This window comes from Nyctereutes procyonoides, unplaced genomic scaffold, assembly GCF_905146905.1.
Source record: "Nyctereutes procyonoides isolate TBG_1078 unplaced genomic scaffold, NYPRO_anot_genome, whole genome shotgun sequence".
NCBI lineage: Eukaryota > Metazoa > Chordata > Mammalia > Carnivora > Canidae > Nyctereutes > Nyctereutes procyonoides.
The window spans coordinates 65,618,114-65,866,499 of NW_026575142.1; the positions used below are offsets into that span (position 1 = coordinate 65,618,114).

The following is a 248,386-nucleotide window of genomic DNA, read 5'->3' on the forward strand; positions in this document are numbered from 1 at the left end:
AGTAAAAGGAGTAACGGCTGCTAATGGGGTGTAGGCACGCATCCAGGGCCAGGCCGGGAGAAACCGTGTCGCTCATGAACCCGACCAGAACTCTGATCACATTTCCAGAGAGCAGAACTATAAACAGTAGCTCTGCCCTGGAATGAGCACTGCTGCTACGCTGTGCGATGGGTGTTTACGGGCTGGCAGCAACTGGATTCTCCTTTACGATGTTGCTTGCACGAAAGCAGTACGTTTGTTTGTAAGTTCTTCGTTAATAGACAAGGCTCTCACACTCAGGCTCTTGTAAGTTGAAGCCTATCGGGGTGATGAAAATCTGTCGGTTATTGTCAGCAGAGACTTCGATATACATATACCATACGAGGAGAGAGACAGTTTGGTAAAGAAATCAAGGCAAAAAGAAAATCAGATTAGGAAAAAGAAGATGAAGCCAGGGATACTTTCTAGTTTTAAAATGCATGCCCAGGGCAGCCCCGATGGCTTAGCGGTTTAGTGCCACCTTCAGCCCAGGGCCTGATTCTGGAGATCTGGGATCGAGGCCCACGTCAGGCTCCCTGCATGGAGCCTGCTTCTTCCTCTGTCTCTCTGTCTCTCAACTTCTCTCTCTCTGTGTGTGTCTCAAATAAATAAAATCTTTAAAATAAATAAATAAATAAATAAATAAATAAATAAATAAATAAATAAAATGCAGGCCACAAATTTGGCCCTGAGCTTCCTAGTAGCCAATGCAAAGAAAGAAATTCACTAGATTCCTGATTCTTGAGATTTTGTTTTGGCTGGATTTCTCAGCCAAAAGCTCAATTAGGGGTGCCTGGGTAGCTCAGTGGTTGAGCATCTGCCTGTGGCTCAGGGCGTGATCCCGGGGTCCTGGGATTGAGTCCTGCTTCTCCCTCTGCCTAGGTCTCTGCCTCTCTCAGGGTCTCTCATGAATAAATAAATAACATCTTTTTAAAAAGAAAAGAAAAGCCCAATTATTCCTAACACCGCAGGCTGAGAAAACTTACTCCCATGGCTCTTCAACAGAGGACTCCGTATAAGGGAGTTACCTAACATAATAATTAGCACTTAGTGGGAGCTATCCAAATGCTTTGTCTACATTGCTGCCTTCATGTCTCAGAGAAACTCTTGTACAAGAGTCTGCTGAGAGGAGACTGAGGCTCAGAGGAGTTCAACGACTTGGGCAGGTGGTAGAGCTCACCAATGGTGGGCCTGAGACGTGACCAGTTCTGTTAGTCATGTAAATCCCTGCTGTTGACTGCATTTACAGGAGAAAGAACCCCAGAGTGAAGTCAGTACATCCCATATGGTGGTTTTTTAGTGACCTCAATAGCCAATGATAAAAATGTGTGTCAACAGGGGTGCCTGGGTGGCTCAGTCGGTTAAGAGTCTGACTTTGGCTCAGGTCATGCATGATCTTGGGATCTTGGGATGGAGCCCCAAGTCTGGCTCCCTTCTCATTGGGAGCCTGCTTCTCCCTCCCCCTCTGCTCCTCTCCTCCAACCCCAGCGCTTGTGTGTGTTCTCTCTCTCAAATAAATAAATCTTACAGAAAAAAAAAATGTGTGTCAACAAAGAAGCAAGTTATCTTCAAACAGGAAGCCAAAAGCACTACTTGTAACATAATTCTAAGTTTTGTATTGGATTCTTATTTTGTACTTTCCACTAGCAAATTTTTAGGAACAAAAGGGATCCCTGGGTGGCGCAGAGGTTTGGCGCCTGCCTTTGGCCCAGGGCGCGATCCTGGAGACTCGGGATCGAATCCCACGTCGGGCTCCCGGTGCATGGAGCCTGCTTCTCCCTCTGCCTGTGTCTCTGCCTCTCTCTCTCTCTCTCTCTCTCTCTCTCTGTGACTATCATAAATAAATAAATAAAATAAAAAATAAAAAAAATTGTTCATGTCCTCTTTCAAGGCTCTAAGTGTTTCACTCATAAATAAAGCAGACCACAATTTCAGAATTCCGTATTTTCTCTTTTATAGAGATCACAGCTCTCACACAGACTGTGAAGAGCTTTCTCTCTATCAGAAAGTACAGTTGTGCTTTCTACAAGCTCCTTCCTCAAACAGACTATCTTTTGTTTCATTTTGCAGCTCTGTGAAAAACAACTTAGTTTCTTTTCCCTACTTGCGAAGGAACTTCCCCACTCAAAACCTGTAGGAAATATGAAATAGGTCCTATTCCCATCAAAGAAAATTTACTACTTATTCTCCCAGTTATTTTCCTTTTTTGTCAACTTGAAGAGCAGCATTAAGTGAAGGCCCACAAAAGCATCTTAGAGGCTAAGGATGGATTAAACTAAAGGCTAAACTCTGAGACAGGTTTATGTACACTGCAGTGCACTTTCCTGGGGCTTAGCTTCTTTTCGCCTATCTGGAGAGGATATCGGAGGGCAACGTTTCTGTCGTGAAATAGGACTAATCAACTTAGTTGAGTTCGTATTTAAGGCAAGGTGAATTAGTTAAGACGGTTTCTGAAACTGTTGTCAGATGTGCTTGTAAATCTGCAGCCAGAGCAGCTTCTGCAATTGAAAGGGCATTTGGATGGTTCTTCCGTGAGCAATGTCAAAACCATGAAAACTTCACAGAGGCTGTAAGTATATACATCTACACTTTGATTAGTCCGAACACAGGCTAGTTGCTTTTAGTAAAATGTTTGCATATATAAAATAAAAGGACTCCTTTATCTTAAAAGGAAATGCAAATACATGGATCTAATATCCAATGGAGAAGCAAGGAAATAAGCTTGTACAAATACCATCAACAGCATTCCTGCCAAAATCACTGGGTACATTATAAAAATAAAACACATTAGACTTCGGGAAAAATAAATTTTTACAAAGAAATGCTTGGGTTTATCTATAAATTTTGCTGGCTCCATTATTGCTAACAATGTGTTAGCCAATAAATTCTTATTTGGCTGAAGTTATTAAAGAGTTATTGATGATATACTGCTCATGCCAAATAAATAAATACTGTCATGCCTTGGGTTTTTTTTTTTTTAAGTGAAAGTAAAAGGAAAGTTATTTAAAATAAAGTCAGCTCAAAGTTGTATATAAGTTTAATTAAGTCTTTTCTCATCTTCAAATAGACTAAGTACCTGCCTCTGTGTTGCTGCTATACATTTACTATGCATTATTATTTTAATGGCCTCTCATTACTGCAGACAACTACGTTCCAAAAATTGTCATGATGTATAGGCCATGAAGTGTCAGAGTAGAAACTTTTAGAAAAAAAAATTGAGGAACAGTCAAAGATAATAGTGAAAAAACACTACGTTAACATTTCTTAACTCATTCTTTACAACGATCTAACTAAAACATCTAAAATTCAGTTCAGTTAGAGGAGTACTGCTAGATTTCACTTGGGTTCACATACAAATTGATGCGATGGGGTTTGCCTCCCAATCTTTTGGAGAAAGTGAACATAATCTTTTCAAACTATAGTAGCACATAAGTTATACTGAAGTAGTGAAGATATTGCATCATTTCTACTTGTTCAATGATGACAAAGGTTTGGTCTTTTTCATTGTAACACTTGCAAATATACCTAGAACTTTGCATTTCAAGGAGGCCTGGATGGCTGTAATGACAATGAGCTTCCAGAGAGAAAAGAAATGCTTCCCTTAGGCAAGGGAAGCACACACATCATCTGTCTTTGTTGACACTTTGCAGAACATTCATTGTGATGCGGTGCATTTAGCAAAGTGCTAGAGTATATCCTTTAGTAAAAATGAAATATATTTTAGAGCCATTGTCAAGTGCCTTGGTATTAACTGCCTTTGTTGGCAGTACTGCTTACCACTACAGTGATAACTCATTTCATTTACTGCACTAGTACAACAGAGCAAGGACTTGTTATTTAAAACAAAAATACGTGGCTGCCTTCTAGAGTGGGATGTTCATGCCACAATTCAAACCAGTAGAAAAGAAGCCTCTAAGTTTCTATCCTACCCTTGGCAAAGATGGGGAGGGAAGGAAATACGCAGAGGCCCAGAGTGAAAGGCCCATTGAGGAGAGACTGGAGCAGAGTCAGGAAAAGGGTCTAAAGGTCCTCTGCCAAACGAAGTTTTTGGGTTGTTGGGGGACCAGCTGAGAGAAGGCCGAGAAAAAGAATGAGGAGCCTGGGCTTGAAATGTCAAAATTCCTCAAAGAAATGTTTCACAATAAAAAAATTAAAAAAAAAAAAGAGAAATGTTTCACAATGGAGAAATGTAATGTTCAATTTTAAATTGGTTCTGACGCAACGCTCCCCAAGCCCTCCCACCTCTGACTTGCCAACATCTCAGTAGAATGGGCTACACACACATTGCCTTGTGTGGGTGGTTTTATGTGGATACTGAAGGAAAGGGATGGCCTTTGGAGTCAGTGTAGAGCAGTGAGGAGGGAACAGCTATAGGAGGTGGGCCATAATGTATGTTTGGGGGTAAAGATACTTGAAATGTAGCTATTCCTTCCACTTGAAATAAGGGGTTGATAATTTTAGAATTCCCTTGTAATCTCAGGAAATTATGTGTATCTACAATTAAAAACAGTCAAATATTTTACCTGTTTCTTCATCTAGTCTTACATTAAGCTTTACTTCAATTGACAAACGTATTTTGAATATCAGTATAATTGTTTACATTTTACACAATATTTTATGTAATTTTTAAAAAACTTTTTTCTTACTAGATATGAAAAACACACTTTTCATACTTCTAACTATAACTGTTAGAAATTAGCATGATTGCTCTTCTCACAGCAAGTTTTTCTGCCAGGGTACTGATAATGAGATACTTCAGGGCAGCTCGTTGGCCTTCCTATTTTTTAAAAGAAATTTCCCATTTATTATTTTTAAAAACTGAAAATATACTTAACAAAGTGTGCATTACGCTTTAGCATTAAGATGCTTTTCAGAACCCACATTAATATAGGACACCTAGAATAGTGAATGTGTGAAGCTACTAAGGATTGTTTGATACCTTAAACAAAAGACCTCTGCAAATATCTCCTGCTAGCTTTAATTTAAGAAGTAATATTTATTTTTTTTCAAAATTGTAGAAACATTTAATTCTAACTGCCCCACCCTTCGAATATAAAAACTTACCAAATACAGAAGTTATTTAAAAATGAATTTATTTCAATGAGTATAAACCCAGAATCCATGCATCCTGCACACAACAAATATTCTATATGTAATTGCTCAAATCCTGGCTGAGCCAAACTTAGATTGCACCGACTTCAATAAATGGTCATGGTGTAGCCAACGAGACACTGAAATAGAATCCAACTGACACCTGTCTACTATGCAAGAGGCAAGCATTCGGTAAATATCTGCTGATTTGGCAAGAGCTTTAGTTCATGAAGTTCATGTCTTTCTTTGACTGCCCTAATCAGTTGAGACATAATTAGCACTAGCTCAATCGTCTGTGTGCTGCCTGGAGGGGTTTGTTGAGGGTAAGAGTCTGAAGACAGAGATTAAGGAGTCCTCATCCTCCTAAAGTGCTGGGCATCCAGGATTAGAGCTCTGGGTCAGGGAAATCCTTCCTGAATGCAAACCTAAGCACCGGTGCACTCCCACACTTGGGTTTACCAGACACACTGCATTTAGAATGGATATCCCAGTCTGCATTTTGACTCAAGAGCGTTTCATCTGCCATTCCAAAGTGACCTTGGCTCATAATTTGTCTAGATGTTTCCAAAATAGAAGAGGATACCCTGAAATTGTGAAAGCTGATATCTAAAGATTTATGCATTTTTAAAAAATGTCATCTTGGGGAAGAAAAAAAAGACTTATGGATTGATCCTATGACTCCCCAAATTGTACGTTTGTAGAAACCTAGATCTGGAGCTCAAGAGTCTACCTTGCTGATGAAGGGAAAGATCTGATCAACCCCAGAATATTTCTTTGGAAGTCTCCTGATAATATTTGCTTCGAAATATAGGTTGATTTAGGGCAGCGAAACTATTCTGTATGACACTATAGTGGTAGATGCATGTCATTTTACATTTGTCAAAATCCATAGAATGTATGACACTAAGAGTGAGCAGTGAGGTAAACCGTGCACTTTGGGTGGTAGTGATGTGTCAGTGTGGGTTCTTGGGTTGGACCGCATTCACAAATATACTGCTCTGGTGCAGGATGTTGATAGTGAGGAAGGCTATGCATGTGGGGTGGAGAGAGGTATACGGGAACTCCCTGCACTGTCTACTCATTTTGCTGTGAACCTAAAACCTAAAATATATATATATATTAATAATAATATATTAATAATAAATATTATAAATAAATATATTATTATAATTATTATAAATAAATATTATATAAAATAATAAATATATATATATAATTTGGGGCATTCAAAATACAACAATATAACCTAAAAAAAGATATGTTGGTCTATTCAGGCTATAACAGAATGCCAATACCATAGTTTGAGTGGCTTATAAATGCAGAGATTTACTTCTTACAATTCTGGAGGCAGGGCATCCAAGGTGAAGGCACCAGCAGACTCAGTGTCCAGTGAGGACTGACTTCTTGGTTCACAAATGCCCACTTTCTTGCAATACCCTCACATGGCAGAAGGGGCTATAGAGCTCTCTGGTGTCTCTTTTCTAAGGGCACTAATTCTATTCATGAAGGGTCTACCCTCATGATCTAATCACCTCCCAAAGAGCCACCTCCTAATACCATCATATTGGGGATTAGGTTTCAAGATAGGAATGGGGGGGGCAGGGCATAAAAATTCAGTCTATAGCACCAGGCAATGATATTTTTTAAAGAAAATTTGAGCACCAATAATCATGATGGTGGTAAGTAAAAAAGCACTTGTTCACCAAGAGTGAGATGAAAAGAAACTATAGAAGCTGAGTGGAGAACCATAACATTCAGATGTGGCAGATGTCAGTGACTCATCCTTCCCAGGGACCTTCATGGCATGAGGATACTTCTAGAGACACTGGAAATAGCTTACATTTTAGGTAAAAATCTGGAGAGTTGATTAAAAAGCAATAAAATATTATATCAGATGTGTTAACAAAGTTTTATAGATCACATTCAATCTCCTTGGCATTGCAAAAAGAAAGCCAGACCCAAGAACCAAAGAATCCAGAACAGTTATACTACCAAAGAGGGCTTTAAATTAGATTTAAATTAGATGAGACTCGTCTCTGATGCCTCATTCCTTCACCTCTGCCAACCTGATAGCCTTGAGTTCCTTGCTTCCTTCACTGTGTGACTAGCAGTGAAAAAAAAAAATAATCCTGCTTTGTTGTTGCAGACAATGGACCCTACAGAACCTCATAGAAATATGCCTCTGCCTGGTGAACCTGGTACTCCAGAAGAAAGGCATTTGTGCCAGTTATCGAATGGAATGACATTAGAAGGTAACCACATTGCCTCGACAGCACTAGACACTGTTGCTGCCCTACTCCGTATCCCCTTGGCCCCCTTCTGAGTTCACCTACAACCATGGGGGTCCTTTCTGATCTCAAGCACCTGCACCTCTTGGTTTCTCATTTTGAATGCTCCCCCCCACACCATAGCAGTCCGTTGCAGCTACTTCAGGCATAGCCCAGATGGCTATTTACCCAACTCTTGGTCTTTCATTGGGACAATAAAATTTTTATTTTATTTTATTTTCATTGGGACAATTTTTTTTAAAAAAATTTTGTTTATTTGATAAAGAAAGAGAGGGAGAGAGAGAACAAGCAGAGTGAGGGATAGAGGGAGATGCAGAATCCCCGCTGAGCAGGAACTCCAATGCGGGGCTCCATCCTGGTTCTCCAGGATCATGACTTGAGTCAAAGGCAGACACTCCTCCGACTGAACCACCCGGGCACCCCTCAATGGGACAATTCTGAGTTATGTTCCACAAGGCTTCTTAGAGGGTCCCCAGCAGGGCTGAGCCCCAGGTGACGACAGTAGTAACCCACCCATTAACTCACCTTTTAGTGGTTTTTCCTTTCCTAATTTCACTTCCCCACTCCCTCCTGTGGGCTTTTTGGGATCACTATCTGCACTCAAGCCCTTATCTTAAGGCCTGCTTGGGGTGGGAGGAGGAATGCCAAAATAAGACAGTCCTCATCTGCCTTTGGTGACTAATCTCCATGGAATTTCCCTCAGGTGACACGTGTGAGGACAAGAGGTGGTCAACATCTAGGCAATCCTTGCTCTGGAGGGGTATTCTGTACCTCTCCTTTGGGAAGGATTTGTCTCCAGCATCACATAAAATGCAAGAAAATTCTATATTTTATAATTTTAAAGATTAAATAGTATTTAAATATACTAATATATTTATATATACTATACTAATATATTTAAATATACTAATATATACTAAATATTAAAAAGTATTTAAAATCATTCAAAGGACATGAATAATTAACAGGATGGTAGAAAGCAAAATGTTACTTTGTTTTAAAAGATTTTATTAATTTATTCATGAGAGACACAGGGCGGGGGGGGCAGAGACCCAGGCAGAGGGAGAAGCAGGCTCCATGCAGGGAACCTGACGCGGGACTCGATCCTGGGACTCAATCCTGGGACTCCAGGATCACGCCCTGGGCCGAAGGCAGGAGTCAAACTGCTGAGCCACCCAGGGATCCCCCAAAATGTTATCATTTAACAATGGTCCCTTTTTTTGATCACTAGGTTCTGCAGAGAAAGTTATGAATCCTTGTGTTTATGTACATTCAGATATAACTTGCTCACTTGTTTTAATTAAACACAGTCTTATCCTGTATCCACTCTAACTAGACATATTATTAGCCATTAAGAAGATCTCCTCCTTCTTTTCTGCTTTAATCTTATCAATTAAAGAGGGACATTTTTCTGAAGATTGAATATATGGTACAATACAGGCATTTGTACCTCTGGAGATATAAAAAACAAAATAAGTTGTAAGAAAGGAGGTTGGTATTTCTGGACTCTTACAAGGCTGGTTTAATTTTATTATTGTTTATAGTGTGATGTGGTATTTCATGTGGACTCATCAACAAATTCCAAGGACAAATTGATAAATCACTAAGTTCTACAGTGGTATCTAGGTGCTTCCAACGGAGGGGTGTCTGTGTAACTGCAAGGTTGATATAGCCTGTCTTCCCAAATGTTGGGTAAGTACAAAAGATATTCATTGTGTTCAAGAAAAACTCAGAGTCCACAAAAAGTAGAGTTCTTTGGGTTTTTGTTTGTTTGTTTGTTTGTTTATTTTTAGTAGAGTTCTTTGTTAACATACCTATCTGATTCTTTTTAGAACTCCATCAGTGGCGAGAGATATTGATGATAAATCCAATGATGGCCATGAACCCTTTACTGACAGCATCAGGGCAGCAGAGAACGCCACTGGTTCCCTCACCATACGAACCTCCAACGGTGGATAGGTATTTCTTTCCCATATACTATTCCGGTCAAAGGAGAAAATGGATGATCGTTAACTTTTCAAATGATGGTAACTCCAGTTGTTGTTTTCTTGTCTAATGTTATTTCCGTGAACTGTGGTGCACTGATTTGTATCCAGATGCTCTGCTGGCCACACCCACATCCCACTTCCTGTCCCTTCCCATTTGAGGCTTGCTTGATATAGTCACTCAACACACAGCAAACAAGCACTTACCATGTGACAGGCATCATGTAGGTACAAACATTGATGGAATCTGGGAAGGCTGCCCTAACAAAATACCACAGGCTACATGGTTTAAACAACAGAATTTGATTCCTCATAGTTCTGGAGGCTGAAAAGTCCTAGATCATGGAGTCAGCAGGGTTGATTTGTGGTGAGGTCTTTCTCCTTGGCTCACAGACAGCTGCCTCAATACTGTGCCTTCACCTGGCCTTTTTCTCTGTATATGTCCTATTGGATCAGTGCTCCACTGTTATGGCCACAGTTACCCTTAAATCCCCCTTAAAAGGCCCTATCTCCAAATATAATCATGTTGGGAGTTCAGACTTCAACACATGAATTTGGGAGGAACACAACTCATCCAGAACAACTGACTGCCCTGAATTTCCCATGATAGAATAATTCTTCCTTTTCAATAAAAGTGACATTATCAATGCTTAGGAGGTACACTCTGGCAGTTTCTTATTTTTCCTCCTTTCAAGTATTTTGACATTATGAGAAGAAAGTAATATTCATTATTTATAGTTGTGTGTGGAGCATGAACAATAAATTTGGACTTCTTGAGACCACTGAAGTTTGGCAGAATAAATAAACTGTCACCCAGGGAGTCAAACACTGATGTCAGATGGCAAAACGCAAGCCAAAGTATGTCCATTACATGAGAAAAGAGTATTGTGGTCAGAACGGTATGTTGGTCATGGGAAATCAGAGAGCAGTATTGATTTGGATAGATCTTTTTTCTAAACATTCCTAAGACTTTTTTTTCTTGTGTTTTCTGTTGTGTCATCAGCTGGGTCAATCCTTCCTTAGTAGATCTTTCTTACCATATTTCTACTTAAACCAATAGAGGCTGCAGTATTTTTGCACTTCAATCTGGCAATTAAAAAATCTCATTGCCTATGTAATGGGAAATTTGTACTATTTCATCCTCACTTTATCCACTTTCTTTTTTTCCCTAGAGACTTATTGCCTTCTACCATAGCTCCTACTGACCCAAGACAGTTTTATGCTCCTTCTCAATTTGGACCTTCTGTTCTACCAAATGCAAACATGCCGAACATGCTGTCCAATCGTGTCTACTCAGGTATGAGCGATAGATGGCTCCCATCTGTGGAACCACCGTGAACTGGATGGCTGCTTTAAGCTTGCCATCGTGCCATCAAATTTACTGCTAAGTTTTGGCAACAGAACTGTGCAGCGGTTATGCCATAGGTTCTGCACTTGGTACATAGATTTAAATAATGGTTCCACCACTGTGTGACTGAGCATCAGGTGCTTAACTCCCCCAACCATCAATTTTCTGATGAATAACACGAAAGGTTGCAACATTACTGTCTTATATGTGAGAAACTAATGAGGTCAAGAGGAGATGAGACCAGAGTTAAAGGGACTTGGGGCTGCTTGTCTATGGCATGACAGGTCTTAGCGGGGGCTTGCCTTTTATTCTGAGTAGGAGGCGAAGCTTTTGAGGAGTTCAAACAAAGGAGCCACATGGTCTGACTTATATTTTACCAGGATCACCCTGGCTGCTATGTCTGGGACAAACTTGCTAGGATCAAAGTTCTGAGGATAAACTGATGGGAGTTAATGGACTATTAGAATAGCCAAAAGAGGAAAGCCTGGTGGTTGAGCACCTGCCTTTGGCTCAGGGCGTGATCCTGGGGTCCTGGGATTGAGTCCCACATCGGGCTCCCTGCAGGGAGCCTGCTTCTCCTTCTGCCTATTTCTCTGCCTCACTTTCTGGGTCTCTCATGAATAAATAAATAAAATATTTTAAGAAAGAATAGCCAAAAGATTATGATGGGTTAACCCTGGGTGGTGACAGTTCAACAGTAACAAATGGTTGGATTCTGTAATTATTTTGAAAGTAGAAATAACAGGTTTACTGACACAATAAAAGGAGATAGCAAAAATTTTGCTCTGAACAATAGGAAAGATAGAGTTGCTGTTCACTGTTGAGTGTGAGAAGAACAGTGTTCTTGGGGAGGAGAGATGTCATAGGCACACTTTTGCTCCTATGTTTGAGGTACCTAACAGATAATCAGGAAGTCAGCTAAAGCCCAGAGAGGACTTCTGGAGGCAACCTGGAGATATAATTTTGGAAATCATCAGCATAGATGATGCTAGATGAGATTGCCCATAGGGTGAGTGTAGGTTAAAACGATGATCCCTAGGACATATCAACAATATCCAAAAATGAGAAGGAACAAGCAAGGGAGAAACAGGAGGAGAAACATATGGGTGAGAGAAAACCCAGAAGAGCCTGGTGGCCTTAAAGGCAAGAGAAAAAGTTGTAAAGAGAGCGAGAGAGCAAGAGAGAGAGAGCATCTGTGTCAAGTATGCCGTTCAAAGATCAAATAGATGAAAACTAAGAATATCTGATTAGATTTAGTGAAGTGGAGCTCATTGGTGATCTTGATAAGAGCACTCAGTAAAGTGTTATCAGTGAAAACATGACTGGATAGGGGCTCGAGAGAGATTAGGAAGTGAGAATTTCCTCATGATATTGAAAATCAAACTGAGTATCTTATCTCCCCAAAGCAATATTCGTGAGTTTCTGTTCATCCCTCCTCTCTAATTCCAACAACTCTCAATAGATAAGAACAACGTGAGTGAAAAGCTTGACACAAGAAGAAATATGATTGGTGCCAGGACCAGTGAAGACACCAGCCTGCCTGGATTTGAGCATGTTGTGTATGGATCCGCCTCATTGGGATTGGGTTTACAAGCCAGAGCCAGATATGAAACTAGACACATCCAAGGACCAAAAAGTCTGTCCTAACAGCTGATCTCAGATAAAAGCCCCATCTGGCAGCAAGAACCCAGGAAATCTATAGCCCATGGTAACAGGCAACACATAAATAGAGCAGTGAAATAGTTTCATTGCTGACTCATAGAGCCTGTCTTAGTGATAAAGAAAACCCAGAAGCTGCCAATATTTGGGTATAAGCAAGCAAGTTGACCACCTGTCTCAGGGACGTTGGTCAGGTCTCCTGCCTCAAAGCTAATGTGGAGGAGGGTAGGCAAGGGTAAAGGAGGGCCTCGGTCCTACAGAAGCTGAGCTACTAAGTAAGTTAGCAAGATAGAAACTAAAACAGAAATCTATTTCAAAAATTGGATGTTAGGTAGAGAGCAGATTATTACAGCTGGAATAGCACTACATTTGATGTCGTCTATTTGGGAAAGGGAAGGAAACCTGGAATAGGTCTGATGATTCCAGACTTCAGAGGGTCCTAAAATCCAGGTAATTAGAACTATGCGCTCTATATTGGACTTCTCAAGAGAACTTTCTCTGCATCCTTTGGCAATACCTCATGGGTTGAAAGTTTTATGCATATTAGCTCTCTAAAGAAGAGTATTTCTGAATCCACTGAATTATAAAAATGTAGAACTTTATTTTTTTAATTTTTAAAAGATTTAATTTATTTATTCATGAGAGACAGAGACAGAGAGAGGCAGAGACATAGGCAGAGGGAGAAGCAGGCTCTCCATGGGGAGCCTGATGCAGGACTCAATTCCAGAATCCCGGGATCAGACCTGAGCCAAAGGCAGATGCTCAGCCACCCAGGCATCCCAAAATATAGAACTTTAGGGTTAGGAGGATTTTAGAGGTCCCCTCATTTAATCTCTGAATTTTACAAATGACAAATAATCTCCTTAAAAAATATATAGTTGATTTATTTCAAGACAGGTTATTAATAGGAGTTAAATGAGCTCTTCTAGCTTAGTACAAAAAGCAGTTCTAGCTCTCATGATGCTGACCCCCTTGTTAGGGAGAACAGATTTTCACATGTAAAACTATCAGTGAACAAAACCACATATAGTAAGTAAAATTTGCGTGTCTGTTTTGTTAAGGTGTGTTCTATAGATCTGGGCTGGTCTGTGAAGAGGCCCTGAGAATAAATGCGTAAATACACTTTTGCAGTAATGTGACAGGGTAATTCTATGTCTATTGACCTAATAATTTTTTTTGACATTGTACTTGTATTTGTCCTTGTTTTCATTTCAGTTTTATAAAAGTTCATTTTCTTGTATTTTAAAAAAGTATTGGTCCATGATGGGTGGAAATTTTAATAGAAAAAAAAAAGGTCCTTTATCATGGATGGTTTGAAAAACATCAATATAGACTCTAAGTGCATTAGGAGTACAGAGAAAGAAAAAGTCAATAGAACATAAAATTACCAGGCAAGAAGAGAGCCTTGAAATCTGTGATTCTGTTATTTCAAGACACTTTAGAAGACTGACAGAAAGAATCATTTCTACCCAACTCCATTGAAAGCATTTTGGAAAAAGTATCTTCCTCATATACACCAAAAAGTCCACATAGAGACCTTTACCCATTGAGTCATTGAATTTATCCAGGGGTTTTGGTGCATAAGAAACACTTAGTTACTTTTTTTTTTAAGGTCAATTATTATAGCAAAAAAATTATTATTATTCATTTTTACTTCAAAAGCTAGAAAGGAAGACATTCACAGCTCATTTCATCTTTTTCCTTTCGAAGTATGGCAGGAAAATGCCACCAATCATGAGACTCATACTTAGAGAAAAAAAAATTATCTAATGTTTATTATTTCATCACCAAAGTGACCCTAAGATGTTGTTGAATAACAATTATCTGATACTGTTTCCAACACTGTGCTCTACTGGTGAATTTTTGTAGATGCTGTTTCATTTCATTCTATTTTATTGTAATATTTTAAAATAGACATTGTTAATTTGTTTGTGGGATGAGATGATGGTTTTCTTTTTTAAGGTTGGGGCATTTTACCACCTGAATCCATAAAGGCAATGGCCAGAAGGAATGAAATGATTCAAAGGCAGCATACTGCCAGGTAACATAGCAATAGCAGTGTTGTTTTATTTATTTTCTATTCACTCATTTGTTTGTTTATTCCTTTGTTTTAGATAGATAGATGATAGAGATACTTTTTATATACACACTTGTTATATTCACTTGTTCATTTGTTATATTCATTCATTATATTTGCATATTGTATTTGTATATATACATATATACCCTAATTATATGCATATTATATATATTTGATAGGTATCTGGTTACATACAAAAAGTATTTCAGGAATATATACAAATATACAAAGAAATATATACAAACACATTCAGGTTGGTTAAAGATAAAAGCAAAATTAGAAATCACATAGTGAAGCTTGGCCTGTATATCGTAATAGTTTAACAATGTCTCACAATTAAAATGCCTAGTTGTGATGTCTCTGAAATGCATATTGGCATCTCTGTTTTAAATGACTTCAATTGTGGGGACACCTGGGTGACTCAGTGGCTGAGCATCTGCCTTTGGATCAGGTTGTGATCCCAAGGTCCTGGGATTGAGTCCCACAGCAGACTCTCCAAGGGAGCCTGCTTCTCCCTCTGCCTATGTCTCTGCCTTCTGTGTGTCTCTTAGGAATAAATAAAACCTTTTTAAAAAATGACTTCAATTCTGCCCAAATATAGGAGCCAAGTTAGCCAACTCCACTTCAGACTCTGCAAGCAGAGCCCAGACAACCTCATGTCAGTGGCCCAGACAGTGGCCTTTAGCTGTAGCAGCTAGAAAGAAAAGACAGCAATCATGATAGGACATGACCCTGTCCTCAGTTTTCTCATCACTGAAAGGCATTATCAAGGCACTGATAAGGCATTATCAGCATTCTCATCACTGAACCCTAATGGGTCCAGGTGATAACTAATAAGCAAAGTAAAAGTAAGTAAACCCCCCAACAAGTCCTCCCGCACAACCCCTACCAGTTGCATTGATTTGTAACAGTTGCGACTTGCATTGGCTTACTGCCTTTTTTTGAGACCCACTAAGATTATACCACAGGGTTTAAAAATCTCTTCCCAGAACTTTAGTTTGAGGATTAATCTCTGGCAAGAAGCTCCCCTATGCCATGTTATCTCCATTCCTGCTAAATTTGCCAGGCCCGTTAGAGGCAATGCTTTAAAAACTGGCCTTGCACTTCCATTGAGAGATTCAGCAAAAACTTTCACCCTCAGATCTTTATTCCAAACTCTCCTTCCCAGTGAATTTTGGGGAGAATTCATGTTTTCACTGAACAAACTTCAGATAAGTGGTGGGAAGACTCAGGAAAAGCAAAGATTCCATCTCAGGGAAGGCAGAGGACCATTAAGATTATATTTCTAATGGTTTTCTTGGGGTGTATAAAATATATTGTTCTGTTTTTAGGATGGAAATGGAAATGCATGCCATTTACCAACAAAGGAGAATAGAAAAAGTGAATCCCAAGGGACTAGCAGGCCTAGGGATACCATTCCTCTATGGCTCCAGTATCCCACCTGGCCCAGCTACCTACCATGGTAGGAGCATGCTCCCTGCTATTGACCTGCATTTCCACAGAAGCACCCTGAGAAATCTTCAGGGAAACCCCACTTTAGTGGCGACTGGTCCACATTTTCTCGAGAGCTGGGGTCAGAAATGTCGTCGTCTTAGGAGAAGTACAGGGAATCAGAAAGTTCTAGACAATGATATTGAGAGCTCCAAAAGTCAAGGAGAAGAAAAACTCTTAGCTCAGACTCATGTGATGCCCTATGAAGAGGATGAATATGCAAAGGAACCAGAGACCGAAGCTCTCAACAACCAGAAGTCAAGTGAAACCAATGAAAAGCCAACTACAGCTCTGGCCAACCCCTGTGGGGAGCTTGAGCCCACCCACAGAAAACCTTGGGGAGCTCATGGTGCTCCTCTAGAAGCAAAGGCCTCCTGGGATGGTGCGAATGAGAAGCCTTCAGAGCAGGGCTTTGCAGCCTGTGGGGAAAAGAATGATGTTTGCCCTCCAGTTCCTCGACCAGCTCTGCCAGGTGGGTGTCAGGGGCCAGTGGCAGATCCTAATGAGCCACTGGTCACCAAGTCCTTAAGTAATTCCATAATGCACTATACCCATCATGTTTCCTTTCATTCTTTTTCTTAATCCTATTTAGAACTATGTCCTTTTGAAGTCACTTTATGATATTAGTTCCAATAAAGCCATATTAGTGACACTCGTCTCCCTTCATATGTTGCTATATAGAGAATTTTCAGCCAAAGCTAGGAAGGCAAGAATGAGGAAAGATGGCAAAACCTATCAGAATTTTGGACCAAAATTTTAATTTAATTAGCTGTTAATTTCTTCAACACAAAATAGAGGGGCTTCTTGCTTTAAAGTATCAATTCTAATCTCCCCTATATGTAAGTGTAGAAAACTGTAGACAAGTAAACAGAAACATTAACTTTCAATGCCCATTAGTGTTGCAATACCTTCTTACCTAAAAGCATTAGCACACTACTCCCCCCCCACCAAACACCCTGAATATTTTTCTAAAACTTTTTTAGATAAAAATATTTTAAAACACAGAGATTTGAGGGGAGGGGGTTCTAGTCATCAAACCAACTGCTTCCCTTGCCATTTTTAATGAATAGGTAGCTAAATTCTTGCATCACCTAGACAGCGCAATGAATCACATAACACCCTAGAACACTATAGTGTTCATCTGGAGAAGAAATCCACAGGCCATGTCTCTTCATCAGAGAGAAGCAGAGCAGTTGGGAACTTCATTTATTCATGAGAATGCTGTCAAAGATCCTTTTTTTTTTTTTAAATTTTTTATTTATTTATGATAGTCACACACACACAGAGAGAGAAGCAGAGACATAGGCAGAGGGAGAAGCAGGCTCCATGCACCGGGAGCCCGACGTGGGATTCGATCCCGCGTCTCCAGGATCGCGCCCTGGGCCAAAGGCAGGCGCTAAACCGCTGCGCCACCCAGGGATCCCGCTGTCAAAGATCCTTTAGAGGAACAAAAGAAAAGAGATTGCTGAACTTTTAAGAAAATGTCTTTCAGTACCTTTTAAGGAGTTTACACGTAGATCTAAAGGGATCTAAAAGGACCCTCTGTGGTTATAGAATATGAGGAAATTAATGTAACTATACATAAAATTGTCATGTATAGTTACATACATATGTGTAACTATACATAAACTTCTCCTGTTTCCCTGGAAATTTTATACCACCAAATAACTTCCTTTCCATTTTTAAAGGAGCACACCCACTGGTTACAATTGGGGAAAATCTGTCTTTGGATGAAGATATTCAGAAATGGACTGTGAATGACGTGCACAACTTCATCAGTGGCCTTCCAGGTTGTTCAGACTATGCTCAGGTGACATAACATTTAAGTATCTTCATGAAAGTAAGACACTTTGAAATATATTTCCTTCCTGATGACTTCTGTCAAATTTGCATTTTTCTCTGAGATAGGATTCCTAATAAGCTACCCCTTTGTATGTCATCAGCTGAGTAGGGACAGGAGCCTGTGGTTGGTTGTCATGTCCCAATACCCTAACTGCAGGGTAGGCTAGGGAAGCCATGTCTGGCTTTAGTTTCTGTTCCATCAAGACTCCTAGAATTTACCTCAAATTAGGAAATTCCATGGCCAAACCTCCAAAAACAGCAAGAAATGTTTACTACATTCCCTAGTCATCCATATAACAAACATTTTGGGGATACCATACTTCTGTACCAGAAGTTTTAGGCTATTGTAACAGGTAATTGAAATATGTTCTTCATTCTAAAAAGGATAACAAGACAATAGATCTGAAAAATAAGAAATTATTTTAAAATTCTATATGCTGGGGTAACATACAAAAGTGCATACACACATATAATTCAATCTGGTAGATAAAATACTATTTTTTGAGTTATAATGAACTATCAGGACAGTTGGAAAGAACACTAGTTTCACTCAGATGGGAAAATGGGTTGGCCCGTTCTTAAAGTTTATGTCAGTGCTATATTTTCATATATAAAGTTTATTTTTTCAAGTGATTTTTTAAAAGATTTTATTCATTTATGAGAGACCCAGAGAGAAAGAGAGGCAGAGACACTGGCAGAGGGAGAAGCAGGCTCCATGCAGGGAGCCTGACATGGGACTTGATCCCAGGTCTCCAGGGTCATGCCCCGGGCTGAAGGCAGCGCTAAACCGCTGGGTCACCAGGGCTGCCCTCAAGTGATTTTTTTTAAAGATTTTATTTATTTATTTGAAATAAGGGGCTGGAGAGCAAACAGGAGCCAGGGGGAACAGCAGAGGGAGGGGGAGAAGCAGACTCCCCACTGAGCAGGGAGCTCCACAAGGGGCTCCATCCCAGGACCCTGGGATCATGACCTGAGCCAAAGGCAGCCACTTAACTGACTGAGCCACGCAGGTGTCCCAGAAGTGATTAACTAACACAATTTTAAATAACAATTTGCCAAGTAAATCTGGTATCATTTTCCTTGGCTTATATATTAAAGAAAGCAAGGAAAGGACATTATCATTTAACAGAATTAACTGATGTTAGAAATAACTTTTTTCAGATCTTAGTTTTGTGCTCATTTTTTATTTCAGTCTGATGCTGTTAATTCTTCTACATTTTCTTTCTTTCTTTCTTTCTTTCTTTCTTTCTTTCTTTCTTTCTTTTCTTTCTTTCTTTCTCTTCTGTTTATGGGACTTATGGAAGAGTTGAATAGAATAGTCATTAAAGTATGACTTATGAAACCAGAAAGTACAAGTTCAAATCCTGGCTTTTCTGTTTTCTGGACATGTGACCTAGGACAAGTTGCCTGTCTTCTTGGTACATAGCTTTTCATCTGTAAAATGGGGATAATTCTATAATATATTCTCAAAGGATTATTGTAAGCTATAAAGAGGGCCTGGCATCTCATAAGTACCTGATAAACATTAATTTCATCATTCAATTAGAGGCTCCTCAAGAGAACAGAACCTTGGGTTACTTATGAGGCACGTTGTATTCTTCAAGTCACCCACGTTGTCGTGATAAAAATTTTTGTCCTGTTCTCTCCTGGTCAACAAGTATAACATTATTGTTTCATTATTAGTCATTAACCATGGGGCAATCACTTTTTAAATTTATCTATTCCACTTATCAAGTGCTACATCAACCATTGGTACAAGCGAAGTTACCAAATTTTGATAACAGCCAGAAATAAGCAACCCTGTGTGTAATGGGCATGTGATAGCTGGCTTCTGGTGAACTGAATCTATTTGAACTCTCATCATTCTTGATCAGCCAGTGATCCACAGGCATTGAGGTGCTGTTTATAATAACTGCTCTTGTAACAAATGATGCCACATGCATTTCATACTTTATCATCCCAAACATTGTCTTGTGGGTACATAGAAGTCACATAAAAAGGAATACCCCAAACTTTGCTGACTCATTATCTCTCAACAACAGGATGTCAGTGCTCCTTTCCCCACCCCAAGAAGCGGTACAATTATTTCTAGGTGTTTCTCAAATGTGGTTAGGATCAGGTTCTGCTCTTGCTTCCTCATTAGTCTATTCCTTCCCTGGGACTGCTGGTGAAATCAGCTGCAAGGAGGCCACTGCCCTGCTGGGCACGACCCTGCCGAGCTCAGTGACAGTACTGCGTGCAGAAAAGGAGAGAATCTCCCTGGACGTGACAAAGTGCAACCAGCTTTGAAGCAGCACAGCTCAGGCACAGCTGTCATTACAACCCTTGTCTAATGTCACAGCCTGGGACTAGCCCAGGTTACACCCACTGTCCTCCCCCGACCCCCACCCTGTCCTCTTCTTTCCCATTTCTGCCTTAGGTGGCTACTCACAACCTCCCACCACCTGCCTCCTATAGGTATAAAAATAAATCTAGAAAAAAAGAACCACAACTAAAACTCGAAGCTCCTATGCAAATGAATTCTTTTAAATAGATGTAAAGAGAGGGTTGGTAGCTCGGTTGTTCAGGAACATCCAGGAGACCCTGCAACACATCTTGCTTGTTCTAAGTAACTCAACAGATAAAATATTCTCTCTCTAAAAATAACTGAAATTACTAAAATTATGTGTACATTTTTTTGGTGCTCTTGGCCTAAACTGCTATCCCGAGAATGAGGTGGGAGAGACATCTGAGCGACTCTGGAATGTTCTGCGACTTTGCCTTGGGGCCAGGTTCACTGACTACGGCTGCCAACCTGTCTTTGTTCGAAAATGTATCCCTTCCCTGCTCACTGGAATCCCTACAAAGGAAAGAGAAATGGGTCAAAATCTCCCACTGTTAATATATTTAACTATTTTTGCCAGCATTCCTTGTTCTGGATGGCAGTGGAATGAATTAAGCAGGAAAATCCTGGATTGGAAAGAGAAGCCACATGTTATCTCACAAGTTCTCTAACTGGGAAGTTCTGGTTCTTGGCAACTCACTTAACCTTGTCTACATTGGCTGTCTCACTATTCTAATAATGCCTACTCTTTGCTGAGCATGGACTCTGTGCCAGGCACTGTACCAGGCACAGTACCAGGCACATCACTTAGATTATCTTTGCAAATTTAGTCTATACCCTAATTCTGCCAAGAAGATATTAACCCTATTTCACAGCTGAATAAAACTGAGCACCACAGTGGCTAAAAGAGTGAACGCTTGAAAAATGTGTACGTGACTACACATCGAGCTCTTAACACCATAATTACTCTACAGTGAAGATATTGGACCATATGGTTTACAGTCAAAGCTACGTGGGCCCCTAGGAATTGTCAAAGGTGGTAAAAGGGATCCTTAAGTTATTCTCAATGCTTCAAAAAACTTAAAAGAAATCACACATTTCCCCAAGATGAGGCTATAAGACTAACCCAAGCTATCAACTTTTTTTGCTTCAGCCTAAGATAAGTTCATTCATATTAGCCATTCTATGGTTTCTTAATTAAAGTGGAAAGAGAAATAACTACTTAGTAAGCTTAGTTTGTAAATAAGCACAATCTAGTAGAACACACATTTTCTACTACAGAAGCTACCCAAAAGGTTTTTTTTTTTTTTTTTTTTCAGCCAGTCCTGAGGCATGCCTTCCGAGGCATGGAAAGCATAGTGGAAATAAGACAGGTGTGGTTCCCCTTCTCACTGAACTGCTTGTGCAAAAGGACACTAGTAAGGAGGTCCACATCAGTGTGAAGGTGCTATGAGAGGACGGGTATGGAGCATGGTGGGAACAGACAACTTCCCAAAGAGAAAGGCATCTGATAGTGAGTTTACCAGCTGAGGTGGGCAGTGAGGTAGAAGAAAGGCAAAGGAGGATTTTCCAGGTAAAGACCAGGAACCAGAAAGAATTTAGCAGAGCTGGGATTTCTAGAGTAGTTCCTGGAAGCACAGAGAGGGCCAGAACCAAGGTGGGACAGGTGAGAATGGCAAGACAGGAGGCTGGACTTGGGAAAGGGGCCAAGTCACAAAGAGCCATGGAGACCCAGTGAGGGACTGTGACTTTATCCTGGGGGCAGTTGAGGTTTTTGGCACAGGTGGCATGCTTAGCTTTATATTTCAGAAAAGTCATGTAGGTTGCTTTTATGAAAATAGATCGACGGTGGCAAGACTAGTGGGGAAGCACTAGATCCAGGGTATCACCAGTGGGTCCAGTAGATAAAAACACTATCTAGGGGGCCTGGGTGGCTCAGTCTGGCTTCGGCCCAGGTCATGATCTCAGGGTCCTGGGATTGGATAAGGCCCCAGGGAGTCTGTTTGTCTCTCTCCTCTGCTCCTCCCACCACTGTTGCCCCCCTACCCCCACCGCTCATGTGCTCTTACAGTCTCTCTCTCAAATAAATAAAATCTTAAAAAAAAAAAAGAGAGAGAGAGAGAGAGAAAAGACTATCTAAAAAAACAGAATTAGCATGGTTCAGCTTCTACATTTAAGATATACACTGGGGAGCCTTGCTCAGAGAGAGACATTCATGGAAGTCAAAAGATTGAGATTAATTAGGAAAACAAAGAGGACCTGAGACAGAAGCCTCAGGAACCCTAACACGTGAGGATGGATAAAGAAATGGTAACCACAGAAGTGACTGGAAGGAAAGGCAAGGAGTACCCCGGAGGGAGATGCCTCACAAAGGCAAGGGAAGAGTATTTGTCATGAAAACTTAGTCAACAATGTCAAATGCAGCCAGAAGCACAAGGAATATCCATGCATTTGGTAACAGCAGAGTCACCAGGGACCCAGAGTGGGGACAGGTTTAAGGGACTAGTGAGGGTGGAAGTCAGACTCTTTGAGACTAAAGAATGCCTGGGAAGTAAGACCATTGAGGCAGGGAGGATCAAAACTCTTGAGAAATTGGGCTGGGAAGGGGATGAGAGATATGGAGCAGCATTTAGAGTCGGAGCGAGGTAGCGTTTGTGTAGGTGCTTTACTGTTGTTTGCTCGGTGATGGAGACTTGTGTAAATGCCGATGGGAAGAAGCCAGCCGAAGAGGGGAGACTGAGTCTGAGACGGGGAAGATTATCCGCTGAGGTGGGAGGGTGAGGACCCACAGCATACCCGAGGAGACTGTCTTCACACATGGAAAGACCCTCTTCCACTCCATCAGCCCAGAGGAGGATAGGACTGTCGTTAGGCTGCTGGGCAGAATTAGAAGAAGTCCTTTCCTTTTTGTTTCTTTCTTTCTATTTTTCTTTCTTTTTTTTTTTTTTCAGTTAAGAAGTTATATGATCTGCTGAAAATGAGGGAGGATGCTGTAAGGTCTTAAGTTTGAAGAGTGTAAAGAAAGCTTGAAAATAGAAAAAAAGAGAGCGCTCATCAGTAAATAAAGGACTGCCAGGCAGGTTGAAGGTGGAGATCATGAAATTACAGTACTACCAATCTGCCCAGATTTTTTATTCATCTCTTTATCTGCCATCTTTGTCTACCAGCAGCCTTCCTAGTTTCTGGAAGAAAGGAAGGCGTGGTGGCAGCCACTACACCATCAGAACAGACAGGGCCCCTGGAAAGGCCCAGCATGACAGCTCTCACCTGCATTACCTCTCCCCCTACCTTACCATTCATCCAAGGCAGTGGACAGAGGCTGTACCTGTCAATGTGAGAGGTGCAATTTGTCCGCCATGGTTTTTACCTACAACCCTTTACTCTATTTGTCCATTCTTTGATTGGTCCAGGAACATTTATTGCACATCTACTAAGTGCCAGCCACAGCATTACAGGGCCACTGGGAAGTAAGACATGACCCCACCCTCAAATAATACCTACTCCAGGTTGGAATTGAGATCCATAAACATAATTACAAGGTACTCTAAGAGTAATTAAACAACACAGGCAACTTGCTACTGGAGCACAGAAGAGAAAATAACTGCAAATGAGAAATTTTATAACATTTTGTGTCATCCTCAAGCAATCTTCATGTTGCCTCCAAAACTAAAATGCCTATATATAACACAAGAATTTTCTTTAAAGACGTACAGAAAAAGTTAACACCTTTTGTGTTTCATAAGGTATTTAAAGATCATGCAATTGATGGAGAAACCTTGCCATTACTCACAGAGGAGCATCTTCGAAGCACTCTGGGATTAAAGCTAGGGCCAGCACTAAAGATCCAATCGCAGGTATGGTGGGTTCTCGTAACTAAATACGCAGTAATAGTATGAGGCTTAAGAGAAATATGTTATCTTTCTCCTGGTGTAATACGCATGATACCTATTTAACCTCTTTAGGAAGCATTGCCTCTGTGGGTGGGGACATGATAGAAATGAGGGAACCTGAAAGTTTTGGATGGGGTGGGTGGTGGTACACATTCCTAGCGATAATTAGGAAGGCACAAAGCAGTGGTGTGCTGGTAAGTGCTTAACAACTAGTTCTCTTTAAAATGAACTCTGATATGTGGCATTTAATTTCTGTGGCATTAATCTGTGGCATTTTATTTCTGAGAATATAGATACTCCCAGTATGACCGACAAACTCCTAATGTAATGTCACTGAATACAGAATTGGGACGAGATGCACAGCAGTACCCCATCTGAGAGTATTTTCACTATTTGGATAGACATAAATGATCTCAGCAGCAAAGATAATGATAAATAACAGTATGGGGCACCCAGGGCGGCTCAATCGGTTAAGTGTCTGACTCTTGTCAGGTCATGATCTCAGGGGTCATGAGATCGAACCCCACGTTGGGCTCTACGTGTTGGAGCTTGCTTAAGATTCTCTCTCTCCCTTTCTCCCTCTACCCTTCCCCCTGCTTGTGTGTGTGGTGCATTCTCCCTCTGTCCCTAAAAGTAATAATAATAATAAATAATAGTAAAATAATTCGGTAAAAACAATTAAGAAGTGATGAGTTTTTGAGTATTTATTACTCGAGTTTTCAATAAAATGCATATAATTGAAAGTTTATATAATTTAATTTTTAAAGATGCACGTTTAACAACTGGCTTGCAAACTTCCAAAAAGTTTCTCAACTGGCTCTTGAGACCCGACCAAGCCAGCTTTAGTTCGCCACTTCTTGCCATCTCCACGGCTTCATCTGGGACTAACGCACCCTTATCTCTCATGGGATTACTGCTTTAGCCTTCTAACTGGTCTCTCTGTGCTCCGCCATTGCCCTCGCAGCACCTATTCACAAAACAGTTAAGGCTGATCCTTCTAATACATAAGACAGATCATGTCACCTTCTCCCCAAATCTGCAATAGCTTCCTGTTTCCTTCAGAGTAAGAGCCAAAGGTCTATATTATTTTTGCTTCTCTCTACCTACCACTATCTTTAACTTCCTGACCTCATCTTGTCCTTGCCTACCCTCCTGCTCCTCATCCCCACCCCATCCCCCCAGTCGCTGTTTTTGACACTTGCCTCTAGATGCCTCTTAAAAATGTTGGCATGCTCTACCTTAGGCCGTTCCCTCTGCCTGGGATGCTCTTCCCCTGACATCTTCATGCTTTGCTCCTTCATCTCCTTCACTTTTCCTCCACGATACCTGCTTAATGAAGCTTGCTATGATCACCCCATCTAAAATTGTGCCCAGCCCAGCCCCCCTAATTACTACTACTATCTCTTTGCTGCTCTTCTTTTATTCCCCACAGCACCTATCAATCATACAATAGAACTCAGTCATTATAGTCACGTTTATTGTTACATCCCCACTGGAATGTAAGCTCCACAAGAGCATGGATCTTTATCTGTTTTGTTGACTGATGTATCCTTAGAATATGCAAGACCTGTAATAGGTCAAAATTATTTACTGAAAGAGTGAGTTTCCTAAAAGTGAAACCAAGAAGCATCAACTGGTGCTTCCCAGAATTTACATGGGACTGCACCATTCTACAATGCATGTTTACGCAAAGAACAACGAGGTTTCAAAATAGCCTTCCAAAACCATTTTTATCTGCCTAAAAAATTAGAGTAAGGAAGTTCTTAATTTCCAATGTAAATACTTTCGTGCTTCCATTGGTATGCCGTTGAGGACTTCTTATTTTGGAATAATTTTAGATACAGAAAAGTTGCAAAGATGGTACAGAGAGTTCACCTAGCTCTTCTTAATGTTAACTTCTAAATGTGGCACATTTGTCAAAAGCAAGAAATTAACATTGGTACAATATGGTATTCACTTTTTAAAAAAGATTTTATTTATTTGAGAAGGAGCCAGTAAGAGAACAAGCAGAGATGGAGGCAGAGGCAGAGGGACAAGACTCCCCACTGAGTGGGAGCCCAAAGGGGGGTTTGATCCCAGGACTCTGAGATCATGACCTGAGCCAAATTCAGGTGCTTGCTTAATGGACTGAGGCACCCTGGTATTTACTTTTAAATAATTTTTCTTGATAATGAGTATACTGTATCTCTTGGCATACTTTATAATGACACTGCATGGTTTTTTTTCTCCAATCTGATCTTCTTTGGCTTTAATTTATCACTTTGGCTGTCTTTCTTTCTTTCTTTCTTTCTTTCTTTCTTTCTTTCTTTCTTTCTTTTGTCCTTACAATGAGGTCTTAATCTTCTCCTCACTTGCTACTAGCATTAACCCCCAAATCATTTTCACAAGGCTGTAGTCATTTCTCGTGCTCCTGCTTGACATGTATAAGTGCTTCCAGGGAGCCCAGCAGAGCTTTTATGTCCAGACTCCATCTGCGTGTACAATAGGACAGGGCTCCCACAGCTTCTGTTGGAAGAAGTTCTGGCCGATGCCAGACATTCCACCAAACAGATAGTTGTAGAGTCCTTGGGATTGAGAATTTCCAGGGGTCCAATTAAAGCAGCAGAATTGGAAGGTTCCAGGTAACATCTGGAAGACCCAGGAGGTGAGCGGGCACGAGTTCATCAGTGGATATGATAACAAGGTTCAATCTCCAAAATGGGAAGCAGGGGCAAAATTTCATTACAGTGAGCCTACTATGAAGAAGGAAACCCACCCAGAAGACAAAAAAAAACTTAGAAGGTGGACCTGAGCAGGGCATATGAGGAAAGGAATAGGAGAGGAAAAAAGTTACTGGAATTTGAGAGCCCAGATATTATTAAGATTGGAGGAAGCTGGGTTTGAGCTATGACACTGTGAACAACATAGAAATCTCCTGGGTCCCTTGAAGGTCAGGTTTCTGTGGGAGCCCAATGGCTAAGACTGGGGCCTCGAGATCCACACGGCCATCTATGTCTCCACGCTAAGCCAACTTAAAGCCAGCTGCATGCTGAAGTTGCCTAAAGAATTGGAGCCTGGGCTCAGAGAAGTTACTGGTTGGGCATTGGTAAAGGTGGAGTGGTGTATCTGTGGGATCTCTTGTAGGACCATCAGAAAAGGGTGAGGTGGACTGAACCCAGAGTGAAATAATGCTGTGTGCGGATGAACCACAGCAGACCCGGGAATGGGAATTTGAAAGTTACTACTACCTCGATATCCAGTTTTACAGTACTAAACACTGTATGCTTCTGAGAGAAAGAAAAAGCCCCCCATGTCCTAGAACTGTGTCCCTCACAACCATACAGATGGCCCACACCTGAAATTACCTCAACTTCTCTGCCCTCTGTGGCTATGCAGAGTATGCTGGGTTATTGAAAGAATCTCTCTAGACTTAACTACTATCACCGTTTTGTCTTCAAGGTATCCCAGCATGTGGAGAGTATGTTGTACAAGAAAAGTCTTTCACTCCCTACCCATACAAAACAAGCATTTGATCAACCGGCAGATACATCCCCTCTTTTGGATTTTCACTCCTGGGGCGATAATACATTGGACATTCCTTGTTCCCAGGATACAACAATTCCTAAAGGAATCGAACGAGATAGCGTGAGAAATTAAAATCCTCAAGGAGCAAGAACGGTCTAATCAGTTTTCCAAAAAGTCCAGGACATTCTGAAGGGAGCGTGAGGGTTTCCCAGGACTTGAAATGGAGGCTGGGAGGGAGAGAAACCAGCCCTTCTGGAGCTCTTAGAGGCCTTGCCTGAGAGGCTCTCTCAAGTAACCTCAGCGCCACGTGGCTGAAGGTGTATCCTTGGAAGCAAATGCTAAATGAGGGACAGAATTTACAAACATCAAGAAAGCAACAGTTGGATGTTTCCACGTGGAAATCTTGGAAGAAACCAAAAGGACCCAACTGAAAAAAAGAGCTCCTTCTCTCTCCTCACTCATTTCCCATCCCCCGACCCAGACAGAGACAAAGGCAACCCTGTGGAGTTGAAAGGAGGTAGAAGAAAAAGTGATGCAAGCTGACTGCAAGGCCTCCCCATTTTCTTATGTCAGGCTTCGAGGCTGAAGAAGGACCAAGCTAAAGGAGAGCAGAAGCTTGAACCAAGTTCACAGTGACTGTTACTCAGCTTTCTCTTTTGGACACGGCACCATGTTGTGACTAAACATAACTCCCGATTAGCTGAGGGGGAGATGACAAGTCATAGTGCCCACCTCAGATTTTGCCAGAGGGGTGGGGTAGCATTATCTCTGCAAGGCAGGTTGGAGTGGGCAGGAGGGAGGGGAGAGGATGGAAGTGGCTTTCTGCTTGTCCCTGCCAAGTCACTTTCAACTTCACATCTAACAGAAAGTCTCCGGAAAGACACACAAAAAACTGCTAGCCGTTTGCTCAGGGAGGGGTCCGGCAACAGGGACACCAGGGAAACTGACCGCATATCCTCTCGGACATCTTCCATGTCTAGTGAGGAGACTTGTGAAACATTTAAAATTCACATTCAAAATAAAGAAACTAAAAAAAAAAAAGAAAGAAAGAAAGAAACTGTAGCAGGCAGCCTCTAAGACAGCCCCAGGGACCCCTGCTGCGCATACTCGCCCTGTGGAATGCCCTCCCCTTTGACATGGGCGGCACTTACTGACTCTCCTCATGAGCACGGTATGAAAAACACCATGGATGTCACGTCTGTGGTTCTGTCTGGGGTTGCTCTTTCCCTCTCATTGGAATCCCTGCTCTTGAAGAAGCCGGCTTCTGTGTCTCCAGGCAGCCCTGCGGAGAGGCCTGAGTGACTCAACGTGGAAATGAATCTTCTGAGGCCTGTCAACAGCCACATGAGGGAACTTGAAGGTGGCTCCTCTCCAGTCAAGCCTGGAAATGGCTGAACGCACAGCTTGGTGGAGGCCCTGAACCGGAGGCCCCCGCTCAGCTGCTCCTGGATTCCTGACCCCAGAAACTGCAAAATAATAAGTGGGTTGTTTTCAGCCGCTACGTTTTGGAGTAATTTATTTCACAGCAAATAGATAACTAAAACAAACAAACGAATCACGTTGATGAACATGCATAGCATGGTATCCACATTCACTTTTTGATTTGGAAGGTGGGCTTTTGAAGTTATTCCCCTACAAGCCATGCTAACATAACTCAGCTTTGCTTTCTTTCACTTTTAATCCAAAAACAACAGTGTTTTTTGCCAACATAAAATTATATTATACTCTCAAATATGCTTGTGATTTGCTTGTTTACCCTCTATGGAGAGAGAGAGAGAGAGAGAGAGACTGGGGAGAGGGAGAAAGAGAGAAATAATCCCTCCAAATCTCAAAGTTTTAAGAAGTTTTGTCACATGACTTTTCACCTGTTATGATTCTCCATGCACAAGAAGTTTCACAAGATGCCAAAAGTGAGTTAACAGATGTTATGGTGAAGGATAAAAAGAAAAGCTTAATTAATATTTTTAGTGGCAAGGGGATCATGCGGTTCAATCCATATGATGGTTTTGAATTTCTTATCCCTGCTACATGAGTCAGTAACTGATTCACTTGAACAGATGTGTCTCAATGTAGCTCTAAGGAAACCGTTCCGATATGCCTTCCTGGCATGTACTATCACCAGAAAAAGCACTGTGCTTAGTCTTAGATCCGTGCATAAAAAAAGAAGCAGAGGATGGAGGTGAAGGAGGTGAGCCCCAGCTCCCCACACAGTTCTGTGGAAGAAAAGAAGGCTGGGGTTACTTTTCTGAACTCAGGTTACTTTCTCTCCAGGGTACTTTTTAAAAACAGACCCTCTTTTCTTTCTTTTTTTTTTAAATTTTATTTATTTATTCATAGAGACAGAGAGAGAGAGAGACAGAGACAGAGACACAGGCAGAAGAAGGAGAAGCAGGTTCCATGCAGGGAGCCTGACGTGGGACTCAATCCCAGGTCTCCAGGATCATGCCCTGGACTGAAGGCGACGCTAAATCGCTGAGCCACCCAGGCTGCCCCAGACCCTCTTTCGAGACAGAAACAATACTGGGGGATGAAATTTTCACTCATGTTATTGTATAGAAATAGTGTTTATTTAACTTTTCTACAAATACTACTTTAGTCTGGAGCATAGTCTGTACCCTTTGTGGGAATATAACAAAGGACAGCAACCAAAAGAAGTCTCCTATGTTTGAAAACCAATCACAAGGAAACTGTGTGTGTTTGCTGCAGTTTTTGCTAAATAAGATCTTTTTACTTATGAAATACTCTGTTTAGACAGATCGAATAAACATCCATACAACTATGCAACCGTTTCCCCTGTGGAAGTATTACAGCTATTAAAAAGCAAAAGAAGAATTTGAATATCACTGTTTTACACCCCTGAAAGATAGAGAATCTAGATGATGATCATGAATGGCTGCTAACATCACAAAAAAAGAAACAACCAGATATTACATGACTCCTTATGGAAGTCCATGAAACAGTTACGAAAATAGCAAAATCCAAACTGGGAAACTGCATAGTAGAAACTGTTTAGTAACTGTGTAGTAGAAATGACCTGATTTTCTTCAGCAAACAAACTGCAAAGAAAAACAGAGAGATGAAAAGGGAAAAATCAACAGATCAAAAGACGCTAAAGATTTAAATCACCCAGATGTAAACATTTTGGCAACAGGTAGTGATGCTGGTCACACAACATTGTGAATGTAATTAATACCACTTCATTGTACGCTTAAAAATGGCTTAAATTGGAAATTTTGTTATGCATATATATATATCCACAAAAAACTATTTTAAGATTCTGATTTTAAATTACAATTATTTATGTATTTATTATACCCAATACAATTACTTAGATGCCTATTGAATGCATTGTAAAAAATTGTTTAAACAATTGGAGAAATTTGAATACAATCCAAGATATTCAATGCTATTAAAGAATTATTACCTTTTTTAGATGTGAAAATAATATTCTAAAGGCTTTTTTTTATTGTGGTGGGAACATTAAACGTGAAATCTTTCCTCTTAACAAAATTTTAAATGCACAATATAATATTGTTAACAATGGGGCACCTGGGCAGCTCAGTTGGTTAAGCGTCTGCCTTTGGCTCAGGTTGTCATCTCAGAATCCTGGAACTGAGGCCCATGTCCTGCCCCCTGCAGAGCAGGGAGTCTGCTTCTCCCTCTCCCTCTGTGTCTCCCCTTGCTTGTTCTCTCTCTCAAATAGATAAAATCTTAAAACAAAACAAAACAATGGGTATAATGTTATATAGCAGATCTCTAGACCTTATCTTTTTTAGAGAGTTCTTATCTTTTAGAAATGTATACTGAAATATGTATGGATAAAATTATATATGTTGGATCTGGGGTTTGATTTTACCTTAACTGCAACCTAATAAATTACCCACTTATTATTTAATGGCAGAACACTTAAGGCTCTTTAGTCAGAGACAAGGGACTTTATTACTCATGACACAACAAGCAGCCCAAACATTTGCATATCTGCGTTGGTTTCCCTTGCTCTCAAGTGCCAATGGGGATAACAAAGATGGGCCTAGAGGAGCCCTGCACATGCAATGTCTTGCTTTACAGTTGAGGAGCACTGAGCTTGGGGAACCAACTAATTTTGTAGCAAGCAGTAAGCAAGTCTGTTCTTTGACTGGGCTGGGGATGGAATGTGGGGACTGGAAGAGCTGTTATCCTGTTTCTTAAAGTTACCAGTACATAATCAACCCTGAAAAATGGCCCTGGTAAAAGAACACAAAGTCTGAGGTCTTCTATAGATCTACTAATAGTGACAAGATGTCGTGCAGCCATGAGAAGTAATCTCCCCAGAAATGGTAAGAGTTCACCTAACATTCCTGGATGCCATTTTGAAAAAATCTGAATGTTTTCAGTGTGCTTAAAAAAAAAAATTCTAACATATTTCACCACTACCTCTTTGGCTCATTCTCTAGTAGGTAACTTTATTTTACTAGCTAGAGTGACAAGAAGTTTACTCACTGATTATTAAATCAAATTCAATGATTACTTCTGTCATTCTGCAAAGAAGTTATACCCATACCTTGTTACTATTAAAAAAAAAATTATCACCTCTTGTCTTAGTCAGCGTGGGCTGCTATAACAAAATACCATAGATTGAGTAGCTTATGGACAAAAGAAATATATTTCCAACGGTTCTAGAGGTTGGAAGTCCAAGCTCTGGATGCCAGCATGGTTGACTTCTAGTGAGAGCCTTCTTCCAGGTTGAGGACTGCCAACTTCCCATCATGTCCTCAAGTGGCAAAAACCAGAGCCAGGGCAAACTCTTTTGTCTTTTCTTAGAAGGGTACCAATCCTATCCACGAGGGCACCGTCTTCGTGACCTAATCACCTCCCAGAGGTCTCACTTCCGAAAATCATTACATTGAGGGTTAAAATTTCAACCTATCAATTTGGTGAGAGGACACATTATTCAGGCCATTATACCTTCATCAGCCTCTTTGCTGCCAGTTCCCTCTCAACATTCCTCTGTTCTTTGATGTCTAAGAAAAACATTCAGCAATTTCAGATGCCCTTCTGTATCTTTGGGGGAAAGGGGCAGGAAGTACCAGATTTCTGCACTTTTTCCTCCCACAGTGGCATTCCTATGTAGAAAACAGCAACTTTTATATTGAAAAGAATGAGAAAGTTCCAGAAAAGATGATAACCCAGCTGTTTCAAGAACCTAAAAACCCTGCTTCTTAATTGTACATTTTCCTAGCCATCCTAAGAGTGTGACTTGGGAAACACAAAAAGACCAAGAGTATGTCTCCCTTCTCATTGTCAGCAACCACCATGATGCTCCTGCACTGGAGCCCTCAGCCTTCATACTCATCATGGGTCCTGCCATTCCACCATTCTTGCAGAGATGGTACTTCACTGGGTACTTGAAGATCACTGTCAAAACCAGGCCTGTGCCACTGATGTGTGGCACTGCGGGAATATGGGCAACAAGGGCCCAAGCATAGAGAAATGTATACCGCATTCTGTTTAAAGTAAAAATTACCTAGAAAACATCTCATCAGAGCAAATGCCCCAAGGTGCATCTGTAGTGTGACCAAAAGTACCCAGGGGAGAGAGCTGTGAAACAGGAAGAAGGAGAACCAATGGAGATGATGCAACCCAAGTCTACTGGCTAGCTACTCACTACCCATTGGAAGAACAGAGGCAGGATAATTATGTTTCCCACCATATGAGGCACCCATCTTTCAAGCTAATTCCAACCACTGAAAGAAAAAACAACACTGACTCACCCAGTATAGTCCATTCCTGACCAGACTCTACCTTGGCTCACAGAAAATGAGGAAAATTTTTCATTGTGTTCCAGGTGGGAGGAGAAGGGACATCACATCCATGCTTTGGATTCAGTCTTTTTTGTCACACTGCCAGAGAAGATGAATGCCACTGGGACAGCACCTGGCAGATGGTCATCCATCTTTGGCTCATGGCCCCTCCCCTTTCCCCACCACTTCCTCCTACTGAAATCATTCCACAGTCTCCTAAATTAGAGCTCTGAGTCTTAGCTCTGCCTTTCTCAGATAGGAAAACTCACCCTCAAGGAGTTTTGCCCACCGTGAGAATCGTTCAATTCTTAGAAGACTCACCAATCCCACTCTGTGGAAGGATGTCCCTCCCTGTCCTAGGTACTGGCCTGACAGCATCCTTTGTTCTGCCTCTTGACTCTAAATTCCTTAGGCCATCAGCCCATTCATTCTAAATTCAGCCTACCTCACTTCCTGGGCACTTCCTGTTAATAGTAGGATATCCATTCTTTCTTCTAAATTGTTCCATCTTCCTATAGTGGTCCCCTCAAGTAGTCTCCCAATCACTGTACTGACATCCTGAGGAAAACACTCCAGGGAGACAGGATATGAATCTCCTCTTTCCTCTAGGAAACAGGCCTCTTCACACACGCATACTAGGACGCAGAATCGATGAGCTGTATTTATCACGTGGCACTGAAACAGCCTTCCTTCTGTGCCTGCAATCCATTCTGCTTCTTCTCTTCACTTATCTGGGTCCTCAAATTATGTCTTTTTAAGCATTTCTAAGTCTTTATTCCATACTCTTGTAGAGCTATTTAATGAATTTAACTGGACACATTGTGCAGAATCTATAAGGCAAAGTTTCTGTGTATGTTGCATATCAGAAGCCTGTTTCTTCCCTAAAGTAGGCTGTGCTACCAGCTGCCTTGAATCAAACTAGAAATGCCATTCAACTGTTCTCTGAACACCACAAAGTGTTCTGTGGAAACTTGAAACTTCAGTGCTCTCTGTATGGGGCAGGCAGATAATATGATTGGCTGTGAACCTGTTTCTTGATGTTGTATGACTAATCCAACCAGTTCTATGAAGAAAGCACAGTATTTGCTGGAGTTGAGTCAAATGCAGTGCTGTGCTTTGCCTTGATAACGGAACCGGCTGCCTACACAACAGAAATTACAAGTGTTTACAAAAAGCATTAGTACACTTGATAAATAGTTGAAAACAGTTCCACTGACATTTTTAAGACTCCAATGGCAGATTTCTACTATAGCAACATTTCCTCTTCAGATACACATTTAGGTCCCCACACGCTGAATAAATAAAAGTAACTTCATTCAAACATCAGAAAGCAATTTGGTCCACATTAGGTTGTTTTGTTTTGTTTTGTTTTGTTTATGAATTAGATGATGATCAAGTGGTTGGTTCATGGTCTCATGAGATTGGAATTACTATGGTGGTCTAACAGGTTTAGAACCTTTTAACACTCGGCTTTTCCTAAATCATGTTGGTTCTTAGTACTTTATATCATCATCAGTCATTTGCCACTAAAACCACTCATTTGAGCAAGCAAATAAAGATTCCCAATACATGAATCAGCCAACATCTGATTGTATAGGTTGTACCTAAGGGAGATATCAGCCACCCCAAAGGACAAATTCATAAAAGGCTGTTGACTTTTCATCCTGGGAGCATATTTTTAAAAGTCCTTATTTCTGGCCTGATGACTGTTTCCATGCCAGAGGCATAAAAAAAAATCATTATTCATTAGCCTTTGTCTACACTCACCAGCACTTCAGGCAAATGGCACCCACAGAATAGATTCTAAGCATTGTTTTCCTTATGGAGAATTTCCCAAAGTGAATAGTCTAATTGGGTTATTTTTTATGATTACTATCTCTGAAATATCTAATTCAAAATCAAGGCTTTGTTTTAAAATTTAAGATAAAGGGGGGGCCTGGGTGGCTCACTCCGTTAGGCGTACAACTCTTGATTTTGGCTCAGGTCATGTTCTTAGGGTTGTGAGATCAAGCCACGCATTGGGATTGGCATCATCATGGAGCCTGCTTGAGATTCTTAATCTCTCTCTCCCTCTGTCCCTGCCCCTTTTGTGCACCCTCCCTCTCTCTCTAATAAATAAATAAAAATTTAAGATAAAGTATAACAATAAAATGCAAAAATTCTTATGAGGATTTAAACACTTTTCATGAACCTGAAAATCTTTTATTTAAAAATAGCAATTTGTTTCAATTATCTTATTTTGGGATGGTATGTCAATTTGGATGCTCTATGATGCAACTGCTGTACCTCTGTTCTCAAATACTTCCCAAATGCTGGCTCCTCTTGCTGAATTCAGGTAACAGATAGACTGAGGAAATCCAGGAGCACTACAAGTAAATGATTTTAACCAAGGACAGCAAAACATAGACCGGGTTTCATTTTTCAAAATTTCTCTAATAATACTATAATGTCAAAGTTCAAGAGCAAGATAATCTAGAGGATGCTTAAAACCTGCCCGTTGTTGCAGAACTTTGTTTTTCCCTGTATATAATGGACAGAGTTGCCCTCATTAAACTGAAATGCTTCTATGAGATTTAACACAGCTGACCTCTAAAAAAAAAAATCATCATTTACACTTTCCAAGCTAAAAAAAGATTTTAAAAATGGTTTTGAATCTCATTTATCTCTTCCTTGGGTAACCAATGAGTGTGTCCCTTTTGTTGTATGATGTGCCAGTGACAGCAGTTTGGCCCCTATTTAGCCTAGACAGGTATAACAAGTAATGTGACCATGAGTATTAGTACAGAGCACTTGATGTCCAAGAATATAGGTACAATACCCTCTCTGTTCATGCTCTCAGCCAGGGCTTCCTGGGAGCCACAGCTTTGGGGAAGATTCAAGCCACTAAGGACACCTATGCACAGCCTACCTGGCTCTCTGAAGAACTCACTCAGCATATCTTGGTCAATTTTTAAAATTGAAAATAACTTTTTTTTCCTTAAGCCAAAAATAATGCATGTTTGTTATGCAGAATGCAGAAACTTAACCTCCCCACCACCGGCCCCCAATAAGGAGGTGGGAGAGAGTAGCCCTTAATCCTCACTCCTACCCCCACTCCTCCCCACTCCCAGCTTCTTGGTTAGCATTTTAGTGTATATTCAGAGTTTGCTCACTCATCCCTCAATCTCTCTGGGATCTTATTGTAAATATTTTTTGAGTTTCTTTACACATTATTAATTTTATTCATCTTTCATTTTTCACAGTACTTAACACGATCCTGCCTGAGTAGGTATTCAGTAAAAGAATAACTGAATGTCCAAACCAGCTCCTTGGTTTTTTCCCATATGCTACCAGAAATAATATAGCAATATATGTTCCCACGTGCCTGCCAAAAGAATACCAGGTATTATTGGCATTTACCTAAAACCATCAAAAAACCCACAGTATTTACTAACTCCCTCAGAAAAACCCTCTTTAAAAAGAGTACTTCAGGGATGCCTGGATGGCTCAGTGGTTAAGAATCTGCCTTCAGCTCAGGGTGTGATCCTAGCACCGAGGTAGGATGCCCAAGGGAGCCTGCTTCTCCCTCTGCCTCTCTCTCATACACACATATGTATGTGTATATATGCTTTTTATTTTTTATTGAAGAAAGGAGCCAGAAACTAGCCTTTGAGGTACTAAGATGACAGATTCTGGTTTTGTTTGCTAATTTTCTAAAAACTGAAAATCTTATAGGAAATTGGCCTACAAACACTTTCCCATGGCTGGGGTGCCTGGCTGGCTCAGTCAGTAAAACATGCAACTCTTGATCTCGGGGTCATGAGTTCAAGTTCCATGTTGAGTGTAGAGTTTACCAAAAAAAAAGCCAGCACTTTCCATGACTAAGTTGGGAAAACTGAATGCACAAAAACTAACAAAGAAAAACAAGACATGGGATCCCTGGGTGGTGCAGCGGTTTAGTGCCTGCCTTTGGCCCAGGGCGCGATCCTGGAGACCCGGGATTGAATCCCACGTCGGGGTCCCAGGTGCATGGAACCTGCTTCTCCCTCTGCCTATGTCTCTGCCTCTCTCTCTCTCTCTCTCTCTCTCTGACTATCATAAATAAATAAAATTTAAAAGAAAAAGAAAAACAAGACAATAAAAATACCTATATGTGGCTTTTATTAATTTTTAGTCAGATTCTCAGATGAATGTTGTAATTTTGTCTGAGATTCCCTCTCTTGTTTCATGGCTTTAGGCCTCCCCCAACCCCATTACCAAGGTTACAAGCAAAGAACACCTTTTCATGGACCTGTGAGAGATGAGTTCTGTTTGGTAAAGGAACTTAACAACTGAAGCAAAGAAATCCTTATATTGATGGGATCCCTGGGTGGCGCAGCGGTTTGGTGCTTGCCTTTGGCCCAGGGCGCGATCCTGGAGACCCGGGATCGAATCCCACGTCGGGCTCCCGGTGCATGGAGCCTGCTTCTCCCTCTGCCATGTCTCTGCCTCTCTCTCTCTATCTCTCTGTGACTATCATAAATAAATAAAAATTAAAAAAAAAGAAATCCTTATATTGAAACAGGTTGAGACATGAAAATGATTAGTAACTCAAACGTCTGGGTAAAGAGAGTAGAAACCATCACTTCTACTCTTTCTGGCCCATCAAGCTTGGAGCCATGTTTAAATCCCACACTCATTCCTGGAGAGCATTTAAGAAATAAAATGTTTCCAACATGATCTGGGCTACACTGGGGTCTCCTTCATGTCCATGCCTCTTCACCTGCCTAAGTGGAGGGTAGGTGAAGTGGGGTGGGAAGGGCAGGGGGGCAGGTGCGGTCTGAGGAGAACCATGAGGGGAAAACCCTGCTCCTGGAAGTTTGCCCACTCAAGTGCACCAAAGCTTTGGAACTTACCACCTCCAGTGTGTCTTCTTTCTCCAAATGACCAATCAGAACAGATTTGTCCATTCCCAATCTGACTGAAATGCACCCAATTCTTATTCATTTCCTCTAGCTTGGGACCTTTTGCTCCTCTGCTTATAGTACTGAGTGCAGGCCTGGTGAGAAGTGTTGTCTTTGATTCCTGGGATCTAGGCCAGGTCTTGCTGATCCAGTTACCACTGCTGTGGCCACCAAAGAGGATGTGGGCTTAACACCTGGGCCCTCCTATTCCCTTGGTGGTGGGGAACCAATGCTGCTTCCACCGCAGCTGGGAAAGCAGTCTTGTGTCTTCAACCACAGTTGTGGTTGCTCCTCCTACTTCTCTTGGTTTTTAAATTCCAATTTTTAAGGGGCGCTTGGGTGGCTCAGTAGTTGAGCATCTGCCTTTAGCTCAGGTCATGATCCCAGGATCCTGGGATGGAATCCCCCATTGGGCTCCCTGCAGGGAACCTGGTTTTCCCTCTGCCTATGTCTCTGCCTCTCTCTCTATGTCTCTTATGAATAAACAGATAAAATCTTTTTTAAAAACATAAATATATTTGAATTTTTAAAAAATATTAATTAAGGGAAAGAGTGTGTGTGCGTGTGGGGGGAGGGACGACAGAGAGAGAGAAGGAGACAGAGAATCTCAAACTCCCTGATGAGCATGGAGCCCAATGCGAACTTGATCTCACAACCCTGAGATCATGACCAGAGCCAAAATCAAGAGTTGGATGCTTAACTGACTTGCCACACAGGCACCCCTAAATTTGAATTTTATGGTTAAAAAAATCAGTGCATAGGGTCACATGGCTGAAGAAGGTATACAGTGAAAAACCTCTGCTTCCCAGTCCTGTCTTCCAGCTACTAATCACCCTCTCAAAACAAGCAAAAATTTACATATATTTTTTATCCCCTTTTTACAAAAGCATTAGGACATTGCACTTCGCTTTTTTTTTAATGTAACAGAATATTACACTGTTGCCAGCTATGAGTGAGTGCCTATTGCCCCACACTCTTGCCAACAGTTTTATCAAAACTTTTGATCTTTGCTAATGTGATAGGTGGAAAATATCAGTATAGCTCTAATTGCCAATACTTGCCCTACAGGAAGTAGCAAAAATGCCAGCTGGAGGAACCTGTTCATTCTTTACTTCCTAAGAAGAGAAGAGGATAGATAGATCCCAGTGTTCCTTCATCAAGCCAGTCCCTCCCTTGGCATCCAGCACTGCCTCACTCTTGATACTCTTTTTCCTAGAGAGCTCTTTGACAGTGTCCTCAGTCTAGTGGCATCTGGAGCCTTCCTTATGCCTAAGGGCCAAGAGGAGAGAACTGCTTCTAGAACCCCAACTGAGAGATTTGAATGGAGAGGGCCACCTAGCAAGAGCTCTGATCTTCAGCCAAGGACACAACAAAACCACTCCCTCATAGCAGGGAAGTGAACTGGCAGGCTAAGCAACCTCAACCTTTCTATCCTCCCTTGAATCTCCTGCCAGCACTCTTCATTGGCTGAATATACCCAGAGGCCTGAGTTGGAGGGACACCACTGGTTAGTCTCGTGATCACAAAGTAATGGAGAAGGGTGGAAAGGGGATCAAGACACCCAGCGTGCTCACAAAAGGGCAAATATCATGTTTCTTTGGAACTTGTCCTCAGATTCTTTACTTTGGCTCTTGAATTTTCCAAACTACTGAAAGATAAAGGTTTTCAGTCATGACCATCCCTGCCTTCCCCCAATGTTAGATTTTTCTGGTAGGTGGCACTTAGCTGCATAGCAGCCATTATCGCCTCTGGGTTACTTATAAATTTTTTAAAGTTCATCATCCAGATCTCGGATTAGCATAATTAAAGTCAAATACAAGAAAAAGATCTGAATAAGGATGACACAATTAACTATTATTCATTTGCAACAGGAAGATAACATTTCATGAAGATCTGCTTGTTTCATGAGTTGGAAATAGCTACTACGTATGCTCTGAAGACCAAGTTGACTAGGGCAAATTATTATTCTAACCCTAGATCCTGGTGTCTCATTATCTTAAGACAACAGCTACAAATAAAGCCCTCCTGATATTAATATCTAAATCTGAATTATACCTCACACCTATTTGCTCAACTCTCCGTAAGAGGCCCAATTCTTAACAGTGGTCCTTATTTCTGGAAATTTGCTAGAATCCTCGGGGATCTTACACGTGTCCATGAGTCAGTAATGCCCATTATTTGCCATTCTGGTGAGTTCGACTAGGATTCCAACCTCAGGGGTTGATGGTTCTGTAGAAGTGACACACATAACTGAAACGGTCCCTGCACCCATGGCTGTCCCCTGGATACTGGTGGAGCAGAAACTCAGCAATGCCTCAAGCTACATCTAGTGTCACTGAGCTATAGCCATGCAGCTAGTCTGGTGGAGTTGGAATTGAAATGTTGTCCTTGAGGTTAGAGGTCCAAATGTTGATCTAACAAAGTGAGAATGAGAATATTCCCTTTGGGTGATGCTCAGAGCCCCACAGTAAGGTTGCGTGGATCCAAAGTGTTAGTGCATTTAATTTCACAGTTACTTTAATTAACACACTAGGGGATGAGGGGACGCCTGGGTGGCTCAGCGGTTGAGCATCTGCTTTCAGCTCAGGGCCTGATCCCAGGGTCCTGGGATCGAGTCCCACATTGGGTTCTCCACAGGGAGCCTGCTTCTCCCTCTGCCTGTGTCTCTGTCTCTAACTCTCTGTGTCTCTCATGAATAAATAAAATCTTTAAAAAAAATTAACACACTAAACTTTTGCCAAGGGTCATACATGCTGCTAGAGGCCAATGCTGAGGTAAATTCTACAACAATGATCTAAAACCTCTATCTCCTCTGAAACTGTTACTCCATCTGACTTCCTTGACCAGATGCCTTCTTCTCTTATAAGGTGGTCCTATTGCTCTCATGCCCCACATTATTCCTTCTAAGATTCTGGCTCTGATGAGGACCCTGCCAGTCTATCACACGTGTTGTATATGCTTTCACAGGGCTCAGAGTCTTTCTTGCAAAGATGTTCAAACTCGATATAGGTGGATGCAAACAGATTCATAATGAGAGATGTTCCCTAGGACCTCTCTATAAAACCACATGAGCTCTTTTCCAGACCACTACCCCTCAATACAACTGCACAAATAGCACAAAGGGAGTAGTTTTTATGGGGTGGAATAGAGAGCATAGTACCCAAAGGTCACTGTGTTGCCTCTCATTCGCAAACCATTTCCTAAGTGATGGTCTCCAGAGAGTCAAGCCAAATTGATGACTAACTAACTAAACTATTTGCTATGGTAGTATCCCAATTTAAAAATGTAGAAGGAATGATGGAAATAGAAAATCGCTGTTTGGCAAACATAATAGTAATAGTTATTTCAGGCAGAGATAAATAATGGACCCTAAAATAAGTGGGCAAAAGTATGATGAAAAACAAATTATTCACATAGTTTCAAAGTATCACCTCATTAGATGCTTACTAATTTCAAAGGGAAGACGGACGGTATCTTTCCAGTGGTGAAATGGCAGCTGGCAGATGCCACCTTGATGAAGTCATCAAAATTAGCATCACCAGTGATGGGACAAATCCGCTATGTTCCTCCTGCATTGAGAGGCACAATGTCACTTCTGTGACATTCTTGCTCAAAATGTGTAACCTGAATGTAATCATGAGGAAATATCAGACAAACCCAAATTGAGCAACATTCCAACTGGCCAGTCCACTTCAAAGAGTAGAAGTCATGAAAGACAAAGAAAAAATAAGGATTTTTTTTTTTTTAAGATTAAAGACTAATGAACCATGAAAGCTAAATGCAATGCAGGATGCTTGAATTGGATCCTGGGCAGAAAAAAGATACATTAGTAGGACATGACAAAATTTGAATAAGGTCTGTAGATTACTAGGTAGTATTCTATTAATTAATTTCCCATTTCAAAAATGGTACTGTGTTTATATAAAATATGGACATTTGTAAGCTGGATGAAGAGTATACGGTAATTCTTCATATTATTTTTTGCAACTATTTCATAAGTCTGAAAGTATTTCAGAATGGATAGTGAAAAAATTTAAAATAAATTTTAAAAACCACAGCTGAGCAAAATTGGCTCGTTACAATATTGCATTTTGGAAAAAATAAAAATATATATGTTAATTAAAAGAAATAACTTCACTCTTGAATTTAAGACTGGGCAAGCAAACCTCTCTGATTAGTCATGTGTAGAGCTATTCAGGCATTTCTTAAAAGCAAGCTCTAAGCTTATAGCGTTTATTTTATTACCAAAACTTGAATGTCAGAATAGCAATTGTATGGGAAAGTTCTTAGGTAATTCAGGCCTGTCCTTCCAACAATATGAATTGACCTCTGCTAGGAATTGTTTTGTTATGACAATAGAATTCTAAATACACTGACCTTCAGATCAGCAATTCCTGGGTGGAAGGTAGATGGAAGAGGAAAGTTTTCCAATTGGCAGATTAAAAATCAAGACACTCCCCACCGCCCAATCCTTTTCTTTATAGAATATAGCTTAGGAAAGGAACCCAGTACTTTTTTGTTGTTTGCCTTGAAATATGCCACTTCAAATGCAGTGAGTTCTTTTGGGGGGCAGAGGTGGGATTACATAACTTAGAAGCAACCTGTAGAAAAAAAGATAACAATAACCGGAGCCATGGGGAGCAAAATATTTCACAAGTCACATAGGATTAGAAAATGTTATATCTTAGTTACCTCCTTAGATATACAAGGAAAAATAACTGAATCGCTAGTAGCTTTAATTTGGGGTAGACACGTAATTACCTCCACCAAGTTATTTAGATGACTACCTAAAAGCATCCAACCAATAAGATTTACTGGCCTATTTTTTTTTTTTTCAGAGAAATCAGCATTATTGAACTAGTACTCAAGCACAACAGCTGTCAGAAAATCATCTGATACCTACATAAGGAAGGAAAAAAGGTTAGGATTTTTCTCCCAATGGTCAGGCTCTCCTGGTCTAGAAGCTCTGGTTTTCTTGGCCCTCCTCACTTCCATTCTATGAATTCTGTGCCCGTTGAACCTCTGTTCTTTATTGCCATCCCTCTCCTCTCTTCCCATTTTCATAGACGTTGGGTTTGCACAAAAAACAAGTTGTAGGTATACTAATAGCCTCTGAGGTTTAGCTGCCTTTCTGTGTCCAAAAGGCTTTAATTTGAGGCATTTAGCTTTGCCAAACCCTGTATTTCCTCTCAGATTGTTGGGTTGGAGGTAGGTTGAGAGGGTAGATCCTCACATGTCTCTTTTCTCAGATAAGACTACACTTATAGGAAACCAGGCAAAATGACTGATAGATTGTCTCTTCTTGCATGGGAAGGTTCTTCCTCAACCTAATCTAGGGGAACTTCTTATTAAATTGATTTCCTTTTAAATCAAGAGGACTATAGAGATAATGGAAGCCTTGGGATATAATGAAGACTTTCCAACACAGATTTGTCTGCCTTATAAGAATATTTCTCTCCTTTACTAAAACTCCAGAGGATAAGGACCTGTCATTCTCATCATTTATCATCTACGCCATTGGCATCTATTCACTTTGAACCAGGCACTGGACTAGACATCGAGAGCAATCTGAGTGTTTCATAGTCTGGTAAAAAGAAAAACAACAAATCATACTGTAAATTTCTATGCTATAGCAATGAGTGCACAAAATGTTATGAGCCACAGAAAGAAACAACTGAGTCTGTGGAAGAAAGAATTCAGGGAAAATTTCACTGTGGAGGTGACATGTTAACTGAACCTTGAAGGATATGGCAAGTAGGAAAGGCAAAAAATGGGAAACATGTGAGTGTGAAAATGCACATGGCAGGTGCGGGGAGTAAGAGGAGAAATGTGGTCTTGATGAGGGATTGAAAAAGAAAAAATGTTTACCTTTCACCCAAAGGCTGACCTATAACCTGCATAGTTTTCATAAGATCAAATATGTGTTGCTTGCTCCATTCTTTTTTTTTTAAGACTTTATTTATTTATTCATGAGAGACACACAGAGAGAGAGAGGTAGAGACACATGCAGAGGGAGAAGCAGGCTCCATGCAGGGAGCCCTATGTGGGACTCGATCCCGGGACTCCAGGATCACGTCCTGGGCCAAAGGCAGGCGCCAAACCACTGAACCACCCAGGGATCCCTGCTTGTTCCATTCTTAAAGGGTCTCATGACTGCCTGTACATCTCACTGGTAGTCAGAATCGAACTGAATGATAAGCACCAGAGAAATCAACAGAAATTTAAAGGAGACATTTATGATCTAGTACTCCCTGCACGTCTCCCCCTTGAGCACTAAGCATGTAACCATCAGCTTCATACAGCAAAAGCATAGCCCCTTCTGCCCATGGGTCCTGTCCCCGTGCTGCTTAAATATACTCAGCTGCACCGTAAAACATCTCAAGACTGTTGCGCTCCATGACCCTACACCAGTCTCAGTGTCAAAGATGAAGGAGGAAAGGTGGACATGAATTAGGTGATTCTAAGAAGGAAGGTAATGGTTGGATATGGTCAACCAGCACACAGCAGAAGATGGAAAGTGAAAGCGTTCATTTCCCGACTCTAACAGAATTCTGGCTTTCACTGGATGCACTGGCAGGGTATCAGCACAAAGTAATGAGGAGGCCTTCTTCCTGCTGCTGCTGGCCTTCCCTCGGATTCCTTCCAGTGTCCCGTCTTGAGTGTGGGAGTTAAGAGGCAGTCCTAGCAGTGCTGGGAACAGCTTCTGATTCTGGCTTCCTACCAGGTGGGTCACAGTTGTCCTAGTAGTTTCTTGAACTCAGTGTTGCTAATTGACACCCCAAAGGTAGAGATTTCCCTAACTGGTCTACGTGGCAGGATTCTGGCAGTCATTCAGGCAGCCTCAGGCTTGAATCTGCTCCTCCAACCTTTTAAGGATTGTGGAAACATCCAATTCCCCTAATTAAGTTCCTTTCTTATTAAAATACTTAGATTAGTTTCTCTTTTACATACTGAACCTTAATAGGGCAAAGAAAATCGTGACTATCTGGTATGTGAAAGAGAATGGTACTGGTGACATTTGTATTTGAAATAGTAAAATAATGGGACCTGCTCAGCAGAGAGCCTGCTTCTCCCTCTTCCTCTGTTGCTCCCCCTACTTGTACTCTCTTCTTTAAAAAAAAAAATGAAATGACAAAATAATTACTTCAGTTAAAAAAACAAGGTGATTTTTACTTTTTAATATATTTTTAAAGAATTTATTTATTTGAGAGAGAGCATGGGGTGTTAGAAGGAGCAGAGGGGGAGGCAGAGGGACAAGCAGACTCTGCGCTAAGCACAGAGACCAACGTGGGGCTCCATCTCATGACTTTGAGATCATGACCTGAGCTGAAACCCAGAGTTGGACCCTTTACCAACTGAGCCATCCAGGTGCCCTGACAAAGTGATTTTTAAATATTAAACATAAAAATATACATTTAAAAATATTAGCATGTTAAATATATGTACATATAGCACTTTTCCAAAAGATCTATGGTTTTCAATGATACATACTCAATGTTATTTATGCCATTTCTTGTTTATGCTAGAAGTCTAAAGAATCAACTTATTTTATTTTATTTTTTAAAGATTTTATTTATTTATTCATGATAGTCACAGAGAGAGAGAGAGAGAGAGAGGCAGAGACACAGGCAGAGGGAGAAGCAGGCTCCATGCAGGGAGCCCGACGTGGGATTCAACCCCGGGTCTCCAGGATCGTGCCCTGGGCCAAAGGCAGGTGCCAAACCGCTGCGCCACCCAGGGATCCCAAGAATCAACTTATTTTAAAATATTAAATCAATTTCCTTTTTTTTATAAATATATTTTTTAATTTTTATTTATTTATGATAGTCACACACACACAGAGAGAGAGAGGGGGGGGCAGAGACACAGGCAGAGGGAGAAGCAGGCTCCATGCAGGGAGCCTGACGTGGGATTCAACCCCGGGTCTCCAGGATCGCGCCCTGGGCCAAAGGCAGGCGCCAAACCGCTCCGCCACCCAGGGATCCCTTAAATCAATTTTCAAATAAAATGGGGCTTACTGTATTTTACTTTATATATTTATATTAATTTTTTTCTTTGTAATAAAATAGCTTTGAGTCACTGACATTATTAACTGCATATCTTTAAATGCTCTTATAAAAACCATGCCCCAAAAAGGCCTGGCCATTTTATTCGCTACACTTCCCTATAATTTCTTTCTTTTTGATTTAGTCACACACATATGTTTAACACACAAAATGGACCCAGAGAAAGTGTTTAAAACAAAAATCTGAATACACCAGTTTCCAGTTTACTTATGTCTGATCAATGGGAATATTTCTAGAGACTTTTCTCTTCCAATTGCTGGGATGGTAGAGCCCAAGAAACTGAATTTTTCAAATGCCCACCTATTCATCAGTCCTCTAGAACGGGATTCAAAGCAGAGAACCCTTTCTTTGGTCTTTTTTTTTTTTTTTAATTTTTAAAATTTGTATCTATATGCCCAAAGGAATCCAGTCAAGAGTGAAGATCACCTCAGCTTCTCTCTTGGGTGAAGCAAGAGAAATCCAACTTTCAGAGGGAGCACGAGGGAGAAGAAATGACAGAACCCAGGGGCAAAGAAAACTTTTGCTTTGGCAAAAGACAGGGAAAGAGGCAATGCTCCTCCTTGGGGAAAGAAAGAAGAGCCAAAAAAAAAAAAAAAAGGAAAAGAAAAGAAAGAGGAGCCAAACGACAGGAGACTGTACATTCAAAGGGAAAGCATAACAAGAAGTGGATAGGAGAAACTCCCTGCCCCCGCCATCCAGTATATAAATGGAGTGCTGGGAAGAGGGTTTGAGCTGTTTTTATGCAAATATTAAATAGGATAAATTTGGAATTTGGCTTACACATGAGAACATTAGCCCTCATGAGCTAAACATCCATACAACTATGCAACTGTTTCCCCTGTGGAAGAATTACAGCTATTAAAAAGCAAAAGAAGAATTTGAATATCACTGTTTTACATCCCTGAAAGATAGAGAATCTAGATGATGATCATGAATGGCTGCTAACATCACAAAAAAAGAAACAATCAGATATTTCATGCCTCCTTATGGAAGTCCATGAAATCCATTTATATTTGAAATAACAACCTGTGTGGCTCACAACTGGGGGGGGCCCTGGGGTGGGGGAGTGGAAGATCGCCTTGGAGTTGGGCCTGGAGTTGGCCGCGAATGAGCGGGAGGCTCTCGCCAACACTCCAGGTGAGCTCGCCTACAGTCCAGGTGAGCCCTGCTGAAATGCTGACAGAGAGCCAGCAAGTAGGAATGATGAAGAAGGAAAGAATTCCAAACATCTCTGCTGCAGGATCAGTTGGGCTGGTGATTGATCAGCGAAGCACGGTTGGGATACCTCCAAGGTTTCTAATAGGAGTAACCGGGGGAACAATGACAAGGTTACCAGAGGTCTACGATACAGCCATAGGGGTAGGTTTGGAGGGCGAAATGGTGATTTTGGGTTTTTTCCCCCATTGGACATTCCGTGGAAATGTCCAGAAGACAGCTAGAAATAATCATCCATGCCGTATCTTTTGAGGTTCAGCTGCAAGCCTGAGACTCTCTAAAAGAATAAGGGGGGGGGGGCACTCGACGGGATGGGCACTGGGTGATGCGCTATATGTTGACAACTTGGACTCCAATAAATAAATAAATAAATAAATAAATATGAATCTAGATCTCGAATTTAAAAAAAATAATAATAGAAAAAATAATATAAATAAAAATAAAAGAATTACATATCATAAATAATAATAAAAGTAAAAATAATATAAATAAAAGTAAAAGAATTACATATCATAAAACAAAAAAATAAAATAATCATAGTTGGAGTTGGAAGAATCATTCACCAGACTTCAAGGCGCCTGCGGGCTCAGACTCTCCCGCTCCTCTTACTAGTTGCTTGTCCTTCCCTAAGTTCTGCCTCTCGGATTTTGAGAAACAAGACACAAGACGGGATGGAGAATCCAAACGTTTTGTTTTCGAGGAGCTGCAGCACCCGGTGCTCCGACGGGGCGGGAGGCTGGGTTCAGGCCCGGGCCCCGCCAGGCCCCCCGCGGTGCAGACCTGGAGGAGCCAGCGCGTGGCCTCCGCGCCGGGTGGGGGCGGGGCGGGAACCCGCATCTCCCGCGACCGCCCAGGTGATGCAGGTGCAGGCGCAGGTGCTCCGCCGGGTCGCGCCGCAGGGCCTCGGTCCGCGCCCTCCCGCTCTCCGGACCGCGTCTCAGCCTCCTTCTGGTCGCAGGGAGAGTTCCAGTTCCCGCAACACGGGGAGACGAGCGGGGAGGAGAAGCAAGGAGCCAGCGAGGCCGGCGCGGCCCCCGCCTCTCGCGGGCCGCCCCCCCCCCCCCGCGCGCCCGCCCGCCCGCCCGCCGCCAGATTACATAACGGGCCCACGCGCGCTCTCGCGAGGTTTCCACCGCCCCCTCCTCGCTCCACGTCAGAGGGAACCGGGCGGAGCGGCCAACATGGCGGAACGCAGGAGACACAAGAAGCGGATCCAGGTAGGAAAGGCGAGCCCCCCGCTCCCACCCGGGGCAAGGGGGCTTCGGGGCGCTCGGCAGGAGACGCGGCGAGGGGAGCCCCCCGGGAGGGCGAGGCCGGCAGGGGCGCCCCCGCGCGCGGCGCCGTTGTGAGGGGGCCTGAGGGGGGGCGGTGTCGGCGACGGCGACGGCGACGGCGGGGAGCGAGGCGGACGAGGAGCGGCCGCGGCGGAAGGCGAGAGGCGCCGCGCTCGGGCCGGGCCGCCCGGGGTCCCCGAGGCCGCCCCGCCGGGCCTGCGCCGCGCCCCCGGCCTCCCCGCGGCCTCGGCCTCGGCCTCGGCCTCGCGCGCTCGTTACCCCGAAGTCGCGGCCGCGGGACGCAGGGTGGGAGGAGGTGGGGCCCACGGGCCCGCGGCGGCCGGCGCTTTGTGCGCGGGCGGGACGTGTCTGCTGCCCCGCGGGGCCCGCGCGGCGCTCGGCCTCCAGACGTGCAGCGGCGCCCGCGACGCGGCGGAGACACGGCGGAGACGCGCGGCGGCGGGGTCGCGCCCTGCAGCCCGCCCAGGCCGCCCCGCCGCCCGCGCCCGTCACCTGTGCGTCGCTCCCCCGTAGCTCCTCCGTGGTCCTGCCTCTGGGCCAAGCGGGCTAAGCCGCGCGGAACGCCTTAGACCTGCGCTGGTGTTCCCTAGCCGTCGCCTCCGCCTGACCTGCCGGAAACCTCCCGTGTCGTCGCAGATGCACACAACGCGATTTGTTGATGCTGCCCGTCCTGGGACACCTAACCGCCGCCTCTTTCCTCGTGTCCCGTTGCTTACAATCACTAGTTTTTCCTATGTTATGTTTTATTCCTCCGTTTAAGATTATAGACATAGATACAGATATGTATAGATATAGATTTTTTTTTTGGGGGGGGTCACTTGATTGGGCCTTATCACAGGTGATTTGAGCCATGCACGTTAACATCCTCCAGAAAACTATGAAGTACTAGGGGGAACAGGGATGCCAGTGACCAGTGAACTTGGAATTTTTGGAATCGGGCAGAAATAGGGAAGTAGTTCCCAACAGAGTACAGAAGAGATACAGAAAGAGACAAATTGCCCCGAGTTCCAACAGGTCATTGGACTAGGGCTTAAGGTTATTATGGAACACTTTTCTTTTCTTTTTTCTTTTCTTTTCTTTTCTTTTCTTTTCTTTTCTTTCTTTCTCAAACTATTCCTAAGTTTCAGAATTTGGTGTTATTGGTTGGGTATGGATATATAATACTTTGATCAGAGTTTGTATTGAAGTTGTTGGTCAAACTTGTACTTAAAGTAACACAGATAGTACATGTTATGCCCTCGAATACACACTATTTGTACAATTTCAGCTTTTCTTTGCCATTGGTTATAAAGGTGATCCTTATTCACTTTTGAATAGCTGCCCCCCCCCTTTTTTTTTCTTCAATTTTGATCTTCTGTTAAATAGTAAGCTACATCAAGGAGCCATGTAGTAGTGGCAGGGAGCTAAGACTTGAGCCAGGCTTGCCTGTTTGTACCGTGGTTTCACTAATTATTAGTTGTGTAACTTTGGGCACGTTACTTAACTTTTTACCTCAATTTACAAATTAGAAGAAAGGATATGTACCTCACCAAAGGTTTGTAAGGTTGTTGTGAAAAATAGATGAGTCAGGGATTTGTTATTAAAGGTTGTAGAAGTTATTAAAAGAGTAATCAGCATATCACTCCTTCCTTTTCCTGTACCCAAAAGGAGGAAGGATTTAGGATAATTTGGGTTTTTTTTTTTTTTGTTAACCATTCTGATATGCTGAAAAAAGATTAACAGCTATCTGTTCAGTGAATAAACCATTAAGTTGTAAGCTCCATAAAGTATACCTATTTACCTGATATTGTTTGAGGATCAGATAAATATGTGAGAATCTGATTGACATATTGCTAAAAGAAAACATATTACATTTATTTTTCCCATTCTGGAAGCTGTGCTAAAATGTTGTGGACCTCTTGGGAATGCTACTTACAGAGTACCACTACACAGTGTTAACAAACCAGTAAAAATGTAAAATATAACATCCTTGGGTTCCCTCCCCCCCGCCAATCAGAAACTATAATATTGGCATCACTTTAGACAAAAAGAGCAAATGTAATGAAAGTTCATAGTTGAAGTTACAGAAAAGATTCTATTGTAAGACTTTGGGGCAAAAAGGTCTGTAATATCAACTCAGTTTCCTGTTGTTACTTGATGCTTCATGTTTTAAAAAAGATTTTTATGTCTAATAGACTCAAGTGACCTTGAAATGTAATTTGTACATTGGGGGAAATGATTGATACAATTTCAGGGTCTGGAAAATTAGCTAATTATTTGTTTTTTCTAGGGTTATGAAATTTCAGATTCTGATATCCCGTCAAAGTTAGAAGGAAGGGGACTATTTTACCACATTTTCTTAGATTCATTTTACTGATCACTGAAAACTGGAAGTGAGCCACATGTTTATTAACATTATAAAAGGAAACCTTAATGATGGAGATTCTCAAAGGAGAGTAATGTCAATCCAAATTAATGGACCATTTGAAAATAAATAACTTTAAGATTTAAGAAATTAATTTTGTAGGTTTTTAAGAATATGCAATATGTGCTTGTTGGTTAACAAAGTGCTTACTGGTTTGGAATCTTGGTATCATGAAATTTTAGAGTTGAGAAGGATTTTCAGATTGTAGAATTTGTGTGGAATCCCTTTGCACAAAGGGAGTTCTTATGTAAAAAAGCAGAGCAATGGGCCCAAACAAAGCCCTATCACCTCAGTACCCCACTACCATCTTGCCATACCTCATGGTCCTTTAGGCTATTTTTAGGACCTAACATCTAAAAGTTTACTAGGCATAAAACTTATTGATATATCACTGTGATTTTATAGATAAACTGAGGTTCAGTGAGGTTATATGACTTGACCCAGGGTCACTCATCAGGGTAGTAAAACCAGATTTAGACCAAGTCTTCTAATTCCCAGTTGAGTGTTCTTTCCACCTCCCCAGGGATAAAATAAAAATAAATTGTTCTGAAATATTTTAATTCTGAAATTTTTATATTAAATTGTATAACATAAAAATTTAGCATGACTGCTAAAGAGAGAAACATCCCATTTAGCATTCTGCTTATGTGTATTTAGTTGAGTTTTGGGACATTTAAATGGCTTACTGATTCTTAAAACTTTTATAATTTTCATCTCAGTTAATTTTATTGCACCCATCTGTCTCCTTGGCAATAAAACCCTGACATATCATGGGCCTACATGCTTAATTTCAGAAAAGGGAAAGAAAAAGTTTGTGACTGTACAGTCTGACTGAGACCTTCTGAATAAAAGGAACCCAGAAAGCTAGTCCTTAGTCTGAAAACTCCTCTAGAAGCTTTATGGAAGACCTGCAATAGAAATGAAACAGTGGGGTATTTACAGAAGGGCACTGTCATAGTCAAGAATCAGAGATTCTTGAAAAACTTTATTAGTAATATGCTGTGACTTTAAGCAAATGATTTCTCTAAGGTCCCTTCCAACTTTCAGGTTTTACTCTGTTAATGTATTTGCATTTCACAAGTATTTTATACTGCTTGTGTGAAGATACAAATGGATAATTTGTGAACTAATCTTCTTCTCTTTTGCTTATTTCACTCGACAAGTCAACCAAGCTTATTTCTGCTGAATATAGCAATTTTTAAAATTTTATAAGGTTGAAGACTGGCTTATTGACTCTTGATCTATTATTTATTCCAAAAAGGTTATTGTAAGTACCGACTGAAATAATATTATAGTTAAAAATGGTAACTTCTATTTCATTATATTTATGTCTGATCTATTCTAAAGTAAAAATAGTATTTAAGTAATTTAGAAAGAATATTATAACCAAACTTTCAACTTACATATTTTGGATTGTGAATTGTGACAGCCAGCATTTTGGTATTTGGGTGCAAAGATGGCAGTCCACCTGTTGGCTCTTTGCTTTCTCTAAGACGTTTGAGCTCACTCATTGAGCTATGAAGTTCTCTTCATTTGAGCTCACTTCTCTTTATTAGTGGTTGATGCTATTCCCAAAGGGCCTTCACTTTTTGTTAGAAAGGTTTCTAGAAACGTTTTGAAAATATTCTGAAGATTTGTTCACATCAAAAGGGAACAAAGGAAGGAAGTACTATAGTCTAATGTATAAACAGGATGAGGGTAAGACTCGCTAGGCTGCAGCAGGGGACCAGTGAGAGTAAAGACTCGATGGCAAGATCTTCTATCTAACCAGCTTCCCATGGTCATGTTCTCTTGGTAGTCTTCTATAGCAATCTTTCTTTTTGTCTTCAAAGCCCTAGCAGATAGCACAAATTCTATACTTTTCACTTAAAGACATTCTGCAGTATGTATAATTCATATGTGGTTTATTGTACATTTCATAATTCACAAAAGAAAATAGAAACTTATGAAGGATCTGAACTTGAAGAAGAAGCAAGGAAGGTTATCAGTTCTGTTATACAGATATCTTGATAGAATTCACTACTTTTCTAGTCAATTTCAAAGGAAGTTGTTGATACTTTTTTAAGAAAGTATCAATGGATAAGTAACTGTATCTACTTGAGACAGATTATCCAAGTCCATGTTTTCTGGATCTCTTGTTCAGTTGTTACTTAGTAGCACCTTACCAAGGAGGCAAAAGGAATAAAAATAGATTGAGTCTATCTTGAGGTTGTTGGAAGAATTTGAACTTGAAGTTGATTGTTAAAATGAAATTTAAAAATGTTGTTGATTCATGTAGTATCAGATACCCTACTGTATAATAATGGAATGGATTTTTTGTATTTCTTGTGTGTCCTTATATCAGATTTTACATGTGATACCTCTGTCAATCATTGGATTAGTACATTTATACCTCTGTTTAATACATAGTTTAATTGATTGCTGATAGAGACTTGCACACCTAAAGTTGATATGCTTGGAAAATACGTATGATATGATCCTGAAAAATAACAGTAGCTATTTTGGATAGAGTATAGGTATTATGGCTTACAAATTTTGGTATTAACTGAAACACTCAAAGGTATTCTAGGGTATACACTCAGGAAGTATGTATTTGAATGATTTATGTTTATTTAGATTTATCTCCCAGGTCATTTTCAGTCAGGCATATCCCAGTAACAGTCTATCAGTTAATCACATAAAAACCTTAAACTGACAACAGATGTATCAAATGAAAAAAAAAAAGTGTATGTGGGTGTGATTATAAAATAGAATTGGTTTCTATAAGACAATAGTATCACATTATTTTTTTTTATTTTTTTTATTTTTATTTTTTTTTTTTTTATGATAGGCACACAGTGAGAGAGAGGCAGAGACACAGGCAGAGGGAGAAGCAGGCTCCATGCACCGGTAGCCTGACGTGGGATTCGATCCCGGGTCTCCAGGATCGCGCCCTGGGCCAAAGGCAGGCGCCAAACCGCTGCGCCACCCAGGGATCCCCTAGTATCGCATTATTTTCAGCTATTTATAATATTACTTTTGTGGTGTACTACAAATATATAGGATATTATTTACTAATAGATGAGCCTCCTAGAAATGCATTGTATTATATAAGCATAATTAAATACTATCATGTAATGTATGATGCTAACATATTAACATATTTTAGTGTAATTTCAAAAATTGAAATCTAGATTTTCACTTTTTAGTTTGTCAGAAAATATATTTTGTGGCTAAGCCCCAAATCATTATGAACCTTGTAGATGTTAGTGAATTTGGAGTGTTTTCTTAATTTTGTTAATAGTATTAATTTTGAATTTTTAATTTTTTAAAGACTATTTCTCTGATACATATTTTTATATAAAATTAAAGGCTTTTTAATGCACACAAATATTTGGGTTTTACTGTAGTATTCATTGGGATTGAATGGTTTGGGCTTTTTTTTAAGATTTATTTTTATTTATTTATGATAGACATAGAGAGAGGCAGAGGTACAGGTGGAGGGAGAAGCAGGCTCCATGCAGGGAGCCCGACGTGGGACTCGATCCCGGGACTCCAGGATCGCGCCCTGGGCCAAAGGCAGGCGCGAAACCGCTGAGCCACCCAGGGATCCCCTGGTTTGGGCTTTTAACTTCTACTGCCACACATAAGCCACAGACAGGGTACTAGCAGAGTCTAAGAATCATACAATGTTGATTGGGCAGTTGGAAGTAGAGGTGTTGAAAAGTGCAGAGGAAAAAAAAAAAAGAAAAATGCAGAGGAAGAAATGTGAGAAGTAGCTACCAGGTGATTTAACAACTAAAGCACAGGCTTTCACTTCATCCAACAGATTACTCCTGACAGGATAAAATTGAAGTTGGAAGGTTGGTTTGTTAATTGTTCCTCGTTTTCATCAAACATAACTGAATTCAGACTTATCTAAAATTTGTGGGAAAACTGACAAAGACATGATTTCGGGTAGATTATTTTTTCTATTTTGTGTTACTAGAATGTGTCGTCTAAAACATAACTGTCTTTAATAGCATTAATTGTTTTCAGCATCCTAGATTCTTGGCAAACGATTCTTTACTAATATTTGGTACTTCATTCAATTAAGAAAGACACTTTCCTGAAATCATTCACATTTAGATTATACATTGCTGGAAATAATGTTTGAGGTCTCTAGATATCATGCTTAAACGTGAAGTTACAGACAGTACTTTTATTCCAGCTTATAGCGATGACAACTTATAAAAGTGTGTGTGTGTATGATGTGTACAAATGTAGACTGCCTTCATTTTCTTCAGTAAATGGGTGGAGAGAATAAGTACACAGGAGGAATTGTCAAAGGAGTAGTTCAGAATGTAAGGAAATAAAAAGACGATAGGGAATGATAAGAGAGTAATAGAAAATTTGGAGAAAGGAATGGAAGAAAGAGAACAGGGAAGAATTAAAGCAGCCTTTCCAAACTTTTTGTGTACTTCCATTAATTAGTTAAGTTAGATTATAACATCTCCTTATTGCATTTTTATTTTTGCTTCATCCCCACTAGGGAAGAAAAGAAGAAAAACAAGGTGAGAAAAGAGTCAAATAGTAGTTCTTGCGGCTTCCACACTGGGAGAGCTCTCTTTGGTTAATTTGAGAATTCCTCCTACGGTCTTTTGTCCATTGTTCAGGGATCATAGCTTTGGCTTTTATTTAACATTTATTTATAGCACCTGTTTCTACTTACTTTGACATTTGGGCACTCACTATTGGCAGCCTCTTAATCTTTTAAATTATTACTTTGTGGCTTATAAAAAGAGATCAGGCAAGAGTGAAGGTGAGCTAGTACAAAGTAGTTACCATACTGGAAAAACATCTCAAAATAAATGCCTTGTAGCTGAGGCAAAGAGGCTGGGTTTGGCCCTATCGACTTGTTTTTGAAAAACACGTAGTTTTAAAAAAAAGATTGGGGCAGCCCGGGTGGCCCAGCGGTTTAGCGCCACCTGCAGTCCAGGGCGTGACGCTGGAGACCCCGGGGTCGAGGCCCACATCGGGCTCCCTGCATGGAGCCTGCTTCTCCCTCTGCCTGTGTGTCTGCCTCTCTCTCTGTGTCTCTCATGAATAAATAAATAAAATCTTAAAAAAAAAAAAAGATTGGCAGAACACATCTGTAAATTCAGTACGTGAATTTGTGAAGTAAAATGATTACATTAAATTAATGTTCTTACTTTGCAGGAAGTTGGTGAACCATCTAAAGAAGAGAAGGCTGTAGCCAAGTATCTTCGATTTAACTGTCCAACAAAGTCTACCAATATGATGGGGCACCGAGTTGATTATTTCATTGGTAGGATTATATCAGTAAAATTATATTAGTGTACATATTTTATGAAGATAACTCAATTTCAGATATGTAGATGTCTTAAAAGTGCTTTCCAAGTATGCTTGATGAAGCTAGATGATGGGCATATGGCGACTGATTATCCTTTTCTTTTATGATTTGAAATGTCAATAGGAAAAGATCAAAGGGGATGCCTGGGTGGCTCAGTCAGTTAAGCATCGGACTCTTGATTTTGGCTCAGGTCATGATCTCAGGGTTGTGAGATCAAACCTGGTGTTGGCTCTGGGCTGGGCATGGAGCCTGCTTAACATTCTCTCCCTCTGCCCCTCTCCTGCTCTCTCCATCTTTAAAAAAAAAAAAATAAAGTGCTTTGTAATAACATTCGTTGCAATTTTTAAAAATAAGATTTGTTTTCAGTATTAATACTACCTTTTGTTCAGTTAGTATATGTACTTGAAAATAATCTTTTTGTACAACTCTGGAGTAGAATTCAGTGTGAAACAAGTCTGTTGGATCCAATGTAGAAGCTTTGGTTCTTCACGTAATCCAAAGAACCTCATTATAAGCTAATGTTATCTATAATATAGCCCCATAACTATTAAGTGGTTGAGTTTGCCTGTCTCATTGATTAAGATTGAATTGCCATTATAAAGAAGAAATTTCTTTATCTTCCTTCTTTAGTGTAACAATAAATGATTTTGATGTTCATTAAAAGTAAAAAATGCTATTCTCTTCAGTTCTAGTGTATTTAGCTTCTTCTAGTGGTAGTAGTAGATTGTTGGCAGAGCTTATTTCTCAGTAAAAGTAAAGTTTGATGACAGAATTTCTATTATTGTGGGAGAGGAAGATTTTTGGTTCATTTATCCTACATTTAATTGTGATTATTTGATAAGAGTGATACTTATATTTATTTTAAATGTTTTTGTTTAGAACATTTTCCCATAACATATATTGCTTTAGTTAATATTTTTTAATGTCAGTTACTTCCCAGCATTACTTTAAAAAGACCCTTATTGCTATGTTTCACAAATTGAGGTTTTGAGGAACTGTTTATTTATCACGATCATGTCCAACTCAATTTCTTCTGGATTTGATTTGATTTTATGATGCCAGAATGTTGATTTTGTCTTATAAATTATTAGATAGACATAAATTCCCATGTATACTAAATTTAAAATGACAAATTTCTTCTTTAGCTTCAAAAGCAGTGGATTGCCTTTTGGATTCAAAGTGGGCAAAGGCCAAGAAAGGAGAGGAAGCTTTATTTACAACAAGGGAGTCTGTGGTTGACTACTGCAACAGGTAGTGTTTATTTTTTAGTGACGGATAATATAATATAAATAGTAATTTCAGAATACTGGCCAAAGTCCAGAACTCCTTACCCATTTTTATTATTAAATATAGTAATATATCAGCATAGCTCAAACAGAGCTTTTATATGCAACCTGGATTTTTTTCAGTGCCTCTGTAAATGCATTTATTTGGTGTTAGACGTGATATTTTTACAATTTTAATTTGTGTTCTGTTATATTTGTACATATGCCAGACTGACTAAACTGAAAGTCCAGCAGGAAAAATCATATGCCAGTGCCAAAAGTAACCAAAAAATTCTTTCCTTTGTGGGGCAAATGGCTAGGAAGTCTTTTCCAGAACTTTGGCAGGGGTTCCTGGTAGACCTGTTATCTCTGGGTGGGTTGGTTGGTTTGCGGCCCACATGAGGCTATTGGTCAGGTACTCTTTATTATTTTGTTTAGTAATTGCATATATATTCCTTGTAAAATCATGGCAACTACAACATCTGCCTTTTCTTGATTCCATGGTGAAGTAGAGAGAGTTCAGTAACATGTCCATGTTTTTCATAATGGGTACTTTTGATGGTGAATGGTATACAAAACCACTTTCCTCTTGGAAATAAGTATACTGGTTTTTCTTTTAATATTTTTCTCTTGGTTTACTACTTAAGCATATTTATTAAGATGTTAATAAACCAAATTTTGTTTTTGTGACTGAAGCTTATAATCAGTAGGAATTTAACATTTCAGAATATTTTATATCCTTGGTAGGGAGATACACATAGTATTTACTAATGTAAATTATGAGTATTATGAGTAAATACTAAGAGTGATACTTATATTTATTTTAAATGTTTTTGTTTAGAACATTTTCCCATAACATATATTGCTTTAGTTAATATTTTTTAATATCAGTTAAATCAGCTTATAATCAGTAGGAATTTAACTTTACTTTAAATACTTTAATGGTATTTTTTTTAATTTTTTTTTTATTTTTTTTACTTTAATGGTATTTAAAGTAGCAGCCAGATGAGACCCATCTAAAAACCACTGTTTCACAAACTGGTTTTAAAACTGTGAAGTTTAAGAATTATCAGATATTTCTTAAAATTCTTAGTTGCCAAAAACTAGAGTCACTAGTGGACCTTTCAAAAACAGTGAAAATTTCTCTTTTGGGGCAGGAGTGAGTGGTGTAGCTGGTGGTTTTTTTCTGCAGCCGTTTATGTAGAACTCCAAAGTGCAGATTTCCCTGACTGTCTCAAAATAGACTTATTTTGTACATGTGATGTGAAAATTAAGAGATGCTATACATGCAAAAACAGAGGTTAGGTAATTTACCCAAGATCACACAGTTAGTAAGTGATAGAGCCAGAATTCTAAATCCAACACTCAAATTCCATGGTCCATGCTTTTAACCATTGTAGTGTACTACCTCCTCCAGTGAAATGAGGATGCATTTAATAAAGCAAAAATTAAGGTGAAGGATTCATCTGTCAATACAATAGAGTATTAAATCTGTGAACCCAGATAGAGCAGCCAGTATTAAACCACATCTTTTGTCCTTTTAGGAGCTTTGATGCCATGTTCTATGAAAAGTCCTTAAGACCTAAACTCACTCTTCACTGTTCATGTTATTCCTATTTATGCCTATTTATTTGTGTCCTTTCTGCACTAAAATAGAGAAGCATGACTACCTAAATTCTTCAGAGCCATATCTGATAACAAGCATGACCAGCCCTTATGGATTCTAGCCTGACTACAAACAAAACCATGAAGGGACATTTGTCTAGTCTCATTTTATAAAGCTGATAAGTGACTTGAGGGAGTCTGAAGGAAAAAGAAAACAGGCAAGTGCTGGATGATGCACAAACAACCTTTTCTAATATGCTCTGTGCCTCTGAATGGCCTGATTTGTGTATGAACCTTTGCTCTAGCACCATTCTAACTCCATGTGACTTTGCATCTCCAACCCACTAGTCGAACAATGTCTTTCTTACTCTCATTCATATACCACACTCATTCTCTCTTCTGGTCTTGATCTTAACCTGCCATTTTCCCCAGATGGTTTTTTCTGTATCCTATCTCTCTCATTATAAGTATCCCTCAAGTTCCATCTCTACCATGTAGTATTCCACAGGCCCTCTGGTCCATTAATCTTTGTATCTAAGGTTCTACAGCATTTATAAAGTTAGTGTCATACAGTTTAGCCCTTAACTATTTTAGAATTGTTGCAGATGAGTCAGTTTCTTAAATTTCTTGCCAGCTATATCTGAAGGCAGTTATAGGACTTTTTTCTACTTTCTTGTAACTCCAGAGCAGTTAGCACACTGTGGGCATTTAGTAAAGCTTCACCATTGCCACATAGGTGAAAGTCTTAAACACATGTCTGGCTTCAATAAGTGTTTGTTAAACCTGAAAAAAAAGGTAAGAGGTGAGGAAAAATAGAAGTAATTTAATAACTTTGTACAAGCTGCTTTTAACAATCCATTTGTATATTCAACAAACATTTATCAAATATCTGTTGTATTCCAGGCCCCAAGAATACAAAGATGACTATGACTTGGTCCCCATCTCCAAAGTACACATTCTAGCCTCTTAGAGAAGATTCGTGACTAATTACAGTGCATTGCATTCTGTAAGGAGGACAGGGATGAGGAAACTTCAAGAATGGCTTTACAGGGAAAATGTTTAATCAAATTTTGAGACATAAATAGGTGATTACCCAGGATACAATGGGAGAAAGGACAGTCAATCCTGACAAAGGAGACAGAACATACTGGGAGAAGGAAGTAGTTCTGTGAAAATGTAAGAGAGCTTTTGTGTGAGTGATTTGTACTATATGATGTGTTAAGTAAATGGAGGCACTGATTTTATTACAATGTAAATGTCATCTCACTTTTCTCACCGTAGAGTGAGTTGTAGTAGGCATTCTCTAAAGACCTATCAAGGAGTAAATCAATAATTTTACTTATTACTGAATAGATTAATGCTATAATGGGATAATATGAAACCAAAATGTGTATGTATATTCCATAACTATTACATGAAATTGAAGGTTTTGCTATAGCAGTAACAATGGCTACCTTGGAGTACATATATTCCATGCACCATGCTATAAACAGTCTACATGCTTCTCATTTAGTCCTAGAAACTCCTGTGAGATAGATAACTCCATTTTAGAAATTTTAGTAAAATTAAGTAATTTACCCAAACCCACACAGTAAAAGTGGTAGATGTGGTATTTGAACTCATGTAACTGAATGTGGACTTTTCAACATCAGTTTGATTTCTTAAGAGTCTGCAGTTAACCCTTGAACAACATGAGGGTTAAGGGGTATCAGCCTCCACACAGTCAAAAATCCATATTTTTAACTCCCCAAGACTTAACTACTAATAGCCTACCTTTGACCAGAAGCCTTACTGATAACACAAACAGTTGATTAATACATTATTCTGTATGTTATATGTGTTATATGCTATATTCTTACAATAAAGGAAGTTAGAGGAAAGAGTGTTATTAAGGAAATCATGGGAAAGGGAAATGCAGTTACAGTGCATACTGTATCTGTCAGAAAAGAAACCACGTGTAAATGGACCTGTGTGGTCAAGCCTGTGCTGTTTAAGGGTCAACTGCACATAGGTGCTGGATGTTAACAGTAGAATCCTCAGAGCATTTCAAACAGTTTTGCAATTTTATGCCATATAGATCTTCTGAACAAGTAGAAGGCCAAATGAGAAGACCTAGAAGTTAGTTTTGTGGAGATGTTCACAGGATAGACTTTTTGGGGCAGCAGAATGAAGCCCGGCCAGACAGTTGAAAACATAGATACCTCAGAGGGCACAGTACAATGACCAGAAATAAGTGGTTATTGGGCAGGAAGGAAGCGTCTAGGTAACAAGTGGTAGGACGTGCTGGAGCAGGTATTAGTGGAGGTAGGAAGGGAAGTTAGAGTAGTCAGTAGGCACAGATGGTGGCAGTAAGACCTAGCTTGTATGTTGTGTTTCCATGGTTTTACATTCTCAAGGAAGGAGTGAAGGAACAAATCAAGAACTCTGAAATTGGAACATAAGATTTGAATGGATGGCTTTTAGGTAACAACGGTAAGGGCAACCCAGTTTCTTGAGTAGGATTATGAGGTTAGAAAGGAACTACCACCTAAATTTACTTAATTTTGGGTCTTCTCATTCTTCTGAAAGTAAGAAGCACACAATAGTAGCTAGCTATCCTTTCGCAGCTGCTGGCCTCTGCTTGGCCATTCCCAAGCATGCCTGCCTCTGAAATGCCACCTCCCATCAACTCAACACCTCCCAGGTCCCCTTGTGTATCAGCCATTGGCTTTGTTCAGAGGCTTTGTTGTAGAAGCCCAATTCTCCCTTGTTTAACGGGAAATAAATTCAATTTTTGTTTAAAAAAAAAAATGGGTCTTCTAAGCTCATCGGATGAAGAAATGAATAAAGCAAAGATCTCCTAGGTGAGTTTATAGTCTAGTGAAGGAGACAGGCAGACATAAATTGTATTTTAAGTTAGAAGATAAATGCTATGGATAGGATAACAGGAAATAGGAGGGAGAGTGGGGGATGGGTTCATAATTTTAAACAGGATAGGTCTAGTTGTGAAGGTAACATTTGAGGAAAGACTTGAAGGAAGTAAGAGAACATTAAAACAGTTGAAGACATGATTTAGGTCAGTCAAATTATGGGCACATTTTTAAACTATTGTATTAATCTCCTCTTTTTTATGTTTGCTCTTGAATTTGAGACTTTAAATAAGACAGTATCTTGATTTACTCATGAATTTGGAGAAAAGTTTCATAAGGATAATCTTATATCTAAGTTATGTAGTTGAAAAATTAAAATTAGGTTGACAAACTTCTATATATTCAAATTGGCAGTACAGTTTTTTTTTGTTAGAGGTAGAGTTGACTATTTTTCCATCTATTAACCAGTTGTAATTTCTTTGTGAGTTGTCAGTGTAGTTTTCGCTTGTTTTATTTGAGTTTGGTGGGGTTTTTTTCTTTTCAGTCTGTATTTGTATAATTGATAAGGCATGTAATGTCATACCATTTTTTACATAGGCTTTTAAAGAAGCAGTTTTTTCACCGGGCACTAAAAGTAATGAAAATGAAGTATGATAAAGACATAAAAAAAGAAAAAGAGAAAGGAAAGGCCGAAAGTGGAAAAGAAGAAGATAAAAAGAGCAGGAAAGAAAATCTAAAGGATGAAAAGACGAAAAAGGAAAAAGAAAAAAAAAAAGACGGGGAAAAGGAAGAGCCTAAAAAGGTGATTTTAACTAAATTTAAGTAAAAATAAAAAAAATTATTATGTACACATGATCACTAGCATATGAACACTTCTGAAATGCTATGCAACAACCACTTAAGATAATGATATTAGGGTTCTTATAAATACCATGGTTGAGGATTTTTATTTCTGTGTCTCAAATAGTGAAACTTCTTTTCACTAGGAGTATGTCACTGGGTTTTTTTTTGTTTTTGTTTTTGTTTTTTTGCTTTTCCTAAGTGTTTTTTTCTTCTAACTTGTGTTTTAATAGGAGGAAACTCCAGGAACTCCCAAAAAGAAGGAAACTAAGAAAAAATTCAAACTTGAGCCACATGATGATCAAGTTTTTCTGGATGGAAATGAGGTGAGAATATGTAGCTTATAAATAGAAATCCAGTTTTCTATAGGAGTTTTTCAAATTATCTTTGATAACTTTACTAAGAAAAGAAGTACTTTTGGTAAATCTGACCATATAGATACTACTATTTTAAAAAATCAGTAATTTCTCTGAATTTAGAGTTACAATAAATGTATAAGAAAGTTAGAATTAGGTTTAGCTATCTATGATAGTGATAGGAAATCTGAAATGACAGTGGCTTAAAATCGATCCTTTTTTATCTCTCAATAAAATCTGAAGTTAAGTACTACAGATATGGCAGATCCATGGGGAAGCTGTTTGAAGCAATTAGTAAAGGTTATCTTATGATCCAAAATGATTGCCAGCCTTATATCTGCATCCAAAGGAAGAAAGGAGAATAAAGGACATGCCTTCTCTTTAGGGACATCTTCTAGGAAGCTAGCAATTGTATTTCTGTGTGGATTTTAGGGGCCAAAACCTAGTCACATGACCGTGTCTACCTACAGTAAGGACTTAGAAGTTTGCTTTTTATACTGGTAGTCATTTGCCCAGCTGAAATGTAGTATTTCTACTTTACTATCAAAGAAAAAAGAGTAGGATGGTTAATGGAAGATACCTACAGTTTTCTGCCTCTTATAGTCAGGCATACTACTTTAGGAGCCTAAAATTTGCAGTGTTACTTAGTGCTTTACTCAAGGAAATGGTTTGGTTTTTTTGTTTTGTTTTGTTTTGTTTTGTTTTTGTAATCGGAGATTTGTGTAATGATAGCCTTTCATGAAGACTGCTTAGTCATTTCACCAATTCAAAAACATTAGGTATATACTAGCCATTGAATTCTTGTGAATTTCAAGACCTACTTCTTCTGCTATACCTAATACAGAAGTAGCATATATAAAATAGTGGTTCCTAGACCTGTGAGTTTGAAACTCTGGGAAGGCTTTTCAGAAAATACGTGCTCTTGACTCATTCCAGACATACTTGCATAAGAATCTGTAGTAGTGAATCTGTGTGTGTGTGTGTGTGTGGTATAACGTGCCCCAAGGTGATTCTGATGTGAACCCCTGGTTAAGAACCACTATAATGAAAAAAAAAAAAAAAAAAAAAAGAACCACTATAATGAAGACCACAGATCTTCCCTACTGTGAAAGCTCAAATATCTTCAGTTAAATATCAAGCATTAGCTTTATGCAAAGACATTTTTATAGGTGCTGGGAATGGCATGATAAATAAGATAAATTCTTTTCTTGGTAGTGCTTTATCGTCTAGCAAAGATACAAGCTTTTAAGCATTAGTGTATCACAATGTGGTGAGTGTTATGATATGAGAACATCAATTAAGAATAGTAAATTCAAACAAGACAGGATAAGGAAGGTCTGGAGACCTTGAACACTTGAGCTGAGCTTTGAAGGATGACAGGGAGATTACTAGGTGCACTGGGAAGGAGTTAAAGATCTGTTAGGTGAAAGAAACAGCCTGAGCAAAAGCAAGGGTGCTTGCATTCTTGAAAAGACTACATTTTATTCTGTAGAAAGCAACATACTTTCAAACTTTTAAAGGTGGGAAATGCCTTTAAAAACTTGGTTTTTAGAATGCTAACTGGCAGAAATGAGGTCTGTGGATCTGATTTCCAGGGGAAATGTGCAGTTAAAAAAGGAATGGAACCCCCAGTGTTAGAAATAGAACCAAATCAAAAAGACAATAACAAAGAGTTTTGGTCAAAATAAAATCAGGAAATGGAAGAGTACTGATATTTATAGAAACTAAGATAAAACAAAAAATAGGAGTTTTAGATAGTGATTGAGCAGAGTTCTGATTGTTCTGAATGAAGTAAACTTCTCTCGTGTAAAGATAATTCAAGCTTTAAAGTAGTGGTTCCTGACTTAGGGGCTACAGACCCTCCACCACGGAGTAGGCATGTAATCCTTGCAGGTAGTCGTAGAACCTTTATGTTCACTAAGCATCATCTTCATTAATGCTTCTTTGCATTCCATTGCTGGGAAGGAACAAGGCAGAGTTGATTGCTGCTGAATCTGTAATAGGACCTGGCTAGATCTGTCTTAACTCTGCTTTTAGCACAGACTGCTTCTGCTTATACCAGTGGGCACCATTACATTAGGGACAAAAAGTTGTACAATTGCTGTTTGGTTTTGAAAATAAGTAACGGTTTGCACACATGAACAAATTATTAAATTCATTTAAGTATGGGGAATTTATTCAATGTATTACAGAATGTATAGTTTTGAAAATAATTTTCTAGCTAAAAGAATACCCAAAGAAACCCTACTACTGAAGGAAAAATCTTTGGAATTTGTTTACCTTAGAAAGTCATTCTTATATGTCAAGAGATTGAAAGCAACTGTTGTGAGGATTTAGAATTAAGCTTAACTTTCTAATGTAACGTTAAGCACTGAGGTTTCTTGATTTTTCTAGGTATTTGTGTGGATCTATGACCCAGTTCACTTTAAAACATTTGTCATGGGATTAATTCTTGGTAAGTACAATCTCTAAAATTTAGAAAGGAAAATAAAAATACAAAGGCCATAAAAAATATTTAACGTAAAATAGTTATTTTAAAAGAGGTGTACTTTAAAGTCAGAAGATAAATGATAAGCTGAGAAAAATATTTACAAGACATTAAAGTAAAAATTAAGAGATTAACAATTAGAGGTTTTCTAATTACCATTAGAAAAATCGTGAAGGTAGCCCACAGATAAATACAGTGATCAATAATTGTGAACAAAACTTAATCACACATAATAAATATATATTAAAGCAACCATGATCAAGAGGGTTACAAAGTTTGATAGTACCAAGTCTTAGTAAAGGTCCAACACTTAGGAAAAACCAATACTCTCCAACAAGTGATGGTATGTCCATTGTTTTAGTTTTTATGGAGAGCAGTTCTGCGATGTCTTTCAAATTTTTTTTTTAAGGATTTTATTTATTTATTCATGAAAGAAATGGAGAGAGAGAGAGCAGTAGAGACACAGGCAGAGGGAGAAGCAGGCTCCATGCAGGAAGCCCGATGTGGGACTCGATCCCAGGTCTCCAGGATCACATCCTGGGCTGAAGGTGGCGCTAAACCGCTGAGCCACCTGGGCTGCCCCTCTTTCAAATTTTAAATGCATACACACTAATGTGGCTGTTCTACATCTAGGAATTTATCCCATGACTGTTCTTAACAAAGTTGCATAAAGTATCTATTCAAAAATGTTCATTGACACATTATTCTAATCAAAGTCCCTCAGACTATAGGGTAATTACCAAGTATCTTTTAAATTTTAAATGTCTATACCTTTGACGAACAATTATGCTTCAAGGTAATTTATCCTGTGAACTTACCTATTTATACTACCCTAATCAAGTTGCACAAATGTATAGTACTTTGGTATTGTACAAACAATTCAAGTTCCTGGATAGGAGAATAGTGAAATAAATTAGCACAATTGCACACAGCACATTAGAATATCATGCAGTTTTTAAGAATTAGGATGTACTGATGGAAAAATATCTAAAATAAATTAAATGAAAAAATTATAAATGTAAGAAGAATATAAGCTCATTTTTGTAAAAAACATATTCTGTGTAGCTAGTTTTAATTATATATAGGCAGCCTTTGGCAGTACAAATTAGAAACATAGTAGGGCAGCCCGGGGGCTCAGCAGTTTAGCGCCGCCTTCAGCGCAGTGTGTGATCCTGGAGACCCAGGATGGAGTCCTACGTCAGGCTCCCTGCAAGAAGCCTGCTGCTCTCTCTGCCTGTGTCTCTGCCTCTCTGTCTCTCATTCTGTGTCTCTCAAGAATGAATAAATCTTAAAAAAAAAAAAAAAGGCATAATAGTAGTAACCTCTGGGAAGTAGATCAATAATTGAAGACTTCTCTTTATACTTTTGGGTTGGTTCTCTTACCACATGTATTACTCCTGTAAGTGCAGGGTGGGAATGTGGGGAGGTGGGGTATTTTACCAAGAAGAAAAAAAATAGCAGTTAAATAACTCAGTTAAATCCTCCCCCAAATTGCTAATAGCTGTTGATCATTTACTATGTACTAGTCACTTGGCTAAATATTTTACAAGCATATTTCATTTCATCCTCAAAACAACCTTTAAAAAAGGAAGAAGCACATATTAAATATAAGGTAACTTAGTGTTGTTATTTGGTGATTGTTTTTTTTAGGCTCCCCTATTCAGTAGGCAGATATATTTAAAAAATAAGATGGACATTGCTTGAAAACAGCAGCAGTTGATCATTTAAGGAGCTAACAATTCTACATTTTTAGACACTTTTTTCTAATTATATGTAATTTGTACTAGAGAAATCCTAGCCAAAGAGCAATAGTTAAAATGTTAAACTATGTGAAATGACTGACAATTTACCATTTTTTACCTATAAAAATGGCAATTTGTATGTTTCAGTGTGTTTATGTTTCAGTGTTGTCGCCTAGGAAAATATTCACTGGTGTTGCAACCAAGCTACTTAAAATTTTCATCTAAAAGTTAAGTATGTAACTTTGTCATTTTTCATTCTAGTGATTGCAGTGATAGCAGCCACCCTCTTCCCTCTTTGGCCAGCAGAAATGAGAGTAGGTGTTTATTACCTCAGTGTGGGTGCAGGCTGTTTTGTAGCCAGCATTCTTCTCCTTGCTGTTGGTAAGTATTGTTATTAGTAAATTTGACCTTAGTAGGGTAGATACCAAGCAGTTTGGACTATAATCTGGATGGAGCTTTAAGTAAAACGTAATAGCAAAACTAATTAATGTAGGCACATCAAGAAATATATGGGCTTCCTTTTGGGATCATATCCCAAAACTGACTCGGGCTTGAAGTAGAATATGTACCTGATTCGATTCGGTCTGTTGTGAAGAAAAAATATTTAAAGTGTCTTAATCTGCATGTAGATAAAGATGTTAATATTTTTACAGTGGTTAATCATTTATGAGATGTAATACTTTTAGTAAAACATTTTTATATATTGACTTAAGGCAAATGAAACATATTACATATTTAAATTATATGGGTATACTCAATAAACGATTCTAAACAATTGATTTGCCATTTTGGGAAAAATTTTGCACCCATGTACCAAAATAAATTCTAGATGCATTAAGGGGTTTTAAAATGGTTTTCAGGGCAGCCCAGGTGGTGCAGCGGTTTAGCGCCACCTTCAGCCCAGGGTGTGATCCTGGAGACTCAGGATCAAGTCCCACATCAGGCTCCCTGCATGGAGCCTGTTTCTCCCTCTGCCTGTGTCTCTGCCTATCTCTATGTGTGTGTGTGTCTCTCATGAATAAATAAATAAAATATTAAAATGGTTTTCAGGGGATCTCTGGGTGGCTCAGCAGTTTAGCACCTGCGTTCGGCCCAGGGCGGATCCTGGGGTCCCGGGATCAAGTCCCACATCCAGCTTCCTGAATGGAGCCTACTTCTCCCTCTGCCTATGTTTCTGCCTTTCTCCCTGTGTCTCTTATGAATAAATAAATCTTTTAAAAAAATAAAAATAAAATGGTTTTCAAAGATTAAACAAGAAAATATAAGTAATTTTTTTTACACTTCTAGAAGATTTTATTTTTATAGCTTAATGACAAAACAATATAAAAATAACTCCAGGTGAAGAAATTAAAAACAAATGATTAATAAATACATGAAAAATTCTCACTAATAAGATAATAAAATTAAGATAATGTATCTTTTTTGCCTATTTAATTAAGACTTTTTTTAAGATTTTATTTATTCACAAAAGAGAGAGAGAGGCAGAGACATAGGCAGAGGGAGAAGCAGGCTCCATGCAGGGAGCCTGATGTGGGACTTGATTCTGGGTCAAGGATCAAGGATCCTTGATGTGGGACCTGATTCTCCTTGATGCAGGTCTCCATCCCAGGACCACACCCTGAGCCAAAGGCAGATGCTCAACCACTGAGCCACCAAGGTGCCCTAGGAAGATTTTTTTTTTTAAATGGAAATACCCAATGCCAGGGGCATTTGACTGGAAGGAATGCACCTAAATATAAATAGTAAGGATAGTTGTGAATAATTTTAATGTGGTTCTTTTTACTTGTTTGTATTTTTTACAATGAGTATGTTACTTACTGTGAAAAAAACCAACAAATATTATTTTACTTAAAATCCTAGTATTTGAAGATTTTCCCATATAGGGTGGGCATGTCTGATGTCACTTTTACTTTGAGAAAGAAATGGGAATTTTTCTCAGCTTATCTAAAGCTGTATATTAATTTTTAAACTTATGTGTATAATCCTTTGATCCATCTAGAGTTTATATTGATATATAGTACTAAGTTCCAAGTACTTTCCCCAAATGACAAATCCACCTTTCTACCAAGACATAAGGGTACTTCCTGTACAAAAAACAACATCACATTATTGACCTAACATCTGTTGTTAGAGGATGTACTTTAGGATTATCCAAGCTGAGTACATGTTATTGTGAGGTTCTGTGCTAATAGATTCTTATATTTTAAAGCATTACTTTGCTGTCCTTAAGGAGTTTTCCTCCACATGTCCATTTACCTTGGACAGCAGATGTCCTGAGTTAGTGCCACCATCCCTGGACCCAGTGGCTCATATAGTATTCTCATTCAGTCTCTCATGTTTATGGGCCTCCCCTTTTTCTCTGTGATTTCTGTGTAAAACTCTCTTCACCCACCTTTCATATTTTTCCTCTATCTTAGTCACCTTGAGAAAATCCCCTGATGCTTCTGCATGTAACACAGCACATGTGTAGGCCAAGAAATTATATCTAAGATTGTGAAACAGCTAAGTAGTGGTAGTATACGACCTGCATCAAGAATGTGAAGCTATAAACTTTGATCTGACATTAGATCTTGGTATCTTCTGGCTCTCAAATCCCTGAAAGTTTAAAAGCTCTTTGAAAAATTTCAATGAAAAAAAAATTTCAATGAAGATTTAACTCTACTGAGTAGAATTAACCCACTTTTATTTAAACCAGCATTCACAATAATTTATTATTATTATATCATTTTGTTCTTTACACTACCATTTTTCCAGTAGTGTTTTCTATCATTTTCCATTTTAAATATACTATGAATTTAAGTATGCATTGTGGATTAGATAATTGGTTTTCATCCATAGCCCACTTATAAACTGGATATTTATTTTATATTATCTTGTGAAGTATTATATGTTGGTCAAAATTATATTTGGTGCTCCTTCGAATATGTATTAAGACCTTTGGCAGTTTTCTAAATGTGTGCTTTTTAGTATAAGAACAGGATGACAATAAATACACAGTTTTTTTTCCCCACAATTCTTCTTGTTTGCCCCTGATAATCTAATGCTGCATACAAGAAAAACTGTAAAGCCTGTTAGAATTCTGCTCTGCCCAGTTTTTATATGTGGAGAATTTAAGTTTTATTTGTGACATTTCTGTGTTGCTTTTTCTTGGATTAGAGTCAAGTTTTCCAGTTATGGACCATCTGTCTTACGACCCTACAATGTCTATCATAGTATCATAATTTTACTTGGAGAAGAAAATGTGCAGCCTCCCTAAAAGACATTCATTATTTCTTATTAGTGGAATTTATTCTTATCATAATTTCAAACATATTTGCCTTTTCTGTTTGTACCTCAAAAGATATTAATGTGTACAGACTTTCAGAATATTTATGTTCTTTGTGAACATAGCAGTTACTACTTCATAAAAGTCAAGGCAGCTATAACCATTTCCTTTTATTCATCCAAAGTAGAGTAATGGAGGAGGCACAGATGGCTGAGCTTTTTTCAGACCTAATATGAAAGTGGTGATATAATTGTAAATAAAATGGAAAGCAAAACAACCCAAAACCTGTCATAATTGTTTGTCCATAATATTCACATAACCATTATGACCTTCAAAAAAAAAAAAAAAAGGAAAATCACACAGCCCTATGTAACTACTAAATTAAGAGAAAACTATATGAAATATTGGGGTTTGTGCTTGTGATAACTTACTACTATAAACTTTAAAATTCTCAAATTCTTTAACCACCGTTTTGAGTTTGAATTTTGAGAATAACTCAAGCCCTATCTGTTTAAGCAATTTGGGTTTCATCAGCACAGAATTACTTCCTAGTATTAGGAGGAGAGGAATGGTCTTTAAATAAGCAGAAATTATGTAATTAATAAATGTGTAGCTAGGAAAATACTCTTTTACTGTACAGAAGTATGTAAGTATGTACTTAGAAGACTTATTGTTCAGGCAGAGAAGGCACATGCCTTGGACCCATGACATATTTAGGGCCCTATAGAAATGCATTTCCATTTCCTTCAAAATCAGAAGTGTAATATATACACACATGTATATAATAATGAACCTATGCAGGATTATATTGGTATTTATAATATCAGTAGGGCCATAAAGAGTATGATTTTTAATATTTTATGGAGGAATTGCCTCATATAGGCAAAAGAGCCTAGAGTCCAGGAAAGTCATGATGCAGCTTTGCTTTTTTCCTTTTAAGGGCTTCTTAAGATATCCTTCATCACTTACTACATTTATTTCCTTTTTCTTATACCATGGTCTTGTGCACAGTTAAATGTCCAACTGATGGCTATGCTTATTGATCTACAACATACATAGCAAAGTGTGCCATCAGGATCAGAGCAGAATGCTCTGCACCAGGAATACTGTGGTTGCTTCTAAACTAGCCAGGATTTAATTGTTTGTATTTAAGGTACATGGAATGTGAAATAATAAACTCTGAATGTTTTTTTTAGTTTTTTATTAACAAATATTCCCTGCTATCTGAGTCAGTGCTTGAATTATTCAACTAGAGACATTTTTCTCCTACAGCTCGTTGCATTCTGTTTCTCATCATTTGGCTCATAACTGGAGGAAGGCACCACTTTTGGTTCTTGCCAAATCTGACTGCCGACGTGGGCTTCATTGACTCCTTCAGGCCTCTGTACACACATGAATATAAAGGACCAAAAGCAGACTTAAAGAAAGACGAGAAATCTGAAACCAAAAAGCAGCAGAAGTCCGACAGTGAGGAAAAGTCAGACAGTGAGAAAAAGGAAGATGAGGAGGGAAAAGTAGGACCAGGGAATCATGGAACAGAAGGCTCAGGTGGAGAACGGCATTCAGACACAGACAGTGACAGGAGGGAAGATGACCGATCCCAACACAGTAGTGGAAATGGGAATGATTTTGAAATGATCACAAAAGAGGAACTGGAACAGCAAACAGATGGAGATTGTGAAGAGGAGGAAGAAGAAGACAATGATGGAGAAACAACTAAATCTTCACATGAAAAATCATAATCTGACTAATTTGGGACTAAATGAGTGCAAGAGGTTGGATTTTCTATGTTGGCTGATCATCCTAATGTACACGTGACATTTGTAGCATTCTTTAAATCCATTTGCTGAAATGTATTTGACATCTAAGCAGTTATATTCAGTCCTTCATTTCATAGAATACTATTATTGGTACAGTCTAAAGCCATTTATAAGTTGTATCTATTTGATAATTTTACAATAAGTAGGTCTTATTCATTTTGATAGTTATCAAAGATGCATTTTCCACAATGATATTTAGATTAATGGCATTTTTGATAGTTGTATGGCTTTTTACTGTTAGATTAATCAAAATAAAGGGATAAGAGAGAAACACCAACATTTCAGATTATGCATAGTTATGTAGCCATTTCACAGTTTCTTTAAAATGAAATGCTTAAACTCCTTGTTCTCAATAGTTCAGCTTTGGTTGATTATAAAAGTATACCAGGAAATTTCTAAGATTCTGAGTTAGCAGGGTTCAAAAGCATTTTATGGAAACAAGCCAACTAGTAATGCAGCAACACTTTTAGTTTAGCTACAAATTCTCCTTTTCCAACTTAGGAAATCCAAACTGATTTGTACATCTGACTCAGAGAAAGATAGTCACCTCCAACAGAGAAAGCAAAACAGCATTGGTTGGAAGGCGATGGCTCTTCTTCCCATTTCCTTGTCGTGAAAAATGTATTCTGTACATAATTTACAAATAAACATTTTATTTTAATTGTTACTTATTATTTAGACATTTTCTCGACACTTAAATTTGTAATATTAAGACCATGTAAGGGTAATGTTTTTAGAGAAATGGAAGTTTCAATAACCCACAGAACATCTGTGATCTTTCTACAGCAGCTTCAGTTTTGTGCCAACATTCCATGTATTTGAATATGAGTTTAAAAGATCCTTATTAAATAAGAGCAGACTTAAAGTAGCTGTTTGTACGCCTTAATGTTCACTCTGATTAATCTTAAATCCCTCCATTCAGAAAGGAGGTACTATATTATCAGACCAGGAGGCACTACTATGAAAGATAATTTACTGTTCTAAAATATCAATTTAAAATAAAGAACATAAAAGAAAACATAAGAGAACCATTGGACTCTAATTGCTCTAAACTAGTTTTGCAGTTTGATTTTATGTCTTGCATACCTTAGTTACAAATCTTTCCGAATAATCTTGTGTTTACCTATGAGCATAATCTCATTCCTTGGACTTACACTCTTATCAAATGGTAATGAATTTTAAATTATTTTCCTTCAGTCATGGAGCATTTTGCTTTGTAGTTGAAAAAGGTGTTGTGGGTAGGTCTTTAATTTTCTTTAGGCTGTTTCCCATCTAGTGTTTGACTACAGATGTTAAATTTTTCTAATTGTGAAAAAAAAAAAAGACATTTTCTGTATACTGACACCTTTTATTAAACGTGGCTTGACTGCTTCTTTATAGTATTCCTTGTAAGTGGACAGAAATATGGCTATTTGATGTTAATGCAACTCTGTTAAGGCTGCAAACAGTCATTTTAAAAGTTTCCTCCTAGCAAATGTTCGTTGATTTAAGTGCCTGGGTGTTTTCCCCTCTCATTTTCAGAGCTCTACTGCTTCCTTCCACAGTAAGAGTCCGCATAATTATAGCTTCCGAGCTTCCTAATCACCAATAGCACTAATACCTATTTTGGAGTATGGTAATGGTACCAAAAGTGTTTTTTCAAAAATAAAAAATGACTAAACTTTTACTGCTACGATAATACCCAGGCACTCAATATTTATCCTAAAGCTCTTTATAATATATGTAGTACGTCTAGTCTTAAAGACATTTATTTGGAGCATGGCAAAAAAGTCAGCTTCTCATTGATGTTGTGGATTCTTACAGAATGTTAGTACCAATTTTTATAAATATTTGGTGGTCCCTGGGGGAAAATATCATTCTTACTATGGTTAGAAAGTGAGTTAGAAATTTCAGCTCAGTGTCTTCTACTCTTCGAGGTTGTGTACTTTAAACAACTATAAAAATCAAAAGGCTGCCACTGTTATACGCCTGAGAAGAATAGCTGGCTGTCTTTGTTGGCTAACATTAAATATTCTTATGCCAGAGCATGGAGGAATTGTTTACATTAGTCAATGGAATGGTGGTTTTTTTTAAAAGGAACTTCAAATTTGCTATGCTACTGTAAGTAGAAGCATGAAGCTTTTGGGTAATGTAGGGTTCATTGTGGAGTAGGTGTAAATTGGCCTAACTAAGGATTGGATTAACCAGCTGAGTCCAGATAATAAGAATAAAGCATATGTAATTGTTCTTAAAGTCAATGTATTAAATAATTTTTTCACTTTTCCCTCCTACTAATTTCCTTACTTTCCCAACTATATGACCTTCTAGACAACTTTAATTGAAATAATTTGGATTTAGTCAAATACTATTCAGAAACTAATAAATTTTAATGTAACACATCAAAACTATTCAGTGGTGATGGGTTTTAATGCTTCTCCCCTTTTTGGTTTTACGTTCCGAATACCAATTAGCTACCAACTATAGGAAAATCGTGCCTTTTGTAAATTGAATTTTCTTTTTTGAATCTGTTTTAGGAACTAGAAAACAGCAAGTACAGTTGATCGTTGTTCTTCATGAGAGTCACCACCAACAGAATTAATATTGAACCATTGCTTGTAGGGGAAATATAGGGCTATTGTTCTGCAAGCCTCTGGTCACATTTTTATCAACTAATCAGTGCATAAGCTTGTTTCAGATGTCTTTGTGTTTTGTTGATTTACTAACATTGAACTCATGGTCAACAGCCCTTAACTTCACACCTGACTAAAGTGGCCCTAATACATGTTATTTTCCCCATGAAGCATGTCACAGCCTTCTTGAACCTGTTAGGAACATTAGCCCTTCAGCACTACATCTGAGGACCATTTTAAATGGAAATCGGGCAGTGTGGGGGGCTCAGCGGTTTAGCGCCATCTTCAGCCCAGGGCCTGATCCTGGAAACCTGGGATCGAGTCCCACATCGGGCTCCCTGCTTCTCCCTCTGCCTGTGTCTCTGCCTGTGTGTGTGTGTGTGTGTGTGTGTGTGTCTGTTTCTCATGAATAAATAAATAGAATCTTTAAAAAATAAACCGGGAAATCACCAAAGAAAACAAAAATGCAAAAAAAACTTGGCACTAACTAGAGCAAAAGATACTCATTTTACAATATGAGAGCTGAAGAAACTTGTTCAACCTCAAGTGGGAATATACTGAACAAGTCAAAACTTTCACTCCACAGGCGACCGTGAAAGCACCAGGAAAGTTTTAAAGTACTATAGGCAAGTGTTAAAGTCCAAATACAGAATCCATGAATAATGAGGCTCAGGTGTACTTAGCTATATTACAAAGCTGTGACATCTACCTGCCTAGTCTATAGATGATGAATGTTTCTGCATTTCCATTTTATTTTCATTTTTTGTACTTAACTATATTACAAAGCTATGACATCTACCTGCCTAGTCTACATGATGAATCATGTTCCTGTATTTCCATTTTCTTTCTTTTTTTTTTTTTTTTAAGATTCTAAGTAATCTCTCTACCCAACATGTTCAAACCCACAACCCCAAGATTAAGAGTCACATACTACTGACTGAGCCAGCCGGGTGCCCCTCCATGACTTTTTAAAATATTATTAAAGCCTTTTTTTTAAATATTTATTTATTTTAGAGATGGTATGAGGGGAATATGAGGTGCAGAGGGAGAGAATATCAAGCAGTCTCCTGCAGAGCATGGAGCCTGACTCGAGTCTTGATCTCACAACCCTGAGATCATGACCTGAGCCAAAATCAAGAATTCAAAGTCTAACTGACTGAGCCACCCACGTGCCCCCCTCCAAAACATTCTAAATGTCCACTGTCTAAAAGTAAATACTTAGTTCCTAGTTGTAGTAGACAGTTTGCTTTTACTCTTTGTTTCAGTAGCATTTCTGTTCTCTTTATTCATTCAGTGATAACTGAGCACTTGCTGTGTCTCAGAATTTTATTAGGAATAGCCCTGAATTTAAAAATTACAGTTCTGCCCCCTTGTGCCCCACCACACACACAGTTCTACAGTGTGCCCCCTTCTGCCACACCATCAAATGATGTGATACCTGCTCTGGTAGAGACTTGTCAGGTGTGCTGGATCTCTCTCCCTCTTCATCTTTCTTCCACTTTCTTCCCCATGAAGCTGATGGATGGACCACAGCAGGGAGCTCGTTGTCTCCTGGCTTTTAAGTGGGTTTGGCCAAAGAGTGTCCTGGTCAGAGATAGATGGTCAGGGTGTCTATTCTTTTGGTGGCTCTGTCATCACTTCTTCCAAACTTCCCTTCACTAATTTCCTTTGATTTGCCATCCCCTGTGCTTTTCCCTTCTGGCCAAGGGGTAGTATCGGCTCTGTTGCCACTAACCTGGAGCTGCTGAAACTACTGTGCTTCCTGTTGTGGCTCCCTGCACCCATGGTTTTGTACAATATCTGCTCAGAGTATCTTAATTTAAGGACCATCTGCTTCCTGTCGGAGCCAAGACCACTAAACCAGAGAGGAATTCCTAGAGAATACTCCAGTGAGTTTACCTCTGACAGGTCCTTGTTACCTATTACCAGGAAGGATCTCACAACCTTACAGAGTACATCCTAATAGTTTTGATAACCCAAATCCTATTCTAGTAGATAGCTACACAAATATCTGTGCAAATACACAAAGAAATGAATTTGTCTTGGCCAAGCTCTTAAGCCAATGTCTGCAGCATTTAGTTGTGAGTTTATGAGTAGGTCTAAATGCATTTAGTCTACTTTTCTGGCCTACCCCAGGGACCCTTTGAAACTTAAATAAGTCACATGGCTTTTCCATCCAAATAGACTTTCAACCTGAGAAAGGACATCTTTTCTTAGATCTATAGTTTTAGGATTGTCCAAATGCTTGTAATCTCTATTCTCAGCCTGGCAATAGAGAGGCCATGAGGGCTAAGTTTCTCTGGAACCAGATCACTACCCTTTGGTCTCATTTCATTTTAAGTGAATGCCAAGCTCTGTTTAACTTTTTTGCACCAAGGACCCCTTTTCAGAACAATGCTTTTAAGTGCAGAAAATGAAATGTATGGGGTTACAGAGAAAACCAAACATATTGAAGCATAAGTCATCAAAACATATAAATGTGTGATACAGTAATAAATGTGTTCATTTAACGACATCCAGCAGGAAGTTTAATAACTGCTCTGACATCAAAGTAGCATAAACAAGATACTGAGATCTCTGCAACAACTGTGTTATGAAGATACCTGATTTCTATTATTGACAAAGTCAAAGTTGCAGCCTGATACAGCTCCAGATTATTGCATTTATAATCAAAAGAAAGACTAAATAAATTCCACTTACAGTTTAGAAAAAAGAATTCTTATCCCCACCCAAGTTCCCATATCCTCCGAATTCTACCCTTAAATCTCTTAGAGGTCTGTGGACTCCAGGTTAAGAACCCCAGACCTAGCTAACCAGTATTGGCGGCAGTATTTCAAATAGGACTACAACTATTAGATCATATTCAAAGGCCAATGATACTTAATTTAGCATAATTTGGTATTTAATATTCTTCACATCTCATGTCTACTTCATTAACACACACGTAGCAAATTATATGTGTTGTGTGAGGTTTTATTTAAAATAGATTATACATCGGGGTATACCCAGCTGGCTCAGTTGGCAGGGTATGTGACTCTTGATTTTGCGCTTCTGGGTTTGATGCCTACATTGGGTATAGAGATTACTTAAAAAAAAGTAAAATATTAAAAAAAATTCAAGATTTTTTGTAGGAATTTTATAAATGGAGGAAGCAAGGTACAATCTTATCCATACTGAGGTTATATTTCAGTTGTTCAATAAACATTTGTGGGCCATACGTTGTGCAATCACTGAACTCAAGGAGCTAGTTTAGTGAGGGAGAGACAAGTACTTACGCAAACAAGTACTTGCAGCAGAGTGTAGTGTGATGTCAAGAGTATCAGTGACACCCTTCCGGGATCACACAAATGTATACCCAGCCCAGAGAGGATCAGGAGAAGCTTGAAGTGTGCCTTGGCAGTAGGTAAAGGATAGAAGAAGGCTATTTGTGGCCAGTAGGAGCTAGGAGGCTCCCTAGATGCACCGGGCCTGACGTGCTACCATGGGGGCTGTGTGCTCCTGGCCCACACTGACCTGATGAAGAAGCTGCTCAAGTCTTCACCCCTGGAGGAGTGACCGTGCTGGAGCCTCCCACTGCCCTGCTGACCACAGGCAGTCAGGGTCATGCCCAGAGTGCATTCCGCTGAGGTAGAAGGCCTGGGAACGATGCCTGACCACAGCCACGTGGGCATGTGTACTCCCATTCTAGAAAGAACCATCCAGTAAAGATCCTTGCAGACCCAAAAGAGAGAGGAGTCTGGAGAAGGAAGAGATACAGGCCACAGGTCATGGTTTGCTTAGAATCCTTTCCTTGTGGAAATACCCATTCTCCTCTGTTGTACTCCTCATCCTGTTCTGGAGTGACTGGCCAAGGAAGACCCAACCCAGGCCAACCCCGGTCCTCTCCATTCCTCAGGATCCTTAGTTTGAAGGACCGTGGGTTGCCAATGGCTATGTGGCTTTCACATGGACTGAGCCTGTCTAGAAGAAACAAAACGCATGAAAAAAGCAGGACTAGGAAAGATGGGCGTCAATGCCCTCTTTGAACTCCTAGATCTAGCCCTGTCTAAAGCCAACCTCAGACTCTTCAGTTATGTGAACAAATTCCTCATTTTGGCTTAAGCTACTTTGAGTGAGGCTTCTGTCACTTGGAACTGAAAGATGATGACTTCCATAGGACAGTAAGTATGAACAATGACACCGACTCCCTTTGGGGGGGATTGACTCAAAGCAGGGAAGTGACACAATCAAATTTGCATCATGGACAACACTGACCACTGGAAATGGGCCGATGAGGGCCGCGTGCAGAGAGGAGAATGATGTGGCTTTTGGAGTGACCATCACCTTCTCTGAATATTTCTAATAATCCTCAGATTTGCATGTTCTAACCACAACTCCCCTCTTGTTTCAAAATAACTTAAAATTTTTTCTTATTGTAGAAAACTCAAAAAGTACTTACGAGTAGAAATAAGGAAACAGAACAGCACACCCACCCTCCAGGCACAATCACTGTTAAAACTCATGGACATCTTTCTACACCCTCACGTGTGTGACGTGTGTCTGCACGTTCACCAAAGTCGGAAAAGGCATTAAGCAAATGAGATCGTACCCTAGGTACCGTGCATTTCAGATACGCAAAAGTCAGTGATCGAAAAGAAGAACGAACATGTGTGAAACACAGACTTACCGCTTTCCCAGAAGAACAAACCATTGATCAGCTTATGATTTTGAATTGTATTCCTGTTGGGCAACTTCAAACATCGAAATGCAAACTTCCGTCACCCTTAGACTAAGTGTATGCCAAATGCACGCCACAGACGAGGATTTCCACGCTGCAGCGTGTTTGGTGATCAGTGTAAGGGGATCAGAAGATGCCATTATTGAGGCCCCTGGCTGGCTCAGTGGGTAAGGCGTCTGCCTTGGGCTTGGGTCATGATGTCAGGGTCCTGGGTCGGAGCTCCGTGTTGGACTGACTCCTGCTCAGCGGGGAACCTGCTTCTCCCTCTCCCTGTCCCTGCTTGTGCTCACTCTTGCTCTCTCTCAAATACATAAAAATCTCAAAAAAAAAAAAATCTCATTATGAAGTTTCCCATATCTTTAAATATATACCCTTCCCTCTTACGCTTATGATTTAGTAAATTAATCTAAAACTGAGGAAAAGCAATGTGTGTGGACACAGTGGTCTGCATTTTTAGAGTCTATTCAATACCCGTCAGCCTTCACAGCCTTCACAACTGTAAAGAGCTCTTGGCACCAGACAAAGTAAGGTCACCTCTCTGTCCCTACTCTTCAGCTGCATATAGTCTGCACGATTTACAGAATTGAAAAGTCTTATTCTTAGTAACTTTTTCTTTTTTCTCACTGAACTTTAATAAAAGGATGCCCAGAGTTTTCCACTTCTCAAATTCCTAGGCACCGTCTCCTACCTTACCTTCCATCCTGCCCACCACTTGGTCTCTTTTCAAAGGTCTGGTCAAGAATTTAAAACACATTTAAATACATTTAAAACAGCATATGCAGGGAGTCTGAAGATGTCTAGGACTCCCCTCAGTTTCCAGCCAAAGGGACTTATTAAATATCAGTACTAGAGGGGAATATGGAATGTTCGTTTTAAAGGTTCCATCAATGCCAAGCCATAGTTATGAAGAATTTCCCTATAGCGGCCGAACTAACCCCTGGGAAATAAACTCCGATTTTCAGCCCCATTACCCCCTCCTGTTCTTCATTCTGCCCTAATCCATGTTGAGAGGAGTGTGGCGATCAGTGGGGTCAGGAGGACTACCACGTAGACTCCCTTTTCAGGGGGCCATTCCCGTTTCCTGCAGCACTCGGGAGGGAGGTCATCTGAAGAGCCTTGGAACTGGAAGACCTGATCCACCATCCCTTCTTCTCTTCATTCAGCCAACACTTCCTGAGGCCCTCCTGAGACCCAAACAATGGAACTACAACATCAGGAACCTGCAGTCTCTGCCCCCACAGGCAGCTCAGAGTCCAGGGAAGAGGCAAGCAGCCAGCCTCCGCCACGCAGGAACAGAGAAGGTGCGGGAGATCCCATTGTCCCCAGAGAGCTACCAGTCTCTGCCACTGGAAAGTTCCGCCTGGAGTGGGGTACTACAAAGCCAAACCCTATGTGCCATAAAGACAAAGCACTGATGCTGCAGGACTTTGGGAGAGAGAACCGGAAAGTGAGGTTGGAGAGGCAAAAAGAGAGGCCAAAGAGATAGCGTTTATCCAACCAGCAAGGATTTTATAGGTGCCATCACTCATTCCCTGTTTCTTTTTTACCATCAACAGATGCTTTCCAAAACTGAGAATATTGCCCTCCAAGAGTTTACAAATCCAAGTGAAAAATAACCATTAAATGTTGGGATAGAAAGGAAAGGAACAGGGACACCCGGGGGGCTCAGTGGTTGAGCATCTGCCCTTGGCTCAGCACGTGATCCCAGGGTCTTGGAATCGAGTCCCACATCCAGCTCTCTGCAGGGAGCCTGCTTCTCCCTGGGCCTATGTCTCTGCCTCTCTCTCCGTGTCTCTCATGAATAAATAAATAAAATCTTAAAAAAAAAAAAAAAAAAGAAAAAAAGGAACAAAAGGATAAATCTTTGGGCCTCTGTGACAGAGGCTTCCAGCACTGAGCCATAACATCTGGGACAATATCAAATAAACATTCCATTTCTCTCTCAAGTATCTTGCACTTATCAGAGCTAAAGTTAAACCTGCCTAAAATAAAATCCACCAGGATGCTCATTTTGTTTACCCTGCCCCCACCCGCCACATTACAAAGAGGAAGCAACCCAAGACATTGTTCTAGGCTGCTGAGAACAATTCCATTTCCTTCCTGTGAGATGCTTTTTTTTTTCTTAAGACATGCAATTATGAAATTTTTTTTTCTAAAACTTAATCCCTCTTATAGCAACTTAAGATCCCCTGCAGATGAAGGCAGCCAAGAACTGTACATTTAGAGAAGGTGGTTTGCTTTAATGTTGTATGTGACCAACTTCCTGTTGCCTTTTAATGTCCTGCTAGAGCAGTTCAAATGGATAATTAATCCAGAAATGTACACACATTTTAAAATAAAATTTTAGAATACAGAATAATACACCCAGAGAAAAATGTTCAACTCGTAAATGCATGGCTCAGTCAGTTATCACAAAGGGAACGTGCCCACGTGACATCAGTCAGACCAAGAAGTAGAACACCAGCACCTAGAAGCCCCCTGTGCGCATCCCAAGCACCTGCCTCTCCCCACTGTGCTCCCTTTTGATGCCATGAATTAGTTTTGCCTCTTTTTAACTTCATGTAAATGGCTTCATCATACGTAGACTTCTGCATTGGACCTTTCAACGGAGTACTGAAGAGTAGAGATCTATATTGTGTGTAGGGGCAATACCTTCATTTTGTCCACACCCATAAAAAACCACATCCTGGATGGGAGAGAGAATGACACGGATGGTGTGAGGTTTTCCTCAGACTGGGACTCCAAGTGCAACTTCATTTCCTCATCGCCCAGCCTAACTTTGGAAAAGCGTAGCGGCCATTATCCACTGAGGGTGGATTCCTGGCTAGAATAGTAATTTCCTGAGAACTTGCTAACTGTTGTAGCTCAATCCCTATTAAGAAGTTTTCTGGAAGCACCTGGGTGGCTCAGTTGGTTAAGCGGCCTACTCTTGGTTTCGGCTCAGGTCGGGATCGCAGGGTGGTGGGATCGAGCCTGTCGGGCTCCACGCTCAGCAAGGAGTCTGCTTGAGGATTCTCTCCCCTCCCTCTGCCCTTCCCCTTGCTCGTGCTCTTTCTCTCTCTCAAATAAATATTTAAAAAAACAAAAAACCTTTCTGTTCCTGTCACTGTGAATTCAACTAGTATTTGCTGAGCGCCTCCTACGGACAAATCCTTGTGCTGTGTGAGTGGTGCAGGGAAAACAGTCCCGGCCATGAAGCTCACACTTTTAAAAAGAAGGAGCAGTAAGACCAGGATGCAGTGACTGTCATTCAGGGGCATAATCAGATTAGAAATGATAAGACACATACAAGATGCTTTGAGAATTTTAATATTAGAGGAAATTGCACTTATTCAAGGGATCGGAAAAAGGTTTGGGGAAGGCGTCTGAGCCTTGGAGGATTAGTGGGATCAGTAGGATGATCTGTGAAGTATTCCAGGCCCAGGCTATATCCTGAGTAAAAACAAACAAACCAAGTAAGTAAGTATAAAACGAGGACAGACCATGGGGCATTTTTTTTTTATAAATTAATTTTTATTGGTGTTCAATTTACCAACATACAGAATAACACCCAGTGCTCATCCCGTCAAGTGTCCCCCTCCGTGCCCGTCACCCATTCACCCCCACCCCCCGCCCTCCTCCCCTTCCACCACCCCTAGTTCATTTCCCAGAGTTAGGAGTCTTTATGTTCTGTGTCCCTTTCTGATATCTCCCACACATTTCTTCTCCCTTCCCTTATATTCCCCTTCACTATTATTCATATTCCCCAAATGAGTGAGAACATACACTGTTTGTCCTTCTCCGATTGACTTACTTCACTCAGCATCATACCCTCCAGTTCCATCCACGTTGAAGCAAATGGTGGGTATTTGTCGTTTCTAATGGCTGAGGAATATTCCATTGTATACATAGACCACATCTTCTTTATCCATCATCTTTCGATGGGCACCGAGGCTCCTTCCACAGTTTGGCTATTGTGGACATGGCTGCTAGAAACATTGGGGTGCAGGTGCCCCGGCGTTTCATTGCATCTGAATCTTCGGGGTAAATCCCTAACAGTGCAATTGCTGGGTCGTAGGGCAGGTCTATTTTTACTTCTTTGAGGAACCTCCACACAGTTTTCCAGAGTGGCTGCACCAGTTCACATTCCCACCAACAGTGTAAGAGGGTTCCCTTTTCTCCACATCCTCTCCAACATTTGTTGTTTCTTGCCTTATTAATTTTCCCCATTCTCACTGGTGTGAGGTGGTATCTCATTGTGGTTTTGATTTGTATTTCGACCATGGGGCATTTTATGGAAAATATTAAGTGTCCTGATTGTCTCAATCATAGGGAATATTGGGGATTAAGTCCAGAAAACCAAGTGGGAATCATATTGTAGGAAACTTGTTTTTAAGACTTTATTTTTTTAAAAAATTAATTAATTTTAAAAAATAATAATAAAAGACTTTATTTTTAAGTAAACTATTTAAAAGCAAAAAAACTCTTTAAGATTTTATTTTTAAGCAAACAAGACTTTATTTTTAAGCCGACTCTATACCCAACATGACACTTGAACTTACAACCCTGAGATCAGGAGTCACATGCTCTACCAACTGAGCCAGCCAGGAAACCTTAAATGTCAAGGTAGAGGAAGCATTTATTCCAGAGGCTTCTCCCACCGGTTTCTGCCCTTTAGCCTCCAAATGTGCTCAAACCCTCCCTTTTCCAACAACTAACTTCTGTACAATTTACTTTTCTCTTGAGTATCTTTATCCCTCCTTTCACTCCTTGTCCTTCTTTAACATTCTTATGCTTCACTCCAGTTTAACCCACTGCAAAGCTGGTTTCTATACCCAACATTCTTATGAAATTACTGCTGCTGAGATCTCTGTATCTCTCAGAGTTCCTGGTGGCAAAGAATTAAAGCCAACTTTGGCTAGAAGACACAGAAATAGGATTTATGGGGGAGGATGCAAATGGCTCCCAAGATCGAAGGGAAGACTGGAAAAATATGCTCCGAAAAGAAGAAGGAACCAAGAAATACCTGGCAGCCTAGAACCCAGCCACCTGAACGGGCTGCTCAGGTCTTCAGTGCCATGGACTCCTCCCACCACACCTCAGCTTGAGTGATCTGACTGCCCTGTTTGCATCATTCTTTCAAGAGTCAAGGTCCTGGGTGGGGGCATCTTTCTAGTTGAGCTTGGGTCATGGGTAGCTCAGTTGGTTAAGCATCCCGCTCTTGATCTCGGTTCAGATCTTGATCTCAGGACCATGAGTTCAAGCCCTACTTTTAGCTCCATGCTGGGTGTGGAGCCAATAAACAAACAAACAAACAAACAAACCAAAAGAAAATAAAGATAATAGGTAGATATAGATAAGACATACCAGAATAATTTGGGGGTGTATAGCCAAAGGAGTGCTTATAAAGAAATTTATAGCACTAAATGTTTACATTAGGAAAAGAAAAAGGTTTCACTCTTTTCCCATTTTGCAAGATGGCAGGTGAAAAAGCTGAGAAGCCAGACACCAGGGAGAAGAAATCTGAAGCCAAGACTGCTGCTGCTGCTGGCAAGGTCAAGAACTGTAACCTCAAGCCTAAAATGCCAAGGAAGGGGAAGCCCCACTGCAGCCGACCCCTGTCCTAGTCGGAGGAATTGGCAGCTATCCCCAGTTGGCTGTGCATTCCAGAAAGGCCTTTGACAAGAGGAAGTATTCAGCAGCTAAATCAGGGTTGAAAAGAAAAAGAAGGAGAAGGCTCTTGCTACTGGTACAATACCACTTGGCGGTGATGGGAATGGTGGTACCCAAGTGGTTAAACTTCACAAAATGCCTAGGGCATCATCCTAGTGAAGATGTGCCCCAAAAGCTGTCGAGAAATGGCAAAACAACAACAAAAACCCCTTTTAGTCAGTCAGTAGGTGAGAAAACTACAAGCTAGCCTCACCCCTGGGACCATTTTGATCATCTTCACTGGGGACCACAGAGGCAAGAGGGTGGTTTTCCTGAAGTAAGGGAGCAATGGCCTGTTATCTGTGACCAGAGCTCTGACCCTCAGTCAAGTTCCTCTGCATAGAACACACCAGAAATTTGTCACTGCCACTTCCACCAAAATTGATGTCAGCAGTGTGAAAATCCCAAAACATCTCACTGATGCTTACTCCCAGAAGGAGAAGCCACATAAACCCAGACACCAGGAAGGGGAGATCTTCCACACGAAGGAAGAGAAATATGAAATTACAGAGCTTTCAAGAGCCAAAACAACATTCTCCTTCAAACACACAGAAGCTGAAAGAATTCCTTACAGACCCACATTGCACGAAAAGCCAAAGGAAGTCATTCACGTTGGAGGGAGATGGTGCCAGATGGAAAAATGGATCCAGGCAAAGAATGAAGAACACCAAAATGGGCAGCAGTCCTCAACCCTCAGTCTGGGGACCGATGGCTGTCCCCTTCCAGGGGGTCTGCAGGTTCTAATTATTTTCTTTTTTTTTTTCTAATTATTTTCATCCTAATGCTACTATGTTCCTGCCTCTCTTGCCCATTTTCTCAAAGTGCACAGTGGGCTTTTCCAGTGTGACACGGCGGAGAATAAATGTACAGGTGGATACGAGAATCCACCTTTCTTCTCTTAAGCCAGACATTCAAGAGATCTGTTTAAAATAGTACCAATATTTTTTTTAAATTTATGTGATTTAAATTAACCTGTAATCTCTTTCATGGCTGTTTTAAAATTAATGAATAAATACTTTTTAAATTTCCGCTTTTAAAATTTTCCCTGCGGTGAATGATCCACAGAAACAGAAGCTTTTTTAGCAACTTCAATCAGTTTTAAGGTTATTCAAGGAATCCTGAGACAAAAAAAAAAAAAAAAAAAAAAAAAAAAAACGTGAGAGCTGCTGTTCCAGAGCAGTTTAGCATTTAAAGGCCCTTGACAAAGATGATGAAAATGAGGGTTTGGTGACACATAGAAGCCGTGTGGTGAGAAAAGGGATGAAGGAAAGGCTTTAGAAACAAGGCAGATGGAATAAGACCCAGAAAACCCAAGCTGGAGGTTTGCACAAAACCAAGGAAAGGTGAAAGCTTTGAGGAGATTGTCCCTGGGGGGTAAATCATTTATCCACTCACCGTGGGCAGTTTGCATCTGGCAAATATAATTGCCTGGCAACTTCAGCAATTAGTTGTTTGAGACACAGATATGATTGCAGATTGTGGCAGCATTTACTAATACTATGATTTAAATTGCATCCAGGGGGGCACCCGGTGGCTCAGCGGTTGAGCGTCTGCCTTTGGCACAGGTCGTGATCCCCGGGGTCCCAGGATCGAGTCCTGCATCGGGCTCCCTGCCTCTCCCTCTGCCTATCTCTGCCTCTCTCAAATAACTAACTAACTAACTAACTAAACTAACTAACTAACTAACTAAATAAATAAATAAATGATTGTATCCAGGGGCACCAGGCCTGGCTCAGTCGGTAGAGCATGTGACTCTCGAGCTCAGGGTTCTGAGTTCAAGCCCCAGGTTGGGCACGGAGCCTACTTAAAAAATAATAATAATAATAACTGAAAAAAAACAAGTTAATAAATAAATTGCACCTGGCACATAGGGACGCTGTCCACGTCCCTGGTGGCATTGGCATTCACAGTTACCTTTCCACCATCCTGTGCCCATTATACTTTCAGGAAATTGCACACTTGCAGAGGGGAGGGTGCGAGACTTTGGATTCAGGTATCCCCGGGCTCACGGGTCCCCCTAATCCGGCCTTCCTTCGCCTAGAAATCACTGTGTGAGACCTCCCCCATTTCAAGCTCGCACTGCCGAAGGTGCTTGCCTGGGAACCAGCCAGCTGTTTGAGCTCCAGCTTTTCCAGTGAGTCGTAGGGCCACACGGATTTTGCCTCCAAGTTCCTTTTCTTCGCTTGGCAGGAAGTGAGGCCTGGGCTTTGCCACATCTGCCCTTACATGTGCCACTGTCCATCTTTCTCATGACAGCCAGCCTAGCCAGGTTCATTTCCGTTGTCTGCAGCTAAAAGGACTGTGGATGGTCCCCAAACAAAGCAAGTCATAAGCACTTCATGGAAAACTTCATTTTGCAAGTTGAGGGAGTCCTCTCACTCGTAGGAGCCCAGAGCGGTAAGAAGTCGATACTGTATAACCCTGGAAGGCAAGCAGCCTTTGCCCATGGGGCCATGCTGAATTTTTCACACTTTGGAAATGGAGGGTTCCTGAAAATATCTCTTCCTAACTTCCAAGTCCCAGCATTTGCAAAGGCTCTCTCTGAGTCCTGGACTCCACGTATTAAGCTGGTCACAAGTTCCAGAGAATTCCTACAACTCAGGAGCAGCTTTCAATCAATGACTGTTGGGGGCTGGTGAATAACTATTCCAGTTCCCTCATCCTTCAGGCAGGATAGTTTTGTTAAAGATTCACTTTCTCTCTCTCTCTCTCTCTTTTTAAAGATTGTATTTATTTACTCATGACAGACACACAGAGAGAGGCAAAGACATAGGCAGAAGGAGAAGCAGGCTCCATGCAGGAAGCCCGATGCGGGACTTGATCCCAGGATCCTGGGATCATGACCTGAGCCCAAGGCAGACGCCCAACCACTGAGCCACCCACACTCTCTCTTTTTAATCAAGAAAAAATTCATATGCCATAAAACTCACACTTTCAAGTGTGCAGCTTAGTGGTTTCTATATGTTCACACAGCTGTGCAACCATCGCTACCATCTAATTCCAGAACACTCTCATCCCACTGAAAAGAAACCCTACCTTCTACCTATTAGAAGCCACTCTGCATCCACCCTCCCTCCAGCCCCTCACAGTCACTAATCCACTTTTTCTTTCTATGGATTTGTCTTTCTAGGAATTTCAAATAAATGGAATCATATAATATGGGGCTGTCTCCTTTCACCTAACATGTGTTCAAGATCCACTCGTGTTGTAGCATGTATCAGTACTTCATTCTTTTTTTATTGCTGAATAATTTTCCATTTTGTAGTTAGATCACATTTTGTCTCTGTGTTCATCAACTGATGGGTATTTGCATTGTTTCTGTTTCATTTTGCTGCTATGAGCATCCATGTACAAGTTTTTGCGTGGATATATATATTCAGTTCTCTTGAGTATATACCTTGGAGTGGAATTGCTGGGTTATATGATAACTCTATGTTTAGTGATTTTTTTTTAATTGGAAAACTGTGTTCCAAAATGCCTGCACCACAATCTCACCAGCAATGATTGAGGGTTCCTACTTCTCTACATCCTCATTAACCTCTGTGATTGTCCATCTTTTTTATTACTAGCCACTATTCTCTGACTATTCATGATGTTGCTATAGACTGAATGTTTGTGTTCCCCAAAATTCAGATGTCAAAGCCCTAATATGATGGTATTTGGAGGTAGGGATGTTGGGAGGTAATTAGCTCATGGGGGTGGAGCTTCATGATGGGATTAGTGTCCTCCTTAGAAGAGGAAGAGAGCCAGCCCTGTCTCTCTCCTCTGTATGAGGATATAATGAGAAGACGGGCATCTGAAGCCAGGAAGGGGGCCTTCTGCAAGAACCTGACCATGCCAGCATCCTGATGTTGGACTTCCAACCTCTAGAACTGAGAAAAATAAATGTTTGTTGCTTCAGCCCCCCAGTCTATGGTATGCTGTTGTAGCAGCTCAAACAAAGATGGATGCTAAACATCTTTTTTTGTACTTCTTGGCCATTTACATATATGCTTTGGAAAATTTCTATCCTTGCCCATTTTTAAATTGAGTTGCCTTTTCATTGTTGAGTCTGGCAGGACAGTTTTGGGGCGCACATTCCACATTAGTCTGCAGAGTTGTCTATTTGAGATTAAGACCCAGTAGGGCATGTTGGTAACTTGCTTGATAGCATATCCTTTACCAGTACCTTCTGTTCCATATTAGTTTGCTGGGACTGTCAGAACAAAGTCGCATAGACCCGAGGGTCGTCAACAACAGAACTTTATTGTCTCACAGCTCCGGAGGCTAAAAGTCCAGGTCAAGATGTGGGCCATCTTGGTTTCATCGAAACACAGAAAAAAAATGTATTCCATTCCTGTAAGCTGCCTTCTGGTGGTTTGTTTGCAATCTTTGACATTCCTTGGCTTACAGAAGCATCCCTCTGATCTCCGCCTTCATGTTCATGTGGGTTTCTACCACCGCGTGTGTTTGTGTTCAAATTTCCCCTTTTAACAAAAACATCAATCATGTCAGATTAGGGGCCATCCTACTTCAGATGACCTCATCCTAGCTTAATGTTACATAATCTTATGTGTAATATCCTGTTCCTAAATAATGTCACATTTTGAGGTACTGGGAGTTAGAAATTCAATTCAATCCATAACACCTCCTTTCCTACTCCTTCCCACCTGTACTTTCCTACTCCCCAGCTGATGTTTGTTATCACTGCCCAATAAACTACATGCACTCAAATCCTAGTCTCAGAGCCTGCTTCCAGGAGGGCCAGTCAAGACAAACAATCAGTCCCTTGCTAGGTTTAAAATGCAAAAACATCGGGCAGCCCAGGTGGCTCAGTGGTTTAGCGCTGCCTTAGGCTCACACGTGGTCCTGGAGACTCAGGATCAAGTCCCACATTGGGCTCCCTGCATGGAGCCTGCTTCTCCCTCTGCCTGGGTCTCTGCCTCTCTCTCTCTGTCTTTCATGAATAAATAAAAATATTTAAAAATAAATAAATAAATAATAAATAAGTAAAATAAAATGCAAACATCACTCCCAGGTCCTATGTTCACCCTCTTCCAACCAGCTCAAGACTTCCAGTGACATTCATCCTTTCTGAAAGAACCAAGGCTTTGGCCTGGAAACCAATGATCTCATTGGCTACTTTTCTTTCTTTCTTTCTTTCTTTCTTTCTTTCTTTCTTTCTTTCTTTCTTTCTTTTCTTTCTTTCTTTCTTCTTTCTTTTTTTGTATTTTTTTATTGGAGTTCGATTTGCCAATGTATAGCATAACACCCAGTGCTCATCCCATCAAGTGCCCCCCTCAGTGACCATCACCCAGTCACCCCCACCCCCCGCCCACCTCCCCTTCCACTACCCCTTGTTTGTTTCCCAAAGTTAGGAGTCTCTCATGTTCTGTCACCCTCACTGTTATTTCTCACTCATTTTCTCTCCTTTCCCCTATGATCCTTCTCACTATTTTTTATATTCCCCATATGAGTGAAACCATATGATGATTGTCCATCTCCAATTGACTTACTTTACTCAGCATCATACCTTCCAGTTCCATCCACGTTGAAGCAAATGGTGGGTATTCGTCATTTCTGATGGCTGAGGAATATTCCATTGTATACATAGACCACAGCTTCTTTATCCATCATCTTTCGATGGACACCAAGGCTCCTTCCACAGTCGGGCTATTGTGGACATTGCTGCTAGAAACATCGGGGTGCAGGTGTCTCGGCGTTTCACTGTATCTGTATCTTTGGGGTAAATTCCCAGCAGTGCAATTGCTGGGTCCTAGGGCAGGTCTATTTTTAACTCTTTGAGGAGCCTCCACACAGTTTTCCAGAGTGGCTGCACCAGTTCACATTCCCACCAACAGTGCAGGAGAGTTCCCCCTTTCTCCATATCCTCTCCAACATTTGTCATTTCCTGTCTTGCCAATTTTCCCCATTCTCACTGGTGTGAGGTGGGATCTCATTGTGGTTTTGATTTTTTTTTTTTTTTTTGGTTTTGATTTGTATTTCCCTGATGGCCAGTGATGCGGAGCATTTTCTCATGTGCGTGTTGGCCATGTCTATGTCTTCTTTGGTGACATTTCTGTTCATGTCTTTGCCCATTTCAGGATTGGATTGTTTGTTTCTTTGCTGTTGAGTTTAATAAGTTCTTTATAGATCTTGGAAACTAGCCCCTTTTTTAAAAAAAAAAGATTTTATTTATTTATTCATGACAGAGAGAGAGAGAGAGAGAGAGAGGCAGAGACACAGGCAGAGGGAGAAGCAGGCTCCATGCAGGGAACCTGACATGGGACTCGATCCCGGGTCTCCAGGATCACGCCCCAGGCTGAAGGTGGCGCCAAACCCCTGGGCCATCGGGGCTGCCCGGAAACTAGCCCTTTATCCGATATGTCATTTGCCAATATCTTCTCCCATTCTGTAGGTTGTCTCTTAGTTTTGTTGACTGTTTCTTTTGCTGTGCAGAAGCTTTTTATCTTGATAAAGTCTTTTCTTAAGAACTTAATATAACTTGGTAACTCTTGGGGTGGAAACCTATGTCAATCAAGCTTTTGTGGTTTATTTGGTGATATTTTCAACTTATAAAAAGAATCCAAATGAAGTAGGTAGATTAGAAGGAAAGATTTTTGCCAAAACCATGAAGGTTGAGTAAAGAGCTGTCTTAAACTTTAGATAAAAGACTGGGCATGCCACTGCTCACTTCTCTCAGTGACCACCACACATGCTCCTGAGAAACTGGAATTTTAGCTTTCCCCAAACACACCAAGCTCTCATATATCTTTCTGCCTTTGCCTAGGCTATTTTCTCCACCCCACCAACAATTCACAAGTTCTGACACTAAGTTCCAACTCAAATGTCACTCCTTATTTTAAGTCATCCCCAAGTCAGTCTAATCAGAGTGAATTCCAGGACCTGTGTGGCAGCTATCAGTCCAGATAGGCTGATGGCCTGGAACTCCTGGCATCTGTCTTGCCACCATATGGAGCCTGAGAATGAAGCCAACACAGAGACGAGCAGACAAGGGAAATGGAGTGAAGCCAAGAACCAGGACATCATTGAATTCCTGGATCAAACGATGCCAAACCCTGCCAATCTCTTGACATTTCCATGTCATGTGCCAAAGTATTTCACCTTCTTGCTTAACTCAATTTGAGTTGGTTATTGCCTTTTAAAAATGAATCAGAGATCCAAGACTGAATCATCCATGAGATACAACTTCCAAGACATGGGCAGGATGGCTGCGGAGACCTGCAGCCCTAGACTTCACCAAAGTGGCGGTCCTAGAATGACACAGCACCTAACGCCTAGTCAAGTCTCTTCTGGGAGAACATTTTGTTAATCAAGTCACATATCTGGAAGTTCCTTTTATGTTACAACCTCAAAAACAATATTCCCTAACGTTTTGAACAAAGAGTTGAGGAAATCTTAATATTTTCACTGTATCTTGCACTTAGTAGATATCCAAGTAACATATCTAGTTACGATTTCTCCGTTCCTTAGAATCTAGATTTTAGAACTAGAGAAATTCAAAGGTACGGAGTCTGTTCCTCTCGTTTTACAGATGAGGGGACATCTGCACAAGCAGGTTAAATGGCTTTACAAAGGTCCTGCTGCTAGCCCATGGGAGGTGAGGGGGAGCCAGAGGGAAGGAACCAGGTATCCCAACTCCTACGCCAATACTTTTGCATTAAACGTCTACCCAAAGCATCTAACACAGTCCTGAGCACAGAGCAAGTGCCCAATTCACAAAGAAATGATTGAAGATGCCCAGGGCGTGCTGCCTAACTCAGGTGGAGGCCTGAGAGCATTACTCTGAGACCTTCTCCCAGAAGAACAGGATCCACACTCCAATCGCCTCCTAGCTGCAGGATTCCTGACGTAGTTGGCCTGCGTTTGCCCCTTTAGTGCTGCTGTTTGGAGAGCAGCTCAGATCGCAAGGAAAGCGGTTTCTTGCAAGTCAGAGAGGATTCCTGGTAGGGGGTGGGGGGGGCTGCTGCCAGCAAATGAAAACATCCCAGAGGCGGCTGGGATTGCAATCGTGCTGCCTCAAGCCACACTGTTTATTGCCACTTTGCAGAGCCCGGGGATTGAAAGAGCCGGGTCTCTTGCTCTGAAATAGTAACTTTCCCATCTTTTAGGAGGAAAAACACAGAATAATCACCTTCAAGAATCTGGGTAGAAAACAAGGTGGCCTATGACATGCCCCATGTTGAAGGATTTGGTGTTTTGAAGTCACCTTCTCCCCCAGGTGATGGGAGAGCACAGACAGGCCTCTGATTTATTTTTTATTTTTTATTTTTTTTAAAGCTTAAAAAATGTTTTTTAATGGTTCAAGGGTTCTTTTTTTTTTTTATAAATTAATTTTTATTGGTGTTCAATTTACCAACATACAGAATAACACCCAGTGCTCATCCCGTCAAGTGTACCCCTCAGTGCCCGTCACCCATTCACCCCCACCCCCCACTCTCCTCCCCCTCCACCACCCCCAGTTCATTTCCCAGAGTTAGGAGTCTCTATGTTCTGTCTCCCTTTCTGATATTTCTCACACATTTCTTCTCCCTTCCCTTATATTCCCTTTCGCTATTATTCATATTCCCCAAATGAATGAGAACATACACTGTTTGTCCTTCTCCGGTTACTGTGGCCAAGTTAAAAAAGGGTGTTGCCTGAGTTCTTCTCTGGGATTTTGATGGAATCTTGTCTCACATTTAGATCTTTCATCTATTTTGAGTTTATCTTTGTGTATGGTGCAAGAGAGTGGTCCAGTTTCATTCTTCTGCATGTGGATGTCCAATTTTCCCAGCACCATTTATTGAAGAGACTGTCTTTCTTCTAGTGGATCGTCTTTCCTCCTTTATCGTATATTAGTTGAGCATAAAGTTCAGGGTCCACTTCTGGGTTCTCTGTTCTGTTCCATTGATCTATGTGTCTGTTTTTGTGCCAGTACCACACTGTCTTGATGAACACAGCTTTGTAGTACAACCTGAAATCTGGCATTGTGATGCCCCCAGATATGGTTTTCTTTTTTTTAAAATTCCCCTGGCTGTTTGGGGTCTTTTCTGATTCCACACAAATCTTAAAATAATTTGTTCTAAGTCTCTGAAGAAAGTCCATGGTATTTTGATAGGGATTGCATTATACGTGTAAATTGCCCTGGGTAACATTGACATTTTCACAATATTAATTCTGCCAATCCATGAGCATGGAATATTTTTCCAACTCTTTGTGTCTTCCTCAATTTCTTTCAGAAGTGTTCTGTAGTTTTTAGGGTATATTTTGAGAACCATTTGAATGGTAAATGGTTCTCCAACCTTTTATTTTCAGGTTGTAGGTGTCCTTCTGTCTAAAATGAGTCTCTTGTAGACAGCAAATAGATGGGTCCTGTTTTTTTATCCAGTCTGAAACTCTGCGCCTTTTGATGGGGTCATTAAGCCCATTCATGTTCAGAGTTACTTGAACTTCTTCTTAAAGGGGAGTTTTAAGAGTCCCCCTTAAAATTTCTTGCAGAGCTGGTTTGGAGGTCACATATTCTTTCAGTTCCTGCCTGTCTTGGAAGCTCTTTATCTCTCCTTCCATTTTGAATGAGAGCCTTGCTGGATAAAGTATTCTTGGTTGCAGGTTCTTCTCATTTAGGACCCTGAATATATCCTGCCAGCCCTTTCTGGCCTGCCAGGTCTCTGTGGAGAGGTCTGCTGTTACCCTAATATTCCTCCCCATGAAAGTCAGGGACTTCTTGTCTCTTGCTGCTTTAAGGATCTTCTCTTTATCTTTGGAATTTGCAAGCTTCACTATTAGATGTCGAGGTGTTGAACGGTTTTTATTGATTTTAGGGGGGGATCTCTCTATTTCCTGGATCTGAATGCCTGTTTCCCTTCCCAGATTGGGAAAGTTTTCAGCTAGGATTTGTTCAAATACATATTCTGGCCCTCTGTCCCTTTCGGCGCCCTCGGGAACCCCAATTAAACGTAGGTTTTTCTTCCTTAGAGTGTCATTTATTTGCCTTAATCTGTCTTCATGGTTCTTTAATTGTTTATCTCTTTTTTCCTCAGTTTCCCTCTTTGCCATTAACTTGTCTTCTATGTCACTCACTCGTTCTTCCACCTCGTTAACCCTCGTCGTTAGGACTTCTAGTTTGGATTGCATCTCATTCAATTGATTTTTAATTTCTGCCTGATTGGATCTAAATTCTGCAGTCATGAAGTCTCGTGAGGCCTTAATGCTTTTTTCTAGAGCCACCAGTAGCTGTATAATGGTGCTTCTGAATTGGCTTTCTGACATTGAAGTGTAATCCAGATTTTGTAACTCTGTGGGAGAGAGGGCTGTTTCTGATTCTTTCTTTTGAGGTGAGGTTTTCCTTCTAGTCATTTTGCTCAGTGCAGAGTGGCCAGAAACTAGTTGTGTTGGAACACGGGGGAGTATCACTGGTCCGTCCAGCTGGTCTTCTGGGGGAGGGGCCTGCTGTGCTGATTCTCAGGTGTTAGCACTTGGGGGAGCTGCTCTGCCCCTGCCTGCTGCCGGGCTCAGCGGGGGTTGTTTACCCCGTGGGGCCCCAGGAGGATCAGCCGCAGTTGCTATGGCAACTCTGGAAGCCTGGATTCAGCCTCCGCAGGAACTACGGGGCTCGGGGCTCTCGGTTCTCCGTCCGCAGGGCCTGGAGGCTCCGGGGCGGGGCCGCTGATGTGCTCAGCTCGGGGCAGGAGCGTCCTCGCTGTCCTGGGCCCTCCCGGCCTCTGCCTGTCCCGGGGGAGGCCGGATCCTGGGCTGTGTCCCGGCGCCCTGTGCTCCGGGGCCTGCGCTGGTGGATTCGCGCTCCCGCCCCGCAGCCCCCTCCGCGGAGCCGCCGCCCGAGCCCCTCCGAGCTGCTCCGGTCGGTCCCTCCGTGCGCGCTGCAGCCCTTAGGGAGCTCGGAGCACTCTCCCGGGGCGCAGGTGTCTGTTAGTGTCCCCGGGAGCCCGAGGGCATCCCCGCCCTCCTGGGTCCTGCTCCACCTCCCTGCGAGCCCCTTTCCGCCCGGGAAGGTTGGTGCAGCTCCTGCTCCTCCGGGACGGGACGGGACGGGGCTCTCCTGTCCTGGGGACACTCGCCCCGGCCTCAGCCCGGCTCCTCGCGGGCCCCTCCCCCTCGGAGGCCTTTTGTTCCTTTATTTCTTTTTCCCCGTCTTCCTACCCTGATAGAAGCGCGGACTCTTCTCACTGTAGCATTCCAGCTGGTCTCTCTTTACATCTCAGGCCGAATTCGTAAATTTTCAGGATGGTTTGAAGGTTATCTAGGTAATTTGGTGGGGACAGGCGATTTGGGGACCCTGCTCTTCCGCCATCTTGCCCCTCCCCCCTCCAGGCCTCTGATTTAGAAAACAACAACAACAACAACAACTAGCATTCAAAACTACACCAACCACCTCAGTAACCAAAAGCTCAGAGCCACACAGACTTCTGACATGACAATTTAGCCCCACTACAAAACGTTTCATGCTTGGCTTTTGAAGCCCCCTCACCCTCTTCCTCAGTCTAGGACTAGAATCCTAACAATGGTGCCAATAGGGACGAACAAAGCAATCTGCTGCAGCCCAGTCACCAAAATTACCTGGAGCCCAACCCCCGAGTCCCTCCTTCTTGTTCAAGGAGTCCCCAGGTAGCTCATAGATGCTCCCCAGTGGTCACAATGGTCCTTTTGTGACCCTAGGTGCTCTGTACCCCCCTCCCGATGCTCAGGGGCCACCCATGCTCTATATCCATCCCTTCTTACTATGCTGCCAAAACCCTTCTGCCATAGTGGCTGCCCCATCATCACCCCCCTGATGTCCTGTTGTCTCATCCTAGCCACCCTTCTGCGGGGCTCCAGCAGGCCCAGCCCTGCCCTTGGAGCCTTCCACTCTCTGGTTCTGTCAACTGTCACCAACAGACTCTGTTTCATGAGGGTTTTCCCTCTCTTTACAGGAATGTGAGGCCAGGCACCTGGTTGGTTGGACTGGAAGGGAGAGGTGAACACACTGTCAGGGCCAGCTTTCCAGACGCATGCGAGCTAATGGCAAATGTCCCGCCAACCAGTCTCAGGAAACGCTTGACAAAATATTCAGCCCCCAAAGAGCCCTTATCTCTTTAGAAATACATACTTATGGATATTTACGGATGAAATGATACAAAGTCTGGGATTTGCTTCTGAACAAAACGTGGGTGGAAGTGGGTGGGTAGAGATGAAACAAGCCTGAGCTAAGAATTGCTGAAGTTGGGTGGTGGGAACATGGGGGTTCGTTACACCATCCTATTTTTTACATGTTTAAAATGGTCCAAAATTAAAAAAAAAAAAAAAGTTAAAGGGAAAAAAGCCCTCACATTTCATTTTATGTCACTGAAAGGAATTTAACATTTGGTTATATTTTACTGTCTAAATAACTGTCTAGATTTCAAATATAAACAAATGCAAGCATACAAATATTTGACAAAATAGTCATTTTCTATAATCACTGGGGTCACAGCAGAGAAGAGAAAGTGCTGTATATCTTGACTGATGCTCATCTTGGAACAATAATGGTTCTGTCCTCCAGAGAAGAAACACATAAAACTCTAGAACATTATTCCAATAATTTGATTCAAAGAGCTAAAGATATCATTTGGCAAAAGACAGTTTAACTCGATTAAGGGATAAATGTGGCTCTTTAGGATGGAAGTGAGGAACTGGCTTGACCTGTCTCAGAATTTTCATACATTAATTTCCAGGCAGCAGATTAGCATTAGAATCCCTTTGGATCATAAAACTGTGGTATTTAGTCTTAGTACAGATATGAGAAATGTATAGAATCTTCTTCAGAACATCTTCACCTGCCTTTTGGCACTCCCGTGAGGCAGTATTAAGTAGTGAAAAGACCACAGATTTTGGAGCCAAAAGAGCTGACTTGACTTCCACTTCAGCACCAGCTGTGTGACTTTGAACAAGTTACATAACCTCTCTGAACCCCAATTTCCTCATTGATCAAATGGGCCTAGTAATATCTACTTTACAGGGAAGCTGTGAGAATTATGGGTAAATGTTCTATCACAGACAGTCAGTTAATGGTACCTCACTGCAGTTATAACTGCATCTTTCTCTTTAGCCAGCTCCGTATCTCCCAAAATAGTTGCCCAGCACATGATAAGAATGCAACACATGTTTGCTGAATTACAATAAACCTGGACGTGGTAGATAGAGCTACTGGGAGGAAGTAGTAAGACTATGCCAGAGTCGCCCCTTTGCAGGTCACTCATCCTCAAGAGAGCTTCTCCACCTGCCAGTTCAAGCCAGACAACGAGGACTCACTGGTGATGTCTCCCTCTTCCTCTTCCTCAAATCTATTAACCCCCAAATTCTATCTGTTCAAGTTCTCAATTACCCCTAGAATAAAGATTCCACTTCCTTCAACTCCTACCACTATCACCTCAGTTATCTACCTTCTTCACCTGGTCTATAGCAAAGTCAGTTCTCCTCATGTCTGTTCTTACTCCTCTACAATCCTTTCTGTTTGTTGTAGCTGGAGGGATTTTTTTTTCTTTTTAATCATGGAAAAATTCAAATATTCCCCAAAACAAAGAGTATCACGGACCTGGCATGCAGCTTTAACAATGACCAATGAATGGCCAATTTTGTTTCACGTACACACCACCCACTGGTGTGTGTGCTCCCACCCCACCCCCACTTATTTAAAGCAAATCCAGACATCATAGCTTTTTGGAGGGATCTTTTCAGGCATTCAGAATAAAATTCCAATTCCTTCATGATCTGATGATCCCTCTTGACTTCTCCAACTACGGATCACAATTGCTATTTGCCCTTCCCAGACCCAGTCAAACCAGCCCTCTCTCCGTTCCTCCAACATTTTCTCTTGTCTCCTCATGATCCGGAGGCGTTGGGGTTGAGCTAGTTTCAAGAACCCAGAAAGCCTGTCCTTTCCCTTCTCTTGCCCTGGTGGCATAGCTTCAGCTGTTGCTGCTTCTGCCTGCACATCACTCTCAGAGGCCCCGATGCTGGGGCTCGGCGCCCCATGTCTGTGCTATCATTACCCTGTGCTGCTTTCTCCTCCAATTGTACATACAGAATTTTGTAAGCAGTCATGCAAAGTTGTCTCTCTTCTTAGAAGTCAACTCCGTGGGCCTAACAACTGTGTCTGTCCTATTCCCCAACGAGGGACCCAGCATGCAATTCAATACCTTCATTATAAGGGGCACTTAAAAAGCATTCGTTGAATGAGGTGCCCGAGAAGGGTAAACACAAAAGCCAATGCATTTCATGTTATAAATTGCTTAGAGACCAAGGTCCTAAACCTTGAATAACCACAAGAACAATGCTTAGGCTTTTAATTTCCAGTGTATGTGGGTTATATGTTACATCCAATATGGCTTTTAAAAAAGATTATGAGCTGTGTTATGCTAAACACTAAGGATTCAAAGATGAATGATACACGGATCCTGCCCTCAAAGAGTGAGTCTAGTAGAAAAGACAGTCACTTAACTATTTGAAAATTGGTAATTTCTCATGTTTTATGTATATGAGTCAGCATATTTAATTAGCTAGAGCATCTGTAAAAAGTGTCAAACAACCAAGAATAAACATAAATTGTTATACAAATAATAGCTGACATTTACTGGGTCCTTCGTTTGGTCCAGGTATGGCAAAAAGCGTATTTCACACATGATGTCATTTAATCCTTATAACACCCTTTGAGATATTCTTTAATCTCATTTTGCCTTTTTTTTTTTTTTTTTACTAAAGAGACATTAAAAGCTTAGATAACTTTAAGTCTCCCAGGATTTGAAACCGGGGCGTCCAACTGACCCTGACACTCTTTGCTGGGGCTGACAAGTAATCTTGGAGTACTGCTACAAGAAAAAAATAAAATAAAGGACACTTTCATCAGTGCTTGCTACTTGGTGTCCCGGTTTCTGAGCTATGTGTACACACTTTCATAGGAAAACAGCAGCTGTTGAAAAACCTGTTACTGATAAGGTAGGGTTCCTGTGGGCCCAACGCTCTAATCACTGAATGTGGACTTTGAACCAAATCTTTCCTATAAAGAAATATAAATTAGAAATTATCAAATTGTAAAGAAACTGCCTGCTGTGAACTTAGCCTGTCTCCTCAGCCAAATTGAAAGCTCTGCTTGTTTCCTTCATTGTGCAGTGGATCTTGTCTGCTTAGTTCCTACAGATGGGTTCTGATCAAAAGGAAATTTATTATGTTTTAAAAGGGAGAAATTGTTAGGGTAAATTACATGTGTGCGCTCTGAACCATGAAAAACGGTTTTCTATTAATTATGAATATTTGGGAATCTGTTTTCAACTTTTTTATTAAGGAAAAATCTCCATCATATACAAAAGTAGTCCAAATAGTATAATAAACCCCCTTGTACCCATCACCCTACTTCAACGATGATCATCAACTCACAGCCAATCTGTTTCATTTATATTGCCATCGACTTCTACCTCTCTTGTTTTGTCTTGCAGCAAACACGTTTGGGAATATTTTGAGTGCTATATTCTATTGGTAAAATGTAGAATGTTTGGAAGCAATAACGTATATAAACACGACTTGGTCAGCAAGATGCTTGGGGAAACAGGAACAAGAAAGAGGAATAAGTTGTGTGGTTTTGAGCACAGGAAAGACGGGAGGACTGGCATGGATGGTTGGGGGCCTTTGCACAAGCAGACGATAATGCCCCATGTGGGCAAAGTTTTGATTGTGGACAAGGGAATATGGTGGGTCTGTCAAGGGTCTTGAACATATAACCTCTGCCTCTGGTTCTTCCCCTCCGGCATGTTCACCACCAATGTAATTAAGTCATTTGTTTATGGATCCATCTTGCCTCCCTGTCTTGCCTAAACCATTGCTTCATGAAAGGTATCCCCTAGAGCAGCACTATCGTAACATGAGCCACAGGTACCACCTTACATATTTTCGTGGCCACATTGTAAAAAGTAAGGAGAAGAAACATGTGAAATTAATTATAATTTCCTATTTCATCTAACCTAATGTATATAAAATATCATCATTCCGATATGGTATCAATATACAAAAATCATCATTAAAATATTTCACCTGCTTTTCATTATGCAGTGTATATTTTGAAGTTACAGCAATATCTCAGATTGAGCCACTGATGTTTTAAGGGCTCAACAGCCATATGTACTAGTGGCTACTCTATTGGGCAGACTAGCCCTAAAGATCCCAGGGCAATGGACTCAACAGCGACTTTGTCACTTACCTGAAAATAATGCTCCTAAAGGTTTCTGGCGAGAGTTGAAGTATATTATGTCACTGCTCGGCTTCTCCAGGAAATCTACTGAGATAACAAGAGAAAAATACAACAATAAAAAAAAATGTAGACAAGCCCATCTAAAAGCAAGGAAATAACTACAACCTCCACAACCCAGGCTATGAAGAAATGTGGCTCTTTGGGTGTTGAGTAAGGCTATTGCAAGTGTAGAAAGCAGGTTAGTGGTTCCTGAGAGGTTCTTCATTTACAACAAGTGTGGTGATGTGCAGTGGCTCTGGTTACTCAAACCCTGGTTCTGTTCTTTACATCGTGTGGCTTGAGCATGAGCCTCAGTTTCTCCTCTGTAAAATGCGGATCGTAACATCAAGAACGGTTGTAAGGATTCAGTCAGGTCATACCTGTAAAGCATTTATAACTATGCTTACTTCTCTGTGAACGTTCACCAACAGCAACAGAATAGTGGACAGACCAAGACGAAAGTGGAGCCGGTGCTAAAACTGAATTCCCAAGTCATTTTTATTGTCTCTGAAACCTGGGTTCTAACCTAATGAAGTGGCTTGGAGGTAAGATGAAGAGAGGAAACCAAAGCAGGCTTGGCCGGTGCCAACCAGAGCCCTCTAAGCACGGTTAAACCCCAAATCACCAGCTATGGTCCAGGACGTCCAGCTACCTCCCACTTGGGCAACCTGCTCACGGGAGGGGAGCCGTCCCACCCAGAACGAGCACCACACAGATAACTTGGCGAGAGCATCCTGAGGCAGCATCTTCACTTGGAAGCTGCCCACCAGGCCGGTTCACTCCGCCGACCCTCCTCAAATTGTTTTTGAACAACAGACAGACCCAGATACAGCTGTTCACATCTGGAGGGGAGTGTCAAACACAGGAAGTACAACTTAAGTCATAGCAGCACAACTGAAAGAGAGAGACACGTATGGAAGGCTTTTTAAGAAAAATACTGCTCTCAGATAATTTAAAAAGAACCCATGATTCATCAAACCTATGATTTGAGAGCTTCAGGCAGAGAGGTATGAGACATGAGACAGGAAGATGAAGGAAGGTGGCATCAGCCAGGAAAGAAATGAAATCCGACGTTGAAACCATTTTGGAAATGAAAACCACAACAGAAGTGATCAGAAGTACAGATGTGTCTGAAAAAAATAATCAACGACTTGGAAGATGGGCTTGAGAACATATAGAAGGCTGAGGCAAAGGGAAGGCAGTGAGTCGAGAGGAGAGCTCTGAGGAGGGGTGACTCAAAATAGGGCACCCATCAACCCTTCTGGGAAAAGTTGGCTGCAAAATCTGGACAATTGAAAGACAGGCTAAGATAAAGAATTTAAGAATTGGGAAAGACACTGCCCTAATGGATCATTGGTGAGCAATTCGTCCTTTAAACATCAAACAATAGCAAGAATTATGCCAATGTGGGGCACCTGGCTGGCTCAGTGGTTGAGCGTCTGCCTTGGGCTCAGGGCATGATCCTGGGGTCCTGGGATGGAGTCCCACATCAGGCTCCCAGTGGGGAGCCTGTTTCTCCCTCTGCCCGTGTTGCTTTCTCTCTTTCTGTGTTTCTCATGAATAAAGAAAGAAAATCATTAAAAAAAAGAATTATTACAATGGATTGCAAGGTTGATATCGTCAAAGTAAATCATCAGGCGGTCTAGGAGGGCAAGCTGGGCATCTGGACCCCGAGGCACCTGCAGTGGGGTGTTCATGGGCGCGGTCATCAAGGCACAATTTGGCATTGTTCCTGTCTGCAGAAGTGCATTTGGCTCTCTGGTCTGCCCCGAGACTCTCTGAGCTTCCATTTTTAAAAGTTTCTTTTTTGCCTAAATTAGCCAGAGTGGATTCTGTTGTTTATCATTGAGACCCTGTCTGATAAGCCCGTCAAATAACATTTAAGAAAGACAGGTACGTGGTCCATGGGGTGAGTGAGGGAAGGCCAGTGCCCAGCCGGTAGGAATGTTGTTCCAACCTTTTGAAAGGGCAATTTGGAAGTGTTGATGAAAATTTTAAACATAAATCCCCACGACCCAGAAATTGTACTTCTATTCTAGGAACTTATCTTACATATTTAAAGACTTTCATTCACTCAACACGTCTACACTGAAAACTGCTAGATACTAGGGATACTGCAATAAACAAAACAAATCCCTACTCTCTCTCAAAAAAAAAAAAAAAAAAAAAAAAAAAAAGAATCGGGATCCCTGGGTGGCGCAGCGGTTTGGCGCCTGCCTTTGGCCCAGGGCGCGATCCTGGAGACCCGGGATCAAATCCCACGTCGGGCTCCCGGTGCATGGAGCCTGCTTCTCCCTCTGCCTGTGTCTCTGCCTCTCTCTCTCTCTCTCTCTCTCTCTGTGACTATCATAAATGAATTTTAAAAAAATTAAAAAAAAAAAGAATCCTGACCCTCTTGGAGTTCACATCTTGAGGAGGAAGGCTGGAGGGAAAGCAGTAAAGAAAGGCAAACGCTTCAAAGATCCAGTATGATAGGAGGTGAAAAGCACTAAGGGGAAAGGAAAATGCAAGAAAGGGAACCGGGAGGTTATCAGGCACTTAGTAATTCGTGGTCAAGGGAGACACTCACGTGAATAAAGACTTGAAGGAGGTAAAAGACGAAGTGTTACAGTATTTGGAAGAAGAGATTTACGAAAAGAGAGATTTACATGGCAAGTGCAGAGGCCCTGAGGCAGAAGCGTACATGGCACATTAAAAAAAACAAAACAAAACAGACAAGCCACAAGGAAGCTAGTGTGGCTGCAGTAGAGTGGAATATGGTTCAGAGAGGTAACGGTATTGGGGACAGACAGAGCAGCTTTACAGGCCATTGTGGGGACTTTGGTTTTCACTCTGAATTTGAGAGAGAAACCACTGGGAAATTTTGAGCAGAGAGGGGTAGTATTCCTGCTGTTGGATTGAAAGAAAGAGAGCAAGGGCTGATACACGGAGCCATTCAGGAGGCTGGGCAAATAATCCAATCATCAGATTGACAGCGGCTTGGAGTTGGGGGTGGGGGGGAGGCAGGGGAATGGGGAGACATGGCCAGCTTACAGGAATGGGCCGAAGTGTAAGGGACAAAGGTGTTCCAGGCAATGTTTGTAACGGAGAGAAGCCAAAATAACCTAAATGTCTAGTTATAGAAGGCAGGTTAAACTATGGTAATTTTTTTTTTAACTTAAAAGCTACAGGGGCATGTGGGGTGGATCAGTCAGCTAAGTATCTGATTCTCTCTCTCTTTTTTAAAAGATTTAATTTATTTATTCATGAGAAACACAGAGAGAGAGGCAGAGACACAGGCAGACGGAGAAGCAAAAGTATCCAAATCTTGATTTCACTTCAGGTCACAGTCTGAGGGTTATGAGATCGAGCCCTGCGTCAGGCTGTATGCGGGTGTGGAGCCTGCTTAAGACTCCCCCTCTCCCTCTCCCTTGGCCCCCCTCCTCCAAATAAAAATAAAAGTAAGAAATCGAAAACAATTAAGGAAGGCACTTTTTATGATGAGCACTGGGTGTTGTATGTAAGTGATGAATCACTAAATTCTACTCCAGAAACTAGTACTGCGTTGTATGCTAATTACCTAAAATTTAAATTAAAAACTGCAATTGTTGAGAGAATGTATTTTTTAATTAAAAATCTAAGTGAATAATACTTATTTTTAATGCTATTTAATCTCGGCAAAGAGGAATATGATGTAGTCTCAACAAAAGCATGTTTTGGGAGCATTAAAACATTCTGTTTGGTAATTAAAAATGCAAACCTAGAAGCATTAAAATTAGAGTTTCTTATTTAAAAAAAAAAAAGAGTCAATGAAACTGGACCACTCTCTTGCACCATACACAAAGATAAACTCAAAATAGATGAAAGATCTAAATGTGAGACAAGATCCCATCAAAATCCCAGAGGAGAACTCAGGCAACACCCTTTTTGAACTTGGCCACAGTAACCGGAGAAGGACAAACAGTGTATGTTCTCATTCATTTGGGGAATATGAATAATAGTGAAAGGGAATATAAGGGAAGGGAGAAGAAATGTGTGAGAAATATCAGAAAGGGAGTCAGAACATAAAGACTTCTAACTCTGGGAAATGAACTAGAGGTGGTGGAGGGGGAGGAGGGCGGGGGGTGGGGGTGAATGGGTGACGGGCACTGAGGGGGACACTTGACGGGATGAGCACTGGGTGTTATTCTGTATGTTGGTAAATTGAACACCAATAAAATTAATTAAAAAAAAAGAGTCAAACAGAAATATGCACCTGTATTTGTCAAACTAGGGTGCCAATAATTCATGACTAGTCACGACAAGGCATGTGTTTCTTTCTATTCTTTCATTGTTAAAATATTTTATTTAAGTCAACTGTACACCCAATGAGCGGTTCGAACTCATGACCGGGAGATCAAGAGGGGCAGGCTCTATGGGATGAGGCAGCCAGGCACCTCTCCATTCCTTTTTCAGAAACAACTTTTGGGACAGCAGATGTAGTCCAGAAATTGAGGAAACAAGATACCAGACAAACGACAGTTTTTACTTAAAGATCGACTTTTCTGTTACAAAGCATCTAAGATCTGATTAGGAAAAAAAAAAAAGCCTGCGGGGTGAAACTGGAGAGCAGATATGTGATTCTGAATCTCTCTAGGCCAGGTATCCATCTGGTGGAGGCTAAAAACTATTAGACAGGAATTATCTCAATGATCATTTATTAATCACTCACCATATGCCAGGCACTGTGCCTTGTGTTTTTATGACAACTTCCAATTATACCATACAGATTCTAATTTCACAAATCTGCCCAAAGTCGTTAGCAAAAAAAAAAAAAAAAAAGGAAGAGCTTAAATTCACATTCTCACCCTTGGGTTGTCTCATCCCAAACTCCATCCTCTTTCTGCCGTTAATACTCCGCATCAGGTAGGCTATTAATCAGGGCTGATTTTTGAGGCTTATTCTTGGGAAAGAATCTGTGTCCCCTGGGACTGTGTGCAACTGCCCGTGACACCCCCTGAGCGAGGGTGCCCAACCGCGTAAGGGAGTTCTCCTGGCATCCGGAGCCTGGAGCTAGGCAGCTGGGGGCGGGGGGGGGGGGGGGGCTGCTCCCCCTTCTCTCTGGTGTGTCGCCCTGGGGTCAAAGACCGGCTGCTCCTCCTCGGACTTTGCAGCCACCTCCCAGCCGGAAGGAAGCAGCAGGGCTGGGGCCGCAACCGTCCTGGGAGAGCAAAGTCTCCGGGCGCGCCGGGCGACCTCCTCCTGCGGCTCCTGGGCCAGAATCAAGTCGTGCGGCTGCCCCGCAAGGGCCTCTGGGAGCACGAGCTGCCTTGGCTCCGCACACCGCCTCCCTGAGCAAAACCTGGGTTCCCTTGGGAAGCGAGGGGAGCGGGCTCCAGGAAGGCGGCGAGCCGCGGCAGCCCCACGGAGAAGGGCTCAGGGAGCGAAGGGCTCGGGGGAGGAGGAGCCAGGGGCTCCAGTGGATCCCAGGGGCTCCGGCGGATCCCAGGGGCTTCCTAGGGGCTCCGGCGGATCCCAGGGGCTCCAGTGGATCCCAGGGGCTTCAGTGGCTCCTAGGGACTCCAGTGGATCCTAGGGGCTCCGGCAGATCCCAGGGGCTCCAGTGGATCCTAGGGGCTCCGGCAGATCCCAGGGGCTCCAGTGGATCCTAGGGGCTCCGGCAGATCCCAGGGGCTCCAGTGGATCCCAGGGGCTCCAGTGGATCCCAGGGGCTTCCTAGGGGCTCCGGCGGATCCCAGGGGCTCCAGTGGATCCTAGGGGCTCCGGCAGATTCCAGGGGCTCCAGTGGAACCCAGGGGCTTCAGTGGCTCCTAGGGGCTCCAGTGGATCCCAGGGGCTCTGGTGCCACCGCTGGGGAGTTGTTGCGAGACAGGCAGGGGGTGGCGCCTCCGTGGCGCGCGGCCCCAGGCTCGGCTTCAGTGGGCCCTGGAGCGGGGCTGGCCGCGGGGTGAGCTCGGCCCGCTCCCTGGGAGGCCCCGCACCCCCCGCACCCCCCGCACCCCCCTCCCGCACTCCCCGGCCCGCTGCCCGCCTCGCTCCGCGGCATCTCCGCGGCAACAGTTCACGTCCTGTTGGGTTTTGCCTCCAAATTCCTGGTTTGATACGGACTTGCTTGTTTGAGGAAAAAAGGGTCCCAAACACCAGGCTGTTCACAAAAACAACCCACAGTGTCAACCTCAGTTTTCTAAATCTTAAGACCATCACACTAATTGTTTTTCTAGCGGATGCGTTTGACGAGCCAACCGTCACTCACAAAACGCGTTGTTGGTGTGGCACAGCCCCACGCAGCCTTCCCACGGGGGCCTGGGTCCTTCCTGGCAGCGCCCCCAACCCCCCGCGGCAGCGCGCCCAGGCCCGGCTCCGGACCACGTCCCACGTGTTTAAACGCCCCACGAGTTGGAGGTGTCCAGCGAACACTCTTTTTTTTTTCTTTTTAGATTTTATTTATTTATTCACGAGAGACACACAGAGAGAGGCAGAGACACGCGCAGAGGGAGGAGCAGGCTCCAGCAGGGAGCCCGATGCGGGACTCGGTCCCGGGACCCCGATGCGGGACTCGATCCCGAGACCCCGGGGTCCCGCCCTGAGCCGCAGGCAGACGCTCGGCGGCTGAGCACCAGGCGTCCCCAGCAAACACTTTCTGAGCAAATACAACATTGTAGCACGTTGTTGGAAAAAAGGAAGGCAATGCAACAGGCCTGCGCTACCCGCGCCCGGGCTGTCTGCAGATTTTGGTACCACAGGGCGGCTTCCTAGCGGCCCCCTGCCGCCCCGCACCCCCGCACCCCCGCACCCGCCGCAGCTCCGGGGCGCCCAGGGCCGGGACGCGGCGCGGGTCTCCCCGGGCGGGGGGCGGCCCCCGCGGCCCCCGCGGCCCCCGCGGCCCCCGCGGCCCCCGCGGACCGCGCGCTCGCTCGCTCCCGCCCCCCCGGCAGGCGGCGCCGTGCACAGGCCTCCCGCCGGGGTGGCGGCGGGGCGTGCGCGTCCACGGCCGCCGGGCTCGGGCGCCCGCACTTCCTGGTCCGAGCCGGCCCGGCCGCCGCGGGGTCGCCGCGGGGTCGCCGCCGGGTCCCCGGGGCCGCGCCCGCCGCTGCCGCCCCTCCTCCGGGGAGCGCTCCGGGCGGAGCCGGCGGGCGCGCGGGGCTCCCCCTCCCGGCGGCCACCTGGGGCCGCGCGCAGCAGGTGTCGGGGCGGCCGCCCGGCGCCGGGGACGCGGAGCGCGAGCGGGGAGCCGCGACGCGGGGTGAGTGCGGGGGCCGGCGGTTCGCGGCTGCGCGCGGGCCCGGGGCGGGGGGCACCATGTCCGGCCGGACCCCGTGCGCGTCGGCGAGGGCGGGCGAATTTCTCTAACAGGGCTTGGGAGGCTGCGGTTGCTCCGGCACTTACGGGATCGCGGGGCGGGGGGGCGCTGGCGGAGAGCTGAGCCCCCCCCCGGAGCTGAGCCCCCCCAGCTGAGCCTCCGACCCCCGAGCTGAGCCACCCCTGAGCTGAGCCTCCCCAGCTGAGCCCTCCCCCGACCTGAGCCCTCCCCCGACCTGAACCCCCCCAGTTGAGCCCCCCCCTGAGCTGAGCCCCCCCAGCTGAGCCCTCCCCCGACCTGAGCCACCCCCGACCTGAACCCCCCCAGTTGAGCCCCCCCAGCTGAGCCCTCCCCCGACCTGAGCCCCCCCCAGGAGCTGAGCCCCCCCCCGGAGCTGAGCCCCCCCAGCTGAGCCTCCGACCCCCGAGCTGAGCCCCCCCGGAGCTGAGCCCTCCCCCGCCTGAGCCCCCCACCCCGGAGCTGAGCCCCCCTCCCCCGCTGAGCCCCGGGCTCGCGGGTTAGCAGGGGCCTTCGCCGCGGCGGTCTGTGCGGGGGTTTGGGGTCCGGGGATGGAAGCGGGGGGGCCCCCCAGGCTGGCCAGACACTCGCGCCCCGTGTTTCCTGTGGACGTGGGTTCCAAACAGTATAAAATAGGGGATGTCTCGGAAATGGTGTGTGTCCTGCCCGTGCTCCCGGCACCGGGGCGGGGGGGGCGGGGGCTGGGTCGCGTACAGGGACGCGCGCTGGGGGCCCTCGGCGTCGGGACGTGACCCCGGGGCGCTGGCGCCGGGCCCGGGCTTCGGGGTTCCCCGCCTCCCGGAGGCCGCCCCTGGGCCTGCGCCCCGCCACTCGTGGGCCGAGGCTCCGCTTTCTCACCTGGGCGGGTGGCCCCGGCAGGTGGCGGCGGGCGAGGCAGGTGGACGCAGGTGGAGGCAGGTGGGGCCGAGCGCCCCGCCCCAGAGTCGACCCCGCGGACACGTGCCTGCGCGCGTGGCTCCCAAAGTGGCTACTTGCTCGGGTCAGGTGGCTCGGCTTGTGCTGTCCGCATTAGTGTCAAAACTTCTCTGATTATCAAGACGACAGCTTCATAGACATGTCTGACTTTTTTTTCTTTTGGACGAGCCTTCCCCACCCCTCCCCACCCCACCCCACCCCCGTCGAGTGGTTGGGACCAGGCGGTGGGCATCGGCCCGGGGAGGGGACCTGCGGGTGTCAGCCCGGGTGATGCAGCGCTGCAGGGCGCCACCTCGGTTAGGTCCTGATTTGAAGGGAGGAAAGTCCATGAAAAATTGAGCCGGTAAAAGGGGACTGGGCCGGCTAGTTGGTGGTCTGAAGGATATTAGTCCTGCTTAGCCATTTTTGGTACCGGTGTTACGATTTTGTTTTGTTGTTGTTTTTAAGAAACCTTTATCTTTTAGAAATACGTACTGAAGTTGAAATATAGGGGGAGGATTTGCTTCCGAATAATCCAGTTTGGGGAGAGGGCTGCCGGGGCAAAAGCGAGCGATGAGCTCCCAAGCTCCCGAGCTCCCGAGGACGGGGGCTGTGAGTTGTTATTGGTGGAAGCGGGATGAAGGCTGGGCTGTGGAATTCCTTACACAATTGTCTCTGCTTTGGTATGTTTAGCATTTTCCTTTAAAAGTAACATCACCACCAGTGGAGGGGTTTTTTGTTGTTGTTTTGTTTTGTTTTGCAGAAGGTAGAGTTGGAAGGCACTGCTAGTGTTTCTGGATTCAAGGCCTTGTGCACACCCTCACTCTTTGTAAATCGGGTGTAAAGCCTGCCTCTCCCGACTCATTAAAAAGTCCTTTTTTTCTTTTTTTCCCTCCTGCGGTGCTGCTGCTTTTTTTTTTTCTTTTATTTTCTTCTCTCTCTCTTTTTTTTTTTTTTTTTTTTTTTTTGCCAGGAAGGCACCGGGTGTTGCTGAGCATGACTGAGCTGAGGGGATCAAGTTGATGCAGGTGGATGCTGGGTCAGCTTTTTTTTATACAAAGGGTATTAGTAAGCTGGGAATTGAGTTGTGTCCCAACAGACAGGTTGTGTAAAATGTGTTAGCAAATTTTCAGAACTGCCCAAATCCTTTCTAAGTTAATGCTCATCAAAAAACAGAGAGCTTAGAGGGACGCCTGGGTGGCTCCGTGGTTGAGCATCTGCCTTTGGCTCAGGTAGTGATCCTGGGGTCCCGGGATCGAGTCTGGCATGGGGTTCCCTGCAGGGAGCCTGCTTCTCCCTCTGCCTCTGCCCCTGCCTGTGTCTGTCATGAATAAATAAATAAAAACATTTAAAAAACAGGTCAGAGTAGTAAATGTACGACTTACCCATTTAAGTTTTGTGTATACTTCTGGAAACATGGTATACATAAATAAAAAGTGTATATTATAAAAACAAATCATGGGGTGAATGGAGATGTACTTACTGCCTGAAAGAAATCTTATGTTTGTATTGCCCTTTTCACCGTGTTTGCCTCCGGAATCAAGACGTGTAAATATTTAGTGAAATATTGACTCCTAAAACATTCTGCACTGTTCTTTTTGCTTTCCAAGAACCTTGCTTTGAAGAAGAGGGACGTGGGAAGTAATATCTGTATATTTATCCAACTTGCTCATTTTTTTTCCTGTAGAGTCATCATACAATTCCTACTTATCCTGTCATGCTTGATTAGTAATTTGGAAATGTGATTGCATAAGGGGGCCATTCAAGTTTGGGGTAGGGGGAGGCATAAGATAAACCTACATTTCTTAGTAGCTGCAGTGGAATTGATTTTAATGCCTCTCTGCTTTCTTTCTTTCTTTTTTTTTTTTCTTTCCTTAAAGATTTTATTTAATCATGAGAGACATAGAGAGAGAGGCAGAGACACAGGCAGAGGGAGAAGCAGGCTCCTCCTGATGAGCCTGATGCTAGATCCCAGAACCTGGAATCACGCCCTGAGCCGAAGGCAGATGCTCAACCACTGAGCCACCCAGGCGTCCCTGATGCCTCTTTGCTTTTAAGAGAAAAGCTAAGTAAATGATACTGTAATTGTTGAAAGTCAAAGTGCTAGGTTGGCCCGTCAGCCCAGCCCTGGCTGGGATGGTTAGTCTAAAAGGAGTTGTAAAGATGCTTTAAGTCAGTTGAGGAAATGCCAAAGCATGTCCCAGTTTGGTCACAGGGTGTGGGGAAATGAGAGAACTGGCAAAAATCCTCTTTCAGTTGGAAAATGTCATAGCGCATTCTCGATGATACTTAAGTGTAGTTGTTTGGCCTGTGGCTCCGGGTTTTTTGTGTGGGTAAGAGAAAGATGCAGCTGGTAAGTGACTTTATGTTCTACCTCAGTTCTCTAAGAGGAGAGCATGGAGAGAGAAAACAAACCTGCTGGGCCTCTAAGTGACCAGGCGGTGACCTAATGTTTCCTGGCCTCTGTGAGGGTGGGGGGACTGGACCCTGGGGAGTTGATTGCTGAGAATCACCACAACCGCGATTCCATCTTCTCCCCGCATCGCGCTATGGAAGGGGTAGAAACACATTAGGAAAGCAAATTAGGGGATCTCTGGGTGGCGCAGCTGTTTGGCGCCTGCCTTTGGCCCAGGGCGCGATCCTGGAGACCCGGGATCGAATCCCACGTCGGGCTCCCGGTGCATGGAGCCTGCTTCTCCCTCTGCCTGTGTCTCTGCCTCTCTCTCTCTCTCTCTCTCTCTCTCTCTGTATGACTATCATAAATAAATAAATAAATAAAAGGAAAGCAAATTAGTGCATCCTGGGCCTCGAAATGGGAGGAAAGGGTGTTGGCGTTCAGGTCGATCATACTTCTCTAATTTGTAAGCACCTGCTTTCATCTGCACCACTTCATCCCATCCGGTGCGCTTAGAGCAGCGGGGCTGGAGGGTTATTCTTGTTTGTAACAGAGGAGAACCATGACATCTAAAGAAGCTGAGAGTTGGCCAAGTTGGGTTTTGGGGATTTTTTTTTTTTTAAGAGCTATGGGGGAAGGAAATTTGACATTTAGGAAGAGTTCATGGTTGTCTACACACACACACACACACACACACACACACATTTTGAAGCCTCACAAATTTCTCAGCGTTGGGTATTATCAGCCCATCTTGCAGACGGACGTGGAGCTACGGGAGGTTGGGTAATAGTTCGCTTGAGGCCTTGCAGGTAGTCGGAGGCGAGCCGGGAGCAGACTCAGATCTGTTGGATCGCAGTGACTCCACGGTTCTCCCGTCTCCGTGCGGTCCACGCTGCCTTTTGCAGACAGCTGAGCTGTGCACACCCAAGAGCGGGTGAGTCAGTCCGGGCAAGCTGTCTTCTGACCTCTGTCATCTGCCTTGGGTACAGACTGGGGGCAGGGGCCGTATTCACCCAGCAGATGTTTCCTCAGGCCAGCCGAGGGATCACACTGAACCAGTGTTGAAAACTGGGAGATTCAGCTAGTCTGTGCCTGGGGATTCCCACAGGCGTTCCTGGAGCACAGGAGTGCTCCGGGTTCCCGCCGTGTCCTCTCCTCCCTGAAGTGGCCGCCACCCTCGAGGTCCGGCCCCAGCACCCTGGCGTTGTCGTCTTCTCCTGCAGTCAGCGGTCTTTCTGGGTATCTGTGTGTCCAAAAAGGGATAAACAAAAACAGGTCGAGAGGCTCTTGTCCCACGCACAGTGGGAAATGCACATGTTCACCTGCAGGAATGAAGAGTCCTGCTTTCTCTGCAGGGTTTCCGTGTCAGAACACCAGGTATGTCATCCTTTCCCCACGCCCTGCCTGCTGTGCCTGTCACACAGAGCTCTAGTGTCCCACCCCTGCTGTACAACATGACCGGGTGCTGCGTGGTGGGCAAGCCACGGTGGAGAAGAGGAATGCCCCCGATACCCCAACCACGAACTCTCTGTGAGTGGGGAATATGGGTCTTGTGCACCTTGGGAGTCCCCAGGAGGCCCCATGGGGATGGGGCACCAAGAAGCCCTCTGTCTCTAAACAGCCTGGGACGCACGTGGATCCCTGAGCTGGTGCACTGGCTCGCCATAGCTGCCCAGGGTGCTGGGGACCTGCGGGGGTGCTCCCCACCCTGCGTCCATGAGCACCTGTCTGCAGCCGGCGAAGGTCTGCTGCTGTCCCACCGCCTAGGTGCCGCCCCGTCTGAGCACTCTGCAGGAATGAGGAATGAGGTGCCCACGGCCCAGCCCTTTCGAAATTTCAGTGATACAGGTTGAAGGACGGCCTAATCCTCATCTTGAACCTTTGAGCTAAGGGTCACGGAGTAGATGTTCTCTCCCCTGTGTTTATCAGGAGTTTTATTACAGTTGAAGCTTCTGTGTTGATCTTTATGACCTTCCCCCAAGTCTGAGTGTTCATAGATCTCGGGGGTGGGGGTGTCAGAAAGTAAGAGAAGAGACCACAAGTGGAACCTCGAGGAGTAGTTTTGAGGAAGCGTCAGGTGGTCATGAGGCCTTTGTCACTGTCCGTGTAGCACGTACCTACCTCTGGGTGGGAGGAGAGAACAAAGCAGGGCTGCAAGCTGAACGCCTTGTTTCGTTGAAAGACGCGCGTTTAGAGACTCAGGTATTTGGGAAATGCTAGAAGAGCCAGTTGATTGGATCCCTTAACAGAACTCAGGTCCCGGCTTACAGGTGCGGCTTACAGGTGCGTGCTCCCTCAGAGGCGCTTCTTTTTTTTTTTAATTTTTTTTATTTATGATAGTCACAGAGAGAGAGAGAGAGAGAGAGAGAGAGGCAGAGACACAGGCAGAGGGAGAAGCAGGCTCCATGCACCGGGAGCCCGACGTGGGATTCGATCCCAGGTCTCCAGGATCGCGCCCTGGGCCAAAGGCAGGCGCCAAACCGCTGTGCCACCCAGGGATCCCCTCAGAGGCGCTTCTTAGTCCCTGGTTCAGCGGACAGGTGGCAAGGGAAGGCGGGCTGATTGGTTAAGGGCCACACCTGACAGGTGAGGCGGAGCCATCCTGCCTGTGCGCTGTCACCAGGTCGCTGGATTTATTTCTGGTTCTTCTGCTTCCTGTGTGTCCTTCACCTTTTTTTTTTTTTTTTTTTTAACCACTCTGAGCCTCAGTCTTCTCCTGTGTAAAACAGAGGTAATAATCCTCGCCATCCTGTAGGGCCGTGCGGGTCCCCTGGCCCGTCCTGCGTTATGAGGTAAGGATCCACCTCGTGTTGGCTGTCGCTGCCGTTGCTAGAGCCCTGCCCCTTTCACCTTTGCCCGTATTTGCAAGATTTTCCCCCAGAGCTGTTTGCAGCTCTGAGCGCTCTGTTCTTGAGCAGCCCCGTGGCCTTAGAGAAAGTTCTCCACGACAAGTGCTGTAGCGGGGTGTTTGGTGCAGCGGCAGCTTTGGAATCGGTGAAGCGGGAGGCCCGGGCTCCTGGCCCTGAACCCCGAGCTTTGGCCCCGTTGTTGGGGGACTAGACTCTACCCTGACCTGGGGCGAGGGATGGAATCTCCTGGCGTGTGGATGCGGACGGCATCCCGTGGTGGAAGCACGGGGGGACCGGGAGGCCTCTGGGGGGGCTGGTGGCAGACCAGGACTGTGCAGCCCCGTGTCCAGCTTTGCCCCGTGCCAGCGGCGAAGCCATGGGGCAGGTTCGCTGGCGGGTTTACCCTTCACCCCGGAGAAGCGACGAAGCTGCTGCCAACTCCTGCACCAGTTGTGCAGCGGCCGCGAGCTGTCTGGGATCACGGGCCGTGGTGCAGCTTTCCTCGCATTCGTCTCTGCGGCCCCTCGGTGCCTATCGGGGAGGTACGACAGCAAAGCGAGGATCGGGCCAGAAACGAGCCCAGAAGTGGGAACGTAGCAGTGGGATGTATGTGTGTATGTGTGTATGTGTGTGTGTATGTGTGTATGTCCGATTTGCCAACATACAGCATAACAGCGACGGGCGTTATTAGAGAAGGTCAAGGTGAGCGCGAATCCTTAGGCCCTTGAGGAGCCCGACGCCCTGGGAGGGAAAGGGAGACGCTGGTGGTTAGGGTGGCCCCAGGAAGCAGAAAGCACCCGCTGTGTCCAGGGAGGCCGAGCGGAGGAGCAGCCAGGCGCCTCGAGCCATCCGAGGCAGAGGTGGCCCCTGTTGTCAGCTGGGGTCGGGGAGGAGGGTGGTGGGCTGTCGGCCGCCCCCAGCCCCCCCCCAAGCCAGCCTCGGAGCTTCAGTGCGGGGTGCAGCCTGCCGCTCTAAACCTGCCCTCTTTCTCCTTCTCCCACTTCTCTCCTCCCCCCCCCACCAGCCAGGGTTTCCAGGGGGCTCTCTTACAGCCGCACCCCCCAGCCTGCTCCCGGGCACCAGCCCTGGGACGACTCCTCTCCACTGCCTCCTCCACTTGCCACGGGTACCCTCGCATCCGTTTATCTTTTTTTTTTTTTTTTTTTTTTGATAAAGAGAGACACACACAGAGAGGCAGAGACACAGGCAGAGGGAGAAGCAGGCTCCACGCTGGGAGCCCGATGCGGGACTCGATCCTGGGACCCTGGGGTCAGAACCTGAGCCAAAGACAGACACTCAGCCAGTGAGCCCCCCAAGTGCCCCGCATCTGTTTATCCTAATCACATTTGAGCTCCTTCCTTTCCATTTTATCCCGGAAGGGTGAAAGGAAAAAAAATATCCTCTATTACCCCCCACTCTTCAAGGATCCAAAGACATGAACAGTTTGGCATATTTCTTGCCAGTTTTGTTGCATTTTGCTTTTTTTAAAAAATTTTTTAACTTGGAGATGCCTGGGTGGCTCAGTCCTTTAAATGTCTGCCTTGGGCTCAGGTCAGGATCCTGGAGTCCCGGTACCCAGCCCGGCGTTTGGCGGGTTCCCTGCTCAGCGAGGAGTCTGCTTCTCCCTAGCCTGGTGCTTGCTCTCTCACTCTCTCTCAAGTAAATAAAATCTTTAAAAAATAATAGCAGTTTTAATATTTTATAAACATCTAATTCATTTTACATTAGCATCTTAACAAAGTTCTCGTACTGTGATTAAACTTTAAAATTTATTGCATTTTTTTCCTATCATTACAAGTATGTGTAGTAATTACATGCTATTTCAGCCCTTTTTTAAGCCATTCTTTTAATAGTAGAGAACTAGGTGGTTGCTTAGTTCTTGCTATTGAAATCGTTCTAAGTTGCATGTATGTAAACCTTTGATTCTGTGATATAATAGGAAATAAATACACTTGGTCGTCATCCCTGGTTCTGGTACAGAGCTGGCCAGAGGAGTGTCTTGTTATTCAGAATAAGCCTCTTTGGATTATTCAGGAGTTTATGCTAATGAGGTGACCCTAGCAGGATGGGGGCTGCTTGCCGGAGGAGCCTACACTGTGATTAGAGGGGTGGGGTGGAGCTTTCAGCCCCTCTCTCCATCCAAGGGGCTGCAGATTGACTTAATCATTAATGGCCAATTATTTACTCAGTCCTGCCTGTGCCATGGGGTTTGGAGAGCTCCGGGTTCGTGAACACATCAAGGTGCTTGGAGGGTGAAGCTCTGCGCCCTCTCCTCCTACTTCGCCCCCCCCCCCCCCCATGCATCTGCTCTGCTTGGTTGTTCCTGAATCATAGCCTTTATGATGAACCAGTAATAGTAAAGTGCTGCCCTGTGTTCTGATAAACTGGTCAGCCTGAGGAGGGCATCGTGGGGAGCCCCAGTTTTCAGCTTGATAGAAGTGGAAGTGACTGCCTGGACTTGTGGCTGGCCTCTGGAGTGGGAAGCAGCCTTCTTGTGGGGCTGAGCCCTTCCCCTGTGGGGTCTGCGCTCACACTGGGCAGAGGCAGAACTGCTTGGTGTGGAAAACCTCACATTCGGTGTTAGAAGTGCTGTTGAGCAGAGACCATGTTTTTACCTTTTGATTCCATCACATTATATTTACGATGGACTCCTGTAAGAATAATCACCAAGTCCCAGGCTTTGAATAGTAGGAAGTTTTCTTTCTGATTATAAAAGCAATACATTTTCGTTGCAAAGGATCTGGTGACCATGGTCGGGGGGTAAAAAGTAAATGCACCCATCCTGTGACCAGCCAGAAAGTCACCGTTAGTGCAGCTTGGCTGTCCCGCAGGATGTGTACATCCCCAGCTTTGCTTCTCCATGTGCGGCCTGTGTGGACCGGCCGCCTGGGTGTCACCTGGGAGCTAGAAATCCAGAATCTCAGGCCCATGCCAGACATCGAATCAGAATCCTTTATTTAGTTAGTTAAGATCTTATTTATTTAACTTGTGAGAGACACAGAGGCAGAGACACAGGCAGAGGGAGAAGCAGGCCTCATGCAGGGAGCCCAACGTGGGACTCGATCCTAGGACCCCGGGGTCATGACCCGAGCCAAGGGAAGACAGTCAACCACTGGGCCACCAGGCGCCCCCAGAATCCACTTTTTAACAAGACGCACATTCAGGTCTGTGAGGCCCCAGCCTTCCTCGTCAGGGGCCTGGCGCGGATCACCCCGGCCCTCTGTGGCCACACGCATTTTCCCTTTCCAGCCGGTCCTGGGGTCGCACTCCAGGTGAGGACGAGAGCTCATTCCCCGCAGTAGCGTGATTCTGGGGTCACAGGATCTCGGGGAAATGGGGGGAAGTCGGCCGATGCCCCCCGAGAAGCCCTGCGCTGCCCTTTAACGTTATGCTGTCAGCATTTTCTGACACTCTTCCTGCAAAGCTTGTCTTTCAGGGCGGCGGATGGTGTGACCTTCATAACTCGTTTGACCACTTCGCTGTCGTGGGGCATCTCAGTTGTTTGGATTCTTTGGGGGGGGGGGGCGTGGAGAATGTTCCCTGGGCCCTGGGAGTCTGTAGCAAAGGCGCTGCTCTGCTAACCTCCTGGAGTACAGGTTTGGGATCAAGGGCCCCAAACATCATAAACACCCTTGAAAATGTGCCAGGAGCATAGGACATACCCCGGCCTCCTGGGCCCCGGCCCGCGCGGCGTGGACAGGCTCTGGGGAGCAGGGGTCGTGCCTCATTCATCCTCACGGCTCCAGGCCTGGCTTAGAGCAGACTCCGAGGTTGCGACTCCTCGGAGGGGCCGGGGGAGTGGAAGAGAAGCTACTGGAAGGGGGGTGGCTTCCTGTGGTGCTGGCGTCCCTTCCCCCTGGCCCGAGGCCTGAGTTGAGGAGCCACTGTCCAGGCAGCCCCTTCGGGGCCATCTCCGGGGTGGGGGGGGCTGGATGCACCTGTAGCTCCGGGAGGCCCCAGACGGCGCCCCGTCTGCTAGTTCTGAACCTGCTGACTGGGCTGGCGGCGGCCTTGGCTCTGCTTCCTGAGGCTGGGACGGTGAGGGGGCCGGACACTGTCTCTTCCCGTGACCAGACGAGGAGGCTCACGGGAGGCAAACATGATTCTCTGAAAGGTGCACTTGAGTCCCACCTAAAGGGGAAGTGAACCCTCAGTGTATTTTTAATTGAGTTGCCGTTTGAACTTAGATGCCTAGAGAATATTTTGAGCCCCCCATAAATATTTTTGGAGCGAAGGAGCGAGTGAACGTACAAAGAATACATGGGGATCCCTGGGTGGCGCAGCGGTTTGGCGCCTGCCTTTGGCCCAGGGCGCGATCCTGGAGACCCAGGATCGAATCCCACGTCGGGCTCCCGGTGCATGGAGCCTGCTTCTCCCTCTGCCTGTGTCTCTGCCTCTCTCTCTCTGTGTGTGTGACTATCATAAATAAAAATTTAAAAAAAAAATTAAAAAAAAAAAAAGAATACATGAGTCTGATTCTGTTCCGTAACACACGTAAGTTGAATATACGTGTATGACATGATACAGTTAAGACATTTAAAAATGAGTATTAAATCATTAGCCACTCATCAACCGCTTGACATGTTACGATTTCCAAATAGACACGTACCGTGGCTTCTGGAAATAAGTGTGGTTGGTTGATTCAGAGTTTGCCGAGCAATAAGGTTTGCGTGGAATTTCGGAGGGCATTTTTAATCACTTGAAAATCCATCCAGGTGCATACGGTAAAATGCACGGATCTTAATTTTTGTAAAGCTTTGATCCGTGTGTATGCACCCAGACAAACAACATCCTTGTCAAGGTACAGAACATTTTAGGGCGCTCGGTTGGTTAAACATTCAATTCTTGATTTCAGCTCGGGTCATGATCTCGGGGTCCTGGGGTAGAGGCCCGCACTCAGCAGGGAGTCTGAGTCTGCTTGAGGATTCCCTTTCTTTCCCTCTACCCAGCCCTACAGCTCGTGCTCTTTCTCTCAAAAAAAAAAAAAAAAAAAAAAAAAAAGGGATATAGAACATTTTCATGCTCCAGAAAGCTCTTTGCCCCTTCGCAGTCTCCCTACCCCAAAGGCAATCGCTGTCCTGATTTCTAGCACCATAAGTGAGCTTTGCCTGTTCTTGAACTTCGTATAAATGAACATGTAGTATGCAGTATGTTCTTTTATAATGGACTACAGTATACAATAGAACAAAACTGGCTTCTTGTCAACATGTTTTGGAGATTCATGCGTGTCGTGTGTTTCAGTAGCTCGGTTTTTTATTAATAACTAATACTCCATTTTTTAATATACCACAATTTACCTCTTCTCCTTTGGAAGACCATTGGGGTTGTTTCCAGTTTGAGGCTATTATGATGAATAAAGCTGTTATAAACATTCTCGTACAAGTTTACAAAAAAAAGTTTTATTGAGGTGTAATTTACGTGCCCTAAAATCCATCCATCATAAATGTACAGTTTTATTTTTATAGACTTTTACACCCATCACCACGTTCCAATTTCTGTCCCCCCCCACCCACCCAAATTTCCTCATGTCAGCTTACAGCCAAGACAGCCATTAATCTACTTTCTGTCTTTTGCCTTTTCTGGATATTTCCTACAAATGGAATCCTAGACTATACAGTTTTTTGTGTCTAGCTTCCTTCACTTAGCGTAATAGTTTTGAGGTTCATCCACATTGCCACTTGTATCCGTAGCTTGTCCCTTTGTATTGTTGAATAGTATTTAATTTTACAGAGGTACTGTATTTTGTTTATCCATTTACCAGTTGATGGACATTTTAATTGTTTCTAGTTGTTTGGCCCTTTTGGATCATGTACAGGTATTTGTGTGGACCTTTGTTTTTATTTTTCTTGGGGAAATTCTTAGGAGTGTGATTACTGGATCATACAGTAAGTTTATATTTAACCTTTTAAGAACCTGACGAACTTTTCCCAGGAGTGGCTGTACAATGTTAGAGTCTGACCAACAATATAAGAGGGTTTTTGGTTTCCCTATGTTCTTGCGAACATTTGATGTTCTTTCGATTATAGCTGTTCAAGTGGATGTGTGGTGATGTCTTTCTGCAGTTTTAATTTACATTTCTCTAATGACTGATGGTGTTGAGCACCATTCTGTGGACATCTTCTTTGGCAAAAAGTTTAGTTAAATCTGCTCGTTTTTAAAATTGGGTTCTCACTGTTATCTTAGGTTCAAAATATTTTAGATCTTTACATTATAAAGGGGCACCTGGGTGGCTCAGTGGTTGAGTATCTGCCTTTGCCTCAGGTCGTGATCCCAGGGTCCTAGGATCAAGTCCCACATTGGGCTCCCTGCATGGAGCCTGCTTCTCCCTCTGCCTGTGTCTCTGCCTCTCTCCCTGTGTCTCTCATGAATAAATAAATAAAATCTTTAAAATATTTAATAAAAATAATCAGATTTTTAAAAAATTCTCTTAAAAAGTCTTTTTATCAGATATATGATTTGAAGATATTTTCTCTGAGTCTATGACTTACCTTTTTATTTTCCTAATGGTGCCTTTTAAAGAAAAAGTTTTAGATTTTGATGAAGTCTAAGCTACCCAGGTTTTTTTTTTTTTATGGTTTGTGCTTTTAATTATATATGTAAGAAATATTTCTTAACCTACAGGCTTTTTTTTTTAAGTAGACTTTATCTTTTAGAGCAATTTTAGATTCACAGCAAACTTGAGCAGAAGGTACAATTTCCTGAAGAGATTCCCCATACGCGCCCTACCTGCACACATGCACAGCCTCCCCTGTTATCAGCAATCTCTACCAGGGTGCTACATTTGTTGCAGTTGTTGAAACTACATAATACATTCATAATTACCCCAAATCTGCAGTTTACACTGCAGTTCACTCTTGGCAGTGTATAGTCTATGGGTTTGGACAAGTCCACAGACATGTATTCACAGTTACAGTATTAGACAAAGTGATACTAAAAATCCTCTGTGCACCCCCTGTTCTTTCCTCCCTCCCCTCTATCTCCTGGCAACCACTGATCTTTTTACCATCTCCCTAATTTTGCCTTTCACAGAATGTCATTCACTTGGAATCATAGAATGTGTAGCCTTTGTAGGTTGGCTTCTTTCACTCAGTAATATGCATTTAAGTTTCCTCCCTGTCTTTTTGTGGCTTAATAGCATTTTTCTTTTTAAAGCACTGAATAATAGTTTATCCAGGGACATCTTGGTTGCTTCCACATTTTGGCAATTAGAAGTAAAGCTGTTCTAAACGCTTGTGAGCAGCCTTTTGTGTGGACATGAGTTTTCAACCCCTATGGGTAAATAAATACCAAGGACGACTTTTGCAGGATCGTATGGTAAGAACAGACACTGAGCTGTTTAGGGGCACTGGGCTGGCTCAGTTGGTGGAGCATGTGACTCTTGACCTCTGGGTTGAGTTTGAGCCCCATAGTGGGTTTAATGACTTAAAAATACAATTAAAAAAATGTCTAGTTTTGTAAAATACTGCCAAACTGTCTTCCAAAGTAGCTGCGCCATTTTGCATTCCCACTTCCAGCGTTTCTGTTGCTCCACATCCTCACCAGCACATGATGTTGTCATACAAGTTCTTTGGTGGACATACAAGTTTCTCCTGAGTAAATACCTGAGAGTGGAAGTACGGAATCATAGGATAGGTATATGTTTAAGTGCAGCACTGTTTTCCAAGGGATTTCACCATTTTATACTCCTGCATCTTTTCCAGTACTTGGTATTAGTCATTTTAATTTTAGCCATTCTGATAGGTGAAATTGTATGTTATTGTGGTTCTAATTAGCTTTTTCCCAATGACTAATGATATTGAGCACCTTTTCACTTGCTATTGATCATTTGTACATTTTTCTTTTCAAGTATTTTGCACATTTTTTGTCTTTTTATTCTTGATACACACAACACACACACACACACACACACACACACACACACATATATATATATATATATATATATATATATATATGTATATATATATGGATCCCTGGGTGGCGCAGCGGTTTAGTGCCTGCCTTTGGCCCAGGGCGCGATCCTGGAGACCCGGGATCGAATCCCACGTCGGGCTCCCGGTGCATGGAGCCTGCTTCTCCCTCTGCCTATGTCTCTGCCTCTTTCTCTCTCTGTGTGTGACTATCATAAATAATAATAATAAAAAATATCTATATCTATATCTATCTATCTATATATATATATATATATATATATATATATATATATATGTTAATGTAGTCTGGTAGTCTGAGCACAAGTGCTTTGTTAGATAGACATATTGTGAATATTTTCCCCTGTGCATTTCTTGCCTTTTTGTTTTCTTATGAGAAGAGTTTAATTTTATTGAGTATCAATTTTTTTCTTTTATGGTTGGTGCTTTTGTATTTTGCTTAAGAATTCTTTCCCACCCCAGAATTGCAAGGATATTCTCCTTTGTTTTCCTTCTAGAGGGTTTAGTCTTAGCTTTTATGCTTAAACTTGTGATCCATCCTGAATTAACTTGTGTGTATGGTATGAAGTGGGATTGAGGTCCCTTTGTTTTTCTCACAGATTTATCCAGTTGGTCCAGCACCATTTATTGAAAACACTTCTTTTCTTCCATTGAATTGCCTTTGGTATTTTCTTGTAAATCTAATGGGCCTTTGGAGCCCTCTAATTTGTTCCGTTTGTTCTTAAGTCAGTACCACACTGTCTTTGGTTCTGTAGTTAATAGGTCTGGAAATCAGGCATTGTAAATCTTTCAACTTTGTTCCTTTTTCAAAATTTTTTACTCCAGTCCTTTGTATTTGTTTATACATTTTAGAATCAGCTTGGTTGATTTTTCTACCAAAAAAGTATAATTGGATTTTGTCAGGACTACATTGAATCTGTCAATCTGGGAGCATTGCTATCTTAATACTTCTCTTTCTGTTCATGGACATGGTATATTTTGCCATTTATTTAGGTCTTCAGTTTCTCTCAGCAGTATTTTATAGTTTTTAAACTTGATGTTCTGATCATATTTTAAAAGTTATGTTTCTATGTATCTGTTTTTGAGTTTTTTGTAAATGGTATTTTTATATTTAAAATTTTTGAATATGTATTGTGTATATATATAAATTTTTAAAATTGATCTGAAACCTTAATTAATATATTAATTCAAGTAAGTTTTTGGTTGATGCCTTAGCATTTTCTATATATTTGAATAATACAAGGGTTAGGGGTGCTGGCCTCCCCTCACAGTCCAAAATCCACAGTAAACTTTTGATTCCCTGAAACTTAACTACTGTTGACCAGAAACCTTACCAATAACATAAAAAGTTACTGCATATTTTGTAGATGTCTTATATACTGTATTCTCACAATAAAGTAAGCTAGAGAAAAGAAAATGTTAAGAAAATCATAAAAGAAAATACATTTACAGGGCTGTACTGTATTTATTGATACCATAAGTTGATGTTGTTTGCTCACAAGATGAATATTTGTCTGTCAGTACCTACATCAGTTATTGTCTTATATGGTATAAATACTGTGGCTGTTACATATATAGCTAACACTAGATGTTAAAAATGGAAAATAATGTGAAAAAGAAATTCATGTTTATTTACCAGTATAATGATTCATGCATTGATAACAAAGAAGCGACAATATGATTGCTTTTGGTAGCTTAGCCTGTACACTAATGAATGAATCATTATAATATTTTTGTGGCAGGGGCACCTAGGTGGCTCATTTGGTTAAGTGTCTGACTCTTGGTTTTGGCTCAGGACATGATCTCAGGGTCATGAGATCAAGCCCTGTGTCAGGCTCCGTGCTCAGCATGGAGTCTGCCTGAGATTCGTTCCCCTTCCCTTTCTGTCCCCTACCCCAAATCACACACACTCTCTCTCTTTCTCTCAAATAAATAAAATCTTCAAAATTTTTATGGCATATAGTATTACAGTCATATTTGTAATGCAGTGTTGGAAACATTGTTAAATTTTTTAAAAACCCCTTAACTGTGATGATAGGCTGATACATAGTTTCTCCAATTAGGAGAGAGGGAAGCAGACTATGTGGTAGTGTTAATCTTTGAAAACAGAGTTATTAAAACAGAGAATTAACACATTATTAACGTTACATTAAATATCACTCAGCTTGTGCCTGTGTAGGAGACGTCATCTTCTTCCACACAAGCTTGTGCATGATGGTTTACATGGTGAATACTTAGGTGATGATGTTGATGATGACGCAAAAATGTGTCTTGTGGTTCTTGCCATACAGTCATTAGACTTTCGCACAAAGATGCTCACACACACACACACACACACAAAACAGATAAGCTTATTAACTGTACAGCATGATGATTATTTACTGCTCATTAAGTGCAAGGGGACCATTATAAAGGTCTTCATCCTCCTCATCTTTGCACTGAGTAGGCCGAGGAGGGTGGCAAAGGTAGAGGACGTGGAAGGGGAGTCAGGAGGCAGACGCACTTGGCGTAACTTTACAGAAATACATTATGATTTCTGTCTGATATTTTTTGCTCTTTCATTTCTCTAAAAAAAAAAATGTGCCTATAGGGTACCAATCCTCCTCCTACCATTTGGCATATAGTGCTGGTATTAGAAAAGAGTCCATATCATAAGAGTAAACAGCAACCTTAAATAAGCAGAACCCGTATTGACTGCAGGTTGGCAGATACAGTTTGGTTTCTGGTGCTGCTGCTTCCACATATTCTTATGATCTTGGCCCAGGTTTGGAGGTACTCAAGTCATTTCCTGTTAATTCCTCTAGTGTGGTGTCCATTAGCTCTTGAATTTCTTAAAAACTCATGTCTTGAAACCCTTTCCCTCCACCTTCATTTTATTTACTTATTTACTTTTGCCGCATCCACAGTCTCTTTCGTGATTTCTTTGATTGGCTCCGTTGTGAGTCCTGTGAAGTCATGCACTACATCCGGACACCGTTTCCTCCAGCAGAACTTTGTTTCAGGTTTGATGGCATTTGCAGTGGCGCAGTCCTTCCAGGCTTTGCTGATGATCTCCCCACCAGGGTTCTCTTCCGTAGCGTTGGCAATCCTTTCCGTAGAGTGCCACGTGTAACGGGCCCTGGAGGTCCCTTGATCCCCTGACGTTGAGGCTGAATTGGAGGCATTGTGTCTAGAGGCAAGCAGGTGACTTTAATGCCTTGGGTTGAACCACTGGGGTTCCGGGGTTTGTAATAGGGGTCCTTTCGTGTTACTCAGGGTTTATGGTATTGCACTAAACATGATGAAAAATACTCAGGAACTAGGAGAAATCATTTTTTACTGCGATATGCATTTTACCGGAGAGGCAAGGTGCTATGCGGAGATGATTAAGTCAGCATCACGTGGCGTTTTAAGTAGATGCTCCTAGCACCTGAGCCGACTGCAAATAGGAGGTGGCTAGGAGATTGTTACAGTAGTACAGTATATACAACAGTTAATTTAATGCAGTTATGATTTCATACTGCATCTCTCACGCCTGTTTACATTTCTCTTGACTGCAAATGGTGCCTTGGGCAGCCTGTAAGTATTTGTGTAAGTTTTGATTACGTTTACGTTTTTATAATAAATCTGTGTGTATTTCATGGTAGTAAATGTTAAAACATTTACAAGTATATTATGTATAATATATCTACATATATTTTATGCACTCGTGGCATACCTTTTTGTTAATTTTTTCCCATATTTCTAAGCTACACAGTTCATGTCTGAGTTTTTTTCAAACTGTCACAGATCTCCAAAAAATTTTCCCATAAGTTTACTGAAAAAATCTACATTACTGTAAATGGGGCTGCACCGCAGAACCCCTTATTGTTCAAGGGTCAACTGTATATATGCATCACCTACAAATAGTTTTACCTTCCCCTTCTAATCTCTGCTCTTTTTTTCCCCCCTTGCCTTACCGAACTGGCTAGGATATCCTAAAATGGTGGATTGAAGTGATCAGAGCAGATATCCTTGCCTTGTTCCCAGTTTTAAGGGGAAAGTACATGGTCAGTCTTTCACAGTTAAGTAGATGATAGATGTTCTTTCTCAAGTTGAGGAAATCTCCCACAACTCTAACTTTGCTGAGAGGGCTGAGAGGTGTGTGTTTTTTGTTTTTTTTTTTTTATCATGACTAGATGTTGAATTTTGTCAAAAGCTTTTTCTGCATCTCTCAATATTATCATATGATTTGTTTTCCTTTATTCTGCTAATGTAAATAGGTTTCTTTTTCATAGGGACTTTCTCCTCAAAGTAAGGAAAAATTATTAGGAAAAAAACTATTACTCAATTTTAATGCTTGAACATGTTGGTATCATTCATGAAATGTAGGTTCAGGAGCATGATTTAGACACTTTGCATCTCATAACCTCCATAAAATATAAACTAAAAAGCACCGTATATGTATTTAGGTAGAATTATTTGTCTTAAGGGATACACCTGCCCAAAAAAAAAACCTTGTTTTAATCTCTGAAACTTCCACCTTTAGTGTTGACACTTTACAACAATAAATCCAAGGAGATGTGTATATTCTATTTTCTGAACCCTGAGGGAGTGGAAACAAATTAGGCAAGTGTTATGGTTGTAGAGTAAGCTGGTGCGGGACTTGGGTGCCATTGTGCTTGGTTGGTGAGGCTATCCCAGATTGGGAGATGTTGAGGACAGGCTTCCCTCAGGTAACTGGCTTGGTTCACTTTCTCAGCAATAACAAACAGCCATGGTTTTAGAAGCCATAGAAAACTTAACTTGAGCAGTGTCATCATCTCTGTAGTTGTTGAGTCATCCCAGGAGCTGTATTCAGTAGTGGGGGACCTCTGAGTAAAGTCTCAGGAATTACTGAGTATGTATTTCTGATTGGTACTTCCTGGGTCATTGTATGGTCACTTTCCCTTTGCTTAAGAGCAAGGCTAAAGTTGACAATAATCAGTGACAACCAGGAAGCAGTCTGTAGTTCAAATGTGCTTTGATGACAAAACCTCTTGTATGAGTGTGTGTGCTAAGCAGTCATGCTATCTGTATTTGGACGTTTCTGGTGGTGGTGCAAACACAGGTTCCCAAACGAATATATCCTCCTTTCCAACAACTCTAATCCTTATGACCCTTGAGCTGTTGCTGTTTTGAATAGCTTTCCCGGGTTTGTTAATTATTCCAGGCATATTGCTACTTATTGATATCTTAAAATTTTGTAGCAAAAAGATAATAACTAATACAAGGTATAGAACTCCTTTTTCCCTAATTCTGAACATTGTACTTATATTATCAGTTCCCAACAAGGTGATGCAGAGGTAAATAAATGTAGAATTTGCAGTAAATAAGAAGACACAGTCATATTGTGAGGGAAGAATATGTTAAAATATACATCACTAGAATATTAACTTCTGTTTAAGCAAACATAGGGCTTTGGGTAAAAATTAATGGTAGCTGTATGGAAAACTGAATCATATCTGTATAACCTAATTTTTTCAAGAACATTGGAAGGATCTGGAGGAAGCAGTGCACATATATCTTGACTTTCTCATACTGTTGATTTAATTATGAGAAATGTAATCATCGAGAATCCAGGGAAACATAGTTTAGCTCAGATGATACCACAATTAGATGGTGGGACGGTCATACAGAGACATCATAAAGGGTATGGTGCTGGTGTGGATAGCTTTTATCAGTTAACCTTCCAGAGGTCAGACTGGGACCCAGTTTTATTTCATCAGTTTTTGATCCATGATTAGTGACGCACTGTGTATATCTTTATTTGTTTGCCAGAAATACTGGAAACAAGTCAAAATAATCTGGATAAACTGGGTACTTAAAAACTGAACAAAGTCAAATGAAGGTCAATTCATTTTATATGTAGAAAGTTCAGATTGCTAAATGATTGGCTTCGTTCCTGTTCCTGGCAGAAAAACCCCCTGGGCCAGGATGAATCACAAGGTGGTTGAGCCATCAACAACTGTAATACGAGTATATGCAGAGTACCACACTTCATAAGTCAGTGCTCCAGTTCAGAATATTTATATGAGACTGACAGCAGGCAAAAGGTATAGTGAAGGCTTCCAGTGAATGAAAATTTTGTAATAGAAATAGGGAGATATTCAGCAGGAGGGGAAAGATAATGAGTAAGAACTAGTTAGACGTATATTGTATTAAGTAGAGTGGGCTAAAATGCTGTACAAATAGGCCAAAAATGCAACGGCTCAAATCTAGTACAAGTTTCTTTGTTGTAGGTGGGTATTTCAGGTCATTGGGTGCCTCTGCATATTCAGGGGCCCAGCTGATGGTAGCTCTGCTGCTTTCATCATGTGTTTTTTTTTTTTTTTTTTTGAGTTGTTCTGTTTGTCCACAGGAAGGTGAGCTCAGCCCTGAAGTGGGTAATAGTACATCTGCTTACATCCCTTTGGCTAGAAATCACCTTTGCATCCATACCCAACTACAAAGGGGTTTCCCTAGCTGGGAAATACAGGTCAGCTCTGGGCTTCAGAAAAAGAAGGGGACATAGATTTTGAGAGCCACTGGCAATTTCTGCCAAACTATAGCTAAATTGACAGCAGATTTCTCATCAGCAATAGAATTTAGAACACAAGAGACTAATATCTCAACTTAGAATTCAATATTAGTTAAGCCATCATTCGAGATTGAAGATCAGCTAGGGAAAAGATGTCAAAGTATCCCACAGGCACACTGAGGCAACAATTACATCTCTGCAACTGACTCTGAAAACATCCTGAAGATTGGCAGAACCAATCTAGTCAGAGAGAGAAGGCCATATTGAAAGGAGTTGGATAAGTAGAAATGCAGTCTGGAACCAAACTCCCCACTGTGACTCACTACAAACAGGAAGCATGGAAGAGCAAGGGGCACTGGGCACCCTAGACCTGGAAACCCACTCTGGGAAAACAAGTCCCTTTAACATCTGGCTTTGAAAATCAGCCCAGGCTTAACTTTGGGAGAGTCTGTGGGTGCCCAGAAACCCAAGTCCTTGCCCTTCTAGAGCCAGCACACTAAATAACTTTCCGGAGACACAGCATAGAAGCTGCAGTTTGAAAAGCCCCTGGGGTATACATGAAGGAGATTTATTGATTAGTCTTAGGTGCTGCAGGGACAGGAATCTGCAGATTTCTCCTGCAGTGGAAGCATTGGGATGCCATTTTTCTTACCCTCCCTTAGCCCAGACAGCCAGACACTTGCAGGAGCCAGTTCAAACATTCTCCATCTACCTTGCTAACACTGTGTGCTCTGGTCCAGAGTTCCCTGCAGACTCATCCCTCCCAGCCCACCTGCCTCTGCAGGCACCGCTCCAAAGGGATTCGTGTCCTAGGGAGGCAAAGGAAATAATCCCACACACTTGCATACCCTGAGTTCCTGCAGGCAAACCTCTTAGGTAGCTGCTGGGGGAGCAAGCCCTTCCCTGCAGTGTGCCTGCAGCTATGGCAGCAGTTAATTGCAGATACTTAGGCTGAGTGCCAGCCCCGCCCACCCAATGAGCCCACCACAGCTGCAGCTGGGCCTCTCAACAGCACAGGCAGTAAACTCTGCTCAGTGCATCCACAGTAGGTGAAGCAGGTCATTGCAGCCAGGTGGGCTAAAGGCCAGCGCCATCCACTAGCATGCCCAGCCAGTGCAGGAGGACTAATGCGACCCACACAGGGGATACCCCTGGAGAACTGGTATGGTGGCCAGCAGGGATTATGCCATAGGGAACCACAGAACCTTTTCTACACAAGGCCACTACTTTCAAGACTAGGAGACAGCTGACCTACCTAATACATAGAAACAAATAAAGAGTTAGACAAAATGAAGAAAAAGAGGAATATGTCCCAAATGGAAGAACAAGACAAAAATCACAGAAAGAGAGCTAAATGAAATGGAGATAAATAAGCAATATACCTGATGCAGAGTTTAAAGTAATGGTCATGAAGATACTCACTGGCCTTGGGGGAAAGAATGGATGAATGAACTCTGAGAACTTCAACAAAGAGATAGAAAATATAAAAAAGAACCAGTCAGAGATGAAGAATACAATAACTGAAATAAAGACTACTCTAGAAGGAATCAGCAGGAAATTAAAGGATATGGAAGAATGGATCAGAAATCTGGAAGAAGGGTAATGGGAAACAACCAAGCTGAACGGCCAAAACAAAAAAGGAAAATAAAATACAAGAATAGATTAAGGGAACTCTGTGACATCATCACGCATAATAACATTCACTTTCTACGGATCCCAGAAGGAGAAGAGAGAAGGGAGCAAAAAACATATTTGAAGAAATATTAGCTGAAAATCTCTCTAGTCTGGGGAAAGAAAAAGATATCCAGGTTCAAGAAGGACAGAAATCCGCTAACAGGATGAACCCAAGAAGGGGCACACCAAAACACACAATAATAAAAATGGCAAAAATTAATGAAAAAGATCATCTTAAAAACAAGAGAAAATAGTTATACACAGGGAAACACCGTAAAGCTGTCAGCTCAGTTTTCAGCAGAAACTGTGGGTGAGAAGGGAGTGGCATGATATGCTCAACATGCTGAATGGAAAAAACTACAACATAGAATACTCTCCAACAAGGTTGTCATTCAGAGTTGAAGGAGAGAGTTTCCCAAACAAAAGTTAAAGGAGTTCATCACCAGTAAACCAGCCTTACAAGAAGTTAAACAGAATTCTTTAATTGGGAAGAAAGGGCCATAAGGAAAAGAAAATTATGAAAGGAAAAAATTTCACAGGTAAAAGCCAACATCTAGTAAAGGTAGTAGATTCACCACTAATAAAAAGCCAGGGGAGGTCAAAACAAATCGTAAAATCAGTTGTATCTAACAAAATTAGTCAAAGGATACACAAAATGAAAAGATGTAAAATATGACCTACATAAAATGTGGAGGAGGGAGTGGAAGCTTAATGCTTTTAGAATATGTTTGAATAGGATGCCTGGGTGGCTCAGCGGTTGAGCGTCTGCCTTTGGCTCAGGTTGTGATCCTGGGATCCGGGATTGAGTCCCACATTGGGGTCCCTGCGGGGAGCCTGCTTCCTCTGCCTATCTCTCTCTCTCTCTCTCTCTCTCTCTCTCCCTCTCTCTCTCTCTCTCTCTGCATCTCTCATGAATAAATAAATAAATCTTTTTTAAAAGATGTGTTTGAATTTAAATGACCATTAATTTAATATAGACTGTTACACAGGATGCTAAAAATGAACCCAATGGCAATCACAATCAAAAACCTCTAACAGATATACAAAAAATAAAGAGAAAGGAATCCAAACATAACACTCAAGAAAGCCATCAAATCACAAGAAGAGAACAGAGAAGAACTAGAAAAAGAACCAGAAAACAGTGAACAAGATAGAAATAAGTATGTACCTATCAACAATTACTTTAAATGTGCTAAATGCTCCCACAAAAAGATGTAACTGAATGGATTAAAAAACAGCATCCATCTATATGCTGCCTACAAGAAACTCATTTCAGACCTAAATACACATACAGACTGAAAATGAAGAGATGGAAATAGATATTCTCTATGGAAGCAAAGCAAAACAAAACAAACAAAACTGAAGGCATAACTTAGAGAAAATAGATTTTAAAACAAAGACTATAGCAAGAGACAGGGGCATTAGTTAATGATAAAGGTATCAATCCAACAATAGGACATAACAATTGTAAAGATCTATACACCCAACATAGGGGCACCCAAATACATGAAGCAAATATTTACTGGCATAAAGGGAGAAATTGAGAGTAATAAATAGTAGGAGACTTTAACACCCACACTTACATCAATGAATAGATCATCCAAACTGAAAATCAACAAGGGAGCAATGGCTTTGAAAGGCCAGGGGAGGTCAAAGGTGGACTTTATAGATCTATAAAGAACATTCTGTCAAAAATACACAGCAGAATACACCTTCTTTTCAAGTGCACATGGAACAGTCCCCAGCACAGATTACATGTTAGGTCACAAAACAAGTCTGAATAAATTTAAGAAGATCCAAATCATGTCAAGCATCTTTTCTGACCACAATAGTATGAAACTAGAAGTCACAAGAAAAAATCTAGAAAAACCACAAACAAAGGCTAAAATATACTAAACAACCAGTGGGTCAACGAAGAAATCAACGAAATAAGAAATACATGGAGACAAATAAATGAAAACACAATGATCTAAAAATCTTTAGGACACAACAAAAGCAGTTCTGAGAGGGAAGTTTAAAGCAATACAGGCCTATCTCAAGAAACAAGAAAAATCTCAAATAATCTAACTTTACCTAAAGGAACAAGAAAAAGAACAAACAACACCCAAACTTAGTAGAAGGAAGAAAATAATAAATATTAGAGTGGAAAACAATGAAATAGAAACTTAAAAAACAACAACAGAAAAGATCAGTGAAACTAAGAGGTGGTTCTTTGAAAAGATAAACAAAATTGTTAAACTTTAACCAGACTCACCCAAGAAAGAAAAAGGAGGACTTAAATAAATAAAACGAGAAACAAGGAAAAGTAAAACTACCACACAAATGCAAAGGGTTATAATACTATAAAAAATTACATGCCAACAAATTGGACAACCTAGAAGAAATGGATGAATCCCTGGAAACATACACTCTTCCAAAACTGAATCAAGAATAATACAAAATTTGAACAGATTAGTAACAAATTGAATCAGTTATCAAAAAACAAATATAAGTCCAGAATGAGGTGCCTTCACGGGAGAATTCCACCAAACACCTCAAGAGTTAATACCTATATTTCTCAAACTATTCCAAAAAATAAAAGAGGAAGGAAAACTTCCAAATTCATTTTACAAGTCCAGGATTAGCCTGATACCAAAACTAGACAAAGACATTACAAATGAAACAAAACTATAGGCCACTATTCCTGATAAACATAGATATCAAAATTCTCAATGAAATGTCAGCAAAGCTAATTGTAATACATTAAAAATATCATTCACCATAATCAAGTGGGATTTATTCTAGGGATGTGAGAGTGGCTCGATATTTGCAATTCAATCAGTGTAATGTATTACATTAACAAAAGAAGGTTAAAAACCATGTGATCATTTCAATAGATGCAGAGAAAGCATTTGGCAAAGTACAACATCCAGTGATGATAAAAACCGTCAACAAAGCGGGTTTAGAGGAAACATATGTCCACATAATACTCAATGGTGAAAAACGGAGAACTTTTCCGATAAGATCAGGAACAAGACAAGGATATTTATGTTCTCCGCTTTTATTTAACATAGTACTGGAAGTCCTAGCCTTGGCAGTCAGACAAGAAAAAGAAACAAAAGGCATCCAAATTGGTAAGGAAGAAGTAAAACTTTCACTATTTGCAAATGACATGGTATTATATATAGAAATCCCTAGAGATTCCACCAAAAACTATTAGAATTCAGTAAGCCTGAAGGATACAAAATTAATATACAGAAATCTTTTGTATTTCTATATATTTATAATGAAGTAGCAGAAAGAAATTAAAAAAATACCATTTGCAAATTGCATCAAAAAGAATAAAATACCTAGTAGTAAATTTAACCAAGGAGCTGAAAGACCTGTACTCTGAAAACTATAAAACACTGATGACAGAAATTGAAGACAAGACAAATGGAAAGATATTCCACGCTCACGGAATGGAAGAATTTTACTACTCAAAGCAAGCTACAGACTCAGTGCATGCAATCTCTATCAAAATACCAGTCACATTTTTCACAGAACTAGAACAAACAATCCTAACATTTATATGGAACCACAAAAGACCCCTAAGAGCAGAGCAATCTTGAGAAAGAACAAAACTAGAGGTATCACAATTCCAAATTTCAAGGAACACTACAAAGCTGTAGTAATCAAAACGACATGGTACTGACACAAAAAAATAGACACATAGATCAATGGAACAGGAAAAAGCCTAGAAATAAACCCATGCTTATATAGTCAATCTGTGACAAAGGGGGCAAGAATATCCAATGGGAAGAAGACAGCCTTCAATAAATGGTGTTGGGAAAACTGGACAGCTACATGCAAAAGAATGAAACTGGATCACTGTCTAACACCATACACAAAAATAAAGTCAAAATGGATTAGAGAACTAAATGTGAGACCTGAAACCATAAAACTCCTAAAAGAAAAATAGTAATCTCTTAGACATCGCCCTTAGCAACATTTTTCTAGATATGCCCTTCAGGCAAAGGAAACAAAACCAAAATAAACTATTGGGACTACATCAAAATAAAAGGCTTTTACACAGCAAAGATAACCATGGACAAGACAAAAGGACAGCCTACTGAATGGGAAAAATGTTTTCAAATGATATTATTTGATAAGGGGTTTATATCTAAAACACATAAAGAATTTTTACAACTCAACACCAAAAACAAACAAACAAAAAACAAAACAAAACAAAACAAAAACCCAACCCAATTAAAACATGGGCAAAGGACCTGAACAGATACCTTTCACAGGAGATAGATGGACAGCCAAAAGATCACATGAGAAGATGCTCAACATCACTCATCATCAGGGAAATACAAGTCAAAACCACCATGAGATATCACCTCACACCTGTCGGGATGGCTAAAATCAAAACCACAGAAAATTGGTAAGGATATGGAGAAAAAGGAACCCTCATGCACTGTTGGTAGAAATGAACACTAGTGCAGCCACTGTGGAAGACAGTTGTAGAGGTTCCTCAAAAAACTGAAAATAGAACTATCCTATGATCCAGTAATTGTACTACTGGGTATTTACCCCAAGAAAATGAAAACATTTGTGCAAAAAGATATATATGCACCCCTATGTTTATTGCAGTATTATTTACAACAGCCAAGATATGGAAGCAACCCAAGTGTCCGTAGATAAATGAGTGGATAAAGAAGGTACAAGTACACACACACACACACACGCACACACAAATACAAATGGAATAGAATTCAGCTATAAAAAAGAATGAAATCTTGCCATTTGGACAACATGGGTGGAGCTAAAGGGCATTCTGCTAAGTGAAATAAAGAAAAATACCACATGATTTCACTTATATGAGGAGTCTTAAAAACAAGACTACCAACCCAAAAAATAAACTCTTAACTACAGAGAACAGAGTGGCTGTTGCCAGATGGGAGATGGATGGTGCGATGGACAAAAGTGGTGAAGCAAATTCAGAGGACAAACTTCCAGGTATAAAGCCGGTCAGTCATGGAAATGAAAAGTGCAGCATGGGGAATATTTTTAATAATCTGTGACAATGTGGTATGGTAACAAATGATGACCAGTTATTGTGGTAAGAAAAAAAAAAAAAGGAAGTCAGCAGTCACTGTGGAGAATTTGGTGATAACCAACAAACAAGCGTTTACCCTCTGGGCAGTTTCACTCCTAGTAATTTTTCTGGAGGAAACACCTCCACAGATCACAGATCATCTTTGCAGAAGATGCTTAGGAGCTATAAACCAGAAACAAGTAGTAAGTGGGTGGTGGATATGCTTGGAGGAGGATAAGGATGGAAATGGGACTTCCCTGAGTATTCTTTCGTATATAGTTTTGACTTTGAACCACATAAATATTTTACATATTCAATTACATAAAATTAAATAGAATGAAAACAAAGCAAATCCTATAATTGAATAGACAAAGAGCAACTAATAAAAACAGATTGATTGTAAACATAAAGTAAAAAACTAAGAATTTGGTAACTTTTAACACTGTGTTCTGACTATACACCGTAGTGGGATATGGTCTCAGGACAAAAAAAGGGGAAAAGAAATGTTACCCTTTATTTTATTGTTAGTTGTTGGCAATGGTGTCAATGTGGTAAGCCAGAAACTATGTAGTTTGTATTGTAGTCAGAGCAAATAAATCAAAATATTAATGTAATTGGGAACCAGGTTCTCATTATGGGAGAAGGGAGATAAAATTTTGGAATGAGGTAAGGTGAGAGGAATCCTGTGATGCTGGCTTTGAATTGGAGGTTATCAGTATGAACTCTTGGTTTTTTAAAAAAAATGAGTTTCTAGCTCCACCTACTGAAAGGGCCTAGACGCAGTGACACCCCAGTGCAAGGTGCATACCTCGAGCTCAGATTTTGCTGTCTAAAAACCTTTTTTTTTTTTTTCAATAAAAGGAACTAGGGTTCCTTGAAAAAAAAATGACTCTGGGTCAGCAGAAGTTCAAGATGCCAGAAAGCAAACAAGCACTTAAAGCCCGAGACATATCAAGAGGACACAGAAGCTAGCTTGAAAGAACTCTGATGGGAGAAATTTGGAAAAACTTTAGGCATTCACAAGAAAAATGATGGCAGTGGATTATATAACACATTGAGTAAAAACAAGTCCAAAATATAGTTCCAGGGGGGAAAGAAATGCCTATTTGTGAAAGCAGAATGAATCCTAGAATTAGAAAAATCACTCTTTTGCGATTCCCAATATGGTCATTGATTCAGGCAAGGACAATAAACTATGTATGAGGTGAAACTTTGTTGGGGAGCAGTGTAGTGTCACCATCTCCCAGATTTACCCTAGAGGTTACTTACTGATCACAGGAGGGAGAAGGTGCCCAGCAGACACCTCAGGCAAGTGATCTGACCTCACACGAGCAGTAACAAGACCAACTGACATGACGGGAAGCATGACCTAGATGGTGGTTTTGTGGAACGTGTTTAATACTGAGGACAGTGATCGCAGGGGGCCATCAGCATCCTGACTTGAGATAAAGAATGTTGGGGAACGGTGTGCCCTAAAAATAGATGAATACAGACTCATGTCTTAAAGTAAAATTTCCTTATTGTCATTTTCAAATATAACTTTGATTTTTACCCAAGTAACAGAGGTGCCTTATTCAAAGGAGTGTCTAGTTGGGTCACAGATTTATTCAGGACTTAAAAAAAAAAAAGTCCTTTCTCTGCTGGCTCCTCACAGGCAACTTCAGTTCCTTTCGCTGATGGTATTTACCTTCCTACCTCTGGTAACATGCTTACTACACAAACGGCATTTCTCCCTCTAAGCATTACCTGTTTACTCCCTAAGGGGAAGGTGATGATTTAGGCCTCTTCTGTCCTGCTGGGAAGCCCCACAACCATTGCTGTACCCATGCACGCTTCCCAGGCCCCGGGCCGTCAAGATTACTATGTTCTAATCATGTTTAGAGCACTGTCCAGTGTTGACTTGAGGACTCTGCAGAAACCGTCCCCGGCTAGCCACCGTCACCTGTGTATTACCATTACATTTACTTTCCTCAACAGCTTGTTTTCCCTTGGTTTCTTTTCTTCTTTATTTCTTTATATTTCTCACTAGTTCAGCCTTAAACTCTTCCCTGTTCTGTAACTCTCTTCAAGTACACTCAAAGGGACTTGGGATGTCCATCTTCTAGAAATTTCTCCTGTAGCTGTATGCTTTACTCTGATTTATATGGAGTGCTGTACATCTGGTGTATAAATACACTTTGCCCTCCTTCTCCACCATGGGAGCCTTCTTCCCCTCTTCTAATGCATTCTCCATTGTCTTGGTTCCATGATTTTCTCTCTCTCTGTTTGTTTTTTTGTTTTGTTTTTTTTTTGTTTTTTTTGTTTTGTTTTGTTTTTTTTTTGTTTTTTTTTTTTTTTAGTTTCTTCTCTTGTTTTGATGGGATATGCCTTCTGTTGGCTTCCTGAGAACTTAAAGTGATGCAGACATTTTTAAGACCTCACATGCCTAAAGATGGCTTTGTTTTGTAGAAGTACTTATTTGAAAAAAATTAAAATAAAAAAAAGTACTTATTTGACCATTTAGCTGGGTATAGAATTCTGCATCAGAAATTTTTCTCATTCTGGGAAACAAACAAGGGGTGGTGGAAAGGGAGGTGGGCGGGAGGTGGGGGTGACTGGGTGACAGGCACTGAGGGGGGCACCTGATGGGATGAGCACTGGGTGTTATGCTTTATGTTGGTAAATTGAACTCCAATTAAAAAAATAAATATGTAAAAAAATAAAAAGAAAAAAGAAAAAGAAAAAAAATTTTCTCATTAAAGGCTTCAAAGCTTCTTAAACTGAGTACTTAAATCATTTGTAAGTTGAGAGTTGTACCAATTGTAAATAACTTAGTTTTTCCTTATTCAGTGTATTTAATTTTTGGAATACTTGATACATTCATGTGATTAGGAGGACTTTAGTAGTAGGGAAAATGTATATATTGGCAGATAGGCCGTTTGTAACCTATATGAGCCTATATAACCATTTCTAACTTGTTAAGTGTCCTTAAGTTTCATTATGCATATATGGAATATGTTTTTAACTATCCTTTTTCTCTCCCCTTTTACACAGAATGGTGATGCATTCTTCTGTGTCTTGCTTTTTTTTTTCCTTAACAGTGTATCTTGGAGACACGTCCACATCAGTATGTGGAGAGTTTGCTCATCTTTGAAAGACAGCCCCATTCTATTACACTGGTTATGTGTGTCATAATTTATTTAACGGTTTTCTTACTGATGGACATTCAGATTATTTCCATTCCTTTCTTACTATGAACAGTACTTCCATGAATAATCTTAAAAACTCCCAATTTTTCTTTCATACAAGTAAATTTGTAAGATAAATCCTGAGGAGTGGAATTCTTGGCTCAAAGAGTATTTATTTATTTATTTACTTATTTATTTTTAAGATTTTATTTATTTATTAATGAGAGATACAGAGAGAGAGAGAGACAGAGACACAGGCAGAGGGAGAAGCAGGCTCCATGCAGGCAACCCGATGTGGGACTCAATCCCGGGTCTCCGGGATCAGGCCCTGGACTGAAGGCAGCGCTAAACCACTGAGCCAGCCAGGCTGCCCACGAAGAATATTTATACTATGTTTGTAACTTTGACAGATATTGCCAAGTTGCTTTTATTTATTTTTTTAAGATTTTTATTTATTTATTCATAAGAGACACAGAAAGAGAGAGGCAGAGACACAGGCAGAGGGAAAAGCAGACTTCCTGTGGGGAGCCTGATGTGGGACTCGATCCCAGGACCCAGGATCATGACCTGAGCCAAAGGCAGACATTCAATCACTGAGCCACCCAGGAGCCCCAACCAAATTGCTTTTCACGGGAGGTATACCAGTTACACTCCAACAGCCTCACAGAGAAAAATATTCTGTTGATGAATTTTGGAGGCAAAGAGTATCATTTTTAAGAAGCAAACAGTATAGTTTAGGTTTCTATGTTTCTTTTTTGTAAGTGATGCTGACCATCTCTCCATATGTTTAACAACCCATTTTATTTATGTGTGTTAATTGCCTCTTTGAATCCCTTGCTCATTTTACTATCTCACTATTGGGCTTTGGTATTCTTTTAATTTATTATTTTTTTAAAATTTTATTTATTTGAGAGCGTGAGCTCACGAGATGAGAGGAGGGGCAGTGGGAGAGGGAGAAGCAGACTCCCCGCTGAGCAGGGAGCCCGATTGATGCAGGGCTCAATCCCAGGACCCTGGAATCATGAGTTGAGCTAAAAGCAGATGTTTAACTTACTGAGCCACCCAGGTGCCCTTATTTATTTATTTATTTATTTATTTATTTATTTATTTATTTATTTATTTATTTAATTTTTAAGTGGGCTCCATGCCCAGTGTGGAGCTTGAACTCACAACCCTGAGATTAAGAGTCATGTGCCTTACCAAATGAGCCAGGCAGGCACCCCTCAAGCTTTGATTTCTTTTCCTGTTTGATCAAAGAGTACTTTATAGTTAGGGAGACTAACATTTTATAATGATCCCCCCACCCCCAGTTTGTTGTTTCCTTTAGATTTTGCCTATGTTTTTTATGCCCCCAAAGTTTTTTAGTTTTTCTTGTTTGATTTTTGGTTGAACTACTTACCCCTTAGAGTTAAGGGTATCTCTGGCTTCCAGTGTTGCTGAGGAGCCCAACCCCGTTCTCACCCTTTTATTTTTTACAGATCTTCTTTTAAAAAACTGAAGTACAGACACAGAGAGCCATACATAAAAATGTATAGTTTAATGGACTATAAGGCAAATACCCTTGTAACTGCCACTCAAATAAAGAACCAGGCCTCTGTCCCATACAGCCCTTCTGTGTGACGTCTCCCATACCCAGCTCCCTTCCCCCAGAGTAACACGGCTCATAGAGCAGTCACTTTCTTGCATTTCTAAAAGATCATTTTATCACCCAAATGCGTATCCCTGGAGACTTTAGTTTACTCTTTTAAAAAATTATTTGAGAGGGGATCCCTGGGTGGCGCAGCGGTTTAGCGCCTGCCTCTGGCCCAGGGTGCGATCCTGGAGACCCGGGATCGAATCCCACGTCGGGCTCCCGGTGCATGGAGCCTGCTTCTCCCTCTGCCTATGTCTCTGCCTCTCTCTCTCTCATTCTATGTGACTATCATAAATAAATAAAAATTAAAAAAAATTAAAAAAAATTATTTGAGAGATCTTTCCTTTTTTTTTTTTAAAAAAAAAAAAGGCTCCACTCCCAGTGTGGAGCCCAACATGAGGCTCGAACTCACGACTGCCTGAGATCAAGACCTGAACTGAGATCAAGAGCCAGACACTCCACAGACTGAACCACCCAGATGCCCCTGACATGTCTTCAGTCTCTTTTTTTGACTCTGCTGATTGCTTCTCCATTCCCTTATCCCCTTGTTTTTCTATTGAAGAACTGAACCATTGGACCTTCCGAGTTTTCCGTGGTGGAACTTTTGCTGATGACGCACTCATGGTACCGCCCAGTGTTTCCCTCTGTCTTCTGTATTTCTTTTCTTGATGGATGTATAATTAACACACAGTAAACTGCACATACTTCCTGTGTACAGTTGCTACCTTCTGCCCTATGTTTGCACCCACGAAAAGATCCCCAGCATCAGGATTGTAAATATAACTATCACCCCCAAAAGTTCTTTGTGCTTCTTTGTAGTTTCTCCCCATTGCCTCTCTGGATCTCCTCTCAACTAAGGATCTGCTTCCCTTATTACAGCAAGTGTGTATTTTCTAAGATTTTATATAAATGGAATCATGCAGTGCACACTTCTCTTTTTTCTTTGGGCGTGGCCTCTTTCATTCAACATAATTATGAGATTATGTTGAGATCCATCCCTCTTGGGCCTCTTTCATTCAACATAACTATGAGATGAATTGAGATTCATCCCTACTGTTGCAAGTTTCGATACTTTTCTTCCATTTTCTTGCTGAGCTGTATTCCATTGTGTGGATACACCCCTGTTCATTCAGTTGTTGATAGGGATGTGAATTGCTCCCACCTTGTGTCCTCTGTATTTCTTTCAGATTGGCAGCTGATCTGGAGATTGTGTCAGACTCAGGGTCAGTCTGTAGGAGACAGAGAACGTCTGGTTTCTCTCCTGTTGTGACGATGATAGCGATAGTTGGTTAATGTTCCTATCTGTTAACTCCTGGGTGAGGTTGGGGAAGAAGAGTTAGTTGCAAAATGATGGAATTCTAAGTCTATGATTTATTTTACATTCTGCAAGTCAGAATCCTCTTTAAACACATACTTGCCCTCATCTGCTACTTGGTTATCCAGGCGGCCCTCTTTTATGGGGCAGGTAAATGCTTTCTTCTTTCCCTTAATTTACCTGTTTTGAAGATGTCTAATCCAGGTCTCATTTCTTTGAATGAAACCTGTTCTTTTTATCTTTCTGTTGGAAAACTAGTGATCTCTTTACTGTTTTGAAATTTCTAATGATGTGCCTCCATGTGGGTCTGTTTTCTTCCATCAAGTTGTGGGCACTGATGGACTATCTTACTCTTGAAAAACTAGTTCTAGAAAATGTTATAGCCCTTTTCTTTTATTTCTTCCCTTCTAGATCATTCACTTTCTGCGACAGCCATTATTGAGATTTTGTACCTGTTGGAATGGTTGTCTAATTTTGTCCTTTACCTTATTCTGTTTTTGGGAATTTCCTGAATTTTCTACTCTTATGTTCAGCTTATCATTTCTGCCATGATCATATTTTTATTTTCCAAGAGTGCTTTCTTGTTTTCTGTTGTCATTTTTAAATTGCCTCTCTTCATGTTTCATGGATGAAGTATTTCCTCCCTGAAAACAATGAGTTTCTAAATAAAGTTTTCTTCTAACATTGATTCTCTTTCCTCCAAGTTGTCTTTTTCAGTCCTTGTGGATTTGACTTTTCATAGTTGAGATTTTTCTTTGGATGTCTGGTTATCTTTGGATGTCTAGTCATATTGATCTGTAGGGCACTATCTAGTATATTTCCTTAGGGAAGACTCAAGCTCAATATCGTTAGATATTTTTGTGATAATGGTATTCCTAAAACCCAAATGCGGAAAAGGCGGCTGCACAGGTCTCAACATTTAATATGTGTATTTTGTCTTAGTCTCCGTTTTCAGCATTCTCAACTCTTTTCAGGGTCCAGAGACCATCCCTTTTACTCTTGCCACAGAAAACCTCCATTCTTATTCCATGGAGAGGTAGTCATCTGTTGCACTGAGTCAGAGAAGGGACCTGGGATCTAATTGTTTTTTTTTTTTTTTCTCCTGTCTACTATAAATTATTTTGTCCTTGGAGGTTTTTGCCTTTAAAAAATTTCATGAAAAATTTCAAACATACATACAAATAAATAGAATTACCATTAACCTGTGACCAGTCCTGCCCCATCTATACTCCCATCAACCCCCACCCCGGCCAGACATATATACTGTGTTGTTTTGAAGCAAATTCCAGAGAACGTATCTCATCTGTAAATATTTCAGTATGTATTTTTACATCTTTTAAGTTACCATAGAAGTTGTGTAGGGCTAACATAACAAAATATTACAAACTGGCTTAAATAGGGATCCCTGGGTGGCGCAGCAGTTCAGCGCCCGCCTTTGGCCCAGGGCGCGATCGTGGAGACCCGGGATCGAGTCCCACGTCGGGCTCCTGGTGCATGGAGCCTGCTTCACCCTCTGCCTATGTCTCTGCCTCTCTCTTTCTGTGTGTGACTATCATAAATAAATAAAAATTTTAAAAAAAAGAATATTTAAAATAAAAAAAAACTGGCTTAAATAATATCTATTTTCTCATAATTTCAGAGGCTAGAAGTCCAAGATCAAGGCCTCAACAGATTTGGTTTCTCCAGAGGCCTGTCTCCTTGGCTTGCAGGTAGCCACCTTCTAGCATGTCCTCTGTGTGCGCCCTGCCTAGGTGTCTCTTGTGTGTGTGCAAATCTCACCTTATGAGGATACCAGTCAGATTGGGCTAGGTCCCATCCAAGTGGCCTCATTTCATTTTAATTTTCTCTTTCAAGGCCTCATATTCAAATACAGTCACGTTCTGAGATACTGGAGGTTAGGGCTTCCACATATGAATTTGGGGACCACAGTTTAGCCAATCACAAAATACCATTATAATGCCAAAAATTAATAACTCATTAATACCCCCAAATTTCTATGCAGTGTTCTAATTTCCAGTTGTCTTATAAATGAAATTCTTTTGTTTCATTGAACTCAGACAAGTTCTACACATTGCACTTATTTGATATTATCTGAAATCTCATTTAATCTTTTGTTACTGAGACAATTTATTGAGCATATAAGTTGTTTGTCGTGGAGAGTTGAGTACCATCTGGATTTTGCTTATTGCATCTCCTGGGGTTATTTAACATGTTTTTTTCTTTTCTTTTCTTTTTTTGTTAAATATTTGAATCTGCAGGCCTGGTCAGGTTCCGTTTTCAGCAAGTCTACTTCATAGGTAGTGGTACATCCCTCCATCTCTTCCTTTGGATGTTAGTAGCTGCTTCCATTTAATACATCAGGAGTTACAGAATGGTGATTTTCACTTTTTATTATTCCCTTTTCACTTTAATTAGAGTGCTTCTATAAAAGTAAACATCCCCTCACTTACTCTTCTTGTCACCAAGTGGTAAAGAAAGAAAGAAAAAAGAAAAGAAAGGGAAGAAATAAGGAAATGTTTGTTTTCTGTTTTTACCAGTTTAAAAACATAGTGACTTGTTTTCCTGGTGTCCTCACCTGTGACAAATTAGGTTTGCTTGTTCATTTTAGAATCGGGTACAAATTCAACTTATTATTAGTTTAGTGGCAGTATGAGAACGAGTAGAGGTAATTGTATTTATTCAAAATGCCATCTTTCATTGGAAGTTATATCATAATTTATATAGCCAGTTTCTTATTGTTGGTATTTAAATTAATTCCGGGCTTTCACTTGTATATCCAATACTGTGAGATGAACATCCTTAAAAATAAATAAACTGTACGCTCATTTTCAGTGTACAGTTTGAATTTTGAAAACTGTATTCTCAAGAGAGTCGAACCACCACCTCAATCCAAATACAGAACATTTGCGTCTCTGCAGAAAGTTGCCTGGTGCCCTCTTGCCACCACCTGGCCTCAGATTTTCCCTCATGGTCTGTCTGGTTTATGGATTTGTTTTGCTATTTGGGAATTCCCTATGATGGGAACCATGCAGTCAGTACTCTTTTGTGTTGGGTTGTTGGGTTCTTTTCATTCAGCACATTTCTGAGATTTATCCCTGTGTAGCACATATCCTTTTTAGTCATTCCTTTTAATTGCCGAGAAGTACACTGTATGGATACACTACAATTTGTTTATTCATTCTCCTATTGACGGACGTATGAAACATTTCCAGTTCGGACCCATGAATGTGCTGCTACGCACATTTGTGTACACATTTTGTGGACATATGTTTTCATTTCTCTTGGCTAAATAGCTAATAGTACGGTTACTGGATGAAGTGGGAATTGAATGTTTAACATTGTCAGAAAGCTCCAAACTGATGGAGCAGGGTCTGAGAGGTCGAGTTGTTCTATTTCCTTGCCATCACATGTATTGTCAGTCTTCTAAATTTTACTATCCTAGTGGGTGTGCAGCGGTATCTCATTGTGGTTTTCATTTGCATTTGTGGCTTTTCAGTGTGTCCGTTCAAAGCTTTTGCCCATTTTTCTAATGGGCTAATTGTCTTACTCAGTGGTGAGACTCCTTTTACATTCTGGATTCACGTCACTGGTCACATTTTACATTTTCTCCCAGCCTGTAGCTTTCCTTTTTCCTAACAATGCTTTTAAAAAGAAATATTTAGGACAGCCCTGGTGGGTCAGCGGTTTTAGCGGCACCTGCAGCCCAGGTGTGATCCTGGAGACCCAGGATGGAGTCCCATGTTGGGCTCCCTGCAAGGAGCCTGCTTTTCCCTCTGCCTGTGTCTCTGCCTCTCTCTCTCCTCAATGTGTATTCTCATGAATAAATAAATATTTTTAAAAAATACCGTGTCTTCGTGGGACACCTGGGTGGTTCAGTGGCTAAGCGTCTGCCTTTGGCCCAGGTCATGACCCCGGAGTCCCAATTGAGTTCCACATCGGGCTCCCTGCATGGAGCCTGCTACTCTCTCTGACTCTGTCTCTGCCTCTCTCTCTGTGTCTCTCATGAATACATTTTTTAAAATCTTTAAAAAATGAAAAAAGAAAACTTAAAAAAAAATACTGAGTCTTCCAACCCATGGTATATGTGTGAATTTAGATCTTTGATTTGTGTTGTTTAAAATTTTCAAAATACTGTGCTTGCATGTGCTTTGTCAAATTTAACCATAAACGTTTCAAATTTTTAGCACTGCTACTGTTTTTTTTAATAAATTAATTTTTATTGGTGTTCAGTTTACCAACATACAGAATAACACCCAGTGCTCATCCCGTCAAGTGTCCCCCTCAGCACTGCTACTGTTATTTCATTTTTTCAATTGTTTATCACTAGTGTCTAGAAATAGGATTTTTTAAAAACCTGTGCTCTTGCTATATTTGTTACTTTTAGTAGCTTTATTATAGGTTTAGATTTCTAAGAACATGATCCATGATTATAGCTTTCTTTCTTTCTTTCTTTCCAGTCTGCATGCCTTATATTTCCTCTTAAGGCCTTATTGTACTGGATAGGACTTCCAAAAAATGTTGAGGAGTGAAGGGTGGATCTTAAGTGGGAAAATGAGGCCATTCCTTCATCACTAAGCATGAGGTTAGGTTTTAGGTGTTTTTTATAGCTGCTTTTTATCTGGTTCGGAAGTTCCCTCTTATTATTTGTGAAAGTTTTCACAACTTTGTTGGGTTTTGTTACTTTTTCTGTGTCAATTCAGATTATCTTAACAGTTTTTCTCCTTTATCCTGGTAACATAGTGAATTACATTATATTGATTTTCTAATGTTAAACCAAGCTTGCATTGGCTGTGATGTATTAGGGTATATTATTATTTATATATATATAGATGGGTTTAATTTGATAATATTTTGTTAAGGGTTTTTTTGGACAATGTTCTTGAGGGATGTCGATAATTTAGTTTTCCTAAAATGTCTTTGTTTTTGGTATCACGGAGATTCTGGTCAAGGATGTTAGAGGAGGCATTTCTATCTTTTTCTGTTTAAGTTTGGTATTTTTCCCTTAAATGTTTAATATAATTTAGCAATGAAGACATCTGACCCTATGTTTTCTTTGTGGGAATATTTTAAAGTGCAAAATCTTTTTCTTCAATAGAGATTGTTAGCGATGTTTCTGAATGAGATTTGGTGTTGTCCTTCCAGAAATTTGTTTCATGACAGTTGTCTCATTTATTAAGATTATTCGTAATTGTCCTTTGTTATCCTTTTAATGTTTGTAGGATGTGTAGTGAGGTCCTCCCTTTCCTTATTTTGGCAGGTTCTTACTTAGTTTGGCTGAGGTTTTATCAATTTGTTGTTTTGTTTTTCCAGAGAACCAGCTTTTGGTTCATTGGTTGTTCTCTTTGTTTTATAAACTTCATTGTTTTCTGCTCCTATAGCCTTCCTTTAGCTTACTTTGGGTTTAATTCGCCCTTTTTTTAAGGTAGAAACTTAGGTCACTGAATTGAGACCTTCTTTTCCAATATAGACAAATATAATTAGAACCAAACAATGCAAAAGCAGTTAATGTAAGGGAAATTAAACCTGAATTTTTACTTTACCAATTTTCTGACATTTGCACTGTTACTTTTTCTTCTTTTTTTCTTTAAGATTTATTCATTCATGACAGACACAGAAAGAGAGGCAGAGACATTGGCAGAGGGAGAAGCAGGCTCCTGGCGGGGAGCCCGATGTGGGACTCGATCCCAGGATCCCGGGATCACGACCTGAGCCAAAGGCAAACACCCAACCACTGAGCCACTCAGACATCCTGCACTGTTACTTTTCAAAGTAGTTTTCTACTATAGCTTTTTAAAATTCTGATAATATTAATAATACATGCTGTTGAAAAATTTCAAAGTACATGAAACTGAGTTAGGATAGGCCATAAGAAATAATCACAAAATTCAAGCAGCTTGATACGACAGACTTTTATTTCTTGTTCACATCATCCACTGTGAATCATTAGAGGCTTTGCTCCACAGTCACTCAAGGACCCAGGTTGACAGAGGATCCACCATTTCAGGCTGTACCATCTGGAACATGTGGCCTCTTTATTCCCTGTGGCAGGAGGAGAGAGCACTGAAGGGCTCTCCTCTGCAATTAAATGCTTTGGCCTCATAGCCCTTTGGCTAGAAAGAGCCACATCATGGGCCCACCTAATAGTAAGGGTCAAGGAACTGAAATCTCCCCGTGGGCCAAGACGCAGAGAAGTAGGTAGGAGCGAGCACCGCGATTGTATACTCCAGGAAGAAGAGATCACCTGTCACCCTACTCTGAGGTAATCCCTACTCCGGTCTTCCTGCCAAGCCTCGCTGACCTTCCTCATGGCCAGCCTTATGTTTGGGATTGGTGGGAAGTACTCTGATCTAACTAATCATTGATTTTGTATTCTGTTGTGTTCTCTACCTTTGCAGCTCTTATGTGATTTTATCAGTCTATGAATGAGACTTGGGAAAGGGCATGTCAAGAATTCTTTTCTAGGTGCCTTAACAACATGGAAATATCAAGTTTCTTTTTAAAACCTTGCTTTAGAGTATCTCTGAAAAATACACAAGTAACTGGTAACCATAGTTTTATCTAGGGAGGGAACTGGACTGGATCGTGAGGAATCGGGGCTGAGGGGTGTTGAAAGGGTGGGAAAGATGAATAATTTTCACAGCATACACTTCTATAACTTGACTTTTGTGCCATGTAAATTATATAATGTATTTTTAAAAACAAGTAAAAACCTGTTTCCTGTGTTTTAACTTCCTATATTGAATTTAATTATACTGTGGAAATGAATAAAAACATGTTTCTTCAAAAGTTGTCAGAGTTGAATGACATTTTGTTCTTTCACTGAGTTTTGACATATCGAGCCAGGAAAATATTTTGAAAAGTTTATTTATAGTTACCTTTTGAAGGAATAAAATTACGTTATCCACATAGACTAGTTTAGTTACAGCCCTTTGGGTACCAGTAATCAACACAGTCACTTTTATTTGGATTGTTACCTTTTCAGAAAGTTGTTTCAAATACATAAATTTTTTTACGATTCCAGTTGTGAGTTGAGCCATAATGTAGCTTACTGAAGAACATGAGCTTTGAATTCAGAACTGAGCTTGAACCTCAGCTCCAACGTTTACCAGTCATCCAACCTCAGGAAATGTATTTATTTATGCCTATTTCCTTATGGGGGAAAAATACCTACCTTTTGTGATTGTTGTAAGGGTTAGGTAAAAGGTACATATACCCCTGGAAGAGGGTCAGTATGTTGTTTCTGCTATAGGCTTTCTCCGTTCATTGGGATCAGCAAATCTGGCTACAGTGCTAATTCCATTTTCTGTACAAGAGTAGACCACAGGGTTAACCCTGCTCCTCTCTACATACTGCTCTTTTTTTTTTTTTTTAAACAAATTCATTTTTTTAATTTTTTTATTATTTTTTTTTTACGATAGTCATACAGAGAGAGAGAGAGAGAGAGAGAGAGAGAGAGAGAGAGAGGCAGAGACACAGGCAGAGGGAGAAGCAGGCTCCATGCACCGGGAGCCTGACATGGGATTTGATCCTGGGTCTCCAGGATCGCGCCCTGGGCCAAAGGCAGGCGCCAAATCGCTGCGCCACCCAGGGATCCCTACATACTGCTCTTTAGTGCAAATGGTTCTGTCAGACTTTTTTGAGACTGTATAAACACAACTATTTGACTATAGTATTACGTATTTTTATTCTCAAGTCTCTCATTGTGTACATAGGACTTTGCAAAAAGCTACATGATGTGTGATATCACAACTGATTAACTACAGATGAGAATTCAGCTACCTGCTGTTGAGCTCAACACCAAAGCAGTTTCTGAAATGTGAAAAAATGCCATTCTGCTCACTAAATTTTTCTGTTTGGGAAAATACAGTAATTTTTCCTTAAAAATTTTTTTTTCTTATGTTAACATGCAACAAGTCAAAAGGTCCTGAAACCAAATAGTTTGAGAACTATTGGTTTAGACTCTGAAGCCTAGAGGTAAAAACTGCAATGCAAGCAAGACTTCTTTAAAGAGATGCCATGTTCTATGTACCCACATCTCAGGGTCTTAGGGGAGACTTCAACCTAAACGTATACCCTTTCTTCCTTTTCCTGGAAAATAAAATATAAGCAGTTAATGACTGGCTCTAATCCCACAGAAAGTTGTAGTTTCTCTAAACAGGAGAGTTGGAGCCAGTTACTTACACTGAACTCCCATTATGACTGCTATGGATGATAGTTTTTTATGTTTTCTGTCTTTCACACAGAGCTTATTCACGTGGAATTTTGGAATGCCAGGTATCAAAAGTAAGATCATCGAAGGCAGTAAAACGGAGATCATCAGCCAAGAAAGACCTGCTGGAGAAAGCAGAGTAAGTATGTTGCGTCATGTTGTTAAGAATTAATTGGGTTTGTTGTTGAGAGAGAGAGAGGAGAGGAGGGGAGAAAGAGAGAGTGAACATGGGTGGGGGGGGAGTGTAGAGGGAGAGGGACAAGCAGACTATCCTGAGCACGGAGCCCAACACAGGGCCACAGGGCTCAATTCCACGAACCTGAGATCATGACGTGAGCGAAATCAAGAGTCGGATGCTTAACCAAGGTGCCACCCAGGTGCCCCACTGAGTTTTAAATAGGAAACCAGAGACTGGATCAGTGAAAAGAAATCATGGTTTGTTTCTCTAAGGCTCTGCTAATTCTTCCAAACTGGCCAGAATCGGAAAGCAAGCCCAAAGATGCCTTAAAAGGACTTCCACTTGAACTATTCACGTTATATATGAAACATACGAGTTGATTTATATGTAGTTTAAAAAATCATTCAGGAAACAAGCTGTATCTCATAAATCTCTGATCTCTGGTGGTAATGTAAACATTTTTCGAGGCAAAATTCAGTTCAGGTAGCCTATACAAAGGGTTTTTCGTCTTGTATTGGGAGGCTGTCTAAAGAACAAAATAGGGATCCCTAGGTGGCTCAGTGGTTTAGCGCCTGCCTTTGGCCCGGAGACCCGAAGACCCGGGATCGACTCCCGCGTCGGGCTGCTGGCATGGAGCCTGCTTCTCCCTCTGCCTGTGTCTCTACCTGCCTCTCTCTCTAGGTCTATCATGAATAAATAAATAAAATCTTTAAAAAAAATATTAACAAAATGGAATTTTGAATACTTTCAGTGGTTTATGGGGAAGTGTGGTACAAAATCAGCATCCTGAGAAAATTTTGATTGGTTTCCAGGATCACGATGTTCAGGAACCATTGTAAAATGACTAGAATCCTCGTGTTCCTATATACTTCCTTTTGATTGCTTTTTATTGCCTTTCGTATCTTCCCAGAGCCTTTTCCCCCTCATCTCCAGTTTCTTACAGCTTTCTTATTCTCTGACACATTCCATTTCAAACTTCATTTTTCCACTCCTCTTCTAAAGAGGTTCATGGCTTGTGCTTTGGTGGCTGTAGGTGACCATCCTTCTCGGTTACTTTCTTCCTGTTTTTCTGTCCTTCCGGTTGGCCCCTCTCTAAAAGCCAATGAGATTATGGAAGCTCCAGAAATATCCCTTGGATGCTGACCACTTAAAACATGGATTCTTTAGCTTTATTTATTTATTTTTGGATGAGTTATAAAGGATAAAATCATTTTATACAGATAATTCTATTTCTTTTATCCTAAAGATATTTTTTAGATGGGTCTTTATAAATATGAACCTATTCTATTTACCTTGTTTACAATCCTAAACTAACCTTGGCACGACCTTTTTTTTCCTTGGCACAAGAACAACTTCAGATATTCTTATCATTCCATCTGGACTTCTTATCCAAACACTACCACTTACAGGGCCAGTGGCATTTGTCAAGGTGGTAGCCATGATTCTATGTCTTTTACATCAAATCTGAATGGAACTTTTTGGCACTGGGTCAAGTTAAACTATATATAAACTATAAATTTCTCTCTTTTTTAATATTTTATTTTATTTATTCATGAGACAGGGACAGAGAGGCAGAGACACAGGCAGAGGGAGAAGCAGGCTCCATGCAGGGAGCCTGATGCGGGACTCGATCCCAGATCCCAGGATCAGGATCTGAGCTAAAGGCAGACACTCAACTGCTGAGCCATCCAGGTGTCCCATATTTAAACTATAAAGAATTTATATATATATATATAATTTGGGAAAAAATTTGAGCATACAAAAGACATATTAGTTCCTCAATAGTTATGAAAAAGGGTGTTAACTGATTTTTTTATAACTGTCTTTACACATATACACTGTGTGTATGTGAATACATAAATTTGTATACCTTAGTAAGACAGCTTTTGACATGGTAGATTTATAGCCATGACAGGATGTTAAAGAAAAAACCATTCATGACCCTTGCTAAAGAATGGGAAGGCCGACTTTACCCAGGACCTTTGCAGTAGGTGTAGGGACCACTACAATAGGATTTTGCAGCAGGGTACAAAGATTGAGCTCAACTCTGAATACAACAAGGAATAGTGGGAATTCACAGCTAATGAGCAAAGGTGGTTAGTGGGTGGAATATTATGTAGGAAACATCAGAGATGATAAGGGATTTTTGCTAAAGGCATGCCAGGGTGATAGGTCATCATTGGAGGATGGTGCAGGATGAGGAACCTGACCAGATACTGAGGGTGACAGCTTCTGGCTAACCTCACTTAGCAGGATTCTTGCTAAAGCTGGGCAATGAAAACATGGACACAGAAGCTCAAGAAATCAGTTGAACTCTCTTCTCAACGTGGAAAGACTAAGTTAGGGTTCAGTCTGTCAAGAGAACTGATAGCCACCTCTCACAGGGATCTTTTTTCTTTACCCTCTGACAATATCCTCAGCTACTCCCTTGAAATTATTTAATTATCTATCTGGTTTTAGGCAAATTCAGTTTTTTTCAGTTTTTAGCTGTGATATTCCTTTACTTATTCCTCAAAGTTTGAGAAACTCAGAGTCCTCTAACACTGTATTAATAACCTGATGTACACCCTTAGATATGTTGATGCATAAGGCTTTAACATTTAACGAGTTTAAAAGAGGCAAAGTGAAAACTAAGTCTTCCTCCTATCCTGAGAAACACTTTTAACAGCTAATAGTACATCATAAGGATGTACCATGTACTATATGTCAACTAGAATTTAAATAAAAATTTGGAAAAGGAAAAAAAAAAAGATGTACCATGTGTCATTTTTAGCCCATCTCCAATAGTTGACATTTGTGAGGGGGTTTGTTACGTTGTTTAATGATAAATTTCTTTTTTTTTAAGAAATTAATTTTTATTGGTGTTCAATTTACCAACATACAGAATAACACCCAGTGCTCATCCCGTCAAGTGTCCCCCTCAGTGCCCGTCACCCATTCACCCCCACCCCCCACCCTCCTCCCCCTCCACCACCCCTAGTTCGTTTCCCAGAGTTAGAAGTCTTTATGTTGTCTCCCTTTCTGATATCTCCCACACATCTCTTCTCCCTTCCCTTATATTCCCTTTCACTATTATTCATATTCCCCAAATGAATGAGAACATACACTGTCCTTCTCCGATTGACTTACTTCACTCAGCATAATACCCTCCAGTTCCATCCACGTTGAAGCAAATGGTGGGTATTTGTCGTTTCTAATGGCTGAGGAATATTCCACTGTATACATAGACCACATCTTCTTTATCCATTCATCTTTCGATGGACACCGAGGTTCCTTCCACAGTTTGGCTATTGTGGACATGGCTGCTAGAAACATCGGGGTGCAGGTGTCCCGGCGTTTCATTGCATCTGAATCTTTGGGGTAAATCCCTAAGAGTGCAATTGCTGGGTCATAGGGCAGGTCTATTTTTAACTCTTTGAGGAACCTCCACACAGTTTTCCAGAGTGGCTGCACCAGTTCACATTCCCACCAACAGTGTAAGAGGGTTCCCTTTTCTCCGCATCCTCTCCAACATTTGTGGTTTCCTGCCTTGTTAATTTTCCCCATTCTCACTGGTGTGAGTTGGTATCTCATTGTGGTTTTGATTTGTATTTCCCTGATGGTCAGTGATGAAGAGCATTTTCTCATGTGTGTGTTGGCCATGTCTATGTCTATGTCTTTCTCTGTGAGATTTCTCTTCATGTCTTTTGCCCATTTCATGATTGGATTGTTTGTTTCTTTGCTGTTGAGTTTAATAAGTTCTTTATAGATCTTGGAAACTAGCCCTTTATCTGATAGGTCATTTGCAAATATCTTCTCCCATTCTGTAGGTTGTCTTTTAGTTTTGTTGACTGTATCCTTTGCTGTGCAGAAGCTTCTCATCTTGATGAAGTCCCAATAGTTCATTTTTGCTTTTTTTTCTTTTGCCTTCGTGGATGTGTCTTGCAAGAAGTTACTGTGGCTGAGTTCAAAAAGGGTGTTTGCCTGTGTTCTCCTCTAGGATTTTGATGGAATCTTGTCTCACATTTAGATCTTTCATCCATTTTGAGTTTATCTTTGTGTATGGTGCAAGAGAGTGGTCTAGTTTCATTCTTCTGCATGTGGATGTCCAATTTTCCCAGCACCATTTATTGAAGAGACTTTCTTCCAGTGGATAGTCTTTCCTCCTTTATCGAATATTAGTTGACCATGAAGTTCAGGGTCCACTTCTGGATTCTCTTTTCTGTTCCATTGATCTATGTGTCTGTTTTTGTGCCAGTACCACACTGTCTTGATGACCACAGCTTTGTAGTACAACCTGAAATCTGGCATTGTGATGCCCCCAGCTATGGTTTTCTTTTTTAAAATTCCCCTGGCTATTCGGGGTCTTTTCTGATTCCACACAAATCTTAAAATAATTTGTTCTAACTCTCTGAAGAAAGTCCATGGTATTTTGATAGGGATTGCATTAAACGTGTAGATTGCCCTGGGTAACATTGACATTTTCACAATATTAATTCTGCCAACCCATGAGCATGGAATATTTTTCCATCTCTTTGTGTCTTCCTCAATTTCTTTCAGAAGTGTTCTATAGTTTTTAGGGTAGAGATCCTTTACCTCTTTGGTTAGGTGTATTCCTAGGTATCTTATGCTTTTGGGTGCAATTGTAAATGGGATTGACTCCTTAATTTCTCTTTCTTCAGTCTCATTGTTAGTGTATAGAAATGCCAGATTTCTGGGCATTGATTTTGTATCCTGCCACGCTACCAAATTGCTGTATGAGTTCTAGCAATCTTGGGGTGGAGGCTTTTGGGTTTTCTATGTACAGTATCATGTCATCGGTGAAGAGGGAGAGTTTGACTTCTTCTTTGCCAATTTGAATGCCTTTAATGTCTTTTTGTTGTCTGATTGCTGAGGCTAGGACTTCCAATACTATGTTGAATAGCAGTGGTGAGAGTGGACATCCCTGTCTTGTTCCTGATCTTAGGGGAAAGGCTCCCAGTGCTTCCCCATTGAGAATGATATTTGCTGTGGGCTTTTCGTAGATGGCTTTTAAGATGTCGAGGAAAGTTCCCTCTATCCCTACACTCTGAAGAGTTTTGATCAGGAATGGATGCTGTATTTTGTCAAATGCTTTCTCTGCATCTAATGAGAGGATCATATGGTTCTTGGTTTTTCTCTTGCTGATATGATGAATCACATTGATTGTTTCACGAGTGATGAACCAGCCTTGTGTCCCGGGGATAAATCCTACTTGGTCATGGTGAATAATTTTCTTAATGTGTTGTTGGATCCTATTGGCTAGTATCTTGTTGAGAATTTTTGCATCCATGTTCATCAGGGATATTGGTCTGTAACTCTCCTTTTTGGTGGGGTCTTTGTCTGGTTTTGGAATTAAGGTGATGCTAATGATAAATTTCTTGAATTTCCTTCCATCCTTTTAAAAAAATTTTTTTTTTTCCTTAAGTAATCTCTACCTCCAGCATGGGGCTCAAACTCACGACCCTAAGATCAAGAGTCACATGCTCCAGCAACTGAGCTAGCCAGGCACCTCTCCTTCCATCCTTTTCTGCTTTCCTACCCCTTTGGCCTTGTTTTTTCAGCATCTTCTCTTTTTCCTACCTCCAAATGCCTTAGTCACTCCAGCCTCAACTCCTGTTCCTTTGCTTTTTACCTAGCACTTCTTAATGTTCTCTGGTATCCATAGTCTGCCTCTATTCCTTACCCAGATTCCCTTGTCTGTCCAGGTGCTAGATCTGAAAGATCATGTGCCTAAGAGAAATCTTTCTTTCCTTTACCTATGTCGCCAGTATCTTCAGCTTTACTGTCTGCTTTAACTCTTTTGAGTTTCAGGATGATGATCCTGCAGCAAAATGCTCTCCTAAATTTCACTGACAGAAAGCTGGGTGGGGTAATGTTCATTGTCTGGAGTCAGAGTGAAACTGAGTTAACAGCCATCAGTGACTGTTATGGAGTATTACTCTCAGGCTGCTATTTTAATCCTGTGTTTTGGTTCTGGTAGATAAAAGTACTTATCTCTACAAGTTATTAAAACCTGTATTTTTATAGAAGTTGTAGTAATTTATATGTAACATTTTACTTAGAGATCTGAGAGTTCCCAACCATCTGGGTCTCAAAAAAAAAGGACAGAAGGGTACACATTAATTCCTTCTGATCACATTCTGTATTATGAAAAATATAAATTCCTATTTATATGTTTATAGCTGAACCTTGAACAACACAGGTTTGAGGTACAATGGTCCACTTATATGCAGATTTTTCCAATAAATACAATACGGTACTATAAATGTATTTGCCCTATGATTTGCCTCATATTTTCTCTAGCTTGCTTTACTGTAAGACAGTAATAAGTAATATAACACATATCCAAAATATGTGTTAACTGACTTATCAGTAAGGCGTCTGGTCAACAGTAGGCTATTAGTAGGGAAGTTCTGGGGGAGTCAAAAGTTACAGATTTTTGACCGTACAGAGGATCAGCACCCTTAACCCTTTCCTTGTTCAAGGGTCATCTGTAATTATATGGGGAGATGACTGGATTAAATTAGTTCTTTGAGAATAAAGTTATAAATTAGACATCACATCAAGTTTTCTTTTTCATCTTTCCTTACAGGGATGGAAAACAAAGTGAAATGGTGTTTTAGCCTATGTATTTCAGCAGACCTTCTGCAATTCAGCTAAAACCATGACTGCTCTTTCTTCAGAGAACTGCTCTTTTCAGTACCAGTTACATCAAGCAAATCAGCCTCTAGATGGTAACTGTTTGCTGTTTCTTATTATACTTGGGAAAATACTACTGAATATCCTCACACTAGGAATGAGAAGAAAAATCACCTATCAAAACTTTATGGAATATTTTTGCATTTCACTAGCATTCATCGATCTTTTACTTTTAGTAAACATTTCCATTATATCCTATTTCAGGGATTTTGTACTGTTAGGCATTAGGTTTACTAAATACCACATCTGCCTATTTACTCAAATTATTTCTTTCACTTACGGCTTTCTGCATTATCCAGTTTTCCTGATAGCTTGTATAGATTATTACCTGAACTTCTCTAAAACCACAAAACTTGGGTTTAAGTGTCAAAAATTATTTTATTTCTTGACAGTAATTTTAATTTGGGTTTCAGTCCTTGCTTATGTTTTGGGAGATCCAGCTATCTACCAAAGCCTGAAGGCACAGAATGTTTATTCTTATCAGTGTCCTTTCTACATTAGCATTCAGAGTTACTGGCTGTCATTTTCCATGGTGACAGTTTTATTTATGGCGTTTCTAACCTCTCGGGCAGAAGTTATTGCCTTGGTACAGGCTGTTAGGATGACCTCCTATATGAATGAGACTATCCTATATTTTCCCTTTTCATCCCATCCTAGTTATACTCTGAGCTCTAAAAAAACACTCTTGCCCAAGTTCATTATCTGTTTTCTCGGCACTTGGTTACCATTTGTACTACTTCAAGTAATTATCCTTTTACTTAAAGTCCAGATTCCAGCATATATTGAGATGAACATTCCGTGGTTGTACTTTGTCAATAGTTTTCTCATTGCTACAGTTTATTGGTTTAATTGTCACAAGCTTAATTTAAGAGACTTCGCATTACCTGTGGATCCATTCGTCAACTGGAAATGCTGCTTCATTCCACTTACAATTCAGAATCTTGAGCAAACTGAAAAGCCTATATCAATAATAATTTGTTAATGTTGCCATGTTAAAATTAATTAAACTGACAACTACAGTAAGAATCATAATTTCACAAACGGGAAAGAATGAAGACTCAGGACATACAAAGATTGAACTGGACCTGAAGCTCTCCTCCCCGGCCCCAACTTTCATACCATTTCAGAATGTGTCTTTTGGGGACTACTGTATTAAAAAAAAATTCCAAGAAAAATTTGTATACCTGTTCAGGAACACTGTGTGTTACCAATATTAATTTAATAGAAAAGTGAAAGAAGTTAATATTTGGCCATACTGATTTCATGTAACCCAAAAAACGACTGGATGCAAAACTGTTATGTAAATCTGAGATTCTCTGCCAATAATATAACAAATGTAAATAAACACTTTTATTAAACTCAGAGCACGAAAATCACGATCATTTTCTTAAAATTATATTCGTTTAACATAAAGGGAAGATTAGCTCAATTTAAATTTAGGTAATTTTCAAAAATATCTCTCTGTTCTTAATGCAGATACTCCTGGAAGAAAAGTTTTAATTGCTCACCTTACAGAACTGGGAGTAGTGACTAGGCCTCTTTCCACAACATACCAGATTCATGTTCATTTATAACTTATATGTCACATACTTGCATGTCAAATCATAACGACACTGACAATGTATCACACACTGTAAAAGGAGGGTTTCTTATCCTCAGCACTATTCACATTTTGGGTTGGATGATTCTTTGTTGTGGGAGGCTGTCCTGTGCCCTGGAGGGTGTCGGCAGCATGCCTTTCCTCTGCCCAAGACACGCCGATCCGGAGTATCTCCAGACACTGCCAAACCTCCCCTGCTGGGCAGAGCCACCCGGCCCTCAGGTGAGAACTGCTGGAGCAAAGCATTTAAATGGCAGAATTATCTGAAGTCATTTTGTCAAACGACACAGATACTGTCTAATAGGTCACAGTTTCTAAACTTGGTCCCTGCCACTTCTCTGACTGCACCACTTTCTAAACTCGCCAATACATAGGACTGGGACACTTTAAAATATATTGTACTTAATTAGTAAAGATTTACACTCTGCAGATTTTAAATAGGCAAATTTATAACTATATCAAAGCCCTCACAAGCTTAAAGAAAAAAATTATTCAATAGACCAGCCAAATGGAAGAGGCTTTTATTTGTAAAGAAATGAACTTACAACTGGTCTACAATATATTATTGTAATATAAACAATATAAATAAATGATCCTGTAGGCCCACTAACCTTCCATCCAGACCCACATGAGGCAATGTTAACAATATTCTATGTGAAAATGTGCAGGTAACAAAGGTGCAATTACAAGCAAGTTTAAGCAGCAGAGTATAAGGTGCTTTAATTTAACAGTTAATGTTGCCATCAACAAACATTTGAATGCTCAATTTTACTTCACTGAATAGACACAACAAATATGAAAATCTAAAATTCATACACATGCTACTTGTTAATATGAAAGTGCTTTCTCCTTTAAAAAAATACACCAAATGGACAGTCTTTTTACATAGATCATGGTGTGCTCTTAAAATGCAAAATTAACTTCATTTTCAGGTTATACATTTTAAAACTGTAGCTATAGACACCAATCTAGGAATGCTAATGCTAAGAGTGCTAAAACTATTTCATTTCCTGTAAGGAGGACTCTAATACAATATCCAATGGAAAGAATACATCTATATATAATCTTAACTTTTTTTTTTCTGTAAAAGTAAAAAAGGTTTCCTTTCCCCTTGGTGATGCTTTTGTTCAACCTGGGTAGATGAGCTTCTGAGGTTTTAGTAATATGAAAGTCCTATTTTAGGACAATGGGAGGAACCAAAAGGAATTTAAAAATCCGTTAACAAAAAAAAAAAAAATCCGTTAACATGAAAAAAAAAAATCAGTGAACATGTGTTTGAAGCATCAAAAAAAAAAATTACAATTTGCCTTTGTTAGATCAACAGAGTAACATTTCTTTTTAACAAGCAAAAGCAGTAATTTAGCAAAGGCTGGAAATGCCCACCTCTCTCATCAGTACCTCTCCTGCACCCTGTGTCTACAACTCCAGCCTTCACCACAGCTCACTCTTTACTCTGAGGATGGTTTTAAAACTCGCTTTGACTTTTTTTTTCCCCTATGGAAAAAACAAGACCAAGCTTTTGAATGAGGTGATTGGGAATCTAGTTGAATGTCCTGGCAACTGGACATCTAAAATTACACCATCTCAGCACACTTCCTTAACTTTTTAAAATTTAAAAATACGTATACAAAAATATGCAATAGATATTTTAACAGCATAAAATATTTGAAAAATTAGGTATATCAAAACATTTTAAAAGTAACTTAAAAGTTTTTTAAAATGTCTGTGTCCTATTTTCAGTCAGTTTTAGATTCTAACATGTATTTGGACATTTTCCTGCCTAAAAACCTGCGACTGTGGTGCATAAAAGATTTTTAATATTAGGTATTTTTAATTTGAAGAGGTGAAGGGAAAAAAAGATATTTTCATTTTGTATCTTTATGGAGAAGTTAGCATCAAGTGATGTTAATCTGTATCGCTGGGTCAACAGGAAATAGAACATAATTTCATAGAATCCCCAAGTGGTAAGGAAACTTTACTCCATTAATCAATGCCATTCAATGTATATTCCCCAAACAGTTGTCAATTCAAGCATGGAAAGGTTTTATGTTTACCAGTTCTGCATTTTTTAAAGGAAACCCTTTTACTGTGGTAATACATGTGTGCTTTCTTAAAAAGTCGCTATTTGTAGTAACAGTAAGTTTTGTGTAATTTTTTTGCTTTAAAAACAAAAGAGAATTAAAAAACAAACCTGTTCAGCGATCTCCTTTGATTGAGACTTTTCAGTTTTAGAAACTTACTTCACTGTCAATACTGGGTGTAAAGCTTTTGTAGTTAAAAATGTACAGTAAGTCAGCACCAGCTTCTGAATGTATACCCTTCTGTCACACACCCTGTATAGCAACACCTTGGAATAGATTCAAGTGTCAAAATAATTCTGAGAAATACGGGCTATCACAACAGTATCAAAATGTAAATCCTTATTAGGTAGGTACCCTAGATTTTGTAACCTCCTCAGGTATTTGACTATGATTAGTATGTGAAATGTGTTTTAGGAACAGGACTGTGATTCACTCAGACCCCTTAGATGTCATCTAGCTTAATAGTTTATTTACCCAGTGCATAAAAAATTCCCCTCTCAGTTCCAAGTTTACATTCAATAGAGTAAATAATAATAATGTCCATGTTTGTTTAAAGCCACAGTTGAAATTTTGCTTGCAAAGGTTCTGTTTACTTATTACGAGGCTCCTTAAGTCATGTATACCACACGTTGCACGTAAGTGTTCAAAGAGTTTGCTAAATGAATGGATAAATGCATTAATGAGAATGTTCAGATGTGTTCATGTGTTCAGTGGTTAACTACCAGGAAGCATTTAGAAAAATGCCCTCATTTGCTTGTCTATACAATTTTTCTTCTCACTTAAATCTGTAAGAGAACCAAGCCTACAGGTGACCCAGGAAATGGATGCTTAACAATTCTCTTTTGGCAAGAGCTCTCAGTATGAAATGAACCATTAAAAAGGGAAAGAGAATTAAGTAGGAGCAACTTTAAAAATACCCCATTATGTGGCCTAGAATCATAGTTTTAGAGTTGGGAGGTACCTGAAAGATGATTTAAACCAAAATCAGCCTTTTGAATAGTAGAGGCTCCATACTGTATATTCAGAAGACAAAACAGATGAAAGGCTAAGGAGAGGATGAAGGTGTCACATGCTGCTGTTGCCAACTGCAAGTAAGACTCCCAGGCCCCCAGCCAGCATTTTATCTTCATTCATCATGTTAATTTAATGATTATGTTCATCTATTTACTACTGAAAGTAGACTATTTAGTGCTATCTAAAACAAAAAGAATTCAGACTCTAACAACACATTCTAAACAAAGATTTTAAGCAGTGGACACTTCTGGTTTGCTTGAGGCAAGACTAAAAAAAAGTTCCTTCTTTCTAAAACAAACTGATGTTTATTTCACTACCAGCCCCACACTATCTTATGAACACTAACTTCTTCACCTCCGTTAATTAGGATTTAACACTGATAATATTCCCTACAGCATAACTTTTAAGCCAATAAATGATGGCTACTATCAATCCTTAAGAAGATTACTGGAATCAGTTTAAATAGTTGGTCTAAAAGGACTTACTAAATTATGCTTATATTTAAAACTATGCCATGTTAGCATAACAGTATTTTAAATTTATATTAAGTTCTTTTTGCTGATTAAAATCATCACTAGACTTATTTTCAACAATACATTTTAAAACCTTTGTACAGGTTTTCTTTATGGATTCATACTGAAGCCATCAATATCACTGAGAGTAATTATACTTTTCAAAAGCAGTGGGAACAAATACTTCTCTGATGTACCCTCTTTAACGTCTGAGATTAAATTGTCATCTTTAAATAAAATTAAATGTTCACAAGCTATAAAAAAAGAAAAAAATTAAACATTCATAGAAAACCTTTCCCAAAACGTCCCATAAACATGGCACTTAAGAGGTGTGTGTTCATGGGTTCGAGTAGAACAGGGTTTTCATTAGCGAAGCTGGGCCTCAGATCTGAGGAGGAGGTGGCTACTCCCTCTTAATGTCTTGTGAGCTCAAGTGAAAGTTCAGAAAAAGCCAAACACTGTGCTCTGGAAAAATGCTAATTTGTATTAGTGCTTTACAACTTCCAAAAAAAGCTTTCTTTTAGTATTATTTTAAAATAGATTAAATAAGCTCTAAAAAATAACATGTAAAATTTTAAATTCTTAGAAATTTAGGAAACTTTTTCCAAAGAAGATAATATAATTTTCAACCTTTTTTTTTTTTTAATTGAAGAAATGGCTTGTATTGCTGCTATGAAGGAAACTATATAGTGGTACATATTGTCAACTAACAAAAAAGGATTATCTTCCCAAAGAATTTTTTAAAGATGTACAGCTTATAATAGGTTGAAATTAAACTTTAGTAAGATTGCATATTTATTTTTCTAATACTGTATTTGTGCTTATCTAAATTGAATCACAATCTGTAAGATAAAGTCAAATGCTCTTAAATAGACTCATAAAATACCAATATTGATGAATGTGAATTAAACAGTTCATTTCATGATCCACACTACTGTGCATCAAAGAAATAGAGGTAGGCTTCTGTTGAAATCCATACTAATAAAGAGAAAGCTAGTAGAGCTCTTTAGTCATCCAATTCAACCTAACAAAATACTATCTTAAAATGCCTTTATTAACAATCTACAAGGTTGGTTCAACTACAGTATCTGAAAATGGATACTCTCCTCTAGAATTCCAATAACTCAATTATAACTATTAACATTTGAGTTTTTGACAAATATTCTCCAAATACAATAGCTGTCAGCTTTTTTTGAAGTAAAAAAAATCACTAACATGTATTATTGGAACTATGAATATGCTCTTAGGGGTAAGATCACTTGATAGAGAATGACAGAATGAGTATGATTACATACTGTAAGTGAATCTTATTGCTGTTAACTGGGATCCAACCATTACAATTTATCATTTTGAACTACTGAAGGTCTTACCAATACTACACAACCTCACTCCATTAACTGTACTATCCTCTTGGGTTTGGAATACTTTTCCTCCTGTTTGTCTCTTCTTCCACTTCCCTATCCTTCCCCCTGAAAAATCTCCCTCATGGCCCAGCTACATACATGGTGCACAGGAAACAGACTGAACACTGCACAAATGGGCCAGTTTCTGCTGCTCAAAGGTTTCACTGAAATAGGACTTAAGTATTTGAAAGTCCTGCCCCAACTGCCTTCCTAAAATTAACCCCAGTACAAAATCCTCTCTAAAGTTTCAGGCAGAGGTGTCTGAGAAGTTTTCACACAGTTCTCTAAGGACTACAACAGGCTTTAGGGAGGAAGGCAGTAAGTGAGGCCCTTTGAAGCTGTCAGGTTAATGCTCAGTGCCAGCTGCACACAGACAGCATGTGTTCTGCCATTAAAGGGTGAGATCTTCAAACCACAAAATATTATCAGATGGTTCTAGTTCAAATTGTCTTTAAAACTTTTTAACAGTGTATCCAATCAGGGATTTCATCTACTCAGTATGGCTGTGAGGACAGCATCATGCACATACACTTAAAATAGTTTATTCTTTCTAAAACTGTTTGCACACAACGTAAACACAACCTAAGATTATACAATCTATATATTGCCTTCCTGCCCTACTTCTGCCATGATGGTACCAGAACCTTGCAAAAGCAAGTAACAGGACTTTATAACATTTAATTAAACAAGTCTGTGATATGGGACACTGTGACATATGATTACAGTCTCAGACTGGTATTTGAATAAATGTCTGACTGGAATTTCACACTAGATATATGAAGATTAGCTAGGTCAAAAATTATTCAAAGGCATGGGCACAACAATACCTACTTCATACATTTCTAAGTAAGTGTTTCAACACATTAGGAAACAAAAACAAATAATGGGCTACCTATAAAAATTGTTTCTATTTTAAACTAGGTAAATTATGAATATTAACTTCAAAAGTGCAGAAATTTGCTCAGTGTTGAAGTGGGATAAGCAAAGTGGCAGGTCTCCTGTCTGCCCCTCCAGCTGTCCCATTCTCCAGCTTCTTCACCAACATGTCTTCCCCGCCCCATTCCACCTTCTCTACTCCTCCCTGACAGCCCTTAAGCTGAGACCAAGAAAAATGGCTGTTTAGTGATGCCACAGCAAATTAAAAGTATCGTTCTGGAGAGAGTTATGTGTCACTTAAAAAGTGATGGGTTTGGGAACAGCACTCTGCCTCATATGACAGTGACTATATCAAAGCTGCACAGCTTGTCAGACACGTGCCTACACAAGGCTTGATGAAAATCCATGTCATGTAAAAACGTTTACAAACAGCTCTCAGTTTATTTTCTTAGGAACACATGGCTTAAAGCAAATAAAATTTGAAAAGTGTAGGTTTTGTTTCCCTCAATGGGAAAAGAGTGCATCAGTTTAAAGAAGTCGGAAAATGCAAACTTAGGTAGCAAAAGTAGGAAGAACCTCCCATGTCCCTTTTTTGTCATTCCCTCTCCTCAATGAAAATCCTAAAAACAATCAGTAGTGTGAAGGAAAGAGAAAATAACTCTCCCCACCTACATCATACCAGAACTGTGCTCAGAACTTAGGAGGGAGGTGGCCGCCCAGTGTTATCGTCCATATCCATCATATGTAACTGAAGCGCTGGTTTTAAGATGGTTAAATCCTCTAGAAAGAAAGAGCTGCAGAGCTGCATCAACAGGGAAAACTACCAGTTGAGCAAATGAATAAAACAGCTCACTTGAAAAAAGCAAGTATATTTTCTAGGTATGTTTTGAGTGCCACCAAGAGAAGATCTGGACTAGTCTTGAGATTATTACAAGATTTAAGATTATAAGGTGCTCTCAAGTGGAAACCCCCCTTCTTAGAAGCTTGCTGGGATATTTAACACAGTGCTAGGCACAGGGGCTTTCAGTTAGTACATAATGACTGGTATTAGAAAAGGAAGAAAATAAAAGGAGAACCTATACAAAACTCAAATTTAATACCTTAAAGGCTATCTTATCATATAGTTATGGGAAGTAATCACTATTGCTAGGGGAGTCTATCCCCAAATAATCAATTTTTTATGGATTATCTATGATAAAGTTTTAATTCCAGGGAAGATTTTCCTTTGTGCCCTCCCTGCCCCCCCTACAGTGGGCCACCTCCTACTAACACTTGACCTATACTTGTGTTCTGAAACTTAAAGATGAGGGGGAAAAGTCAAGCACATGACAACTCTGTCATAACGATTAACTGCTAATAAGTGAACATTGACTGTAGAGTACCTACCTTTCCTTGAAACTTTAATCCAATAATTAAAAACATGATAGAAAGAAATATGTAACGTAGACTACAAGCTATTGTAGGTCTGGAACATGAGCCTTACACTATATTACACATTCTAATCCTACACATAACTATCAGTAAACATCTTTTTTTAAAACATTACTACACGAAAGAATCCCACAAAGCATACATTCAAACAAGAGGCATCTAAAGATTAAAAAAATTACCCGCTGTATTTTTGTATAAAAATAATCAACATTCTCTAATGTACACAAAGCCAAAAGATAAATATCTGTGATGTCCTTAATGACATCTTTAGTCCTCTACTAGCTCAACACAATCTTTTTGAAAAGAGCAGTGACAATGACTGAAACCCATGGACTCTTCCCCACTTACTGAACTTCTGCCAAATATCTGTATATGATCCCTCTATTTTAAAACATTTCCATCGTGTGATAAAGATATAAAAAAACAAGGTTAAAACAAATTTTTTATGTCCAGGACTATAAGGCTCTCAGGGCTCCCATAACAATTTTATTTTAATGTCATAATTCTGATAGGACACTAACTGTTGAGTGAAAAATTCTCCTTTGAACTTTTTTTCCCTAAAACATGTACATATAAAATTAAATCTGATAATCCAAGAGATATTATTTGGTGGGTACTTCGTAGGAAGCATGCGAGGGTTTAGTCAAGGAAAAAGGAATGTGCATTCTAGCTAGACCCAGCATGTTCAAGGTTAGAATAAAGTCTAAAGACCAACCACATACCCACCACAAACTACTGTCATGCCAGCAAAGGCTATGCACTGGTTCATAAGGTATAATCACATTATGCCTTCATCAGTGCAGAGGAGCAGATATGAAAGATAATTAATATGAATCTGTACTTTCTGAGAGTAAAATTATTTGTATGCTATCCCTTATTTTACAGGTCAGTTTGGAGTTTTCTTTTCTCTAGTATGCATAAAACTGGGAAAAATACTTTGGCAGAACATTAATGCTGTCTGAACTATTTCCACTGTATCATGTATTCCTTATTATGTCCCATCTTTTCAAGATATCCCTTTGGGTAAAAAAGAGCTACCTTTATCACTCCTATGTCAGGGTTTCCAAACCTTGACAGTACTCGATATTTTGGACCAGATCTATCTTTGTTTTGTAGGACTGTCCTGTGCACTGTGGGATATTTAGGAACATCCCTGTCCTCCTTGGTCTACATGCCAACAATCCTACCCAGCCCCTGCAAGCCATGACAACCAAATGTCCCTAGACATTGTCAAATGTCCCCTGGGGAGCAAAACTGACCTCTGTTGAGAACCACTGCTCTAAATATACAAAAACTAAAAGGAAAACTAACTTTCTCAGCCGCACCAAATTCTTGGGCAAGTTTGGAATAGAAACCAAACTTCTGACTTCCAGATCAGTATTACTCATGCTAGAATGCAATCCTTTTTTATAGACAAAGCAATTGTCTGACAGACAGGTTTTTTAAAATGCACACTGATATCTCATTGCATACAATTCCAGTCACTGGACTTCTAAACTATTCCTAAATTACTCCTAAATTATCTCTCTCATGGCAACCTATAGAAAACTTACAGGGTAGAAAAATGTGTAAGAAAACCGAATCAAAAGAGGAGAAATGTAAATCATTAAATTACTTTTAAAAGGATTCTTTATATTAACGATAAACATCACCTTTAAAAAATTATCTAGTATAACACGTTTCTTTGAAAAATATCATGGCCCTCTATATCAAGTCTTTCATTGTTGCATGTAACCTGTAAAATTAATTTTACCAATGTTGGCTAATTATGAAAATGTATGATGAATTATATCTGTAGAAGAAATGTCAGCTTTTGATGTGGAGATCCCAATGTGCTTGGCTATCCACCACAATATATGATAATATTCTAGGCCAACTTGAGCCTTTACCTTACAAGTCTGTTTAAGAAGAGTAAAACTGCTGTTTTCTCACAGCCTCATGATCCTGTTAAGATTCCTTCAGAGAATTGATGCGTGCACAGATCTTTAGGGCCGGGCCTAGTTTGATATTCATTGCACTCATAAGATGGTCTTCTTTTAGCAAAAGAAGGGCCTGTCCATCAATCTCCTGTGCTCTGAACTCATCTGCGATATCTTGACAGCCTGGAATTTGATCAGAGAAAGGAAGTTAGCATTAATACATAACAATTAGATGTTACTTCTAACAGTCATAGTTATGCACTCAGTGGGTCTGAGTATCTGAAATACAGGCTGAGAAACAAATGAAATTTATTTTTGGTAGTCTTGGGTTCACTCCTGAAGAAGAGAGTATTTCTTGGCATTCTGAAAATAAGAATTAATTCAAAAGCCAGGTAAAACAATTTACTTGGAATTCTTGTTCTAAAAATATTATTATAGAAATAGTAAGAGTCAGGAAAAATGTAGATTCATCAGTTCTGACATAATACCTTGACGAAAAGGACAATGGTATTACCTCAAAATATGCCACACGTATAACAAGTTTGGATTAACTAGTTATTATACCTCATGAACTCTTCTGTTTAGTATACCCTTCACATACAGGTATAGAGAAATAAAATATAATGTTCTGTCATGTTAACAATTTAGAAATATTTTCTCAACTACCAGTGTACCACTTTCATTATCATTTGTACCTTACTCTAATTTACAACCTTCAATTGCCAAGCACATGTAAAACATTTTTATTTTTTGTTCAGGAAAGAACCAAACCAACAAGACTGTAATATCAATCTATTGCAATGCTGTTGAAATGTATTTCACAGCTCAACTTGTAATTTCAACTTCAAATCTTAGTATCACTGGACTTGTCTCCACTTTTGATAAGAAAACATAAATTCCCATTGACATTATGAACTTGCCCCCTAGTCTCTTGCCAAATATTTTCTCTCAGCGTAAACCAGGTGCTTTACTAACATCTACTTAAACCTCAAACATTTTTATTATCTACCAAATTTTGCACAACTAGGTTACTCAATAAACTTCCCCACTAAGGGTAAAGAAACAACCAGGGAAGGTAATGAGTTTAAGAAACCAAGAAAGGAGAGAATGCAATAATGTAGAAGCTTCCTTAGAAGAGACAGTGAAATTATAAAAATGAATTTAATAGTAAAAACTAAGAGCTTCAAGTCTATTTTATCCAAATCAGGATTCTAAGAGAAAGCACAGAGATAATGAATAATGGGAATGATTACATTATACCACTGGCTCTCACAACTTTGCTGGAATGATTATCCCATCTATTGCAAACGTATCATCCACTTGTTTACCTAAGATAATGATGTCATCCCTATAACCCCTACACCAAGCACAAAGCATTGTTAGATGCTAAATACATATGTTTTTGTGTAAGTGAAGGTCTAGATGAGTGAATAAACAAACAATAAACAAAAACAGAATGTGCTATAGAGGAGCTATTTTTAAGAGTAATACACTTTATTCTGTATTCAGCTACATGGCCATCTTTTCTCTTGGTTATTTCTTTTCCCATATTCTCTGTTAGTTGTTTCTTTCCTGTTTCATATATAGCAGCCAGCTTTTCAATTTCTCCATTTTAATTTCTCAGACTTTAAAACTGACATTTCAAAAGTACCCTGAGCAGATTGTTGTGGTTTTGCCCATTTACCATATAAAAGAAATGATACAGTTAAAATGGGATTACTCACCATAGAAAAGCTCCCTTTCTTTTCCCAGAGGTAGCTCTCAAAACTGGGCAGACAAAACTGACTAATCTTGCATCTAGTTGTGACTTCATCCTTCTTTTTATGAAAGAACTAATGTTCTTCTCTCTTCAGTCTTAGTTACAAGAACACAGGAAAGAAAAGAAGAGAGAGAAAGACAGGGCAGGACTTACTTAGATTCAGGAAACAGGAGCAATGAGAAGTAATGAGGACTGTAAGAGCTACATTTGGGAATAGAAACAAGGAGTTTTCCATGAGGAGATATATATAGCATGTTTTGTTCCTCTGTATTGTGAGATCCCTCTTCAAATGTCTTCTTGTGGTAAGTAAATGTGTTAGCAAACTAATAAAGAACAAAAAATGTTTTGAGAAACAGCATGATTGAGTAGGAATGCATTATCTTCAGAATTTCAGATCACAACTTCCATAAGCCAATCACTACAAAGAGCAGTTATACTAAACATTAGTATAGGAATGAAAAAATAAAATTACTTAAAAAAAAGAGAGAAAGAAAAAAAAAGAAGCAAATTTTTTTCCAGAAACTCATTAAAGAAAAATGAATTTTCAAAAACTTTTTAGATGCTCAAGGTATACTGAGCTAAAGTTCAATGAGTTTCTGATAGAATCTACCTCTCTAAAGCAGCTGGTGCCCCAGGGACTCATACAAAACCTATACCAACTGCAGCAACCAGTCAGCACTGCTGGCTTTATGTCACCAGAAGCAGCTTATCAGGATGGGCGTGGACCTCTGCAAATGGACCTGAGTCCCAACTGAACTTTGCAATATCCAGTCACTTTTCCAGCTAAACCCAAAAACAAAACACTCTGCACAAAAATGATCTCAGTAAGCCTGGTGACTGTATCACCTGCCACTTAGTATTACATAATAAACAAGTCCCCAATATTAGTATTATGAAAACCAATAGTCATATGTTTTTAGGTAATTCCTACTCTATATGCCTACAGAGAAACCCAATCTACTACAGATTCACAAATCAATACAGAATAAACTGATCTTTGCACTGTATCAAGAGTTAAGATAACACACACAGTTCATTGAAAATAAGAAGGAATCCTATAGTTTTCCTATAGAAAACTTTTTAATGCACAAAAATTTAGAAGAAAATGAATTTTAATTTAGAGAAAGAGAAAGCGAGCACACACAGCTATGGGGGGATGGGGACAGAGCGGGAGGAGGAGAGAGAATCTTAAGCAGGCTCCAGGCCCCAGCAAGGAGCCTGACTCAGGGCTCCATCTCATGACCCTGAGATTACAACCTGAACCACAACCAAGAGTCAGACACTCAAATGACCGAGCTACTCAGGCGCCCCAAAGGAAAGTAATTTTTCACTGTGGTAGCAGTTCCGAGACTGGATATACAACATACTGGCTCTAATAACGTTCCCACCAGCATAGTTCACAAGATGACATTATACAAAGAGAAGAGAAAACTCTAGGAGTAAATATAGGTGTCCTGATAAAAGAGGGAAGCCTATCTCAAAATACTAGGGATTACAAAATTTGTAAGCTTGTTCATTTTATGAGAAAAGTTTGGGAGTAGACTACTTGGGAGGGGGGAACAACACAGCCCCAAATGAGCTTGAAAGAGGCTCAAAAGATGTTTACAAAGGCCAGAGGAGCAAAGAGAAATGAAGACAAAAGCATGTTCTGATATGAGATTTTACTTTAGGCCACAGGCATTCTCAGAGAGAAACACTGGGAAAGAAGATGTAACTAATCACAGAAATAAGCCTGTTATTTAGCCTGCAAAGAAGTTTGGAAATACTCCCATTTAATCAGTAAAAGCAAAGCAGACTCTTACATAGTACCAAGCAGTTCTAAATTATAAAGCAGTTTCCCTTTAATGATAAGTAATGTTCTCTAAATAGCTGGCAACAAAATTGGGTCCTGATTAACTAACACAGCATCTCAAATATAAGCCATCTTGTTGTCTTAACTGAAATGAAGCAAGAATGAGACAGGAGTTTAGCCTTCGTTCCAACAGAGTAGCCAAGAGTAACCTCATGGCAAACGAATGTTGGGGAAAATTAGAAAAACCAGCCCTAAGAAAAAGCATATGAAATGATAGAAGAATCAGATACCTATTGTTTGTTCATTATTTGACTAAATACTTTCCTCAGGATAGAACCAACCCCCACCCCCTCCAAGGAAAGAAAATAGTTTCCCCAAATGAAATCAGGCTAACAGCTCACAGGGCCCATGTGGAAGACTGAGACTGACTACTTCTGAAGATGACAATATCAAAGTCTAGCCCTAGGGGATCAGTACAGATTCCAGTGTTAATTCTCAAGATACTTAGACCAGTCTAAAAATTAAAATTTATGTCATTAAGTATTAAAACCACAACCAGTGAAGACTCATCATCTTCTAACATATCAGTTTTGAAGCAGATTCTAAACCTATCAGGACTTAACTCACATCTAAGTTTTCTTAGGTGCATGCTTAAAAATCTTCCATGAAAAACGTATTCCCTTCAAACAACTGCAATCTTCCTTTAAAAGTGACCATATCTCTTGTTTAAAAAAAAGAAAACTTATTTAGCATTTCTGAAACAAGCTACTGAAAAAATGTCATAAGAATGCTGTATATAAGGTAAAACGGCAGTCTTTTTTTTTTTTTTAAGCAGTAATAGTTCTGAATATACTTTCTTCACTCAGCACATTAACTGTAAATTTGCTTCGGAGATAGTGGTTACCTTCACAGAAAGACTAATCAGCAAAAATAGCTGAATTAATTTTAATAAGTCTGTAGATAAGTTCAAAGAGGATATATTTTTCTGGAAAGCTTGTGTCAAGAGAAATAGTATGATTCACAATAAAATCAAAGTGGAGCAAACATTTAAAAAGTCTCCTTGTTTTTCACATTCATAAGGTCAAAATGAATAAGATTTGCTGATTTTAAAAAATATAGTCTTAACATATATAATCAGTGTAGGTCTCATCATGGGCAGTGGTGCAGTTATCTTTAGTAACCAGCCCCTTGGAGAAAGTAGATATGAAAGATTGCTGCATTAAAGAAAAAAGATAAAGAACATAAAGAATTAAGCTGATGGAAAGAGTACCAAAACGAGAGATCAGAAAAACAAAGAAAGTTACCCTCAATATTGGAATGGAATATCATAAATGGATTTCAGTTGTCTACTTAAAAAATCAAATTTTAGAAGTGTTCTTGATGTCTACTTATTGAAAAGAATCAAGGAATGCAGCTTCCTTTAAAAGAACCAGCTTGATTTTTAAAAAAGAAACCAAAATGTTATCATATACTAAAAGGTCTTGATTAGCTTTCAAAAATGCAAAAAATATATATATATAGTCCCTCTTATTTTATTTTAAAAAGGTTAAATTAGGAAATAAAGAGGAAATAGAATAGAAAAATAGAAGAGCAGAAGGGAAGAAGTGTCTGACTCAATCTCTCTACTGACCTCTCGAGAGAAATCAGACTGAAGAGAAGAGAGCACCTTTAATATCTTCACCGGCTGAGGTATCACAGCAGAAGCAGGACTAGTCAGTTTTTATCGACTTGGGGGGGTATGAGAAAATACCCAGTTGTGCTGAGGGAATAAGCAAGAGGAAACAGATCACATTTCAATAGCAAATGCCATTTAGTTAATACATATACATAGTACTTCTCTAGCCCTTTTGTGCAATAGGTGTGGATGGAGCTAACATCATTCCTGTGTGTGAACGCACAAGAAAAACCTAAGGCCAAAGTAGTAAATTACATACCAGGCAAAGAATGGATGAAGGCCCAAACATCATCAACTGTCCATATAGATGGCTCTGCTTGTGCAACTGGTAGCAAGTCATTGTTCTCAGGCATTTTCCTAATTCTCACATCCCGAAGCTCACGTTCTCTTTCCCGCTCACTCTGCCTGCGCAGGCGTGTAGTCATAGCAGATGGAACAGAATCTTCATGAGAAGCCAAGTCTTCTTCTGCAGATGGATAAGTAATTGGAAGCTGGAAAATGTAGTACAAGTAAAATACAGCATTGCACTTTCCTTGCATTTCTGAAAAGGGTATTGTACATTGAAGCAAGGTTTCTACAGACCTGCCTAAGGATATGTTCTCTTGCTGCCCCATCAGGGCCACTTGGACGGCGGCCACGATGCCCAAGACTCTGATTATCAGGCTTACGATTCCAACGACCAAGTGCAAATTTTTTAGAACAGCTAACATTGTACCTAAGAAATTCAAGTAAGAAAAAATATTAAGCGATATATGGAACACTCCATTTAGTACTTAATTATGACTTTAAAGTGCACTTGTGAATCAGTAAGTGCCATGTACTTCATTAAGGACTGTAATAGCTCTGAAAGTAAACCATAGTGTCCAATGGATTTACTTATGCTGACAGTCAAAAAATGGCCTCTGTGTACTTCATAATATAGCTCTCAATACACTACTGAACACCTATAACAAGATATTGATATTTTCTCCTAAAAACAGCATGATAGTGGGAAACTTAATGCAAAATACAGATAATTTTTTGCAAAATAATCCAAGGTTCAGGAGAAAATGAAGTTATGAATTAATTATGTAGATGTTCAAACTGATGTTTTCCCAAATAATAATTTCTGAAGAGAGATTAAGAGGTTAAGAGAATAGAGGGGGGGAATCTCAAAGGCTACTAAAAGATTTTTCAAATATTACTGAAATCAAAGACTGGAAATGTAAAGTTGAGATTTCAGAGTTACAAGGAATTCATAGTTCTCACTGTTCAGGAAAGTCAAATACACATAGTTTTTTAAAATTAGCTTAAAGATTATTTTTAAATAGACTAGTATTTTTCAATATAGAGCTTTATAAGACACGACTGACAGTTTAAAAGAGTCCTATGCTGTTTACTGGGTTTCAAGGCCTAGAACAGGGCTGGCAAACCTTTTCTATATAAAGGGCCTAGATATTTTAGGCTTTTTGGACAATACAAATCTCTGTCACAACTACTCAACCCTGCGACTGTAATATGAAAAGAGCCATAAACAATAATGAATGATCACGGCTGTGTTCTGATAATATTTTATTTAGGTTAAAATGTGAATTTCACATAATTTTCATGTGTTGTGAAATATTCTTCTTCATTCTTTTCTCCCAACCACCTAAAAATTTAAAAACTATCCTGACTCAGGCACCATCCAAAAATATGCTAAACGAAGGAAAAGACTTGGCCTGGGTACAGTTTGCCAACCCCTTCCCTAGAAAGAAGAGCAAAAAGAATCTAAGAAACAAATTTCTGAAAAGCTAAAGAAAGGCTAAGAAAAATATATATAGTTTCTTTTTTTATATACATATAAAACCACCACTGTAATTTCTTATTTTTAAAACTCTTTTTTGCTCTACAAAGATTTCTCGTGAAAATGACAAGAATAAACCCCAATGAACTTTCCTACTATTTGCTAGATAACTATTCTAGGACCAATATACAGGTACCAAAATAAATATTCCTCATCTATGTTTTATGAAAATATCAGGAGGTGGAATAAGGAGTACTCTGAAAAGGAATAGTATAATTTTTTTAAAAGTGTCCTGATGGTCACTTCATTTTACCTTCAAATGATTCAACAAGTTCCTGCTGTGTTCAATATACTGATCTGTGTGCTCAGCTCTATAGGTTTCTGATTTGCATTCACAGCAGTCTACAAAACTTCCTCCCCCACTGACTAGAGAACAAAGAGAGACTAACCTTACACTTATTTAGTCCCTAAATATTTAGATCTCCAAGGTAGACATGTACAAAGCAGTTCTCCCCTTATTTAATTTATCCTCTCCTTGCTCTCTCATCTGCATTTCCCTTATATTAAGATCCCTAACCTCCTAAAGAGGTTCACCTAAAGGTGTAATAACTTGACAACTCAGCAATCATGTCTGGGAGGAGTGATGGTAGTGTTAAATGTTCTGAAATATTTAATAGTCAAGATATTTAAATATCGTTGAAGACCGTCCTTTTCCCTTAGAGTAGTTAATCACTTAGAATCAGAAAGCCACTTGTCCTTTCTGTGGTGTATGCAAACTGGAAAACTCCAGAGGTAAAACAGGAGTTACATAACTTAGTTATTACGGCTGTCAATAACACAGGATAATATGTGAATAAAAGACTGACAACTGAGAAACCAAATCAAGACATTTTTGGAGGAAAATACTCCTATTATTTATTTAACTTAAAATTTACTAAGTATATTGTAGTGGCACCATACAAAAGCATATGTTCAAGCAAGAAAATCCCTAGATGTAAACAATTAAGATCTTATATTCTTTAAGAGAATAATCACTTTTTGGAACACAGAACAAATTGCAAAATAACCTGTGCATACACTTCACCTCTAGTGGTAAATATCTATATTTGGATTTTCAGAATCAGAGGGTTTTTTTTTTTTAAACGTAAACTAAAACTGTGACAAGAACAATGAAGATACTGAACATTTCTTTTATTAATAGTTTACCTATAATAGTTCTATTGAAAATAGATTTAGAAAAGATTATTTTGCTCTCTGATGATGTAACAATGTGGAGAACTTGTGCTACAGCTGTCCCACTTAAAAACCTAGAATAAACAGGATATAATTAAAACAAATGAATACAGTTTAAAACAAAACAACGTAAATCCTAGTATTTTCATATTGATCAAAGAATGACATGATAAAACAAATACTGTTCTGATACTTTAAGGACTAGTAGGTCTGTTCACAGGAGAGAGTCTCCTGAGCATATTCTTATCAGGAGATTGCTACTTCAATATTAGAATATGCTGTAAAACTTACTGTAAATGTTATAAATATGTAACTTTCACACAGAAAAATTTAATAACTAAATATCAAAGCTCCAGATAATGCCTATTTGGTATTCTTCCTCTATATTATAGTGTCTAGTTTTGGTTACTGGTAAATTCTACAAATTCTGGGGCTTTGTTACAGTAGTCGTTGGCTTACGCTTTAGGAAAGTCAAGAGCACAGAAATACCTTTTGGCACAAGACATAGTGCAGAATCGTTTTGACCGAAGAAATTCATTAGCATATCCCATCTTCCCACAGAATTCACATTTGAGCAACTCACTGTCCATTTCTTCTAAGGTCTCTAAAAAAGAAAGAAACAAAGGAAAAAACTTCCAAAAATTGAATTGTGGCAAATTTTCTTTTAGCATCTACTTTAGTTGGATACAGCTAGTTCAGTCCCTCCAGAAAACTTAAGGAATGGTCTTTTAACTTTTTAATCGATAGCCACTGTGGCAAGGAAAATGCTCAAGAACAGCTGCATCCACCAAATCCCTCTTACTCTTCCATAAACATTTCCACAGAGTTTTCTCTGTGTAAATAAGCAATGCATTTTTAAAGGCTCATTTTGTTAAGACTCCAACATACCTAAAATGTGCAAATGACTTTCCTGAGCAGTGTAAAAGAAATGAAGATGAGTAAGACAAAGTGACAACCTCCAGGAGGAACACTTTCAAAGCACTGCGCAGGATATGAATTTTGGTGCATTGTGGTTAGGAAGATACACAGCAGAGAACACTTGATTGTAACTCCAGAGAATGAAAATGACTTCAAAAAGAAGCTAAAATTTTGCTATGCTTGATTTTAAAGGAGGATGTAAGATAATTAACACTTTCAAAGTCTGCAGTGTACAACAGAAAACATAGATACAGATATCCAATTATAAAACAGTTCCTTTTAGTCTCTTCAAGCCATATTACTAGACCCAAGGACACTTCCTACCTAAATCCTCAACTATCCAGCAGTAGTCACCTATGAGCAAGCAATTTTATTTTCCTAACCCACAGTATTTTCATCTGTAAAATGGGGTTTATATACTTTTCCAAAAGAACTGCAATGGAGACTACCTAAATACCCAGTAGATTAGTAGGCACAAAAAAGTGACAGTTCCATTTTCTATTTTCCACATAAGAATTAAGAGTACCAAGACCTGTAATAAGTACTTAAGAAATAAAAACTGTTAATTCTTTTTTTAAACTGTTAAATTCTTAAACCCACCCTATTTTGCCATGTTCCTCTATCACAATTCCTATGCCAAGTCATGCAGAATACACAAAAAAGTAGTTTACTAACTAAAGCTTTTAGCTATGAGTTCCCGTGTGCTTTTCTAAGTTACTCATTTCACCAAAGGCTTATTAAGATGAAGAAAGGGACTCTGAAATGTAGGTATGGATGACATGTACTCAAAGTTTAAGTAGTCACGCTATCCTACTATTAACCAAAGAAGCAAATGGCAAAGTGCTAAATCAGTACAAGACAGCAAGAACTACTAAAACACATACTGTGAAATATCTGAAGTTCCAAGGGACATCCAAATATATCAATGTGACTGATCAAATCATGAGCTAGCAGGAATTCATTATAAAAAAAAAAACAACTCAGGGCTACTTTCATAAGCAAGTCATCTGGTGAGTAGCAAAGAGAAGAGTCTGAAACAAGTAAAATTGCTCCTTCCAATGACCTAGAAATGGCTTTTACACAGCTGTGGCTCAACAACACATTCCTGGGACCTGATGTCACAACTTCCAGTATTGTTTTCACTTTGTCATGCTTGTAACCTGGTCTGACAGGAGACAAAACCTCTCACTCCAACACCACTACCACCAGTGTGGCCCCAAAGAATCTAGTCATGAAGTTGTTCCACTTCCAGACTACACTGGAAGTTTTAAAAAGTTTATACTCAGGGCGCCTGGGGGGCTCAGTCGATTAAGCATCCGACTCTTGGTTTCAGCTCCGGTCATGATTACAGGCTCCTGGATGGAGCTTCTTGTGGGGCTCTGTGCTCAGTGTGGAGTCTGCTTGCCCCTGTGCCTCTGCTCCTCCCCCTGGCTCGGTTCTCTCTTGCACTCTCTCTCCATCTATCTCTAAAGTAAATAAATAAGATCTTTAAAAAAGTTTGTATTCATTAATGTAGCAACATACAGCAATTGACAGGTTAGAATTCCCTATAAAGAAGGAAACGTTTTTGCTGGTGAGAGAGGGGAGATCCAAACAGGTATGGTCTAAGTACTAACAACCTAACAAAAAATGAACGTTTTATTTCTCATAATGAAGAGAGGAACATTAACATTCAAAAATCCCTGTTTTCATGATTGTCAGAATTCTTACAAATTTGGTATTACCAAGGCCACTTATTCACATTTGTGAATAAAAAATTACAGAGCCAAATGAGTTCAAAAATTCATGGAACATCCTGTAGCTAATAAAGATGGGAGTCTGTGGCATAGACACCTGGTAATTCTCCCAAGACCCATTCTTCACGGTTCTCCCACAGTAACAAGATCCTAATTTTCAGCTAGGTATAGGGGCTCTGAAAAACTACAGTTTCTGCCCTTAGTTGTGGCCATCCATAACACATGAATGGAAATGCTTGCAAATTCCAGAAGATGTCCTTTTCCCATCTCACAGATTAAAATGTAATAATGAAAATTAGCTATCTTGGAAATGAAAGCAAGGTTCTAGGGATGAGAGCGCCATAGCACACCGGCAGCTTAGGTGCCTAACACCTGCAAGCCTTTGGGCAAAAATTAAACTTCTACCTTATTTAATCAAATATTATTCTGGGTTTCTAATGGAGTGGCCAAACATATAACCTTACTAAGGGATGTCCCCATTTCCTGTGTGTGAGGAGTAGATACTTTTTAATTTTTCTGAAGACTTAAGAGCAGGTAACAATAAGAAGCAAAAGAGAGAGGCAATGAGATAGAAACCATGGTCAATGTGATTTCCCAGGAAAAGAAAAGATATTCTGGTAAATCACAGTCTACTGGTTAGAGATACTAGTTACAGAACCAGTCCAAAGAGCTTATTAAGATGAAGAAAGGGACTCTGAAATGTAGGTATGGATGACATGTACTATTCTTAAAAAGAGAATAATCCTTATACTAAGTTTCTAAAATACTGAATTAAACTGTATATCCTACTAAAGCCACTAAACAAGTGACTTCATCATTTCACCCTATAGTACTTCCAATTAACAGTAATAGAAACAGTTTATAAAATTACCATGGGAAATTAAATTATCAAATATTTAAAATTTGGCCTATTCTAAGATTTTATTTGAGAGAGACACAGAAAGACAGACAGCGACAGAGATAGCAAGAGAGCATAAATGAGGAGGAGAGAGAGAGGAGCAAGTTCCCTGCTGAGCAGGGAGCCCCACACTGGGTTCAATCCCAGGACCCTGAGATCATGACCTGAACCGAAGGCAGACACTTACCAGACTGTACCACCCAGGTGCCCCCAAATTTGGCATATTCTACATAAATATATCTCCACTATGAAACAGATTAATCTTTTTTTTTACTATATTTACCTTTTAACACTGCGAATTTAAGTGTACAGTGTTAGTTTGATACATTTATGATTGTTGTAGCAATATTTAGCACCTCCATCATCCTCTATCACTTTACATAATTATCCTTTCTTTTTAGTAACTGGGATACTTTGAAGTTTTAGTCTCTAAGCAATACTGTTGTCTATACTCATTATACTATGCATTAGATTGCTATGGCTTATTTACTACTCAATGTATAGATTAATCATCTTTAAATCTTCCTCTTCTTTACTCTGGTAACTTATCCTATTAAACTACCCTTTGTCTGGTCTTCCATAAATCCTTTCCTTCCTCTTCCCCCACAGTCTACTCTTCACTGTCCCCTCCTAAAGTTATGTGAATATCCTTTGTACATTCATTTCATGGTTCCAACCTAAAAGGTTCTTCCTGTTTGTTATCGTAAATCTATGTCTTCCCATTCAAGAGCCAGATCAAATCTCATCTCTACAGAAAACTATCAAACTGGCAATAATCTCAGCCAGGTTAGTTGTTGCTTTTGTTCTGTTCCATTATGATAAGTGTATTCTTTAATCCACATCACCTATTTCACCCACTTCCCTTCTGCTAACCAGTTTGTTCTCTATGTTAATGGTCTGTTTCTTGGTCTCTTTTTTTCCTTTGTCGTTTGTTTCTTAAACTCACATATGAGTGCGATCATATAGTATCTTTCTCTAAATTATTTTACTTAGCATTATACTCTCTAGCTCTATCCATGTTGTTGTAATGGCAAGATTTAATTCTTTTTATGGTTAATATTCCATTATATGTAAATATCACATCTTTATCTATTGATCTACTGATGGACACAGGCTGCTTCCATAGTTTGGCTATTGTAAAGAATGTTACAGTAAACATAGGAGTGCATATATCCCTCAGTGTTTTTGTATTTTGGGGGTAAATACCTAATAGTGCTATTAATGGATTGCAGGATAGTTGTATTTTTAGTTTTTTGAGGAACCTCCACATAAGTTTTCCACAGTGGGTGCACCGGTTTGCATTCTTTTCAAGTGTTCTACAGAAACAACCATAAAACAAGTAACAGGGGCACCTGAGTGGCTCAGTGGATGAGCGTCTGCCTTTGGCTTAGGTCGTGATCCTGAGGTCTTGGGATCAAGTCCCACATCAGGCTCAGGGAGCCTGCTGCTCCTTCTGCCTATGTCTCTGCCTTTCTGTGTCTCTCATAAATAAAATCTTAAAAAAAAAGAAAAATGTAACAAAGTAGCAATAAATACATGTCTATTAATAATTATTTTGAATGTAAATGGACTAACCACTCCAATAAAAAGACATAGGGTAACAGAGTGGATAAAAACACAAGATACATTTATATGCTGCCCACAAGAGACTCATTTCAGACAGAAAGACATACTTTCTTGAAAGTGTGGGGATGGAGAAACATTTATCATGCAAATGCATGTCAAAAGCAAGCTGGCATAGCAATACTTACATCAGACAAAACAGACTTTAAAACAAAGACTGTAAGAAGCGACAAAGGACACTATAATAAAGGGGATAATTCAACAAGAAGATATAACAATTGTAAATATTTATGCATACAACGTGGGAGCACCCAAATACATAAAACAGTTAATAAGAAACAGAAAGGATATAATCAACAATAATCCAATAATAATAGTAGGGGACTTTAACATCCCACTTCCATCATGGACAGATCATCCAAACAGAAATCAACAAGGAAACAGTGGCTTTGAATGACATATACTCAGAACATTCCATCAACCAGGTTTTTTTTTTTTTTAATTGAAATGTAATATTAGTTTTAGGTGCACAACAGAAGCATTCAACAATTACATGCATTATAAAATGCTTGCTACACATGTATTAAATATTAGTCACTATATTCCTTCTGTACTTATTAGCCCTGTGACTTATTTATTTTATAACCGGGAGTTTGTACCTTTTAATCTCCTTCACCAAATTCACCGAGCCTCCCAACCCTCCTTTAGCAACCACCAGTTTGTTCTCCATATTTATATATATCTTTCTATTGTTATTTGTTCACTTGTTTTATTTTCAGATTCCACAAATAAGTGAAATCCTAGGGTATTTGTCTTTATCTGACTTATTTCATTTATCATAATACCCTCTAGGTCCATCCATGTGGTCACAAATGGCAAGATTTCATTCCTTTTTATAGCTGAAAAATACTCCTTGCGTATATATACCGTATCTTTACTCATTCACCTATTGATGGACACTTAGGTTGTTTCCACATCTTGGCTATTGTAAATAATGCTGCAATAAACATACAGATGCATATATCTTTTTAAATTAGTGTTTTCATTTCCTTTGAGTAAATACCCAGAAGTGGAATTACTGGATCATATGGCACATCATTTTTAGTTTTCTGAGGAACCTCTATACTATTCTCCAGAGTGGCTCCACCAATTTACATTCCCACCAACAATGTATGAGGGTTCCCTTTCCTCCACATCCTCTCCAACACTTGCTGTTTCTTGTCTTTTTGATACTAGCCATTCTGACTGGTGTGAGGTGATACCTCACTGTGGTTTTAAAACCAAAGTGTAGTTTATTTCAACTGGTTTTAAAACCAGTTTTAATTTCCCAAGTTCTTACCATCTATACAATTCATTTAAAACTTAATATGATATTCCTTAGTTATCTTAAATTCACTAGTTCCTACTAGATTAAAAGCTCCTCTCAGGTTCTGACACAGTCTAACATACGCTGTATGTCTATGTATCATCATTTAAAACCATGAGTATCATGACATATGCTGTGAAGCTTCCTGAGCAGTTTTCCATTTTTCTCCAATGTATACACACAACAGGGCACATCATATATGCTTTTTAGCCTAAAACTTTTACTTATACACTTTATACACTTCTTGTAGTTAGAAGAAAAAAAATCCCTGTGGGGCATCTGGGTGGCTCAGTCGGTTAAGCATCTGACTCTTGATTTTGGCTCAGGTCATACTCATGGGGTTGTGAGATCCAGCCCCAAGTCGGGCCCCACATTGAGCATGGAGCCTGCTTGATATTTTCTCTTTCAATCTGCCCCTCCCCTCCAAAAAAAAAAGAGAGAAAATAAATCCCTGCATATTCATCTTTACTACTCTTCAACTCAAATGAAACATTTTCTCAGATAAAATTGTATGCACAACTAAAAGTATCCAGGAATTAAATGAAATTAAAGTCCTAACAACAAAAAGCAAAATGTAGACACTGTCTGGATTCTGATTTGAAAAATAACTATAAAAGGATATTTATACAATTTATACAATTCTACAATTAAAAAATCTCAATATGAACCAAGAACTAGATGACCCCAAGGACTTATTATTAATATTGTTTTGTGTGATATAGCATTATAGTTACATACTAAAATGGATTTTTTTTTTTTTTAGAAATTCACAATGAATTATATACCAGTGAAATGAGATGAGGACTATGAATTTTTTTAAAAACAGAAAGGAGGGAATAAAAGAGAAAGTGAAAAGCAACAGGGAAAGAAAAGGGGGCATGGAGGGAGGAAAACAAAAGGGATAGATGAAGCTAGTGTGGCAAAAATAATGTTTGAAATTGGGTAACAATATTGAGTCTGGGTGAGTGAGGATTCATTATACAATTCTAATTCATGTATGTTTGAAATTTTTCATTGTTAACATTCTTTTAAAGTAAAAAAAAAATCAAACTGATCTCAGTAGAAGTTAGCAGTAAAAAACAAATTTTATACTACTATCATACTCTTTGCTGTTCAAATAAAAAGTAAATCAATGATGAATACATTTCAACAGTGTGTAACTTCCTGACAATGACAGAGGTGCCTTCCTTTTAACAATGAGGAAAACTGTGGGAAAGACTATTTTGTTTACCAGCATGCTATTTTGCTTATTTTAGCAAAGTACAGACACATAGTACATGCTCAATACATATGTGAAAATTAATTTTAGATGAAATATATAAGATATTAAGGATAATTACTTAGATGTAGATGTTAATTAAATCACTACTATTAGAATTCTGAACACACTAAATGCTATCTTAGATGTAGATGTTAATTAAATCAAATTAAATCACTACTATTAGAATTCTGAACACACTAAATGCTATCTGATTAAGTTAAACTGTATCATAATTAAAGGGCCATGATCAGAATCAAGAAAAATAAAGTATATCACTTCTGCATTTATTTGTGTTTGTTTTCCTATGGTCTATTTGTATATGACTAATTTTCCTGGAATATTTTACTATTAGACTTGAGTCTAATTTCTGACATTACGAAGATTTAGTGTTATTTTCCTCTTTGAACAAATTTAATCACCTCTTGATTGACAAGTACATCCTTAATACAACTGTAATACCTACCTGACATCAACCATCAGAATATAGAAAGTCTAAAACCAAACAACCCAGAGCTTTAAATTAAACAAACTCAGTAAAGCAGACAATTAAGTCTGCTTAGAGAGAAAGAGAACTGGTTGCTTCAATGCTAAAATTCTAAATTAATTTCATATATAATGGAATTTTTTTCCTCCCACACTCCTTCAAAAGTCAGGTTGACATTATGCAAATTAAAAACATCAATCTTGCTATTTGAATTATTTGGCCATTAAAGGCCTGATTAGCTTTCCATTTACCTCAGTTAAATAATGCATTATATATAGGAATAAAAGTGAATAACTTCCTAGTGTGTGAAAATATACGTCGAATAAAAATCCATATCCTGTTTCAAATGGTAAAAGTCAAAGTTAATTTAAACAGTATTGTAAGTAAAATCCACAAACCTTCAGCAATCATGTCTTCCATCTCTGTGTCAGATGAATTATCTGCATGCTTTGCATTATTCTGTAGCTCTGGCTGCACACATACAGAATTTATCACCTGATTATCCAAAAGAGGCCTTTTTTTCACAGGTTGTTCTATTAGCAAAGATGAACGACTCACCTTTAAAACAAAGAATAAAATAATCTTTTAAAAGGCTTTTCAGGGCAGCCCAGGTGGCTCAGGGGTTTAGTGCTGCCTTTGGCCCAGAGTGTGATCCTGGGCACCCAGGATCCAGCCCTGTGTCGGGCTCACTACATGGAGCCTGCTTCTTCCTCTGGCTGTGTCTCTGCCTCTCTCCCTGTCTCTCATGAATAAATAAATAAAATCTATAAATAAATAAATACATACATACATAAAAGGCTTTTCAGAAATAACTTGGTTAAAAAAAAACAACTCTTGAAATCACTAGTATCTGTGCTAATTTACTTGTTCAACTGATCAGATTCATTAAGTGTTTTTTATTCCTTAAGAAAATTTTAGGCAATCTAGATTATCAACAGTTTGTATTTCAAGTCATCAACAATATGGATGCTTCAAAATCTCTGTCAAATGGAACCTAGTGTCCTAGTTTAGGGAAGTAGTTTAAAAAAGTCTTTAAAAATCAGTAATAGGGATGCCTAGATGGCACAGTCAGTTAGGCATCCAACTCTTTGTTTTGGCTCAGGTCGTGATCTCAGGGTCCATGAGATTAGACTGAGCCCTGCATTGGGCTCTGAACTCTTGCAGAGTCTGCCTGTGACTCTCTCTCTCTCTCTCTCTCTCTCTCTTTCTCAACCCCTTCCACACTTGTCCCACCACCACCACCCCATGCTCACTTGTGCGGTCTCTGAAATAAACGAATCTTTTTAAAAATAAATAAATAATTAAAACCAGTAATAAATTTTGATTAGTCAGTATCCTTATTTTTTTCTGCAAGAACTTTTAATATCTTTCTTTCTTTCTTTTTCTTTCTTTTCTTTCTTCCTTTCTTTCTTATTTATGAATGATAGTCACAGAGAGAGAGGCAGAGACATAGGCAGAGGGAGAAGCAGGCTCCATGCACCCGGAGCCCAACGTGGGATTCGATCCCGGGTCTCCAGGATCGCGCCCTGGGCCAAAGGCAGGCACCCAGGGATCCCAAGATTTATTTTTCATGTACAAAGCTTTTTACTTGCAGCAATGTCTCCTCAGGATAGATCATTACTGTATGTACTTTAAAGATAAGTGAATTAATGTTCTAAGTATTTAGGTGATTTCTTTACAAAAGCAGAATCAGGACTAGAACTCAGTCTCCTGACTCCTAGTTCAGCAACCTAATCCACGATAACACAAAAATGAATAGATAAATCCTCAAACATTAACATGAAAATCAGTAACAAAATATTCACATGTTCAATATACTTGGTTAAGTCATAAATGCTACTAACTTTAAAAATGTTTTCAGTACAAACAATCCAGACCGAAAATATTTACTGATTTGCTAGTGAACTGTCAGCTAATCTGAAACAGAACCTATTTAAGAATGCTGGTTAAGTCTCCCATATCTGCCATACATAGTGAACAATATAGCTTACTATAAACTTCTCCATTTAACTTTAGAGAATAATCACCCAACTTTTAAATTTTGTTCATTTCAGTTAGGTTATTTAATATGCCTCAAGTAAAATTTACAAAAGGTATTGCTGAAGAAACTGTAATACACTCAGTGCTGCTAAGAGTTCCCACTTCTTGGTGTGTGAATATATTTAAATAATCTTTCCAGGAGCGCCTGGGTGGCTCAGTAAGAAGGGCATGTGACTCTTGATCCTGGTGTTGTGAGTTTGAGCCCCACACTGGGTGTAGAGATTACTTAAAAATAAAATCTTTAAAAATAAAAATAAAGCAAATAAATAATCTTTCCAGAAAATAATTTGGCAATATATATCATGAGCCTTACGAATACATATGTAATACGATTCAATATCTGTACTTCTAAGAATTTGTGCTAAAGAAATGGTCAAGTATGGAAGCCTAAAATGTCCAACAATGCAAAGATCCCGTAAATTATGACTGCCCATAAAGTGGAGTATTATGTAACCTTTCAAAATGTTTCCAAAGTACTATTAATCATATGAAAAAACAAAAGCTCTAGCTGTACTGAAAGAAGAACTATATATATGATAATCTTGATCATATGAAATATATATGTAAAAAAATACACATTGTGGTATTACTGAGGATTATTTGCTCTGTATGTTTCCCATATTTTCCATTCAAAATAAAACATTATTAATTTTATAATCAGAAAAAAAGTTGTAATTGTCACTAGTGATTATTAATAATAGCAGCTATGGGTATCAAGTGCCAGGCACTGCAGAAAACAATATTTGCACATATAATCCTTACAACAACCCTCAGAGCAAAGTATCATCTCTACTTGCCAGATGAGCAAAAATGAAGATCAAAAAGGTTGAGTGACTTAACAAAGGTTATGTATGCAACACTGCCAAGATCCAAACCCTGAGGAGCAGGGGAAAAAGACTACTGCTCCACTATCAGAATTCTTATAGGAGATCCAAATTTAAAATACACAGTTAGGGCAGCCCCAGTGGCGCAGCGGTTTAGCGCCGCCTGCAGCCTGGGGTGTGATCCTGGAGATCCAGATCAAGTCCCACATCGGGCTCCTTGCATGGAGCCTGCTTCTCCCTCTGCCTGTGTCTCTGCCTCTCTCTCTCTCTGTGTGTCTCTCATGAATAAATGAATACAATCTTAAAAAAATAAAAATAAAATACACAGTTAACTGAAGACAAAGGCAAATGATGAAGCAACCCATTAACACAATGCAAGATCTTCACCAGCCATGAATCTAAAACACCTGGTATGATTCAAAGGCCTCTGAAATGAATTCTTTGGTTGTCTTAGATTTTGGCTTTGACTTTGGCCACTTGCCTTTATTTTCTAAGGAAAAATGTTCATCTCTAGATACTAGCATATATATTATGTACAGCTAGTCTCAACTTACAAGAATTTCAGTGATAGAAATAGCACTTCCATTTTGAAGTGAAGATTTTAAGGCATTTTTAAAATCTGACTGAGGACTGAGATTTTTTTTTTCATGTTTGGAACTTTTTTTTTTATAAATTTATTTTTTATTGGTGTTCAATTTGCCAACATAAAGAATAACACCCAGTGCTCATCCCATCAAGTGCCCCCCTCAGTGCCCATCACCCAGTCATACCCACCCCTTACCCACCTCCCCCCCCTTCCACCACCCCTAGCTCGTTTCCCATAGTTAGGAGTCTCTCATGTTCTCTCTCCGTTTCTGATATTTCCCACTCATTTTTTCTCCTTTCCCCTTTATTCCCTTTCACTATTTTTTATATTCCCCAAATGAATGAGACCATATAATGTTTAGGACTGAGATTTAAGAATGAAAAAATCTATCTGCTAATTGTAAACTATCAACTTGATAATAACTTCACTGGAGTACACTTCCAGTGATCTTTCTTTAAAATTATAAAACTGATATCCTTAATATCTTGAAAACGTTTTCCTTTGTTTATATATAGCTAGCATAAAAATTCCAGAAATATATTTGGAATTACATAAAGAGTACAGAGAGAAATTTTATATAAGGGATTGACAACTTTTTTGAAACAATTGTAAGCATTTATTAAAGAACAATACACTACAATTAAAGATAATGCTACATGGAATAATTTTAAAAATACAAATTTGTGGGGATCCCTGGGTGGCGCAGTGGTTTGGCGCCTGCCTTTGGCCCAGGGCGCGATCCTGGAGACCCGGGATCGAATCCCACATCGGGCTCCTGGTGCATGGAGCCTGCTTCTCCCTCTGCCTGTGTCTCTGCCTCTCTCTCTCTCTCTCTCTGTGACTATCATAAATAAATAAATAAAAATTAAAAAAAAAATACAAATTTGCTTACTACTTACAGGAAATGGCTCCAATCCCTCCTGAATCACAAAGCCTTCAATGACATGGGTTAAGATCTGTGGTTTAACAATAGCCTGTGGAGGTTTGTTTTCTATATTGGGAATGCTACTGGGCACCGATGTACTGTTACTCCTTGTGGTAGCAGCTGGAAGTAAGAGTGGAGGTGGAGGAACAGAAACATGTGAAGGATCTGATGGAGATTTAATTACTGAAGCACTGACGGATGCCACAGCAGGTAATTCCACTTGCTCTGGAAAAAAAGTCATTTTTTTATCTTTAGCATTCTGTGTAGGCAAATATGAAAAAAAGAATCACAAAAAAAACATTAATAACAGTAACAGTCCACACCTGGTGCTTTAAAACATCATTCTAAGAACTTTGTATTTAATTTCATTTAATCTTAGGAGATAGAAGCCACTATTATCCCCTCTTTACAGGAGGGGATAACTTGCCCAAAGTGATCATTCCAATCTTGGTTAAAAAGAACTGTCCCATAAGACATGAAAGTGTTTTAGAACATCAATTTAAGAATAATTGTGAATATTGTTGCTTTTTAAAAAAAGTTTCAAGCTACAGATATTAAATTCCCTATGTTCCTATTTATATATTCCAGATGGTATGGAGGAAAAAGTACTTTGAAAGTACACTTAAATAAAAAAGGAGCATAAAATCCATAGAATAAGTACAGATTTTTAAAGAATTACACAATACCACCTTTATTTCAAGTAGTAAGGCTAATCCAAATCCATGCACAATTTTTCTTTAACAACTCTTCAGTGGCCCTGTGTATGTCAATTTGGGGGAACATTTTAGTATCAGGCAATTGTCAAATATTGGGTTGGATCACTGTGATTCCTCCCCTTCAAACTCTGAAGACCACAATAAGACTCCATAGCCTGTAATCAACTTTACCTACCCATATAATAGCACCAAACCGGGACGCCTGGGTGGCTCAGCGGTTTAGCGCCTGCCTTCCGCCCAGGGCGTGATCCCGGGGTCTAGGGATCAAGTCCCATGTCAGCTCCCTGCATGGAGGCTGCTCTTCCCTCTGCCTGTGTCTCTGCCTCTCTCTGTGTGTCTCTCATGAATAAGTAAATAAAATGTTAAAAAAAAAAAAAAGGCACCAAACCTTTACCGACTGTACTAAAGTAGAAAGATAGAACCAGATGGCAGCTAAAAATATATGTGAGTACAGATGTCTAAGAAAAACAACAAAGAGCTCATGTGTAAAGATAATAGTACAACTTACTGAGCACTTCACATGCCAGGTACCGTATAAATGCCTCACATGTTGTAACTCATTTAACCCTCGAAACTACCCCAAGAGTATGCAGTACTGTCATCTCCATTTCATAGTGTGGAAACAAAAAGATAAAGTAACTTGCTGGAGGGCACACACCTAACTAGGTAATGGAGCTGTGATAGTAACCTAGAGAGTCAGTTCTTGAGACAAGGCTCTAAATTGCTATGGTAATTCCTCTCCACTAGTAAAAAAAGGGTTGACACCACTACCGAAGATGCTCAAAATCTTAGGTAGAGAATAGGAATCCCTAGAGAATAAAAATTTCAGCTAACAAAATAGTGTAGTTATTATCTGTATAATCTCAGAAATGGAAAAGCTCTAACAATTCACACTCACAAACACCAATGTGATTGATATAATATTGCTTATCATAGCATTATTATAAGCCATTTATTAACCTAGTTCCACTAAATAATCCACCAAGATAAACTGCACTGGAAAACCAGTTTAAAATTACACAATCCCTTATTAAAAACTAAGTAAGAAAGTCAACAGAAAATGCTCGTTTGCTGATTTCAGGGAATAAACACAACATTGTACACACGCATTACCAGACTGAGGAACTCCAGGAAAATCCTATCCCACATACCAAATCGTCACATCTACTCCTAGAGGGATAAAAATTATAAAATTCTAAAGTGGGACTGAAAGGTACTTTTTCTGTTTAAAGGAAAATATAAATCTATGAGGTACTGAAAAATAAGATAAAATCTTTATGTCCCTTACAGACTTATAGATACTTGTTACTTTAGAAATATAAAGCTGCCTTGGGACACCTGGGTGGCTCAGTTAAGCCTCTGACTCTTGGTTTCAGCTCAGGTCATGATCTCGGGGTTGTGAAATCAAGCCCCCATGTTGGGCTCCCGGCTCAGCACGGAGTCCACTTGAGATTCTTTCCTTCTCCTCCTTTCTCTGCCCCTCCCAACCACCTTGCTTGAGCTCTCTCTCCCTCTAAAATAAATAAATGAAAGCTCTAAAAATATTTATATAAAGCTACATTAAGTATAATATAGTTTGTTAAGAAAATACCGGCTTGGCGTATGCTCTAATTAATTTTTAGATCATACATACAAATGCGCCCATCTTTTAACACCCTAAATGTTTTTAATACTAGAGCTGTTGAGACGCCTGGATGGCTCAGCAGTTGAGCGCCTGCCTTTCGCCCAGGGCGTGACCTTGGAGTCCCGGGATCAAGTCCCCACACTGGGCTCCCTGCATGGAGCCTGCTTCTCCCTCTGCCTGTGTCTCTGCCTCTCTCTCTCTCTCTCTCTGTGTCTCTCATGAATAAATAAATAAAATCTTTAAAAAAAAAAAAAAAAAACTAGAGCTGTAAGTTACTGACTTCTGAAGAAGCTAATAGCTATTACTTGCCAATGTACAATCAGCTGTTAAAACATGTGAGAAACACTGATGTATTACAGTAGAACAAAAACACAATTTTACACTCTCTAGATTTAAGATAACTGTGAAAGAAAACACAACTAATAGAACTTTGCCACAGGGTACTCTCTGCCTATTCAAAGACTCATTTTCTGAGTAAGATCTATGAGCTTTTTCCACCTTTTTTTATGGCTGTTTTTTACTTTTAAGGAATTTTTAGAGATTTATGAAAACAATGCTGGATGGAAACAAATCCCTTTATGTTCGCAGGTCAGTTTATTTCGTGATTTGATGAGATATTCTAATAATCAACCTGTGCTTGCTTTCCCCCCTCATATACACTGCAAAAGAGTATAATTAGTATGAAATAAGTTATAGGAAGATTCAGAAGTCTACACTATACACAGGCAATTTAGCCAGAGGTAAATGATTGACAGGATGTTGAATTGTATTATTGAGGAAAAAAATGTGAAGATGTTCTTGTGTTCCAATATTTCAGAAACATTCAAATTTTCTTTGCATTACTATTACTAATGCTTTTTAGGTAACTAAATCATAGTCACAATGCAAGGTTAGTATTCAATTAAACTTTTATTTCTGCCTTTAAATCAAACTTCGGGAACATTAAATCCATTTTCAGTGTAGAGAAACTACAAAGATTTAATACTATAGATTTGCCTTAATCTACCTTTTGTGGTATGATTATAAATAAACACACAGGCAGTACTACTAAACTTGTCAAATATTTTATATAATTTTATTTGACTAGACATTTTCTATTTTTCAGCAGGGAGAAAATATTGGAAGAAAACTGTTTTTCGGGATCCCTGGGTGGCGCAGCGGTTTGGCGCCTGCCTTTGGCCCAGGGCGCGATCCTGGAGACCCGGGATTGAATCCCACGTCGGGCTCCCGGTGCATGGAGCCTGCTTCTCCCTCTGCCTGTGTCTCTGCCTCTCTCTCTCTCTCTCTCTCTGTGTGACTATCATAAATAAATGAAAATTAAAAAAAAATTAAAAAAAAAAAGAAAACTGTTTTTCCCCTTCTGTGCTTTCAAGAGAGTCACACTGATAGGGAATAAAATCAGAGAGAAGGGAAGGGTTAGAGCAGTGGCACACTTGTAAAAAGAGGGAGGGCAAGGGTAGCTTTGGTAGCAAAGTCAGTGACTGATTACAATTTGTTTCCATCAGGTGACAGTGGTTCTTGTTTACTGTAAATAATTACAAGGGCCATGAGATGTTCTAGAGAACTGAATACTTACATGGAAGACTGAATCAGATTAGTATTATCTAATGGTCAGGGTCAGCAAGCTTTCTCTAAAGGGCCATATGGGCTTTGCAACTACTCTTCTTTGCCACAGCAATACAGAAGTAAACATAGATAATATTTGAACAGGTGAATGTAGCTGTATTATACAGAATTTTATTTATGGACACTGAAATTTGAATTCTGCATATTTTTCTCACATGGCATGAAATATTACTCTTTTGATTTTCTTCAACCATTTAAAAATTTAAAAACCATCCTCAGCTCATGAGCCATGTAAAAACAGCAGGAAAGATTTAAAGCATGAGCTAGTCTGCCAACCTCAATCTAAATAAATTATTTATAAATTTTTCAAAAATCTAACAGTCGGTAGAGCATGCAGCTCTTGATCTCAGGGTCATGAGTTCGAGCCCCATGTTTAAAGAAAAAAAAAAAGATGTCTCTAGTAAGAATTAGTGAAGTTTAAGAACTGTCTGAGAAAGAACACTTTTAAAAACATCCTCAGCCTGGATCACAAGCAATTATGAGGCATCTCAGATAGGACTCAACATGCTTTGTGATTTCTGGTAAATATAACTAAAATCTTTTAATAGAACTCTGATTTATTCTAATTTTTAAGCTTAGAAATAGCTTGACACATGAATCTGAATGAGCATATAAAATGTATCTGTGCAAACCACTAAAAACTACAAAGCTATTTTTTTTTTAAGATTTTATTTATTTATTCACGAGAGACACACAGAGAGAAAGGCAGAGACACAGGCAGAGGGAGAAGCAGGCTCCATGCAGGGAGCCCAACATGGGACTTGATCCCGGGTCTCCAGGATCATGCCCTGGGCTGAAGGCGGCGCTAAACCACTGAGCCACCCGGGCTGCCCTAAAGTATGTTTTTTTTTTATTTCAGTGGTTCTTCAACAACTCTTTTAATTGTTCATTAAAAAAAAATCGAGTTCTATTAATATTTTGCTGCAATTACAGAAAAAATCAGTTTAATACCATTTCCAGTTATTAAACTTCACTCACTTTACTAAACTGTATTACTAACAATAGAAAATTCCCCAAAATTTAGGTATATCCTCACCTAACAAAGGATGCTCAGAAGTTAAATCTTCTCTCCCCACAGTTATAGCTGCTGGGGACAGTGTGGGGGGCGGTGGGGTTCTGTCCATCCGGACACATTCATCTGACTCTTCCGGCATTTCTTCTTCACACACATCTTCTACTTGATAAACCTGCAATGACAAACCACACTGCCTTATTAACATGTTTCTAAAAATACATTTACTAAAGTGTTCCTAAGTTAATTGAAAAAAACATAAATTCTAAGTGTTTTAAATTTTAAAAAGGCAAAATGATTATTTGACAGGTTGAAAAAAAAACTTTAAAAAAGTTCAAATGAAGTTTTTCATAATGTTTGACAATATTTTGCTAAAAGCAAGTTATGGATCAATATCTAAGCTACAAATTACTAAAGTTTCCAAAAAGGTGACCATCAAGTCAGAACATATTTTTAATTTTGAGAGTTAAAAAATTTTTTTGGATCTTATAAATTCAAATAACTATTTGGAGAATTTACTATTGATCCTATTAAATTCAACTGTCATAAATCAAAATAAATACTAGTATTTCTCACAAGCACACTAAGTAAATCTCCGAAATGACATATCTCAGGAGCTGCTTAAAGGATGACACCCCAGGCCCTTCTTCATTATGCTTATGTGAACTAAAGATTAAATTATGAAAAGTAATATCTGGAAACATACAAAAAAGGTATGTAATTATATCTTTAATTCTTTAATCTTCTGATCTACTCAAGAATCGAATTAGCTTCTATAAGCTAGCATCAGGTAACCAGAAAATATATGTCCTTAAAACATATACACACCCCTCCTAAGCCATTTGACACATTATTTTTAGTTCTTTAATATTGTTCCATACTTATAAAATTTTTAAGTCTTTAACCTAACAGCCTTGTTAACTAATGCTAAGGAGCATACTGTAAGACTAAAACATGAATTCAATCTGAGAAGGTATTATGTAACTAAAAATAACTTAATAATTTTTCATGAAACTTAAGACCGAGCTTTCAAAGTCCACTTTTAGACTATTTTGTCTTCATTATTTAACCATTATTTCTGGAAAATGACAGGTTACTAAAAACAAAGCCACAAAGCAATTCCCTTTCTTATAATACAAAACTTATCACTTAAATTTGCAAAAGGTCCTGAGTTTTATTTAAGACTACTTACCTAAATTGATTAATATTTCTAATAAATATTAAAACAAAAAAACCTTTCAACAACATTCACAAAAAACTTTGTGATATTTAATATTGTACTTGTAATCAAACTACTGAAAAAGTTTGAAGTATATAAAAGCTAAATATAAAAATGATCAAGATTTTTAAAACCAGAATAAACCATGTTAAAAAAATGACTATCAAGTTTCATCTACAAAGACACCTAGCTAGCAGAGGTGAGTTTTAAAAAAAAACCAGGGCAGCCCCAGTGGCACAGCAGTTTAGTGCCGCCTGTAGCCCAGGGCCTGATCCTGGAGTCCCAGATCGAGTCCCACATCGGGCTCCCTGTGTGGAGCCTGCTTCTCCCTCTGCCTGTGTCTCTGCCTCTGTGTGTGTGTGTGTGTGTCTCTCATGAATAAATAAATAAAATCTTTAAAAAATAAATAAAAATAAAAAATAAAAAATGAACAAAAACCTAACTTTCCAAGCCTCTGTTAATATCTTTAAAAAGAGAATGTCTTTTTAAAAATTTAAAAATCCTTAAAAAAATTTAAAAATATTCCAGTTACTGATACTTTTATACCAAATATAATATCCAGAACTGTGATCTAAATCAACTACATAGGCTACATTTTTAAAAGTTATTTGCTCCCAACCCTGCACCTGGAAACCTTTTTTGTTTTGTTTTGGGTTTTTTTTAAGATTTTATTTATTTATTCATGGGAGACCCAGAGAGAGAGAGAGAGGCAGAGACACAGGCAGAGGGAGAAGCAGGCTCCATGCAGGGCGCCCGACGTGGACTCGATCCGGGTCTCTAAGATCAAGCCCTGGGCTGAAGGCGGCACTAAACCGCTGAGCCACCTGGACTGCCCAATATTATCTTTTCTTAAAATGTTGAAATTCTCTCTTTAATTATTAATGCTGTCACAAGTTTTTCAAACACCTATTACAGTATCTCTTAAGGAATCAAAGTTTGATCATGCATAGAACTCTGGCTTTTAAAAAATAATAAAAGTAGGTAGCTGGGTGGCTCAGTTGGTTAAGTATCTGCCTTTGGCTCAGGTCATGATCCCAGAGGCCTGGGATCAAGTCCCTCGTCAGGCTCCCTGCTCAGCCGGGAGTCTGCTTCTCCCTCTGTGCCCCCCCCCCCCCCGCTTGTGCTCTCCCCTTCTCTCTTCTCTAATAAATAAAATCTTTAAAAAATAAAATAAATAAAAATTTAATGAAAGAGTTTTAAAGGATAAAAAAGTCGTATTATAAACAGCATATTCTTAAATAATCCATCATAGAATATTACAAAATTCTTGTCTTTCTTTATAGGTAAGCCTAACCACACATACTTTCTTTCAAATTTGCTATGTAATGGCAAAATAAGTTAATAAAAGAAATAGGCAAAAACTGATCTGTCACAGACATCTGGCACCATCAGCACAAAAAATCTAAGTGCAACAACTAAAATACTGCATAAAGCAAAGGAATGGAGGTTTTACTCACAAGATCATTAGGAAACTGCACAACACAATTTCTGTTTAGCTCATAACTACTACTCTAAAACTAGCAATGACTGCCAAACTTACCTCAATAAAATACATTAGTCCCATGTGTCTCCCTTCCCTAAACAAACTGTAGAACATTAGTTCTAAATTATCTATTCTCACATATCTTACTTATCATACCCAAATGTCAGTGAAAAATTTTAGTTTTATAAATGCATCTTTTATAAATGTATTTTTAAGTACACTTTTACTTTGATAATTCATACAGAATCTTTTAAAATTTCACATCTCTTAAGAAGTAAATAGATATTACTATATATATACTATACTACCTTTAAATATTTGAAACAACCAGGTAATTGTGAAAAGAAATGTGCAATTCATGAAAGAACATGATTTGATTAAAACATTAATAAGATGTGATCAAGAGTAATAAAAGAAAAACATAATAACTTAATAGACTATGGTACTCAAAGAAAGATAAAAGGCAAGAAAGATAACATAGGAATATCTATAGCAAGTATGACCACACCAGTGAGAGCAGAAAAAGTTACTATTTTTCATGGGGGGGGAAAAAACTTCCAAAAATTGAATAACATAAATTTAAAAAAAATTTTAAGGGAAGACAGAAGTAACAACGTAAGACCTTAAATTTTTTATCTTTAAAATTTCTCCTAATGAAAACAATTAGAAAATTAGAAGGCATACAAAGAAATTTTACTTTTTACTTATTAAAACCCAATTCACTGAACTAGAAATAGAAATTTGAATTTGATTTCTTTGAAATTACTGTACACTTTGAAGCCTATGTTTTTTTTTGTTTTTTTTTTTTTTTTAAATTTTTTTTTTTTTTTTTAAATTTATTTATTTATGATAGTCACACAGAGAGAGAGAAAGAGAGAGGCAGAGACACAGGCAGAGGGAGAAGCAGGCTCCATGCACTGGGAGCCCGATGTGGGATTCGATCCCGGGTCTCCAGGATCGCGCCCTGGGCCAAAGGCAGGCGCCAAACCGCTGCGCCACCCAGGGATCCCGAAGCCTATGTTTTTATGTTACAATATCCACTGTAAATTTTTCAAAAATCTAAAAGATATAGAGACATGGGAATTGAATGACAAATTTATTTCTAAATGCTCATTGTTATTTCTATTGAGCTGCTTTTATTTTTTTTTTAATTTTTTATTTATTTATTTATGATAGTCACACAGAGAGAGAGAGAGAGGCAGAGACACAGGCAGAGGGAGAAGCAGGCTCCATGCACCGGGAGCCCAATGTGGTATTCGATCCCGGGTTTCCAGGATCACGCCCTGGACCAGAGGCAGGTGCCAAACCGCTGCGCCACCCAGGGATCCCTTGAGCTGCTTTTAAATAAAAGTAAGTTAAAAGTGGAACTCAATCCCTTTATACCTATTAATAACATCAGTGAGGATGATAAGAATATCTATAAATTTGCAACCTGAAAACCAAAATGTTTCTCATTAAGGAAAGACTTTGAAACTCCTTTCTGAGTTAATGATTATTAATTTTTAAGTGATAAAATCTTTTCAGTGAAATTTAGTATGAAATCTCCTTTGAGAAAACTGTTTTCCTCAGTTACAAATTATTAATTTGATCATTCTGCCTAAACATTTAGAGATCTTATTTCAATTTTTATTGTAAATTATTTTACAAATTTAAAGTCTTTTAGAGAATTAAAAAAAATAAAAAAGTTCTTCAACCTAATTTTCTTTTCCAGGCAACATGTACCATTGCTAGAGGTGTATTCTGATAAATTGCACCATGATCTCAATTATGCAAAACTTTTACTCCACTCAATGGATTTTTTCATTCTTGTATTCAATTTATCCACTCAGTTTTTTTTAGCTTTTTAAATGAGAAATATTTAAAGTAATATTTTTTCTTCATAGAAATTTAAAAATCAGAAGTTTAAGAATACTAAAAGATGGTCTATAATGTTTTTTGCAAAGCTGGATTCTTTCTTAATTTTTTTTTCTACAAAATCTAATTTTACCCCCAAATTACATCATATAAGCATACCTCACCTTGAAACCAAAGCCCCTACTGGCCCAGGACTTCAGAATGCACACAACCAAAAAGGTTAGGTAGATAAACCATACGTTTAAGAACATAACAAGCCAACAGAAGGGATCTATGAAGGATAATCACCTTAAGAGAAAAAACTTTGTGCAGATGACACTGGTTCAAATGCATTCCCTTGGGGAAAAAAAATCAACTCTGTAAAGATAGCAGATGGATTTGTTTAAATAGTAATAAAATTAACGAGGGACTTTAATAACCATCACAAATTATCAAGCATGCAACCATACTACAACAAATGGCATTTTTTTTTTTTTTGCCCATACAGCATGTTTGTCAGACACTGACAGATGGAAATTCCAAGCTTTTTAAATTCATAGGCATTTAGATCTAGCAATACAACATAATGTGGAAGAAAATAGTTTTTACTTTCAGTTCAGCAAGAAAGTCAAAGAGCTTCCAAGGGCTTACCACTGGTGGATCAACAGGTGCTGGTGGTTGTACTTGTAGGTTTACCGCAACAGTCTGTGGAGGAGGAAGGGTCTGAAATGGCAACTGGACCAAAGCTTCTGCAGCTGGAAGCTCCTCTTCTGACACCAAAGCATTCTGCACCAAAACCTGGCCCTGGGACAGAATTTCAGGCTGCACTTGTAAAGACTGCATAGACTGCAAGGGCAGTGGTGGAATCTGAGCTGGAGGAGATGCCGACATCTGCGGAGGGGTTGCGATTGGAATTGGAGAGGACTGCAGGGCTGAATATTGCTGGTGTGATGTTGGAGACACAATCTGCTGACCTGGGGACACCAAAGTGGACTGCTGAACTGGGCCAATGTGTACAACAGGGGAAGCTGGAAGTGGAAGATGAGATGGAAGATTCAGCTGTGCTGTAGGCTGCACCTGATTAGCAGTGGACTGCTGCAGGTTTGGCCCTGGCTGGAGAGCTGATGACACAAGCGAGTGTGGCTGAATAAGTGCTTGTGGATGAATAATTATAGTAGGAGACTGACTTGGTGAATGAGGCGGTGGAGGAGACACCACTACAGACTGCTGTGCTGACTGGGACTGGCTAGGAGACATTGTCAAAGGAGGGGGATGGCTCTGAATTGGTGAACAATGTTGTGACTGGGCATTACTAGGAGCTGGAGGAAGGCCATGGTTTTGGAGTGGCATACAGTGCTGGGATGGGGGTGGGTCTTGAGTTGGATTTTGAAGTGTGATTGGCTGAATTTGCTGTTGCTGCTGTTGTAATATCAGCTGATGATGGGAAACCTTGGGAGGTGGTGAATGAAGAGGAATCTGCTGATGTTTTATTAGAGGATGAGGCTGAATTGGAGGATATGAAGCTGCGAGAGAAAAAAATGACAATTAGTATTTTTTTCCAAAAACAGCATAGAAACTTCTAAATATATCTAAAGAAGGAAAGTTTTCACATCAGAAGGTCACAATCATCAGAAATCTATTATAAGTCTTCCAAACAAGAGTAATTAGAAAATGTAATGACAACTTTTCCTTGGAAAACTAGAACAATTTCATGAAATAAAATGTACCGTGATAAGCTCCAAAAGAAAAAACTGCCTAAAACAATTGATTCATGAATCTGAAACATGATTTATTCTTACTAAATTTTAGAGGTCACCAGAGTATCTGCATTAACTTTTAACAGTTTTTCCACAGAATTCCTCCTTTGGGGAAAAGGCGTATCAGTGAACAAATATATCTATAAAAATAACTTTGAAATCATAAAAATGCAGTATCAGAATGCATAAAGGTCTCACACTTTCTAATCTATGTCTAAATATTCTTCCAACAGTCAATGTAATTATTTATAAACCTTCTCAAGTAAGTTTCCAAATTTGAGCCAAGATGAAAAGTTGGTATTATTTGACCCAGAAAGAGAAAAATTAACTTGTATAACAAGTTAATTTAGCTAAGCAAAACACATGTGTGAATTCTATAGCACTGTTCTATAATCATTATAACTAACAATTTCAGGGGCCATTCCAAATCCAGGAGAGCACTAGTTTTGCTTGCAAAGAGAATGAGGCAATCAGAAGTCCATGCTGATTATAAAGCATCTTGTTTTACTTCTCCTCCCTACCCAAAAAAAAAAACAACAAAAACAACAAAAAATCCTACAGCAATCCATACATGTCCATTTTCTCCACAAAGGAGTCACACACAACAGAGATTTTATACAGAAGAATTAGCAAAATCAAGTAGTATATAGTTGTCCCATCATTATGCCTCTTCTGCATACTAGTGCCTATGTTTACACAGAAAAGATGCTGGTGAAATCCTCCCTAAATAAAAATGGAAATGGGGTTCACTAGAAGGTAAGTTGAAAAGATTGCTTAATATCTTACAAAGGCTATATGCATTTAAAATAGGTCTAGAGAGATGGCACATTTTTTTCTTAATCTCAGAATAATAAGATAAAGGCTATAACATCTTGCATCTATTTTTATATTTAACCACATTTGTGAAAAAGGCCTTATAAAAACTTGTAACAACTTTTTTTTAAGATTCTTACACTTGGTTATCATTTAAAATTTTGGAGATCCTTTAAGGAAATTAACATCTGATTAACATCTCAAAAGAGGCATTTAGAAGTTCAAAAAAATACCCACAAATTGTATTTTTTTAAAAAAATGGAAATTAGGTCTAAAATTTCACCTAACAAAGTAATTTTCACATAACTAGACTAGCACTTCAAACTAAGACTGAAAATTTTATGCTAGCACTTTATAAAGACTCTATATTATAAAGCATTCAACAAAATCGTAGAATTCTAGAATGTCTTTCCTCCAAAGGGTTCAAGGTGCTTTCACATTTCTCTCACTTGTATTCACAAAATGCCTGGAGTAGGTTAGTATTATTTTTCCTCTATAGGGAAATAAGAGTTTTTGCCAGCATGGCAGCAAAAGCCCACTTTAATTCAATTTTTAAGGTATAATTAAAATTTACCATATTCTTGTACAGTGGATATCATATTCATGTGAATAAAAATTCTCAACTCAAGTAAGCAATCTTTTTTTATATTCTAGAGTCAATAATTCAGTAGATTAATACTTTCACCTAAGTTAAATTTTACTCTGATGAGAATTCAAAATGAGTCTATATAATTTTATATAGTCCTTAAGCCCAACTGACAAGCATATATATTACAGAATAACTGCAAGGATATCTGAAATAACACTTCTGAATAAGAAAAGTCCTAGTGCTCTGGAGGACGGTACCATGTTGTTAATTTCTCTGATTTTAATAAACCCTTTATTATTGTAAGGATGGCCTTTATTTGGAGAATTAATGATTGGCATCATCTCTCACATTATATAGATAGAATTCTTTATACAATTACTTACAATTAAATATATTATTAAATAATTATATATTATTGCAAATTATTAAGCGCATATTTTGCTAAACAGTTACATCAACCCTATGAGGTAGACAGGGTACTCTATTAGGCCAATTTATTACCCGAGAAGAAACTGGGCAGTTAAGTGCATTGCCTGAAATCACCTGGCTATTAAGGGGCAGCCCTGGGTCTAAAAGAACCCATAATCCTAGCTGAGTCTGGCTCCTACTACAGACTGTGAGTCCCGTGTATGTTGAAACTATAACCCTAATGTAACTGTATTTGGTAATGGGGACTCTAAGGAAATAATTAAGGTTAATGAGATCAGAAGGGTGGGGCCCTTACAAGAAGACGCATTGGCACTCAGATGACAGGCCATGTGAGGACAAAGCGAAAAGGCAGCCATCTGCAAGCCACGAAGAGAGCTCTCACCAAAAACCAAACACTGCCAGACATTGATCTTGGTTTTTCCAACCTCTAGAAGTGTGAGACAATAAAGTTCTTTTGTTTAAGCCACCTAGTCTATGGTATACTTTATGGCAGCCTGAGCAGACTAGCATAGGCTCTTCACTACACATTAATGTCTACAAAAAGTGGTATGTAGTTTTTCCAACTAATTTCATAGCTCTAAAAACCGCTATAAAAACTTGAACTCAAATACAGTTCATGATAATTTCTAGTCATATAGTTAAAATTCACCTTTATTTTATATATTAAAAATAAATTAACTATCAAATGAGAGCTACACATTCAAGAAGAAATGAAAAAAAATGATTTTAGCACTCTAGAAATAAATATAAAGAAACAAGAACCATATTTGTTATAATAATTAGTCTATACTATATTAGAACACCAGTAGATTTTTTTCCTATTTGAAAGATACGTATACAAATAAGCCTTTTCCTAACTGAGGAATAGAACAATTTACAATTCAGGAATCTCAAACAAAACAAAACAAAACACAACAACAAACAAACAAAATCACTTAGCTTTAGACTAACTTCCCACCAACAAGAGCAGAAAAACTAAAAGTGGAAACATCCAGCTACTGCCTAGCCAGAAGACACAAATTGCTTTGAATCACTGCAATGTAAGGCTTGAATAAATTTCTCTTTAATTTTTTTTTTAAGATTTATTTGATAGGGATCCCTGGGTGGCGCAGCGGTTTGGCGCCTGCCTTTGGCCCAGGGCACGATCCTGGAGACCCGGGATCGAATCCCACGTCGGGCTCCCGGTGCATGGAGCCTGCTTCTTCCTCTGCCTGTGTCTCTGCCTCTCTCTCTCTCTCCCTGTGTGACTATCATAGATAAATAAAAATTAAAAAAAGAATATTCTAAAAAAAAAAAAAAGATTTATTTGATAGAGGGAGAAAGAACACAAGCAGAGGGAGCAGCAGACAGAGGGAGAGGGAGAAACAGGCTCCCCACTGAGCAGAGAGCCCGAAATGGGGTAGGGGGTGGGGGGGTTGATCCCAGGACCCTGGGATCTGAAGGCAGATGCTTTAACCAGCTGAGGCACACAGCTGCCTGGGTTTGAATGAATTAGTAAGTTTAGTAGCTGCAAAAGTTTTTGTAGCTTAGGGTGTTTCATTGGTTTTGTTTCTAATCAAAACCACAATGGGAAAAAGATCTAAATTTGGAACTGGAGTTGTTCTAAGAGTCTTAACAGTTTTAACTTACTGGTCCCCTCCATATATACATAAAATATTGGCTGTCAGAGGAAGGCAACTATACGGATCCTATCACACTATTAGTGAAAGAAAAGGGGAAGAGTAATTGTCAACTTAGAACCAGGTATCAGGAGTTCAGGAGAACTGAAAATCTAAAAGTAGATCTCCTTGCTTCAGCTAATCCTGCAAGAAGTCCTAGCTTTATCTGAAAGTAGCATTCTCTTTTAAAAGAAAAATAACCTACCCTCCATTATAATCTATCAAAATTGTAAGAATCACTAAAAATTGCTCCCTGGGCAGTCATGTCCTGTGTAGTGGGTCATTAATGTTCCACAATGATTCCTATTCAAAACTAGCCAGAGACTGATTTGAGGCTGAAAATACTCTGGATAGTACAGTATAAAAATACTATTATCAAGCCATATAGACAGCAGGACCTAGGCACAAAGATGTTTATACAAAGAATTCACATCACGCTTTTATTGTCCTTTTTCTTTTATAGCTATTTATACACTTATTGATCTTAGCTTTTCTACTATATATAGTAAGCTCTTTGGGAGTTTACTATGAATGAATTAATTTATACATTACAACAAAGCCTGTACTTATCTGAAGATTCAGATTTAGTAAAGAATTCCAAGCAGTGGTACCCAATCAGTACAAATGAAAAGAATTGTGCTGTAATTTCCAAAATTCAAATGGAAAAGAATAATAAACTATTAATCCAACAAATATTCACTGTCCACCTACTGTAGGTAAGTACATACAAGGGACAACTTAAGTGCTGTCATGACAAAAGGATGAAAGGTGGATCTGAAAAAGGATTAAAGGAGTTGATAACTGTAAAGTACTTGACACATAAGTGCTCATTATTATTATCCTACTCTCAAAGAGCTTACTATATATATAGTAGAAAAGCTAAGATCAATAAGTATATAAATAGCTATAAAAGAAAAAGAACTACAAAGAGGCATAAAAATGCTATAAAAGTTCAAAGTGCTGAGAGGTTTTTATAAAAATTTTATTTATTTATTTGAGAGATAGAGAGAGCAAAAGCATGGTGAGCAACAAAGGGAGAGGTAGAAGCAGACTCCTCGCTGGGCAGGGAGCGCAATGAGGAGCTTGATCCCAGACCCCTAGGATCATGACCTGAGCTGAAAGCAGCCACTTAAGGGCCCGAGCCACCTAGGCACACCCCCGAGAGATTTCTAACTAGCAGAATCAAACAAGTCCAAGACACTGAGATTGGGTGCTACAGAGAATGCAGGCAATATTAGCGCAGAGAAAAGCAAGAGAAATAGGTTTAAGTGGGGAAAAAAAACACACTTCAGTAGTATAAAATGAATCTTTAAAAAGTAAGTAAAGTTATAAAAAGACAGAAAGAAGGTGCTTACTTGAAGCCGAATCAAGGGAGGATTTTTTTTTTTTTTTTTTTTTTTTTTTACTGAAACATACGTGGTGTCTAGCCCAGTGCATCACACACTGAGTTTCAATAAACAATATTTGGACTGGAATAAAAACATATGCAGATGTATTACAAATAGGAGAGATCCAAGTATGCTTGAGAAGCAAAGGAAAGGATCCAGCATGAGGGAGACAAAAGATGCTACAACAACTACAAGAGAAGGTCAGGAGCTGGTAAAAAAGATGCAATCAATGACATAAGCAAACAGTGTTAACTTTAAAGAGAAAATGAATATAACTCCTTATTTTTTTTTTGGTATAACTCCTTATTTTAATACAAGTAAAGAACGCTTAACACTGAGTAATTCTAAGATGAACAGAAGAGATGATAAGGAAACTCACTCTGGATGGCCCCAACATTTCCTGCATGAGAACCATAAAGCAAGGTTATCTTGTGGATAGCAGAGGGAACACAAGTGGGATTCAAAGGTAGATGAGAATGAAAACGACTTAGTTGACTGCCTGACCATCATCCTCTCAGAAATGAAATGAGAGATGGAAAAAAAAGCAACATGGTAAGGAAAATAATTACACAAAATCCTTATTTTTGGAAAGTGGTAAACTCCACTCACTTTAAACAAAAAATATATGTGCTTTCTTAAGAGCTTTTAGTTTTGTTCCACTAAAGCATATTAAATAAACTACAGGCAAATCTTTTTCTTTTTTTTTTTTTAAAGCTAAAAGATTTTACAAGAAACAAATGTTGACGAGGATGTGGGAAAAAAGGAACCCTACCGTACAGCTGACAGGAATGCAAACTGGTGCAGCCACTGTGGAAAATAGCATTGAGGTTCCCCAAAAATTAAAAACAGAACTATCCCACAATCCATTAATCACACTACTGGGTATTTACCCAAGAAGATGAAAACACTAATTTGAAAGGATACATGCATCCCTATTTATTGCAGCATTATTTACAACGGCCAAATTACAGAAGCAGCCCAAGTGTCCAACAACAGATGAATAAAGATGTGATACATACACACAATGGAATATTATTCAGCCATACAAAAGAATGAAATGTTGCCATTTGCAACAACACAGACAGAGCTAGAGAGTATAATGCTCAGCAAAATAAGTCAGAGAAAGACAAGTACCATATGATTTCACTCAAATGTGGAATTTAAGAAACAAAACAAATGAATAAAGAAAAAGAAAGAGACCAACCAAAAAAACAAACTCAACACAACAAACAAAAGATTACCAGAGGGGAGTAGATGGGGGGGATGGGTGAAATGGGTGATTGGGATTAAGAGCACACTTTTCTTTTTTTTTTTTTTAAGATTTTATTTATTTATTCATGAGAGACACACAGAGAGACAGAGAGAGAGAGGGGCAGAGGCAGAGGGAGAAGCAGGCTCCATGCAAGGAGCCGAACGTGGGACTCGATCCCGGGTCTCCAGGATCACGCCCTGGGCTGAAGGTGGCGCTAAACCGCTGAGCCACCCGGGCTGCCCAAGAGCACACTTTTCTTGATAAGCGCTGAGTAATACATAGAATTGTTGAGTCACTGTATTGTATGCCTGAAACTAATATAACACTGTACATGAACTATACGGGAGTTAAAGTTTTTTTTTTTAATTAAGTAGATAAATAAAAAATAAATGCTATTGGTTTTACCAATATAATGGAAGACCAACACATAGTGAAGATGTTAATCAAATGTCAATTAACCAAAAAAATTTATTTTATTATAATTTGTTTTAGTTCTTGGGCTCTTTTGATTTGTTTTTCCAAGCTATAATATACTATTTTTAAAATCATGAAATTCACATTTAAAAATGTTTTAAAATTATTGTTCTTGTTCAAGTAATAGATATCTTTTTGTTTTGCTCTGCCTATTAATAAAGTGAATAATGCAACTATTTTCAACAAGTTTATCCCACCTGGTGCTATTAACTGGTGAATACTTGATGTCCGGGTGACAGCTGTGCTTCGTGATTCCAGACTTGGACTTTCTCCTTTCTTATTACTTTCTGGAGAAGGATCTCGTTGGCTGATTTTAGAACTCGTCACTGTTGTTTTGTTATGACAAATTGTCAATGACTGAGTTTGACTAGTGCTTTTTGGCGGACCATTCTGTGAGCTAGATAACACACCCAACTTCTGGCTGCGTAATGTTAAATTCTGAACCTAAGAACCACACAACAAAAAATAAGGATGAAACAGATGGTATTAATTGAGATGTGATAATCGTTACCAGTATAACAACGATGATACATTTATATATTTTTTTTTACATCAAGTTCCAAGCACTTGAAACGACTGATTAATCCTAAAGGAAAGGGGAGTTATTCTTCTAAGTAATCATACCTTAAATATTAAGAAATTCTTAAAAAGACATTAAGGGAATCATTAAGAATGAAATGAAAACTATATATATATGTGTGTGTGTGTGTGTGTGTGTGTATCAAATGAACTATGAATATGAGGAAATAACTCTGCAACATACTGCCTTTTGAAGTTACCAGCTCAGATACAGCCAAAAGGAAGGAGAGAGAAGGGTACTCCAGATAAAAGGGAAAACTTGAGCAAAGTTGCAGAGGCAGAAGAGCCCAGGGTATGTAAGGGAAGAAGGAGCAATTCCTTCAATTTCACTGACTTCTCCAGTCCAGAAGTGTGAAACATTGAAGGTTTACAAGTGCTTGATACTCTTCAGACGTTACTAGAGTTAGAAGTGTGCATACACAATACTGCCATTCTCATAAAGATCAGAGAGAACTCAAAAAAAAAAAAGTTACCCATTCTACAGAGATTATAAGAGAACACTCATCTTGTAAGTTAGAAAACGAATTTATCAAATTACCTACCCATTGTGATAATTACAAAAACCATTTACCATCAACTCCTTTTTAAAGTCCCACTGTTGTTATGGAATACACACTTGCTCACTTTGAGAACTAGACCTCGTGAACTGAAAAGATTGTGCATGGCCTCGAAATGGCTCATGTCAAGGCTCCTGTTTACACCTAGGGCTCTTCTAAACATACCACCAGTCAGGATGGTAGGCAAGATGATCCCAAGGACTCTCACTTGAGGTTTAAAACATTTCCAAATGGCAAGGCAGAAAATGCCTCTCTAACAGCTGCCTAACCTTTTACCTATCTGGAATGAATGCATTAAATACATTTATGCTAGCACTGACCCTGAGAAGGAAACTGAAGCAAAAGATTCTAAAGTAGCAAAGCAAATGAGATACTGCTGCTTTATGAACATTCTTCAGGTCTCATGTGTTCTGTCTCTACTACTACATTATTAAGTGACAGTCACAGGCTAAACCTTCTCTTCCCAAGTACTAAATGCAGTGTGCAGCCAACAGCAGGTGCTAAACAAATGTTCACTTCAGAGCAGTTGAGATTTGAATTAGTCTATTCTAAGCTACTGAAAGAATTTTCTGAGACCGTATGGAGCGTGTTCTTGGATTTTTGTCAAATATTTCATAGCAATATAAGTAGACTAATAATTGCTGTATTGCTGAAATTTAATACAAAAATAAAATGTGCTAAAATCCAGGTTTCTCAGCTTGCCACTCAAAGCCCTCCAAAGTCTAGGCCCAAACCACTTCAAGCCCCATCTTCCACTATTTCAATCAACAATATTCACATTCTAGCCATTCTGTATTCCCAAATAGACCTTGCTCAAGTTTCTCTTGCCTAAAATGCCATTCTTCCTCATGGCTGTCTCCTGAAGCCCCATTCGTTTGTCAAAGCCCAAGAAAAACCCCACTCTCTCCCAAAGAAACCTCTCCAAGGTCTCTGTTTAGAAAGAATTTCTCTTCCCCTCTATAATACCTTTCCCACAGAATCTGGATCATAATGGCCTACAGCACTGACAAATGTCTAGCTTATTTTAGAAGTACTAATGTGTCTGTGAAATGCTGAGACACTGGCAGGCTCTCATCACTGACATTCATTTTCATATTCCCCACAGTTGTGTACTACAGACATTAACAGAAACTCCACAAGTCTGAGATATTCTCCCAGAGCTGATTTTAAATTATATATTAACTTTTTTTTTTGCTAAGTATTTAGTTTTATTTATTTATTTATTTATTTATTTATTTATTTATTTATTTTTAGGCAAACATGAAAATCTCCTCGTATTGAACCAAAAAAAAAAAAAATCTCAACAAATATCTAGTGGAAGCACCTTAAAATCTTTCAGGAAGCAAGGGAAAAACAGCATAAAGTTTAACAACTGCCATAAATGATCTATAAAGCAAACCAAATCATAATGATAAACAAAGGCTAAATTATAATCTGAAAAACTTGAAAACTTTCTTTCAAATAAAAAACACATTCACAGTAAATGAGGATTAAACCCTAAAACTGCAGCAGTCCATTTCTATAGAATATACTTTTTGGTCTAATTTTGTTCTTTGGAATTCTGAAAGAAAATGTACATATGTGCTTATTATATATATTATATACACTATTTATATGACTAAATTTTGGAATATGGCTGTAATAGCTGTGGTCATCTGGCTTACATATTTAAAATAAATTTCAAACATATTCCTAAAGTATATTAAAGTTAATTTCAGATGTCCTTGAAAGAGCTTCCCTTTTGAGAAGAACCCACCCCTTCTAGATACAGAACAGTATCTCTAATGTCCAACTTTTATTTCATCTGAACTTCTCCTATGATCAAACTATGGAAACATTCTGACTTTTGAAAAAGTCCAGGTTTCACATGACTTATTTCTGCTAATTTCACACATTATATTTTTATAGTGGATTACTCAAATACTCTCACATCGATTATTTAATTTGGTTCTAAAAATACTGTGAATTACTAAGTAGCATCCCATCTTTGCAGAAGAGGAAACTAAGATTTAATGTCACATTGACAGCAGTAGAGCTGAGTTTCTAGCTTTTAAATCCAAAGTGCTATTTTCTTTGCAATTCTAAAAGCATTCCCTAGGTAGCCTTAGTAAGTAAGATTTGTTACTTTTAGTCCTATATCTTTCTGAAAGTCAGACTTTTTTTTTTTTACTTATATTTATTTTCCTGATCATGGTGGGGAGAAGGAGGGGTGAAGCACTTAAAATAGTAAATAAGGGTAAGATTTCCAAATTTCTTATTGTTGGACAATATGCTACAAAAGAATTTTAATACTACAGAAAAATTAACTGTTACACTGGCTTCTGTAAAAGAACATTAAAATGTCAATTTTGGCATTTCTCAACTACAAATTCATGGTTTTAAGTTTTTCAAGTAGAAGCTTAAAAATTAACTAAGTGGAGCACAGATTTTTGCAAAACTAACAGTCCCAAATTTGAGGAAAGTTACCACTAGAATATTCAAAGAATTAGCATCCCCTACCACTGCCAGCTTCATTCACTGCCATTTCAAAAGCACAGCAAAGAAAAAAGTGTGTAAATTCCTGAAAGTCAATTCATCCTTTAGTTTCAAAGTCTTTCCTTGAATTAAGTCCAAATATCACAGAGCCACATACCTGTATCATATAAAACTGGACCCCAAAGAACCACTTTCATTAATTACTTTGTGCTCACGTTAAAGATACTATAAAGACATTCTAAGATGTTTTCTCCATGAGAACCCACAAGACAGACTCTAGAGCACACTCTGGAGAGCACATTAGTTGTTTTTCCAACAACTGGTTTATTTTACTTTGGAAACTGTGAAACATTTAATGGCTGTCTTTCTCTCATCACTATTAGCTACTTGAAAGCTAAAAACTGAATTCATGGCTCCTCTTTAGACAATATATAACAAACGTGGTGATTAGCGGCATGGGATATGTGCCAGGCACTACACTAATTACTTTGAATATTGTCTCATTTATTCCTTATCACAACTATGAGCTATTCTAGCTCATGGTGAAGAAACTGAGATTTGAGAAGCCAGACACAATATTATACCCAATAAAATTTCATTTAAATGCAGTTTAAAAACAGGCAAAACGAACACACACCAGGATAGTGTTATCCTTGAGGGACAGTAATGGCAGGACCAAAACGGCATCAGGGAGGCTTCTCTGGGTCACAGTAAGGTTCTCCTTCCTGATCTGGGTGCTTGGGATATACCCATATTCTGGTAAGATTACTGAACACTTAAATATGTTCTGGATGTATATTATACTTCTTAATAAAGACTTTAAAATGTTAAAAGAAAAAAAGGGGGCAGACCCAGTGGCGCAGTGGCTTAGCGCCACCTGCAGCCCGGGGTGTGATCCGGGAAACCTGGGATCAAGTCCCGCGTCAGGCTCCCTGCATGGAGCCTACTTCTCTCTGCCTGTGTCTCTGCCTCTCTCTCTCTCTCTCTCCTCTGAATGAATGAATAAATAAATCTTTTAAAAAATGTTAAAAAAGAAAAAAGAAAAAAGAAACTGAAGCTTGGGGTGCCTGGCTGGCTCAGTTGGTAGAGCATGCAGACTCAATCTCAGGATCATGAGTTCAAGCCCCACACTGGGGAAGAGCTTACTTTAAAAAAAGAAAAATGGAGGCTCATCATAGGTAATAATATCAACAACTAACATCTAGTAAGTGCTAAGTATCAGATACTGTTCTATTTTTCAATTATTTTTCAAAGATGTTGGGACACCTGGGTGGCTCAGCTACTAAGCATCTGCCTTTGGCTCAGGGCATGATCCCAGGATCCGGAATCAAGTCCCACATCGGGCTCCTTGCATGGAGCCTGCTTCTCCCTCTGCCTGGGTCTCTGCCTCTCTCTCTCTTTCTCTTTCTGTGTCTCTCATGAATAAATAATTAAAATCTTAAAAAAAAAAAAGATGTATTCATTTATTAGAGAGCACATGCATGTGTGCACACACACACACACACATAAAAGCAAGAGAGTGGGGGAAGAGCAGTGGGAGACAGAGAATCTCAAGCAGACTCCTCACTGAGCTCAGAGCCCAACACAGGGCTCGATCTCAGGACCCCTGAGATCACCACCCAGCCAAAACCAACCTGCAGATACTTAACTGATTGTACCACCCAGGCACTCCTTCTACTCAATTATTTTAATTTAAAATTTATTCAGGGTGCCTGGCTAACTCAGTAGAGTGTGTGATTCTTGATCTCAGTAGAGTGTGTGACTCTTGATTGTGAGTTTGAGCCCCACACTGGGTGTAGAGATTACTTAAGAAAATAAAATCTTAAAAAAATAAAATTTAAAAAAATAAAATTTATTCAATTTAATTCACTTTAATCAACTTTACTGAGGTGTAACTTACATATAAAAAGATGAATGGACCAGTTCAATGAGTTTTGATATATGTAAACAGGATGTTACCACCACCTTAATGAAATTATGAAACATTTCCATCACTATATAAGTTCACCCATGCCCGTCCCCTGTCAGTCTCTCCCATCTTCTGTCCCAGGTACCACCAATCCAATTTTTCTCCCTATAGGGAGAAAAACTAGCTGTGCCTGTTCTGGAATTTCATATAAAAGGAATTACAGCAGGGGAGCCTCGGTGGTGCAGTTAGCTGAGCACCCAACTCAGTTTCCACAAAGGTCATAATCTCAGGGTTGTGAGATCTAGGCCAGCTTCGGGCTCCACGCTCAACGTGAAGTCAGCTTGGGATTCTCTCTCCCACTGCCCCTCTCACTCATGCTCTCTCTCAAGTATATAAATAAATCTTTAAAAAGTAAAAAAAAATCACAGGGTAGGTACTCTCTGGTATCTGCCTTCTTTTGTTATTATGTTTCTGAGATGCATCAGGAGTGTGTCTTTTTATTTTTGAGTAATATTCCACAGTTTGTTTATCCATTCACCAATTAAAGGACATTGGTTGTTCCCAGTTTGGGGCCATTATGAAAAGAACTGCAACAAACATTCATTTACATGTCTTTATATGGATATAGGTTTCCAAACCTCTCAGAGTAAACAACTATAAGCAGAATGGCTAGGTCACATGTTAAGTATATGTTTAACTTTGTAAGGAACTGACAAACTGTTTTCCAAAGTTGTTGCACCATTTCACACTCTCATCAGCAATATCACGAAATTATGGTTGCTCTAAGTTCTCACCAACAGGTGGTATTATGAGTCTCCTTCATTTCAGCCATTCTAGTGAGCGTGCCATGATATTCATTGTGGTTTTGATTTTAATTTCTATAAAGATTAATGATGCTGAACATTTTTTTTCATACACTTATTGGCCTTTTGTCCATCTACCTTTGTGAAATGTTAAATCCTTAGCCCATTTTTAGCTGAACTGCTCATGATCTTACTAAGTATTACTTTGTATATTCTGGATACAAGTCTTTTGTCAGATATATGTGTTATGAATATTTTCCTTCAGTCTGTGGCTTGATGCTTCACTTTTCTAACAGTGTTTTTTGAAGATTTTAATTTTGATAAATTCTGATTTGTTATGATTTTCTTTTATGGTTACTGCTTTTTGTGTCCCAAGAAAGATTTGCCTACCCTAGAGCTATAAAAATAATCCTTAAGTTTTCTTCTTTTTTTTTTTTTTTTTCCTTAAGTTTTCTTCTAGAGATTTTATAGTTTAGGCTTTTACACCTTTAAGTCTATATTCTACTTGTGGCTCATTTTTGTGAATGGTGTGAGGAAAAAATTAAGGTTCCTTTCATAATACCAAACAAAATAATATTCTATTCAATTTTTCAAGTTAAAAATTTTCGCAATTCATTTTTAAACTTAAAATCTATCTTGACTTAGTGATTACACAACTGCTTGTAAAGGAATCTATCTACACAAAAGAATACAACTCACATAATAAGAACAATAAGCCTGCTTTATAATAAAACTAAACATACAATGTTATAGCAAAAACTCATTGCTTTCACTAATGTCAAATAATTTAAATGTATTGCTTATTGGTGATATAATTTCTAGATAACCAAAAAACCTTCTTGAAGTTCTCATGGCATTTTATAAAATTCCAATCTGAAATGTATGGCAAAGAGCACTGAATGTGCTTAATGGTGATATAATTTCTACGTAACCAAAAAAACCTTCTCAAAGTTCTCATGTATTTTATTAAATTCCAATCTGAAACGTATGGCAAAGAGCACTGAAAGCATCAGTAACTTAAACACAATGTATGTTTATCTTTAAACTGAAGATCCAGACCTCAAGTACCACATTATGAAGCAGACAAGCTCACCTGAGTAGCTGCAGACTGACAGGAAGATGACGATGACGACGAGACAACAGGAATGTCAGACTGTACAGCAGCCACAGTGGTAGCGGGTGTGAAAATCAGCTGTACAGACAGAAAAACCAAAAAAATACCCTAAGACAAAAGAACATGTCCCACACACAATGTATAGCAGGCAAGAGAGACTGAAATTTGTGACAGAAAGACAATGCAATTTAGGACTGTCTCCTAAGCAAAAAGGTTTTACGTGACAAAGAAAAGTTTCTAATAGAGAACTCAAAAAAAAGTATAAACATTTTGAAACAGCTCATGATTCTGATGAGTAGCAAAATAAATCAGTGCTCAAAAAAGAAAATGTATTTAAGTAATATGAAATTCTCATACCAAATTTTGCCCCAAATAAGCTATTGTTATACTTAAGCTTTTCCCAGCTCGAAACTACTATGGTAGGATTCCAAAACTGGAAGTTATTTTTGATAGACAACCATATTCACTACTCTTGAATACAAATTTCAGTGACAAACCTGAAAAGAAACACAAAAGTCTTTTCATCTTTACCACAAAATATAACTATGCCACATACTACACACTATTTCACTCAACTACATGGGATCTATAGTACAAACCTAGGTTGCTCTTGATTTTAAAACTATTCATAAAGAAATATTAATTCTAAATGTAAATGCCACATGTCAAAATGCAACAACAAAACAGTCTGCAAAAAAGCTTCGCATCAAATAAATAAAAAATGATATACTCGATTTATCACCATCTCTTCAAATGTTATTTTTCAGTATTGAAACAGAATGCCATTAGTTTAAAAAGACAACACAATCCACTCAGAGATTATCCAATCCAATTAAGTAAATTATGACAATGTGTAAATACTCTTATTTCAAAATTGCATTATGAGTTATTCAGTTCCTCAAACCGTTCCTATTTAAATTAAAATTACTGATTAATGAATCTTTTAAGTTTCAGTTCTTTATAGTACTAAATTTAACTGAATTAAACAAAGTATAACTTTCACAAGAAGGTAACTGCCAGAACAAACAGCTGAAAGCACTAAATCTAAAGAGAAGATGTTTGTTCTATTTAGCTTGCACATATGAGACTGCAAGTTTTATAAAGAAGTCAAAAGTGGTCATTTCAAATGATTCAGCCTAATTTTAAAGCATATTATTAATTAAATAAGATCTCCTGGGGGAAAAAACTAGAAATATGGTAATGTCTACTGAATAATCTGTAAATAAAAGGTGGGTCATGTCACTGTTTCCTGTTAGAAATACGATGGAAAACTTTCTTTGTAATTTTAGTGGAGAACAAGGGATCCAGATACATATTCAGCTCATTGGACAAAAAAGAATATAAGTAAATATATACTAGGCCAAAGCTCTTAGCTACATGTAAAGACATCAAAGTAAATGCCAACCAATTCCTTAAAGAAGCTCAACAGTTAAATTAGGAAATCAGTAGATACTCTAATATAGAACAGCCTTAAGAATTAACGTTCCTATGTTAACAAGAGATCAAAGTGAACATAAGAACACAAATACCTTGCAGATTTTGAAATGGGAATAACCAAAGCTAAAAATCACCTGGTAAATTACTAAGAACTCCAATCCAGATTTAAGAAGATCCCACAGTATAAATTCTAACTTACAGTTAACCACCAAATTTTTAACATTGCTAACTACTTCATCAAATTTAAGATGTCAAAGATATATATATCACTGCAAGTATCAATTATAACTGTAAGATGCCATCAATTATAAACGCATCTCGGTTTCAGAGATGTTAAGATGTGAAGGTTTGAAATCAGTAAAATTTGATAAAAAATAGTCACTCCATGTTACAGAATCTGTTTCCCAATGTTGCTATTTGATACACCAAGAAGGCCTACCAATTAAAAGTAGAATTTTTCATGACATAAATGTATAAGAGCTAAGCATACACATACAAAAAAATTTGTTAAACATTTCTTAAATATTAAAAATGCCTCTTATTGCATCAAATCAAGAAACATTTTCATCTCTCTCAAGCCCTTAAACACTGAAAAAATTTGGTAGCTCATATCTTACCATTTGAGCTCGGAGATACATTTGAGCTTGGCTTGCCGTTAGGGTAGGGGAGGTACTCCCTAGTAACATAGTCTGTTGGGTAATACTGCCGCTGGTAGAACTGGAAGCCTGGGAACGGCTTATTAACTGTGCAGGTGTAGGAGAAGTGGAGAGGTTGATCTAAGGAAGAAAACATATTAGGTCATAGGCTTCCATTTCTTGCTTCCATGCCAGTGATTTTCACCAAGCTGCAGTTAGGCAATCAATGGTACAAACTATGGCTAAGGAACCTAAAGAGAGGGCTTCATCTTTGACAGAGCCTCCCTCACTTCTTTGGGCAATTATTTGCACATATGCAAACAATTGTACGTACTGATTAGTACTTAGGATGATGTTTAAGGATATCCTCAAGATGTTTCATTTGATAAGACTCCAGTATCTTAAAATATCATTTCCACTACCTCCCAAAAATTAGGGTTAATGTTCCATTATTTTAATATTCCACATACTATGTTAAAACATCCGAATCAACAGTTTATACTATTTTGTCAGATTCTGTCATATTATGGGGGTTTCTCCAGTGAACAAAAATTAGAACACAGACAATTCATTCACATATATATAAACATACATGTAACATATAATTAGTATAATGTTCTCCCTCAAAAGCTCTCAAAGAAGAAAATACAATTGCTACTTGTCAAACAGATGGAAAAATCCTAAATACTGGTTACAAAGTTAATTTATAAGCACTATTTTAAAGTTAAAACTACTGTTACAAAAAAAGAAAATAGTGCACAGTCTATCTCTAGGACACGTAAGAACCTGATAAGTGGTGTTGTTATCTGTGAAGGCAAACTGGCTGAGGCAGGTAGGGAAGAGGGCAAAGGGAGACACATATACCCTTTTTTTATCTTTCCAATTTCACACCATATGCATACGGTGTCCTCATTTCTTCTTTTTTTGTGTTTCATTTCTCGATTTAGGTTTTGTGGGGTTTTTTTTTTATTTTTATGTGTTACCCATTTTAAAAATAAATATTTTAACAAGAGTAATATAACCTGACATCAAATACTTTTTGTGGACAAAGTAAAGAATAAAATTAAGAAATAAGACGTTATAAAATAGTTAATTAGACTTTTGATTTGGGCGCCTGGGTGGCTCAGTGTTTGAGTGTCTGCCTTTGGCTCAGGTCGTGATCCCTGGAGTCCTGGGATCGAGTTCTGCATCAGGTTCTCCCGCATGGAGCCTACTTCTCCTTGTGCCTATGTCTCTGCCTCCCTCTGTGTCGCTCATGAATAAATAGAATTAAAAAAAAAAAACAGACTTTTGATTCAAGCAACAAGGTTACTCTGGACTAAAACATCCATGTGCCCAAAAATACTCCCTGAAATACCAAATCAACATGAAATACTAGAATGCAACTGAACTTGTATAAAAAAAGGGGGGGGGCAGGGAAATCCCCAGGTTCCAGAAAGGAAGAAATTTTAGCTGACACCAAGCACCACAATAGTCTCAGGGGACAATGCTCTAGAGACAGAAGACCTGATTTTGAGCCTATTTCAGGCAAGAGCTGGAGGTAAAACCCCTGTTTTGAGCCAAAGTCTTCAAAAGTGGTGCTCAGTATGTAAGAAGGGAACAGAAAAAGTTCCACTCATATCCCCTAAAAACCAGCAAGAAAGCTTGTCATCTGCCCTGCCAGTGATGGAAGGAGAAAGTCTATGAGAATCAAAATGCCAGGCTCGGGACACCTGGGTGGCTCAGCGGCTGAGCGCCTGCCTTTGGTCCAGGGTGTGATCCTGGAGTCCCCAGATCAAGTCCCACGTCAGGCTCCCTGCATAGAGCCTGCTTCTCCCTCTGCCTGTGTCTCTGCCTCTTTCTCTCTCTGTGTCTCTCATGAATAAATAAATAAAATCTTTTAAAAATTTAAAAAAAAATGCCAGTCTTGTGCCATGTGAGGAATAGAAAATCCAAATTTAAACTACCTGCGATTTCATAACCCATCCCAAAACACTAGCATTTAAACCAGTCCAGGACATTTGTTAAACTAAACAAGATATTTGTTAAACTGAACAAGTGCTTGGAGGACCTCTCTATGGTGATTTTGCATAACCTCCTAATGAGTCCATAATTATTTAAAAATTTAAAAGTTTTTAAAAACTGTATAGTAGGTCCACAAAAGTTGGTTAATTCTTTAAACTTATCCGTATCTTTCAAGTATTTTTAATTTTAATAAAATACATTGTACTTAAATCTATAATTCAGTGCATAAAGGCAATGAATATGTAGAATTATTTTGCAATATGGTTTTTACTCCTAGCACACCGCTGAGCCCATTAGCAATAATTATCAATGCCTTCCATCTGACAAATTCAATGGATCTTTTCAGATCGGTCCCTTTCAATCTTCTTTACCAGCTCTTCTTTCTAGCCCACCTTCAACACTTTTCTTCTTGAACACCTAGATTATCACATCCACACTCATAGTTTCAAAAAACTCAAACCTGATGACTCTGAATCCTTAATTATAAACTCATCCTGAGCTCCAGATCCAAACACCTACAGTACACATCTTTCTGAATTATCTCATCAACTCAAATTCAACATGTTCAAACACCAAACTCAGAATTATTCCTTCTTAAACCAGCTTCTCCTCGAATGGTCACTGGCATCTTCTAAAATCCTACAAAACAAATTATCTGGAAGTCATCCTGATTCTTCCTTCTCCTTTACCACACATATACAAAATCAGTCACACTTACTTATACACCTTTATTTTCTTCTAAGTGTTTTCTAAACACTTAGTTTGAGAGTCTGGGCCCATGGCACTTCCAGCTAGATTACTTTAACAGTTGCAAACTGATCTCCCGGCCTGAAATCCTGTTTCCTCCTACATGTTAGATAATCTTCCCCTGATTTAATTAATTAACCATTTAAAAATCTGGATAATGTTCGACCTCCCCTGATTACCTCTCTAGCATCATCTCCTCCCACTCCTCCATACATACCCTTCACATTAGTAATATGAAGCTATTCAAAATATCAAAATGTCCCAGACATCTGTGGCCCTAGTAACAAATGCTCTGGACTGGTCTGAGCATCCCTCTACTCCCACACTCTATCCCATCTGCACCTATGTAGTGAACAACCCTCTCTCAAAAATCATCTACTATAATAAGCTTTTTCAGGTATCCCTACATCTCACAGAACTATTTCCCTTCCTTTTTTGCTTGTTATCATTCATATACCCCCAGCTCACCTTTCTTCTTCTTTTTTTTTTTTGACTTATTTATTCATGAGAGACACACACACACACACACACACACAGAGAGAGAGAGAGAGAGAGAGAGGCAGAGACGTAGGCAGAGGGAGAAGCAGGCTCTTCGCAGGAGCCCGATGCGGGACTTGATCTCAGATCCCAGGATCATGAACTGAGCTGAAGACAGCCGCCCAATCACTGAGCCACCCTGGTGTCCCGTATCTCACTCTTCTAAACAATAATTTCTATAACAGTAGAGATCATGGAATACTCATCTTCAAATATCCAGTATCTGCAAAAGTACTTTCATTCAATAAGTTTACTAGGTTAATGAATGCCGTGTTATTTTAAGACATACTTCATAGTTTTAATGTGATATATAAGCTCATCACAAAGTGTTTATGAGGAAAAAAAAAATTGGCATAGTCCCTAACAGAGTAAAAACACAGAGACAATGTGGTGACATTAGTTCAACTCTATTTTTGATATGCTATATAATAAATTATTAGTAAGCCTCCCCCAAAAACTTACTATTTGCCTACACCTCTACAAATGAACATTTTAGATAAAGCCTAGCTGCAAAGATTAAATCTTAGCAGAATAAAACTGGACCCAGGTTTTCAGACTCATGTATTTTGGCATTCAGAATGGTTTCCTACACCCTGATAGCTTATGAATTTGGGTCACTCTCCAATAATAGTGCCACAGCACTTTCTTTTAGTCAGTGGAAGGAAGGAAGAAAGGAAGGGACAGACAGAAGGGAGGAGGGAGGGGAAAAAGGAAGGAACTCTAGTAAGGACAGACCACACAGTCTTTAAACAGAAATACAATAAAAGTCTTTTTAAAAAATGACTAGCTGGTAGATAAAATGCCTGAGAGGCTCTTTTTTTTTTTTTTTTTTTTTGCTTTTGAGAGTGCTCTTTAAGGAAGCAGCACACAAGGTACAAACAGAATGCTTTTTTCTTAAAAAAGAAAAAAAAGGAAGAAACCGAAATAGTAACTTCCTAACCACCTGCATCCCATTTTGTCTAGGTTGTGAGATCAAAAAACCATTACCAAGTTTATTTTTAAGTTCCATATAGGAAGTAACATTTCAGGCAGTGTCTACTCACAAATGCTTAACCCATGAATGATGGCATTTATATCTCTGCAAGAAGTCCATCTCCACAACTGGCCTACCTAAAAAAAGACTTCTCTTCCTTTCCACAACTGATAAGGCTCTCCTCTATTCTATTTTCTGCTTTACTCTACAGCCTGAACCAGTGCCCTTAACTGTTTGCATTATATTCTCTATCAATTCCATCCCAACATTGCTAATTCCTTTTCACTTCATAGCCAATCTTGCCACCTCATACCTCAAGCCCCATACTCCATAAAGGAACTCTTATTACGGGATCCCTGGGTGGCACAGCAGTTTGGTGCCTTCCTTTGGCCCAGGGCGCGATCCTGGAGACCCGGGATCGAATCCCACGTCAGGCTCCCGGTGCATGGAGCCTGCTTCTCCCTCTGCCTATGTCTCTGCCTTGTCTCTGCCTCTCTCTCTCTCTGTATGACTATCATAAATAAATAATTTAAAAAAAAAAAAAAGGAACTCTTATTACTAGGAGCTTTCTCCCCAACTGGAAGCACTAATTTCAAGAGTCACCAGAGAAAACCACGTCTACCAAAAAAAGCCATTCAACTCACAACCACATCTTGGTGTCCCTCCAAAGCGAGGTTACAAAGGGTTTCTGGCCCAGAGTACTCCCTAAAGCCAAAGCCCATCTGAGAACCACTGCTGCCATCTGACTGATCAATCAGGAATACCTACAGAAGCACAGCATAGAGATATTAAAAGGATAATGTATACCTGTATTATTCAGTGACATGAAAATATCTTTATGACCTATTTCTGAATGAAAAAAACTACAGAATAACATATACTGTATAATCCCATTTACATAATTACAGAAAAATGTGTTCATGCAAATGTAGGTATCATGTGAAAAACACAGAAAAACAAATACATTGTATATACACACAATAATGCATACTTATACAACTGATATGATTAAATTTGATATAGATATATAGGCATACACACACACCACTCTGGAAGAACAGCTACCAAAATGCAAAGGTGAATAATGCCTGCTAGGGGTAAAATTTGGGATAAGGTGTATTCATTCTTTTTCTTTTTTTCTCTTTCTTCTTTCTTTCTTTCTTTCTTTTTCTTTCTCTTTCTTTCTTTTTTTCTTTTCTTTTTTCCTTCCTATTTTTTGTCTCTTCTGTGTAAGTATTAGGAATCACAGAGGCTCCCCGCGTAGAGCCACTTCTCCCTCTGCTATGTCTCTACCTCTTTCTCTGAGCCTCTCATGAATAAATAAAATCTTAAAAAAAAAAAAAAAAGAATCCGAGAGGAAATGTGTTTCCTTTTTTTTTTTTTTTTTTTTAAGATTTTATTTAGGCAGCCCCAGTGGCTTAGCGGTTTAGCGCTGCATTCGGCCCAAGGTGGGATCCTGGAGACCCAGGATCGAGTCCCATGTCGGGCTTCCTGCGTGGAGCCTGCTTCTCCCTATACCTGTGTCTCTGCCTGCCTCTCTATGTCTCTCATGAATAAATAAATAAATAAAATATTTTAAAAAAAATAAAGATTTTATAACATAAAGATTTTATTTATTTATTCATAAGAGACACACAGAAAGAGAAGCAGAGACATAGGCAGAGGGAAAAGCAGGCTCCCTGCAGGGAGCTGGATGCAGAACTCTATCCCAGATCCTGGGATCACGCCCTGAGCCAAAGGCATACACTCAACTGCTGAGCCACCCAGGCATCCCGCTATTTCCTTTTTTTTTTTTTTTTTTTTTATGTTTAGTACATTGTTTTGTTTTTACCACTTTAAAGCAGTGTATGCATTTTCTTGCCTCATCATTCAGTGGGGATTTATACGTAATTCAAATATCTAAAAGTGTAAAATTTTATATTAAAATTTCAAATAATAATATCTACCCATGAAGGATTTCATTTAAGAGACTACACACTTTCAATAACAATATGAAATAAAATGTAAATCTTATTAATTATAGAAAACCATTATTTCTACTATTTGCTATACAGGCTATAAACACAACAGCAAAACAAATAAGAAACCTCATAATCTCCCATTGGCTTTCAGACTTTGATGTCTTAAAAAAAGTTGCAAAGCTGAAACAATTAAAATATTGGAAGTAACTTAAAATGTTCAGCAATAGGGCTGGTTACATAAAATAAAGTGCATCCATGCTGTGCAACATTATGCAACAGCTTAAGTGAGCGAGACTGAGCTGTGTGTGCTAACATAGATCTCAAGTCTGTCAGGTGCAAAAAACCAAAATGCAGAATACTGTTTACAGTATATATATAAAAAAATGAGTGTTAACACACATTTCTCTATGCTATATATGTCCATAATGCATAGGTAAAGATATGGAGGGATATCCAGCAAACTGAGGAGTCAGAGGACTGAAGAGAACTGAAAGATGGCTGACAAGGACTTAACACTTTCTCAATTTTTCTGTAAGATCGGAGTACTTTACAAGAATGCAGTAAAGCTGCTCATGACCATACAAATACTCACGCCAGTTTTATTTTAATGTAATATCAACTTTTGGAATAAAGTTCTAAATTTAATCATTTGAAATTACATTTTTTTAAATGCTTGATTAAAGTACCTCCTAAACTAGGTAAGAGGATGAGGACATTAGCAATAGACCACTGAGAATGACTGGTTATAAGCAAGTACTCTTCTCTCAGAAAAAAAAAAAAAAAAAAAAAAAAAAAACTTTAAATGGGTTCATTTGATATGTGATTGATCTTAGACATTTTTAGAGAAAAGTAAACATTTTTAGAGTTCTTGATCTAAAAACCATCTCATTGGCCCAGTAAGTGTACTACTAAGAAATTTTTAAAAAGCAAATAACTAGATATGTATACAAAGAATTACAACAGCATATCCAATGCAGGCTTACTTGCAATAGCAAAATTTCTAATACAGTCACATGGGGGTTAGGGCTTCAACACACAAACTTTGGGGAGATGCAATTCAGTATGTAACACCCTTTTACTGAACCTTCTGTTTGAGATTGACCCAGGGTTATCTGGATGAAAACAGTAATAAAAACATATAATTAGACAATTTAATTTTACACAGAAGAAAACTGAGGTATAAATGACTAAGGAGGCTAACTGACTTGCCCTAAGTCATGCCACCAGTCAGACAATGAAGATTAGAACCCATGGCCCTCACCTCTTCCAAGCTACCAATCTTCTATAACCCAGAATTGGTAGTAAAATCATCATGTACTCTTTTTTGTGACTTGAATTTTCAATGAGATGCACAAGACATCACTAATCACCAGACCTCCACATGAACTCCAAACTCACGTATCCAATGTTTATTCAACATCCACCACAAACTCAATGTCCAAAACCGAACTCCTGATTTTCTTCTCTAACACCTTGTTTTGTCAGGTCCTTCTAGATGTTCAGGCCAAATACTACAAATATCCTTGACTCTTCACTTTTCCTCACATCTTTTATTCAATCCATCAGCATATCCTATTAGCTCTACTTTTAAAACATATGCAAATTTCTAAAATAAAATACTGGTGGAAAAAAGTATCTAGAATCTGGCCAACCACTTTTCACCACATCTACTGTCACCATCATGGAGCAAGTCACCAATCTCTCTTGGATTACTACAAGAACTATTTAACTGGTCTCTCTGCTTCTATCTTTGCCCTCTACAATCTAACACTGTCACTAAGTTAAAACCTGAGATCATGTGGCTTCCCTACTGAAATAGCTCTCTAATAGCTTCCCAACTCAAATAAGAGTTTATAATCTCCTCATGATTAAATTACAATTACCTCTCTAATGTCATCTCTAAACATATTCTCATTCTCTCATTCTACTGCAGCCACAATGCCCTCCTTTCTGTTCCTTGAGCATGTTTGCTTCCCTTACCCTTTATTAGCAATGTCTTCCCTGACCATCGTAGTTAAAATAGCAAATTCCCTCATCCCATTCCCTTTTCTTGCTTTATTCTTCTGTATAGCATTTACCATCTGACATATTATATACCAGTTTACCATCTGTCTATCCCTACCTCCACTATAACAGAGAGTCTGTCTGTTGTGTTGCTGTGTTCCCAGTACCTAAAGGCTTTTGGCACATATTAAATGTTCAATAAATATTTGTTGTATGAATGAGTGAATGTATGAATAAAAAAAAAATCATGAAACTAACCAGGCTTCAAAAGCTCATTCTGTCTAGTACCATAACTAGAAAGCTATCATAAACAAGATTTTTCCCTTTTAGACTAAATAGTACAGTGAATTAAAGTCAAAACATCTGGGATTAATGTAGATTCTGCAACCAAAAAATAACAAAGAAAGAGAAAGGGAATGAGATACAAACGGCTCTTGAGTCATTTAGAGACTTATGATTGCAATTTCAGCTACATAATCCTTTCCAGCTGAAAATGCCGAATGAAGCAAAAGTATCTAGAGAATGATGGCACTTCACTTGCATTAAAACAAATAAAATTAGCCACAGGCCTATCTACTTACATTTATGTATAGAAACACAGAGTAATAAAATAGGAAAGCTTCACACAAAACTTTTTTCATGGCAAAGAGATTACTGAAAAAGAGATGTCCTTTTTACTCTACACATTGGTAATGCCTGTCCCTTAGACAACAAGAGTATATTTGTGTTTTATTTAGGCAATATAAAAATTAACAAAATAAAGCTCTTTAATTTACTTCCTCAAAGATAACCACCATTTAACGATTTGTTGTATATTACAGATTTTCTTCCTAAATAATCAGGCAGATATATAGATATAATTTCTTTAAAAGTAAGTTAAATGACAGGAATTCTGTATCCAGAAAGATGGAATAGATGTACTTTTCCCTATTCCTTACCCTAAATACAACTAAAATCCCTGAATGTTACATATAAAATAAGCATAGGAAGATCCTGAAAGGTAAAGAAAAGGAGACTGGCTAGTGACCTCAGAACCCACAGAACCATGTGGTTGTGAGCCCCCTGCGTTTTCCTTTTGTCTTAGCTAAGCCAAACTTACAGCGGAAAAAGTCTGCAACCCAGAAACACAAATAAAGAGCCCAAAAAGAAGCCTGCTCTTTCTAGCCAAAGGAGCAAGAAAGGGACTACCTAGCAACATAGAAAACTTTTAGACAACTGCTCTACTCCAGCCAAACACAGAAAACATTGTGGCCCCACCTACACAAGCAAAGGTTTCCACCTACACCAGGCTGTAATGACACACCCCCAGTTCCCCTAATCCCTCCAATGGATAAGCATCAGAGAAGGCGAGGTAGAGACCCAGGACTTTCATCCTAGCCACACAGGAATAGACTACCACCACAAACTCACCCCATCCCTGTAGAATCAGTGGAGATCATGTGGGGAGCCATAACATGGCACTCTTATTCCCTTTATTCCCTCCCCCCACCACCTCCAGCCAGGGAGGCATCTGTAGAGGTCTAGTGAGGAACCAGAACTCTCTCCTCCGTTTAGCCAACTATGAGAAAGCACCCTCTCAGGTGTCAATGGAGACTAAATGGATAACCTAGACTTCTACCCTCAGATGATATTAAGGTGTTGGTACACATTCCCTTTAAGAAGCCAGCCAAAAAACAATTTAAATATGATCCATAGTCTCATAATACTCAAAGTGTTGAGGTTTCAATCAAAAGTTATTCATACCAAGAACCAGAAAGACATGAGCTGAATAAAAAAAGACAATCAATAAGTACATGCCAACACCAAAATGAAAAAGATGTTATGATTCTGACAGATTTTAAAGCAGTCATCATAAAAATGTTTTGAACAAGCAACATGAGTCCACCTGGAAAAAGCAAAATCTCTCAGCAAATAGAAGATATAAATAAGAACCAAATGGAAACCTTAGAACTGAAAAAATAGAATAACCTAAATTTAATAACTTAGTGAGATCACACTATACATTTTTACTTTTTTGACCTAATACCTAATGAAAATCTAGGTTTCTCTGTATACACACATACAGCATTTATTAGCTGTAGTATTCCACTGTATGAATTAGCTATAATTTAATCTTTGATTAATGGCACTTATTTTTATTGTTTATCATTTTCACTATTATAAACTGTGCATATTTACATAATTATGTCATTTTTGCATGATTATCTATCATAATTATCTGTCATTTTTACTAAATGACATCACCAAAAATAACAGTGGTAAGTTAAAGGGAATGCACAGTTTAAATATTTTCATACACATTGTCAAATAATCCTCCAGAAAAGTTGTACCAAATACATTCCCATTAATAAGTGCATGAGTTTATCTACTTTCTCACATCCTTACCAACAATGGGTAATGGCTCAATGCTTTTCCTAATTTTCTAATTTGAGAGATATCACTATTATTTTACATACATTTCTTCATTACTAATATGGTAAGTACATTTTCATATCTTTAAAAGCCCGAAATAGTCTTTCTTTTAAGAATTACCAAAGCAAGTCTTTTGTGAATTCTCATTGTATATCTCACCATTAGAAAAGAGCCCTTGTTATTTCACAAATATAAGCTGGCTGACCTAACAACGTACAATACATTTTCAACCATTCTGTGTTTTTTAACTTTGATGATGCTTTTTTCTCTAATTGGCTTAGATTTCATCTTGATAAATCAAACATAACTAAATCTAAGTCCTGTTAAAATATAAAGACATCAACATAAACACTCAGCCCCAATTAGTTTTAGAGCCAAACAGTCATAAAATCACCATTCTTACTACTGATTGCTTTCTAGAATTGATCTGTTTTAATGAGAGTAAAGAAGAGGATGCTGGCACTTACTCTTCACCAAATATTCAATTAACAATAGCCTTCTCCAGTTTCCCCAGGTTGTAATGATGGGACTTCTGACTCCACTGTTCAATAATATTCCATGTCCCCTTATCCCACTCCTACTCTAAATCCAAGTCTGACTGTTGACTTAACAATCTACCTTCTAGCCCTTTTATCTACTGGAGGCTAGACCCCTCCCTATGGGCTTTCACTGTTACTCGGGAACCCTATCTTGAAATAACCAAAACTCTGAAAACTCCCAGCCTGCCAACCTGACATGGGTCATTAATATAATTATCTAAAGATTCCTACTACCATGTTCTGCCTCTCTTTTGGAGAATGACCTGTATTTAGTAAAGCTACCTTGAGTACCATAATTTGGACAATTAGTCAACTCACTTGAGCTATTATTCAGCTGGGAATAGAAAATGAAACAAATGCAACGCATTACTCATTTTTTTTCCTCCTGGACATCTGTTCTCCCTGCTTACTTCTTTCCCCCCCGCCAACCAGTCATGGGTTCTGGCATACCTGAACATACAAGGCTGCCTGGTTTATGGCAAGCAGCACTAACACTGTTATAAAAAAATAAGCACAATCACTGGAATTGTAACTTCTGTGAAAGTCACATACAAAAATCATAATGAGAGAAAAAGAGTTTAAAAGGATACCTTTTAATAATTTGAAAAAATTCAAAAACATCTCTTTATACATATACATCCTAATATTATTCCAATATTTCATAGAATAAAAAAATTGTCTATAGGTTATTTAACCAGACCACAAATGTTTATCAGTGCTTTCCTTAACTAACATATTAAAGACATACGTGACATCAATAACCATAATTACAGTATTAATCATAATTCAATGAGAGAGAAAGATGGGGGACAGGCAGAAGAAGAGGGAGAGAGAGACTTAAATTTTTCATCTTCTTCAGTCTAACATTTTAAAGTCATAAATTTCTTTTTTTCAACTAATTTTATTCTTGTTCCAGGATACTTCCATGCTAAGAAAGAATAGAATTTTTTAATTACAAATGTCATGGCTCAGTTGGTTAAGCATCCAACTCTTGATTTTGGCTCAGATCATGATCTCAGGGTTGTGAGACAGAGCCCTACAACAGGCTCTGCACTGGGCATGGAGCCTGCTTAAGAGTCTCTCTTCCCCTCTCCTTCTGCCCCTCCCTCACCTTTCTCTAGCTCTCTCTTTAAAAAATGTCAGATCAATAGCCAGAAAAATTACCATATGCTCCAATATATGTACTCAGACAGGAAGGACGACATCCCTAACTAAAGAAATATAGCAAAAGTTTATCTTCATTTCCTTAGCAATCTACAAACTAAACTCCACTGAAGTCAATTTTACAAAGTATCAAAGTATTATCCTACTGAATCAGGAAAAAATAGCCAGTAAGGATATTATTAGGTTAACTTAATGGCTCTCAACCAGGGGCAGTTTTGCCCTCCAGGAAACATTTGCTAGGATCTAGAAACATTTTTGGTTGTCACACTGGCAAGGAGGAGGGCCACAGCCCAGTAGTGTATAGTGGATAGATGCTAGGATGCTAAGAAGCATCCTATAATGCACATGATAGCCTCCCCCCACAATAAAGAATTATCTAGTCTGTAACATCTATAGTGATGAGGTACAGAAATCTGGAACTAATGAAATGTGAATACAGATTATACTGAATCAATGTAAAATTTCCTGAATCTGATCATTTTCATGTTGCTCTAAAAGAAGGACTTTATTCCTAGAAAATACATACCAAAGTATTTAGAAGTAAAGGAACATGTCTCAACTTACCTGCAAATGGTTCAGAAAAAGAAATGTCTATATGTATATATGTAGAGAGAAAGGAAGAATTATAAAGCAATGAGCCAAATGCTAACAACTGGTGAATCTGAGTAAAGAATATACAGAAATGTTTATTATTCTTGCAATTTGAAATTATATCAAAATTAAAAGTTAAGCAAGTATTACCATGCCTATAAATTTCTTTTAACTGGGAAATTTTGCAAAATTTCCCAGTACATATGTGTAATATAGCAAATCAGATTTACTCCTTTCTCAAAATAAATTACATTATCTTGAATGAATACTTATAAATTTGATCAAGATAAGCAAGCATAACCTGAAAAGTATTAATTTCTAAAATGTGAGGTGCCCAGAAAAAACTAGAAACATTTAGATGTCTACCAAGGATTGATTTTCTTTATGTATCACTGTAAATGGCCTAATACCCCTTGCATTATATTTCAGGCTTTCAATACACACAAAAACTTCAATCAATTTGAACCACAGAAGATCTAAACAAAATCAGTGGGAAACATGTATAAGAAATAATACAAAAACATTTTTTTTAAGACTCAGATTTTCAGAAGCTTAACATAGTTCTGAATTCTTAAAACTTACCATTCCTATTTCTAGGCACTTGTTATGTAGCAATCAACAAATACACAATAGCAACTTTATAAATAGTAACAGTTTACTTTTGGAAAATAGTTATTAAAATTTTTAGATCCAGGAAAAAATTTAGGGCACTTACAGATGTCTGGGACATACTTGACTGTTGTGTGACACTTCCTGTGGGAGATGTAGATGGTCTTCCACTGGACAAACTTGCCTAAAATAATAAGATCTTTATAATAGGTCTATAAAAATCTGAAGTTAAAGACTTTCTGGTACCAGGATACCACAAAACCACAAAAGTCAAAACATCTAGGTTACAGGAAAAAAAAAAAAAAAATCTAGGTTATGAACCAATTCATTTCACAGTCAATATAGATTAAGCTTTGGCCAAACAAATTAAGAAGAAAAGAAAAATATGATTGACAAAAAACAGAGGACCCAAAGGCTAATCTTATTTTAATAGCTGCATTCATTGTCAGTTTTACTCCGCAGCTCTGTCTTCTATGAAGTGGAACCACTACTCCAACATTATGAAAAAGAAATTGGAGCTACATCAAGTGCCACTGGGTTTCAGTTTCCTAACTTGTATCATGAACCCAAGGTTATTTAAAATTACACTACGAAGAAGAAGGAACAGCTGGGGATGTGTTTCTAACAGAAATAACTCTTTTTCAGATTTAATCAATTGAGATCCTCCTCTAATAAGATTTAAGATTAAATCTCATCTATGGTTTTATTTAAATAAACAGTATAATAATAATGAAAATCTTTTTTTAAATAAATATTTAATCATAAAATTATCCTGTTATCAGTAGGAACAGTATGCATGGATATTAGAAAGGATACATATTTTATATAGAAAATGAACATATATTTTATATGAAAAATTTCTGGAGAGATACATATTAAACAGTGGCCATCTGCTAAAGTGGCCAACTCTGAAGAATGAAAAATACTAGTGAGTCAGGAAAAGGAATACCTTCACTTCTTTTTAATGAATGTAAATTACTTACATTAAAAAAAAAAAAAACTTTTTTCGTTGAAATGTAAATACAATTCATGCAACCCTAAGTATTCACTGTTGTACCTAGAATTTTATACAATATGGGATCCCTGGGTGGCTCAGTGGTTTAGTGTCTGCCTTCAGCCCAGGTTGTGATCCTGGAGTCCAGAGATCAAGTCCCACATCAGGCTCCCTTCATGGAGTCTGCTTCTCCCTCCGCCTGTGTCTCTGCCCCTCTCTCTCTCTCTGTGTCTCTCATGAATAAATAAATAAAATCTTAAAAAAAAAAAAAAACAATTTTACACATTAAAACCATGATACTAATATTTCTGCAATGCAGATAAAAAGTAGTGGGATAAAAGCTAGTAACAGAGTACTATATAAAATATATCCACAATTGCTGTAATTAGCTTCTATTTGGCCATCTATTAATTTCTTTAAGAAAAAATAATCACAGGACATTTGAGAATTCTGAAATAATACCCAACATATTTATTTTCAGTAATTATCTGCAAATGTCAATTTTATGTCAACTTTCGCCTCATAAATTCTTAATTTATTTAAGTCTCACCTGAACAGCAGCAAGGCTCTGAAGCTGGGAGCTGCTTAAGTGCTGCTGCTGAAGAGCTGCTGTGTGCAGCATCAAGTGTTGCTGCTGAGCTGCATACATTTGCTGAAGGTACTGAGCAGCTGAGCTCGGGGGGCGATGCAAGGCCTGTTGAATTACCTGTGATGAGTCGATTGAATCAAGGTCAAACCATGATCTTAAACATTAACTTTAACCATAAAATAAAGTATAAAAAAACTGTCAATTCAAAATTTCACTAAAAAAAAATAAATAAAATTTCACTACTTTAATATTCAATGTCAAGTTTATTAACATAGTTCTCTCCTAGTTACCTATCACTAAGATTCACTAATCTATACAAATTAAAAACACCCAGAAGAGGCAATTCACAAAAGAAAAAAAGAGCCAAATAAGACTTGAAAAGATCTTCAATCTCATTAGTAGTCAAAATTTACAAATTAAGGGGTTCCCGGGTGTCTCAGTGGGTTGAGTCTGCCTTCAGCTCAGGTCATGATCTTGGGGTCCTAGGATGGAGCCCCACATCAGGCTCCCTGCACAGAGGAGAGCCTGCTTCTCTCTACCTCTTCCCCTCCCCCTGCTTGTGTTCTCTGTCAAATAAATAAATAAAATCTTTTAAAAAAATTTACAAATTAAAGATTCTATTTTCCAACTTTCAGATGAATAAAGATTGAGAAGAATATTACCACGAAATGGGGAAACAGAAACTCCTAGTGTTAGTAAGAATGTAAATTGGTTTAACTTTTTAGATAAAACTTAATAGAATTTGGGGCCTGGGTGTAGAGAGGAATACGCATAACCCTACAGCCATTACAAATAGTAACGTAGAGCACCCAGGTGGCTCAACTGGTTGAGGGTCTGGCTCCTGGTTTCCACTCAGGTCATGATCTCAGGGTCACGAGATCGAGCTCCACATCAAGCTCCACACTGGGCACAGAGCCTGTTAAGATTCTCTCTCCCTCTCCACCCCTCAAACTCTCACTCCCTCAAAAATTTAAAAAATAATAATGTATATCAATGCTGCCCAATATAACAGCTACTAGTCACATTATCTCCTGAGGACTTACAAACGTAAAATGTAGCTAATGGAACTAAGAAAATCAGTTTTTAATTTTGCTAAATTTTAATATAAATAGCCACATGCACCTAGGAGAATACAGATATAGCTATATTTATCAAAAATGACAGAAATTCCCTAATCTATCATTAGTTGAAAAAAGCAGATTACTAAAGTGTATAAAGATACCATCTTATATTAAAACATATTTGAAAGAAAATTCAGAAAAACATTAAAAGACTACCAATAGATAACTAGACTCGAGGTGCTTTTTACCTTCTCGTTTTTTTTTTTTTTAAGATTTTATTTGAGAGAGAGCAGGAGACCACAAGCAGAGAGATCAGCAGAGGGAGAGGGGGAAGCAGACTCCCCACATGGGGCTCGATCCCAGGACCCTGGGATCATGACCTGAGCTAAAGGCAGCCGCTTAACTGCATGAGCCACCCAGATGCCCCAGCTTTTTACCTTCGCATTTGTACTATTCTTTAAGTGTCTGAAAAAAAATCTACTAGTATAATATTAATAATCATAATTATTTCATGTTTCAAATTATTTCATGTTTTAAATGATTAAATAATTACTTCTTAAAATGTTTTTTAAATGTCAGATTCCTTTCAACATAGAATAAAATTATTCTAAAAAAAATTCCTGAAAAAGTGTTAATTACTGTGAATATTTATTGGTAAAATATAAAATATAAGCCCGAAACTTCATAAATAGATAAACATAGAAAAGTCAAGTATGGGATGCCTGGGTGGCTCAGTGGTTGAGCGTCTGGCTTCAGCTCAGGGCATAATCTCGGGACCCAGGATCGAGTCCCATATAGGTGTCCCCGCAGGGAGCCTGCTTCTCCCTTTGCCTATGTCTCTGTCTCTCTCTCTCTGTCTCTCATGAATGAATAAATAAATAAAATCTTTAAAACAAAAAATCAAGTATTCCAAAAACAGAGAAAAATCCTTTATCTGTCCAAACCCATAAATCAGACTAAGCCAGTCTTCTGCAACCACATCCCAAAGTCACATCATGCCCACAGTGACTCTGAAACAGCACAGAACCCTAATCTCAGCATCAAACTACAGAGTTTTCAGAGCTAAGGGGGTAATAGAGCCATAATCCTACAGCTTGAGGTCTGAGTCAGGACACCATGAACCCCAAAGCAATGAATCTCTTTATACAAATTCCAAGAAAACATATTTCCTTGCGTTTACTTTCATATATTCATATCTCTCCAACTGTAGATTGCTAAACCTGCTACAGATTCCTGTCACAAAATCAAAATAGGCTTTTGACTCCTACTTACAGGAGACTATAGACCAGCATTAAGTGATACAGAATTATAACAATATGTCTTCTTGGTCAGGTAAACCTATATATGTTCTTTAAATTCCATAACAAAACTAAAATCAAACTGAAATAACAAATGAATAATCTATTTGACACATTTTTTTTTTTAATTTATGATAGTCACACACACAGAGAGAGAGAGAGGCAGAAACACAGGCAGAGGGAGAAGCAGGCTCCAAGCACCAGGGGCCTGACGTGGGATTCGATCCCGGGTCTCCAGGATCGCGCCCTGGGCCAAAGGCAGGTGCTAAACCGCTGCGCCACCCAGGGATCCCTATTTGACACATTTTTGTCAGAGTATAATCATTTTTCTATTGTCAGTGTAGTCTTTCATAACATTTCAATGATACACTCATGGAGAGAGACTCTTTACATACAAGTTAAAGGCACAACACACTGTTCTTGTATTATTTCTCTAAATAAACAAAGAGGGCAAAGAGAATTCACAGGATTGAACAAGAATGCTGGAAGGTATTAAAGAACTCCTTGGGTAATTCAATGAATATTGATTTGATGGCATTTTAGGAGAAGCAATTATATGATTTCATAAGAACTAGTATAATTGCTATTTGTGAGAAACATGTATATCTATACATCTCCAGTAACACTTTATTTTTTATTAACACATCTAGCTCAGGTGAAAACTAGAGATCAAAAATGGAACATTGGGCAGCCCTGGTGGCTCAGCAGTTTAGCACCACCTTCAGGCAAGGGCGCAATCCTGGAGACCCAGGATCGAGTCCCACATCGGGCTCCCTGCATGGAGCCTGCTTCTCCCTCTGCCTGTGTCTCTGCCTCTCTCTCTCTCTCTCTCTCTCTCTCTCATGAATAAATAAATAAAATCTTTAAAAAAATAAATAAAATAAAAATACCACATCATTTGCATGCTCAAAGATCTAGATACTCTTTTCTATATCCCTTGCCTCAAAGAAAGGTGAAGAACTTTTTAAAACACATTCCACATTCCCGTTTGAACTTTTGCTGAATTGACTCAGTCTCCAACAATTCTGATTCCACCCTATGGTAACTTCAGAATCCTAAGAATAGGGATCCCTGGGTGGCTCAGCGGTTTAGCACCTGCCTTCAGCCCATGGCATGATCCTGGAGTCCTGGGATCGAGTCCCACGTCCGGCTCCCAGCACGGAACCTGCTTCTCCCTCTGCCTGTCTCTGCCTCTCTCTCTGTGTGTCTCTCATGAATAAATAAATAAAATCTTAAAAAAAAAAAATAGAATCCTAACAATAGCCATTATACTGGGATATCCAATCTAGAAAAATGGAGTGGAGAGAGGACTATTTTGCAAACAAGTAAGTTATTTTCAGAGCAGAATGAAGTTATGGAGATCGCAGAGAGAGTAAGCAGGTATAATGGAAAAAAGAGTGGCTAAAGGCACAACTCTAAAACCAGATAATCTACTAGCTATGAGAATTTAGGAAAAGTTATTTAACCTATTATTTTTTTTTAAGATTTTGTTTATTTGTGAGAGAGACATGGAGACATAGGCAGAGGGAGAAGCAGGCTCCCCATGGGGAGCCCGATGTGGGACTTGATCCCAGGACCCCGGGATCGTGCCCGGAGCTGAAGGCAGATGCTCAACCACTGAGCTACCCAGGCGTCCCTATTTACCCCGTTTAAAACATCAGTTTTCCCACCTGTAAAATGGAAATAATAACAGTATCTATTTCATAGAGGTGTGGTGAGGATTAAAAGGGATAATCCATGTAAAGCATTCATCAAATGTTTGGCCCATGGCAACTGTTCAACAAACATTAGCTATTATTATTGACTGAGCACATGTAATGTGCCCCACAGAGTTCTAACACTTCCTTTAATCCTCATAACTGGTACACCTGGGTGGCTCAGTCGATTAAGCGTCTGACTCTTTTTTTTTTTTTTTAATTTTTTATTTATTTATGATAGGCACACAGTGAGAGAGAGAGAGGCAGAGACACAGGCAGAGGGAGAAGCAGGCTCCATGCACCGGGAGCCCGATGTGGGATTCGATCCCGGGTCTCCAGGATCGTGCCCTGGGCCAAAGGCAGGCGCCAAACCGCTGCGCCACCCAGGGATCCCTAAGCGTCTGACTCTTGGTTTTGGCTCAGGTTCTGATCTCAGGGTCCTGAGACTGAGCCCCCACCCTTCCAAACTGGCTCCAAACTCAGCAGGGAGTCAGTTTGGGATTTCCTCTCTCCCTCCTCCACCACCCCTCCCCTAGCTTCAGCTCATGCTCTTGCTCTCTCACTCTCTCCAATAAATAAGTAAAATCTTTTGAAAAAGTCCTCATAACTAAAGAACTAGTTAGTCTCATCCACATTTTACAGTTTCCTGATGCTCAAAGAGATCATGCCTCTCAGCCAAGACTGCGTAGCTATTAATGATAAAGAAAACGGAATTCAAACAAAGAGCGTATCAGACTGCAATGCCCATACCCTTTTTACGCAATACCATACTATCTCAACCTCCACTATTATAAAGATTAACCAAGTAAACTTAATTTTCTCAACCAAGTGCAGACCTAAAAGTTTTCCTCATTAAATATTCCCTGCCCCACTTTGTCCCTAAGAGCTTTAAATGAATCCTCCTACTCAGGTTCTTAGGCCACTTGAGTTTAAAATGAACCTCTTAAGAAATCTACAGACCTGAATAGATCTTCCAAAGTCAATACTTTGGGTTCAAATACAAAAGAACCCAGAAGCTAGAGTCATTTTGCATCTTAAGGCTGTAGGGTTGAGTGTCTCCACATTGTAGCAGCACAGAGACCTTCCAATTATAATTTTCCTGACATATGGTTTTATAAGTCACATGCTGACAAACAGAAGCCCTCTCAATAGAACACTGAATAACTTTTTGATTGCTTCAAATGTTACTATTCTTATTGTATTCATTTAGAGAATATCATGTGACTCATTTGAGGATGTGAAACAATAGCTTCATTTGGCTTAAGAGAAAAAAGGTAATGACATCCTAAGTCTTAGCCTACCCCTCAATCTAACTGAAATACCTGTACAGCATGTCGGTCTGAGCCACTGTAAACAGAAATCTGCGGTTGCTGCATTCGAGAGGAGGAAGTGGTGATGGTGGTGGTGGTAGTGCTACTGGTTGTTGTCGACACAGAAGATGTGCCAGGGTTTGGTTCGCTATCCATAGCTGTACTGTGGTCCTTGAATCTGTCAGATAACACAAAGGATCTGCATTGGCAAAACATTATTTTATGGGCTTAAAGAATATTTAATTATTTCGAAGAAATAATCAGCAAATCTAAATTTTTAAGACCCTTACAAAATAGCATAGATCACACACAGTCACCATAAACACTTAAAAAGGAAAAGTATTTCACAATGATATAGCATATCGGATAGTTAATACCTACTAAGTTTATGTTCAAATGATTCAGGATATGCAACTTAAATATATCCCGGCCTAAACTTTTATCTTTCCATTATTGAAAGATAATAACAGGTTAATAATACTAAACTACCTTAAAAATACTTAAGCAACATCAGAGTACTTTGAAATATTTCTTTACATTCTTTGACCATACTAATTAAAAATTAAAATAATTCTTATCTATACATTAAAATAGGATGCCTAAGGACTTGTGTTAATTATAATTAGCTTATCTCTGGTTACCATATGCACTTTGCTTTAAAAATATGTTCTATTGGAATTCCTGGGTGGCTCAGCGGTTTAGTGTCTGCCTTTGGCCAGGGCGTGATCCTGGAGTCCCACATCAGGATCCTGCATGGATGGGATCCCTGGGTGGCGCAGGGGTTTGGCGCCTGCCCTTGGCCCAGGGCGCGATCCTGGAGACCCGGGATCGAATCCCACATCGGGCTCCCGATGCATGGAGCCTGCTTCTCCCTCTGCCTGTGTCTCTGCCTCTCTCTCCCTCTCTGTGTGACTATCATAAATAAATAAATTTTAAAAAATTTAAAAAAAAAAAAGGATCCTGCATGGAGCCTGCTTCTCCCTCTGCCTGTGTCTCCGCCTCTCTCTCTAATGAATAAATAAAATCTTTAAAAAGAATGTTCTATTAAATAAGTTAATTTTTAAAAAAATTTTAAGATTTTTTTAAGTAATTTCTACACCCAACATGGGGTTCTAAGTGGCACCTGGCTGGCTCAGTTGGTAGGACACATAACTCTTTGTCTCAGAGTCACCGTGAGTTCAAGCCCAACGTTGGATGTAAAGCTTACATTAAAAAAAAAAAGTAAAAAAATAGTAATTTTGTATTAACTCACACTGGCTTTTCCCCTAATTAGTCTACAACACTGTCCTTACAATATCTAATAACTCTGGTTATACTTATAAGCAGATTACTCCAGGAAATCAGAGAAACAGCTGACAACAATTTTCCCACTTCCTTACAAAAATCTCTTTTCACAAAGACTTGCTCCAACTTTTGAAAACAGCATAATTATGTCACTTTCCTCATGAATTAACAGTAAAAGTTTATAAAGTACATTTCTGTACCAGACTTTGAGTCCTTCCCCTCAAGTACTGCAAACTCACTTCATTATTTTGGAAGTATAAACCTCCACTTAACACTGAATCTATATACTTGGATAAATTCAAACAACATTATATTTTAGGTCAATTCCGAGGGCCTCAATATCGTTAGAAAGTAGAACTACAATGGTTTCTATAGTGTTAGAAATGCCCCAGGATGCTGAAAAGCACACCTGATAATACACTGGTTTTATCTGCCTTTCTTAACCCTTCTTTTCTCCTGAGAAACAAAATCTAACGCACATCACATGAGCATCGTTGACAGGAAATGTAACCACCACACTTTCAATTTTATGAAAAGACCAAGGAATTTGGCACTAATTGCGTATGCACACACATGCTATTCCCATATGGCATCCTTTAATGCACGAATATTCTTTGTTCTTTACATCATTTATGTAGATAGTATTGATATGCTCTTCAAGGAATCAAAAAAAAATCTTTAAATCTCCATTTAATAAAAAAAAAAAAGGGAAAGGGAAACGATGGAGGGTGGAAAAACGGCTGACTTCACTTTTTTTGATCAGTAAATGACTCACACATCTTTACGCTACTCTGGGGTTGTTTTTTTAATAGTTTTTCAAACTGCCTTCCAACCATCAAATCACAGCATCATACGGTAACCGTCCAACATCATACAGATTCAGTGATAGAGAAGGTAAACTTTTTTTTTTTTTTAAACCAAATTACTGGCTGTCACGACACTTGCGAAACATGTAGCAGTGATAGAGGCACAAAGCCAGTTTAAAATTGCGGTCTTTTTAGAGGGCTCTTCTGGGGGCCCCCGGGGTGGCTCAGCCGTTGAGCATCTGCCTTGGGCTCAGGTCGTGACCCCGGAGTCCCGGGATCGAATCCTGCATCGGGCTCCCTGCATGGAGCCTGCTTCTCCCTCTGCCTGTGTGTGTGTCTCATGAATAAATTTAAAAAAAAAAAAAGAGGGCTCTTCTGCGCGACCGTGTCCCCGAAACTCAAAACCCCTGTGATAAGTTTGTTGCGTAGACAGCCCCAGGTGGAACCCACACTCCGGGCGTTGAGTCCGCAGTCGGCGGGTGGAGCCGGCCAAACCAGCCTATGCACCCCGCAGCCCCGGCGACGGGCCCGGTCCTGCCAACTCGGCCGTCGGCGCGTGGTACCGGCCGCAGGATCCGCGGGCAGAGCCCGGCGCACGAGGCCTACCCAGCAACCACGAAGTTCGCGCGGCGGACTGGGGACCGGGCCCTCGGGGGGCATCGGCGCCGCGGCCGGACTCCCGGGGGGATGCGGGCCTGCCCGGGCCTGCCCGGCCCCGCCGGCCCCACGGCAGCGCCCCCAGGCCCGCGCGGGGGCACCTCCTGCACGCCTCCCGCGGGAGGGCGGGAGCTGCCCGGTCTCGGGCCCCCCCCCGGGGAGGGGGGAGGGGGAGGGGGGAGGGGAGGGGGAGGGGCAGGGTCCGCCGGGGCGGGAAGGAGGCCCCGCAGTGCCCGGCCCGAGCCGAGGCTGCCCGCGGGGCCCACCTGCGGGGATGACAGCGCCGGGGGACCCCTCGGGGGCTCGGCCCCCGGAACCCCCCCGCGATCGGGGGCCCCGCGGCCCGGGAGCCGACCGCGCCAGGGGCGCTCCCGCCCGGAGGGAGCCAGACGCCCTCACCGTTGGCCTCCGCCCCCCCCTCCCCCCGACACGGGCCGAGCGGGACCCTGCACGGCAAGGAAGCTCCAGCGTCTCCGTGTCCCCGCACTGCCCGCCGAGGAGCCCCGCGCTTCCCCCCGAGGGGACGTGTCGCTGCCCCACTCGCCCCCCGGTTACGACATCAGTCACCAGCGAGTCACTCACTCCGCTTCCGCCATCTTCTCTCCTCCATCACTGACCCGGGCTGCGCATGCGCCCCCCGGCGGCGGGCGGAGGGGCGGGGTCGGCTCAGCCGGGGGCCCCGGGGTCACGTGGTGCGCCCCCCCCCCCCCCCGCGCAGGCCCTGCAGGCTCCGCGGCCAGGCCCGCGCTGGCTGCCCGCGCCCCTGCATCCTCCCGCCTGCGGCCTAACGCTTGGGGGCGTGGGGGGTCTGTAACCAGCACACGACAAATTCGGATTAGAAATGTAGGGGATCCCCGGGGGGGCCCAGCGGTTTAGCACCGCCTCCAGCTCACGGCGTGACCCCGGGGTCGCGGGATCGAGTCCCGCATCAGGCTCCCCGCGTGGAGCCTGCCTCTCTCTCTCATCAATAACTCAATAAAATAATTTAAAAATAAATAAATTAGAAATGGAAAGACCATCTAAAATATACCAAGGCCTGGGCAGCCCGGGTGGCTCAGCGGCTTAGCACCGCCTTCGGTCCAGGGCCTGATCCTGGAGACCCGGGATTGCGTCCCGCGTCAGGCTCCCTGCATGGGGCCTGCTTCTCCCTCTGCCTGTGTCTCTGCCTCTGTGTGTGTGTGTGTGTGTGTCTCCACAAATAAATAAATCTTAAAAAAAAATAAATTGTATTCTTTTAAATGAATAAAATAAAATATCTTTAAAATAAAATATACCAAGGCCTATGTAAAGTGCAGAGAGCCAGATGAAAGAAAATACAACCAGGCTGCACGGTGGAGTGTCAGTAGGAAAGGAAGTGCTGTGGTGGGTGCAGAGCTGGTTCCCCTGGGGGTGTGTTTGGGGGGGTTTCATTGGAGTTTGTGAGTCCAAACCGGGCGGTTCCTCTCTCAGGCTCAAGGACGCTGGTGAAGCTAGGGAATCACCCTGCTTGCCCTCTATCGTTCCTGCCTACGGCATGAATTTACTGAGCAAGACTTGGTAGGGACTGCAAACTTGAATACCGGAGGGAACGAGCAGGCCATTCCACCTGTTGGCTAATAGGTTTTATTGTACAGTATGGATGGCAACTCCTTCGAGGCAGAATGAGACAAAGATGAATATAAAAAGTCCCTGTCTTCCGAGAAGTCTTAATCTGGAGAGTGGGGAGAGTTCTGTAGAAATATCCGTGCGGCATTAGTGTTCTGAAACAGATCCATTAAGTGCTTTGGAGACCTTAAGTTCACAGAATAATCAATCTTTACTGCCCTTAACAGAAAAAAAAAAAAAAAGTGTACTGATCACAAACTGTCTTCTCTTGGTATTTCTTAAGATGGTGGAGTTGCACTAATTTCAAGACCTGAGAAATGAAATATTGATATAAATCCACCATAAAGTGTAATGTGGCCTAATGAAAAGTATACTTAATCTTAGAAATCTTGTGTTTCAGGCTCTCCCTAAGGAAGGGAAAAAAACCCTTCCAATGTAAACTAAATTGTCAGTTGACCTCTTCCCAGCCCGGCCCTCCCCCCAGAACTTGGGGTTTTTTGTTTTGTTTTGTTAAACACTTTAAGTAATCTCCACACCCAACTTGGGACTTGAACTCACAACTCCTAGATTGAGAGTTGCACACTATACTGATGAAACCAGCCAGGCACTCCTGAAAATGTTTTTTTACTTTATTTTCCTCTCTCAGAGCACTGCCTTTCCTACTACGCCTAGGAGAACTCCCTGAGAAAGTCCCCTTTGAAAAGTCCCTGTAGATACTTAAAAATAAGATATTACCACCTTTTCTTTCTTTTCTGACCTGCTTGTTTGATGTCATTGTCATTTGACCCTCAAGAATCAACTGCCCATTGGTATGGCTTAAATTTTTGGTTAGAGAAACAAAGGGGAAAAAGTATAGTCTTTTTTTTTTTTTTTTTTGAAAAAGTATAGTCTTAAGCGAAAAGGTGGAAAATGCGTGATTCAAAGGAGTGTTTGGAATAAGTGAGGCAAAATTGTTCCTTTCCTCCCTCTTCTGCTTGAACATCTAAGGCCTATATCTATAGGCCACCTGGTGTCACCTGGTGAGGATCAGCTTTAAAACCCAGACCTGTGTTAGGTAAAGTCAGCTCGGTATTGCTTTTTAGAAACATTTCCAAACTCAATAGTTATTATAACATCAACCATTTCCACAGACTTTTACTAAGTGCAGAGGATTTTCACAAACTCATTTACTCTTTGCAACAACCCTATGGTATAAGTATCATCATTGCCATTCAGCACAGAAGCATAGTGAAGCTCAAGGTGATTAAGTACCCATGGTGTCTCTGCTCAATTGTAGCAGATGCAGGATTCTGATTTAAGCTTTCCATCTCCAAAGCCAAGGTTTTTTTTCACAGCAGCATTCAGCAAGCCACTGTGAAATGTTAGAAGAGATAAAGTATGAGGGACTACTCTTAAGAAATTTATCATCACTTACCTGATCAGAGGGAGGAAGGTATTTTGCTTCTTCGTGATTTCCTAAGCAAAGGACATATACAGCATGCTAGCAGATGAAACTTCTTTTTAAAGTTTCTGGGAACCATTACCTTGGAGAAATGCTAGGATCCCATTTGATTTTAGAAAAGCCCCTCTAGGTTTATGAAGGATAGATTGGAAGAAAATGAAAGTGGGCACAGGGCAACTAATTGATAAACTGTATGAATCCTAGGAGAAATGGTAAGAGCTGCAAGAGTGGAAGAAAAGGTTACGTTAAAATTTTAGTTCCTTGGGTGCCTGGGTGGCTCAGTTGGTTAAGCATCTGCCTTTCACTTGAACCAGGATCCCAGGGTCCTGGAATCAGCCCCTCATTGGGTTCCCTGCTCAGCCTGCTTCTCTCTCTTCCCCTCCCCCTGCTTGTGCTCTCTCTCTCTCTCCATCAAGTAAATAATATCTCTTAAAAATATTAAAATAAGGGATGCCTGCATGGCTCAGTGGTTGAGCATCTGCCTTTGGCTCAGGGCCTGATCCTGAGGTCTTGGGATTGAGTCCCGCATTGGGCTCCCTAGGGGAGCCTGTTCTCTGTCTGCCTATGTCTCTGCCTCTGTGTGTGTGTGTCTCTCATGAATAAGTAAATATTTTAAAAATATAATAAATAAAATTTTAGTTCCTTAGTTGCATTAGTCATACATCAAGTGCTCAATAGCCACATGTGGCTAGTGGCAACTCTATTGCATGGTGCAGATATAGAACATTTCCATCATTACAGAAAATTCTATTCAACAGTGTCAGTCTGGACTCTAGATCAGGGGTTGGCAAACTACTATTTCTGACCTACACAGTTGGGGCCACTTAGAACAAATACCACCGACTGGGTGGCTTAAACAGCAAACATTTATTTCTCACAGTTCTGGATGCTGGGAAGTCCAAAATCAAGGTGCCAGCAGATTCAGTGTCTAGTGAGAACCCTCTTCCTAGTTTGCAGACAGCTGCCTCCTTGCTGTATCTCACAATGTAGCAGGTGTGGGGACCATAGGCATTTGGGCCACTTCTTCATGTAACCCACTTGTGCCTTCAGGGCCTGCTGGGCCCTTTTTGATTATGGAACGCTGCTATCCACACCCAACTTTATGGCATGGTAAGTCAGATAACCCTCGATTTATGATAGATACCTCAGGTCTCATGGTGACTGGGTGACCCATTCAGTCTCTACTGAGTCCCAGTAGCAGGTCAAGAGCTGGTTCTCAAAAGAAAAGTAGCTACCTGCAGAAGATGGTAGGCTTTTTTTCCCAAAATTCTAAGGGCCTGCGCAATAATTCACCATAGAGCCCTAATCAAAGGCTCCAAACAGCATCCCCATCAGCAAAATACACTTCAAGCACCATCAGATCTGCTGGATCATATGGCCTAACTGGCAATGTAGTTAGCACAGCAGACTGGCCCTGTCACAGAGCCCTCTCTTGTTCTAGGGCCCATATAAAACTAGCATCAATAAATGGGACGGAGTGAAACACCCAAATGAGGAACATGTCGCCTCCAAAATCCAAGAGGCCCACTAGGCATTGTCCCTCATTTTTGTTTGTAGGAGGCCAGATGCAATAATTAATTCATCCTTCACGTTAGAAGGGATATCTTGACATATAATACCACTGAACCCCTAGAAATTTCACTGAAGTAGAAGCCCCAAGATCTTTTTGGATTTATTTCCTGTCCTGTGACATGCAAATGCCTTACTAATAAGTCTAGAATAGTCGCTACTCCTCGCTTACTAAGTCCAATCAGCACAATGTCATCATTGTAATGAACCCGTGTAATACCTTGTGAAAGGGATGAGTGATCAAGATCCCTGTGAGCTAAATGATGACATAGGGCTGGAGAACTGATATACCCCCACTGTAGGACAGTGAATGTGTATTGATGGCCTTGCCAGATGAAAGCAAGCTGTTTCTAGTGGTCTTGATTAACAGGTGTCACGAAAAAAAGCATTTGCCAGATCAGTAGCTATGCAGCAGGTACCAGGGTGTGTGCTAATTTGCTCAAGCAAGGAAACCAAATCTGGTACAACAGCTGCAGCTGGAGTCACCACCTGGTTAAGCTTATGATAGTTCACTGTCAGTTTCCAGAATCCATCTGTCTTCTGTACAGGCCAAATAGGGAAGTCGAATAGAAGTGTGGTAGCAGTAATCTCTGCAATCCCTCCAGGAATGGGCTATAGATTTTTGGCTTACTATTTTTCCAGGCAGAAGCAGTTCCAGGGCCTCTCACTTGCCCCCTTCCACCATAAGAGCCCTCACTCCACAAGTCAGAGAACCAATGTGGGGATTCTGCTGGCTGCTAAGTATATCTGTTCCAAGTGTGTATCCCAGAACTGAAGAAATAGCCACAGGATGGAGTTGGAGACCAAGTGGGCCCACTGTGAAACAGACCTGAGATCAAACTCCACCAATCATCTGACCCCTGTAAGCCCCTCCTCTGACTAGTGGGTCACAGTGGCATTTGGGTCTCCTAGAATCAATTAATTCAGAGCCATTGTCCAGTAGTCCCCAAAGGGTCTGTTTATTTCCTTTTCCCTGGTGTACAGTTACCCTAATGAAAGGTTGGAGGTCGCTTTGGTAAAGGCTAGAGGAAGATTAACTATGAATTTTTGGTAATGTCCCAGCATCCTTTTCCACTAGGGGGTGTGGCCTCCCCTTCCTTTAAGGGTTTCTAGGGTCTGTAAACTGGCTGGAGTCTGAGAACTGATTGAGGGCCTATGACTCTCTTTTCATGATTCAGGCTAAACTTTTGTTGACTTAACCAAGAACTTTTCTACTAATCCAGCTCAAGTAAGAATTTAGTAAGCTTCCTATTTCACCTCTAGAAACACCATGAGGAACTAGCCAGTGACATAGGTCTGTATAAGTCAGACTATTCTGATGGCCGCTTTGACTCTGCTGTCCATCATGGTAACCATGCCCACTTAATCTTGAGCAGTTAAGTGCTGCCACTTGGCCTCTGCCACCTTAAGATCCAATTACTCCTCTTTCATTAGTTTTCCAAGTCAGTGGCTGCAGTTCCCACTGTAATGGTCTGGCCTGCAGAGAAAAGTGATCACAGAACTCTTCAGGATGCCAGGGCTCCCTTCATAAATTGCTATGAGTGAATGTGTCTCCCCAAACTTCATTTATTGAAGCTTTAATCCCCAATGGAATGGTATTTAGAGCTGTTGGGAAGTATTTAGATCAGAGTGGAACCTTCATTACTGGAATTAGTGCCCCAATAAGAAGAAACAGGAGAGAGAGAGATGATCTCTCTCATTGCCATGTGAGGATACAGCAATAAGGTAGCCATCTGCAAACCAGGAATAAGGCTTTCACCACACACCACATCTGCCAGCATCTTGATCTTAGACTTCATAGCCTCTAGGAACTGTGAGAAATAATTGTTTGTCACTTGAGCCACCCAGGCTGTGGTGTTCGTTATAGCAGCCCAAACTCACCAACACAAGCCCATGGGCCAAATCCAGCCTGCTACTTGTTTTTGTACAGCTCTCAAACGGAAAATTGTTTTTACATTTCTAATGATTGTGGTGGGGAGAGGGGATCAAAAGAAGGATGGTTTTTGGTGACAAGTGAAAATTAAGTGAAATTTAAATTTCGTTGTCTATTAAGTAGAGTCCTATTGGAAACAGCCATGCCCATTCATTTATGTTTCGTCATCTATAGCTGCTTTTGTGCTGCAAGGGCAGGCCTGAGTGGCTGCAACAGACAATACAAAGATCTAGTCACTATGTGCCCCTTTACAGGGAAAGTTTGCTGGCCTCTGTTCTAGATCACTGACCACCACAGCTACCACCACCCCCCACCCCTTGTTCTGGACCCTTTCAGGATAGTTAATATGGCACACACACTGTCCTATACCTCAACTAGACTGTGATCACTCTCATAGGATTCCATGTGGTAAGACAAAAAATCCTAGATCTTTTTTTTAAGATTTTATTTATTTATCATGAGAGACACAGAGGGGGGGGGGGGCAGAGACACAGGCAGAGGGAGAAGCAGGCTCCTCGCAGGGAGCCCGATGTGGGACTCGATTCCAGGATCCCGGGATCACCCCAAGACTAAGGCAGACACTCAACAGCTGAGCCACCCAGGCGTCCCAGACCAAGATCTGAATACTGGTCTCCCTACCTCACAAAGTGAGCCACCCTGGGCCAGTAATTAAAATGTTTCCAGTTTGAGTTTTATAATTTGGGGAAGAAGGGATAATAACAGCTTATAAGATTATTGTAAAGTCTTAAAAGGCCAAATGTAAAGTCTAAAAACGTCCTCCTGTTTATGTTTTACCTTTATATCATGGTGGCCCTTCACCTAGGTTTGCTCAGTAAGTGTTATTGAGTATGCCTAATACTCAACAGGTTTTAAATGCTTGTTGAAGGAACAAATGCTTGAATATTTGGATGAGTGAGGCGTAAAATTCTAGTGTGTCCTGAAAATTAGAATGACAACAATGTATAGATCTGCTTTCTCTTTTCTTTGAAAGTAGTCTACTAAAGCCAAATGCTTTTTCTAAACCAAATAGTGTTGAAACTGAAAAGACAGTCTCTGGTCCTGCAGCCTCTCCTCTGCTCTCACAGTAATCAGTATGCTAATCATATGCTAATCCGTGTTATCTTCCCTTGTACACCTGTGGGCGGCACCATACACAGCGGTTGTATCTCCTCAGGTGTTGAATAGTAGAAACACAGAGCATTAAAGCTGGAAGGGCCATTAGACATCCTGTGACCATGCTGCTGAAGAAGCCAAGGCAAAAGCAGTTTGAACCTCAAGCTCCTATCTGCATGGGACATCGAGTCCAGAGTTTTTTTGCCTTGTGCCATAAAGCCTTACTTCAAGCATACAGGTGCTCAATAAACACTTAAAGATACCATGTACTTTCCATCCAAAAAATATGCTTTTGCTCTTTAGCCCTGCGGTACCTAGAATTGTCATTAGAAGCATGGCTGTGGAATCAGACAAACTTAGATTTGAACAATGGCTCTGCGACTCCTGAGCTATGTGACCTCTTTCGATCCTGTCAGCTCCATCTTCAAAATATAACCTCAGCCCTGGCTGCTCCACGGTGAGCATGCACGAGATCATCAAGACACTAAACCAAATCTGACATTTCTCGCCACCTCTGCTCTTACCTGCCTGGGCCCAGACACCATCATTCCTCTGACTGCTGCAATAGGCTCCGGAGGGGTCACACAGCTTCTAGTCTTGCTCCTCTCTGGTTT

At 39.8% G+C, this 248,386-nt stretch overlaps 4 protein-coding genes and 1 pseudogene across 7 annotated transcripts; 4 read left to right on the forward strand and 1 right to left on the reverse strand.

Moving 5' to 3' along the window:
• Positions 1–9,270: 9,270 nt before the first annotated feature.
• SAMD7 (sterile alpha motif domain containing 7) lies at positions 9,271–27,651 on the forward strand. The gene is made up of 7 exons (XM_055307739.1): positions 9,271–9,356; positions 10,555–10,679; positions 14,352–14,430; positions 15,801–16,432; positions 17,649–17,770; positions 23,869–23,979; positions 27,454–27,651. The coding sequence occupies exons 1-7, from the start codon at positions 9,271–9,273 to the stop codon at positions 27,649–27,651; spliced, it is 1,353 nt and encodes a 450-aa protein (XP_055163714.1).
• A 20,967-nt stretch (positions 27,652–48,618) lies between these two features.
• On the forward strand, positions 48,619–74,989 carry SEC62 (SEC62 homolog, preprotein translocation factor). Its single transcript, XM_055308345.1, has 8 exons — positions 48,619–48,719; positions 56,380–56,488; positions 57,679–57,784; positions 62,850–63,054; positions 63,326–63,418; positions 65,843–65,903; positions 67,940–68,059; positions 72,216–74,989. Exons 1-8 carry the CDS (start codon positions 48,684–48,686, stop codon positions 72,683–72,685), a joined length of 1,200 nt encoding a protein of 399 aa, XP_055164320.1. The 5' UTR covers positions 48,619–48,683; the 3' UTR covers positions 72,686–74,989.
• A 10,556-nt stretch (positions 74,990–85,545) lies between these two features.
• On the forward strand, positions 85,546–87,835 carry LOC129498479 (60S ribosomal protein L6-like; annotated as a pseudogene).
• Positions 87,836–109,085: 21,250 nt separating this feature from the next.
• On the forward strand, positions 109,086–159,214 carry GPR160 (G protein-coupled receptor 160). Its single transcript, XM_055307848.1, has 3 exons — positions 109,086–109,236; positions 151,010–151,114; positions 157,746–159,214. The coding sequence occupies exon 3, from the start codon at positions 157,818–157,820 to the stop codon at positions 158,832–158,834; it is 1,017 nt and encodes a 338-aa protein (XP_055163823.1). The 5' UTR covers positions 109,086–109,236; positions 151,010–151,114; positions 157,746–157,817; the 3' UTR covers positions 158,835–159,214.
• Positions 159,215–159,957: 743 nt separating this feature from the next.
• Positions 159,958–240,760, reverse strand: PHC3 (polyhomeotic homolog 3). Of its 4 annotated transcripts, XR_008662132.1 has the most exons (17): positions 240,715–240,760; positions 237,398–237,563; positions 231,981–232,136; positions 230,543–230,620; positions 216,878–217,036; positions 214,803–214,901; positions 207,584–207,830; positions 199,678–200,549; positions 199,336–199,383; positions 194,516–194,666; positions 189,488–189,738; positions 185,537–185,696; positions 177,402–177,516; positions 174,497–174,629; positions 174,174–174,405; positions 173,870–173,998; positions 168,736–168,871 (listed from the first exon to the last, which is right to left on the reverse strand). XR_008662132.1 is itself a non-coding variant. In XM_055307845.1 (16 exons), the coding sequence occupies exons 1-16, from the start codon at positions 240,726–240,728 to the stop codon at positions 168,717–168,719; spliced, it is 3,036 nt and encodes a 1,011-aa protein (XP_055163820.1). In that variant the 5' UTR covers positions 240,729–240,760; the 3' UTR covers positions 159,958–168,716. The 4 variants fall into 4 exon arrangements, 3 of the variants coding, with proteins under 3 accessions (XP_055163820.1, XP_055163821.1, XP_055163822.1); XM_055307845.1 differs by lacking the exon at positions 173,870–173,998 and having other exon boundaries at positions 159,958–168,871; XM_055307846.1 differs by lacking the exons at positions 173,870–173,998; positions 199,336–199,383 and having other exon boundaries at positions 159,958–168,871.
• Between the last annotated feature and the right edge of the window lie 7,626 nt (positions 240,761–248,386).

What these genes read in the sequence shown, in the direction of transcription:
- GPR160 (XM_055307848.1), top strand. Translation starts at nt 157,818, where the DNA reads ATGACTGCTCTTTCTTCAGAGAACTGCTCTTTTCAGTACCAGTTACAT.
- SEC62 (XM_055308345.1), top strand. Translation starts at nt 48,684, where the DNA reads ATGGCGGAACGCAGGAGACACAAGAAGCGGATCCAG. An exon ending in CCGAGTTGATTATTTCATTG is followed by an intron (nt 56,489 to 57,678) that starts GTAGGATTATAT and finishes TTTCTTCTTTAG; the next exon opens with CTTCAAAAGCAGTGGATTGC. An exon ending in AAAAGGAAGAGCCTAAAAAG is followed by an intron (nt 63,055 to 63,325) that starts GTGATTTTAACT and finishes GTGTTTTAATAG; the next exon opens with GAGGAAACTCCAGGAACTCC.
- SAMD7 (XM_055307739.1), top strand. Translation starts at nt 9,271, where the DNA reads ATGGCCATGAACCCTTTACTGACAGCATCAGGGCAGCAGAGAACGCCA. An exon ending in GTCCAATCGTGTCTACTCAG is followed by an intron (nt 10,680 to 14,351) that starts GTATGAGCGATA and finishes TTCTTTTTTAAG; the next exon opens with GTTGGGGCATTTTACCACCT. An exon ending in CACTAAAGATCCAATCGCAG is followed by an intron (nt 23,980 to 27,453) that starts GTATGGTGGGTT and finishes TTTGTCTTCAAG; the next exon opens with GTATCCCAGCATGTGGAGAG.
- PHC3 (XM_055307845.1), bottom strand. An exon ending in ACTATGTCTTGTGCCAAAAG is followed by an intron (nt 174,630 to 177,401) that starts GTATTTCTGTGC and finishes TGAATTTCTTAG; the next exon opens with GTACAATGTTAGCTGTTCTA. An exon ending in CTTCATCCATTCTTTGCCTG is followed by an intron (nt 168,872 to 174,173) that starts GTATGTAATTTA and finishes ATCAAATTCCAG; the next exon opens with GCTGTCAAGATATCGCAGAT.